Source organism: Polypterus senegalus, chromosome 6, assembly GCF_016835505.1.
Source record: "Polypterus senegalus isolate Bchr_013 chromosome 6, ASM1683550v1, whole genome shotgun sequence".
NCBI lineage: Eukaryota > Metazoa > Chordata > Cladistia > Polypteriformes > Polypteridae > Polypterus > Polypterus senegalus.
This window is the reverse complement of record NC_053159.1, coordinates 27,867,208-28,111,000: the sequence shown is the minus strand read 5'-3', so window position 1 is coordinate 28,111,000 and position 243,793 is coordinate 27,867,208. Positions and strand designations below refer to the sequence as shown.

General features: G+C 41.3%; 2 protein-coding genes and 2 long non-coding RNA genes across 9 annotated transcripts; 2 read left to right on the top strand and 2 right to left on the bottom strand.

The window, feature by feature from the left end:
* The first annotated feature begins 559 nt into the window (after positions 1–559).
* kif17 (kinesin family member 17) lies at positions 560–39,076 on the top strand. 2 transcript variants are annotated; one of them, XM_039755697.1, is made up of 14 exons: positions 560–1,370; positions 4,563–4,709; positions 10,791–10,892; positions 19,479–19,668; positions 21,600–22,052; positions 23,864–23,958; positions 28,192–28,333; positions 28,511–28,599; positions 28,729–28,808; positions 28,893–29,121; positions 29,393–29,651; positions 29,747–29,820; positions 30,816–30,942; positions 36,548–39,076. In XM_039755697.1, exons 1-14 carry the CDS (start codon positions 1,140–1,142, stop codon positions 36,724–36,726), a joined length of 2,397 nt encoding a protein of 798 aa, XP_039611631.1. In that variant the 5' UTR covers positions 560–1,139; the 3' UTR covers positions 36,727–39,076. The 2 variants fall into 2 exon arrangements, with proteins under 2 accessions (XP_039611631.1, XP_039611630.1); XM_039755696.1 differs by having other exon boundaries at positions 28,192–28,339.
* Positions 14,291–25,817, bottom strand: LOC120530908. Of its 2 annotated transcripts, XR_005634037.1 has the most exons (3): positions 25,209–25,817; positions 15,995–16,086; positions 14,291–14,535 (listed from the first exon to the last, which is right to left on the bottom strand). It is a non-coding gene; the product is annotated as an uncharacterized LOC120530908 (long non-coding RNA). The 2 variants fall into 2 exon arrangements; XR_005634036.1 differs by lacking the exon at positions 25,209–25,817 and having other exon boundaries at positions 15,995–17,072.
* A 2,793-nt stretch (positions 39,077–41,869) lies between the features above and the next one.
* LOC120530905 (polyhomeotic-like protein 2) lies at positions 41,870–155,567 on the bottom strand. Of its 4 annotated transcripts, none has more exons than XM_039755692.1 (15): positions 155,485–155,567; positions 119,975–120,223; positions 99,926–100,084; positions 97,981–98,049; positions 97,581–97,742; positions 92,227–92,379; positions 85,469–85,748; positions 76,427–76,878; positions 75,652–75,769; positions 58,562–58,767; positions 56,644–56,767; positions 56,082–56,205; positions 54,222–54,369; positions 44,602–44,893; positions 41,870–42,667 (listed from the first exon to the last, which is right to left on the bottom strand). In XM_039755692.1, exons 2-15 carry the CDS (start codon positions 120,137–120,139, stop codon positions 42,513–42,515), a joined length of 2,607 nt encoding a protein of 868 aa, XP_039611626.1. In that variant the 5' UTR covers positions 120,140–120,223; positions 155,485–155,567; the 3' UTR covers positions 41,870–42,512. The 4 variants fall into 4 exon arrangements, with proteins under 4 accessions (XP_039611626.1, XP_039611627.1, XP_039611628.1 ...); XM_039755693.1 differs by having other exon boundaries at positions 44,602–44,890; XM_039755694.1 differs by having other exon boundaries at positions 92,227–92,313.
* Positions 155,568–155,631: 64 nt separating this feature from the next.
* Positions 155,632–160,456, top strand: LOC120530906. The gene is made up of 3 exons (XR_005634035.1): positions 155,632–156,684; positions 157,503–158,330; positions 158,694–160,456. It is a non-coding gene; the product is annotated as an uncharacterized LOC120530906 (long non-coding RNA).
* Positions 160,457–243,793: the final 83,337 nt, after the last annotated feature.

Sequence of the window (243,793 nt, the reverse complement as noted above, 5' to 3'; positions counted from 1 at the left end):
CTATCTATCTATCTATCTATCTATCTATCTATCTATCTATCTATCTATCTATCTATCTATCTATCTATCATATAGAGCCTTTCATCTATCTATCTATCTATCTATCTATCTATCTATCTATCTATCTATCTATCTAAATTAAACCTTTATTAGCGGTTTTTATAAAAGAATGTACATTGTACTGCAAATAATGAAATTATCTGAAAAAGAAATCAGGAAAAAAAATCTGAACATTATTGGTGAGTTTAAATGACTGAATTTCTCCTTACCCCATTTTTTCTTTTCTTTTTTTTTGCACTGTGTACTTTATTATAAATTTGAAAAGACGTTTAAATCTTTTGTTGTATTATTGTATTTCTGTACTTTAATATTTCATGAACAAAAACAATTCATTATTTAAAAAACTACAAAGTGCTTTGACACACGGCGCCTTCTTTTTTTCGTTTATAAAAGCTGACTATATTTTGGACACGCTCCCTGCTGCTTCGAATTGATGACGTCGCCTTTCAAGTTTGCGGTTGCTTGGTAACGGAGAACGCCAAGCAGAAAGGAGCGCCGAGCGGCATCAAAAATCGCAATATTGATGGACATCAGCGGCGGCGGGCGATGAAAGGAGGAGGCCGGGCCTTTGTGATTGGGAAATGCTCTGAAAGACCGGGAGTTTGTGCGGCGGTCGTAAAGGAGAAAATGCCATCGTGTTGACACACGGAGACTTGCCGGCTGGGCGCACGCGACAAGGTGGCACGCGCTGTGTGTGATAGCTGTTAAAGCTCCTAAGGCAAAGTGGCAAGCGCGTTTATTTTGATTCCACTTTAAGGGCTCCAAACTACAAACGAGTACACGACGTCCGACGAGCCCGACACTGACAGGTCTGTGGGTCAAGTCCTGACGGAGTACCACTCATGATTCTGCTCAGCCGGCAGGGATAAGTTACACAGAGTCCTCTTCACAGCAGCGCCTCGGTCTCTCTTATAATTGCCATTAGTCTTATTAACATTCAAGTGGTCACTTTTGAAAATTCACCACAAAGCAAGACGCGATGTAAAGTAATAAACCCAGCCGTCACACTCGATAGCTGCTCCAGTGCCTGACGGTCTAGCAAGGAACTGTTGGCGGGACGCGCCTTGAAGGACCGCAGAATGGGGTCCGAGTCGGTGAAGGTTATCGTCCGGTGTCGCCCGCTCAATGAGCGGGAGAAGTCCCTGAACTGTAAGATCGTGGTCAGTATGGACAGCGCCAGATGCCAGTGCTTCATTCAGAAACCTGGCGCAAGCGAGGAGCCTCCCAAGCAGTTCACTTTTGATGGCACCTACTTCGTGGAGGACCAGACGGAGCAGATGTACAACGAGGTCGCCTACCCCCTGGTGGAGGTGAGTTAGTTTCAGTAAAGTTGCCCTGTAGTGAAGTCCCAGCCCTGACCCCATAGCCAGCCTTTTGATTCTGCTGGATGATATTAGGTTGTTGTGGGCTTCACAGGACATCCTATCTCTTAATTACATGGGGTCTTGAGGCAACATCATATTTTAGTTATGTTATCATTGCCCAGTTTGAATTTATTTTATTGGAGGGGTGGACTGATGGATAGCCATGCACTAGAGCAGGAGCCTCAGGACCCCAACAGGTGGGCCCAGGTGTACACTATTGGTTAGAAGTTTTAGATCACTTCAATTGTTATGGAAATGCATATAGTTTAATGTCTTAATGTATCATGAAATCAAAGCATATAACAAATAAACAATGGCAAATAAAACAAAATCATTCAGTGTACAGTTTTATTTTATTCAAATGTTATTCAAAGTAGCCACCTTTTGCTGATATAACAGCCAGACACACACGTGGCATGCTTACTATAAGGGTCCTCAAATGTTGGTCAGAGAGACCGTGCCCACACTGTTCCCACAAATGTGCTGCACTTGTAGTTGCTTTCCTTTCAGCCTTCTGTCCAGTTCATCCCAAACTAACTCAGGGGGCTGTAAGGTAGGAGACTGTGCTGGCCCCTCCGTGTTTTGAAGTGTATCTTCTTGTTCATTTCATTCAGCGTAGTTCTCATACAGCCTGAAGGTATGTTGCTGTTGGATGAACCCCTGACCTACTAGATACAAAACCAGAAGGTGGCGCTGCAGAATGCTGTGGTAACCCCTTTTGATTCAGAATGCCAGTCACCAACTCGCCCTCCAGTCAAAGACTATCACACTTCCTCCTCCATGTTGACGTCACACACTGAGGAACCGTCATTATGTCAACTCAACGGCATACAAACACCCTATGTGATGAACTGAGGATTTCAAATATTGATTCATCGATCCATAACACTTTCTTCCAGACTGCAATAGTCCACAGCCGGTATTTCAAGGCTCGATTTTGTCCTTTAAGGAATGGCCTTCTTACTCTCACTCACCCTGTCAAACCTGCAGCACAAAGTCTCCTCATCACAGTAGAAACGGAGACTTGCTTTACTTGACCTGCACTGTTAAAGCTGTGCTTGAAGCTCTTGTGCTGTGAGGTGTCTATCAAGCAAGCAGCTGACCCCCAGAAACGTGTCTTCTGATTGGCTTGTGACTTTAGGTTGGCCAGATCTCTTCCTATCAGAGCTTCTTCCAGTTTCCAGTTGCCTTTGGACTGTGTAGGACACCACTGGACTCCCCGGCACTTGCATGTTTTTATGCCGTTTCTCTAAATGAAAGACCAATAATGCTCTGTCTCATTCCATTTGTTAATTGCCATTTTCTTGCCGTTATCAATTTACAACTTTCTACACTGTAATATTGTCCAAGTGGTACTTTAGAGGGTATAGTCCACTCATCCATCCATCCATCCATTATCCAAGCCGTTGTATCCTAACTACAGGGTCACGGGGGGTCTGCTGGAGCCAATCCCAGTCAACACAGGGCGCAAGGCAGGAAACAAACCCCGGGCAGGGCGCCTGCCCACCACAGAGAGGGTATAGTAACACAGTATATTCCAACTCTGCTTTAGGACAGACAGAGGGGTTTTAAGTAATCATCAGAAGTGGGGACACCCGTGCAAATTGTTTGCTTCAACTTGAAAGGCTTCATTTCCTTAAATTGCAGCAGGGTGTAACTTATTAGGTGTTCCCTGCTGAGGGCCCGGGTGTAATATTCTGGAATTTCCTTTACTTTTTAGTTTTTGCTAACCTAAACTTTAAATTTAAACCTCTGGCAGTTTACTGCTCACCTTTTCACCATTTTAGGTCATTCATTGCATTTCAACTGATTACATTTGAAGACCAACTGTTACAACTGAGGTGTTCTATCACTCTTGACCGATTGTGTAAGCGTTTTCATTTGAAATTGTTTATTTTATTTTATTGATTTTATTAAAATCAAATAACATTCCATACAAACAAGTCAAGTTTTACAAGGCTTGGTTCGAAACACCCATGAGAAAGAGAGCTAGGCCAACAGAGTAAAACTTGAAGCTAGTAAAAATAAGTAAATAGATAAATTAATAAATGAATAGAAATAAATAGAGTAGGGTGGCACGGTGGCGCAGTGGGTAGCGCTGCTGCCTCACAGTAAGGAGACCTGGGATTGCTTCCCGGGTCCTCCCTGTGTGGAGTTTGCATGTTCTCCCCGTGTCTGCGTGGGTTTCCTCCCACAATCTAAAGACATGCAAGTTAGGTGGATTGGCGATTCTAAATTGTCCGTTTGGTGTATGGGTGTGTGTGCCCTGCGGTGGGCTGGCACCCTGCCTGGGGTTTGTTTCCTGCCTTGCGCCCTGTGTTGGCTGGGATTGGCTCCAGCAGACCCCCGTGACCCTGTGGTTAGGATATAGCAGGTTGGATACTGGATGGATGGATAAATAGAGTAAAAAAAAGAGGGGAGAGAATCCACTTGCTTAATTTAAAAGCTTATTCTAAAATATTATTGATCAGATCCTGCCAAGTTTTGAAAAAGTTCTGCACAGTTTCTCTAAGTGAGAATTTGATTTTTTTCCCATTTCAAACAGTATATAACATCAGTTACCCACTGACTTACGAGAGGTGGGCTAGGATTCTTCCAGTTGAGCACAATAAGCCTGCGTGCCAGTAGTGAAGTAAAGGCAATCACAGTTTGTTTGTCTTCTCCACTTTAAGCCCATCTGGAAGTCCACCAAACAGAGGGCTGTTAATGGATTAAGAGGGAGCTGAAAGTCCTGAGAGATGTGAGGGTCCTGAGTTCCTACAAGACTGGCACCAGCTACTTTTTAATGTCCTCGCCTAGTAGTGTCCCCCTTTTCTTATGGTGCTGCTCAGATGTCCAAAAGTCAGAGTACCTAAGACTGATTGACAAAGCAAAGAATCTAAACTCTAATTTAAATATTGGGACGAGAAGGGGGCCATGAGGTTCTTTGCTTTGGCTTAGGGGGCTGTGCTAGGGGTATGTGCTAGGGTCCTAAATGGAGGCTTCTCAAGGTGTGACATCCTCACCTCTCCCCTGTGGCACTCCAAGCTTCTAGTTCTGTCCTTGACTTCCTTCACGTTCTTCTTCTAGAAATCAAAAACTGTGTAGGGAGCCTTAAGCGTGAGCGTAACTTTAATTTTGTACTTTGTACCTTTGCAGGGTGTTACTCAGGGTTACAATGGGACCATCTTTGCCTACGGGCAGACCGGCAGTGGCAAATCCTTCACCATGCAGGGCATCCCGTCTCCCTCCAGCCAGCGAGGTGTCATCCCCCGAGCGTTTGAACACATCTTCGAGAGCATTCAGGTACTCCTCCTCCTCCGTCCTCCACATAAGTTTCTGCTTGGTTGGTCCAGGGGGTCTTTTCAGTTTACACTTTCCTGGAGGTTTTTGTTTTATTGTGTCTGGATACTTGGAGCCCACCCTTGTGTAACGGCTTAAAAAGCAGCTTGCAATTCTGCTCCATAGGGTGGCACGGTGGCTCAGTGGTAGCGCTGCTGCCTTGCAGTTAGGTGGCCGGGGTTCGCTGCATGGAGTTTGCATGTTCTCCCCGTGTCTGTGCGGGTTTCCTCCCACAGTCCAAAGACATGCAGGTTAGGTGCACTGGCGATCCTAAATTGTCCTTAGTGTGTGGGGGTGTGTGCCCTGTGGCAGGCTGGCACCCTGCCTGGGGTTTGTTGCTGCCTTGCGCCCTGTGTTGGCTGGGATTGGCTCCAGCAGACCCCCGTGACCCTGTGGTTAGGATATAGCAGGTTGGATACTGACTGACTGACTGACTGACTGAATTCTGCTCCGTGTTTCTCATGATGTAGTGAAGCCTCATCTGACATTGGGGGCTTTGAGGTGAAAAAGTCCTAGTTTATATTTCTAAAGTGTTTGTTTTTTTAGTCTTCATGCTCCATTTTCTTGCACTCACTTAACCTTTACATTTGATTCATGCCTGACCTTTCATTTTCCCGCTGTGTTGCACAGGACAAAAGTGTTATCCATTAATTATTAATTGTACCAGCCGGCCTCGTGATGGCATCACCTTCTGTTTATTCTGAAGTGGTATGAATGAGAATTAAACCTTTTTGACTGCAAGTTTATGCTTTTCCTAAGTCGGCTGTTTTAAAACAAACTTTACATTGGCACAGTGGGTAGGGTGGTTGCCCTGCAGCTCCAGAGTTCAAATGCATTCCTGGGTGATTTCTGTGTGCAGCTTGCATGACCTCCCCGTGCCATGTGGGTTATCATAATTAGGGAGTCTAAAGTGGTCCAGCGTGAGTGGGCCCAGTGATGGACTGGTCTTGCATCCAAGTTTGGTTCCTGTCCTGTGACCAAAGATGCCAGACTCTGGATCTCCGTGGCCCAAAACTGGATTAAGTGCATTCGTTAATTGATGAATAATTATTGTCACTATTAGACACAGTGGTGCATTAGTTGGTGCTGCCTTGGTATTATTATAGTGTCGTTGGGAGTGCCATGGTGGTCCTCATGGACCCGGCGTGTTGGTTTCCAATCCTGTCTGTAATCGTTGTCTGTGCAGAGTTTGCGTGTTCTGCCAGTGTCTGTGTCAGATACTCCAGTTTTCTAAGTGTGCCTGTGTGATTCACGGTAAGTTCTCCCTTACGTCACAATACTGAAGTGCATTAAATCAGAGAATGTGATGTTGTATTCCATACTTGGTGGACATCCATCCATCTTCTCGCCTGAAGGTTCCATGTTCATCTGGGACCACCCAGCCGTCATACTGCTCAGAAAGGAGACGCATTCTGTCTCAGAGGGAAGAACGTACTTTGGCATGAAAAGTGCACATCAATCCCAGAACAACAGCAAAGGACCCTGTGAAGATGCTGGTGGGCACAGGTAGACAAGTATTGATATCCAGAGTAAAACGACTCAGATATCGACAGGACGTGAAAGACAAGGAAGAAGCCACTGCTCCAAAGCCACCATAAAAAAGGCCAGAGTGCAGTTTGTAATGGCACATGGGGACAAAGATCTGACCTTCTGGAGAAATGAACTCTGGTCTGATGAATCCAAGATCGAACCCTTTAGCCATAATGACCATCGTCATGTTTAAAGGAAGAAGGGTGAGGCTTGCAAGCCAAAGAACACCATCCCAAACGTCAAGCATGGGGGTGGGAGCATCATGCAGGAGGGACTGGTGCACTTCACAAAGCAGATGGCATCATGAGGAAGGAAAATGATAGAGATGTACTGCAGCAACATCTCGAGAGCTTAGCAAGGAAGTTGAAGCTCAGTCACAAAGGGGTCTTCCAAATGGACAATGACCCCCCAAGCAGACCTCCAAAGTTGTGGCAAAATGGTTTAAGGACAACAGGCAGGGAGGCCTACAAACCTGTCCCAGTTACACCAGTTCTGTCTGGAGGAACTTCCTGTAAGAAGCTTGTGGCGACCCAAAATGATTGTCTCAAGTTAAACAATCTAAAGGTAAAGTTAGGCACTGGTGCACTTCATAAAACAGATGGCATCATGAGGAAGGAACATCTCGAGAGCTCAGCAAGGAAGTTGACGCTCATTCACAAAGGGGTCTTCCAAATGGACTATGGGATGGTAAACCATTTGAAAACTGTTGAATAAAAATCAAGTGACGTTAGCCTCAGACTATATCATGCACTAGTGAGATAATATCTGGAGGGCTGTGTGCAGTTTTGGTCACCACTCTACAAGAGAGACATAGCTGCACTTGAAAGCTGTGCAGAGGAGAGCAACCGGGGCATCCCAGGACTTGAGGACATGTACTGTGACAGACTCAGAAGATTAAACCTGTTTAGTCTAAAGCAGAGGACCTCTGTGATCAGTAGTCGGGAAAGTGGCACTTGAGTCTCAACGAATATTAATAGTGACGTGTCCTGTTTTGAGGCGATTACAGTACAACATGCGCTGAAGCAGTGTGACTAAGGGGAACACCACATTGAAATATCTCCTTAAGACTGCCGAGTTTAGACCATTTTCAACAAAGCTTTAGGAAGGTAATGGAAGTTGATGTGTATATCTCCAGAACACTGGACTGTCACTCTCGCTTCTTTTTAATAAAATGGCTACTTCATATGAATCAGGTACAGAACTATTCAATAATGATTTATTTATTATATCAACTGTTGGTTGTGCTGCCAGTGAGTTATTCAACAAACTACTGTACTTGGAATTGAGGGAAAAAAGGACAAGTCGTCGGTTTCATTTTGGAAACTAGAAGTAAAATCTGCTGTTTTGCCATCGGTATTGTAATAAAAATAAACCATTGGCAGGAAAAGGTTTAGGGATGTCCGCGCTGTATACTAAAAAAAGTCAGCAAATTAAGCAAACACATCTTTATACTGTACATGCAGACTTCAAGATGGAGCCAACTAACAATGGAGTTCTGTTGTATTTTAATCTATGGTTTAGAAAAAATAATCAACCTGTTAATTTAATAAATTCATCACTTATATAATATAATATAAAACAATAAAGTCTGAGTGTTTCGCAGAGCAATCTGATTGGTCAGTTTACTTTGGTTAAAGTCGTGAGTGTTTCGCAGAGCAATCTGATTGGTCAGTTTACTTTGGTTAAAGTCTGTGTGTTTCTCAGAGGAATCTGATTGGTCAGTTTTACTTTGGCTATAGTCTGTGTGTTTCTCAGAGCAATCTGATTTATCAGTTTTACTTTGGTTATAGTATGTTTCTCAGAGCAATCTGATTGGTCAGTTTTACTTTGATTATAGTCTGTTTGTTTCTCAGATGAATCTGATTGGTCAGTTTTACTTTGGCTATAGCCTGTTTGTTTCTCAGAGTGATCTGATTGGTTAGTTTGGCTCTGGTGTGATTGGTCAGTTTTACTTTGGTGACACTATGAAAGAGGAAATGCGAGTGTGAGATTGAGGACTAAAAGCGTATGAGCCACGTTGAGACAGTCGCTGTCAAAGACTGAAAGTATAACTCCTAGACAGGAGGCGAGAAAGGTGCTTTGCAAGTAATGAAAAGAGTATAAGATGAAGGCTTTACAAGAACTCACAGAAGAGAGGGAGCGCCTGTGAGAAAACGTTTGCTCACATGCGAATGCTGAGGAAAGGCACTGAAGGTACATGTCAGGCAAGAGATAGCAAATATTTTTTAATTATTCTATTACCTGTCTGCAACAGGTACCATGGCTAGTGTAACATAATACAGCACTTACTCGTGAACTACTCAGGCTAGAACCTTGACCTTGGTCTTAATCCAAAGCTTTTGACCTGGAAATTCAAAACTTTTTCAGTAGCAGCAACCTGGTGGCCATGACTTGTGGTCATGTGTTTTCTGGCAAAGTGATTGATGGTAGAAATCAAAGGAACAGGAGCAACATCAGCTTAGCATTGAGCACATCGCAGAAGGTGATTAAGTGACAAAGAATAACAACGAATAAGAAGACAAGATGCTGAAACGCACAGACAAGCAACAAGTAATCCTGAATATCACATTTTAGTTGGCTGCAACCTGCTGGCCCTAAAGGATGGCAAAGTGCCATGTGGTTGCGTGTTCATGACATTGTGATCCAGAAGCCAAGGGATAACCACTATAATGGCAGAAAGAAAAGAAGGTCAGCAACATCTGCTGAGCATTAAGCAAATTACAGAAGACCTCACCATCAATTTTTGATGCCTTAATACTGCAGATATCTTGGACTCCGGGGAACAACATGAGGTCTCCAGTCTGACAAAACAAAATACATATTTAAGTACCAAAATGCCATTAGTCAATTAGAAAGCCTGGGTTATGTAGTGTTGGTGATGTCAAATGTAGCCAGAAAGGTATCGTGAGCATTCGGATGATCTGAACTTTTGTTTGTCCCCTCTAGCTATTCAGAGCATGTCTGGCTGTGCGTCCTTTAAATGCATTGACCGCTGCCTCTGCTGCCACAGATAACGAACACTCTGGAGAGCGGTACTATTTGATTTTATGTCACTGAGACCACCTTTGAAAAGCTAGACAGCTACATTCCACTGTCGTTCCTCAAAATGTTGACGTTGCTGAAGGATATCGATTAAAACCTGATCAATTGTTCAGCTCTGCTCATTTTCCATCCTTGGCTATGCCCCTTCTCTCTGGTGACAGAAATTCAAGGCACTCTTCTGCGCCTCGGATCCTGACCACCTGATCTTTTCTGGTGTCTTCCATCTCCTTGCTTCATTCGCCTCACTCTGGTCACGTCTTGACTGCTTAGTTATTATTTTTTTGACTCAGTAGTTTCTGAGATGTCTGTCTACTTTTGGGAGCTTTCTTTCAGCGACCCCACAGGGACCTTCCATTGTTGCTGGTGTCAGGTTGTAAGCCCTGAACTATACCTAAGAAACAAAAGTTTTAAAGACAGAGGACCCAGTAACTGGCATCCAGTTGGCACTTGGGCCTCACATAAAGAGTGTAGAAGTAGAGCTAATAGAATGGATGCAAAATGTTATTGAGGTGTAGCACACTGCTGCCGTTCTTGGGTTAACTTCTGAAGTTCGGGTCTGTCCTGCTAGCAGTATGCATGAAGAAAACGGGCAATTTGCACAACTGGATTGATGGGGAAACGGGTAGGCTGATGCACAGATAGATGGACGGGCGGACAGACAGATAAAATGGTGGATCGGTGGGTCTGATATGAACTGGGATTCACCATTGCTGTGGGTGGAATTTCTAAAGTGTGTGGCACAAAGACATGCCAGTAATGGTGTACGTTTTGTCCAATTCATTCAATTCACAGTCTGCCATAAACATTAAACAACGAATACTCCATCCAAAAATTGATATTTTTTTATATGTTACTTACCACATGTAGTCTGTAGCGGTGGATGATGCTCTTTCGTGCCTGAGCCATTTCTATTTTTGCTCACGAGCGCATTTCTTTAACAATATTTTAGTAAAGATACATCTCCATGACTCCATGACTAGACACGTGGATTATTAGACACGACCAACAGGTGACTTTTTCATATTGTTTGCTGTTGTCCATCATTGGTCACCATAGGTGGCTAAAATACCAGAAACTTTGTAATCTCTCGTTCTGCATGAAAACATGAGGTTGACCGTTTTCTTGGCCATCACTACCAGCTACATTGGGTAAGTAACATCTTCTTCTTCTTCTTTTGGCTGCTCCTGTTAGGGGTTGCCACAGCAGATCATCTTCTTCCATATCATCCTGTCTTCCGCATCTTGCTCTCTTAAAGTAAGATATAAAAAGAATTTATCTTTATGCTTAATCCCCATCCCTTCATAATTTCCTGTTTGGACCCCTAAGTTAGAGTTTCCATGGTCCAAGCACTTGCAGCTTGCAGTCAACTGGGCTGGAGGTGGAGAGAAGCAGACAGGATGCCGTTGTATTTGTGTCTGAGCAGAATGGCGTCTATCGTCTCTCATCTAACTAAAGTTTCTTGTCGTCAATTAGTGTGCTGAGAACACCAAGTTTCTGGTGAGAGCATCCTACCTGGAGATCTACAATGAAGAGATCCGTGACCTGCTGGGACAGGACACCAAACAGAAGCTGGAGGTAAGGAGAGCAGAAGTCTATGTGGTCATCACAGTTGTCTCCCTACAGGTCAGTTTCATAATGCGCCTCAGGTACCTTTAGTGGGTCTATCTAGAGCATGTGCTTCAGTCTTTGCTTTCATTGCATTTCTTAATAAATATTTGCTTTTTCAAAGCTTCAAAAATTGAAGCTTGATCCTGGAAGATGAACCAACATGTTCATATAGGCGTTTCTCCCTTGCCACTGGGTGCATCTTCCCCTCAATCCCAGATGCCATTTCTACCATCTTAAGAACACGAGAGCAGGCCATTTAGCGCAACATAAACGACATGACCAGAAGTACAGCATGTGGACATCTGTACATCATCACAACCATGTGCGCTTGTCGAACTTCTCATTCCAAAAGCAGGGGCATTAATGTGTGTGCGAGTTGGTCCCCACATCACTCCTCTGGGAAAGCGTTCATCTAGATTTATGCGACATGGCTGCAGGTGTTCACATCCATTCAGCCACAAGAGTGCTAGTAAAGTCAGTGGGCTCTGATGTTGGGTGATTAGGCCTGGCTCACAGTCGGCCATGAAGGTCTTCAATGGGGTCTCTGGGTCGCAGGCCATTCAGATTGTTCCGCACCAATCACAGCAAGCTATTTCTATATTGTGTATGTTGGCATCATCATGCTGAAACAGGAAAGGTTCTTCCTCGACCTGTTGCCACAAACACATTGGCACATAATCCTCTAGAATGTCAGTGTATGCTATCGAATTATTGAAATTAGGGGGCCTAGCCCAAACCCTGACAAACACCCCCAGACTCAATTCACCAAACTTTACAGCTGGCAGTACACATTTGGGCAGCAAACCTGGACTCGTGAATCACACTCCCATATGGTGAAGTGGGGTTCACTGCTCCAGACTCCAATGGCAGTGTGTGTCACGCCACTCCAGGCGATGCTTGGCATTGTGTATGGTGATCTTAGTCTTCGTGTGGCTGCTTGGCCATGGAAACCCATTTCATGAACCTCCTGAGAAGTTAAGCAAAATGACCCCTTTTATTGGCTAACTAAAAGATTACAATATGCAAGCTTTCGAGTCAACTCAGGCCCCTTCTTGAGGCAAGATGGAATCAGAAGAAGAAGAAGGGCCCCAAGTTGCCTCAAAAGCTTGCATATTGTAGTCTTTTAGTTAGCCAATAAAAGGGGTCATTTTCCTTGATGTCTCACCACATCCATAATGGCTAACACGGCACAACCTCCTACTGCTATGATCCTCCTGACAAACAGTTCTTGTGCTGGCGTCTCAGTAATGAGCTTTTTCCACATTACGCGTTTCATTCTGCAGAGCATGAATGAGTAGATCCATAAGGGTGTACCCTCAATGAGTTCCCCCCGGGGTCTGTAAACAGGTGATGCATACACTGCTTTTTAAGGAGGTCTTCTACCCTTAATGTATCCTTAAACTTTCATGATATTCTGCTTGCATGCATCTTTGATTTGGGACTCAAAATGTAAGAAAATAACGTGTCGCCAAGCAAGATTTATCAAAGAAACCGGCCCCAGTCCCCATTAGCCTATCCTCTGAGTGGGATCGACATGAATATGGACTGCTACCCCGGGAGCCTTACTAAACCCACTGCACCTGCAAGATCAGAACGCCACTATCATGATAGCAGCAAAACTTGATATTCTTAACAGAAGTCTCTCGGGGTTCTGTGACCAACACCCATCGTCCTATTTAACCCACTCACCACAAATCCCAAATCAACACTCCATGAAAAGCAGTAAGGGAAAGGGAAAAGTATATTTACATACGGGGTGGTCCAGATCTAATTATGCAGATCCAGATCATCTGGATGACTTTGATTTACGCGGGGACGATTTAGTTCTGCGCAAAGATGATTCTTCATGTCGTCAGTTAGCACACTTCTCGATGGTCTGGGATTTTGTGGGTGATTTTCTATGTAATAAACTTAATAAGTTAAAGTGTAATGAAAATTGCATAATTAGATCTGGACCACCCTATATAGACAAAACAAATACTCTGGACATAAAACAACAACAACTACAATACTAGCGCAAAGTCAGAAGGTGATAAATTAGGGTGCGAAATGCCAACGCTATAAATAACCCGTTTCCCAAAATTCCCACAGTCTCCTTTTGCTGTCCTTTAAGTTGGAAGAGGACGATGGAAAAGCTGGAAGCCTGACGGAATACACAGCCAGCCAACAGCGATAATGATAACGTTCTGCCCTACTGGTTAACAAGCTGGTTGCTTCAGATTAGATACAAAAGAGTTCATCTTTTGAGACGTGTCTCTCTTGTATCTCGAAGACAAAAATCCAATCTTCCAACAAGTGGCGCCCATTGCAGATTTTCTGTGCCAACACCTTGTAGCTCCTCGCTTCACCGCCCAATGAGTCCCTCTGTCCGCACTCTGTCTCCTCATTAAAGGTGCAGACCCCCATTATGGTTCAACCCTCGTTATGGAGGGGTAAACCAATAAAAGGGCCAACAGTGCAGATACACATACCGAATTTCATGAACGTCAGTTGAGCCAGAACATACAAACAGCCATTCTTCACTTTATTTATAGAGCTGTTCACTATATCGACTCCCTCAGTAGGTTGCTGGCCTCAGCCCGACCACCACCAACCACCCTAAATTCACGAGATTAGAGAAATGGGAATTAAACCCACATGTGAAGCAGTCCGGTGTGCCACAATGAAATCCCATCTGACACCTGTTCGCCTTTTGTGTTGGCCTCATGCCTCCCTGATGTTAATTCTATGCTTTGGTGGACCAGAAGAAGTTTCCAGTTGTTGCTGGTTTTATGCAGTGCTCGCTACTGGCACCATTCGCGCTTTGTCCTTGTCATTTCTTTAGTTTTCATGTTGAGGCCCATGCTGCATTGTTGAGCTCTTTTGTCTGGTATCGTTTCCATAGTAACCTGTAACATGCTTGTTACGTGAGGGGCTCACCATATTATTCGTTTCCGTACCAACAAGACAGCCTGGCAACTGTAGTACACAGCGGGACGGGTGGAGGGCTGCCTGAAGTCCCTTGCCTGTGGGGTTGATGCCCTCTTTTCCACTCCCTATCAGTGTCACCTTAATGTGACAAAAGTAGGTGACTTCACCTTGTTAGGAGTTTCCCCTCCACACCAGGCTGCGTGCGTCTTTGAAATGCTATTGAAGCAAAGTTGATCAGAGTTATGAAGTGCCTGGGGTGGGCATTGCAATTGCAGTTCATTGAGTTATGGCTCTTCAATGCCAGTCTAATGTCTACATTCACATTTATTGGTTATTGTATCTTGAAAGAAGGCCGATTGGTGATACGTTCAGTCTGCTGGGTCCTGCTTAGATGGGCAGGAGTGATGGCGCCTGGCCTCGATGCAGGACCACTGTGACATGAGGTGGGGAGAAAAACACCCATTTAGAAGTGGGCTCATTAAATATGGTGTAAATAAAACAGAAGAAGACAGAGAAAAGGTTTGGGGTAGCCACCCTGTATTCTTGAAGATTCTGGCAAATTAATTCTTAACGGCAAAAAGATGGTGGTTTTATAGTCACTTGGAGGAAGTGATGTCACTGGGTCCAAAATTGGAAGTGATGTCATTGTGTCCAGAACTGGAAGTGATGTTGAGGGGCCCAGGAACGTCCCTCAGGTGGTCTGCATGAGAAAGAGAAAAGGGATTAGTGTACACTGCCACCCCCTGGTCCGACATTGAATTACCCTTTTCCGAGCCCTTTAGTTGCCTCCCTTGTGCACGTGTGTGACAATAGACTGGGAGAAGAAAAGCCATGAAATGTAAAACATATAATCGAGAATACGAACGAGGGTCCGGGCCTGCAATGGTCATGAGAGGTCAAAAAGAGAGAATAGCCAGTCCTAGCCATAACTGCATACTGTAACTCAACTAGACTGCAGGATTCTTCGTGAAAATCTTTAACTAACCAAAACATTAGAAATGAAACAAGACGTGCAGCCACTTGTGTCAAATGAGCGGTTGCTCACGGAGTCCCGAATGAGGCACATTACCTGCATTGTGAGGGAGCGTCAGTTACGGCTCTATGGCCATGTGGCGTGATTCCCCCAAGTGTGATCTGGCACACAGGGCCCTCATTGTTGAGAACCCGAGTGGCTGGACCAAGCCAAGGGGACTCCCATGTAACACATGACTGCGGCAGATAGAAGGTCATTTCCGGAGGGTGGGACTGGACCGTGTGTCTCCCTGGGGGGTTGCCAACCAGGATCCAGAGATGTTTCGTTGTGTGGTGGGTGCGACAACACGCTGTACCAGTGCATGCTCCCCAACCTGACCTGACTTGATGTCGTGACGTCAAACACGGTGCGGTGCAGAGTTCCACGATCATCAATCGGAGCTACCACTAAAAACAAAATGGCCGTCACAATGCAGTGCTGCAGAAAAATGCCACTGTGGTGAAACAGTAAATAATAATAATAATAGTAATAATACAGATGGAAACAATACATGGGTGATACGGTGTGTAAAATCATTGTCAATATTATCATTTTTGTTTTTCATGCTGAAGTTTGATGTTGACTTGATGTCCTGTAGTATTAGCTGGAATACATTTTAGTATTTTTACTATGAAGCATTTATTTATGGCAGTTTTTACCATTTCTATTTACTTTGACAAACCTAATATTTTATTTGTGTGACTCTTTGAGACGTGCCACGTGACCGCCATTGGTGCATTTGTGACGTCAATAGAACTTGCACTAAGAGTGTAATGGCGTGGTCGGCATGCCAGCGAGAGTCAAACCACGCCGGCCAGGTGCTCGGTTCTCTCACTTTTCAGAAGTAATTCATGGTTTGGCTTGGCCCAGAAATGACCCCGAGGTGGGTGCTTAAAGCCCCCTCACTCCAGAGAAGACTTAAACTAGGGAGGAGAGTTTAGGAGACAAAGGGAGGAGCAACTGGATGGGGGAGACAGGGATGGGAGATGATGGAGGGGCTCTCTAGGGGAGCCTGGAAGTTCAAGACTTGTGCTTGTAGATCCAGACTGGGAGACAATAAAGTTTAACTTGAAGTACTTTGTACTTTTCCCTTTGTTCATTCCTCCCCACATGTTCTGCTCATAATAAGGGCTTCTCTTTTATATACCTTTGGTCTCCCTGCCGTTTCTGGGGAGTTGCCACAGGGAACCCCTGAGATCGCATGGTGTGCACAAAACTGGAGTCTTACACCACCACATCCTAATGGAAAGAGGAAGAGGGGATTAGTTAGGGGGCTCATTTAAAACACTGATTTAGTTACAGTGAGTGCCATCAGACCCCTCAACACACACATGAAAGATGGCTGGAGCTGAACTGCTTTTGTATTTTCTGTTTAGCTGGTAGAGTTTCCTTTTGGGTAATAAATAAGTTGTACCCCAGTCTATTACACAGTAGCACAGATAATGGAACAGCGTCAACCCCATCACTCCAGTTCAGGGTCACTGGGGGCCAGAACTGGTCTTGACAGCATTGGGTACAAAGCAGGAACCAATCCTGGATGGCACAACAGTCCATCAAAGGGGCCCTCTCACGTACACTTACATGACACCCCCCATTAAGCTAATCTGTGAGCCTTTGAAGATGTAGGAAGAAAACTGGAGGACTTGTGGAAGAACCTGCACAGGTACGGGAAGAACATGAAGTTCCTGCTGTACATGCAGACTGTTAGGGTGAGGGACTTGAACCCAGGGTGCTGGCAGGATCCACGTGGAAGATGTGTTCACCACCATAACGCTGTAGCACCCAGTCTAGTAGATAATGACCTACAAAATTATCTGCCTATTAGAAGGAACATAAAGTGATGTGTGCACATCAGTGAAGTGAGCTAGAAACGTGCCAGTGCGGTTAATGTGTCACCAGAGACAAGGAATGTGCTGGCACTTCCCACTTACAGTATGTGTACGCATTCTTTATTATTATCATAGCGCCAGAGAGCGGTGCCAAGTCACATGTTCATAAGACATACAAGTAAGAATGTCACTGTACTCCATACAATCAACTATTTGTCTACAGCTTCTAGCATCTGTCTGTCTCTCTATCCATCTATCTATCACATAGTGCTTTTCATGTCTATCTATTTTTCTGTATTATATAGTGCCTTTCATATCTATCTATCTCTCATTCTGTATTTTGCACATTCTTGTCTATCATTTTGCATATAGGTTGGAGTCTTGCTAATCTATCTATCTATCTATCTATCTATCTATCTATCTATCTATCTATCTATCTATCTATCTATCTATCGTACTGTATAGTGCCTTATCTATCTATCTATCTATCTATCTAGTGCCTTTCACATCTATTATATAGTGCCTATCATGTCTATTTTTCTGTATTATATAGTGCCTTTCATATCTATCTATCTCTCATTCTGTATTTTGCACATTCTTGTCTATCATGTTGCAGCCGGTCGGACTCTTGCTGTCCTATCTATCTATTTATCATACTGTATAGTGCCTTTTCTATATATCTATAGTGCCTTTCACATCTATTATATAGTGCCTGTCATGTCTATCTATCTGTTATATAATGCCTTTCATAGCTATCTATCTCTCATTCTGTATTTTGCACATTCTTGTCTATCATGTTGCATGTCGGTCGGACTCTTGATGTCCTCTGTGCTGTGACAATCCGCCTGCTGCTACTCCTGTCACTTTTCCACATTGTTCATCCAAACAGTTGAGCTTTGCTGACACCTTCTGGCCACCATCAGGAATTGCCCTCTGATGAATTCTTTCCACTTCTGTTCTTTCTCAGTATTCTGACTCGCTGGAGTGATTTTCTCTCTCAAAATACATGTAATCCAATCTGACAGTTACTAGTCTGAACTAAAATGTGTCTTTAAAGCCTTGTCATGAACTCTGGGTTAACTGAATAATTTCCTGTCATTTTGATTTTAGCAGCTAATTAACTGCCTTTTCTGTGTTTTTTTTTTTTTTTATTTTATTTTTCTTATTCCTCTCCATATCTGTTTCTAGCCTTTTTGGAAATTCAATCTTGCTAGTCATGATGGTCTTTCATTTTTAGTTTGCACCAACACACTGGTTATATTTATACACCCTGACAAATATTATGCAGTATATACAATAACCTTTGGCAAATTTATTAAAAATAAAGAAAAGTGAAAAATATCTCATTGACACGAGTTTTCAGACCCTTCACTGTGACACTCAAAACTTGGCTCAGGGGCCTCATTGTTTGGAGTCCACCTGTGGTCCATCCAGTTGATTGCACCGATTATGAAGGCTCACTCCTGTCTGTAGAAGGTCCACAGTTGAGCAGAAGCCGAGTCATGAGGTTGAAGGAACTGCCTGCAGAGCTTAGAGACACAAGCAGTGTTTAATTGAGGTGCAGATCTGGAGAAGGCTACAAAACATTCCTGCAGCATTGCAGTTACCCAGGAGCACAGTGGCCTCCATAGCTCTTAAATGGTAGAAGTTTGGAACCACCCCAACTCTTCATGGAGACAGCCACTAGGCCCAACTGAGCAAATCATGGGAGAAAGGCCCTGTTAAAAGAGGTGGCCAAGAACCTGCTGGTTACTCTGGCTGAGCTCCAGAGAACTTGTGTGGAGATGGGACGAAACTTCCAGAAGGACAACCATCACTGCAACTCTCCACCCATCTGAGCTTTATGATAGAATGGCCATACAGAAGACTCTTTTCAGTAAAAGACACATGGACGCCCACTTGTAGTTACCCAAAAGGCACCTAAAGGACTCACAAGATTAGCATCATAGCTGGAGGAATCCAGCCACAGCTCATCTCCTGTACAATACCATTCCAACACTGAAGCATGGTGGTGACAGCATCATGCTGTGGGATTGGGAACTGGGAGACTAGCCAAGGGTAATGGAAAGCTGAAGAAGGCAAAATAAGGAGGTGTTCTTAATGAAAACCTGCTCCAGAGTGGCCCAGACCTTAGATTGGGCCAAAGGACGTCCAACAGGACAAGGACCTTAAGCACAAAGCAAAGACAACACAGGAGTGGTTAAGGGACAACTTTAGGAATGTTCTTGAGTGGTCCTGTCAGGGCCCGGACTTGAATCCAATCAAAGATTTCATGAGAGGCCTGAAAAAAGTGGTCTACTGATGGCCTCCATCCTTGACAGGATCTGCAGAGAACGGGAGAAAATCCTTAAATCCAAGTGTGCAGTGCTTGTCCGGTAAGATAACGTAACTACTTTCTGATGCTGCCTGGGGCTGGGAGGACAGCAGGCAGGTAGGAGTTGGATATGACAAGCTTGTTGTGTCCAGTCAGTTGGGCTCAGTAGCCCTGATCCTTGCTGGGACTGAACACCAGGTGGTCTCACAAATGAATTTGTCTCCAGGGTCACTTGAACGAAAAGGAAGCAAAGCATCAGCTAGTGGGCTGCAATAACAAGTGTACCACAGAGAGCCAGCTGTCTCAGTGGTGGGATTTCATTGGGTATTATATCTGGGCTTTCAACCAAGTGCCATTTTTTCAAATAACCCCATCCTGACCCAGTCCCCTGCCAGCTGACCCCTCGTTTGCTTTTCACCCAGAGGGTCACTGCCCGGCTCTCTGTCTGTCTGCACTCATCATTCTCGTCTCTCTTGTGTCTCCCTCAGCTGAAGGAGCACCCGGAGCAGGGCGTGTATGTGCGAGGGCTGTCGCATCACACCGTCCACAGTGTGAGGGAGTGCGAGGTCATTATGGAGCAGGGCTGGAAGAATCGCTCAGTGGGCTACACCCTGATGAACAAGGACTCGTCGCGATCCCACTCCATTTTCACAGTCCACCTGGAGATCTGCAGCACGGGTAAGCTGTTGTGTCATAAGCCATCATGTTAAGGTGTTTGCAGGATTCTGTGGGCTGCTGCTGTGGCCAGGAAGCTTTCCCTCACTGAGTCATTTGTCAGATATGCCAATCCGCTAACTGCCATGTTCAGCAAGTAGCTATAGTTGAAGTCAGAAGTGTCCAGACACTCAGGGTGAATTCTTTAAAACTCACTTTATAAACCTTCCACACATTTTATACTAACAAACTACACATTTGGCACATCATTTGAGACGTCGACTCTGTGCAGGGCAGAAGTCATTTTTGTGTTCACAGAGAGAGTATGTCACGTTTTACTGACTTGGTCACAATTCCAGTGGCTCACAAGTTGACACACACTTTGTTAATATTTGGTAGCTTTGGGTTGGACAAAAGGAATTTTTTCCAACTTTTCACACAAATCTCTGAGGATTTCACTTTTTATTGACTTTATCACATTTCCAGTGGGTCACAGGTTTACATGTACTTTGTTAACTGCACCCTTAAACATCTTGGAAAATTCCAGAAAATGATGTCAAGCCTTTAGGCAGTTGGACAATTAGCTTCTGATAGCTGATTAGCCTAATTGGAGTCAACATGAGGATGGATGTTAAGGCCGACCATCAAACTCACTGCTTCTTTGCTGAACATAATGGGAAAATTAAAAGAAATCATAAAAAAATGGTGAACCTCCGCAAATCTGGTTCACCCTTGGGAACAATTTCCAAACCAGAAGGTTCCACGTTCATCTTTACAAATAATAATAAACACAATGGGACCACCCAGCCATCATACCGCTCAGGAAGGAGACGCATTCTGTCTCAGAGAGAAGAACGTACTTTGGCATGAAAAGTGCAAATCAATCCCAGAACAACAGCAAAGGACCCTGTGAAGATGCTGGTGGGCACAGGTAGACAAGTATTGATATCCACAGTAAAACGACTCCGATATTGACATGACATGAATGGCTGCTCAACAAGGAAGAAGCCACTACTCCAAAGCTATCATAAAAAAGCCAGTCTACAGTTTGTAATGGCACATGGGGGCAAATATCTGACCTTCTGAACAAATGTCCTCTGGTCTGATAGGTCCAAAATTGAACTGCTTGGCCATAACGACCATTATCAAGTTCGGAGGAAAAAGGGTGAGGCTTGCAAGCCAAAGAACACCATCCCAAATGTCAAGCATGGGGGTGGGAGTATCATGTTGTGGGGGCTACAGTAGGGACTGGTGTACTTCTCAAAACTGATGGCATCATGAGGAAGGAAAATGATGGAGATGTGCTGCAGCAACAACATCTCCAGAGCTCAGCAAGGAAGGTGAAGCTCAGTTGCAAAGGGGTCTTCCAAATGGACAGTGACCCCCTAGCAGACCTCCAAAGTTGTGGCAAAATGGCTTAAGGACAACAAGGTCAAGGTACTGGAGTGGCCATCATAAAGACCTGATCTCAATCATGTGTGAGTAGGGAGGTCTCCTAATCTGCCCCAGTTACGCCAGTTTTGTCTGGAGGAACTTCCTGTAAGAAGGTTGTGGAAGGCGACCCAAACGTTTGTCTCAAGTTAAACAATTTAAAGGTAAAGCTACCAAATATTAACAAAGTGTGTGTCAGCTTGTGAGCCACTGGAATTGTGACCCAGTCAGTAAAATGTGAAATACTCTCTCTGTGACCACCGTTGGGAAAAATGTCTCAAATGATGTGCCAAATGTGTAGTTTGTTAGTATGAAATGAGTGAAGGGGTTAGGAAGTGAGTTTTATAGAAATCAACCTGAGTGTGTAAATGTCCGACCTCAACTGTAAAATGAATTTGTCAAGTTCACATCGTCATAACCTTCATGTAGAATGAGGGAAACCTGGCACTTGACCCGTCCTACAGGCCCCCTTGGTGTTGCCATTTGACTTCTGTTTTATTTTATTGCCATTTTTGTTTTTGCAGACCCCTCAGGAAAGGATCACTTGCGGGCAGGAAAACTCAACCTTGTGGATCTGGCGGGCAGTGAGCGCCAATCTAAGACTGGTGCCACCGGGGAGCGGCTGCGCGAGGCCACTAAGATCAACCTGTCTCTGTCAGCCTTGGGCAACGTCATCTCCGCCCTGGTGGATGGCCACTCACGCCATGTGCCCTACAGAGACTCCAAGCTCACCCGGCTCCTGCAGGATTCCCTGGGTGGCAACACTCGCACCTTAATGGTGGGCTGCCTGTCTCCAGCAGACAACAACTATGAGGAGAGCCTGAGCACACTCCGCTATGCTAACCGTGCCAAGAGCATCCAGAACAAGCCTCGCGTCAATGAGGACCCCAAAGATGCCCTGCTGCGGGAGTACCAGGAGGAGATCAAGAAACTGCGGGCACTGCTGTCAGGGCAGCTTGGAGACGGCACTCTTGCTGGTAAGTGCTGTGGACCAAATGTGGCTGATTGTTGATTTGCTCCTCAGCTCCACCGTTTAAAATTACAAATCAAACAATTCAGACATCATGATTAAAGTGTGCATTGCAGAGTTTCATTTAAGGGATTTTGCATACATTTCAGTCCCACCGTGTATAAATGACAGCACTTTTTCTACACAGTCCTCCCATTTCAGGACACCATAATGTTTGGGACAATTGGCGTCTCAAGTGTTTGTGATTCCTCAGGTGGGTTTCATTGCTTCATAAGATACTTTGGTGTGCTTGTACCCTTTGGAGTCTGTAGTTGCCATTGTTCAACATGAGGGCAAGAGCTGTGCTAATGAAAGTCAAAGAAGCCATTATGGGGATAAAAAACAAGAATACAACGATTAGAAACATCGCTATAACCTTAGGATGACTTAAATCAACTGTCTGGAATATCATTAAGAAGAAAGAACACACTGGTGGGCTCAGTAATCGCAAAGGGACTGGTAGGCCAAGGAAGACCCCCACTGCTGATGGCAGAAGAATTTTGAAAATGGTAAAGAAAAAGCCCCGATGTGTGTGTGTGTCAGAGACGACTATCAGCAGAAGACTTCAAGGACAGAAATACAGAGGCCACACTGCAAGATGGAAACCACTAGTTAGCCACAAGAACAGGGTGGTCAGATTACAGTTTGTGAAAAAGGACTTACAAGAGCCTGCAGAATTTTGGGAAAACAGATGAGACAAAGATGAACCTGATCAGAGTGACGACAAGAGCAAAGTGTGGAGACCAAAAGGAACTTCCCAAGATCCAAAGGAGACCACCTCATCTATTAAACATGCTGGGGGTATCATGACTTGGGCATGTATCCTGCATGTATGGCATGTATGGTACTGGCACACTTTTCTTCACTGATGATGGAACTGCTGATGGCAGTGGCACAATGAATTCTGAGGTGTAGACAAACATCTGATCTGCTCAAGTTCAAGGAAATCCCTCCAAACTCACTGGACAGCACTTCATCCTACAACAAGATCAAGACCAAACATACTGCTGAGGTAACACAGGAGGTCTACAAAGCTAAAAAATGGACATTTCTTGAATGGTCAATCCAGTCACCCGGTTAAAACCCACTTGAGCAGGCCTTCCATATTCTGAAGAGAAACCTTAAGGGGACAAGCCCCCAAAACAAGCAAGAGCTGAAGATGGCTTCATTAGAGGCTTGGAAGAACCCCAGAGAAGACCCTCAGCACCTGGTGACATCTGTGAATTGCAGACTTCAAGCATTCATTGCATGCCAGGGATACGCAACGAATTCCTGAATATGATAGCTTTAATAGACCTGCCATTGCTGTGTCCCAAACTTTATACTGCCCTGAAGTGGAGGGCCATGTAGAAAAAAGTGTCCTGTGACCAAAGTGTATGCAAATCCCCTTAAATTAAAGTCTGCAATGTGCACTTTAATCACAATGTCTGAATTGTTTGCTTTGTAATTTTAAAATGTGGAGCAGAGGGGCAAATCAACGAAAAACGTGTCGTTGCCCCAAGCATCGTGGAGGGCTCTGTACATCGATTTCAATGGCTCCTTCCACTCCACACAGAAAATATACAATGTGTCCCATTATTTAAAGTCTCACCTCTGCAATGATGTGACTGGGGGCCACAGATGCCACGTTACTGGCGTAAGGTGGACTCCCTGTGACACGCAGGTGTGGATATACAGTAATACTACAGTGAAGTGCGAGTGCAGCCTTCCTGCTCTCTTATCTTTGCGTGACCATGACTGACTTGTCTAACTGTCATTTTTTTTCCACTCTTTCTCCAGCTTTGCCCAGCCAGGTCATTGGAGCGGCACCAACGGGACCACCTCAAGAGGCTCTGTCTGTGGACCTGGAGGCAGAGCGTGAGTGCATACGGCAGGTAAGAGGCAAAGAAACTTGGAAATTGATAGGTGAAGACTGAGTTATAGTGCGGCACGGTGGCGCAGTGGGTAGCGCTGCTGCCTCGCAGTTAGAAGACCTGGGTTCGCTTCCCGGGTCCTCCCTGAGTGGAGTTTGCATGTTCTCCCCGTGTCTGCGTGCTTTTCCTCCCAAAGTCCAAAGACATGCAGGTTACGTGCATTGGTGATTCTAAATTGTGCTTGGTGTGTGTGTGTGTGTGTGTACCCTGCGGTGGGCTGGCGCCCTGCTTGAGGTTTGTATCCTGCCTTGTGCTCTGTGTTGTCTGGGATTAGCTCCAGCAGACCCCCGTGACCCTGTAGTTAGGATATAGCAGGTTGGATAATAGGTGGATAGGACGTCTTTCACCGCCATGAATGGTGGAGGTGGAACACAACCATGCAAGCGATGGGTGGACACAGTAGACAGCAACAGATTTTAGGGTCAGCGGGAGAAGGTTTGGGGCAAGTGTGCTTCTAGTGGTGAGTGTTTGGTAAGCGAGGACCTCTGAGACCTTGGTAAGACTGTGGAGTGAGGCATTTCGAACATTTAGGTGGTTTTTATGGGTTATGGACAAACAAGCTACCCCAAATTAAGTGGTCAATCAAATGACACCAGTGGTGGGTTAAAAGAGACCCTAAAGACACAGCAAGCTAAACATTTTAAGAAGCTGTACAAGTAATGGCTCTATTTAAGTTTTTTAACACTTGAACAAACAACAACATTTATTTATATAGCACATTTTCATACAAAAAATGTAGCTCAAAGTGCTTTACAAAATGAAGAATAGAAAAATAGAAGACACAATAAAAAATAAAAATAAGTCAACATTAATTAACATAGAATAAGTAAGGTCCGATGGCCAGGGTGGACAGAAAAAACAAAGAAAAACTCCAGACGGCTGGAGAAAAAAAGATAAAATCTGCAGGGATTCCAGACCAAGAGACCGCCCAGTCCCCTCTGGGCAAGTAGAATGTAAGGTGTGGTTTACTAATTTAAAACAACAATATTTATTTATATAGCACTGTAGCTCAGATGATGCAAAGATAGTTATATGAAATGAAAAACGTAAAACAAAATAATATTAAAGAATACGTCACAAAGGAAAAAGGTAAGGTCAGATGGACAGAAAAAAGAAAAAAAAAATAAAATCTGCAAGGGTTCTAAGGTTAAAAAGACCACCCAGCCCCCAACTTGGGCATTCTACCCAACATAAATGTTCTTAAATCAAACCTCTTAGTTTTCAGGCTTCATATAGTAGGACTTGATGAGGCTGGTCTCGTGGACAGCTGGCACACCCACCATCATTCTGTCATGTCAGGGGGCTGCATGGTGCCATGATCAGGTAGTGGTGGCATAGATCACCAACCACAGAAGAACTGGAAAAGACCAAAGAGAATAGTAGGGATTAGTACAGATTACAGAACCTTGAAGAATACGATAATTCTGATAATCATACCATAAATTCACAAAAACGGGTCAAGTTTGACCCAAACCCATTGTAGGAGTTAACAAAAGAAAAGGCAGTCCTGATCTGAATGCCAAGAATAAGGGGCTTTAGCCCTCACACCCCATCACTCGACTGTAAAGTTCAGGTTGTGCCCACTGATACGCCCCCCATATGTAGAGGGGACACTGCAGGGCCAATTGGTGCAGCACCTCAGCTGGAAACAGGCCGGCAGCACAACTCCATGCACTTCAAGAAGCAGTAAGAAATTCTGCCTAAGAAACTACATGGAGCGTATGATGGAAAATTGGGAAAACAAAATGCTTAAAAAGAAAAAGTTTGAATAATAATTTAGATTACTGAGGGAAGCCTTTTACAAATTTTGCACAACCTCTGTACTGTGGCCTCATCCCCTTGACCTCCAGTTCTGTAGATATTGACACCACAGGTAGCACAAACGCTTCTCAGCTCCACAGGCTGACCTCGGCATGGTCCTTATCCCATGGAGGGTCACTGTCATACCTCGGGAGCCACCACTCCGGTGAAGGTTCAGCTCTAATCTGGCCCAGTGTGAGTGAGTGTTGGTCACATTCTGAAAACAGACAGACAGACAGACTCCATAAAAGGCACTGTATGAATTATAAGGCCCCAAAAACAGCTGTGGCTGCTCTTGGGACATATTTTGAAGTCTTTGAGTCCGTCAGAACCCAAAATCCAAAGAGGACTGTTTCAGTTAGGTAGAATGACCAGAGGGGACTGGGCAGTCTAATGGTCTGGAATCCCTGCAGATTTTATTTTTTTCTCCAGCCGTCTGGAGTTTTTTTTTGTTTTTTCTGTCCACCCTGGCCACCCTTCTTCACTATGTAAAGCACTTTGAGCTACTTTTTGTATGAAAATGTGCTATATATACTGCTCAAAAGAATTAAAGGAACACTTTTTAATCAGAGTATAGCATAAAGTCAATGAAACTTATGGGATATTAATCTGGTCAGTTAAGTAGCAGAGGGGGTTGTTAATCAGTTTCAGCTGCTGTGGTGTTAATGAAATTAACAACAGATGCACTAGAGGGGCAACAATGAGATGACCCCCAAAACAGGAATGGTTTAACAGGTGGAGACCACTGACATTTTCCCTCCTCATCTTTTCTGACTGTTTCTTCACTAGTTTTGCATTTGGCTACAGTCAGTGTCACTACTGGTAGCATGAGGCGATACCTGGACCCTACAGAGGTTGCACAGGTAGTCCAACTTCTCCAGGATGGCACATCAATACGTGTCATTGCCAGAAGGTTTGCTGTGTCTCCCTGCACAGTCTCAAGGGCATGGAGGAGATTCTAGGAGACAAGCAGTTACTCTAGGAGAGCTGGAGAGGGCCATAGAAGGTCCATAACCCATCAGCAGGACCAGTATCTGCTCCTTTGGGCAAGGAGGAACAGGATGAGCACTGCCAGAGCCCTACAAAATGACCTCCAGCAGGCCACTGGTGTGAATGTCTCTGACCAAACAACCAGAAAGACTTCATGAGGGTGACCCAAGGGCCCCATGTCCTCTAATGGGCCCTGAGCTCACTGCCCAGCAGCATGCAGCTCGATTGGCATTCGCCATAGAATACCAGAATTGGCAGATGCACCACTGGTGCCCTGTGCTTTTACAGATGAGAGCAGGTTCACCCTGAGCACGTGACAGAAGTGAAAGGGTCTGGAGAAGCCATGGAGAACATTATGCTGCCTGTAACATCATTCAGCATGAGCAGTTTGGTGGTGGGTTAATGATTGTCTGGGGAGGCATATCCATGGAGGGTCACACAGACCGCTACAGGCTTGACAAAGGCACCTTGGCTGCCATTAGGTATCAGGATGAAATCCTTGGACCCATTGTCAGACCCTATGCTGGTACAGTGGCTCCTGGTGCACGACAATTCCTGGCCTCATGTGGTGAGAGTATGCAGGCAGTTCCTGGAGGATGAAGGAATTGATACCATTGACTGGCCACCACACTTTCCTGACCTAAATCCAATAGAACACCTCTGGGACATTATGTTTTGGTCCATCCAATGCCACCAGGTTGCACCTCAGACTGTCCAGGAGCTCAGTGATGCCCTGGTCCAGATCTGGGAGGAGATCCCCACAACACCATCTGTCATCTCATTAGAAGCATGCACCGATGTTGTCAGGCATGTATACAAGAACACAGGGGCCATACAAAGTGCTGCGTACAATTTTGAGTTGCTGCAATTAAATTTTGGCAAAATGGACTAGCCTGCCACATAATTTTTTCACTCTGATTTTTGGGGCGTCTTTGAATTCAGGGCTCTGTAGGTTGATCATTTTCATTTCCATCAAACGATGTGGCATCCTTTCGTTCCTAACACATTACCCAGTCTATATCAGTATAGATATCCAGGAGGATTTCTTTTTCCCATTGAGATCTGATGTGTTTTCAAAGTGTTCTTTTAATTTTTTTGAGCTGTTTTAAATAAATGTTGTTGTTGTTTGGACCTTCTCCAAATAGCACATCTCTGCTTTCTGCCTTTGGTATCCTTATGATTGGGGAGCAGCAGGACGTCTGCCCGCTCTCACAGAGGCTGTGGCTGCCTCCATGACAGAAGTGCTTTGTGATGACCGTGGCATCCTACATTTTAGCAAAACCCCTCCACCAACCTTGGTTTCTTATCCCATCTCGTATGCCCAGACCAATGGTGTAGTCGTCAGAGCTTCATTGATGTAGTAGGGTGGACAGTAAGCTCCCTCACGTGTGCTCTCATCCACAGGAGTATGAAAAGAAGTTGTCTCGCATGCAGGCCGAGTATGAGGCGGAGCAGGAGTCCAAGGTGAAGCTTCAGGAGGAAATGGCTTCCCTGCAGCGTTCCTATGAGAAGAAGTTGTCCCAGCTGGAAGATCGCTACATTATGGGTAAAGGCAGGTGTCCACTTTATTAGGCTGAGTCACGCTGGTCACCTGCTCTGTGATGTCCACTTCCCTGGTGGACATTTGCCTCCAACCTTGTTCTGGAGGTTATTTCCGCCTGAAGACATAAATTCACTGCAGTGCTTAGCCTTGTGGGTGATGACCATGCTTTCCTATTTCTAGATACTTCTGCCCCTGAGCCGGAGCTGCCACCCCGTCCAGGCACTGCAGCACCTACTGAAGTCACAGGCGTGGAGCAGGCTTTGGGCAGGGTAAGTAACCTGAACAGCAACACCTTCTAGAAAGAACTTTATCCCTGCTGGAGGTCACTAGAGCGAAGCAGAAATGTACAGCCAAGGAGCCTCTGGGCACTCACATAATTACTGCATTGCTTTTGGCAGCTGCTGGTGGAACAGCACATCAAGGGTGGTCACAAGGACGTGGCAGACATTGGCCCGGAACAGCAGCAGGTCCTGCAAAGGTACCAGTCTTTACAAGGCATTTTGTGGGTTGCTGGCAGGCAGATGCCACCCAAAGCCCCCTCACTGTCTGTGTCTGTCCACAGGCTGCAGATGCTGGAGCAGGAGGTGGTGGGTGGCGAGCAGGCCTCCAACACAGAGCTACAGCAGAGGCATCGGCAGCGGCAGACCCTCGCCGACAAGCGTAAGCAGAACCTGCTGGATGCGTTAGCTGAGGAGTCAGAGGCTGGCAACGATGTGCTTCTCAGTGTCTATGACTCCATCCAGGGGGAGCTGCACGCCAAGAACAGGCAGCTGGAGGCCACCCAGACGAAGGTACGAGTCTTTGTAGGAAGTCTGCAGTGAGGGTGAGCGAGCCTGCCGTGGTGTAATGTGATACCAAGTTCACTGCAGTCCAAGTCGAGAGGCACAGCTGCAAATGATGGCTTAGACCAATACCACCCTGCTGTTGACTCAAAAGACCTCACTATGGTAGAACGTGTACGGGATGGGACCCTGAGCGATTCCTCCCTGGTGACAATCTTGTCATTTTTATCTCTGATGGAGTTCATGGCCCCTACAGCACTCTTGTGTTTCTTCCCAACAGCTGAAGGCAGCACAGATCGAAATCTCTGACCTGCAGTCCGAGTTCCAGTTCGAGCGGATTGACTACTTGGCCACCATCCGCCGGTTGGAGCGGGAAGTGCAGCTCTCACAGCAGATTCTGGAGCGGGTGCAGCCCCTCATCCGGCGTGACTGCAACTACAGCAGCATTGATCGCATCCGCAGCGAGTCGGTGTGGGACGAGGAGAGTGCCACCTGGAGGCTTCCAGAGGCTATGGTGCAGAAGACTACTCTGCCAGCGGGTAAGGGTACCCGTTTAGATGTGATGGTGAGAGTTAACAAACCTAGACAACCATCCTCAGGCGTAATGGCCTTTTTTTTTTTTGTATCATCACAGCGGTCTCAACTCTGGCACAAGGAAAGCAGTCAGGACGGCGAACGTCATCTGCAGAGAGTGGGGAGCTCCTGGTGGTGAGTACAACTGATTTTAGCTACACTCATGTGGACACCAGGCAAACTTTAGCCGGACAAGTGATATTGCGGTCACTAGTGGGAGTATGCCTGGTGCCATCTCAAGGGAATGGGTCTGGACCTCAACAGGGACGTCACTTTGGTTTTCATTTTATGGACCCTTAGTGCCATTAAAGGTTCCTGCTGCCCTTGTGGTCTTGACATTTACAACTTTTACTGCTCGTGTCTTTAATGATTTGCCGGTGTAAACTTGACTTTGTGACACCAACACTCGACTCTAACTTGTAACGGATCCCCGCTAGTGTCCTTTGGGTTCTCACCGGTGGTTCTCAGGTAATTCATTAACTTTTTAACAGATGGGCTCAGTCTTGTCTAGCACTCCTACTGCTCCAAGTATACGAGGTCTGCCTATTAAATAACGAGACTGACACAGTAACTCACTTTTATTTATATAACAATTCTAACGCTTGTCCCCTTCAATATTCTCTCCATTCCCAATTACGCACCATTGCAGTCTTGGTTTCCACTAGTCGATGGTGTGGAGCAGATCAGCTGTTTCAAGACATCTGATGTTTTCTTCTTTACTTCTTTACTGCATCCATTGACTCAAAACGCGTTCCTTTAAGCACTGATTTCAATTTAGGAAAAACACACGTGCATGAGACATGCAGTCTTCCCTGTAAACCTCAGTATTATTTGAAAAGATTCTGTTGGTATTTTGTTCAATTTATTAAAAAATTCAAATTGACGGCATTGCTCAACTTTTAAACTTTGCACGATTCCAGCACACAAGGGAATTTCACACAACTGCATTAAACGGTGACTGACAATCAACTAAACGGCAGAGAGTGTTGTCGTTTGTCATGCAGGTTTGGACCGGTTTAAACCTACATGACAAGTTCTCACTGCTTTGTTTAAGAGATAGAAACACAGTCTCGTTATTTAATAGACAGACCTCGTATGTTCAGGAGTGTGATATTAATGCCTCTTGACAGGAAGAAGACCGCTACAAGCAGATGCTGAACCGCAGCGATAGCGAGAACATCGCCAGCAACTACTTCCGCCCCCGACGCGCCTCACAGATTCTGAATTCTGACCCCATGAAGAGCCTCACTCTTGCCAGTAAGTTGTCCTGCTACGCTCTCACTACTGATACTTTATGTATTATACAGGGAGTGCAGAATTATTAGGCAAGTGAGTATTTTGACCATATCATCATTTTTAATGCGTATATTCCAACTCCAAGCTGTATTAACTTGAATGCTTATTGGATTTAAGCACGTCAGGTGATGTGTATTTGTGTAATGAGGGAGGGTGTGGCCTAAGGAGATCAACACCCTATATCAAGGTGTGCAGAATTATTAGGCAGCTAGTTTTCCTCAGGCAAAATGGGCCAAAAAAGAGATTTAACTGACTCTGAAAAGTCAAAAATTGTAAAAAGTCTTTCAGAGGGATGCAGCACTTTTGGAATTGCTAAGATATTGGTGTGTGATCACAGAACCATCAAACATTTTGTTGCAAATAGTCAACAGGGTCGCAAGAAACGTGTTGAGAACAAAAGACGCAAATTAGCTGCCAAAGATTTGAGAAGAATCAAACGTGAAGCTACCAGGAACCCATTATCCTCCAGTACTTTCATATTCCAGAGCTGCAACCTACCTGGAGTGCCCAGAAGTACAAGGTGTTCAGTGCTCAAAGACATGGCCAAGGTAAGGAGGGCTGAAACCCAACCACCACTGAACAAGAAACATAAGTTGAAACGTCAAAACTGGGCCAAGAAATATCTGAAGACAGATTTTTTCAAAGGTTTTATGGACCGATGAGATGAGAGTGACTCTTGATGGACCAGATGGATGGACCTGTGGATCAGTAATGGGCACAGAGCTCCACTCCAACGTGGAGGTGGGGTACTGGTATGAGCTGGTATTTTTAAAGATGAGCTAGTTGGACCTTTTGCATTGAAGATGAACTCAAAATCAACTCCCAAACCTACTGCCAGTTTTTGAAGACACTTTCTTCAAACAGTGATACAGGAAAAAGACCATGATTTTTATGCAGGCCAATGCTCCATCACTTGCATCGAAGTTCTCCACTGTGTGGCCAGCCAGTAAAGGCCTTAAAGATGAAGGAATAATGACATGGCCCCCCTTCCTCATCTGACCTAAACCCTATCGAGAACTTGTGGGCACTTCTTAAACGCTAGATTTACGGGGGAGAAAAACAATACACCTCTCTGAAGAGTGTCTGGGAGGCTGTAGTCACTGCTCCACAAAAAGCTGATCGTCAACAGATCAAGAAACTGACAGACTCCATGAATGGAAAGGCTTATGACTGTTATTGGAAAGAAGGGTGGCTATATTGGTCATTGATTGATTGATTTATTTTTTTTTAAATGTCAGAGATGTTTATTTGTAAATTTTGAGGTGTTTGTTTATTATTCTCACTATAACAGATGAAAATAAACAAGTGAGATGGGAAAATTTTCATTTTTCCTTTAGTTGCATAATAAATCTGCACACTAATAGTTGCCTAATAATTGTGCGCACATATGTATTCCCCTGATGATGTTCACACTCACATTTCGGTTGTGAAACATTCAGGTTTCAGGTTTATTAACATTTTGGATTGACTGATAGCACTGTGTTTGTTCCATATTAAAATTAATCCTCAAAAATACAACTTGCCTAATAATTCTGCACTCCCTGTATGCTGCTTAAAAAATTAAAGGCACACTTTTTAATCTGAGTATAGCATCAAGTCAGTGACACTTCTGGGCTATTGATCTGGTCAGCTAAGTAGCAGAGGGGCTTGTTAATCAGTTTCAGCTGCTTTGGTGTAAATGAAATTATCAACAGGTGCACTAGAGGGGCAACACTGAGACGACCCCCAAAACAGGAATGAATGGTTTAACAGGTGGAGGCCACTGACATTTTTCCCTCCTTATCTGTTTTTTCACTCGCTTTTCATTTGGCTATGGTCAGTGTCACTACTGGTAGCATGAGGCGATACCTGGACCCTACAGAGGTGGCACAGGTAGTCCAACTTCTCCAGGATGGCACATCAATGCGTGCCATTGCTAGAAGGTTTACTGTGTCTCCCAGCACAGTCTCAAGGGCAAGGAGGAGATTCCATGAGACAGGCAGTTACTCTAGGAGAGCTGGACAGGGACGTAGAAGGTCCTTAACCCATCAGCAGGAATGGTATCTGCTCCTTTGGGCAAGGAGGAACAGGCTGAACACTGCCAGAGCCTACAAAATGACCTCCAGCAGGGCACTGGTGTGAATGTCTGTGGCCAAACAATCAGAATCAGACTTCATGAGGGTGGCCGGAGGGCCCGACTTCCTCTAGTGGTCTCTGTGCTCACTGCCTGGCACCGTGGAGCTCGACTGGCATATGCCATAGAATACCAGAATTGGCAGGCCCACTACTGGCACCCGGTGCTTTTCACAGATGAGAGCAGGTTCACCCTGAGCACATGTGACAGACGTGAAAGGGTCTGGAGAAGCCGTGGAGAACATTATGCTGCCTGTAACATCGTTCAGCATGACCGGTTTGGTGGTGGGTCAGTGATGGTCTGGGGAGGCATATCCATGAAGGGACGCACAGACCTCTACAGGCTAGACAACGGCACCTTGACTGCCATTAGGTATCGAGATGAAATCCTTGGATCCATTGCCAGACCCTATGGTGGTGCAGTGGGTCCTGGGTTCCTACTGGTGCACAACAATGTCCGGCCTCATGTGGCGAGAGTATGCAGGCAGTTCCTGGAAGATGAAGGAATTGATACCATTGACTGGCCTCTACGCTCACTCACCTGACCTCAATCCAATAGAACACCTCTGGGTGGGACATTATGCTTCGGTCCATCAGATGCTGCCAGGTTGCACCTCAGACTGTCCAGGAGCTCAGTGATGTCCTGGTTCAGATCTAAGAGGAGATCCCCCAGGACATCATGATTGTCTCATTAGGAGTATGAGACATTGTCATGCATGCATACAAGCACGTGGGGGACATACAAACTACGGAGTACGATTTGGAGTTCGGCAAAATGGAATTTCAACCAAATGGACTGGCCTGCCTGCTGCATCATTTTTTCCCTTTGATTTTCAGGGGGTCTTTGAATGTAGCCCTCTGTAGGTTGATAATTTTCATTTCCATCAAATGATGTGGCATCCTTTCATTCCTAACACCTTACCCAGTCCATAGCAGTAGAGATATCCAGGAGGATTTTTTTCCCATTAACATCTGATGTGTTTTCAAAGTGTTCCTTTAATATTTTTCAGCAGTTTATATACAGTGTCTTTAATAATTGTCAGTCACTACGACAGCAGCTTCTCTGTAGCCTGTAGAGCAGGAAGCTCAGCTGAATCCCACTGCACACCTAAACCTGTGTGTAAGAACCACTAGCCATCATTTACACTGATGATCCAAAACATTATGAGCACTGACCTATGGAGCGAATGACACTGACCATCTCATAACAATGGCACAGGTAAGCCGACCTTGGGTACGTGTAGTCAACGTTTTGAATGCAGAAGATATGGGCTGGTGTGAAGACTTGACTGACTCCAGTCAAGACAACTGATTCAAAGAGCAAGGCATGTGGGGTGCTCATGTTCATCTGAGCAGGGAAAACTACAAACTACCAACAGAGCGTTGGGCAGTCAAGACCCATCGATGCAGCAGGTCAACAAAGGCTGCCCCGGCTGGTAAGAACCAACAGAATGACGACTGTGACAACTCGCAGATCATTTTATTGATGATTATAGAACTAATGTGTCACAACACACAGTGCATCAAACCCTGTTCACTGTCAAAAGCACCTACAATGGTCATGCACATTGCAGAACTAGACCTTGGTTTGATGGAAGATCATCTGGTCCAACGAATCCCACTTTCTGTTGCATCTTGTGGACAGCTGGGTACGTGTATGTCATTTACCTGCAAAAGAGACGGCACCATAGGAAGACGACAAGCCAGTGGAGGGAGTGTGATATTTTGGGCAATGCTCTGCTGGAGAACCTTTGTTAATTTGACATGTGCCACCTACTTAAACATCATTGCAGACCAGGTACACTTCTTTATGGCAATGGTATTCCCCAATGGAAGTGGCATCTTTCAGCAGGATAATGCACCCTGTCACACTGCACAGATTGTTCAGGAATGGTTTGAGGAACATGATGAAGAGTTCAAAGCTATGTCCTGGACTCTGTATTCCCCAATCTCAGTCCAGTTGAGCATCTTTGGGATGGATTGGAACAATAAATGTTATGTAACTTACCTAACAGGAGTTGGAGGATCTGCTCATGCCAGATAGCACTGGGCATCTCCAGAGAGCTTGTAGCCTCCATTGCCTCATGGAGCCATTTTGGTGGCACATGGAGGAGCAACAGCATATTAGGCAGGTGGTCATAAGGTTTTGGCTCATCAGTGTATTCATGAGATTATCAATTTATCCATGAGACTATTGGGGATTTGTAGTTTTAAAGATTCTGGAGTACAAGCTGTTGAGGAAGTTTCCTTACAGTTTCTTTACAGCCTTTGTCGATTTTCGTAAAGCGTAGGATTCAGTTTATCGAATTGCCCTGTGGGACATCCCGAGACTTTGCGGGATCCCATCAAGGTTGCTGGATATCATGGCTAACCTGTACACTGGTACTGCGAGTGCTGTACAGAGTGGAGGCAGAACCTCTGCGTTGTTCCTAGTTGATTCTTTGCTCCTACTCTGTTTAGTGATTGCATGGACTGGGTGTTGGGCAAGGTCATGGAGTCCAGCGGCTGTGGGGCATCTGTTGTTGATAAAAAAAAAAAGATTCACTGATCTTGACTTTGCTGATAATGCTGTGATCTTCGTGGAGTCAATGGAGGCTCGGAGAGACTGAGTGAGGAGTCTGAGTGTATGCGCTTGATAAAACCCAAGATCCAGGCCTTTAATGACCTCTTGGGCACAGACATCAGCAGTGTGTCTGTCTGCGGACAGAATGTCAACCGCATTGAGAGGTTTACTCATACATACAGTGAGTCACATCTCTGATGACTCTTCCTATGAAGTCAGTAGACGGATTGGGAGAGCATGAGGGGTCATGAGGTCACTGGGAATGGGTGGGCGACGCTCCCGATATCTATGCAAACGGACGAAGGTCCAAGTCTTTAGAGTCCTGGCACTTCCTGTTTTGCTATATGGTTGCGAGACATGGGCGCGATCCAGTGACCTGAGACAAAGACTGGACTTCTTTGGCACTGTGTCTCTTCTGAGAATCCTTGGGTGCCGCTGGTTTGACTTTGTGTCGAGCAAGTGGTTATTAACAAAGTCCCGAATGAGACACATTGCCAGCAGTTACGACACTGTGGCCATGTAGCGCGATTCTCTCGAGGACTCGAGTGGCTGGACCAGGCCAAAGGGACACTCGCATAACACCTTGCCGCAACAGATAGACGGTCATTTCCAGAGGGTGCGTCTATCTGGGGGGTTGCCAACTGGGATCCTGAGCTGTTTTGTCATGGGGTGGGTACAGCAATGCGCCATATCAGTGCATGCTCCCCAACATGACCGGACCTGTTGTTGAGAACTTCCATGGAAAATTAAGCCTTTCAATGGAACACATGCACTCGAGTTGTCAGTGGTCAAAATACCATGGAGACTGAAAGAGAAGGTACCCTCACTTTTGGGGTGTTCTCCAAGGGTTTCTTTAAAGGTACCACTAACTGTTGTTTTGCTCCTCCACAGCATTTCACAACAATGGACTTCACCACTTGACTTCTAGCGGCAACAGCATCTCTCCAACCTCCACTGCAGATGGTGTGCCACTTCGGCCCTACCGCCTGGAGTCCCTTGAGTTGCCCCCTCCTGGATCCAAAACCAAGCGAAAGAAGAGCAGAGGCAACATCCATATGGATGGATTCTGACCAGCAAAAGGCCCAAAAGGAAAAGCCAAGTTGCTCTGAAGTAACTGGAGACTGTACCTCAATGGTGGCCTAGCGATGAGCAGCACGTTGGATTGTCCTTCTGGGTGCAAGGTCGAGCAGAAAAGAGACATTGGCACAGAAAAGCTAGAGAATAATAAAAACAAAGCCAAGCAAGAGTGTGGGATGGGGAACCAGAACAGAAAACTCTGGGAATCACAGGGACTGCTGTTCCATGAGGTCAGTCTAGAAAGATTAGGGGAGAATCCTGTGCGGCTATTGGACAAACCGGTGGGCCAGGCTACTGTGGGTGTGTTAGTGCCACATATCACATTAACACACTCCATGGTCACCCATACACTTATAGCTAATTACTACATGGATGTGCAAGCCCCCAAAACACTGCCACTATCTGGAGACATGCAGTAGAAGGAATTGCAATAGTTAAGTGACCACTCTGAGTTAGCCAGTGTGGGCAGTGTAAACTAGAAGAGTGAAGCAAGCTGACACATAAAATGGGTAGCTAAGATACAGAGTGGGCAAGAGCTGGCCAGATGAGGGGGGGCACAGCATACCACAATAAAGAATAACGTTCTGAAGATGGACATTTTGGCCTCATTCTTCATGTGTTACTGATAAGTTGCATCAGCTGTATGTGCCAGCAAAGATGGACTGCAGTGTGTTAACAATGGCACAGAGACCCTCCATGTCACTGCTCATCTGGAGGTGGAGGTCAGCAGGCTAAGGCACTGCCCTTCAGTTTCTCAACACCAGCGCAGACTTTACATTATTTTTACTACAAATGTACAAATCTGACAGCTCTGACTGTTGCCACATTTCTGTAACTGGGGCTGCAGCCAGGGTCAGTGCTGAAGTGCTAAGATGGTAACCTTTTGTTTTACAGTGTCAGTGCCCTGGGCTGGGAGCATCATGGGCTTTTTTCATGGACAGGTTTGGAACTTTTCAGGTCAAAATGGTTTATTCACAAACATTCTACACCGTAGAGGCGGTGGCTGCGCAAAATTGTGTTCTGAAGTTAATCGCTTTCTATAAATTAAAAAAAAATATATATCTTAGCCCGCACTGGTGCTTTACAATGGAGGGTATGGGGCACAGAGGAAAACCTTAAAAAAATGACCAGACACACACAGTTGTTGTGTACTGATCACAGTCTAGGATTACACAAACCTTGTAAAATAGTCTAGATGTATCATTTTTTGAATAAAAACAACCCAATATTATGAGATGCAGCCATTTTTTTGAAAGAAGACCAGTCATGTGTGATAACTCAGCACTTAGTATTCACCCCTCAAATGACGAAATCACAGTAAACGCTTCATGCCATGGGGCTGGCTTGGTTTAGTTTTACTTCTGTCCTTATGGGAGAATTCACACGAGTGAACCACGAATATGTGATACAATTAATATTTCCAGATCCTTTTTGTTGTCACAAACATGCATTGGAAACACGGAAGGCGCGAATCAATACTCAACCGGTGTCTTGGCTTGAAAAAAGGGCACATTAGGTACATTTTTCACAGTCTCCTCTGTGCCCCGTACCCTCTATTGTAAAGCGCCAGAGCGGGACACACACACACACACACACATATATTAATTTATAGAAAGCATTTAACTTTAGAACACAATTTTGTGTGACAAATACATCACCAGCATGTTTGTGAAGAAATAACTTTAGACTTAAAAACTACTTAAGAACTCGGATCGGTCATTAATAACATAACACCTTTCACACTAGCACTCAGGCCCTGGTTAAAATATCCTCGCTCAATTTTAAAAGTTCAGAGACGTCTGCTCAGGATTTAGTCAGCTAAAGCAGTCAAGACTGACGCCTACAAAGTCACACAGGATGCTTACTTAGCTGCACACAGAAGCAGAAGCTCTCACTTCACTAAATGCAACCAAAGACTGACAATGCATCGATGAAATGACACTCGGATGAAGATCTGTGGCCTGGGCTGCCACCTTCCACCTGCTTTACACGTCGTTCTTCTTTACAGTCGTCCACCGCGTTATTACATTACAAACATTTAAACACTTGAGGAATGTCCCCTCCACTTGCCAGCATTGAGTGAAAGGAGCCATAGAGGAAAAGTTTGGGATTTTTGAAGTCAAAAGTTATTCATTCACAGTCATACTAAATATTAATTTGCCACATTGAACTGTGTTCTGAAGTGAAGGTTATTTTATTTATTTTAAAAATACTTTGTTCTTGGAGCTTACATATGTACTGCAGGGTACCAGGATCTGTAGGTGAATGAAAAAGCCTTAAAACTTCATACATCCGCTTTGAAGCGGCAAACAGTTGAACTACAGAAAACATGCCTTCCACACTTACAAGGCATCCTCATGCTAATGAAAGGAAACTAGAAATAATTATTTCATCAGATAATTGGAACTATTTTTCTTGAGGTTAGAATACATTTCCTGCTCGCTTGTCTGCTTCCAGCCACCATTTTTTTATGGAGTTTAGGCATAAATTAGAAAGTTGATCAGCACAAAATCAAACGTGTTCAACGCTGTTTAGAGCAATTTGGCCTTTCATGAAAAACGTGCATATCCACTGAAACTTAAAGTGCTGACAGTTTCCGTCAAACTCCTGTTACTGCCTGTAGCTCTTAGGTTGGATGTGAACACTCAAACGAAAGAGGTTTTAGTTCTCACTTCACCACAGACGAAATGCGTTTCTGGTCGCCCATTATTAAAGTCAACTGCAGTTCCAAACATATTTAAAGTGAGTGATTTCACTGCGGATGCAAGTGAAGCGAGCAGAGATGTATAGCAGTAGGATATTAACAATGCAAATGTTGTTATATAGCAGGTTGGCTAATGGATGGAATTTACTAGCAAAGTGAATACTGTATAGACGAGTAACTCTTCTGTAGGGCAGCAAGGTAGAACAATCATTACTGGTGTGGCTTCACTGACCTAATGTCATGTGTTTGACTCGTGTTCCTGATTGGTGTCTGTGTGGAGTTTGCACGTTCTCCCATACTTAACACAAACAAAGCCATAAAGATAATTTGAACGGGGAGATTCCAGGTTAGCATGACTGGGACTGTGCATGTATGTCAGTTACTCCTGCAATGGACTGGCCAGCATTTTACATAATGAACTGCAGAGCCAGTTTTCTTTCAAAAATGGCAGAATCTCACAAACAGTTTTGACTTTTTTCCATGGATACACCGTTTTACAGTATTTGCACAACCTCACAACAAGGATTAATACCGGATAACATACTTGCCTTGAAAAATGGACGCATTTGGCTAGTTTAAACCTTTTTCTTTTCCAGGTTTGGACACTGGTACTATTCATCCCCATTGTAAACTGCAAGAACAAAACATGTCATTTTTAAAATGTATAAAAAATACTTCCACTTTAGAGCAGTTTTACGCTGCAAATGAATACACACAGTCAAGAAATAACTGAATTGAAACATCGGGACCTTGCGCAACAAAACACCTTGTGTCAAGCAGGAGGAATTCTTTGCTGCCCACAGCCCTCTTTGGAGATCAACATGCAAGTCTGAGATCACAAAACCAACAGATTTAGCAAAGTCTTGAGGCCTGCAAATGCCACTAAAAGCGTTGGTACACTTCCACTATTACAACAAAGAATTACAATTTGTTAAAACTGACAAAAGTAATTGGCATCCACCATTCTTTGTTCCATATTCCAGAGTAGACCCTTGTAATCTGATTTATGACCCAACATATTAAATGAGAATGGCATGGACAAAATTACTGTGACCTCAAATAAAACATTTTTAGTTGGCCCTTCTTTAGAAATAACTGCAATGAAGCACTTTTGGTAGTCTTGAGAAGATTCCTTAACTGGTTACTTAGTCCTCTTCTTCAGTTCTCTTTGGTTTCATGGGCTCCTTATCCCAAATGGGAGATTCCATTCTTTCCCTGGATGTTCAGATGGATTTAGATCAGGATACTTCAGAACATTCTAGTGTTTCCCTTTCAGCCATTCTTAGGTGCACCGAGATGGAGGTTTTTGGGTCATTATGAAGCTGGACGACCCATGGCTGCAGCAAGGCTGTACATTATGGTTTGCTCCAGAAAGCCTTGATAATCTTCTGCACAAGTTCAAGGCAGTCGGTGCCTGAGGCAGCACAGCAAACCCCAGAACTTTGACCCTCCTCCTGCTTTGTAAGCATTGTTTTCCCTGCTATGAACAAAGAGCTGCTGTACCTTACCAAGGAGATAATTTAGTTTCATCCATCTAGAGGACATTCTCCCAGAAGGACTTCAACATGCATTTTAACAAACGCCAGTCAGGTTTTTTTTTTTATGTCGGGGCCTTCTACCATGGAGACCACCTTCATTCAGACAGTGGCAATTGGTGTGATATTAAACCATATTACTGCGATCTTGGAGGTCAGCAAGAGCCCATCTTGAAGTTTTCTTCGATTCCCACCAATCAAACTATCCTGTATAATTTAGCATCAGTTTTCCTCTTGTGGGCACATCCAGTTTGGCTATGGTCCCATAATCCTTAAACTTCTTGATATTAGCTTACATGGCCACAAGAACATGAGGCTCTTTGGATACAGTCTTCACCATGGCTGGCCAGTGCCTCCTTCAGTTCATCTTCAGTACAATGCACACAGTGACACTGCACTCCATTCACAGATGCCAAGTGACCGATTACAGATGTCTGCATGAGATATTACAATGTACTTATGTCTTAACCTCCAAGGGTCTCAATTTTGTCTAAGACATTTACGTTTTATTATTTCCTAAATCAGAGTTCCTTCACTTTGGAATAAAATCGGTGTACACCAATTATTTTTGTTAGTTTCAACACCAGTTTTCAGTGGAAGGGCACCAACACTTTTAGGACTGTCTGTACTGGACTCCATTCAAGCCACTGACTTCTCTTTTGGCTGATCAGAAAGCAATAACTGCACTCTGCTATGGTAAAAACTGCCATCTCGGAACGTGTGACCATGACTATAAAGAAGGCACAAAGGTCAGACTAAAAATCTGACTGCACATGCAAAATACAGAAACGAAAAGCACACACCCCCTTGGAAACTTGTTTTTAATTTTACAAGTTAAAAAGTTTTATATTACAAAAGATCTTTTGATAAATACAAATTTTAAACATTTTTAAACCAAAAAAAAAAAAGCACCAAAGTCTTGCTTCTGGTCACTGCCCAGCTTGACATGGCTCTTCTCTCATCCCTCTGCCCAGGGCCTATGACAGACTTAGTGTTAGAAAGCACCAAGACAGAGAACATATGTTCCCATTTTTACAAGAGGAAGATGATATTGATATGAACATGCCCAATGCCTAGAATTTTAGACATTTAGGACCATGTTTGATGGGGACAAGATTCACACCTCCAGATATGTGAGCAGCTAATGCTCTAGTGTCAACCATGACCACGGGCAACATGTCTGGTGATTCAGGTCAAATTCTGATCTGTTGTCTACTGTGTTTCAATGAAAGGGCTACTCAAACTAACAAAGCACATAACAATAAACAGAAGGTGGGGACAAGTGTCTTACTGAATGTTCTTTTCACATTAGTTGACGTTTCCATTTTCTTCAAAAAGGGGATGGACAGAAAAAAATTAAATTGCAGAAACACATGTGAGCAAAACAGGCAGGCCTTTACTTGGTCATCTTATGGCAGTGGTTAGGATATTTCTGGAACGTGTCGAGTAAACCAACTATTGACAGCAGACAATTTGTCTGGTAGAAATGTTATTTTCCAAGTCGGTTTCTTATGGCCCTTTCCTGTGCTGCATACAAGGGTTAAGAGTCCTTCAGCATACTGATTCGAGCATATATCTTGAGAGCAGGACCCAGCTTGATGTTCATGGCACTCATAAGGTGATCCTCCTTCAGCAGCAGCAGTGCCTGACCATCTATTTCCTGAGAACGAAACTCATCAGCAATCTCCTGGCAGCCTAGAAGCAGATATATCAGATGAAAATTTTAATGGTCAGTATCCTTACTGGCAAGAATTGTTCAAAAATACTTCTGACATTTTCTTTTGTCTAACCAAGCTAACCTACCCGAAATCAGCACTCTGACAACATTAAAAGGAATACTCCAAGCAAAAAAGATTGTCACAGCGATACTCACTCCATGCAGTTTGCAGAGATTGCAGAGAAAATATTCATGCAGAATGTAAATAAAGTCTAGGGTGATCACTGTTGGACAACAGCAAACATCAAAAACACCCATTAAAAAGAACTCTGTGTCATTAGTGTTGCACTCATGATGTAAGCATACATCTGCATGACCAGACATGTGGATTACGTGACGAGCGTAACAAGATTTTGTTCAATAATGTTTAGTGTTAAGAGTTGGTCACCACAGTTTCTGAACAAGTAAAAGTATTTCTGTGCTTCCTGAAAACATTTAAGAAAAAAAAAAACATTTTCGGGATTGTACTCAAATTCATGCCCAAGCTCAATGGTGTAGTTGCATGTGATCTACAGTGTTGTAGTTTATACTGCATTTACATAAGGGAAACTTCAAGCAAGAGAATTCAAGTTGGAGATCTTAGTGATAACTTACCACTTCTAAATTAGCATAGGTGAGACACAATGCTGACCTCTCATAAAATTAAAAACAAACTCGGCAACAAATGGCCAAATTACATTTGGATGAGGCAGTATGTAACTTTTTTTTTATACATTCACCCAAAAAAAGAAAAAAAAAAAGTAATTGCTTTTTGCAGTGAGGAGCAAGCAACTTACTTTGTGATTCTTCTAAATACAAATAAACTAGAAGACATGGTGTGAAATGAAGTAGCACCAAGCATGCAAACACAACAAGGTCAGCAAGTTGTCAACTTAAATGCTACAGCAGATGTACAAAAGACAAGTCATTTTCATAAGTAAATGCAGCCCACAAAACAATAACCCATATATCAGTAGCTCTTCCTGAATATTTATTTGTGTCCATCTACAGCAGGCAGAAGATCTGTCTATTAGCACTTTCCCCAAGCACCTTTTTTATACAAAAACCACATCTGTACCTCTGGGACAGCTTGTAAATATAAGAAAATAGGAAAACTGAAAAACCACAGAAAGGGTCAAGAATTATGGCAACAGCCATATTAAGTATTTAGAAAGGAGTGTGCATACTGGACAGCAACATAGTGCAGCAGTAAATGCTGCCTAATTGATGTGGCTCTCTGCATTTAAATCCTGAGCCTAGTCACTGCCAGGGTGAAGAATATATGCTTCTCCAGGGTTCTTCCAAGAGGTGTGTGTTAGGGTAACTGCGGATTCTAAAGTGGCCCAATGTGGCAAGTGCAGAAGTGGGATGAAAAAGTGCATTGTCTAGGGCTGGATTTTGCCTTGTGCTCCAAAGCTCTGTGACATGACTGGATTATGTAGGTTTTAAAAATATGTTACATAAGCCACAAAATAACCGTTACCAATACATGAATCACATGCAACTGAAAGCTAGAACTAGTTTGCACCACTACTTGCACTGTGCATCAAGGCGCAGAATAGCACAAAGCTCACTCAGAATATGTTTTACATTCTGCCACATCAATATTTGTTTGACTCTTAACATATATACCATGGCCTTTCAGGCCTCTCTTCACTTTTTACAAATTCTGCTGATTCTTGCTGTTTACCCGATATGTGCTCATGACTTTGTGGGAATTGCACTGACAACATATAAAAGATGAGCCATAATACAAACTGCTTTACTAGATCACTGTAAAATCATCCCAAGAGATAGTGGAATGTCACCTACACAGTAACAAACACTCAGGTTATAAAATACAAGGTTGGCCTTTATCTGCTGCATAAAGACAACCTCTGGGAATTACTTCTTTCTACTGCTGACTTCCACCTTTACTAGACTTTTTACATACCTGGCAAGGAGCGGATGAACTCATAAACATCCTCCACATTCCACTTGGTTGGGTCGCTAGGCAGGAAGTGTTGTGTTAGCAGAGGCAGCTCCCTTGCACTGCTCTCCTGGGCATCAGAACCTCGCTCCCCTTGTCGCCTGAGAAGAGGTCCAGAACTGGCAGCTGACAGAGGGGATGGTGGCTCCTCATAACTAGAGATATCAGAGCCCTGACTGGACTCCCGGCTAGGGTGTGAAGGAAGAGGGGAGGGAGCAGCCAGGCTCCCTGAAGTCTGTAGTGGCAGATTTGGCTGCTGGGAAGAGAGAGGAGAGAAAAAAAAAAAAAAAAAGACACCACAAACATTCAGGAAAAAGCAAAAGATCAGGACATTAGAATTTGACAAATGTACATTAATCTGTATAGGAATTGTAGACTGTTTAGAGATTAGTCATTTAATAGCATATAATGTAAAACCAACAATTTAAATTACTTTTCTGCTCTTAAACATTTCCCATATTTTACAGTAATTGTTCCAAATCTGCTTAAAAAGAATGCTATATTATTGTCTTTACAATACTTTGCCCACTTAAGATAACTGAGAATTATCAATCGGTGAGATTAAGCAGGAAACTACTCCTCTGGCTATATTATAATGTTGTGTTCATGCATTATGGAAATTTCAGAGTTTCCACATGTGACATGTTACCTTCCCACTTTGTTGTGTTTACATGAATTTCTAGTTGGTGCTTCAGGAGAAATGCAAGGCAGCTGCCGATTGGCTAGTTAGTCTCCACAAAACAAACAATTTAATAAAAATTAAATCAACATTACCCTAAAGATAATTTGACCACAAATATGTCATTTCAGTTATCTATTAATTGCCCCACTGGGAGCTCCCACTCTGAAGCTAGTTCACATGAAATTTCTCACTGGGAAACTTGTACTTCCTGTTTTCCCAAACGCATGTAAACACTGAATTAACATAACGGAGAAAAAAAAAAATTGTTTATTCGGTTACCAGCAGGGCTAAAGTAAATTTGGTTCTCCTCCTTTTCTCTATCATTTGTCAACTTTAGACTACAGTAAAACTAGTAAGCACTAATGCTATCAGAAAAGCACAACAGGAACTTAAATCAGGAGGACTGCAAACATCAATAACACTCCAAAGAGATGATGCAACAAAAAATGGTTAATACAGAATATCATCACGCAATTTAAGAAGTCTGGACACATTCAAGGCTAAACCATAGCCATAATACCACATGTATTGTGCTTCTGTAACAAGATAGGTGTGTCTTAGCACATACTGCCCTCATTTTATGCGGTGATACACACACATCATTTAACATTAGAATCCCTAAAGCCTAAGAAAAAAAGTCATGAACCCGGGCCACCTTAAATTCATAAAGATGTCCATAATTTCCCAAGGCAAATTGTATACCACAATTGTGAAAAAAAATAAACTTCTCCTTTAAATATGACCGGTGTGCTGTTCTATATGAAGTCACTCCATGCTGTAGATGGGTCAACACTAGAATCCCTGGAGCCTACAAATAAAAGTCAAACCCAGGCAACCTTAAATTCCTTTGCACCGCCTCATCAGCGTCTTTGTTTTACAAATGTGTCATTGAGCAGTGGCAGCAGGAAGCCTGCTATCCCATACCCCCACTAACGCAGTCTGCTTATATGACCATGAAGTGCCTGGAATTGTAAAGGGTAAATAATTGTTTGGAATACATACATTTCATGTGTGTTCTGTATCTACAATGTTGAACACATAAGAAAATTATTCAATTTACATGTGTAAAAATCGAAGGCATTTGTGTATGCTCCCAAACCTGACCCGATACAATTCCAGGCACCTCACACTCAGATAAGAGACTTAAGCTGGGAGAACTTCAGCTGTGTCAGTAGGGGATGAGATAGCAGACTGCTTATGCGGATTGACACATTTGCAAAACAAAGACACTGATGAAGAGGAGCAAAAGAATTTAAGGTGGCCTGGTATTACAAGTTTTATTCGTAGGCTCCAGGGATTCTAGTGTTAACCCACCTACAGCACGCAGTGGCATCACATAGAACAGTACACCAGTCATATTTAAAGGAGAAGTTATTTTTTTTCACAATTGTGGTGTACATTAATTTGCCTTGGGAAACTAGGAGCATATTAATAAATTAAATCTCTCACTGTGCCTGTTCCTGCAGTTTAAAAATTGCACGTAAGGGACACCAGCATCCTTTTTAATACCCCAGGGTAGGTACATACATACATACATACATACAGACAGACAGACGGACAGAATATCATTTTCTTTAGAATGACTCAAGGGCTTACAGCATGGTTGGGTTGACAGTGCCACCATGTAGAAGTTATGCAGACTAGGCCCCACTAAATCTTGAAATGTCTGCCACGTTATAAATGTATATACATTTTATTATACACTGCTCACAAAAATTAAAGGAACACTTTAAAGAAACACATTAGATACATCAGATCTCAATATGAACTTGGATATCTATACAAATAACAACAGGGCAATGTCTTAGGAACAAAAGGATGCCAAGTCTTTTAATGGAAATAAAAGTTTTCTGCCTACAGAGGGCTCAATTGTGTAGACACCCTAAAATCAGAATGAAATGAAGATGTGGCAGGCTAGTCCATTTTTTCAAAAACTTAATTTCTGCTACTCAAAATGCTTTTCAGTATCTTGTGTGGCCCCACGAGCTTGTATGCATGCTTGACAATGTCGGGGCATGCTTCTAATGAGACGACGGAGGGTGTCTTGTGGCATTTCCTCCCAAATCTGTATGAGGGCATCCCTGAGCTGTTGTACATACTGAGGAGCAACCTGGCCGCGCCTAATGGACCGAAACATAATGTCCCACAGATGTTCTATTGGGTTTAAGTCAGGGGATCGTGAAGGCCATTCAATTGTTTCAATTCCTTCATCCTCCAGGTACTGCCTGCATACTCTTGCCACATGAGGCCGGGCATTGTCGTGCATTAGGAGGAAACCAGGACCTACTGCACCAGCGTAGGGTCTGACAATGGGTCCAAGGATTTCATCCTGATACCTAATGGCAGTCAAGATGCCGTTGTCTAGCCTGTAGAGGTCTGTGAGTCGCTCCATGGATATGCCTCCAAGATCATCACTGACCCACCACCAAACCAGTCATGCTAAACGATGTTACAGGCAGCATAATATTCTCCACGGCTTCTCCTGACCCTTTCACGTCTTTCACATATACTCAGGGTGAACCTGCTCTCATCTGTGAAAAGCACAGGACGCCAGTGGTGGACCTGCCAATTCTGGTATTCTATGGCAAATGCCAATTGAGCTCCCGGTGCTGTGCAGTGAGCACAGGGCAGTAGACATTTGGGCCCTCAGGCAACCCTCATGAAGTCTGTTTCTGATTGTTTGGTCAGAGACATTCACACCAGTGGCCTGCTGGAGGTCATTTTGTAGGGCTCTGGCAGTGCTCATCCTGTTCCTCCTTGCCCAAAGGAGCAGATACTGGTCCTGCTGATGGGTTATGGACCTTCTATGGCCCTCTCCAGCTCTCCTAGAGTAACTGCTTGTCTCCTAGAATCTCCTCCATGCCCTTCAGACTGTGCAGGAGACACAGCAAACCTTCTGGCAATGACACGTATTGATGTGCCATCCTGGAGAAGTTGGACTACCTGTGCAACCTCTGTAGGGTCCAGGTATCGCCTCATGCTACCAGTAGTGACACTGACTGTAGCCAAATGCAAAACTAGTGAAGAAACAGTCAGAAAAGATGAGGAGGGAAAAATGTCAGTGGCCTCCACCTGTTAAACCATTCCTGTTTTGGGGGTCATCTCATTGTTGCCCCTCTAGTGCATCTGTTGTTAATTTCATTAACACCACAGCAGCTGAAACTGATAAACAACCCCCTCTGCTACTTAACTGACCAGATTATATCCCATAAGTTTCATTGACTTTATGCTATACTCTTGATTAAAAAGTGTTCCTTTAATTCTTTTGAGCAGTATATTTTACATTATAACCAATTATAAATCAGTTTGGTGAAAAATGTAAAAAGTGACAGCCCTAGACAGCAGTTCACTACTATTTTAATTACATAACTGCTACAGAGATTCAGATTTCCAGAATCAGAAATCAACTCCAAAGATGAATTCAGTGATTCAACACCTTCCTTTGTAAGTATGTCTTCACCTAAAATATTTCACACACTAGCCTCGGGTGCAGTTTTACTTTATTAGCTTTTGACAGCTAAATACCAATCTAATCATCATTTTATAACCTTAACAACTGCATACTTTGTGAAGGTATTCTTGAATTTTTAGGTCCACATTTTTAAGTCTTTAATCTTCTTATATACAGTAGAGTCTCGCTTATCCAACATTCCACATTATCTGACATCCCACCACCAAAAAAAAAAAAAAACCCCAAACGCATCAAATCGTCAACAAGAACTGCAAGTTGCAAGCGTGAGCGTAGTTTATGTTTTGTTGTTCCCAGCTCTGCCGTAGCTAATTACAGTAGAACCTCGGTTTGCGAGCATAATTCGTTCTGGAAATGTGCTTGCAGTCCAAAGCACTCGTACAGTATATCAATGTGAAGTTCCCATAAGAAATAATGGAAACTCAGATGATTCGTTCCACAACCCAAAACTATTCATATAAAAATGATTATTACAAAATATAAAGTAAAAATAGATAAAGCAAATTAACCTGCACTTTACCTTTGAAAAGAATCATGGCTGGTGTGAGGGAGTTTCTAAACTCTTGTGGGATTCCACCCAACGGGACGTCATGCGGAAGAGCGCCCCAAAGCAATCGCAGTCTCCCAGCGCTGTAGCAGTTCGATGTAAAAACCAATCCGAAAAGATCGCGGACATGCTATAAGCGCCTGCCGTTGATGGGTGATACAAGGAACATTATAAATGCGCTGGGCTCAGTATTACTTTCCCCCTGACCCTGCCTAACTGCTGTGTCTGTGTATAGGAGAATGGCAGAACCCGCTACATTAAATAACCTTGCTGTTGCCGTTTCAAGCTTAATAAAGCTGGTGTTGCTAAAAGTACCGAGACTCAGCTTTGAGTTTTCGGGTGCAAGACGGGGACTCGCACGTCAAAGCAAAAACACACAAACGCAGTCACAATGCTGTAGTAAACAGTATACGCTCATACGGATGTTGACTATATTAGGGACGGAGTTAAAGCAAGAAACTGCAATTACATTGAGCAACAAGAAGCAGCTACAGGAATCAACATGATGCTGCAAAGATGGCGAGACTTCACAGCAAAAAAAAAAAAACAGCACTCGTCAGGAAAGCAGACTACGATCAAAAATGTCTTTAAATCATCACAGGACTGAACTTAAGTACAGTACATACTGTATTTAACGTCAGACATTTTTTTAACCAAGTTAATTTTTTTCAGTTAATTTATTCTGTTTTGTTGTAAAACATTATTATTAGGTTCGTAATGTTTAAAATTATAACAGTTTGACGTTTAATGGGTTTTTTCTTAACACTTGTCATTATCGAACATTTTCGCTTATCCGACGTTCGGCCGGCCCGTTTATATTGGATAAGTGAGACTCTACTGTAATACGTTACGGTGGCTGGCTGTCTGTCCAGGATTTTAAATCACCTGTAGCTCACAAACCGTTTGACCCATTGACCTGAAATTTAGTACACATATACTATGTGACCTCTACTGTCTGCTTCTGGGGTGATAATTTATATTGCTCTTTTTATTTTTATTGTATTTTATTATACAATCAACTCTTGGCAGCGCACAGCAGGGCAGTCGTGCGCGCATGTGTACAGGCGCCGTTCTTATCCCAACCACCTTCACTGTCATTTCCCCTACCGCTTCACATCTTAAATCATTCTTCAGGCAGATTGAAGACTTAAGTGCCAGCTTAAGTGGAAAATTAAGAAAAATGTACTAAGTAATTGCAACACAAAAACTGAATCAGTTTTAAATACGAAATGATGCCGATGGAAGAAGAGAAGAAGCGGGCTGCTACAGTGGAGAAAACAAGAGCTGCTCACGAAGCAGTAAGCACATCAACATCTAAGCAAACGAATGCTAAACGTATAGAGAGAGAGAATGAAAACTAAGTAAGTAAACGAAGTTTAGAATCACCAGTTCACCTAACCTGCATGCCTTTGGGGATAGGAGGGAAAGCCCCACAGATATTATGGGGCAACAGACAAACAACAATTAACACAAGTATCTATCTCAATGTTACTGTCCCACCCTACATAACAGCTACTCAGCTATACAGTATTCAGTTTGCTAGCGACACTTCCATTTCTAATAGAAAATGGAAGAATTGTTCATAACGCTGAACAGTTTCAGACACTTGCTTAGTTTTGTGCCGTTTTAAAGAAACGAAAGAAAATTATTGGATGCAGTCATATAAATCTGTATCTGGAAAGAAAAAACAGGAAATTACCATTTTATGAAAATTCTGATTCGATAATCAATCGCCGAGTTATATCATATAATCAAAAATGTGCCAAATTTGACTGCATTTGCACAATATTTTGGTAACTAATTAGAATTTTAAAATGAGTGCTGCAGTTGTTACATTTTATGAGAAAAAGGTCAAGCAGAAAGACTTAATTCTAAAGGGGAAATTAAGGAAAAGAGAGAGAGGAAAAAAAAAAAACCCAAAACACACACCACTCTGGAAGTACCACCACTGAAGTTAGTATTTCAATATAATCTTGTATTTCTTTTGCAAGGAGGAATTTCACTATACTCTGTACAAGTGATAATACTACATGTAAAGTCCAACATGCTACGAACAAATAAGTGAAAAGGAATGCATCCTTACATCAAAAAATGTGGGAAAATGTATTACTTCCAAATCTTTTCCTGTTATAAAGTAAACCTCTGAAATTTCAGAATGTTTTTTTTAATCAAAGTGGATGTATTAAGACACCACCTTCCCAACATTTTGTGAAAAATGCTTCACATACATACACCATTTCAGAGACAAATATATACTATAATTTTGGGAAATGGTGGACAAAAGAGAAGAAGATTTAGATGCCAAGAGGCAGGTTTTCATTTAAATACATATTAAAAGGAAGAGCAATGCCAATTAACTGATACAGGAACAAGGATGCACTTAATCATTAATATAATCATTCATTCTAGTTCAGGGCAAACATCGGTCTTCTTAAATATGGTTTTAAAATGAAAGTTGAAGTTAACATTAAAGGTCTTGCTGCATGTGTTCATGTCCAATGCTCAATTGAAAGACAATCGACAGGTAGACATCTGAACCAAAATGATGGTGTGCATTGTAACAATTACAGTGGAACCTCGGTTCACGAACGTCCCGGTTCATGTACAACTCGGTTCACGACCAAAAAGATCGCCCAACTTTTGCCTCGGTTCACAACCACACACTCGGTATACGAACAAGCCAGGTTCCCTTGCCTGCCTGCAAGCTGAGCTGAAAGAGAGAGAGAGAGAAAAAGAGCGAGCGAGCACGTGCCTGCTGGGAAGGGGGAGGAGGAGATTGCTGCACGTGCTTGCCTGCCTATCTGTAGGCTGTAGTGCAAGCTCCCCCTCCCCCCACAGGCAGCCTGAGAGAGAAAGAGAGCGGCCATGCTTTTTCATTTAAGACGTGCACTCTCTTTGTGCTCTACAGTATTTCGTGTGCTTTTGCAGTTAACTATGGCTTCTAAGCAAGTGGAGAGTGGTCAGAAGAAAGTTTTGAAGAAAATTGAAATCGAAGTAAAGAAAGAAATTACAAAAGGTGGAAAAAATGTTTACCAGTTTACTCATTTACCAATCTGAGAACCCTCGTGCTTTCAAGCAGCACAATGTAAACAAAGCCAGACTGCCAGTAATGTAGGGCGCAAACACGAAGGATTGGGTCACAAGGAGTTTGTTTTTGGAATGGCTGCATGAGGCTTTCACTCCTACCAGCTAAAAGCACCAGAAACCCAAGAAATCACAAGAGAGAAAACACCTGAAGGAAAACACTTCATGCCAGGACTCGACTCATGCAAGGTTAGTTTTCTTGGTGGTTTTGTATTACGGATTTTTCAAAAGTTAATTTTTCAGTTCATAACACGATTTGTTGCAATGTTACTTTTATCTTTTTTCAAATGTTCCTTTTTTCTGCTGTGCTTAAAACTCATTTTAAAAACAGTGTTTACAGCGATCAGGCTTTAAGTTTAATAGCATGATCTCCTGCAATCTTTCTTTTTTGGTTGCTTGCGAGTTGGCGTTTGCATGCACTGCACTTCGGATTTGTTTTAATGTTTGTTTTTTTCTGCTGTGCTTAAAACTCATTTTTAAAAAAATGCTGCGCGAGCACATGCTACAGAGAGATTAGACAGCGTGAGCGAGCAAGCGCAGAAAGAGAGGGGGCAGCTGACAGGGAAGGGATGGGGGGTTTAGGAGGATAGGGTGTGTGTGTGTGTGTGTGTGTGTGCGCGCTACAGAGAGAGAGCGTCAGCCAGCCTGCTCCTGTAGCTGAGGGAGGGAGCGCCAGCGAGCCAGCTCCTATAGCTGAGCAGGGAGCCTGGGTGTTTTGTGTCAGTGTTATTCAATGTTTTTACATTAGTTTACTATTACACTGTGCATTCTATGGTGTAATTAACTATATTTGTGCTTAATCTTTATATATATTTACATACAGTTTGTAAGTTCTGGAACGAATTATGGTCGTGAACCGAGGTTCCACTGTACATAGCTGGCACTAGGACCATTTCAACCAAAGAACCACAACATTTAGATCAAGGATTAACCAAACAGTATGCATCAAACCAAAAAAATCCTTCATGTATACCTTTAGGTTTGCACTGAAAACTATTAAACTATTTCACAGACATCAGGAGCACATTTAAATTTGTCCAGAATGTTTTTTTTTTTTAATTTACATAAACTGACCAACTTCAAATTGCTCTGCAAATTTCAGGGCATCATCACCTGCAAATGCAGACAAATCAAACTAGGATGGCAAAATCTTATTTTAAACTATGGATTAAAAACAGATTTTAAAGTGAAACTGAAAACAAATATTGTGGATTTTTTTCTACTTCAACAAAACAGCATAGGTTTGCGGTGTGCTTTTTTCTCCATGTTAATCAATTATGATACCATACAGTCAAAATTTCCCTAAAGACACTTTCATCCAGAACAATCTTCCTTTGGCTTAAATTTATTTCTGACCAGTGGTAGGAAGCTTGCTTTCTCTTAAAAACGGAAACGGATTGCAACCTTAAGTATGCAAGGAACACATTCTATACATATACTTCCAAGAATGCTCTCATCTCAAAAAATACAAACCAACCAAAAATTCTAAATTCAAAAGGTAACTTAATATTTCACAATCACAAAAATGCATCAGTAATTAAGAGAGAAATCATTTCATGCCCACTAATGAGTTGCTTGGATATCAACAATGGGTTAACTGGATAAACACATTACTGAAGCAAGGAACTTAACATACAGCATTAATGTTACTTCTTAAATAATAAGAATATCTCCACCCTTGGTAGTCTGTATATTTCTCAACTACTCCCAATAAAGGCTTGCAATCTTAAACGAATTTCAAATTGATCACCAACACAGCATAAACAGGGATTGATGCTCAGCCATAAGATTCTACTATTTACCTGTGTTTTTTTGGGCTCTTTGTTCGAACTCTGTTGATTCCCCTTGCGAGACCTTCTCCGCCTGTGTTTGGGACTGTCAGACTTTGTTGCATTTTTACTTCTATCAGGATGGAAAAGCCCAACTCGTTTTGTGCATCCCACATTATACCTAAACAAAAAATATATTTGTATATTTGAATGCTACTAGCATTTAGTAATCTTCTTATGCACTAAACCTATTTCAGTTGGCCACATCTCCTTCTGTTTTACACCACAAGATGTGAGGAAAAAAAAAAAAAGCCAGCTTTGAGGTATAAAGGTAAATACAAAAAGTGACAGTGAACCAAACAGGCAACCAGTCTGAGGTAGGAATGTAAAAGAATTATAATTTTTATGTTAACATCTGTCCATATCGGAGCAGACCAAATACATTTGAGAACTGGGTTGGCCAGAGTACAAAGTACAGGTGAGCTGGTTTTTGTTTACATTTGTCACCAATAGGTTGGATTACTGCAATTCTCTATTTCTTTGAGTCAGTCACAGTTCCTTATCTCATCTTCAGCAGGTTCAAAATGCAGTTGCAAGGATGTTAACAGATAAGAGTAAACATATTACTCCTACCTTGACCTCTCTTCAGTGGCTGCCTGTCAGGTTCAGAACAATGCTTTAAGTGCTTCTTTTTGTTTTTAAAGCACTAAATCTGGCTCCTCTGTATATTTCACATATCTTTATCAAATATTCATCCTACAAGGAACTTGGACCACCTTCCCAATTTCTCTTAATAGTGAGGACATCTTTCCTAATAAGAAAACATGCTCAACTGTTTACAGTGGCTGCTCCTAAACTCTGGAATGAGTTACCTTTATTTATCAGACCTGCTTCGACAGTCCGGACATTTAAATCCCATTTAAAAAGGCACAACCTTTTTTCTTTGGCTTTTGAGGACACCGAATACTGTTTTTGCTTTGCTAAGGCTTGGAAGTCATTATGTTCTTTTAAGCTTCAGGGTGTGGAGACCAAATTGTATTGTCATTTGTTTGTATAATTTTATTTATAGTGTTTTCATATCACAGTTTGTAATTTTGTTTTACTTTGTACATCATTATGGTGCGATTTGCCATTTAAAATGGGATTTAAAAATAACTGATTAACATTATATTATGGTTATTATAAAATTAAGCAAAGCATTAATTATTTGGGGCAAATTGCTCATAGTGTGTGAAATTAAAGATTGAACAGGGTGGGCAACAGGTTTATCCTGTAATTGCTGCAAGAGAAAGGGGATAAATCTTGTTGAAAAAATACTGACAACATACCAACAGGAGGAACAACAGATGTGGTCATAACATTAATGAATCCAAAATATGTAACTTATAAAATGTGTTACAGGAGCAATTACATTCTGGATACAACAGACTGTTATGTAATGAAGCAATATTAGGCCACACGGCACAAATAACTAATGTCACAAATGTGAGCCTGCCACATCCACCTTGGAGGACAGACTCTTCTGACTGTCACTCAAGCAAAACACGGCTACACAGACAACTTCTCCATTAGCATGCAGAGATATACAGTATAGTGCTAGAACTTTTGAGAAGGGTGAAAATATCAAATATCATGAGTGCACTCATTTAGTATATGCCTAACAAACTCCCACACAAATTCCAACACTAAGATATTACGTTTAAAACATATATTCACTGTTCTCAACAAATTACCTGGGGAACAGGCTGAATATCTAAATAGATAAGACTAGTGGACTAAATTAGAAACACAGATGTATGAAAAGTATTTAAATACAACTTAAAACTACTGGTTGCTAGATGTACTCTTCCTTATGAAGAACATTACACCAACAAGGAGATAACGTGCTGTTACCTTTTTGCACAAGCCATAGAACAAAACCTCTTGGACCTTTTGAACTTATAAGCAAAATCAACACGACCACACAGTTCGCACTTCAGCTTTGGTGCATCCTCCTCCTCTTCTGGATTTTTGACCTCTGCCGAAATAAAATAATTTTCAGAAAAATACCTGGATTTCATTCAGAATACAACATAGGCACTGCAGCTCGGACTAGAGAATCCACAAAGTATACAACATCCTTAGATTTATTCTGTAAGATTTTTTTTTTTTTTATTTTCCACTTCTCTAACCAAAGGATTTCAAATCTGCAGTTACTGATATCGTCTTTTACTTAGACATCAAAGTCAAAAAACAGTCAAAATGAGTCACAACTGTGGATTAAAAATAAAATAACTTCTGAAATATTCAAAACTTGCAAACAAAGTTAACCCTTCAATCTGTTATATGGGACTAATAAAATTGAAGTAAATGCTACTCGTTTATTATCGCTACCAATCTATTTTCAAAAATGTTACAAATTTATGTCTGTTGTGATATAATACTTTAAGGCTTTAGACTTCTTCCATTCCTTTACCTTGTTGTGATGCATTCTCCATCTCTAAGTCAGTAGTGTGTGGTGAATTGTTTGAGAATTTGTCAGAATCTTGCTGAAGCTTTTGCTTTTTCAAATTGTCAATAAGCAGTGCAGGACGACCCACCTAGGATGACAAATGTATATACATAAAACAATATTTTCTCTTTCATTCCTTGCTTCTGCTTACTGCAAGAAAAGTCATTCCTTTGTTGAAAACTGTAAGCATGGCATTTGTGTGCAATTTCCTTCATTTAAAAAGGAAAAACTCTGCATGATATGATTAAAAAATGCATTTTCTGCATCTCTTTACACCAGTAACACAAATGTGGCAATCCCCATAAAGTGAACTTTTCACAGTATAATGTGAACAAGTGTACAACTGTATAATCTTTACAAAATGTTAAAACTGTACCCGCAGACTCTGCTGCTTTAAATAATTAAAGAGTGGTACCACTTAAAAAAAACTAATAAAGACATTACTCAACATGCCAGTGAAGCAGTTAATGAAGTACAAAAAAAAAAAAAACAAACAAAAAAAACCCACTATGCTTTTAATTGCTGTGGCAGTTCCCAACTATATGAAAGTCATTTCCTCTATCTGCACTATTCTATCAAGTTTAATATGAAACACCTTAATTACAACATTGTTCAAAGCCCTCAGAAATCCTATCTTGGATCAACTGCACACATCATACCGTCACCTTAAAATGTGGAACACCTGTTTTATTGATACTATTTGCCAAGCCCCACTTCTTGCTGTGCATTTCCAAACATGAGACAAATTTCGTAAGACTGAAAATATAATTTCCTAGAAAGTGAATTCACAAAATAAACTTTATTTTAGTAAACTTCCATTGGGGCTGGCAATGGGGAAAAGTGTACATCTAGCTAAAATATAACAGTATGTTACAAATACTGTACCAGGGAGCAAAGCCTAGCAGCTAATCCCAGGACTGCTACAGTTTTTCACTGCAGTGAAACTAAAAAGCAGCAGGTTGAAGACTATACTTGTTAATTGAACTCCTTACTGTATATGTTTCTACACTTACAAGGAGATGATAATGTGAGTTGTTACTTCGACATAATTTTTTATGCCTGGTGTGAACAACCACCACCAACTAATTAATACTTTTCCATTCACATTAGCCAACACTAAACATAAATTTGATGTATTTTGGGAACTGTTGAACAAAAATTCTCTCCACTCTCACCAATAAGAAAAATACAATTAAGAATGGGGTTTGTGTTTAGGCATAACTTTGTTTCTGACCACCAGAAGGCTTGAACAAAAACGGACAACCACAAGACAAAGTCTTCAGAGGATAAAGTTGAAAGGAGTAGGTAAAAGTTTCCAAAGTTTAAGTATATTCCCATTTCCCTTAATGTTACGCTTAAGATCAAGTTTTTTTTTATATATATATATATATATATAAAAATTCTTCAAACTTATAGAAATGTTTAAACCTTCACTTAAACCAACACTTGAGGGCAGCAAGACCAAGATGTCAGCTTTACTTGGAATGACTGGCAAAATTATGGTTTTGTAGTGGCTATCTTAATTAACTTTAAACCACAATTTTGCTGATTTAGCCCATGCCACCGAATCATCTTATGCATGTCAACCACTGTGGGCTGGCAGTGTCACAAATTTAATATAAAAATTGGTCTGTGGAATTTTGATCTTTCTTGTCACCTTGAATAAATGCACAAACTTGAATAACTTTCAGATTTTAAGTTATGTGTTTAAGAAATGACAAAAAGGCATTTAGTCTGTTGCAGATGGATAAACTAGAAGGCTGCACACTGTTCACTTGCCCCAGTTCAAAACATTAAAGTCCAAAAATGTCAGGCATTGTCAGTGCTTCAAAGCCGCATGTGAACAAAACAGCTGCCTTCAAGTCTGCGTGAATTCACTCACTGGAAAAGGCTCTGCTCCTTCCTGAATGACGAAGCCCTCGATGACATGCGTGAGGATCTGAGGTTTGACGATGGCCTGGGGCGGCTTGCTCTCCCCGTTCTGTGGGGTGCTCCCGGGGACCGTGGACGTATTGTTCCCATTTCCTGAGGTCATATTTGGAGCGGGGCCAACACCCAGCTTCCCATTCGCCCTTTCTGGGCCTTTTCCTGGCGAGACAAGAATGGAAAGGATTTCAGTTAATGGAGGGAGGATGGGAGGCACTCCCTTCCGTGACCACCTGCGACCTGGCTTGCGGACAGCATGTAGCAAGCAGCTGCATGCGCGTCGCCGAGTGGGCTGGCCTTGCTGAGGCGCTGCCATTCAAATCCATGGCCTTAAACAAAACAATACAACACTAGCACACGTGAGATGAGGCCAGAGCACACCGGCGTCTAACAAAGGATCTTGGGAGCACCGCGCACAGCTAATAGCCAAGTAAACATAAGCGGCCATACTAGAGTACGTTTAAATGGACACAGCAAAGCGGTAAGCTTCCGCACCTCAGAACCACAGCACAGACTGAAGACCGCGCCGCAAAGCAATTCTGCGGTGTGCCCCCTCAGTCACGAGCGCACGTAAACAAACACGCATACACCTCGTTAGTAACCACGCGCGCCACAACTTTCACTCCACAGACCGTTACTCATCAAAAAGTCGTCGGACTTACCTGCTGTGGCGCCGGGGGCGGTAAGCAGGTAGTTGGCGGCGGCCCAGCCGTTCGCAGTGAAGGTAAATCCCAGAGCCGCATACATCCAGGGACGCTGCGGAGCTGCGCGGCAGAAGCCTTTGTTCCGTTGCGACTCGGAAAGAAATCAGCACGCAGCTGTTAGGCTGCTAAAACGGGACAGGAAAACCTGGACGAAAATCCATTACCACATCTAAAATAAACCGGTAAGCGCAGAAAAAAGAAAGCGAGCACACAATGAAACCACAAAACTTAGCGTTTGTTCACACCCGTTTGATCCTCACCGCCAGCACTAATCCTCTTTGTACGAAGGAACTGAATAGGAAACACGGCGACCTGACGATTGGCCCGCTGAGCAACCAATGGCATACAGTGACGCAATTGCCACACGAAAGAGCATGCGCATAAATCTGCTTTGAGGGCGGAGCAAAATGATTCTTTTCTGCCGTGCATGTTTACCAAACGACTTTACTTTCCAAGCTTCAAAGGTTTCATAAACACTTGGTATCGGCATGTTGTTAAGTTATTTTATTTTCAATGCGTCGGTTATGAAAAGGACGTCTTTTCGCATTTATGCGCGTGCTTTCCGACAGCCTGTTATTGTCTTGGGTCTGCTTTTGTTAATATAAAGCTGTGACACCGCTGACACAGAAAATCCACATTAAGTTGATTGACAATTCTGCTTTCATCTAACTATTGCATATTTTGAGGACCGTTTGGGTGCTGTTGAGTGTGTGCGTTTGCTTACATGTGTTCGTGTCCCGGCCGGGGTTGATTCCCGTTTTAAGTTCGATGTTTCCTGTGTAGGCCTCTGCGCCCCTGCAGTCCTAAACCTCGTTGCCACAGTTATATGTGCGGTCTATAGAACCTTTAGACACAGGAAGAACATGCAAACTGCACCCAGGAGCACATGGAATGTGAACCCAGATTTAATTTTTACGAGGTAGCAGCGCTACCACTATGCTGCCCTGCTTTAAAGCAATTCACTTTTCAAAATTTAGCATTTGTCTTCCTTTCCCTTGAAACTCAGCTTATTAACATAGTAATTTCCATCCAGCTTTGCTTCATGTTATGCAGTCATCAGTTATGTCTTAGTCCCGTAAATGATCAAATTCCTTACACAGCTTGCCTGAAGTTTATCCCCAAAGGCAAGAGACTTTAAGTGAGTTGCAAAATTACGACAGAAAAATTAATGTCTTCTGGATTGTAAAGCAGATGAGTAATGAAAAACAGGATACAGTGGGTGTGAAAATGCCGAAGGGAACAGCACTACTCATAACAATGGGATCAACAACGCATGAAAGAAGTACATAGAAAGGTTGAAGGATAAGGCCAGTAAATGAATTAAAGATGTTGGTTGTGAGAAAACTGGTGGGCTAATTAGTAGGTTCTCTAAACAGAGCTATAGACTAGGAAAGGCAAGGCAGTGAGCCTAACCACAGTGCTGTCAAAAAATGGCTCCTAATATATGACCCACTACAATGTGTTAAAAGGCAGGATTTTAGAACTTGAAAAATATGGGTGATCATTCTAGTGTAAAAGGTCTTAGACTGGAGTGTTGAGCTTAATAAGCCAAATGTGTGACAGGTAATGAAAATGAGTATATTAGAACATAAAGAAAATCTTCTCAGTTGCATGTCTGTGAAAGATCAACAGATACACATAGAGAAAGAAGGAGGCTATGCCCTACAACACACGGTTTAAGAGAATGATTGGCCTTTCAGTTGTCCATAGCCCCATGACAGACTTTGATAGATGTAGCATAAAACCAGAACATCTGATGAAAAAAAGTCAGTGTTTACATTAAGCACTTAGGAAGTGAGACAGCAACACTAACCACTGCACCACCACACAATATTTTAAAATAATAAAAAAAATGTCCTTGCTGAACAGATTATCCAGGTAAATATATTTCACTTTCTTTTTCTTGGACATCTTTAATATATTATCCTGAAATTAACACCATCTATCTGGACTTTGTTTTAAAAATGTTTGTAGTTAATTGCATGGCAGAGACATTCCAGCCAGTTCTTGTAGCAGTATAGTCTTCCTGTTAAACATTTACAGCAAACTTGTCCTTGAAATGGTTTGTAGTTTGCCCTGATTAAATAAAAATTTGCAGTTGATGGACCTCATCCTAATTCATTTTGATTAAATTTCCTTGCCTCGTGAATGCTAGTCGTACAGATGTCCAGATTAGCTGGGCACGTTTGGCTTAATTTAACATGCATATCTTTATCAAGTTAGGTGGCATGGCAGCATAGTGGTTAATACAGCTGCTTCATGGATCTACAATGCACATTCAAATTTAGTATCAAGACTTTAGGGTGTATGGTGTGTGTATTTTTCTGTGAGAATGCTGGTTTCCTCCCACCAGATAAAGATGTGCATAGCTGGTTAATTGGGGGCTCTAAATTGGTCCAGCGTGGGTATCTTTTGATAGCCAGGGCTGCTTCCTGTTTTATGTATGATTCTGCCAAGATAGGATATGAGAATTGTATAATACCCTGTTTGAGAATATTATCAATCTACAGTTTCCTTAATACTAATAAACCATCACATATATATTTGTTAGCACATAGCACTTCTGCTCACTTCAATTACAAAAGTCCACTAAAGAGGGGTTGAGAAGGAAATGTTCATTGTAAGAAATATGATACACCTCCAAACACATCTAGCAAAAGCTAGTAGAATCAGAAATCTCTCCCTTGCACAATGCAGATGTCTGAAAGATATCATTATAGCAGAAAAGCCAAAAAAACACTTGCCTGTGCTGCATATGTTGTTTGAGACATTTTTTTTAATATACCTAATAGAAAATTTGTCTCATCTTATTTAAGGTTCTCTTTGCAACATCAATAATCAATATTGTCCTCATGTGATTAGACAGCACTGCTTTTCAATATACTTTGCTCCTTTTTTTGGTTTCAGAGTAAACACAGAGTATAACAATGTTGCAATCTCACTAAACCAAGAGTGCTCAGTCCTGGCCCCACAGGACTGCAATGGCAGCAGGCTTTCATTCCAGCAAATTAATTTTTCAAATTGAACTTCCATTTCAATTAAATAATTCATCTGTTTAACTGTTTGTTCCTTTTACTGTGTCAATCCAAAAATTCCCAAAAGGGTTTTAATTTCCTTTTAACAAGAATGACAGTTTTCTTGAAATATCTTGGTTATTTAAGCCAATGCTTGGTAATGATCAAGCAATTACTATACGTTTAGTATTTCAGTAACAGTATGGGTTACTGCTTTTAATTAAACACTTCATTTGATAATGTCACACTTTTCTGAATACATTCTACATTTAGTAGGCTGATGTAATATATACTTTTTTTATTTTTATAATTCGCTTTTTTTAAGGCATGCTTCTTTTACTTTTATTTAGAAAGCAACTATTAGCAGAGTGCAGACAGAAGTGAGCAACTATTTCAAAGTACTATTTACACTTTTTTTTTTTTGATCATTAGTAAGCAAGAGGTTAAACACCAAGGCATTTCAAAATTACCCAAATCTATTTACTATTTTTCTGGGTTGCAGAGAGTCAGAGCATGTCCTCACAGCACTGGGTGCAAGGTAAGAACCGACCACTGATAGGATACCAGATCACTCAGATGGGGACAATTTAGGCATTTAGGCTACAATGGCAATGCCCAGGTTGGGATTAAATCTTGAGAATTTGAGGCTATTGGGCAGCAGAGCAAATAACTGCCATTAGGTGCGCCACCATTTCAAAATAACGAAAAAGAAAAATCTACTCATATTTGACTTGGTTATGCAAGAAGAAAAAGGAATACAGCTGTGGTTTAACTGCCAATTTTATATGACTCAAACCCAGCTTCTTAGGCAAAGAGTGTATTTCTTTTTCTCTCCTCCTTAAGCAGCAAAAAGATAAGTTCAATTTGATTCTCAAATTGAAAATGAGTTGCACATTTTTATTTGGGTGTTGCTAAAAAATAAACAAAATTCAGAAATCTGGAGCACCAGTCAGATGTCATGCTTCATTTCAATTTCACAGGATGTTTGTGTACACGTTAGAGAAATAAAACACAAGAAGCATCCACTGGCATGGCTGAAAAGGGATTCTAGGGATCACATATACAGTATTGCTGAAAAATGAAAAGGGTAAGAAAATGTACTTTTTTTTTCCTTGTGCATTTTTACATGTGAATATATATATATATATAACTATGGTGTGCAACTGGAATAATCATGTAATGTGTCTAAACCCTCATTAGTTTGTACATTTATAGCACTAACTGTATGCATGTACAAATGCAGTGATTGGATATGGAACTCATTCAAATGTAAGTTTGACTTTCAGATAAATAATTAGATGTAAAAAATAAATCAGAAATGTGTTTTTAGTCTAGAGATTAAATTCAACCTAATTTTATGGGGTTAAACGATAATTAGTAAAGATTACAGTAGAAAGTGAATTTTACCCAAGAAAATTATCTGTATGATTTTAAAAGCGTATTAATGACTTTAACTGAAGATGTTGAAGGCAATTGCTTCATGTCACTGAAAGGTGACAAAAATAAAAATCATTACAAATCAAGTTTGATGCCACTACAGTCTTGTAATGAAGATTTTTTTTTAAATCACTGTCTTGTAAGTAGATGAGCAGTATATTTATATATATCCCTTCATTTTGGAAATTGGCTTAATCCATTACAGAGGTCAAAGAAGTTCTGAACCATTCCCATCAAAATGCTGCACTAATTAGTGGAAAACGTGACATTAGCCCAAGTATGGCTAATGCTTTAGCAATCAGGTATATAAAAGGCAATAATTCCCAGATAAGAGGTGGGCTGTAATCAAAGACAGAAAACAAGAAAGTTGGCCAAAGTCAAATGGTCCCTGACTCTGATGCATGCAGATTAATTTGCAGTCATGAGCTTTATCTTGTTTTAGTAGAAGCAATTCCTAATTTCCATCACCATGTGCCAACCAATAGTGTATCTGGTAAACTGAAATGGTCATAAGTAATTTTTAAAACAATTTAAAGGGATTTTGGCTTTATTTAATATACATATCTTTATCAAGTTAGGTGGCATGGTGGCATAGTGGTTAATACAGCTGCTTCATGGATCTACAATGCACATTCAAATTTAGTATCAAGACTTTAGGGTGTATGGTGTGTGTATTTTTCTGTGAGAATGCTGGTTTTCTCCCACCAGTTAAAGATGTGCATAGCTGGTTAATTGGGGACTCTAAATTGGTCCAGCGTGGGTATCTTTTGAGTTGGCCCTGCCTACAATATACTGGCATCCTAGCCAGGGCTGTTTTATTTATGATTCTGCCAAGATAGGATATGAGAATTGTGTAATACCCTGTTTGAGAATATTTTCAAGCTACAGTTTCCTTAATACTAATAAACCATCACATATATATTTGTTAGCACATAGCACTTCTGCTCACTTCAATTACAAAAGTCCACTAAAGAGGGGTTTGAGAAGGAAATGTTCATTGTAAGAAATATGATACACCTCCAAACAGACATCTAGCAAAAGCTAGTAGAATCAGAAATCTCTCCCTTGCACAATGCAGATGTCTGAAAGAAATCATTATAACAGAAAAGGCAAAAAAAAAAACACCTGCCTGTGCTGCATATGTTGTTTGAGGAATTTTTTTTTTTTTTAAATATACCTAATAAAACATTTGTCTCATCATTTGTTAAACAGTCTAGAGATTCCTCAATCATGTTTTTCGGGGCTAATACCAATCATTGATATGTTACTGGATTGGCCGATTCCATTACTTTTTTTCTTCTTTATCTCTTTAAAAATCTTTTTACATTGTGCTCATACATAACTAGACACAGAGAGGCCTTGTGTTTTATATAAAATTGTTAACCTAAGTATTTGTATAATCAAACTATATACCACAAGCGTTGCCTATTCATTTTTTAATAAAATTAAATTCTGTAGTCTTATTGTTCAGTGACCATAAACATACTAAAATAAAATTCCCTTACAATACCTACATTATCCAATATATAGAGAAAATATTTATCCATAATACACATTGTATTCAAGAAAATAAAATGCTTCTTATAATTATAAGCTGTCATGTTGTTTAATTTCTTCTGTAATGTTACTTATCTTACCTAAAGCTTAATTAAAAAAATATATAGTTTTCACAGTTTCTCTGAAAAAATATATACACATTCTCACACGTTGATTCAATTAACTGATACTAGCAGTTGAACAGTACTTAAATGTAAACACACATGCGCTTACAGGTTGTAATAATTTTTAGATATTAATTTCACTAAGCATTTCTACTGTTAAAATACATATTTGCTATAGTTATAGTTTTTTTTGGTTTGTTTTTCCAGTATACCTGCTAGTCATTCCTAATTCTTGAGGTGTAATTTATAAATATGGATTACCATTTCAATTATATACTTTTTTCTTACCAAAACTTATATATACTGTGTATCGGGATGCCCTTCTGATGAAAGGACCGGGTGAGAGGACATATCCACAGCAATACCTCCCCCAAAACATGAGAGGGCAACCCCCCTGGATTGCATCGGGGCCACGGGCTTGGAAGCTCAACCCTGCTGGGGCCTGTGGCCACCGTCAGGGGGAGCCTTGACAGTTACACACCCCTGGACTGCAGCACTTCCATCACACCCGGAAGTGCTGCCAAATGAAAATCGGAGAGTACCTGGAGCACTTCCGGGTGCACTATAAAAGAGGCCGTGTCACATCGTTCAAGGAGCCAGAGTCTGGAGGTCGAGGACAATGCTTGCTGAGAGAGGAGTGGCGCCGGCAGAAAAGCGAGAGAAGGGACTGAGCTTATCTGTTGGTGATTTGTGCATTGTATGCTAAAAAGGTATAAAAAGTGTCCTGTTTTTTCACTTGTGTGGTCTGGGTTCGGGGAGCAGTATGGCCCCCGTTATTTTCCACAGTATATACTGTATGACACACACAAGCAAATAATAAACACAATACAAACATAAATAAAAGTCAAAAATCTACTATGTGTTCATAAGATGTTTATCAAGCAGATAAAAGGCTAACATGCTTACCAAGTTTACAAGTAAAATAGACCAATTTTGTTGTTAAACTAACAAGCTGATTGTTTACTAAGCAGCAATTTCAAATTCTTCTTTACCTTTCCTTTATCTAATTGAAAATGTCATCTGCTGTACAAGTAGTGTATGTTTTAATTAAAGGACAAAATTAAAAGGTCTCAATTCATCAAAGTAGCTTTTCTTGCCATTTGTCTAACTGCATAGGACAACTCCTACAATTTGTTTTTCTCAGTTTATTACTCCACTTTCTTTAATGTAAAAACTAACATTCTAATCTCCTTTCTCTCTGGTAAAGTCTGTTACAGGAAGTTCATAGCAAAAAGTGATGTGCGCTAGCTCAACTACCATAATACCTTGCATAAAGTAGCACAACAACTAAATTACTGTAAACTTTAGTAATCACCAGTTGAGTCTTTTTTAGTGAAAATTGTCCCATTTGGGTAAGTGGCAGATCGAATGGAGCATTACTAAGTCAAGCAAAAAAATATAGCCAAGTTGAAATGGATAAACAAAGTGTCGGATAATAATGTGAACAGAACAAGAGGTAGTGTGGGTTCTGCTGGTAACTTGTTATTGTTCTTTTTATACGTAAAAGTAAGAAATATTCACTGTTGAACATGAAACAAAAATACAACATCTTTAAAAAAAACATAACTGAAAAGAAGCGTAGAGAGTCCTGCACCTCAGGTGTATTTACTGCAGAAATTTCCAACTCTATTTTTTTTCATGAAAGAGTGTTTCAGGCTTTTAATACGGCCAGACGTATGAACAGTTTCACCTCCCATTCAAAAGTGATGCATGTTAGGAAAATTGTCCTGTTTTTGTTCAAACCTTGCTTTATTCTCAGTGATACTGGAATAGATCCTGGTTAACTCTTTATTAGAACTAATAAACTCAGAAAATAGATGAACAGTACCTCCCAACATAATGGATATATAAAGAGGGAAAACATACAACACAGGTATTCTTAACAGTTTGAGTGGAGAAGTGCAAATTTTTTGCTATAAAAGGAATATATTAGAACACTAATGTAATTACCTCACCCATACCACCACAAACATTTTTGTAATATCAAGAAAATGCCAGTATTGGCAGAGCTTAATTTTTCTCACTCTTAGGCAAGTGCCATAATAATACTCTAAACAAAGGTGCGCTAATTTATAAATTACCAAGTGTCATCCCTCAGAGTTTTTGTTCCTGAGGTTTATTTAATCTATGTATCTTTGTTTGTTCCCTTTAGTCATTGAATTACTCTTCTAAGAGTTATAATATGCTGCACCAACATCATGTGTTTAAGTCACAAAATGTTTTACATCTAAAAAACTTCTCATAGGCAGAAAGGATTTTACATGTCTTGTCTATACTAGAGAAGAAAGATCTCATTGGACAGTGCCAAAGAGCTGATTAAAAGTAAGAGAAAGGAACTGTGTGGCAGAGGGGGATTTACCATATTTTAAAGCTTTCACCTCAGGGCGCCGAGATTGTAAACTAGTAAACCTTCTAGGGACCCTGCAGCTAAATGTGGTAAAAGAGGCTTTATGTGGATTAAGGGAGGATTAAGGAGCTGGGGTCAGCCAGTGCATTGTTTATGTAATTCATTTTAATTGGCAGAAGTCTAGTGGGGTCACCATGGGGAACTGGAGCAGCCAGCTCACAACTGTCAGCAGTTATTCTCTCATTTGCTTCAGAACTCCGACTAGAGCTGAAGGCTGGCATCATCCTGAGCATGCAAAAAAAAAAAAAATGTCTTTTGAGACTGAGCAGAATCTCTGCTAGCACTGCCTTGTGCAATACATGCAGAATGCAGAAATAAAACATGTACTTTTGGCACCAGGGAAAAAGATGTAACATTTCTGCAGCTCTTTAGTGAATTGTTAAGAATTAAAATTAATTTCAAGGTAAACAAACACTTCCTGCCTTAGTTCAGCATTCCTAGAGAACAGAATAGGTTTTGGTGGGAAAATCAAAGGGTGGGGCAGGAAGAAACAATCTCACAACCCCTCCCACACTCTGCCTTAACCTGCATTTGAAAATACACAGCAAACATTTTAGGAGCACACATGCTCATTTTACAAGTTCTAAAGCAGACATGAATGAGCCTACCAGACTACCATACATCCTACAAGGCAGAAAAACACCGTCCACAAAAGCTAAGGTATTCACCTTGCTTCTTTCCCTGCTACATCAACGGTAGAAGCCCTATAATCCATTTGCCTAATTGGAGTCAATGCTGTCATGGACTTATCAGGGAACGAATAGGACAATAGGCCCTGGACGATGACAGATTTGCCCTTCCGCTTGAAGGGAGATGAGAACAGAGAAGCCTTTTTTGTCAGCTGTCTGGCAGCCGTTCAGAAGATGGGGGTGCAGGCCAAGGCTCAAAGCTCTGTGAGTAGGTCAATGAAAGGCGTAGCTTGTGCTCTTCTGTGCATAAAAGCACTGCATCATCATCATCATCACGGTCAACAATAACACTCTGCAGCAATTTTATCATGTCCATGAGTCGGAGCTGCTTTGATGATAAAAAGCATTATAGAGATTCAATTGGAGTTGAATTGGTGAGATACTTTAATGTCCCGTTATGTTATGTACCCAATAATAATTAGACATTGATTGTGTGACCCTGCTTAGGAAAACTGGTTTAGAACGGTTGCGGAATGGATGATTCACTTAAAAATATGACAACATCTTATCATGATGAGTGTATTTGTTATTTTGCAAATGAGTTACAATATTGTTTTTAGTTATCACTATGCTGGACAGTACTGTGGTAGTGTTTAGCACTGTTGTGTCAGTGTTCCCAATCCTAGATGAAAGCACTGCCTGAGGAAAGTTTATAAATCCTCTCTGTGTATGTGATCAGTTTTCTCCAGGTTGTCTAACTTTCCACAAAAATCCAAAAGACTTGCAGGTTAGGCTAATGAGCTAATGAGCCACAATGCATCAGTGTGAATGAATGTAATCTACAATGTTCAACATTTCATTCAGGGCTGTTTTCTACCTTTCCTCCATTGTTGTGAGACAGGTGCCAGTTCCTACTGAATCTAAACCAGGTAAACAGGCCAGAAAATGGATGGATATACTGTGTTGTTATAAAATTTAAATACATATACATTTTAAATTAAAATAGGTGCACCTTTTTACAAAGACTAAGCAAACCTTGTTGCCAGAGTTCTCATTCCCTCACAACAAATGTGGAAGATTAAGGATATGAAAAATCTGCAGTATAATAAGCATATGACAGAGCTATTTAGGAATACTTAAGCGTGTGAAATCTTGAACATGTTTCTTCTTAGGTAATTACAAACCTGGGAAATTCAAAGTGACCAGAGACTAAGCTTTATATACAGTATATATGGTTATATAAAAAAAAGGAGGAGACTCGGCCAGCACCCTTGAAAACTACAAGCCAGTTTTGCTTAACATTACAACTTTGTAAAATACTTCAAGCAAATGTAAAAGAAGAGGGAGAGGGAGATGTAGCTAACCATTCCCAGTGTGGAAACTGACTATGCAGGCTGCAACAGGGGTGATCCGATTTAACTAATTTTACAGGAACATTACAAGGAAGCAAGCAAAACATTTGATAGCAATCCTACAGTGATTTTACACTCCTTGATTTTTGAAAAACTTTTGCTTCTTCGCCTTGCAAAAGTTTAACTGGTAGGGATTCAGGGTATAGTGAGCAAAACTGGTTTGATACAAAAAACTGCAAAGTTTGCCATTCTCTCTTTTTCTGTGTGGCTTCATCTAAGGACTATGGTTACTGAATACACCATAAGGCATGCATGTTAGGTTAACTGGCAATTCTAAACAGGGCCTGAATGAACACGTGGATACAAGCAAGTGTGCTTTGTGATTGGGGTTGTCTTCAGCTCCTGTTTTGCCTGCTTATTGCAATACAGGACATCAATGTTCTCCAGCCTCTTCTGTACTGTACTAGATGCAAGGTGGGAACCAGCACTAGATTAGACACTAATCCATTGCAGTGCAAAGATTTGATATTCAGTTGTACTTGGCCAATTTAAAGTCACCAGGTCAGTTGGAGAAACTGAAGAAAACCTGTTTGGAATTGTAAGAATGTGCCAACTCCAAGGAGTCTATAATTGGGCCAGGATTTGAGTCTCCATCTCTAGGATGTTTGCAGGTTCACCCCGTATCTATACGAGTTTTATCCACAGTTACTGCAGTATTTCCCGGACATCCTAAATATGTGAATGCTATGTAGACTGGTGAAATTAAACTGGCCCAATGTGAGTGAGAATGGGTGTATTTGTGAGTGTACCATATAATGGACTGGTGTTTTATCCTGGCTTTATTCCAACCTTGCTTCAGGATGGGGTCATTCCCCTCCTTCTGATTAAATGGGAGCAGGTAGTGGATGGATGCATGTAATTATGTATACTGTATATTTATAAAGCACTATATATGGTGGAATGACATTGTGGCAGTGATAAGCACTGCTGCTCCATGTATTGTATTTGTATTCCAGGGCCATTTGTGTGGATTTTGTACATTTTCCTAGGTTTGGGCAAGTCTGCAGGTTTCTTTAGGTCATCCAGTTTTGCTCCCACATCCCCAAAGATGTGTATACAGGTTAAAAGGCATCTTTACAATTGGACCAGTATGAATGTAGGTGTGAGTGCGCATTTGTCTTGGGATGGACTGGTGCTGTGTCTTTGTTTGCCTCTTGCACAGCATCTAGTGCTGCCAGGTGGGCTCCTCTCCCTGGAATCCCAACTTGCATATCGGAATTCCTAGTAGATTTATAATTGTTCATTAGTTGACAGTGCAGAGAAAAGATTCACGCAAACAGGATACTGACTTATGTAATATCCACATAGCATGTGTTCAAGTCAAATATACACTACTGGTCAAAAGTAGAAACACGTCAGCTTTTTCAGTTTTTATGGAAATGTGTGCAGTTTAATGTCTTAATATGTCATGAAATAAAGGCATAGAACACATAAACAATGGCAAATAAAAAAATAAGTCAAGCAATCATTAAGTGTGTAAAGTTTGATTGAAATTTTTGATTCATCAAAGTAACTACCTTTTACTGATATAAAAGCCAAACTGCAGTGACCCTTTTGATTCAGAATGCCAGTCTCTCTGTACAAGTCACCAACTCTGTCTCCAAAAGAACCCTAGACCATCACACTTTCTCCTTCATGTCACACACTGAGGAACAATTTTTTCACCAACATGACAGCATAAAAAACACTATGTGATGAACTGAAGATTTCAAATATTGATTCATCGGTCCATAAGACTTTCTTCCAGTCTGCAATAGTCCACAGCCTGTATTTCAAGGCCCTATTTTGTCTTTTAAGGAATGGTTTTCTTACTCTCACTCACCCTGTCAAACCTGCAGCACAAAGTCTCCTCTTCACGGTAGAAACTGAGACTTGTTTTTTTCAACCTGCACTGTTAAAGCTGTGCTTGAAGCTGTTGTGCTGTGAGGTGTCTATCAAGCAAGCAGCTGACCCCCTGAAACATGTCTTCTGATTGGGTTATGACTTTAGGTTGGCCAGATCTCTTCCTATCAGAGTTTCTTCCAGTTTCCAATTGCCTTTGGATTGTGTAGGACACTGTACTCACTGACACTTGGACTTTTTAATTTTTTTTTTTTTTTTTTACAATTTCTCTAAATGAAAGGTCTATACTTCAAATGCTGTCTCATTACATTTGTTAATTGTTGTTTTCTTGCCATTATCACTTTCTACAGTGTAATATTGTCCTAGTGGTACTTTAGAGGGTATAGTCCACTCATCCATCCATTATCCAACCCACTATATCCTAACTACAGGGTCACGGGGGTCTGCTGGAGCCAATTCCAGCCAACATAGGGCACAAAGCAGGAAACAAATCCCGGGTAGAGCGCCAGCCCATCACAGAGAAGTTATAGTAACACAGTATATTCCAACTCTGCTTTAAGATAGACAGAGGGGTTTTAAGTAATCAACAAAAGTTGAGATACCTGTGCAAATTGTTTGCTTCAACTTTAACTGCTGTAGAACATCTGTACATTGTAACCTATTAGTTGTTCCCTGAAGAAGGCCCATTTGTATCTCAATATTCTGAGATTTGATTTTTTCTGTTTATGCTAACCTAAACTTTAAATCAAAACCTCTGGCAGTTTACTGCTTACCTTTTCCCTCATTTTAGGTCATCCCTTGCATTTCAATTGATAAAATTTGAAGGTGTTTTAAAACTTTTCACCAGAAGTGCACCATGGTTTACCTTTACAATGTATTTCTGAAATGTGGAATACTCCATAAATGTCTAGTCTTCTTATTGCATAGGGATAACAGCACTAGAAAAAGTCCAGAGAAGAGCTATACAACATATTGTATGAAATGAAGTTTTGGGAAATTCTGAAAACCAAAATCTTTTCATTTTAAGCAAATGATAGTTAAGACTGGAATTATTTGAATGGATTATGAGAATAGGCAAGGCAGCTTCCAGGGGATACTTTGAAATAAATGTTTTGCCATGAATGTGGTGGCACCAGTGAAGCCTGCTTAAAAGTAAATTTTGAACAAGTGTTAGAAAATTGGGTTGGCATGGATCCAGCATCAATGCCATCTTTGTCTATATGAGTTTTTCTCCAGGTAATCTAGCTTTCCTCTCACTTCCCAAAAGATGTGGATGTTACGTTAACCGTAGATTGAGCCAGTTTGTTTGTGTGTGTGTGTGTGTGTGTGTGTGTGTGTGTGTGTGTGTGTGTGTGTGTGTGTGTATGTGTAGGCTCAGCAATGGATGGGCACCCTGTCCAGGTTAGGCCATGCCTTTCACTGTGATGATTGTTTCAAACCCTTATAGTCCTAAATTAGATTAAACAGGTTTGAGAATGTCATCTAAACTTTGAAATTATTTCTTTACACAGAGAACTTTACATGTAGAAGACATGTTACTGTGCCAAGCTGTTTTGGGCTGAATGTGCAGTTTTCTTCAACCATTTTCTTTTGCTCTAATGACTATGTTTAGTTACAATAGCTGGTAAAGAAACAACACTGATAATAAGGTGAGACCATAACAGATTACTTCCTCATTAGTATCATAAAAAATATATAAAAAAAAATATATATATCTTTCAACTAACTTTACCATCAATACACAATGGTGTTTGAGGCTTTTCTCAGTTTGACTGACTCAACACAATACGTTTGCCTCTCCATTAATCTTGATTTTCTCACTTTATGCAGATGTTTCTTGTCCACACTGAAAGAACATCTCAGTCACAATGCTCTCAATTTGTAAAATACATAAATCTAAAAATGGCCTATGGGATTGGGAGACTGCTGTGGGTATATGAATTCTGTTCTTCATGTGTCTTTTACTTTGTCCACAGTGGAAAAAGCAATATTATTTTTAAAAAATATTTGTTGCTTGCTAATACAATCAGGCAAAGTAAATTGACAACTTAAGTACAGTGGACCCTTGATATACGACCAGCCTGACATGCGAACAACTTGATTTACGACCAAAATTTTTGTTTTGATTTGCGACCATTATCTTGCGTTATGACCCGAATGCGGTCACGTGTATCTGCTTGTGCGATTGTAAACAAACAGCCGAGAGTGTTTGTAAGCGTCAGTCGGAGCCCAGATACTTGTGTTTGTGGACACAATTTTGGTCAGTGCAGTGATTTATCTATATATATAATTCACTAAGACCATGGCAAGCAAGACGCATAATTGCTAAGGAAGGAAGAGTAGGTAACGAAGGTAAAGAAAGCGATTGTTAAGGGATGTTAGCTAGCGGGCTGGTGCGGCACATGATGATGTCTTCAGGCTGAGTCGGCACTGGCTGGCTTTGTAGTGTATTATTACAGCAGTTCATAACACGACCAGCTTTGAACGGAGTGCTCGACTACTGTCATTATTAACTTGAGAAACAGCAATCACAATCGAAACAAAGAAGGAAATTGTGCGGAAATATGAGAGTGGTGTTCATGTGACCGATCTCGCTAATATGTATAGCATGTCGAAATCCACCATCTCGACAATTTTACAAAGAAAAGATTTGCATAAGGAGGCTCCTTCTAAACAATAACCACCTTCCGTTTCATTCTCCTCCTCCTCCCTTCCTGCAGCCCAAAGATGTCAAATTAAATGGTGAGTACAGTATGAAATTGTTGTTTCTGGTAGCCTAGGCACTTTTTATAACTTTTTGGTTAGTACATTAGAAAAATTATTGGTGTTTTGGTAAATTATGCACATTATACAACCCTTTTTTATTATGAAAAGGTTAAGTAAGTTTTGCTGTGGGAGGTTCAGAGCGCATTATGGGTATTTCCATTATTTCTTATGGGAAAAATAGTCTTAACTTACAACCAACTTGAGTTACAACCAGCCCTCGCGAACGAATTGAGTTCATAAGTCAAGGGTGGGTCCACTGTACTATCTTTGGGGATGAGGGATACCTTTTCAGTATAGACTTCCTTTTTATACCAACTAACCAATGAATCTTGCCTTTAGCAACCCTGCCCTGGTATAATAAGACTTTTTGATACTACTGTATATAGCAATATCAAAATTAATATCCTCCCAATTAATTTCCTTGTAAGAGGTAGAAAGAATTTTAGTCATCCACTAACCCTAAGCACCTGACACCTGAAACTTGATTCAGGCAGTGAGGAAAAAAAACGTAATGCAGGTTGACAATATCCTGGAGTTCATCACCACAATAAGACACCCACTGCACTGAGAAATATTGTACCTCCAGACAAGCTAGGGGAACTACCAAGTGTAACAGATGACAACATAAGCAGACCTGACAGCAATAAAGAAGGCATCACAGACTTGTGGGAGTGGAAGAAGACAGTAAAGGAATAAATTAGACCAGAGAAACCTTTTTACACAGTTCTGTGGGCAGAGATTAATCTGCTTGATAATTTGGAAAACAGATTGGCGTTTGGATTTAAGGTTGGCCAAGTGAGGCAAACAGACATGAAACAGCATGCATTTTACTCATATTACTCTTTCAATTTCTGGCAAACTTTAAAAAAAATATACTTAAACAAGCTTATTTTGCTTTTGATTATATGCAGTCAACAATTACCTCTGTGCAATTCCGATATTCTCACCTTGCGAGCAGGGGTCAACAACATACTCCCGCTGCTCTCTGAGACCTTGCTGAACAATATGTTGTTTGGAGAAGACAAGCAAAAAATAACCCAATGTTGTGCTCTTCATAAGTAATAAAACATACTACAAGATGTCTAAAACAACAATTAATCCTTCACTAATCCAACCAATTGGCACTGGGTACCAGCGTTAGTGAAAAGATGCAACCAAATGGTCTGAAAGTTACCTGGAGAGGACTTGTGCTGCTCTGCAGGTTCAGACACTGGTTGCTGGTCAGCTCCCTCTTTCTCCTCTCTCGGCATTCCGTTCTCCTTGGATTCTCCATCCTCTGATGGCCTTTGGGGCTACATTGCAATAAATGAAACACATTTGAAGTTACTAGGTTATGTAGAACTGACAGTCAGATCTCCACCCACATGCAGAGGCTTCCAAATATGGCCCAAACTTGCTTTCAGAGGTCCCCCTGACAGCTGACAAGGGGGTAAAATTTGCCCATGCCAAAAGACCCCACCATTTCTGTTGTTCCAGCTGGTTAATCTCCCATATTTTGTTATTTTTGGTTTGCTTTACAAAATGACAGCTGCCTGTCATCACACTACCTACAGCTTCTTCTATAGCCTCGATTGGGATCAGGAATCAGAAGAATACCCCTTAGAAGAAGACGGAGAGTTCTTCATGGTTTATTTTACTTCATAAGAGTAAGGAAGCACCTGTTCAGTGGTTAATGCAAGTTGAACCCACCTACAGCAAATGAGTAATGCACTACATCTGCAACAGTGAAGTATTATATTAATTGGCAATTCCATAAGGAAACACCTTAGGCTGTTTAATAACACATAGGTAATGACCAACACTCTATTCTTTATGGAGGCAAGTATAGAGTTTACACTATGGCAAAAAAAAAAAACTCAACATTTTTTTTCAACAGCTCAACATTTACTCCATCCCTTTTCCCACCAGACACACTACCTGTGAGCAAAAATATCTGCATCATTTCTTACCGCAAGTGGAGTTGGCTGGATCTGCAGGTTGACAGCTGCCACTTGCATTGGTTGCTGGCTCGGCTGCATTAGCTGAGAAGGTTGGCTCAAAGTGGAGGTTTGTCCATTATGGACGAGAGCTTGAGGTCCTAGTGTAGAATGGAAGATGGCCACTGGTGAGCTGGGTGCAGCAGATTGTGGGGCAGGTGGCTTGGGCAGTACAGGGATAGTGCACTGCTGGCTCTGGGTTGAGGCCTGAGGAGCTTGGATAGTGAGGGCTTGTACTGGCTGGGCCTGAGTTAGAGGCTGGATGGAGGCAGAGTGCAGAAGCGTTGTTTGGGTTCGCTGTGGAATTTGCTGTGGTTGCTGCTGCTGCTGTTGTATCACAAACTGCTGCTGCTGCTGGATTTGCTTCTGCTGGTTTTGAAGCTGCTGTTGCTGGATCAGCTGGTGAGGCTGTATCTGGGTATATGCTATGAAGCACAAAGAAGAAAAAAGAAAAGGCCATTACAAACATAACACCATAGGGATCACTAAGCTCCACCTGTAGCATAACAAGAGAGCTTATGATGCACCCTTTGGGACATTGTTCAGAAAATGATCAGTAGTTACAAGTGGGTCACCAATTACCACCTTTCCCTAGACAACGCAAATCCCTGATGCTCCAGCTTCTGTAAGATGGCAACCAAAGCTGTTCCTGGTGGTGTAAGAATGGTCAGAAACTTTGCATGTGTTGACCTCTGTGTACAAGATGAAGGGTCCTTTCTGCCCCCTGATAATGTTTGCTTTTTCTGCCATCCCAGATGTGAATGTGCATAGTTGGGGGATTGAGGGCAAGTGTCAGAAGACAATTTTCTTTTTTTTTTGCCTTTTTCAGCCTTGCTTTCTACACATGCTTTAAATACCTGATGTGGGACAGATGTTAACTTATAATTTTAAATCATATTTTATGCCCTGGGGTGGAGAGGTAGAGCAGTGCATATGTTTTACCTTAGCCATGCTAATAGGTCCCACTTAAAAATTCTGGTTGGTTTATTTATTTATTCTAAATATTTGCAACAACTCCCATACATTAGGTACTGAGAGCTGACATCCAGGGATACCTTTTGAACATAGTTTTCTGTAAGTAATGTAGACAAAACCCAGCCCTCCTGTAAACAAAGCAGTGCACCCTGGTGCCCATCTCATTAAATGAGAATGTTGGCGCAATCACCCCAGTTACATACTCTTTGTTTGACCCTGAGCAAGTCACTCCAACAAAATATGGAAACAATTTAATGATTGGATTAAGTATTTTGGACTGGTGCTCACTACAAAAAAAGCTTTAACTAAAATAACAGGCTAATTTCCTTTAATAAGAATGAGAGTGTTTATTTTTTTTTAAAGTGTTTCCACATGATGGAATACCAGCAGGAGTCTAATACACACAACGCTATTTTCTAAACTGGGGTGGGGTGGCAGTACCAGGTGACATGGTGGCACATTCATTAGCAATTCTGCTCTGTTCCACAAGCACTTGTCAGTATTTGTGTGCCCTATGATTACATAACTTGCCACCTACAGTTAATTTTTGTCTTACACCCCCCCTCAAGGTAAAAGTATTAAATGGCAGGTTTAGATAATAATAATCTGCAACAATATGCAGAGACTTTATTGTTATTTCCTATACTATGTGGGACATACAACATCATGGTGATTACAACTGCTGCCTGTGTCTTGCTTTGAAATCTCAGCAAAGATACTGTCCATGGAAACTGGAGTTTTTCCAACAATTAAGTTGTGTTTCTCCAGTTATCTTTCAAATTTTTTAAATGTGTACACTACCAGTCAAAAGATTTAGAACACCTCAGTTTTTCCATTTTTTCTTCACATAGTCTGTTCCATCTCTACTTTAAGACAGACAGTTTAAGTGATCAACTGAAGTTAGGGGACCTGTGCAAATTGTTTGCTTCAACTTGTAAGGCTTAAAATTACTTTAATTGCTGCAATTGTTGTAACCTATTAGTTGTTCCCAGCAGAAGGCCCATTTGTAATATTCTGAAATCTAGCATTCTGCTAGCATAAACTTTAAATTTAAACCTCCGGCAGTTTACTGCTTACCTTTTTACCATTTCTGGTCATTCATTGCATTTCAACTGATTACATTTGAAGAAAAATTGGAAAAGCTGAGGTGTTCTAAATCTTTTGAGTGATCATTTAGGCAACCTTTAAAGGGTATTCAAAATTGGCTCTCTGAGTTTGCCATCTAACACGCTGGCAATCCATCCTTAGTTGGGTTCCTGCTTTGCATTCAGTTCTGCCAATAAAGGCTCTGACCCAAAGCAACCTTATATTCAAATGAATTGGTTCAGAAAACAAATGAACTAGCTGAAAATGTGCCAAGTTTAAAATAAAACTTAACCTAGACTTCACATAAACTGTGGGGCTTTTGGTTAGCCAAAAGTAACAGAGGCTTCAAACCTAGTGCAGAGCTGAACAGACCGGTTCATTTTTTTTTATTTTATGGTGGGAGGATATGTTCAGGTCAGCAGGAGAGCAGAAAATTCCCACTTCCTTAGCATCATTTTCAAATAATGCTTCTGCTGGCAGGCACACAGATTCACACCCTCATAGTTTAGAATAATGTTTGTGTCAAGTCAAGGCACCGACCGACACGTGCCTTATTTGTTTCTAAACCACAACTTGCACAACATACTATGTAAAAAATTCCAAAGACCTGCTAAATGGCAGTGTTCCCAAGCTCTTGGAATCTTGTGCAACAATCCCACAAGACATCATTAAACCGCGTGAGAATGGAAAAACCACAGAAATCTTAGCACTCATGCGACTCTGCTCAACTACTCTTTTTTACTTTCCTCCACAATTTAATAGAGTGAATTGAGTGGAGTGCAGGATTGTGACACTGACTATTCTAAAGCATACTAACTTGAAGAATCACAAGGTTACCGGTATGGATGGGATGATCATGCTTCATTTTAGGATAGATTTTAAGAGCTGAGGTGTGATTCTGCATTGTGGTGTTAGCATTTCATGGCTCTCTACTAATGCAGGCTGTACACATTTGTACATTAAGCATTTACACTAGGCATTGCCTGAAAGGTGTTACTGAGTAAGTCATTCCCATTTTCCTATTCCACAATGTCTAATTTCTTTACTGTAGCTTGAATTGTTTAGTGTTTAGGGGTGTAAAGGGTGTCTGCCAGTTTGCCGATCCTCTGTTTGGCATACTATATTTCCACATTTCATGTATTTTATTGGAGGTTGCGTAAACCTGTTTGAAGCTGTAGAGGCGACACTTGGGTGGTAGTACAAATGAATATGGTATGTTCCGCTTTTAATGTTACTAGCTATCAGAACAAACCCATTACACTCTGATCACCTGAAAATGCCAGGATGGCAAGCATGACAAAAATCCTTTGTGAATGGAGGACTAATCCTAACCCATGCCACACAAAGTGTACAATTCAGCTGCAGGTGGTACTAACCTACCAAACTGATTTTTCTCATCTATTCCTTAACACAAACACGTTTGAGGATAATTGACTAAAATGGAAGGAAAGAGTGAGGTATGACTTGCTTCTTCGGACCTGGCGTAGAAGCTGACTGCTAAGGTTCCTTTATATAGTATCATCAACCATTACAGCAGCAACCATTCCCCCATGCAGTGCGTGCATCCAGATTTAGCTGCTGCCACGTGGGACTTCTCTACCTCTGGGAGTGGAAACAATATGAAGCATATCTCTTATGAAACCTGCCAACCCACTCGTATTCATAACTGCATACTTTTTTTCTACATAACATTGGATCTAGTCTAAAATATACAGTACCTGTTCACTAGTGCTCTTGTTCATAAACAACTCCTCTCTTTTTACAACACAAACTCTGTCAAGGTCCTACCTTTTCAGCTTACCCTTCCCTGATAACTTTTGCCTAGATACTTAACTTCCACAAAAAAAAGACACTTTGTGGGAACATGAGCCACATTCTTCATACCATGTTACTCATACACCTCACAATGGGCGAGTGCTTGCTAAGACAGCTATCACCACAGTCACTCTATCTACTGGCAGAGAATAGCGGACTACCTCTATATGAGTGATATTCTCTGATGTAACAAAGCTCTTAGGAGAGGCCTGTGGCTTTACTCTGTGTGTACAGCACAGTGAGAAAGTGTGCAACTACACAACCAAGTCTCTAAGCACACATGACAGCACAACATACAGTGTATAGTGTGCCTTTTATTTGTCACTAGGCTGACCCTCTTTTTAAGGCGGCCGACTTTTAAGTTGGCCACTTCTTAAGGCAATTCAATATGTAGATCAATTTGGTATTTTATACAAACTCATTAATTTGGTTATATTGCATTTGAGCGGTATTACTTTAATACTCATACTTTCTGTTATTTCTGTGATGAAATGTAAACTTTTTTTCTATATTGAGGTCGCCCTTTTGAACCCCCCTGATATTTACTATGCGGTGAGGCATTTGTACTCCATCAACATTAATTATTTCCAGAGACATAATTTTGTCTATTTTTCCAGCGCATCGCGCACAAAAGCAAGGGAACGATGGGAGCACCAGAACTCTGCTCACATCATGTCGCTTTGTACCGCAGTTGCAAGTGGTAAGTCTGTGATAAGCGGAATACCGCTACGCTTTCCACTCACGGGACGGAAGGACAATCCCGACCGCTTTTATATAGTAAGAAAGAAGAAGAAGATATCGCACAGTCTGGAGTAGAAAATCATCTTTTACCTGGAAAAACGAAACTACAAATCCCATCGTGCATTGCAAAATGAAAAGGGCGTGTGTGAAACTCCGCGCCTGCGTAGCACACATGGGACAGAAGGACAATCCCGACTGCTTTTATATACAAAGATACTTATGCATACCCTTTGATGTTTGTTTCTTAATTTATTATATATTGAATGATTTTGCTTTATATTTCTTTATTTTAAACTGACTTTTGTTTCATTTGTAAAGGCCATTGTGATAGTATTCCTTGTGAAGAATGTTATAAGATTGACTACAAATGTTTAACTTCATCTTAGCTTTCTTGCTCTACCGATATTAAAATGCAATTTCTGAAATTTTCAAAAAATAAAAGTGCAACACTCTTAATCAGAAGTAAACAGTAAGTGGGCAAAAATTTTTATCACAGTAAAATTTAGAATGTTGATGGCTTTGGTAGGTCAACTATAATGTATGTGTACTTTTCAGACTGAAACATATGTATTTATAGCAATAAGAATATATTAATGATTAATTGTGCACACAGGTGCACCTCATTACCCATCAAAATGTGTGTTAGCACCTTGCCATTGAAATGGATTGGATTGCAGGGATTCACCTCTCCGGCTTAAACCAATAAAATTGCTGCTTCTTTTTCTTTCTTTCTCTCATTCACTCACGACACAGAAGTTTCCTGTCTTCTCCTCCTTTTTAAGTCAGTGGCTTTAGATGTGACATCTGTCATGTATTGAAGTTATGTGAGTATATACTGTACGAGTTAATATATTTCATGTCGAAAAATTATTTTTATTGGTTTTGTAGGTGGTTATGTATTGATGAACTGTATCTTTAAATGCAGGTATGTTCTTTTTGGTTGGCTCTCCCTGATGTCACAGCTGCTGAGTCCTCCTTCTGGCTTTACCTTGTATATTTGAGCCAGAAGCAGGATTCAGCAGTCAAGCATCTAGAGTTGTAAGTATTGTTTGTTGTTGGTTTTTCTTGCTCTGTTTTAAAGGTTCTGTTTTCTGGATTTCATTTTGGGACTTTGTTAAACTCCTTTATGCTCAGTTTCCTCTTTTGAGCATTTCCTTGTATTTATTTATTTTTTGATAAGGCCCAATGGAGTAAGCTCCCTTCTGTGTTTGTAAATAGTTTTTATAAATATAATTTGATGCCCTCTTGTTCACAAGCTGAGATTTATGGTTACCCTCTTACTTGTATGGCTTTTTGATATATTTTTGCGGGGTTTAAGCTTTGTTTCGAGACTAAAATCCCTTTTGGGCCTGAGTCAGGCCACTGGAGTTGGGTTTAAGCCCCACTGAGGTAAATCCTTTCCAGGTAGGCAAAGGAGGACTGGCCAGGCCAGTAAAGTCTTTTGTAAATAATTTTAGGACGTCTCACTCCTCTTTTGTTATGTTTGGGACTCCACTTAATCTAATGTGAAGTCATGGGGGGGACTGGACTCCATACTGACTCACCAAATCAGGCTGATTTGCACATCATTGTCTATTTTTAAAGGGGTAGGCTCACTTATTACACCCAGTTCATGTAACAAAGACATGAAGACACTAATTCACTAACATAAAAATTATATTTCTTGTTTTCTTTTGCATACACAGATTTCCACATTTTGAAACATAATGTGTTTTATGTTTAAATGAGTTTGCAAGTTTTAACTAATTTTAGCATACCTACTGGTAAAACATTTTATTTGAATTCCATACTGCAAGAATAATTTTATGTGGTATAGCAGACGTATACTGCCCACTGCCAGTCTTGATATCCATAAATCACATGAGCTCAGATGCCAAAAACTGCAACAAGACAGGCGTTAAACAGAGCCCATATCTGTCCAGTCCCAGCAGATCTACTGATCTGAAGTCTCCTGGGGAAGAATAAAGCAGGAGTTTTGTCTTGTATGACTTTGAAACAAAGTGAAAACCTAGTGCTCCCAAAAGAACTCCTGGATTACAGTATTCACAGGTACAGATAGGAAACATGTCACAAAGAAAGTTCTGATGTCTGTTAATATCTCCAGGGTGTCCGTCAGGTTCTACCATTGTTACTTAAAAACAAAAACTTTAGATGTATCTGAATAAGGATGAAAAAAGTATTCAGTTTCAATATTTTTTAGATAATCTTACATATATAGGACAGAAAGAAGAGTGGCAAGAAGGAAAGAACTGCTGTAGAAAAGTCACATGTCCTGAGGAGACCGTTAAATCAAAGCAATAACAACTCCAGAGTAAAGTGTTGGGGTCGGAGCATTATGATTTTGGATGTTTTACAGCGTTAGGGACAGGGAGACTTGTGTAAGTGAAGGGAGGGATGGATAGTGTCAAGTATGGATAGATTTTGTGGAAATGTCCGCTCCATCTGAAATGCAGAGTTAGTTTTCAACAAACCACAAGAAATAAGGAGCAGTACAGTCAACAGACCAAGTCAAAGTTCAAACATGCATTCAATGAAAAATCTGCGGGGAGAATGGAAGAGCAGAGTAAATACATACTCACTACCCAATGTGAAAAGGTTCGAGCTATTCTGCTAAGATGAATCCAAGTATTGTATATATAAAATGCTAAGGGTTGTCTGTCTGTCTGTCATGCAAAAACTTTCAAGTTCCTGGGCCTTCAGCCTTGATCTTTGTCTGAGTCGATGGCATATGACGTGATAACGCGCAACACGACAAATGAATGGGATGTGCAGATTATGAATTTCAGCTTCAGGTCCTTGTGGCAGGCTGCAATATAGGAATGCACCTCATGGCAACCATGGCCTTAAATGCGCACCATTGACAGAAAAAGCATAGTGGGGGTTTCAGGTTGTTTTCACAACAGGCAGGGAGGTGGCCGTGCACCTCACGACAAACTGTGACATTCATGACGATAGACTTAGACATGCAGGCTTCCTAGGTCACATTAGTAGGCTTTGGGACTGTGTAATGCACACCACTGAGCATTTCATGGGCCAACTATAAGTCATACCTGACCAAAGATCTGGAGGTGTGGCCTTCCTATGCCATGTTAATGGGCTTTGGGTCTGTCAAGCACCCAGTTTTGGCGATATTAGATGGAAAGGAAAAACACTGCAGTAACCACAGAAGAGTGATGTTTCATAAGAAGCGTATGCACTACCTTTCTTTGAGGTCCAGAAGTGTTGCCAGAGAATTTAAAAATTGCATAGTTGCTATGAATCCTGGCAAACACTTACCAAGAATGACTCATGGCTATTATGGTTGCAAAAGAAATTTCTTTTATAAGATTATAATGCCATTGGACAAGTTTTATGAAAATATGACAAAAAATACAAAAGGTGACATCTACAGTTTGTTATTTTCCCTTTATAATAAAAGAGTGTTTGTCATTCTCATTATGTTTTTGATAACAGCTTTGTACTAGGTATTGGGTTTACAAGAAGGTTCATAGCTGGAAACGCTCATGTTCAAATAGTGTTTATTTTCCTTTACTTGCTGGTGCACAAAGGAGGCTTGGCTGCAAATGGATACTTGTAGGCTGCAGGCTATATTGACTTAAGAATTTTTAAAAGTCTCCATTTCATAATTACTTTTGACAGATTTGTGTACTTCACCTTTCACATTTGAACTGTAGAGAATGATGCATAGAGCAGGAAAACAAATACCTTTTTATATAGTCTATATTACAATTTTAGGCAGCAGATGGTTGAAAATGCGCAAGGGTGTAAATACTTTCACACGTATGCAGATGTCCACAAGTTTACTCTGCCACTGCACACAGCAAAGACATACTACCTCAAGATTACAGTCCAGAAATTCTCTGTGCCTGGCCATAGTGCTGGAGGTTCACAGTGCAAACAAGTTCAGGGTTCAAATTACAAATAATTTACACACCACCTTAGCCCAAGGGAAGAATTCACCAAAATATACACAGGTCAAAAGGGGGCACAGATAGACTGGAGGAGACGTGGGAAAAGCGGTGGTTTACAGATTTTTCCATAAGTTACTTATTAGTAAAGACATCTTTATCACCCACACAATTACTGAAGCAAAATATTTCAACCACACACACAAGTGTTTCTAATCAAAAGGGAGAGTCTCAGAAAATGGGAGAAACAGCAGAATAGTATTGTGGAACTCTTTTGCTTAAGGTAAGTTTAGAAGAATCAGGCTGTGTAACCCGCCTCCACCCCCCACCGCCACCACCACCCACCTCCACCTTCTGTTTCAACATCACATAGTACATCCCATCTCATAGTATCTCTATGAATAATAATTAAGCCAAAAGGCAAAAATCTTTACCAAATGCTCTACAATAATGGTGACTCCAGGGGACAAAATGTTGTCTGCTCACCTACCTGGGGTGATAAGAGGGTGGCTGGTCACAGGAGTCACATTCCGGCTCACATTAACCACTCGGGCTTCAAGGGTGGGTGGACTCTCTCCTTTCTTTGTGGCATCTGCTGAGCATTCTGGTGCATTACTTTTTGCTGCAAGTGTCTGGCTGCTTTGGCCAAGGATCTTGCTGCTAGCCGTGGGGGGAGGTTGCCCACTAGACACTGGTTTGAGTCCTAAGCTTTGGAGTGGAGTCTGAGACGGAGAGGTACCTTGATGACTACGGACAGCCAGATTTTGAACCTGAAAGAAAGGGACACACAGCCGTAAAGACTCATTTATTAAACTGGACACTGTGTCTAAAAGGTCAGTAGCTACAGTAGATTGGGGTACTTGTAGTAGGCTTATTACACCATACTAATAAAAGTAGATAAAAGTAATCATAATTGCTTCATCATAATGTAGCCATTAATAATGATTGCAAAAACTGCAATTCAAATAAACATTAAACAATTAATATCATAACTATTGAAAAGTTAAAGCAAATGATATCTGACATACTACATCCTATCAAGTGTATTTTTAAAAAATGCTAATGTTAGATACCAGCAGCTTGAAAATGCCAGTTAATTCAATGTTAGTACCAGTTAGTTTAATTATATTAATGGTAACTTAGTAATATTATTAGTTATAGCATTTTAGTAGCTAGTTAAGTATCTTAACGGTTTGATTTGGGGTTTAGGCGCTGTGTGGAGTTTGCATGTTCTCAGTTTGTCTGTGGATTTTTTTACCCTCTCCACCCCAGCCCTCTTAACTTTCCTCTCACATCCAAAGATATGCATAAGTGTGTCCTATGATAAACTGGCACCCAGATCTGTCAGGGGAAGCACCACATACTCATGATTCTCGTCTTTATTGGCAGGTTAGAAAACACATGAATGAATGGAAGTTTTCTGTATTTTGTATTATTACTATTATAATTAACAGGCATCAAAGTGCCCTCCCTAAAGTTTGTAGTCTAAATCCTTAGTTACTACACCACAACAAATATTTAACTATATTGCTAATATTTAAGGAATTTGAAGTTGAAGATATGTAGATTTTATTAATAATAATACATCCAAAGCATGCAAAAAGCCAAAAAGTGATTAGTAAAAGTCAAATCCATTTACTTCAGCAAACAGAAGTTATCATATGTGCATGCATACAGCAAGTTAAGAATGCAGTGAATGATAAACGCAATTAAACTCAATTAAATTGTACTAATATAGTTACAAAGGGGGCGGCACGGTGACGCAGTGGTAGCGCTGCTGCCTCGCAGTTAGTTTGCATGTTCTCCCCGTATCTGCTCGCGTTTCCTCCGGGTGCTCCTGTTTTCTCCCACAGTCCAAAGATATGCAGGTTAGGTGGATTGGCGACCCTAAATTGTCCCTAGTGAGTGCTTGGTGTTTGTGTGTGTCTGTGTGTGTGTGCCCTGCGGTGGGCTGGCGTCTTGCCTGGGGTTTGTTCCTGCCTTGCACCCTGTGTTGGCTGGAATTGGCTCCAGAAGAGCCCTGTAACCCTGTAGTTAGGATATAGAAGGTTGGATAATGGATGAATAGTTACAGAGGATGCCTAATTGGACCTTTGCTAATACATCACTCATTGTAGTATCCATTGCTTCCATTTAAAATGATATATTTAATAAGGGTACAGCAGAGTTTAAAGGTTCTTTTGTCTCTGTATTGTTTTCCTCCCACATCACTATGATATGCCCTGAAAGTTAATTAGTGACTAGTACTGTTACTACTGTGGGTGTGTACAGGTGGGCCCAGAGGGGACTGGGCGGTCTCATGGTCTGGAATCCCTACAGATTTTATTTTTCTCCAGCCGTCTGGAGTTTTTTTTGTTTTTTCTGTCCCCCCTGGCCATTGAACCTTACTCTTATTCGATGTTAATGTTGATTTATTTTTTTATAATTATGTCTTTCATTTTTCTATTCTTTAATATGTAAAGCACTTTGAGCTACTGTTTGTATGAAAATGTGCTATATAAATAAATGTTGTTGTTGTTGTTGTGAAAATGGACTGGTACTCAGGGTTGCTTCCTGTCCTTCATTCATTACTGCCTGGAAAGTTTATGGGCTCCCATGTAACCCTCAATCGTATTACAGTAAGTGGATTTGAGAATGTTATATATTTGTTCCTACAAAATGCTCTTTTTCAGAAATGCTCCAAAAAAGGCATTACTTATCACTCAACACTCAAATTGTTAGTAAAGTTTTTTTCTTACTATGTAAGCATTTAAAGAATAAATTAAAAAATAAAATCAAACTCCTACTTCTTAGCACATTAAGCCTACCAAACTGTTTTCTTTCATACTGATAGTTGCATGAAAACCTGTTAATTTTAAATCAGAAAATACAAATCATTGGTGAGGAAATGCAAGTAAATGGTATTAACACCAAAATAATGAAATGATTTTGCTTTATGCACTGCAACAGCAGTCATAACCCTTATGTTAATGCATCAATAACAGTTTACAATTATCATGAAGGTAGGGAATGATTATAAAGGCCATATACTATATATAAGATTTATGTTCAAGTGTCATTGGATTTTTCTTTATCTGTATTATCCATGTCCTCCTTGCCAGATTGGAAGGCTCCATAAATATATACTGTACACTGCCGTCATCTGTACAACTCTTTCAATAATACTTAATTGATCGGGTGAATTCAAACTGAAAAGCAACTTCAGAAGATATACTTCTCACTTGTACCGCTGACCTGAATAGGAAATCTCTTTCCAGAAAAAACAGGCTGGGGACTTAAAATGAAAACTGAACACCCTCTGCTGGGGCAAAGCAGAAAAGCAGCAACACTGGAAGCGAACGCTTTTTAAAATGCATTTATTTGTCTTTAGAAAGAGGGGTTTGAGAGACAGTTAACACTGGCAGATTAGATACTGGTGGTCCATTGGCTCACTATCTCATTGCCACAGAGAAATCTTCACTAATACTGAATACATTTTCTTTAAAAAAATAAACTTACAGTATCTCACAAAAGTGAGTACACCCCTCACATTTTTGTAAATATTTTATCATATCTTTTCATGGGACAACACTGAAGATATGACACTTTGATACAAAGTCAAGTAGCCAGTGTACAGCTTGTATAACAGTGTAAATTTGTTGTCCCCTCAAAATAACTCAACACACAGCCATTAATGTCTAAACCGCTGGCAACAAAAGTGAGTACACCCCTAAGTGAAAAATGTCCAAATTGTGCCAAATTAGCCATTTTCCCTCACTGGTGTCATGTGACTCGTTAGTGTTACAAGGTCTCAGGTGTGAATGGGGAGCAGGCGTGTTTAATTTGATGTTATCGCTCTCACACGCTCTCATACTGGTCACTGGAAGTTCAACATGGCACTTCATGGCAAAGAACTCTCTTGAGGATCTGAAAAAAAGAATTGTTGCTCTACATAAAGATGGCCTAGGCTATAAGAAGATTGCCAACACCTGAAACTGAGCTGCAGCACGGTGGCCAAGACCATACAGCGGTTTAACAGGACAGGTTCCACTCAGAACAGGCCTCGCCATGGTCAACCAAAGAAGTTGAATGCACATGCTCAGTGTCATATCTAGAGGTTGTCTTTTGAAAATAGACGTATGAGAGGTTGAAGGGGTGGGGGGGGTCAGCCTGTCAGTGCTCAGACCATATGCCACACACTGCATCAAACTGGCCTGCATAGCTGTCGTTCCAAAAGGAAGCCTTTTCTAAAGATGATGCACAAGAAAGCCCGTAAACAGTTTGCTGAAGACAAGCAGACTAAGGACATGGATTACTGGAATCATGTCCTGTGGTCTGATGAGACCAAGATAAACTTATTTGGTTCAGATGGTGTCAAGTGTGTGTGGCGGCAACCAGATGAGGAGTACAAAGACACATGTGTCTTGCCTACAGTCAAGGATGGTGGTGGGAGTGTCATGGTTTGGGGCTGCATGAGTGCTGCTGGCACTGGGGAGCTACAGCTCGTTGAGGGAACGATGAATGCCAACATGTGCTGTGACATACTGAAACAGAGCATGATCCCCTCCCTTCGGAAAATGAGCCGAAGGACAGTATTCCAACATGATAATGACCCCAAACACACCTCTAAGACGACCACTGCCTTGCTAAAGAAACTGAAGGTAAAGGTGCTGAACTGGCCAAGCATGTCTCCAGACCTACAGTGCATCCGGAAAGTATTCGCAGCGCATCACTTTTTCCACATTTTGTTATGTTACAGCCTTATTACAAAATGGATTAAATTCATTTTTTTCCTCAGAATTCTACACATAACACCCCATAATGACAACGTGAAAAAAGTTTACTTGAGGTTTTTGCAAATTTATTAAAAATAAAAAAATTGAGAAATCACATGTACATAAGTATTCACAGCCTTTGCCATGAAGCTCCAAATTGAGCTCAGGTGCATCCTGTTTCCCCTGATCATCCTTGAGATGTTTCTGCAGCTTAATTGGAGTCCACCTGTGGTAAATTCAGTTGATTGGACATGATTTGGAAAGGCACACTCCTGTCTATAGAAGGTCCCACAGTTGACAGTTCATTTCAGAGCACAAACCTAGCATAAAGTCAAAGGAATGGTCTGTAGACCTCCGAGACAGGATTGTCTTGAGGCACAAATCTGGGGAAGGTTACAGAAAAATTTCTGCTGCTTTGAAGGTCCCAATGAGCTCAGTGGCCTCCATCATCCATAAGTGGAAGAAGTTCGAAACCACCAGGACTCTTCCTAGAGCTGGCCGCCATCTAAACTGAGCGATCGGGGGAGAAGGGCCTTAGTCAGGGAGGTGACCAAGAACCCGATGGTCACTCTGTCAGAGCTCCAGAGGTCCTCTGTGGAGAGAGGAGAACCTTCTAGAAGGACAACTATCTCTGCAGCAATCCACCAATCAGGCCAGTATGGTAGAGTGGCCAGACGGAAGCCACTCCTTAGTAAAAGGCACATGACAGCCCGCCTGGAGTTTGCCAAAAGGCACCTGAAGGACTCTTAGACCATGAGAAACAAAATTCTCTGGTCTGAAGAGACAAAGATTGAACTCTTTGGTGTGAATGCCAGGCATCACGTTTGGAGGAAACCAGGCACCGCTCATCACCAGGCCAATACCATCCCTACAGTGAAGCATGGTGGTGGCAGTATCATGCTGTGGGGATGTTTTTTTACCGGCATGAACTGGGAGACTAGTCAGGGTAAAGGAAAAGATGACTGCAGCAATGTACAGAGACATCCTGAATGAAAACCTGCTCCAGAGCGCTCTTGACCTCAGACTGGGTCGACGGTTCATCTTTCAGCAGGACAACGACCCTAAGCACACAGCCAAGATATCAAAGGAGTGGCTTCAGGACAACTCTGTGAATGTCCTTGAGTGGCCCAGCCAGAGCCCAGACTTGAATCTGATTGAACATCTCTGGAGAGATCTTAAAATGGCTGTGCAACAACACTTCCCATCCAACCTGATGGAGCTTGAGAGGTGCTGCAAAGAGGAATGGGTGAAACTGGCCTAGGATAGGTGTGCCAAGCTTGTGGCATCATATTCAAAAAGACTTGAGGCTGTAATTGCTGCCAAAGGTGCATCGACAAAGTATTGAACAAAGGCTGTGAATACTTATGTAATGTGATTTCTCAGTTTTTTTATTTTTTAATAAATTTGCAAAAACCTCAAGTAAACATTTTTCACGTTGTCATTATGGGGTGTTGTGTGTAGAATTATGAGGAAAAAAATGAATTTAATCCATTTTGGAATAAGGCTGTAACATAACAAAATGTGGAAAAAGTGATGCGCTGTGAATACTTTCTGGATGCACTGTAAACCTTATTGAGCATCTGTGAGGCATCCTCAAACGGAAGGTGGAGGAGCGCAAGGTCTCTAACATCCACCAGCTCTGTGATGTCGTCATGGAGAAGTGGAAGAGGATTCCAGAGGCAACCTGTCAAGCTCTAGTGAACTCCATGCCCAAGAGAGTTAAGGGAGTGCTGGAAAATAATGGTGGCCACACAAAATATTGACACTTTGGGCACAATTTGGACATTTTTCACTTAGGGGCGTACTCGCTTTTGTTACCAGCGGTTTAGACATTAATGGCTGTGTGCCGATTTATTTTGAAGGAACAGCAAATTTACACTGTTATACAAGCTGTACACTGACTGCTTTAGATTGTCTCAAAGTGTCATATCTTCAGTGTTGTTCCATTAAAAGATATAATAAAATATTTACAAAAATGTGAGGGGTGTACTCAATTTTGTGAGATACTGTATATGTTAAGGTTTCATAAAAATAATAGTGAAATTCTCAGTCATCAAAGGCTTCTGAAGTCGAGACCTAAAGCAAACACATTGGACAGACTATACATAGTGGACAGACTATACATAAAACACAGAGAACAAGGAGGTGCCAAGCAGGTTAAGTGACTGCTAAACCCTTTACACTATAATTCTTACACCACAGTGAAACAACATCTACAGTACTGTATGTAGCACATGCAATAAAGTGGTTTTGAACTCAAAGTAAAGGATGATTTCTTACATTTTAGGTATTCTCCAAAGTTGATATTTCTGGGTCTGGTCTAATATAAATGTGAAGTTTAGGTGTCCTATACAGCTCTGAATACACCTCCAGTGATGGCTACTACATCCTTTTGTGTCTCTGTTGATAGTCACTACATCCCCACCCCGCAAAGAATGTTATTTTCTACAGATTGGAGGTCCAAAGGAGGCAAAAGAAGAGCATCAGAACTTACTTGTGTGTTTGTTGACTGCTGGCCTGCAGACTGAGTGGAGACCTCTGGCTGGACGGCAGTGACTGTGGCAGCTGGGGTAAAGATGAGCTGCGGGGACAAAGGGACAGCGCGGCCTAGGCTCCTAGCTACTTGCACAAGGTTACTTTGCTGTGCCTGAAAATCACATCAAAACGCATTGCCTTTTTACCTGCCCTCTCAAACTGGTCCAGGCACAGATATGTCTAAATTAATTAAGTAAGCTTCCCCGGCCTCACACATAGACAGCAACTTGTGACCGACTTGCACTTTTGCCTCCTGCTGCGGATTGTGGAATCTTTGTGACAGTGCAATTTATTACAACTTTTTACTTTTTTCTGCTAGCTCTGGAATCAAGGTGACACTGAAATACAATAAGATGGAGGAAGAAAGTGCAGGTCGGTCATCAGCGGGCTGTGCTTCTGAGAACACTTGCCATCCATCACGCCTTTAGAAAAGAAACCACATGGAGCAGTTTGACAAGACTCATAGAAGAAATATTTTGCAGGAATACTAGGTGTGTGCAAACTGCACTTTACAACAACCTAGTGTCCTGTCTAGGGCTGGCTTTTGCCCTGTGCCCATTTCTCTCCACAATCATAATTGGGGTTAAATAAGTTGGACAATGATATGTTAGCTACAAGATGAAACCACAACCAACAAGAATGGAGTAATGCTCCTAGCTGGAACAATGGCTCTACTCAACATCTGCTAATCAGCAGAGTTCCTCCTTTTACCTTCAGTTTATTCCTTAGATTAACTGAAGGCCCCAAAAGTGTGATGGCAAACTGCTCACACTGTTCAAGGCTGCATTTTTGAAGGTGTGATGGCACTATGTTTGAAGGCCTGAAAGATTCCTCCCAAAGCCATTGTACTTACAGGGAGAGGGTATTCAGGCAGAGTTTGGCTCTTGTTGCAAGTTATTCTGCCTCCATTGGAGTGGAATATCATGTCTGATTCTGAGGCCACTCCCAAACCATCTCCCTCTTTCAGCTCACTTAAAAACATGCAACGCAGAACCTCACTTATCATAGAGGTCAATCCAAGGTGGCCTGCGCTTAGTACCTTGGCACATGCTGAACCAAGCCATAAAGGTTTAACAGGCCTCGGAGATGTTTCCAGACCTCCAACAAGGGATTATAAAATGCTTCCTTTACTTCTAGTATTTCAGACAAATGTGAGCCATTCAACTGGTTCTTTGTTCTGTAAAGAATCAGTTGAGCTGCTCAAACCTGTCCACCCTTTACCCCCCACAAAACACACACACACAAAACACTGCAAAACAGCCAGGTTAGGGAAAAATTATTGTATAAGAAGAATGAGAGAGAAAGAGGAAGGGAATCTGGTTTAAGATCTCATTACTCTGACCTGGTCTAGCAGTGTTGATGAACCACATGAAAAAGGACACACTTGAGCTGGCACACTAAAAAGCACAACCCACTGATGGACTGTGGCACTAAAAAGATGTTACAACAGTGCAAAACTGGTGGGGAACAACATCACACACTCCCAAACCCCAGTAAATAGCATATAGTAGGTTCACCCTTCAGTACTTTGTTTCACTGGATTAAATCACTTCACTTGACCCAAAACTTATTCAAGGTGGGCATTTTACAATAAGAATTTTTTGCATTTATATAGTGTTTTTCTCACTACTCAAAGTGCTCAGCATTGCATTTTGAGGTCCTTGTCCAAGGGCCCCAGAGCAGAGTCCCTTTTTGGCATTTATATAAGTGACTAACTTTGCAAAGCATGTTGTATCTAGTTTTATCAAAAATACTGACTTTTTTAATAATGAATCAATGTGGTGCTCATTATGAAAGGAGCCCTAAGAAGACTGATTGTACTGTATAAAATAATTTGTGACATCAGGTCACTCATAAAAGGTAGCATCTAAAACAGACTGATTAGGTTTTAAAAGTCATCTGTAAAAGCACAATATGTACTACACGTGAGAATTTGGGGCATCAAACACGGGTAGTATTTATTATACTGTTCTTGTAAAATAGCTGATGACTATTAACAGGGAGTCCTGGCAAGTCAATGGTAAGTACTGTACTGCTGATTCACAACTGCATAAACCTGGACTCAGTTTCCACTCCTTTTGCACAATGTCCCCATGGTCTGTTTTATCACTCACATCTCATTATAGGGTTATCTCCTGCCTTGCACCCCATAACATTAGAAGCAGATCTGGCTCCCCAAGGCCCAGTAGTGAAAAAAGACATCTCAGAAAAATGAACAGATGGTGGCTATAAAATATGCTATACAAAAATTTTATTTAATCAATAATGTTGATTAGTATTAATGAAACTAGTGAACCACTTTGTAAAATTCATCCAGTGTTCATTACAAACTACGCTATATAATTATAAAATAGTTTTTTCTTGCAACCATTTTTTATAGTCTGCTGTTATAGCACATAGTTGTGCAGAGTCACAAACATTTTTAGCTGCTCTGGGCACAAGGATGAGCTTGCGTTAGTAAAACATCTTGGAATACCTTTGACTAAAAAAACACTATATAACAGACTGCTTATAATTTGCTAGAAAAGGTTTTATGTAGAGGCTAATTCTATACATCAATGTATGACAGTTTTCATTATACAAAAAAATTAATTTTGTTTTATTGCTCAGACGGAAAGATGCTATGTAAAAATGGTTTTTTTTGGTAAAAGAAATGCGATAGTAACAATGTAATGCACTACAGTATACATAAACACACAAAAGCTTGTGTATTTATTTTGACAATCTATTCCCTTACAACTCATGAATAATTCTAATTAATTCCATGGCAGTTCACTTCCTTTAGCCCTCATATGACAGTTGAATTACCCTGGAAACACCCAAACCAGATTCTTCTTCTTCCTCTATCTTCTGCCACACACCATTCATAGGTGAAAGTGGGTGGACTTCATGTTTTGTTCTCTTGGCTATTAGCATAGAAGAGAGAGAGAGAGAGAGAGAGAGACCCCACATACACCCACACACAAAATGTACTGTACTACATGCAAAAGGAGGTCCAAGCTGACAAGAGGCCATTTTTATCAGTTTAATAGACCTACACTTACACCATGTCTGGCAAGCACTGCTACTTACTTTATTTATATTTTTAAAAAATGTCAGATCTCATCTCTAGTGTTTAATATTCACCATTTTTATTTTTTGTTACCTTCAACAGGCTAGCATTTTGTGGCAGAGGGCTGAAGTACCTATCAGAGGATGAGACAGGTGTTGTCAAATCAGAGTTGTGATCCACCACAGACTAACTGTGATGATGATGTGGACCAGCATCCCTGTTCTTTACTTTTCATACATTGCCAAGGCCATGTCCAATTGACTAACCACCTCACTATTATGCAAGTGGACCTAAGAACGTCCAGTGGTAATTTGTGCTAATAATGGCCAGCTTTAGTGAGGCTAAGTACCTTAACGTTGACAATGAATTCGTATATCATGGGTCTTACAGAAGAACTTCACCCAAATTTCAAAATTTCTGTGAGTGAGAGTAAAACAATGTTTTCAATTTAGACTAATCTGTTCTACTATATAGTTGAGACTAATGTCATTCCAGTGGCTCAGGTTAACACACTGAAAGAACAACAAAACCTTCACAAAGCATATTCTAATTCAAATTATCCAGCAAAATAAAACAAAAATAAACGAAGTTGTGCATTTAAAAAAAAAAAGGTCAGGAAAGGTTCTGGAGAGTATCACAGCACAAAATACGAACAAACCCTAACCAGGGCACCACTTTGTCACTGGGCCCACTCAAATTGGAGGCAATTTATAATGGCCAATTAACCTGACAAGCATGTTAGGTTTTTTTAGTTCACAGACACAGGAAAGTGAACTCCACTCAAAGGTGTTTCATACATACATCTGAATGAATTTACTGTATACAGGTGGGGAAACTTATTCAAAATCACAGATTTGAGTAGAGGGTCAGAACTGAACCAGTATCCTTGTGATTTAAAGTGTAGTGCCTTCGAAGTTAATCCATGCTGCCTATTAGAAGATACATTTGAAATCTGACTACTTTATCCTAATTGTTTCCATAGCTTCTATTAAATGAGGGGAAACGCACAACTTATTTTGGGTTAGGATTCAAACTGTAATAACTTAAAGTCTCCAACTGCTTCACAAATATGTTAATATGGTGTCTTCTATGGCTATGCATAATTTATGTGAGTATAACAATTACTACAAACCTAACTTTAAAATTATGGTCAAAAAAGAGCACCTACAGTACATTATAATTGACATGTAGAAGTATGTAGTGTTTAGCATTTGCTGAATGATTTGAAGCTGCTTTGTGGAGATTTCAGCATTCCATTTTTCATGCATACTCGGGTCAACTGACTTTCACTGTAAATAGATTAACCCTGCCCAACAGGATGCTGCTAAACACCCTAACCCAAACTAAAAACTTATTTCTCTGCGTACAAAGATGTTTTCAAGCTAAGAAAGCTACTTAATAATCTATTTCTCAAAACCTACTTATTCCAAATTAGAGACATGGGGGGCCCCTGCCAATCATGGATTTTAGTTCATCACAGGGCATGCTCATGTTCCCCCCACCAACACTAAATAATAAAGGGACAATTTACAGTTGCCATTTCACCTAACTTGCATGCCTTTGGCAAGTGGGATGAAACCAAGAAACAAAAAACACAAAACATGGGGAAAACATGTAGACCCACACAGAAAACCAGGCTGGTGTTTGAATCCAGTCCACTAGAACTGTGAGGCAGCAATGATAACAACTATGCAATCATGTCATCTTGGTAAGGAAGTGATGAAACATTTAAAATTTAAAGGAAACAAAAAGCATAAAAGTAAACCCTATTAATGTGACTATGGAGCGCACAGTTTCACTCTCTCGTGTTACAGGAGGCCATGTTGCCTCATTCAAAAAATGTGTATTAAATGAATGAAACCGCACTGATAACCCATAATACAAAACTGTGTAGAAACTGTTAAAGCTTGTTGAGCAGATAAGAACCCACCGCAAGGTGATTCTAATTAAAATATGAGGCATCTGTCTCACTTGTTAAATGCACAGTAAGTTGATTTACTTGAACAAACTGCTCAGCTATTTTTTTAGGAAATCCATTCCTCATTTTTCTGCTCCCTAAAGAATTTGAGCCTATGTGAATGTGTTTGGACCCAGTTATGCATATTCTATCTCAGGCCTTTTAGCCTTCCCTGGGAATATTGGGATACATATTCTAAATCTCAACTGTACAAGACAACAATACCATTTAAGGCCCAAAATGCAAACACTAGTGACCCCTTCTCAGCTCTGCCTCTGGGTCTGCTGGGAAGGAAGGCACTTACCATCTGCGCCCTCAAGTACATCTGGGCCTGGCTGGCTGTCAGCGTTGGGCTTGAAGCATTGCCCAGAAGCACTGCCTGCTGTGCAATCCCGGAGGCAGCGGAGTTGACACTCTGAGCCCGGCTGATGAGTTGAGCTGCCGCAGGGGAGGTAGCCAGGTTGATCTGGCCCATTGAAAAAGAAGCAGAAAGAGAATCAGAAATTAGAAAGCACATATGCAGCTCAGCCCAACAGTCAGCAGAAGGATGACAGCATGCATGTTGGTCAAAAGCTACATGGCCATCTACACAAACACATCATCTGTCCAGGATGGCTCATGCCAATATTTGGTTAGGCATACCACTAATGTTCACTGGCAACTCACTTCAGCCTATAGGAGTGCTGTCTGATAGCTCTACTTACAGTAGTTTGAGAAGATCCTGCTTGCTGAGACACTGTCCCATTCTGGGTGGAGTTCTGTCTGCTCACTGCCTATTTAAAACAAAATAAATAAATAAACTGCCACTGAGTTACATACCCATCATAAACAGTAGCAAATGCAACCAGTAAAATAAAGTCCAGAAACACAGGTTAAAAGCAGGCAGTGTTTCAAATCCAATGGCTGGTAGTACGCCAACTACACGTATGAAAATTAAGTAAAGAGCAAATAGGAAAAAAAAAAATTAAGGACACTGGATTGGTAGGAAACATTCCCATGAGTCAAATCTGTGTTTAGTAATCTACAGCCTGCAACTAAAGTGAAGTCTTTTGTAAAAATGCTGGTGGGTCAGGTCCTCCCATATGTATATTAAATAATACGACATCACTGCATTTTGCAACAAAACAGACATTTTCCTGTGGGGCAATGCATTGTCAAAAACCTCTTAACGGACATAATGTCCATTTTAAGATTCTCAGCTCTTCAGCAGTACTACATCTCCAATGTATTAAAATGCCGCCACTTATCTCTCAATTATCTACAACCCCTTTTTTCTTTATTGTCCTTCCAATATGTTTATCTTGCTTTTTACCTTTCACTCAGCTAAGCGTCTTGGATGTTTTCTGTGCAATGTGTTCAACTGAGATTGCCTGCCTGACTAGAACTAAATTTACACGTAATCTCTCTTCACCAGTTTTTTTTGTTAAATATTAAGTGATTGTCCCCTTTTAGCGGTATTCTTACATTCTCAATGCCTTCAGTTGATTTGGATCCTCTTTGCTCACTTTCAACACTCATGATCTAACAAGCTTTGTATTCCATACAGTTTTTAATTTTTCATGTAAGCATTTTTAACAAAAAAAATTCATGCATTTTTGAATCCTGCTTATTCGATTAGAGGAAAAAAGAGAGCCACTGACTATTACAGCAATAACAACATTGGGACACAGTGCCAGTCTGTTACAGAGTCCATTCACACATATACCTGCAATCTGTCATAAAGCAGTAATTAAGAGTTTCATGGCATGTCTTTGGGTTGAAACCAGCATACTCATGCAGAGCCTAGGTGAGATCATGTAATGCGCACACAGATAATGAAAAGGCCAAGAATGAATCTAGCATCCTGAAGCAGTGAGGCTATAGTGCTAACCAATGTGCCATCCTCACGTGAAACAAATATATAATTTAAAGGATTTCAACAAAGATTAAACACAACAAATTGTTAAAGCTGGCCAAGTTTAGTATAGTATGCCATTGTAGGGATATATTGTAGAATTTCATAAAAGGAGTCAAAAAGAAAGTAGTGATAAATATTGACTAAAACAGAATGATGTGCCAGTCTTGCTACAATGTGTATTGTCTCATCTTTTTCTGTATGTGCCCTACAGAACAGCACTATTGAGGAGGGGTTGCTCAATGAGGGAGAAATGCAGTAGATGACCTTGTCTCTTGCAAAACTCATTTTACCACAGCAAAGAAATCAACTGAATCTGGAACCACAATTGGCACATTCAGAACTAGACAATAAAGCCCAAGAATGGCAATTAACCACAAGATCACATTCTCGAGAGCATCTTCACCTGTTTTAACATTTTTATCACCAACTGATCAACTTACCATTTTATGAGACGATTTCTGAAGGATAAATCATAACCACCAGCTGTGAAACTAAAACATGTTTGGCGGCACATAGCATTTACGGCCTAAACCCCACACTCACTGGCTGCACACAGCCCCAGCTCAGACATCAAGCTCAGTACAATAATTTGAACTCGTCACTCATCAATTGCTTACTAAACAAGGTCTGAAACAAAACTGTTTTACAGCAGACTGTGACTTTGACTACATGTATTTCTTGCTTCATAGTCTTGTAGTCACTGTGTTAAGAGACATTTTAAAACTGGGTGCCACCCTGATGGCAAGGATTACCTGTTGTACGGCCGCTAAACTCTGCAGCTGGGCGCTGCTCAGGTGTTGCTGCTGCAGGGCTGCTGTCTGGAGCATCAAGTGCTGCTGCTGTGCAGCATACATCTGTTGCAAGTACTGTGCTGCTGTGTTGGGCTGACGGTGCAGAGCCTGCTGGATTACCTGCGAATAGACAAACAGATGACCAAGATATAACAAGCGTCAGCACAGCAAAGAATCTAACACAGAAATGACACTCAATCCTTCACAGATTTCTGCAAATTTGCATAGTCACATACCCCTAGTCAAACAGTAATATTCTGGGGAAGGCAACAAATAGTTTATTTGATATAAAGACTATTTTATAGTGAGTGTGCCACTCCCATGTTACCATATTTTGACAATGTGAGCACTGGCAGGCTAGATGTCTTACATGATGAATCAGTGCATTTAAGCAGATGATAAAAACCATCTTCCCTACTAATAACATTAAAATTTCTGAGGTGCTCCTTCACCATGCTGTATGCCAGATGCCAGTCTATCAGTGGTAATGGGGATCCAATTCCACAGAAAGGCAGCCCAGCACCCCCTTGGTAAGGCAACACAAATTACTGTAATTCCAGAGCTCTCTCACAAACCAGTGTCTTAAATTGAGAAGTCAGCAGCACATATTCCAGGTTACTGTGCAATTTAAATCAGATTAAGTCTCCACACCTGCATCATGTGTGTCAGGGAATGCATGAAAATCATGTTCCAATAGGACATTTAATATCTACACCTAAATTAAAAGGCATGCATGACCATAAAAAGCACAAGCTGTCTCAAAACTCTACGAGTGACTAATTGAAAAATAGCAGACACAACCACCACCACCCCCCGCCATTTTGTGTGACAATCCATCAGACTGTGTGACACAGCAAGGCGCCCCCACGTGCTGCGGCACCCATTGTAAAATAAGTAGCAGGCGCAGGGTCAGCCCTCTCTATTACCTGACTGCCATCAATCACTGCAATGTGACAGTTACGCACATTCCCTCGTCCACTTGTCCTCGCAGGGCCTCCGGAACCCCCATCCGTTTCCCAGACTTCATCAATCAGAGGCGGCCATGCGCACCAAAATCACTTCTTTGTTTCATTCCAGAGTGCAGCAAGACAAGAGACTGAGTAAGCAGAAAAGACTTGGGGGTTGTACGTACATTGGGCCTGCCAACTCTATAGAAGAGATACCCCGCACGCCAAGTTGTCAAGAGCCATACCAAGCAGCAATGCCACTTATCATATTGTATCCTTCTTGTCATTAATCAGATATGCCACCCTGTAGGCTCTGGGCTTCCATAAAACAAGTCAGAGAGGCTCTACCCTGTCAGTGCTATTTTTAAATCAGTCCACTATAAAGTGTCTTGTTCATGGGACCACTAGAAGGGATACGTCCTAATTCATAACAATCAAGGACACCCCTAGCAAAGTAAGAATGAAAATGTATAACAAATTGGAGGAGACACAGATTCTCATACCACAAAAGGTTTCAAATCTGGATATTGATCCCCAGTACCAAACTAATTAACCCCGCCCCCCAGCACACATCCGTACAGAAGTACCTTAATAATCACAGAAGTGCTTACGTGCCAATATACTCCTTTAATGTCCAACTACCAAAAAGTGAATGCTGCAGAAAAATCCCTGTGCTCATGGAAGAGCCCATTAACGAAACAACAATGAACAACATGTACCCCTTTATTGACAGAATTCCAAATGCTGAATAAATTGCCCCTGTATTTACAGTCTAATAAACATTGTCATGCCAGCAGCCATTTCAATGGAATGAACCATAATACCAATCATTCAGCTGATTCTGAAAGGCATCATGTGCATACCATCCAATTAAGGAGCCCTAAAGGCCACTAATGTAGCTCCAGTGCCCACAGATGGCCAGCACTGAAAGATCCCAGCATTCAACAGCACTTTTACAGTAGTGCAACTGCGCCCATAAAACCTCAACTGCATGAACACACCCTAAATGAGAAATCATATTGTCTAACCACTCCTATATGTCAGTTTTCCAAATTCCCTTGCTCTAGTAAGGCTCTAGGAGTGCTGCACCCTGAGTTTTAGACCCTTAACAATAATCCCCTATAACCCACAAATCCCTGCAACAACAAGCCCAATAAGTCAATAAGGAAAATAAGGTATACCCAAGAAAGCTTAGTGTCCATTAAATGAACGAACACATGTGGCCAGTACATGATATGCTGTTCCTCTAGTTACCCTGATAAGAACAAGAATTGAAAAGCAATGTGCACCACGCTGTCTCCCTCAAGGTGAGCTGAGAATTTAAGCCTTATTCTGATACCTAATAAAGGCAACACTCCCCAGCCCCCTTTCAAATAGCACAGTTCAAAGCCATTTATTGCCGAGTATCACAACCATAGTTGCTGACCAAGGAGACAATCTGAAATGAATTTTTTACTGCCCAATGCACTGGAAATAAAATAAGAACAAAAGAAAAGCACCTACCACAGCAGAGTGGACACCTACAAGGAGAATTCAGACAAAGCAGGGGCCAGCCAGTCAGGGAGCTTGTGCAGCTACTGTGATGTGCAGCTTGCAGGCAGGAGGCCACAGTTGTGCTCCAGACCCTATTATAGGGAGCCAATCGCTGAAATCGAACTGGAAATCGGCTCCTCCTCCTCCTCCTCCCACTAGAACTGGGGGGCTGGGGTGAATGCTATAACCTTGTGTGTGTGTATGTGTGTGTGTTTAAGAGCACGTGTGCATGTGTGTGAAACTATGTGCACTCATACCCACTCCCACTATGGTCTGCAATCCTCTGCTGGTAATATTTGTGACCTTTAACCATATGAAGACAAAATCTCACTTATTTTTCTTTTCTCTCTGTCACAAATCTTCAAGCCCATCAAAAAGAACACAGTGCAGGGAGAAGCTTCATGCTGAAGGCAGCAGTCTAGATGCCTGTAGCTCAGTGCAGCCCATTCAGGAATGCAAATACATCATGAGTGTGGGGGTACAAAAGCAACCTCAAGGGCATTTGGGGAAGCAATAATCTGACCCATGAGGTTCAAATCCACTAGGAGCACTCCTCAGCATTGCCCACTATGATGCCAAACCAAGGAGTGGCTGGGGTACCTCTGATGGGCACACTATTAAGTGACCCACTACAGGATTAAAGATGCCTCAGCTTCTGGTGTTAACTGCAAAGTCCTCAGTAGTTCTGACCATTTAAAAAATATACTCATCTCTTCCAGAGAATTGTTTTGGACAAAACCAATCATTCTCTAAATAACGAAATTCATGACATCTCAAACCTGAATATTTTGTAACAAATGTGACTTTGATCAGATTCAATATGAGAAGAACAGGCAGCTCATGGGAATGGTCTTAAAGTGAAAGATAACTATAATTTCCACAGTTTATTAGCAGAGAAGACCAGCTGGAAGTTAAGTGGTCATGAGTCAAAAGGCAGGGCAGACAGACATAACTCTATAATCTTTGTTGACCAACTGATGAGGAAACAGGTTTGCTGATAAGAAACAGGGAATGAAGAGGCCAAGCAACTCTTGAGGTAAAGCTGTCATAATTTGTAGGCTGAAGCTTCTGAGGTTAAACTGCCGACTATGGTTGCTACCAAGACTGATTTCTGCTCTGCATCAGTTTAAATAAAATAAAAATTAAAAAAAAGCAAAAACACAACATTTTGTGCATTACCACCATGAAACTGAAAGTCGCTCTGCATATGAGCAGTGGAGGTCCACCTGTACAGCATATGCCTAGCTGAAATCAGAAAGGAAATCCATCTGAAGTGGACTCCTAAACTGTGCCAGGGTAATTTAATTGATCATCTTGGCAGAGCACTACAATGTGGGCTACTCCAGAAAGAAATACCCTGACCAGCATGCAACCTAATCCAAATACTGTACCTAAGGGAGCATTGTCATAAGGGAACATGTCTGTTATTCATGGTTATATTTTGATCAAAGTGCCACAATCTCTGTTCCACAAATTCAAAATGGCATGGTGCTGAACTTAATGAAGCAATAAGCTTCCCTCATTTTCTTGTTTACAGAAATTTGTTCTACAGTATGTGGCAGACGGCCAGAGTCCATGCAAGGCTGGGACGCCCCTTCACTGTATATTCAGGGGGAGCAGCCCTGGACGGTGCAATAACTCCCCCTGTATGCTAGATGGCCGCCCCCCTGGGTTGAAGCGGTGCCTCGGTTTCCTGCAGAGCTCCATGGGAATTGGGAGTTGGGCGCAGCCCTTTTGGGTCCCGCAGGCACCGCCACTTCAGATCCACTTCAGATTTCCTGCCTTGTGCCAAATGCAACTAACTTGGGATCCACACACCATGTCCCTGAAACTGATCAAGCAAGTTTGACAATACTATCCCAGGGCCAGGGGCTGGAGCTTATCCCAGATAACACAAGGTGCAAGTCAGGAACAAATTTCTGGACAGGGCGGCGGTCCATTGAAGGGTGAACACACACACACACACAGACCAATTTAATGCTGACAATTCATCTGTCTTTGGACAGTGGGAGTAAACCTACAGAGCCTTCAGCATCAGAGCTCCATGATTTCATAACAGACATTTCTTGGATAATGTAATATACAGTAGAATGCCCACTAGGAACTGGATGACCATTTTGCCTAGGTCAACAAACCTTTGTATTCTTGGATCACCATAGTGACCCGTGAGGTTTATTTTCTCCAGTATCTGACTTAATTTTCATTTTTTACTCCTCCATTGTTATTTCGCCACAGCTATTGTAAAATAATAAGGTAATACAAACCGGATTCCAAAAAAGTTGGGACACTAAACAAATTGCGAATAAAAACTGAATGCAATGATGTGGAGATGGCAAATGTCAATATTTTATTTGTAATAGAACGTAGATGACAGATCAAACGTTTAATCCGAGTAAATGTATCATTTTAAAGGAAAAATATGTTGATTCAAAATTTCACGGTGTCAACAAATCCCAAAAAAGTTGGGACAAGTAGCAATAAGAGGCTGGAAAAAGTAAATTTGAGCATAACGAAGAGCTGGAAGACCAATAAACACTAATTAGGTCAATTGGCAACATGATTGGGTATAAAAAGAGCTTCTCAGAGTGGCAGTGTCTCTCAGAAGCCAAGATGGGTAGAGGATCACCAATTCCCACAATGTTGTGCAGAAAGATAGTGGAGCAATATCAGAAAGGTGTTACCCAGCGAAAAATTGCAAAGACTTTGCATCTATCATCATCAACTGTGCATAACATCATCCGAAGATTCAGAGAATCTGGAACAATCTCTGTGCGTAAGGGTCAAGGCCGTAAAACCATACTGGATGCCCGTGATCTCCGGGCCCTTAAACGACACTGCACCACAGACAGGAATGCTACTGTAAAGGAAATCACAGAATGGGCTCAGGAATACTTCCAGAAACCATTGTCAGTGAACACAATCCACCGTGCCATCCGCGTTGCCAGCTGAAACTCTACAGTGCAAAGAAGAAGCCATTTCTAAGCAAGATCCACAAGCTCAGGCGTTGTCACTGGGCCAGGGATCATTTAAAATGGAGTGTGGCAAAATGGAAGACTGTTCTGTGGTCAGACGAGTCACGATTCAAAGTTCTTTTGGAAATCTGGGACGCCATGTCATCCGGACCAAAGAGGACAAGGACAACCCAAGTTGTTATCAACGCTCAGTTCAGAAGCCTGCATCTCTGATGGTATGGGGTTGCATGAGTGTGTGTGGCATGGGCAGCTTGCATGTCTGGAAAGGCACCATCAATGCAGAAAAATATATTCAGGTTCTAGAACAACATATGCTCCCATCCAGACGTCATCTCTTTCAGGGAAGACCCTGCATTTTTCAACAAGATAATGCCAGACCACATTCTGCATCAATCACAACATCATGGCTGCGTAGGGGAAGGATCCGGGTACTGAAATGGCCAGTCTGCAGTCCAGATCTTTCACCTATAGAGAACATTTGGCGCATCATAAAGAGGAAGATGCGACAAAGAAGGCCCAAGACGATTGAACAGTTAGAGGCCTGTATTAGACAAGAATGGGAGAGCATTCCTATTTCTAAACTTGAGAAACTGGTCTCCTCGGTCCCCAGACGTCTGTTGAGTGTTGTAAGAAGAAGGGGAGATGCCACACAGTGGTGAAAATGGCCTTGTCCCAACTTTTTTGGGATTTGTTGACACCATGAAATTCTGAATCAACATATTTTTCCCTTAAAATGATACATTTTCTCAGTTTAAACTTTTGTTCCGTGATTTATGTTCTATTCTGAATAAAATATTAGAAGTTGGCACCTCCACATCATTGCATTCAGTTTTTATTCACGATTTGTATAGTGTCCCAACTTTTTTGGAATCCGGTTTGTAATTGTATGATATTTTGTTTTACTATACATGATAAGTAATGGCTGTAAAAACTTTACTTTATGCATTTTAACAATTAATTATTATTATTATTATACTTTCAGTATTATTTTCATTAGTACAGTACCTGTTTTTACCTTTTCAAGTATTTATTTAAATATTTATTAAGGTAAACTGTATAGTACTTTTTTAAAGTACTTTAAGCTATATTTGGTAAGGGCTCCTGGGTCACTGATCAAGTGGCTTGGGTTTGAATCCCGCCCCAGATTGCGGTTTGTTTGAAGGTTGCACATCCTCTTTGGGTTTTTCTCTTAGTATTCTAGTTTTCTGCCCCAATCACGAAGATGTAAAGTTTAACTACAGATTCTAAATTAGTCCTGTGTGAGTGTGGATGTATGTGCATGTCATGTGATACACTAAAGCACTGCCCTTGATTGCTTACTGCCTTGTGTCTAGCGATTCCAGCACAGACTCTCACCACCTAAAACCTTGAATTGGACTGAGCAGATTTGAGAATGCTATTTTAAGTTACTTTGATCTACATTCAGCATAGAAAATGTAAAAACCATGTGTGCCATTAATGCCATCAATATTATGGATTAGTTAATGCGTTTCTGTTTTATAGCTAATTATATATTCCTTTATGTAGTCACCTTATTTATGAAATTTTAGGATGATGGTGCACCACTGTCTATCTCATCACTATCAGGAGAAAAGCAGGAAGCAGCCCTGGATGGGGTGCCAGTCTATTACTTCTTAATACCTACACAGGCACATTGCAAGACAATATGAAGTCGCCAGTCAATCAAATATACATGTCTTTGGGATTGAGAAAAAATCCTAAATACCAGATGTTAAAATAAGGAGAAACTGCAAACTCAACAAAGCCAGTGAGCAGGTTGGTGTTCAAAGCAAAGTCCCTGATGCTTTGACTTAGCAGCACTAACCACCACGCTATTATGCTGTCCTACTCACACGCTTTGCTTTGACAAAATTGTCAGACTCGTGAAATGTTAAATTGATTTTATTAAAAGCAACTAACATTCCATACAATGTAGTCAAGTTTAACAGAGCTAAATAAAACCCCAACCAAGAGAAAGACAGGAAGGCCAACAGCCATAGTAAAACATTTAAGATTAGAAAAGAGAATCATTTTCCCCCCCAATAAAAATGCTTATTCTAAAATGTTACTGATTAGATCATGACAGGTTTTAAAATCATTTTGAGCAGATCCACTAAGTGAGAATTTCATTTTTTTTCCAATTTCAAATAGTATATAACATCAGTTACCAACTGACTTGAAAGAGGTGGGTTAAGATTCTTCCAGTTGAGCAAGATAAGTCTATGTGCTAGTAGTGAGGTAAAGGCAATTCCAGTTTGTTTGTCCTTCTCCACTTTAACAGCTGTGTTTGGTGGACTCCCAGATGGGCTTAATGGATTAGGAGCGACTGTGGCACCAAAAAAGATTTTTGTCTAAAATGTTAATTTCGTGCACGCCCAAAATACAGAATACGTGGCCCAGTGAGGATGGAGCTAAACTGCAACATTCACAGGTTGAATCTTGCCCTGGAAACATTTTTGACAATTTTAAACGAGATTAAATGATTGTATGATTTGCATATATGGAGCAAGAACGAATTCTGTGCATAGCTGCCTTCCACTCCTTTTGTAAAATGTTGAGTTAGGAATAATTTTCTCACTGTATTCTTGGATCTTTGAAAGGGTGGGACTTTAAAATGTTTTTATGTATTATAGAAATGCTGTCTGAGTCTTCAAGACTGGTCAATATTTCTTCTGGAATAGAAATAGACGGGAGGTGAGGAAAACTGGGCAGATTACTTTTAGCTAAGTTTCTAATTTGAAAGTAGAGGAAAAACTGTGCTGATGGGAAGTAAAATTTGAAGTGTAATTGTTAATAGGATGCAAAGACATTATCTATATTTAGTTCTCTAAGTGATTTAATCCTGTATGTTTTCCAAACATTAAAACAGTGTAGGTTTGAAAGGGTAGAAAAAGGTGGTTATCATGTACTGTAGAGGTGCAACAGATAAAAGCTTCTCTATCTTGAACTGCTTCCTACATTGGTTCCAAATTTTGAGTGAATGAAGGACAATTGGGTTGTTACTATAGTGACGATAACTTGTATTTACCGGGGTACAAAGCAAAGAACATAAAAAAAGTACTGAAAAATTGTATTTCTATTGTGGACCAAGCTTGCATGTGTTCATCAATTTGTGTCACCGTCCAGGTTTTTACAGCTAGTACATTTGCCACCCAGTAATAAAACAAAGTTAGGTAGTGCCATGCCACCTTCTGCTTTAGGTCAATGTAGGGTCGCCCTTTGGATATGTAGATGTTTCGCAATCCAAATAAATCAGGTTATGATTGAATCTGATTTCTTAAAAAAAATATATTTGTTAATGTATATGAGGATGCTTTGAAAAAGAAAAAAGCTTGGGAAGGATATTCATCTTGATATTGTTGATTCTCCCTGCTTAAGTGAGATGGATGGTAGACCATCTATGCTCATCTTGTTTAAGTTTCTCCAAGCAGACAGCAAAGTTTTGTTGAAAAAGAGCTATAAATTGAATTGTGATATTTACCCCTAGGCGTTTAAATTGATCTATGATGATAAAAGCGAAGGTGTCCAAATTAAAACTTTGTTCTTGAGAGTTCATTGGAAACAGCACAATTGTGTGTTAAAAAAGTTCAAATTTGATATGTAAAACTGATTTTTACATAGCCTTATAAGCAAAAGAAAAATAACTAAAAACTGCTAATTATGTCTGCATATGAATATTGGGGGTTTATGAACTTTAAGGATCATACATTTGATGCTGTGCCACAGACTGGTATAACTAAGGAGGGCTGGGCTACACCAATGAAGCACAAAAGTCAACTCTTTGCCATAGTGTCACTTTATCATCAAGCTATACTTTGCTTTCTTGCATTATCTGCTTGTATTCAGTCATGTACAGTTTCTTTTAGTTTTTAAAAGGTTTGCCTGTAGAGAAGCTGCTCTAAAGCCATGCCCACATCTTAGCTCCATGTCTCACTTTCTGCCTTTGTGATTTCTAGTTTACATCTTGCCACTATACTCTATAGTTTTCTAAATTACTCTTAATAATGAGGCACTTGGTCTCCTCTGGGTCTTTCATAAGAGGCTTTCCCATGAGGTTGCTCTGTTGCTAAGCAACCCATGAGACTTTCAACTCCCTATTTCCTATGGTAAAAACTGACAAATGAGGCGGAAGCAGTAGGCACTTAATCTTTGAGCCTTGAACCTACTTCTTAAGTTCCCACTGACAGAGACTATTCTGGAAAAGTGAGCTTCCACTCATACTTTTATGATCTTATATCTCAGCTCTTAGTCCTTTGGCAGTGTTGTTCTTCACAGACAGCTGAAGAGGTTATTCAATTAACTAAATTAAGTCAAAGCAATATGGCTGTTCTGACACTTGGGGCAGCACAGTAATATGTTTAGCTTCAAAGTGCTGTGTTTAAATCTTGGCCCAATTACTGTTAACGCAAAGTTAGCATATTTTCCAGGTACTTCATCTTTCCTCTCACATCTGCAATATGAGATTAACTGGCCAATCCAACCTGGTATGATATGAGAGCATGTAGATATGTGGACTGTGATAGGCTGGTGCCATGCCCAGGGTTGGTTCTAACCTTGTGCCATATGTTAATGGGATAGACTCTGGTGCTTTCTACACTGAAATGAACAGGTACAATAATGGATGGAATATATTTTATAATATAAAACATTTTCAGTTATTTTCTTGTTGCAGCGCAACCATTCTTAATGATAGAAAGCAGCTAATGCCATTTGAAATTGGTACTAGTGAAACTTGTATGTGTGAAATTCATAGAGAGAAAGAGAGAGATTAGTGGACGCCATGCTTGCACCAGAGGCTTTCTTACATGACAGTGCTGTAAGTGTATCAAGAATGGGTCAGCACTCAAAAACAAGACTGCTGAAAGATGCTGACGCAAATGGATATGGCATGTGCAGAGTGATGAGCTACAGCCTAAGCTACAGATGGGTTACAGCTGGTCACCTAACAACACAGTACAAACACTGCAATAGAAAGAGGTATGTCTGAATGCACAAGTGGTCATACTTTGATTTGATTGCTGCATAGCAGCCAGCAGCCCCAGGAGGCTACATAAGTTTGGTGAAAAAAAAAAATACATCATTTTTTGGTTTAATGAATTCCAATTCTTACTAAAGGGAGGACTACAATAAGGAGAAAATTCCTTAAGTCCATGAATCCATCCCTTTAGGTTGAGAAAATGCATTGTGGTGGTGCTGTAATGGCAGGCAGTGTCTTTTCAATGCACACATTTAAACCTCCATACAAGTAAAGCTAAATTCTAATGCCACAGGATATATGAATGCTGCTACAAGGTTAGGTGAATCCCTTTGTGGTAGCAGCATGTCCATCTGCAACTGTGACTTTTCAGCTGTATAATGCCCCATATATCAAATTTAGGAAAGTCTGAGACATCAGATTTTGCTAAATGAAGAGACCTTCCTATTCACCAGATCTCAATCCAATCAAATATGTATGAAATGAGATGGAACATGGTATTCACAGAAGAGATTTACCTTTAGATAATGTACTAGTATTTAGAATTATACTAAAACCTGCAGTTTCAATATGTTGTAATTTTGAAACTGTATGAACCAGATGCACTCTGCTGGCACCTTTAAAGTACATTCCCAAATACTTTCAGGCTGGTGGGCTGGATATTAGAGACAGGGTCCTAACACAGTGGCCTATCGGCATATATGCACACAAATCCAAATAGATTATGTTACTACAGAACATTCTCAAACCCATCTAACTTAGTTCAGGTTTGCTGGCTGACAGAAACCAGCTATGGATAGGAAACAAGTCCATGGCTGGGCCACTCAAACAAGTACCCCCACTCACAAGGGTCCTACTTAGCTTAACCAATTAACATAGCACAAATGTACTTGGGGATGTGGGAAAGAAACCCCAAAGAAAAAACAAAATAGACATGGTAAGAACACGTACTATAACTCCATACACACACAGCCAAGGCATGGCATTCCAACCCAGAACTCTGGATCATTTAGTCAACAGCATTAAAGACTTCACTTCTATGCCACCTATAAAATAGGTTATATACGAGGAATATTCAAAAAAATTTTACACCCTACGTATACCTTACGCAAAATTAAAATGTCAAAATTAATCACAGAATAAATTGCAAAGTCCTGCTTTCTACTGTAGTACTAAAGTATAATCCATTTTCTAGTGTATGCACATTTGGCCTTTAAAATGGTGTCTGTCATGTGGTATGTTTTTTAAATAATCCACCGTTACTAAATTTCTTGCAGAGTAAAAGGGAGTTATTAAACAACATTTAGGTGGACTGTTCTTCTTAGATATCAGATATTTTATCTTCAGATTTCTACTTTTTTGGAGCCCTCCAGGATACCATCCATGGAAATAAATTTGCAATAAAATGAGGTTACTGAAGAAATGAAAAGACAGTTGCAAGTGCAAGATTTGGAATAGAACAAGAAGGGGATACACACTGATGTTTCTTCCTGGTGTTTGACTATTAAAGTTGAGGGAGTTGATGCAGAACAATAAGGAGGAGTATAGCAAATACATCTAAGTTATCCTTGTTATGGTTATGCCAAGGCTGTACATATCTCATGTTTATTCTTTGTTAATTTAATGGTTTTATAATTTTTAAATTATCATTATTTGCCTTTTAATGTTTTTTTACTATGTTTACTGTTTTGATTTGTATTTTTTATTTATGTAAAATCATTGTTTTGTTTAATTATTCAATTGTATGTACTGTCCTTTGTGTTCTTTTATATTCCTTGCGTTTTGTGGATGGAACCCCAAAATGTAGAGCCACCCTGACATCACAGCTGAAGGACCATCCCTGGCCTATATACTGGAAGGCTGAGTAGCAAACGGTTCAGTGGCTCATTGACCTTTTATGTGTGCATTTAGTATTGACTCCTCTGGTTTCTGGATTTTGCTTGTGTGGTTTAGATTATGTGTTTGGATTTCTTTCCTCTACATTGCCATTTAGACAAATCCTTTTATGCTCTAATTTTACCCTATTGACATTTTCTACAATTTCAAATGAATATCATTATAACCAGCAGACCCCTGTGACATTGTAGTTAGGATATAGCGGGTTGGATAATGGATGGATGGATGGATGGATGATTCTGTATTAGCCTGATCTTTCCAAGCCAGAGGTTTATACAGTTCATCTCCCTTGAAGTGAATTCTTGATATTTCTGGGAAATTAAAGTATACTTTGAACATCTGAAGTCAGATTATATTTTGGGCCTGGACATGTCAAAAACTGCCTGTAAAGTGGAACTGCCTGGGGTAAGGTTATGGAAGGCCCTGGCCTGGTTTTGTGAGTCTTTTTGGAGGCCATTTCTTTTTGCTTTTTGAATGTACCAATCATAATAATCCAAGGAGTATGTAAAATAAATCTAATAAAATTACTGGCAATAGTTTTGTTTTTTATTGGGTACTGGTAAAATGCATTTGTATATATTGTTCAGAGTGAAATGCATTTTTTTTAAACAAATAAACTGATTATCGTAATTATTAATGTAACTAATACTGATGCGCCTCTTAAGCTTAACACTCTACTACTGAAACAGATTTGACTGCAGGTGTTCACCTCTCTTAAACCTACAAAAGAACAGCTCAGTTCTCTCACTCACTCACTCACTCACTGTCTTGCTGCCATCGCTGCCTCCAAGCACATACACCACTAGATGCAGCTTCTTTCTGTTCTCCCTTCCCATTTGCATTGACTCACCAATCAGACTGAACCACACAGTACTTCCAGTAAAGAGTCTGGCTCATTTATTACACGCAGTTCTCACACAAGTCCATACACAAATGCTTTACACAAGCATTTTCTTTCACATGCATGTTACAGTACTAATGCATTTCCAGGTGTTTCACTAATTATGAGCATACCAGTAAAACAGCTTTCTTAACATACATACCAGTACATTGATCCAGTACACCGGATCATCTAGTATATTGCTCACTATTAGTCTTCAACCCCTTGGTGTGCTGTAACAGGTAACTAAGTTAGTTTAGGATTTAGAAGAGCAATCAGTCTTGAAAAACGTCTGCACTAATACACCCGTTAATGAAAGGTACAAAAGATGGGAAGGTTACAGGCCATAGTACTCCAAGGTTGACCACACCTCACTACATAATTAAAGAAGTCTGGAAACCGAGATGAACCATAGGCAGGGCAAACTGTTTTGTTACAGTCACTTGAGACCTGTACCTGTTGTCAGTTCACTGAACACTAAGGTGGCAAACCCCAATGATGGGAAAAACAAACAATGAAATAATGTTTTTCTTAGGTCCATTTTCATAAAATGAGAAAAGGCACCAACTGTCATAGCCACTCTTGACAGCTAAACAGATCACCAGTCTACACCGCAAAAGTCGCACATGTGGCAGAAAGCACACTTGGTCAGCTGCCTGCATGAACGTCTGCCACAGTTAATTGGTTGTGCTTGAAGTTGCGCCAGATAAATGAAATGATTTTCATAACCGTACCAGTAAAAAAATGCAAGCAATTAAAGCATTAAGGTTATTTAAATAGCAAAATGCTACAGAAAGTACAATGAGCTAAGAAGCAGAAGTTTGCAAGTAAGTTGTAGAAGTATAGAAAAAGGAAAACATTTTCAGTATTGCTAAGCAACAGCAAAAGAAAGAAAGATAAGGTGGAGTAGGACTGAATTGCTTGAAAGATGCTGAAGGGAACATGGTGACTCATAATATTAGCATAAAGGATATATGGAAGGAGTACATGGAGACATTACTGAAAGAAGAGAAAGGGTGGGGTAATAATGTTCATTCTGATAAAACAGAAGGACCTAATTCTACGTTTCTAAAGGATCTGTGCAAGAGATGATGATGATGATGATGATGATAAAGATAGCTACAGCTGAAATGTTAAAGGCAGGTGAAGACCCTGTTGTTGAATGGCAGACAGATCTGCGCAATGCAGTTGTGTGTGAAGGGATAAATTTGTGAAGACTGAAAAAAAGTGTGGTCATTTCGGCATACAAAGGAAAAGGTGATCCACTGGAGTGTGGATTGCATCTAGCAACTTAAGCTTTTATAGCAGACTAGACATTAAGTCCGTTACAATAACGGGCGCTAGAACAGTATTGCATATACATTAGTAGGAACAGTCTATATTAAATGGCAAGGGACCTTGACCTCATTCTGTTTCTTGTCTTAATTTTTTTTTTGTCAAAAATATTTTTGCAAGAAGCCTAAAGTAAAATAATAATAAAAATAAAATAGAAACGTATATGACAACACAGTAAGTATAATTAATATTGTCTTAGTGTAAAACTTTGTAACCATCTGTAAGACACAATATCTGAAGAAGATATTTAGGAAAAATTTTCTATTTTTTTATCTCATGAAACGTTTCTATAAAATTTCATTACAGACAACATTTCTTGTAAATATTCTGAGTTTGGCAACAGTTTGCCTTGATCAGGACCATCTACAACCTTGACAACATCTGGAAAACTTCTAACTCTTGATAATGCAACATATAACTGACCATGGCTGAATACTGGTTCTGGCAAGTAAATGCCAACTTTTTGTAAGGTTTGCTCTTCTGAGTCGTTCTCTTTTAGCGTTTTTCTGACGCTCATTTTCTTTTTCTTCAATCAATCTATTTGCTCATATTTTTCTTTGTCTTTCAGCCTTTCTTTTGTTGATGTTTACTTGTTGAGCTGACCGTTCTTCCAGGAGATGTTACTTATATAGGATTTGATTGTCTGTGTCTTTTGTCCTAATTGACGTGTCCTTTTTTTTTGGGTGGCATATTGTTAGTTGATATGTCCGTAATATGTTTTTGTTTTATTACTTTATTTTACTCTGTAGCACTTTGAGATCATTCATATAAAGTGCAGTATAAATAAAATGTATTATTATTAATATTTTCTCTTACAGTAATACTGGCTTGTATGTGGCTGTAATATGTGTCAGTGTATTGTGTGCCTTTAAGTTTCTCTTGCAGTAATACTGGTTTATATTTCCGCAAAATGCTTGTAATTTTCTCTGACAGTAATTCTGGCTTTGATGTCTGTAATATGACTTTAATTTTTTGTCACAACAGTGGGCAATCAGCAGAGTGTCCCAAGCAACTGATGTAATGTGTGTCGTGCAGTTGATAATTGTCACTGTGTCGTCTCCCCAGCAAGTACTGTGCAGTTTCCCAGCAAGTATTTTAATCTGTGCTGGCGTGTAGCTGATTATTGTATGTATGGCATCTCCCCAGCAACGGATTTTATGTGTGCGGTGCCCAGCTTCCAGTGTGTGTGCTTTATTTGCTTATCATGCGCAGCCGCGGTTAGGCCATTCACTGTGTGCCCAGCTTCCAGTGTGTGTGTGTCCAAGGTGCCGTGCGCATGGGCGGGGCACGATGTGATGTGCGTCGTGGCCCCACGCATGCGCACTTCACCAGAAGACACACACACACGGACACCTGGACGCACACAGGGCTTTTATTAAAGAGGATGATGATAATATAGGCAAGAGTGATGAAGACAAGAATCATACAGTCATGGCCAAAAGTTTTGAGAACGACACAAATATTAATTTTCACAAAGTTGCTGCCTCAGTTTTTATGGTGGCAAATTACATATACTCCAGAATGTTATGAAGAATAATCAGATGAATTGCAATTAATTGCAAAGTCCCTCTTTGCCATGAAAATGAAATTAATCCCCCAAAAAATAAATTTCCACTGCTTTTGTGAAGAAGGCTTCAGGGCACCCAATAAAGTCCAGCAAGCACCAGGACCATCTCTTAAAGTTGATTCAGTTGCGGGATTGGGGCACCACCAGTGCAAAGCTTGCTCAGGAATGGCAGCAGGCAGGTGTGAGTTCATCTGCTTGCACAGTGAGGTGAAGGCTTTGGAGGATGGCCTGGTATCAAGGAGGGCAGTAAAGAAGCCACTTCTCACCAAGGAAAATGTCAGGGACAGACTGTTATTCTGCAAAAGGTACTTTTTTGCACTGCTGAGGACTGGGATAAAGTCATTTTCTCTGATGAATACCCTTTCCGAATGTTTGGAGCAACCAGAAAAAAGAAAAGGTAAGCACTACCATCAGTCATGTGTCATGCCAACAGTAAATCATCTGGAGACCATTCATGTGTGGGGTTGCTTCTCAGCCAAGGGAGTGGGCTCACTCACAATTTTGCCTAAGAACACAGCCATAAATAAAGAATGGGACCAAAAAATCCTCCAACAGCAACTTCTCCCAACCATCCAAGAACAGCTTGGTGACCAACAATGCCTTTTCCAGCATGATGCAGCACCAGGCCATAAGGCAAAAATGATAACTAAGTGACTCGGGAAACAAAACATGGAAATTTTGGATCCATGGGAAGGAAACTCCCCAGACCTTAATCCCATTGAGACCTTGTGATCAATCCTCAAGAGGCGGGTGGACAACCAAAAACCCACAAATTCTGACACCCCAGGCATTGATTATGGACTGCCATCAGTCAGGATTTGGCCCAGAAGTTGATTAATAGCATGCCTGGGCAAATTGCAGAGATCTTGAAAAAGAAGGGCCAGCACTGCAAATATTGACTCTGCATAAACTTAATGAAATTGTCAATAAAAGCCTTTGAAACTTATGAAATGCTTGTAATTATACTTCAGTATACCATAGAAGTATCTGACAAAAAGGTCGAAAAACACTGAAGCAGCAAACTTTGTGAAAACCAATATTTGTGTCATTCTCAAAACTTCTGGCCACGACTGCACATCAGTTGAAAGTTAGCAAAACACAGATCAGCTTCATGCCTGGCAAAGGAACAACATATGTGATCTTTGTTGTCAAGCAAGAGTAGGAAAAGCATCAGGGAAATGGAAAGAAACTTCAGTGTGCCATAAGAAATGATGCAGTGGGCACCAAGAAATTTTGGTGTGGATAAATAGTCAACATCTGCAGTAATGTCAATGTAGGAGGAAGCACAAACAGGACTGTAGATGGGGATAGTGTAAGATTTGAGGCGTAGGTGGGGCTGAACCGGAGATCTGTTTGGAGTCCATGGCTTTTCATGACAATGAAGGAAATGTTGACCAAAGAACGAATGAGCTCTTGTGTGCAGACATCATGTATTGATGGTAAAAAGCGAAGCAATATTGATTTAGAATAAAAAACGAATGAGGAAGCTAGTTTGAAACTTAGAAGCTACAGATAAATGCAGGAAAGATAAAAGTAGAAAACACAAACATGGTAGTTGGAGATGAAGAGGAAGGAGTTATGGAAGAGGAGGGTGCATGGCCCTACAGCATGTGCAGCAGAGCTGTAGGAAGTAAAGGGCGCACAAACCAATGTTGTGGTGTGAAGAGCAATCTGCAGGTGGTGAATTTGTAGAATAGGTGTGAGAGGGGCACAGAACGTTGATATAAGAAGTGTAAAATTACATATTGACAATGGAATTGTTTATGAGAAGGGAGAAAAGTTCTGCTGATGAATACAGATGAAGGTGCATGCACATAAGCTGTAATGGTAAGGGTGAGAGGTGCACAGAAGAAATTCCAGGTGAATTCATCATGATGGTTTCTGAAAGAACCCTTGATTTTGAAAGGAAAGTTTATGATAACTGCGTGACGAGTAGTATTAAATGGGCCTGAGACATGGCTGATGAAGGTGGAATATGAAACCAGGCTGGAAATAATAAAGTTGGAAATGATCAGGCACATTTATAGAGTGCCAAAGAGCGAGACAAACATGAATGATGAGTTGAGAGAAAGGCTTAGTGTGGAGATAATATATGATGAGCTAGGTGGTTCGGGCAAAGAGTGAAGTGAGAGGATGACTGGGTAAATAAAGATGGATTTTTTGAGGCTTAATAAAGCTGATAAACTGACTTCCATACCTCTGTCTTAAAGATGAATATGTATTCAGTAGCTAAAGGATCAGCAACATCCACTCCAGCTTAAATAAGATTATGCTTAAAATTGAGATTTCACAGCCCTTTGTGAACCTGTCAGGAGTATCACCACAGGCATATAGTAGAAGGGAAGTCTCTGTTAAAGTTGGGCATGAAAACATGCTTCCCTCATTCATGCAGTCTGTGGAGAAGCAGTCCCACAATCCTATTAATGACCAGCAGAGGGCAGCAAAGTTTCAGGAAAGGCAGCTCAAATGCCTGCTGCTTACTAGCTCACACTTTGCATTTTAAAAATCAGTCTCCCTCTCTTCCTATAATTCACAGATGTGGCATCACACAAGACAAAGTTAAAAATAGCAAATTACTTGTCAACCAGGCAGTGTTTCCCCCTACTGGCTAATTCATTGTGCTGTAAGTCAGAAAGAAGCTGGGTCCATCCAAGTCAATGACTCACAATGCGCTCCGGAGCGAAAAACATTTAAACTTCTAATTTAAAAAAATATGCAAACAAGAAACATATTAAGTAAAGAAGTATCAAGTATTATACAGAATAAAGTTTTTGGTGTGTTTACGTGAACCGATTTCGTTGTCTCAGAATTAGAGTTCATCACATACAGTAAGTCTGGACACAATTTTGGACACACACAAAAACATAACCACCACAAGGTCCAACAGAAAGAAACCATATATTTACCATATGTCCTGTGGTTTGCATGCATGAACCATATATTCCATATGGCTGAATGATGCAGCTGAATGTCGAACTTACGTACCAATAACTAGGCAATTCTCCAAAAGTTGTAATCCTTCTGAAGAAGTTAATGTGTGTGTACTGATTCATCTCTTATGTCCTTACAGAAACATAAGGTTACAGTTGGTATCAGAGTGCTGGGACTCCACAAAAAAAAAAAAAATAATCACAAATCTCTTTTTAATCCCATGGCTCAGCTGAGTGGGGCAGCTGCAGCTCAGTTCAATGAGCAATGACCATGACAGGGTTATAACCAGAAATTCATCAGTAACTTCTATAACAAAGCAAAACTAGTCAGTTATACCTACCAGAAAGCATACTCTCTGGCTGCCGTTACTATAACTAACCCGGAAGTGCGTGGTTCTAAGAACAGAGTTGGCATGGTGGGAGTCAAAGTCAGAGAGCATGCCAAACAGGAAGATTCTAAACTGTGTGTGTGTGCGCAAGTGATGTAAGACGAAAGGTAATATGTCAAATAAATCCAAGAATGTTAAGCTGCCTTCCCAGACAATACGCTGGTGCCTACAGTGGTGTGTGTGCCATATAGTCCTGACTGCTTGTAGAGTCCGAACCAACCATACTCCAGAAGCTCATGACTATATTTCATGCAAACGTAAGTAATCCTCCCAATGTGATGCCTCATTTAAATTACTCAAGGTGTACGGATGGGGAACTTGGGGGTTGCAGATCTATAATGCCCATGAATGTTATACAAAACCTTTTTAACAGCAAGTTAACCACAATTTCAAGGCACTTTACAAGTACTGAGATATAACTACACAGTTCCTCTTTCTGCTGTTCTCAGCGTCTCATGACAAGTTAGAGATGGGTCTAAACTACCTATTGTTTGTGGTTTCAAGTAAAATGTCCTTGACACAGGCACACTGTCACTCTATCAATACAGTGCAAACAATTTCATCAGGCTCTATAGCTTGCACTTACCTGGACTGTCTGACGATCAGGAATCCCACTGTAAACGGATATCTGTGGGACCTGCGGCCTCCCATTGCTAGTGGTGCTGTTGCTGCTAGTGGTGGTGGTGGTGCTGCTTGCGCTGGTGGTCGTGCTGCTGGCACTCGAGGCAGGTGTCGCCTGCTCATTTTCCATGACTTCAGCCCTCCTGTTGGATCTTCAACACTCCACCCACGGCCTGAGCTCCTGGCCGCAACACAGACAGGACACCCTCTTGACCTTGCAATAAGAAAGTACAGTTAGAAAGAGCACCAAGAGGGCTGAATAAACTCCTATACTAAAGTTAAACATTTTCATACACAGGATTCTTCAGTCAAGATCTTGCATGTGGGTACTGTCGGCTGCTTTTGCTACATCAGTTTGAAGATTCAACATACAAATGTGATGAGAGCAGAATTTGCATATTGCCAGAGGAAACCATGCTTTGCATATCCCCCAACCCCTTTAATATACTTGCCTGGTAGCCTTTAAAGCTACATGACCTTTCCAGACACTTCAAAGCTACCCCTCAGAATCGAATATGAACAAAAAGTAAAGCTGCTGTGAAGTCTCCTCCACCCATCGTATAATGAAAGGACGTGCTTCAAGCACTGCTCTCTGTGGCCTAACATCTCACCTCTGCACCTGTGTGCTTGACCCCTACCACCTTTCAGAACTTTCAGGAAGGCCTCAGGAAGTGGCATCGGGTTTCTGACAAATTGTTAGCAAATAAAGCAAGTCATTTCAAGGACGGAATTCAGACAGGCAGGTGATGAATGTGTAGCCGGATATTCCCGACGCGAGCCTCAGGAAAGACGCCTTGCTTTCCGTTGTTGAAGGGGACACTTGGCACTTTCTAAAAGGTCCACTGCCACTCAAGTTCATAATCAGGAAGCAATACAAAAGATAAACAGGATGCAGGGGTCTGCAATACACCCCAACAGGCAGCACAATAGATTTCAAGGGCCCCCTGATTACTTAGTGCAGGTTTTCCTCTACATGATACGGAAGAGAGATTTGTGAAGGCAAAGTTCAGTGCAGCTGGGTTCACTCCAGGCCTGAGGAGTGACACTTGCTGGGACTGGATGAAGGAGCCGTATCTTCTCAGTCTCAGCAAGCTGGAGCAAACAGCAGACTTCACAGATATGTTCATACGTAACACACAGCATAGGTCAGTCAATACAATTTTCATATATAAAACCTTGAATTGTCAATAACTCAGAAAACTTCTCTAAATGCATTGTTATTTTGCAGAGACTATCACCATCATCAATATTATATAATACAAACTAGTTCTGTAAACTCTCATGTATAGTTCCTTTCATTGTCATAGGCAAAATCAATATGGTTGTTTTTTAACAAACCAATCTAACCCAATTATATACACAGTACAGTGCTACCGGGATAAAATACCATACCCTTACCTAATATGGAGGCCAGTGCAATGAATAGATAGGGTTTGGGCTGCCTCCTAAGAGTACAGGCTCCTCTGACACACTGGATGACAGCATTCCTGGGCCATTATGCTCATTCCTCTACTTGCAAAAATTTGGGAGTTGTAGTCCCGTGTGGCAGCCCTGCTGGGTTCACCAACAGGGAGAGCTGCTGGAAAGAGCTGCCCCTACTCTAAGGGGATTCCACCTGACATGGGAGTACTTCTTCCTTGATACCAGAAGAATTTCTGGGTCCAGCATAAAAGGGGGCACCTCTTTCCACTGGGTGATCAGAGTCAGAAGGTGGAGGAGACTGCATGATAGGTGCAGAAGGCGAAACTTACTGCAGGTTGTGTGGTCTAGAAGGTGGGAAACTGAAACCCTGTGCAGGTATTATATGAAATAAACACTTTTAATGTGAAACCAGGACTGGGTTGAGAAGTTGTACGTGAGGGTTAGGGGTGCTGTACTTGGCCACATTCATCTTTCCCTCGATTGCAACCAGTCGTCCTGTCCCTGCAGCTGAAAAACACCCCCACAGCATGATGCTGCCACCGCCATGCTTCACTGTGGGGACTGTATTGGACAAGTGATGAGCAGTGCCTGGTTGTCTCCACACATACCGCTTAGAATTAAGGCCAAAAAGTTCTATCTTGGAGTTTGCTAAAAGATACCTGAAGGACTCTGAGATGGTGAGAAATAAGATTCTCTGGTCTGATGAGACCAGGATAGAACTTTTATATTATGTCGAGTGACATAGCGTGTTGGAGAATCTTGAAAGCTCACGTTCACAAAATCGCACAGTGCCGGAAATAAAAAAGAAGTCACATATCAAAGTCGCCGTGAAAAGGCGAGTTGTAGCCCACTGTCTGAGTGTCATATGAAAGCTTATTAGGGTACAGAGAAAAAAAGGCACACAGTGGGGAAAAAGCACGAAATGTCAACTTCAATCTCAACATTTCCACTTTAATCACGTAGTTTATTTTGTCATTAAAGTAGAACATCATAAACTTCATCTTAAAATCGTTTAATTAACCAGTTTCTCAAATCACATCGTAATTAAAGTAGCACGTTAAATGCTTTGTTTTGTATTTGATCTTCTATGTGCTCTGTGTGTGTGAATTACTACTTGCTTCTTAAACAGGCTCTCTTCCTCCAACTGGACACAGAATCCATTACATTCGTGATAACAGCTCTCTGAATAACTAAAATACTGAGATGTATACGTGATATCATTTTTATGATGATAGGAGTTAAAGCACTTTATTAAACATGGCTTTCACGGCGCAGTGATTGTGTGCGACCTTCGATGAAATCATTTCTTGCAGCAGTACTCAGGGGTGGCTCTAGGCTTGTGGTGGCACTGGGCACAGGAAGAAATCGGTGGCTTTTTCACCCGCCAATGTCTGTAAGGTAGCTTATGCACGGTGGATGGCCACGTACGTTGCAGACACTGCATAGCCGCCTCGTGCTCATGACACAAGCATTTAACTTTTGCCGAAATTTATCGCTGCATTTTTAGCTGTGTTGTTATTTTCTCTTTCTGTTTTATATTCAATATATATTGGCATAGCTGCCACTGCAGTCCTTGCTTTTCTTTCCCCAAATACCCAATCACCACACAATCAGCTCTGTAATAGAAGTTAAGCCATCTGTAAGCTTAGAGCGCCGATTCTTCAAAACGTTTAAGGAACATTGAAATATCATCGTAGTACATGTTTAATTATTCTATCCTTCACGACACTCCCAGTGAAGAATATAGATTATTTAAATGAAGTTAAAGTTTTATCTGTATAATATTCTAAATATATTTTGCTGCATTTCACTTTAAAAATGATATCGTCATCATATGTAAATACGCGTCCGTAGAGGAAAGGCTTTGAATTGTTTTGCAGTGGCTGAGACAGCGTGTGCTTGAAGCTGTATACCGATAATTCTCTTTCCGATCAGCTACTGCTGTGATTCACACTCAGATACAGTGATATAAATACTCCGAGTGGTGCAGTGAGAGTAATATGGAAAAAGATGTCCGCTGTGGCAATTCCTAACGGGAGGAGCTGAAAAAAGAAGAAGAAGAAGAAGAAGGTGCAGTGAGAGTAACAACGCTAAAGCAGTTATGGTATTTGGAATACTAAGGCTATTCCCTGGACCATTATATTGTTACAAGTTAATTACAATTAGATGCGTTACACCAATAAACAATATGCGGTTAGTTTCAGTGTATTTATAAAGCCGTGTCAAGAAAATAAGGTGTAACCACACAGGAACAGTAGCATTGCATTGACGCTAGGTGCCGCCAGTCTGCAAAACTGAGCGGAGAACTACGGACAAGGTATGAGGTACTGTGGAAAAGTGAGTGGCTTTACGCCAAGTGTAGGTTTTATACATCATGATTTGAACGTGGAAAAGTTCTTGCGCAACATTTCTGTGCATACGCACCGTTTATACATGAGGCCCCAGGTGAGTTTGTGAACTGTCCTTATTTTCTAGGAGCTGCCAGAAGATTGCAATCAGGCAGGGATGCGCAAGCACATTCAGAGAAAGAGGAAATGTTTTCAAAACACCAAACAACAATGAACTCATTAAAAGATACCAATCTGATGGAACAATATTCGTAACAAAACTTGTATGTCACATGGTCACCAATGCAAAGAAGTAATGTGCTGTCAGGCAAAATTAAAGTGTTAGTAACATTATTTTTTTGGTCATATTGAAAAGGCAGCTTTGCAAAAGCAATGACTTGGGTATGTCACAACCAACCATGTCTTAAATTTTGCACCAACCTTTGAATACCCTTACAACACGCGACGTAATACACAGATTTATAGATTTTCCCACCACTACACATGAGGTAACAAGTTGCAGTCTTGAAAAAAGGCACACATATTATGATCATTGCCCCAGGTATGGATGAACACAAAAATGTGAATTGCAAACAATACCATATTATCAACACTCAGGTGGTCATAGATGTATACTGTATTATTGAAATCAGTCCAGTACCCTGAAGACAGATGGGTCTGGATGGGTGATTCACAGTATACTTGTGTGATATATAGCTAAGCCCTGTATTCCATGAACCACTGAAATGGTTGCATTACAGTTTACAATTCTGGGAAGGTTCAAGAAGGCAGTGAATAAATAGAGCCTCACACAGGATAAGACAGGATCATTGAGAGATACAATGCATGCAACTCTGGAAGACAATCAGGAACACAGAAGAGTGATTGTGACCTCAGAAACAGTACTGGTATAGCCATAGCTAGTTTCAGTACTACTGTTACTTTACAACATGGTTCCTGCGGCCATAGCAGTGGGATAGTGATTCTTCTGAAAGTATGGCTGTTTATAATTCATTTTTAAGCAAACGTGCCCGTTATTAAGCTTAACACTCATTTGGTTGCATTTTTCTCTGTCTTTATATCTCAGTGCATGTTTTAGCATTATCCTTGATGTTATTGAGAAGTGCCAACAATTACGGACAGCTTTAGATCAATATCCTACCTACCTTTATTGCATTCTCCTTTTCCTTCTTTGAATACTATTATTACTATAATCCTCCTCATCTTTGTGGTGAAACCTTAGCATTTGAGTCAAAAAACTACAAACCATCATTAGACGTTTCAACTACAAAACACCTTCATGAGTGCCATTTTGTGGCCCATGGTGCCATAAATCGAACTGTCATTCATACTCAAACATGAACTCAAACTCCTACTCCTTGCTGGGAGTGCGTGTAGGACACTTCATGGATACTTCTCGTGTCCTACTCTGGGATAACACTAATTCTTATCCTAGTCAGACTTTCAGTACAACGAGTAATTCAGATACACCTGATAAATACAGGCTCTGGTCTCTGCTTCTGTGGAGTCTGTAAATTTTCCCTATTTCACATCGCAAACACAAATAAGTTACATAAACTGGAGATCTATACTCAATCCATACAAATATGGCCTTGTTCTCTGCAATGGACTGCCATCATATCAAGGGTTGGATCCAGCCTTGAACTCAGTGCACCCCTTGACCCTAAACTGATAAATGGTTTAAAGATGGATGTATATTTCTGTCTTTCATTATATCATGCTCTAAGGACATGTTACAAAAAATGTATTGTACATAGTACCTTTAATAATGAACACCATCACAGAAAAATGTATACACCAATGTCTCATTAGGCAGCACCTGCTAAAAGGTGTGCAAGTGTTTATAAAAAATGCATTCTTCATTTTATTTCACAAATATCACATATAGCTTTATGGTGTCAATATTTTTGCCTCTCATAAAAATGTCTTACAAAAGGAGCATTTTCATAGTGACAATTATGATGAAATGTCCCTTAAAAACAAATCATTTATTTTATATAACCCCATTTAGTGTATGTTCTTCATCCATCCATCTTCCAAACTCCTTTCTCCAGAGCAGGGAGAAGATGCATCCTATCCCAAAAAGCATCTGGTGCAAAGGCAGGAACACCACAAGGACAGGTCACCAGTCCATCACATGATGAACACACACACAGGCACACATAACTACATACTGGGGCCAATTTAGCATCGCCAATCCACCTAACCTGCATAAGAAATCAAGGATTACTTTATATGGCACCTTGCATAACCGCTATCACATAGTATTTTCAGTGTTAGAAATTTAGCCTAATATAAAGGAATAATGAACATACTCCATGCACACTTTACAATGCAAGTAATCAATTTTATATAACAACTTTAACAAAGAATATTATAACAAATATCACTCCTTTAACTGCAATCATATGTATGTTATATTGAACCTTTCAAAGTAATCGATTTTCCAAAGTGGCTTTCACAAAGGAATTTACAAATAAAATGTTATATATTGAGTTACTTAAAGTGACCACTGTCACAAAGCACTTACTGAAATCATCCAATGCAATCATATCTACCAAAAAGCCTGCACAACTAGGACTGTTTCATAATTTCAATCTTTATTTTCACAGCGTATTTTAAAAGGCATCTCTGTCTTTCTAAAGAAAACACAAGCAAAATGACACCTTTTATTGGCTAACTAAAAAGATTACAATATGCAAGCTTTCAAGGCAACTCAGGCCCCTTCTTCAGGCAAGTCTCTACATTCATAATGGCTAACACGTTACAACACCCTAGTACTAAAGAAAACACATTAACACATCTAAGTCAGTAGTACAAACCGGATTCCAAAAAAGTTGGGACACTATACAAATCGTGAATAAAAACTGAATGCAATGATGTGGAGGTGCCAACTTCTAATATTTTATTCAGAATAGAACATAAATCACGGAACAAAAGTTTAAACTGAGAAAATGTATCATTTTAAGGGAAAAATATGTTGATTCAGAATTTCAACAAATCCCAAAAAAGTTGGGACAAGGCCATTTTCACCACTGTGTGGCATCTCCCCTTCTTCTTACAACACTCAACAGACGTCTGGGGACCGAGGAGACCAGTTTCTCAAGTTTAGAAATAGGAATGCTCTCCCATTCTTGTCTAATACAGGCCTCTAACTGTTCAATCGTCTTGGGCCTTCTTTGTCGCACCTTCCTCTTTATGATGCCAAATGTTCTCTATAGGTGAAAGATCTGGACTGCAGACTGGCCATTTCAGTACCCGGATCCTTCTCCTACGCAGCCATGATGTTGTGATTGATGCAGAATGTGGTCTGGCATTATCTTGTTGAAAAATGCAGGGTCTTCCCTGAAAGAGATGACGTCTGGATGGGAGCATATGTTGTTCTAGAACCTGAATATATTTTTCTGCATTGATGGTGCCTTTCCAGACATGCAAGCTGCCCATGCCACACACACTCATGCAACCCCATACCATCAGAGATGCAGGCTTCTGAACTGAGCGTTGATAACAACTTGGGTTGTCCTTGTCCTCTTTGGTCCGGATGACATGGCGTCCCAGATTTCCAAAAGAACTTGAATCGTGACTCGTCTGACCACAGAACAGTCTTCCATTTTGCCACACTCCATTTTAAATGATCCCTGGCCCAGTGACAACGCCTGAGCTTGTGGATCTTGCTTAGAAATGGCTTCTTCTTTGCACTGTAGAGTTTCAGCTGGCAACGGCGGATGGCACGGTGGATTGTGTTCACTGACAATGGTTTCTGGAAGTATTCCTGAGCCCATTCTGTGATTTCCTTTACAGTAGCATTCCTGTTTGTGGTGCAGTGTCGTTTAAGGGCCCGGAGATCACGGGCATCCAGTATGGTTTTACGGCCTTGACCCTTACGCACAGAGATTGTTCCAGATTCTCTGAATCTTGGATGATGTTATGCACAGTTGATGATGATAGATGCAAAGTCTTTGCAATTTTTCGCTGGGTAACACCTTTCTGATATTGCTCCACTATCTTTCTGCGCAACATTGTGGGAATTGGTGATCCTCTACCCATCTTGGCTTCTGAGAGACACTGCCACTCTGAGAAGCTCTTTTTATACCCAATCATGTTGCCAATTGACCTAATTAGTGTTTATTGGTCTTCCAGCTCTTCGTTATGCTCAAATTTACTTTTTCCAGCCTCTTATTGCTACTTGTCCCAACTTTTTTGGGATTTGTTGACACCGTGAAATTTTGAATCAACATATTTTTCCTTTAAAATGATACATTTACTCTGATTAAACGTTTGATCTGTCATCTACGTTCTATTACAAATAAAATATTGACATTTGCCATCTCCACATTATTGCATTCACTTTTTATTCACAATTTGTTTAGTGTCCCAACTTTTTTGGAATCCGGTTTGTAGAATCAGAAAAAAGGCAGACACGGTGCCATTCCATTGCAGGCCCAATGCACGCACAGACTCTCTGGGACCTAATTAGAAACAGCAATTAAACTTACACACACATATTTGAGGTTGTGGGAGAAAAACTCGAGTACCTGCAGAAAAACCTAACAGACAGAAGGAGAACATGCAAACCCCCCCGGTGATAGGACCCAGATTGTAGGATGTTAATCAATCCTTACTTTATGCAGGCAATTTTTCATAATGAGCATGCTCTACCTTTCAGCATGTACACAACCACCTGTCGGAGCACAACGTATGAAGGAAGGGGAGAAAAAAAAAAAAGGACAGCTCTGAAGGTTAAGGTAGGTAAAACAAAACAAAGAAAAAGCATTGAAAGAGTATAAAGGACAGGGTGTGTTTTAGGGTATGATCACACTACTATGTTTTTGTTTTAAAATACAAAACATGTGTCTCACACGTGTGCTTGGGAGTCAACCAGAAAACACCAATTCCAGGCCGAGGGGTGGCAGGTTGCACTAAACCCCTCTCTTTTCTCTCTGCAGACCATATACGAGAAATCCTGCCTGTCCCTGCCCCGAGGACGTCACATCCTGGGAACTAACTATAAAAATCCCTCATCCCTCATACTTAATCAGTTCTACTTTGGAATCAAATCTGTACACATTGTACTGAACTGAAAGCCTTTTGCTGCCAGGGAAACTATACAGGCGGCTACCCCAAACCTTCATTGTGTGTCTAGTCATTTATTTCACACATTATTCTCCATTTTCAATTTTCATCCACACTACCCTAGTGTTAAGCCCAAAAAATGAGAATTTTATAAACACAACCTAGAGCCATATACTTCAGAAAAAGTAATCGATTGAATAGTAAAGACTCTAATCATCATACTCCCGATTGGTCTTTACATGGCTCTTTCCAGATTAGACCCTACTTACTACAACATGTTATTCCCTGATTGATCACCCTTCATGGAAGAAAGCCATATTCTAACATAAGGGGCATAGAGGAGTTGCTTTGTATGGCGCCTGGTGCGTTGTTTACCTGTATGCATCTAAATTGTTTTTGGTGTAGTATTAAATTATTTGCCTTTGCTCATGTATCCAGACTTACTATAGTTCTGTGATTAATCTTGTGGCTAACAGCGTTAACATTACTGCACACATTCCCAGTATAGGCGACCGTCTATATCTTGCAAGATTTCAGTTCTTTTAGTGTGGACAGGGATACTTTTTTAAGCAATATGAAAATGTTAGTGTGGGCAGAGATTTTCATTTAAAAATGCAGTTTTATTGTGGATATAACCTTAGACTTGGGCGTAACATAATTGTTTACTCCTCCAGAATACATCTCTGATAATTCCTAACACTACTGTCAATACAGAGACAGATCCCTTAGATAAGTGAGAATACATCTTATGAAGTGATTCAGTTCAGTCTGCTTGGGCCAGGCAAGTGTGCACAGGCTTCACTGCCTTTAGCTTGGCTTGCATTTTAGCTTTACAGAAGGACTACTCAGGGGAAAGTGTTGCAGAAGGCCATGTTGAAGATTTAGGCAAGCTGCTTCTTTGTACTGATATGACTGGCTGAACATCTTGACTTTTCCTATAGGCTCCTAATGTACAAAGTAAATGGCTGCCAGAAAGTGACAATGTGCTGTCACTAAGCAGGCATAAAAGGAAATGGGATACAATTCAGCACCTGTTAATGAACACACATGTTAAGAGTCACAAAGCCTTATACTCAGTGGGACAACCAAAGCATTTCTGATGCACTTCCACATGTCAAACCTATAAGCCAGAACTGCCCCACCACCAGCTCCACCCAGCAAACAATCCCTTCTGCCCAATCACATGAATGTAACATATGAATTTTAATCCGATAATCACCTCCCCAGAGATCTCATTCCTGGAGATTCTCAGAAATGTCATTTGGTTGAATAATTGAGCAACTCTGCCTCAATCCAGTCAAAACAAGCTCCTTTGCTGGAGGATCCCAGGTTTCAAACCTTGCAAATCATGTAAGCAAGCCTTATGCTACCCTAGGTTGTCAATATCCAATCCAAATACATATTCTGTCTTGCAGTGTAACCCTTCTGAAAAGAGACCGAGGATAATTCTCAGTCCAGGAGAGCACCCATCTGCAGATACTGTACCAGGCAAACCTTTTTCATGTTCCCAATATATGAAGCCCATGAACTACCACATGCCAATGGATGGTTACTATGAAATAAGACAAAAATTACCTCCTGGGAAAGGTTCCTGTTAAGGTGGCTATCACTTCCTTGTCCGATGCCCACTTATTGTTTCTGAGAGTAGCACTGACAGGATAAACATCATGCAGTGGCATAGCACTTTCTTTCCATTTCCTTCTGGACACAGAGTAGCTGTATATACATGGTTTATGCTTTAATGGTCCAACATGGCAAAAGGTTATGGTGCTAAAACAGTCACAAAGCTAAATGCTAAGTTTTAATAATGGCATAACTAACTAAACTTATCCCCCTGTAAGCAGTATGCAATAAAAAGTATCATACTTTGAGTCTCACTGCTGATTCAAGACAGTCATGGTGGCGCCAGTACTAATGGAAAGCCTTTCCATTAAATCCCAACCCACATAATTAACCCAAAGACGCTTTCTGAACCTAAATAATGGATGAGTTGGTTTAATGAGCAGAGCCTCTAAGTCTGTTTTAAGGAAGGGATACGGGCTATAATCAGGAGTTATTATATTAAAACAAAACAACATAACATCGACTTGTACGACTATATCTAGCCTGATTAACCTCTTATACTTTGGACTTTAAACTCCAAAGATGAAAGGTTCACTCCTCAGATCTACTTACAGTGTGACTAGGAGCAAGTCAATGAATTTATATGTGCTCCAATTGGTAAAAGCTACATGGAAACAACTGAAATATTTTGTTTTGTTGGGTTAGTTTTCAGTAAAGTATAAGCACCCTGTAAAATAAAAGGAAAAATAAAAATCTAACAAATTCAAATTTTCCACAAGGCTAATTTTTTTATATCATATTTATAACAAACACACAAAATTTTAATAAAAATGAACAACAATTAGAGGTCAGTCCATTTGGCAGGTTTTATAACATCCAAACTGAACAGCAGACATCTGTTTCACACTTATAGGTGTACAACATTAGCACTGTCTTTGATGTTTGCAACCTCTTGAAGAATAAACTGTTTCTGTTCCTCATCCATTGTCAGTGTGTCTCTGTACTTTTCATTGAGACTTGTACCTCATTCAGCTGTGTTGTTCACTACCACCATGTGTGCAGACAGTTCTCAAAATTCATTGAAGACTGGATCATCTGTTTACTGTCCTGGTTTCTTGAGAAATGACTGCGACCTTTCTTTGCCTTTTCCATCAAGACATCAAAGAAGGAGGTTGTTCTTTCTGTTATCATATCCTCCAACTTCAGCTGTTCAGATTCATTTGTCAGCTTAAGATGTCAAGGAATGTCTGGTAGTGGTGGCCATTTGAGGCTTTGCACCATCTTTTCCTTTGTTTCTGCTGAGACTCTGTCAAGAAAACGTTGCTAAGACAAAAAGTCCTAGTTACAAGTAGAATGTTCTTGAAATGCAGCCTTGGTAATAGAATGTCCTTGGTTTCTTTTTATCTTTTTTATTGTTTACTAATCACTTAGTTAGTTAATAACACAGTACAGTACAGATACAATGTTCAGAATGGAGTGACCTATAAATGTTACACAATCAGTAAAAATTTCACAGGTAAACAAGCCATCCCTAATGGACAAAAATAAGCCTTGTAGAGTAATGATTCCACAAACATCAACTGTTTGCACTGAATAAAGGACGACCCTAATGACCATGCATCATGGGTCATATTTCAGACAGAAGTGCTTTAAGCAGGCAAAGAAACACATGGATTTTAACATATTCACCTTTGATCATTTAAATGATGGGCTATCCTCATTAATAAAACCCCTGTGTGCATCCAGGTGTCTGTGTGTGTGTCTTCTGGTGAAGTGCGCATGCGCAGGGCTCGGTGCGATGCGCACGGCACCATGGACGCACACACACTGGAAGCTGGGCACACAGTGAATGGCCTAGCCGCTGCCACGCATGATAAGAAATAAAGGACAACATTGCTGGGGAAGAGTGCTGATTGGGTAGTCGCTGCCGCGTTCATAAAATCCGTTGCTGGAGAGACACCACACATACAATAATCAGCTGCACGCCAGCACAGATTAAAATACTTGCTGGGGAACTAAACAGTACTTGCTGGGGAGACGCCACGGGCACGATTATCAGCTACACGCCACACATTAAATCAGTTGCTGGGGACACTCTGCTGATTGCCCAATGTTGTGACAGAAAATTAAAGTCATATTACGGACAACAAAGCCAGTATTACTGTCAGAGAAAATTACAGGCATTTTATGGAAATACAAACCAGTATTACTGCGAGAGAAAATTAAAGACACACAATACAGTGACGCATATTACAGCCACATACAAGCCAGTATTACTGTAAGAGAAAATATTACGGACGTATCTACCAACAACATGCCACCCAAAAAAAAAAGGACACGTCAAGTAGGACAAAAGACACGGACAATCAAATCCTATATAAGCAACATCTCCTGGAAGAAACGGTCAGCTCAACAAGTAAACATCAACAAAAGAAAGGCTGAAAGACAAAGAAAAACACGAGCAAATAGATCGATTGAAGAAAAAGACGGTCAGAAAAATGCTAAAAGAGAAAGACTCAGAAGAGCAAACCATAGAAAAAGTTGGCATTTACTTGCCAGAACCAGTATTCATCCACAGTCAGTTATATATTGCATTATCAAGAGTTAGAAGTTTTCCAGATGTTGTTGTCAAGGTTGTAGATGGTCCTGATCAAGGCAAACTGTTGCCAAACTCAGACAGAATATTTACAAGAAATGTTGTCTGTAATGAAATTTTATAGAAACATTTCATGCGGTAAAAAAATAGAACATTTTTCCTAAATATCTTCTTCAGATATTGTGTCTTACAGACTGTTACAAAGTTTTACACTAAGACAATATTAATTATACTTACTGTGTTGTCATATACGTTTCTATTTTATTTTTATTATTATTTTACTTTAGGCTTCCTGCAAAAATATTTTTGACAAAAAAAAAATTAAGACAAGGAACAGAATGAGGTCAAGGTCCCTTGCCATTTAATATAGACTGTTCCTACTAATGTTTATGCACTACTGTTCTAGCGCCCGTTATTGTAACGGGCTTAATGTCTAGTAAACTATAAAACTGCAAAATTAATCATATCCTTACCACAAGATGAAGCTCCTTTTTCCTTTCAGTCCTACATCCCTCTCATTTTAATTAAACGTGGCCAAGGACCTGAGCCTATCCAGGCAGAACTGAGCACAACATGCGGTCAGTAGTCAACCTAATCAGGGTAGCTTTAGTGACAGGACAGGAAAACGGAGCACCTGGAGAAAACCCACATAGGTTGTGAAAGGGCCAGGGTGGACACATGTATTCTGAATATTTTACAAGGTCCCATTCGCAGCAACTACCATCAGAAATTGATTTACTGTTTAGTTCAGTTCTTATTTAATTGAAAGACTGCAGGATGGCGGGGCAACCGAAGAACAGGGGATGGACTATACAACGCTCTAATAATAAGCGTAAAGATCCTTGCACAAAGATCCAGCAGTTGACCGTCTCTGAAGTGGCAACTCCAGGAAAACAAACATAGAAAACTGTCAGTGGAAGACAACAGGCAATTTACTAATAACTTTCAAGTTCAAAAGATGGCAGCAAGTAGGTTCTCTGTTATATGCAGATCCCTGTTTTGTCTTCTTCTTTAAATGATAGTGAGAGAGAGTTAGGAGCACGCACTGATACAGCGCATTGCTGCACCCACCACACGACAGTCCAACTCAGGATCCATATTAGGACATGAGTGCAGCCATGCAATAGGTGACACCTCAGCACCACACTAGTTCAGATGGAATGGAACAGTGTGAGGATTTTTTATGGTGGCTGGAGTGCCAATTCTGCCACCAATCCCCAAGTTTTTCTCTGCAGGTAGAGGGCCGACATGCAGGGCTAGATGCAGATTAACGTCATACCCAGGGCGGAGCAATTGCAGGTTAATAGTGAGGGCCGGAGTAATAGGAGTGTCTACAGCAGGGGTGTTAATTAAATTTTCCTTCCTCTAGGATTTGAGTTTAAGTGTTCTGAATCTTAAAAAAGAAGCAATTTAAAATTAAGGTCAAAGAGGTATGCTCAATCAGAAGCAATCACTGGATACTAATTAAGAAAATGGGAGGAACTATTACCATTGCAGCCCTCCAGGATCCGAGTTGCTGCACAGGGAGCTTTTGAAGGATGGTCCCCAGGGCTCCAACAGCATGTCTGATCCCGGAAGTAGTCTTGGAAGTGACCCAAATCTAGGATATAAAGCCGCCTTTTCACAGTTTATTGAGCTTGGAATTGGGAGGCAAGTCAAAGCAACAGCTCGACATGCTGTGTTAGGTCAGTTGGTGGCCACCTTAGTGGCTTGGCAGGGCTGGTTCAGTTTAGCTAGGCTGAGCGACAACAGGTATTCATGGTTTCCTCTTACTTACTCAGTACTGTCTCTACTTTGCATTTCCTGTCTTTTGTAACCATATTTTGGAATTTCGGTCTCACTGGCATTATTTGGGTTTAGAGACATTTCAAGTGCACACTAATATGGTGCTTCATATAGTGCAGCTGATCAGTATCACCTAATAACATAAATTGCCCATCATAATTACACCCAATAAACCCAGTCAAGTTCTTCACCCACCATGTCTGCTTTCACTTTCTGCCCCATTACATTCATTGTTATCCAGTTCCAGCCTCTGACATGTAAAGCATAGTGTGGCCTCATGGTTTCTGAGATTGACCAGTTCCCACAAGACCTCTGATTGTGAGACACGGGTAAAGATCTGCTTTTCACTTTGTGCTGGGTCACCACACTGAAATGTTCATTCTTTATTAAATGATGCAATTTTAACACTTGAATCCCCACTGGGAATCCCTTCCTTGCACATTATTTTTAGAGAGGAAGTGACACTCATGCTTTGCACACACACACACATACTGTAAACCCCCATCCTACCAAAAAGAGAACCCCAGCAGACTGTGGTGAAGTGATAAGCCACATCCATCTCAGCTGCAACGATAATTAATTAAGGAATAAATGGAATAGGATTGTCTTCCTGATATCTCCAAGTCTGTCCCTGAAGTACCTCTGAGAATAAGACACTATAAAAGGCAACGCTGTAGGATGGCATGGGACATGCAATATGATAAGATCTCGGACTGAAATTTATTTTGGAAGCTTCAGAGGTTTTCCCCTCGCACCCATGCCTGAGGCAGTTACTTCCATTTCAACAATCACAGATGGAATTGATAGAAAACAGGCAGCTTTAGTTTTTCCAAGCTGTAAAAAGAAAAAAAAAAAAAGCGAACATGCTTTAGTTAAAAAAAAAAAAGTATGAGGCCGGGTATAGGCTAATGCCAGGCAAGCCGGTCACCCTGTCAAAGCGGCTTTGTTCTCCGAACCGTAAGCCGACAGGTCTGGGGGCGTGGCCCAGTCGCTCAATTACCCAGCCGAGCGGCATCGCTGAAAATCGCACAGAATGAGCTCCCAGGGGATGCCATTATCCGGATAAAATACGCGCATTACAGCCAACTAAATGGGAAAAGTGCTTGGGAGCTTTCAGGCCATCACATTGCTCTTGCGTGTTCGCCTTCAGCATCCTATCTGCTCCAGTGTCCACATAAAATTAGGACTCCTTCTCACTCCTCTATCAACATAACCACCTGGACAGCTCTACCCATTAAGACCTTGGACTCAGTTTTCTTTATCAATTACTTTCAAGATCTTGATCATCTGGGCTTCATTTTTGTCCACTGAGATTTGCATTCAACTCATGTGACACTTTGCTATCCAAGGTGCTACCTTTTGGTATTTTTGTGTGTTAAAGTATTCACTTGTGCGACTTAAGGTGGAGTGCAGCGTTTTGGAGTTCGAAGTAGTCCAGCCCATTTGATTTTCAATGGCACGTGTTCATGTGGCTGTTACTTAGTTACCTAGTATCGGTCAGTTATTCCAGGCAGCCCAATACATGCGAACCACCAGTTCACAGTGCCTCCTGCTTGAGGTTTCTTTAACAATCAACCATTTCATCCACTTGGTTAAAGCCAACATACCCTCTACCTCTTATCTACCTGACAATTTATTTGATGTCAATTTATTTATGACTAAGGAGTCCATTTTAAGAGTGAAGAATTATGGACTAGCCATGGATCAAGCTGCAGCTCATCACTGTGCCAACAACACTTTGGTGTCTTTAAGTTGCCACTGTGTGTCTATATTGCCCCACCACAATCTAAAACACTCTCATCCCTTAGCAGTTACATCTCTACAAAATGTATTTTTAGTGGTACAGATGCATAATATACCCCCACCCCACACCTCCTGCTGCTTTTAGGCAGAAGGCAAAATAGATTAATATGCTTTCTTCATTCCATTCACACTTCCCTCTGTAGCCATAGTACAAGAACTGCAGGGATTCTCTTTACCTGATTAGCCCCTACAGCTACTTGAAAGGTGCCTGCAGAACACTAGAGGTTACATAGTTCAGAAAACTAGCACAGCTTACACGCACCTTTCACCGTTCAAAATCTTGACATTGATCTTTAATCTCTAAGACAGTTAAGACCTGCTCTCTTCACTCCAGAATGCAAACTATTTTTCTAAGCAGGATGTAAGAGTCTTGGCATTATGCAGTCTACTTGACATCCATACAGGTCCTGAGACAGCACTGAAGTACTCACTCCACATCGGTTATAGAAACCAACTTAGCTACAAAATGATGAAACCCTCCTCCACTAAAGATTTACCATTATCAACAATTACAACAAAAAGCATATTTTCTCATTATTCTAAAATTTCTTGATTATGATCTTTGGAATGCCTGTTCACCTCTGTCGTTGTAATGTTCTCTAATCTATTCATCTTTAATCTACACATTGGGTATTTCAAATAAAGTATGGTCATATGTACATAAAAATTTTTTTCATAAAGTGCCTTTCAGAACTAGTCACAAACATTTTCTCTTTATATAGTGCCTTCGACTCATTATACACACATTAAAAAAAAAAATCAATGTCCATTTTATACAGTGCCTTTCAAACTTATCACCTCCTGAATGATTTTATTGTCCATTTTATTATGACTCAACAAAGTCAAAGATCATTTATTAAAGTGTCTTTCAAAACTATTAACTCCTCAATGAGATCAATCTTACTTTAATGTAGCGACTTTCAGAATCCTTTCTGTAACACGGATAGAATTAAGCCTCCTTTCATTTAATATAGTGCCTTTTGATAGAAGCACTACCTCAAAGTATCAGTGCTATCATTTGGAGTGCCTCACAATCATTACCATCTAGATGAAATTAAAGTAGTTAAGGCTTTGAACTTCAAACCCTGAGGATGTGGGTTCAAATCCTGCTAGTGACACACTGCGACGATGAGCAAGTCACTTCACATGCATGTGCTCCAGTTGCAAAAGCAAAAGAAATACAACCAACTGTATCTCAAATGTTCTAAGTCGCCTTAGATAAAGGCGTCAGCCAAGCAAGTATATTTATTAAAGGGCCTTTTATGGATAATACCCTCTCAATAAAATGACTATCCCTTTTATATAGCACTTTTCAATGTTATTACACTTCCAATGATGTACTATCAATTTTACTATAGTTGCTTTCATAATCATTACAATTTCAATGAAGCCAATATTCATTTCATATAGCGCCTTTCAGTAAGACACATTGTACAGTTAATAAAGCATCATTCAGAACTACTGCCCAATGAGAGGAATGTCCATTTGATAATAGTGCTTTTAATGACCATTACTATCTAAAGAGATCAATGTTCATTTAGCATAGTGCCTTTCAAAACTGTTATCTTTTTAAGGAGGTCAATTTTAAATTTAATGTAATGCCTTCACAATCATAATCACATCAATAGATAACTTTCTGTTTAATATACATCCATTCACGGTTTTTACCAAGTTAATGAAATCAACATCCTTTCTATATAGTGCCTCTCAAAGACCCCACTGTCCCACTGTTCAGTGAAACTGAATTGTCTTTTCAATGACATCAAAGTTTATTTTTTTACACCTACTATATGCTTTGGCAATTGTCTCAATGAGGTCAGCACTGTATTCATTTTACATTAGGACCAGTCATTAATTTAGCATGTTTGATGTCCATTTTAAATAAGGCCTTTCATAACCATAACCTGTTCATTTTATATAGTGTCTTCCACAGCCGGCTCAATTTCAGAGTCCTTTGCGAAACAATCAATGTTCACCCTACAAGACAATCACAAGTAGCTTTTAACGGGCTGTTCCCATTACAGTTTGCCACAGCGGATCATCTTCTTCCATATCTTCCTGTCCTCTGCATCTTGTTCTGTTACACCCATCACCTGCAGGTCCTCTCTCAACACATCCATAAACCTTCCTCTTTGCCTCATTCCTGACAGCTCTATCCTTAGCATCCTTCTCCCAATATACCCAGCATCTCTCCTCTGTACATGTCCAAACCAACGCAAACTCGCCTCTCTGACTTTGTCTCCCTTTAAATAACAATTGTAAAAAAAACTTGCTGAGCTGCTGTTGGGCAGAAGAACCCCACTGATCACTTAACCAAGAGCTGGTGATTGGAAATCAGCATAGTCGGCAGCAGGTTAGCATTCAAATGGTCAGCTGACCCCCCACTGTCATACAGACCACTCACACAACACTTCTTAACCTTAGAGCCAGCCCTTGTATCAGTAAATGTAACTAAATGGCCAGAGTGTGCCAAATTCCTCTCTCAACTACAAACGGAGGTGTAACACACATCAGTAAAAGGACAAATGCTAAGACACAGCTGTGCCTACAATACCATACAATACAGTTAATTTTTATATAGCCCAAAATCATACATGATATGCCGCAATGGGCTTTAACAAGCTCTGCCTTTTGATAGCCCCCCAGCCTTGACTCTCTGAGAAGACAAGGAAAAAAAAAACCCTAGTATGGAAAAAAAAAATGAAAGAAACCTTGGGAAAGGCAGTTCAAAGAGAGACCCCTTTCCAGGTAGGTTGGGTGTGCAGTGGGTGTCAAAGAGAAGGGGTCAATACAATACAATAAACAGAACAGAACACAAGTATAGTCCTCAATATAGTATAATAGTAAAATAAAAATATTACACGTACAGAGCAGAACTTAACAGTAGATGATATCACATAATATCAAAGTGCCAGGTATCCAAAGAAGAAGGTCACACAGATAACGAAGAGTTGTGATACGATTGTCTGTCAGAAAGTTCATCACAACAGTCCAAGTGCCTCAACAGTATCACACTTTCATGCCAGAAAACTGCAGACAAGAGATAAGATGAAAATTTTAAATCTGAGCTCCAGATTCACCAAAACAGCTAGAGGAAGAATATATTTGTACCTGCAGATGAAACACAGATAAGCTCTTAGATACCAAAAATCACTCAGTAGGCAGCAGACAGACTGGTAGGAGTGAATACACACAGACATGCCTAAAGTCACAGCTAAACAATAGCAGAATCGCTTAATGTGCATTAAGGCATCCTGCAAAAATGCAATGTGCTCCAGAATCGAGTATGGATTCTTTAGACACTCGCACACTAGACTGACCTAAATCATAGAGCCATTTGGATCCAAGTGAATTTTCTAAGCACAGTTGAATAATAGAGGAGGTCACTGTTAGGAGAAAGGTGGCACTCTTCACACAATATAAACACAGAACTTAAATGCTGTCCGCAGGCTGCAAGTACAAATGCCATGCTCCAAAGCAGATGAGAAGGGCTATAGTGTGCCTGTTTAATAAAAATTTTCAAGATGGAGGTGGGATGCTCCCCGATTTCAAATTAATGTCATCAGTGGTTGAGTACTGCAAGAATAGGCTCTCGCTATCAGCAGACCAGAGTGTAGCCGCCTTTTTCATTATAACACTCATGTGTGACATTTTCTAATTGAATTTTGATTATGCACAACAGCAAACCTTATGAAAAAAAAAACCAGAGTGGCAGCTGAATAAATTGGTCACCCTGGCATGGCATGCACCACACAACATGGCACTCTGGAATGTGCATAAATCGGCAACTTAGCTATAATGTCCGTCCTGATCAGCACCAGACAGCTCCACCACTTTAGTACCTAACATCTCATTTTAAAAAAAAACAAAAAAAAAAAAAAAACAATGAGCAGAAATAAAACAGTGGGCGAGGGCTGGCATGCAAATGAAATTGAAGCAATTTTCCCACAAAATATATATTCTCAGGCGGGCACAGGAAAGGCCTACCTTTCTCTTCCCCAGCCCCAGTTTTCAGAACCGTTCCTCCACGACACCGAGCTCCATGTAAATGCTTCCCTTTGTTATCCACAGCGCATCGCTCCAGTCAGCCCATTGCACTGAGATACTGTCCCGACACGGGAGCCGTACGCAGGCTGCTTTCCTGCGGATTCTCTGGTTTCCAGGCGACAGCCAATACAGTGCGAAGGCACCCCAACCCCTGCACCCCCACCCCTGGCAGATACTTCATGCAGATTGGGCAGGCAGCAGCATGCTTCATGCAAGGAGGTCAGGAAATTAAGGAAATGAGAAAGGGGCAGCATCAGCAGCCTCTAGGGAATTCAACCTGAAGAGTGCAGTCTGTGTCGTTGGTGAATAATTGGGGGGTGGGGGGTGTCACTTGCCCCCTCCCCAAAATAAATAAATTTACCTTGCCAGATTCAACCTGGCACATTACGGCAGAAACAAGATACAATGCTACAGCTGCAAATAAGAGAAAATTGGCCACTGCCACATACAGTCACCCACTGTGAACTTATGATTAGCTTTACAATAAACTCTACCCTGTGAACCACACTGTTTCTCCCCCCGAGGCCGAAGACAACAAGTAAAGACATACCTGTTTGTCACTTCCAAATCAAAGGGCACATGTGTCCTCAAGAGGACAAGGAATAACATGGAGCCGCTGTTCACCCTGTCACAAATTAACCACCCACCCCAAAAAAAAAAAAACACACCTTCCCCCACTTTCTGCCTCCTGTCCTAACATTTCTATCAAAATAAACTTCTGTTTCACCCCCACCACCTCAGCTACCCCCATACCTCCTGGCAGCTTTAGGGCACCTATAAAGGAAATGATGGCTATAAACCTCCCCGACACCCCTGCCCTAGAGCAGCGCTGATTGTCACATGTTAGTGGGTGAGGGGCAGACTGTGGGCAAGCAGCTTCTCAATAAGAAATGCCACTTAATGATTTGTATTCTTGATGAGGGGGGCAATGGAATAGCATCAAAAGGGAGTCCTACAGAAAGCCTCAGCTATAATTTCTCCCTGCAGATAGACAACCACAGCAACTGAAACAAGCTGATGTGGCCTGCTGATAAGAGGCACAGACAGGCCCAGGTGGTCACCTGGAGGGGATTAGAGAGAAGATAGACAGGGGATGGTGCTTTGGTGAAGACAGAGGAAACATGCTCTGATAGTGAGGGTGAGCACTAAATTGTGGTATGTCATTAATTTGAAGTGAGGCAGTCAACTGGCAGAAGTAGAGAAGGTGTCTAGTGAACTGCTCCTGACAGTTGAAAGAGTCTGGATTTGAATTGGACTTGAAGCAGAATGGAAAGATATTTGAGTGGACATGACTTGCACTTTCAGGTGAAGGTGAAAACAACAGCAGACCTCAAGGTATTTGTGAGGAAAAAAATGCATATGCCAAAAAAAAAAAAAAAAATGAAAAATTAAGTTTTATAAAACCTGGTGTACACACATTTCTATGCAATTCACCATTTATAAATCACAATCATCTTGTAAACATGCATATGTACTGTAGATGTGCCTCAAACTCCACAAGGAAACTTACTACTAATCCACCTCATACATATGCCAAATTGATGTTGCAGAACTTCATTGGCTGGTACAGCTGCCTTCCCCCTGACGCATCGAGACCCCATCATCACTCAATAGTTTCTGGCTGTGCTCCACAACTGAGAGTGCAAGATCATAAACAGCATTATAGTGTCTCTCTTCTGCACTCTGGGGGTCTGGAAAAGGCATAAGATGGCAGTATTTCAGCGGGTAGCCACAATCACCTGGCACATGTAATGACATGATTGTTGTTACAATGAATAATACAGACCATTATGAGAAAACTGAGGATTCAGCAAGTTACCTTACCAACAAGCTATTCAACATGTGCAGTACCGTCATGTCGGCCAAAACTACTTTGCCTCAAAATAAATGAATCATAGGCCGACTTGGGCAACTGAGACGCAACATTTGTCAGCCGTATCATGGCATCACAGATGACTTGAGCATTTATTGATTATAATTGCTTACGGTTAACAAAAGCAGCTTCATTCTCACTAGGTGCCCTTATTGCAACATTAATGCAGTCAATTGCCCCAATTATGTTAGGAGAACTGGACACTGCGGCAAATTGCCTTTTTATGTTGGAAAAAACATGTTATGCTTTATGTACTGTGTGTGCCACACCAGTCGACTAATGGTTTCAAACACAGCAGGTATGATGGAGTGAAGCTTGGCTGAGATATTCTTGACCTGTCGGACAGTTCCCACGAGAAGTGAGAAAAAGTAGCCAATATAAATTGACTAAACACCAAAAATGTTTTTTCAGTGCAAATATGTAGTATTGGCCCTCTTAAAAAGGAACTAAAATACAGCCTGTACATCATATTCAATTTCCAACGTATAATATACATCACATTTTAATAACGGCTTGGTGATATGAATTAACATGTGCGCGAGTCATCATTGCTCTGGTTTGGCTGAATTTCCGTACTTGATCAAAGGTGTTGTCATTTCCCAGTATCTCCAAAATGATGTGTACGCACAGGTCAGTGTTGCTTAAGATATACGCTTGTTCCCCTATCAAGATTCCTTTTATAAATCCTGACATTTGTGTTAGAAGTTGTGTATGCACATTTCAAGCTGCTTTTGTGTACTGTATAGGTAAGGTTTTTAAATGAGGCCATGGCAACACATCGCCACTCTCCAGTGCCATGATCAGCAAGTGTAGCTCAAAACTTGTCTTCCTAACCTCAAGACAGGTGAGTGCAGGTCTAAAGGTATTTGAGCACAATGAGTTAAAACAGTCAATAGTGTCCTAAGAAGTGATTACAATGGAGTCTGCTGGTGTTCGCTGTGCCAAAGTCTGTTAATGAGGATCGCCTGTGGTGTGGTGAGTCTTAGGGGTTAAGAGGGGAGCAAGCTGTCAATTGAAGCTAAAGTTTTGGCAGTGTTCTAATGGATTATCAACAATGTAGTCAGTTATGGTGTCAGCTGTAATGACTCCAGGGAACCTGACAGGGAGGAAGACACTTAGATTGACGGCGAGACATCATGTTAGTCAAGGAAAGTGCAGAGGCAGAAAATGTGGAATAATCTTTAGTAGTTACTGTTAAGGCATTTCTGGAGCGACAGTGCAGGGCCTGGCAATGATAAGGGTAGTGGTGTCTCTCAGTAACAAATGAGGAAGCCTTACATGCACATATTCTCCAAGTTAAAAGGCTGCAAGATATAAGAGACTATACAGACAGCATCTGGCTCAAAGGGAGGAAGTAGTTCGTGATAAGAAGTCAATCCACTGCAGAGCACGCTCAAAAAGACAGTCACACCCAATAATGAAGAGCCACTAGGATTTGGGAAAGCCTGAGCATTTAGAAAAACACATACTGACTGACACAAGGTGAGCGTGCAAACTCCAGGATAACGCCAGGATATCACCCCACTCTAATGTAGCCACAAGATGGCAGAATTATCCAGTGTGCTACCATGATTTTATTGTTTATTGTCACTTGTACACAGCACTGTGATACTACAGTATACGTGACCAGTATGCAACATGTTGCCATTCTCCAACATCATCAGGGCTTGAATTTTGGCATTAGTGTGTGGGCATCAATCCATTATTCTAAGCTCACACATGGTTCAACTTAATAAAACGGAATAAATCATGCTGCTCTTTCAAGGCAAAACAAACAAAAGCCTTTTGTTATTGACAATTTTATCCCATTATGGAGTTCAGAAATAAAAAAATAAAAAAAACACACAATTCATGCTTGCATTGAGAGGGTGATGATGTGTCCAGTCAGCTGTGAGTTTCAATCATTTTAACTTTGTAGTGTCATGCATTTGAATAAGAGTTGGATAAGATAGTGAATTAAATTGTTTTTTTTTTTTTTTAAATACAGCACCATGCACAGCCCTAATAAAGGAATGAAGGCTTTGAATGTAATGAACACGACTCCAGTTGTCCATCCAACCATGGTCTAACCAGCTTCTCTGTACCTGTGCCTTGACTAGATCAGTGACTAAAAGGGCAGTTCAATATGTTAATTTCAAAACAAACATATTTAGTCACAGTTTAACAATATCCGTGTTGGCAAGACCTTTGTGTGGCTCAGTTCATGCTGCGTTCAAGAATGAGGCAAATGTCTAGAATGATATCGACTATATAATAAAACATGTGTGTTCAATCCCTCTGATTGTTCAGTTTGGCTTTGGTGCGATTGGTCTGTTTGGCCTTGGTGACATGACGAATGAGGAAGTGCAAGTGTGCGTCACACAAGGATTTGTCTCATTCATTGGATTTTTGAAGTGTTAGTAGATTTAGAGCACGGTAGAACACATCTAAATGGTACTGGAGTGAACAGCATGTACTGTAGTCTCCAGTTAGAGCAGTGCTACTCAAATAGTGGGGCGCACCCCGACCTCGGGGAACATGCTTTTTTATTTTTCTTTTAAATTTTTTTTTAATTTAGAATGCACTTTAAATCTTTTCTGTTACATTTAATAAAGCTATTCTTTGTTGTAAATTGGTCCATATTTCTTTCTTTTTTTATTCTCTTATACGTTAATAAGGATACAGTGTTATGCAGAGGTGTACTTATAACAATTTTATAGACAAATGATACAATTTATAGTCGCGCGGGGGGCGCGAGACGTTTTCTTCTTCCTAGGGGGGGCATGACAGAAAATAATTGAGAAGCACTGAGTTAGAGTAATGACTAAAGGTATGGTCAAGCTAAGTCTGGCTTAGTACACAGGCATAAGTAACAGCAAAATATGATCACTTATGTGTGGCACACTAAAAGCAGAACAAAGGAATTTAGACAGTAATTCTGAAATAATGAATTAAAATACAGTTGACAAGTTTAAATTCATAACAGTAGCCTTAAAGATGGGAGATTCAAAAAAGAAAAAGAGGGTGTTGACATTTGAAATTTGAATTAACTTCACTTGTTTATTACATATTACACCTCAGTAAGCGTTATTAACCAGCTAATGCCCCCCATATACTGATGCAAACATAACTTTCAGAATAGCAAATTTGAAAAAAATGATAAAGTGATTTTCTGATAAAATTGATTTGAAAAAAAATGCATTATTACAGAAGCAGCTTTAAAGAGAATAACCTGAGTATTCACTGATTCATGTCTGGCATATGTATAATGCTTCAATTTTGTTTTTGTCTTTTTTTTTTTTTTAGTACTGGACAGGATTTATTTTTCATTTACTAAGCAGAAAATGTTGCTGAATAAATTTAATATTTGCACATGGTAAGATAAACAAGGAAGTCTGGTGATCATATCATGCTTTATAAACATTTACACTGAAATCACCACCAAGCCTATAAACCACACCAAATATTTTTCACTGGGAGGAAATCCCCCCGCCCATCTGCAACAAAGATTTCAGACCCTCACCATGATCAATAAGCATTACTGTTCAAATGTAGTTAAGTGGATACAAAGTTTATTACTGGGATTTGAGATCGCAAAGGACAGTGGGTTCTTTGGATTAACAGCAAAACCCCGGGTGAGAAATGATAGGTACAATGTTTAGGTCTAAGGGACAAGGTAAGGATGCCTGCAAGCGAGGGTGCTGTCAAGGATTTGGGGACACTGCCAAACTGCCAGGTGAGGATGGCCATCTAAAACGCTATAGTTCTACACAGCTATAAGGCTTCAGTTAAGTAACCTATACCCTTAATGAGGGTGGAACGTTGGATTTTTCTGGGTGCAGACACAAATAAGGTGACATGGGTCATATTTTATAGGTAAACACAAAGTGGCAATGGCCTTACTATAATGTGCAACCAGTCTACACAATGCATACACGTTTTAGACATCATTTACCATTTCACTTTCATTTCTCACATTTAATAAAAATGAAAATTCAGCTGCCCAACTACAGGAGCAGCAAACTGCAGCTGGGTGCAGCTTGACTACGTCCGAAGGGAGTCGCCCTGATTGCTCGTGGCACGGAGAGAGGCTATAGCCAATCAAAAGAGGTTTTGCTGTTCGCAAAGCAATTTGCTGCTGCGCACGGTAAGCGTGCTTCATTAGTGTGGCGGGCCGATTCCGTATTGATTGGGGGCAGCGGAGCCTGAAATTCATTGATTGTTATCCTCTCATTAGCATATAAATTAGCTGCTAGTGAAACGGGAGATTCACATCATTACACTTGCATGAAAGAAAAAGCTAGCTGCACATTTAGAAATGAGATTGCTAATTTAGAGAGTGCAGACAAGATGGGGGGTGGTCGCACAGAATAGAGGGGGGAGTGGGTAGCAAGAAGGGAGCCACCACGCACTTACACACAAATGTCTTACAGGCTTGTTATGTTAGAAATGAATCCTTCAGTGATGAAGTGATAAATACAAGAAAAGGTAGAAAGAAACAAACAACCTTTGCTTCAAATAGTATCCTTTTAGTACGGTACAGTTTAAGATGTTCTACATCTGCAGCATGGACAAAAGTAGAAATCTTAGGCTTTACAGTCAAACACTGTAGCCATTAGATCACACCTCCTCCCACCGCAGCAGTGAGAGACATATGAACCTCCGAATAGGGGAGGCTGAAAGTCAGGCTTGAAGACAGACAAACGCACAAGTGTGTAAAGTTAGAATAGAAATTGCCAGGGTTTCCACAATGCAATATGACTCACAATACAACAATATTATGATTATTATGCAAGATATAAAATACAGTGATTCGTATCTGCGATATATTGCAATAACTCAATTTTTAATTTCACCAAAATTGAAATCTTACGCCTATAGGCATCTATTACATATAATAAGAAAAAAATCATTGACTCAAGTCTATTCAATTTAAAATTGTTGACACGAATTTCAAGTATTTTTGCGGTCTCCACATTAAGACTTGTAAAAGTTACAGTACATAACCATATTATCCACATCAACTTTATGTTTTTACAGTATTTTCCTTGGCCTCTTACAAAAAAAATTTAGATATCATTTTTGAATTTTTAGTGATCAAGGAATTTAACAATCAGGTCATTTTTCTGATTTAAGAGATCTTTTGGAACATTATTTATGAAATACAGCAAACAATGGCAGCACCCATAATAAAAGAAAAAAAATGGCTCCAAAGGGAAAATGTATGTGACACAGGGTTGCCAGTCTGTTGCTACACCTGATGACTAGGAGTATGTGATGTGTGACGCTATTAACAGGGTGGTTTAAAAGGTCAGCATTGTACACTTTGCGATTATCCAAATTTATGGATCAATCAAAACAAGAAAAAAAAAAAAGTACAGTGTTAAAGATATTGAGTTACCAATTCTTTTCTGTTCTTTGACTTTATGATTTACATCTTGTGTTTTCATTATTGCTTATTTAGTTTTTCTCTTTTCCTGGTTACGACCTTGGCTAGTTATTATAACTATGATCCATCTTCTGATTCCATCTTACTTTAAACTGCTGCTATGCTGTGCAGTCAGTATAAAGCTTTGAGTGGGTCCTTGGGATATGGGCCCTTATGTTTGTGGTTTGTTGGGCTGTCAAGCAATAATTGAGATTGGAATATTTCCTATTTCAAATTTATCATTTGAAAAAGTATTGTCATGTGGCGACTTGTGCCTCCATTTGGGACTGGCTGTTTGGCCGTATGTCGATCACAAAGTGTACAAGTCATTGCAACTGAGGCTCTGTAGGCCTGGTATGGATCACTGCTAAACATGCTTTTACAGTCTTTCTCAACCACTGGATCGCAATGCAGGTGGGCTGCCGGTTGCCATTATTTGTTTGAAAGTGGGTCACCTAAACAACTGCCAGCACCACAAGACATTTTGAAATTCCTGAGACTGTTTCGCCAAGGGCAACTCCCAATCATGCTTATTTCACCAAGGCAGTAGTTTGCAATTGCTGCTAGCGAGTTGTTAATGAACTTAATAACGTAAAACTGGGTCACGGGACCATAAAGGTTGAGAAATACTGGGAAGGCACTGGGGGCACAGTAGTGTGGCACCAATGAAAGTAAACCTTAAAAGGACCCTCCATGAATCAGAAAATATAGGAGACCCTGTCAAATACTAATGATTATAACATGTATTACTGTTCTGGTTTGGCAATTTCTAGATCCTTATTATTACCCTATTGTTTTCCTATGGTCCACAGCCACAAGTACAAATCTCCTTAACTCGTTCAGCTGTAAATTGGAGCATGACTGCATTTAAAATTGTGGGGGGCTACATACTTGTACAATGAAAATACAGTACTGTAATTCACTCTTTTCAAAGCACATTGTTTTCCATGTGCATACACAAGAAAAATGTGTTGAGTACTGTTCAGTTTCCCAAAGCTGGTAGAAGATCCATGTTAGTTAACCATGAAGAAAAAGCATCAGTCTATGTATTCCTTTCAAGGACTCAATGTTTTTTCTTCAGCTCAAGCAGCTTCCTGTCTCCAAGTCAAACGTGTGCGAAGAGGTTGTTATGAGGCTCGGCAGCAGGTATGAACAAAATACAACACATAAGCAAAGAGTCTAAGAAGAGATGGGGCAAATTGAAAAGGAAAAAAAAGGAGCCTCTCAGGTGGGTTCAAATGCAAACTTAAATGAACAGACAATAAAAGGCAGGAGGGTCTCTACTTGTATGTATATCTGCTTTTCATATACCAATTATACATTAAATGCTTCCTTGCAAACACAATAGGGGTGGGAATAAAAATCCATTGTGGACACTTAGCTGCTTTTAAGTGCTTCAGTGTTTGCGGTCCTCAGGACACATGGTAGACAGTAGTTCACCAGCGAACCACCCAATTGTGGACAATGAGAATTTGTGTGCATTACGACTGAAATTCCCTTTGGCCTTCATCTGGCAGTAAGGCGAGAACGTAACTTACAGATATGGTGTTTACCAAGGTTGGCCTGAGTTTATTATAAGGCTGTCTTCAACTACACAAGAGGTAAAACTTTATCAAATAATAGAGCTCCACTATGATATGCGGGCATTACAAACAGGAAAAAATAAATAAATAAATAAAACACATTACATGTTGCACCAACTAATAGCGGAACACTTCCTGATCCAAGTGGTGAAAAAAAGATACCATCTGTTCAGCGTTTGTCCATAAATGTGCCACCTTCTAACATACCATTCCAGCTAAGGGCATCTACGCTCTCATAGACAACCCCGAACATAAGAAGCACCTGGGAATATGAATTGGCTGGCTACACCTACTGTCAGGGAGAGGAAGAGGGAGACTTCCTTGGGATTCAATTGTAGGGGATAAGCAATGCAGACCTCCTTTTCCTGCTAAAAATAAAAATGTGCTGAAAACAATTTCTCACTGAAATGCTGTTTGCCCGCAGATCCTCTCTTTAGAAACAGTAATGAGGTGCCACTCCTAGTATGAAGCAAACAGCTTCCACATGCCAAGTTTCAATGTATTATACTAGTCTAGAAAGCTGGCAACATGTCTGGGAACGAACAAGCACTGACCAATCACTGTATTTGAACCATGGTGAAGTCAGAACAACTGAGGGCACAGGAATTTGTCAGCAAATAATAATAAAAACAAGAATAGCAGGTCAGTGAGTTAGAAGCAGTTGGAAAGCTGGGATTCAGTTATAAATCGCATGATGTGATGCCAACATTTTATACCTATTTATGTTACTTTACAAAATGATTGTAATACAAGATAAAAAGCTAAATTTCACAAAGAGCACATTCAGTAATAAGTTTTAAATGGGACTCCAGAATAGAGCTTCTCTAAAGGCTACTAAAGAAAGCCAAATACTGGCCACTCATCCAAAGCCATTCACATAATATTCTCCAAACAGTTTAATTCAAACCAGAGTGATGGACGGCTGAAGTTTATCCCAGGATCTTCAGGCACCATCTCTGGCCAGAACATCAGCCCATTGCAGTGCCCACCCAAACGCACACCCACAATGGGTCACTTCAAAAGTGCCAGTTAACATAACACACAACTCTTTGATATGATATATGATATGATATGAAGGAATAATCAAACTACCAGAACAGCCCACACAGGCACAGGCAGAATAAGTAAGCTCAACACAAATGACAATCAGACATGGGGTCTAAACCCGACATGCATGGGTTTCTGTGACACACTCATGCTAACCAATATGCTACCATGCCAACCATCCTGGATTATTACTATTATATGTCGCCTTGAGTTGTGGCACCAAATAAATTTAATAATGAAACATAGACTATGGTGCTCCTCTGTATAAATGTGCAAAAATTTAGTAAATGTAGGTTAAACAGTGTGGAGCTGCATAACACACACACACACACACACACACACATCCAGCTTTATATATTATATCTGGCTGACAGGGTTCTGCCTTATGCCTACTGCTGCCAGGATAGACTCCACTGCTGTGATGGTGAGGTGGACTAAGCAGATTTGACAATGTTATGCTATTTGCATTATAACTTTACCAAAGGTTACTCACAAAATCAGGATACATTACAACTGCCAAAAGATATATTTTTACAGTTGAAGCACACCTGAATGTAGCGGTGCTACTGGGCATAGAAACTTCAACTCCCAGCAGTCCCTGCAGTGGCTATTATTGGTCATCTTCTGAGGGTGCAGGGGCTGTTGGGTACAAAGAGGCCAGAGTGACATTTAAAAGGGGGACAGTGATATCAAAAGAGGAGAAGTACTTTGTGTTTCATTTCTGAAGTTTCCTGTCTGTCTACCTTCCGTTCTGATACCTGTGGATTCTTGTTTTGTCCTGGATCGTCTCTTGTTTTGGGTTATGGTTTCTCTGGTGTCTTCCTGCACATGAGGACTTTCCGAGAATTTGCTGTCATCCTGTGAAGAAAGGAGTGCTCCTGATCCCATTCACCCTTCTTCATTTCATCAGGAGATACCAGTAGGACTATCTGCCTCTATCTTTGCTTTTAATCAGTTGCCATTTTCCATGGACTTTATAGTGAATGTTTGTTGTGGTTTGTTTGTGTTTATTGGACATCGCCGTAAAGGGACTGGGGTGGGATTATTTACCACGTAGTTATATTCCATTTATTAGTGTTTAATTGTTTTAATACTGGTTGCTTTTTTGTCACTGCTTGTGGGACTGGGGTGGGATTATTTACCACGTAGTTATATTCCATTTATTAGTGTTTAATTGTTTTAATACTGGTTGCTTTTTTTGTCACTGCTTGCGAGTGTGTGCAGGTCGGGCCAAGGCTGGGAGCGTCCCTGGGATCTCCACCAAAAAAATAAATAAATCACTGTCTCTTCAACGGTGTGAATCTTAGCAGCACCAGACTGTTACATGGGTAAGTAGCTTTTCTCTGGATCACAAGATGTGGAAGAGGTGAACATCATATATGCCGTTTTAGAATCCAATATCTGAGCTATATAAAGGATGAATAAACATATAAATCCCAATTTGACATAGCTCACAGTGAGAGGTACCACTCAAAATAAAGCCCAATCTACAATAAAGGTTGCGGGGAAAAGCAAATCTAAAATTCAAACTTCTGCTACAAAACTCATTAAATCTGACTAGATGCAATTCAACTGCTGAATGTGTCAGGCACTATATAGAAATACTACTGATTATGTCACTTTCAAATCAATCCCTACTGTAAAAACAAATGTCATGCGCTCACACTGTCACTACATTAAGCAAATGAGTGATTATTAGGCCTAATGTGAAGAGTTCAATGAAATATCTTGATGTATAAACAGAAGCATCACGGTGGCACAGTAGCTAGCACTGCTGCCACAAAGCAAATGAGTCCTAAACTCGTATTCCAGTCAAATAACTGCCTTTGGGTATTTTACACATTCTCTCTGTGTTTGCATAGTTTTTCTCTGGGTACTCCATTTTTTCCTCCCTCATCCCAAACATTTGTGTGTTGGCCTGATTAGTAACCCTAAATTGCCCCTGTATGAGCGAATGTTAGTGTACCATGATGCTCTGTCCAGAGTTGGTTCCTCCCTTGCACTGTCAGGGCAGACCACAGCTCCCCATAGTCCTGCACTGGATAAGTGGGGTTAGAAGGTGCAGAAAAAAAAAAAAAAAAAGGATTTCAGTTTTTATTTTCTTAATGAAATTGACAAAAGGCAGCAGCACTTGGCAGGTTAGAATGTCTTCTTTGACAATCTCTTGTGCTGCCAGCTTTATACACAAGTAGCCAAGCTGATTGGCAACTAAAAAAGAGTTGCCTTCACACTTCTGTACAAAATAGGCATGCACACGACAAAGCTTAAAAATGAGAACTGTGAAAGTCTGTTAGCTTATAGACAGACAGAAAAAAGCTTTGTGAGCCTAGCTGTGTTTTATGGGTGGTGGGGGGGCCTGGTAGCAGTGGGTGGTAGTGGGGGCTTTAGAGACCCCCGCAGGGAGAGCCTTATGCAAATCACACTCTAATGTTGGATTAAAGCGCCGTGTATTATTCCTAAACGAAGCCATCACAAGAGGCTGTCAAGCTCTACATCACACCCCTTTGCACAATGGCACTTTAACCCAGCTTGCCATTTAGCTGGCCTTTTACTCTTTCATTTCTTTTTATCTGTGCGCCTTCTTTTCTCTCCTCCCATTCTCTAAAAATAGCCTTTTACTTTCCAAAAGTCGCGTTACACAACAGGAAAATAGCTTTTCATTCTTCATCTCCTCTCTCCAAACATGGCAGCACAGGAATGTTGTGGGATGCATAGTTCAATCTTTATGATGAATAATAAATTGTGATTTGGGAGTGGGGAACAGAATACCATGCAGTTACACTGCCCAACTGATCACAAGCTTAAGTCCGCATGTCTGAGTGACCACAGAGCACAGCATCAAGTTTTGTCTGCACCATTCCCTCCCAAAAATCAAGTAATAGCCTATTCACATTTGGCAGAAAGTGTCTCCAAGACCAACATGTCATTTGTCAAAAACCCACTAATGAAGTAAATAATAGGCATTGCCAATTTGACAATCTCTGCGAGAAACACCCGCCTTTACTCAACATCACTGGTGTAAATTAAAGAACAGTGGATTCAAGATGGAATAACATGGGAAGCAGGCCTCCCTACAAAAAGGGTTATATAAATCTGGAACAAAACTACCGAGTCCTATTGTTTATATGTAAACCATGACAGTTTTTAAAAGAATCTGAAAGACACTGTTACACCCATATGTTATCTGTTCTGAGACAAATGACCTCATGAGCACTTCCTAGCTGAAGCACCGACAACCAGCTGAGGGTGGCGATATGTGGAGCCAGTACATAGACCTTCTTTCAAACACACACTGCATAGAGATGTTCCCCATTGAGACCTTCAAGCTTCTTAGAGACTTCTGTCCAACATCCTCTCAAGAGATAATGGGCTTCGAACCCACCATCTTCAACCAAAGAGTCCCTCTAAGAGTCATGGTTACTTGGCCTGGGTAAATCATTACAGTGATCATGGACAAAAGGTGAGCAGGGTCAGAACACATCCCCAGAAGGTTCAGACTACTGGGCAGTAGCCCACCAATGACCAAGGTAAACAGGCTATCCATAACTTATTATATACCATGAAAACAAATAAGGTAAAAAGTGAATTTAGTTTTTCAAGTAACTGAAAAGCAGGTAGGTTTGCAAGGAAGTGGGCAGACATTTTTTACTACAAAAAACATGCAAATGTACTGGATTATACTCTGCAATTTTAGTTCCATCCAAATCGTGCAAATAACAGAATTTTGCCGACATGTTGTTTCACGCAGTACTAGTTTTACCCGAGTTATTTTATTAACTTTTTATAGAAAGTGAAAGGCTACATAATCTACATTAAAATGTGAACATGTGCACAAATTGACCCATAGACAAATAAATATCCAGTATTAAATATCGGCATAGTAACATACAGATGTAATCTAGCTGACTCTACATATCCACACACTCCAATTAACACAAATGCATGTAAATAAATAAAATAGACACAAAGACAAAATAAATACACACCCATCAAACAAACTTGTCTGAGCAGATTCATTCCACTTGACCCTGCCTTACAAAAATACTGACAAATACAATCACACTTAAACAGGCACATGCTCATGCATGCAGGTACACTACAGTAGACACAAAAATCCACAGCAAGGTACACTTAACATAACACAAAACCAGGTGTACTCACACCTTAATGAACATATACACTTTTGTCAATACTGGCACACAAACCAAGAACTTTAAATCATTTACAATGCATAAAAGTACACATACTGCCATACAGTCTAAGCACATACACCGATGTGCACATGGAAACATTCAGAATCATTGTCATGTCATGTCATTTAGGATGTGACCTGTGCTGCCTTTGACAACTCCTTTCTACTGCACTCTTTTGTGAAAAGGGCAATATAAAATTGGGACTTAGAAACAGACAAGCAGTAGCCTTGACCACATTTTAGGACATACATTCCCCCTCGGTGGCACACACGTATATAAACACATTCCAGATAGCACGAAGACACACAAAGGCTCGCACATGTACACGTTTGAAATGACATACGTACACACACCTACCAAAGCATTTAGTAACTGACACATGTCAAGCGGCAAACACTAACACACAAAGGCTCCAGATGGCACACCTTGAGTGACACCGAGTACACACATGCACAACACTACGCCGACGTATACTCTGCAAGTGCATTCGAGCATGTACACGTGCACAGATGAATTCTACTTGAGATATACGAATAGACTCACAATCCAGTTTGACACCCAGATACACAAAGACACACACACATACACACAGACACACACACAAATCCGATCAGCGACACACAAAGAATTCGTCAGTCTCTCGCCTAAACACCCTTTACGCCTCAAGCTGGTGTCGCATCAGAAGATGCATGACCCACAGTCGCCTACTACCAGCTCTCCGGACGCGATGCCTACCTTCTGCTAGGCCTCGACTCCCTCCTAGGCTTCGCTTGTTCACCTCTTTCCGGATGCGCTACACCATTTCTGCGGCTCGGAAGGCAGAACGGCGCTGTCATGAATTAGCATTCCTGCAGCAGTCACGGGACACAGGAGCCACCAATGATAAGGCGGCACCCCAACCGAGCTACGCCCCCTCCCCGTGGCTCCGCTCTCTTAGGTCAGTTGTACAGCAGGCTCGCGCCGGTCTCCATGGCAACGCGAAGGGGTTTTAACCCTTGCCGGAGATTTGACGTACGAGCCTTGGTAAAGCGGCTCAGGCCTCGGGTGGCTAATATGTAGGAGACAGACGGGCAGCTTCCACCCCAGTGCGTGCCCTTGCAACAAGAAAGAGGACGAAGAGGAAGCCAGACGTTGTCCGCCTCTGTGCTCGGACAAAACGGACACACCTTCTTCAAAGAGAGCAACACTAGCACCTTAGCATTTTCAACCTGTTTCCAATTAAGCTGCGGCTTGGCACAAATTCAGCGTGACCACTTTTGAATGGCATCGCATTGATTCAGCTCCTAGCCGCATGCAGGGGGTGACTGTAACGTCCTTACTGGGGACTATGGAGGAAACGTCGACTGTTGGCATAGCTGTTTGCAGTGCTGGATGCTTTTAAGAAGAGGCCCCCGGAGTGAAGGGAACAAGTTTGATCTAACTCCTCCTCCCTCTTGTGGGATTCCAACTTGGCTGCTTGGCAAAATTCTCTCAAAAGCAGAGCTAATGAGGAACCCAGTAATAAACTGGGAAGGAGAGGGTTAAAAGCCGCCCAAGTCAGTGCATTCCTCTGACAAAATACTGTAATTGAGTTACCCTGCAGCTTTTATGCAAACAGCTGACTGGAAGAGATGCTAGCACACAATGCTCATATGGGCAAAGAGGGTCAATAGCCCCCTGATTGATATCACTTCCCTTAATTCAAAGCGACATTTCCTAAAAACTCCACGTTAGTGTGCAGGCTTTGCAAGAATGCAGCTGTGCATGAGAAAGAGGCTGGAAATGGCCAACAGACCATATAGTACATAAAGGCCCATCAATGTTATTAACTTTATGGTGCGGCTATTTGCCCTGAGAGTCAGGATAGCTCTTGTCAGCACCTTCTCCAGACCCTTCATCATGACCAGGATGCATTAGCTCTCTGACTCTTCTGGGCTACTAGAATATCTTTATCAGGTAAGAACAAAGAAACCACAGGACTAACCCTTATTACTGTTTGTGCCATTTGACATGGTGCCATGCATCAGACTGTGGGTTTCTTAATGTGCTACATGTGTCTTTCTCATTCTTAGAACACAATCAAGCACTAGAGAATAGAAAATGAGGCAAAGGGGTACGTAATTGGCTTCCATTAGGCCTAATGTAATGCAGAGAACCCATTTTAGCGTGGTATGACCTGAGTCTGTAAAAGTCATTGCCAGACCTAATTAGTGCAACTATTCAAATGCTAAACAGTTTTACTGGCTTGATTTGGGGAAAAGGAGCATGGATACACATATATGTTCTGACATTTTAAAGTGCTGTGAGAAGATAACTTAGATGAAAAAAGATAAAGGAAAAGATAATACTGTGGCATATGTGGGGAAACTCACACTAATATTTGGAGGGCCCCTCTTAAGGCTTTTTCGCACTCATATAGTCCATTCGCTTTGTTCCAAATCAGGGGATGATTTGTTACTTTGTTTTAATTTCCAGTTAGTTTGGTTGCATTTCACACAGCAAAATTTCAAGCAAACTAAAACACATTACATGACTTCTTGTCGTGGGGTATGTCAACTGCAGTTGCTTCCATGTCAATTTATATGACTGAAAATTGCTTCCCCTGTCATATTTAGCGACTGCTGGCCAACCTTCCAGCACAGGCTTGCTTGTCCCTTTTTCTGACTGCCAATAACATGCTGTCTGATGGTGCTAGTCCTGTACAAAGTTTTAACAGTTATGGTGAGTTCAACTGCAATATTGGCCCTTTTGTTCTTTTTTCCATTCTGTTGTAGTATGTAAAACATGAGACATCAGACAGACTAGCTTCTCTTCTGTTCGAGAGGTCCAAAACCCCAGCGTCTTGTATCCTTTATAGCTGTATTACATGCATTATACTTCCCAACCAACTTCATTGGTTGCCAGCTCTCATGCACACAGAGCCCACCCCATTACTAAAGACAAAATCAAACTTATTTGATTTCATCCGTGCAAGTCTCAGACTACCTGGACTGAGTCACTGGGCATGCCACATTAGACGACTGTTTCGTGGAGAGTGTCTCGCCAATTACCTCTGACTTGCTAAGAATATGTAAATGAAAACTGTGACTGAAAATCTCTGGAAACGTCTCCAGATGTGATGTGGCCTTACACATATCCTTAAACATCCCATGGATGCAGGGCCGTCTTAATGCATGGGCATGCTGGGCAGTTGCCACGAGCATAGGGGCCACATATGTATGTTGTGACTTGCTGAGTGGTTGTGTAGATAGGAGCCCTAGTGCACTGCTTTCCCCGGGGGCCAATAATGCTGTTAAGACGGCCCTGCATGGGTATGTCATGGACATTTCCTTCATTGGGCAGAGACATTTTTTTCCCGAGAAAAATTATCACGGAGAATCAAATACAGTTGTGTTTGCACACTGCCATATTGTCCGCAATTATTTGCTTAATTTACCAACCACAGCTCTATGAGCAAAACAGCTATCAAACAACTGGAAAACTACTTGAAAATGATGTACTGTTATGTGTGGTATGAAAAACCCACGTTTCAAATAGCCAAGTGTACAAAAGAAGGCAGGCTACACTTATGAGCTTCAGCTTTATGACAGTAGAATTATCAGGTGAGTTTCATTTATCTGTATGATGTTGTGTGCTTACTCTGCAGCAGCCACCATATTAACGTAACCTCAACTTAATTTACATCTCTACTCTCTTAACTCCTGTAAATAATTGTTAATAATGTTCATTATGGAATCTTTGAGTAACAGTAACTACATATGTCAAAACTGATGTGAATCTTTATCAATATCGCGCCTGAAAAGCGATCGCATTAGAAACATGCCCCACCTGTGCACATCAGATTACGGGGTTTGATCGTTGGGTTCAAAGGGCACTGCTATTCGTTTCTCACCACCTCTGTATGTATTTCGCTAAACCCAATCATATGTGAATTTACAGCTTTTCTATTATTTCCTTTTGTTTAGTTTCTGACTGCTCACACGCATGTAAGCCAGAATCAGGTACTGTACTAGGCTTTTTCTGAATGATTGGTTAATTGTGTGATTTGTTTTTTGCAAATTATGTTAAAATTGTATCATTGTATATACTGTATTTATTGTTGCCTTTTTATTGTTTTTAATGCTCCATGTTAACCCTCAACTCATTATGCTGTGAGTGAGATTCCCTACTGACAGTAGACAGCTTGAATACCACAGCATGCACAGTTTTACCCATAATGCACAGTAGTTCATCTAGTGTCAGATCACATTCATACCTCATTCAAGCCGGTCTAGAGTTTGCCTAGTACAGCACTAAGACCTCCCTTTCCAAAGGATGTTAGTACAGTTGTTTTGGTCCGCACCAAAATGTGATTGGTATGTTCACATCTAGCAAAATTAACCAGGCTTTCAGGAAAATCACACCAGAGTTTGAAAAAACTGGTCCAAATGAAATAGGTGTGAAAAGAACTTTAAAGCCACGGTAGGTACACAGAAGACCCCATGGGTATTATAGTCATGTCCAACTGTCCCAGTTCTTAAAAACAGAAAACATAGCAATGTTAAATTATACTCCATCTTTAGATTTTATGAAAAAATGCCAGTTGTGCTTCACATTCTTAAATAAATCATCTGCAGATTACTGACGTAGGTAGAAATTCCTTTAGACTGCCATACAATTAGTTACAAGTTCTCTCGCATTAAAAATTAATCTGGTCCACTAATTTTGGTGATTGCTTTGTTTAATTAACCCAGATTTAACTGAGATTTTACTTTTAACTCTTAATGGTCACTTTTAGGTGGCACCATGTCCTGTTTGAATGTCAGCCTGGGCAGGGACTGTGCATGTTCTCCCTGTGTCTGTGTGGATTTCCCAACAGATATTCTGGTTTGCCTCCCACATTCTAAAGATACTGTATGTACTGTACTTGTATGTATGATAGATTTATTGGCAACTCTCAACTGGCCCTGTGTGAGTGAGGCTATTCCATTTAAAAACACAGACACCTTTCATCCACACTGCCCCAGCATTTTGAATCCCCAAATAAGAAGTCTTTTGAAAATGCTCTCCAGAGTCGTATACTTCTGAAAATGCAGGCTTGACGTTACAATTTGACAGGTGAAAACATAGACTTTTGAAAACAGAGAATTTAATCACACCCTGATTTGTTTGTGCTTATTGTGTGGCCCTTCCTTGACTGGATCCTCCTTGTTACCATGTCTCATTCCCTGATTGGTACACTTTATGGAAGAAAGCCATATTCCAACATAATGGGCATGGATGAGTTGCTTCTTCATGGCACTTGTTGTTCTGCTTACCCGTGTGTACTGTATATCTAAATTGCATTTTGTACAGTTTGACAGCTGCATTCATGCACAGAAGGCAAATAATTTACCAGTCACTACAGTTTTGAGATACTGCATATCCCATGTTCAGCAGCATTACCAAGGATTCTTCAAGGACACTACCAAGGATGCACAGTGTAGGTGAACATTTAATTTCATATGCATTTCGGATCATTATAGCGTGGACAGAGATACTTTTGTAAATTATGTGAAAACACTATTGTGGACAGAGATAATTTACATTTAAGACCCCAGTTTTTGGAAAAAAACAGAAATGTGAATGTAACATGAGTGTGGGTGTAGGTGTTTGCACAAGTTTGTCCCACTATGGACTGCAATTCTATCCTGGGCTTGAACACAATGTCTGACTTGTATCTCAGAATGGATGAATAGTAACTTTCTCAAGTTAAATAAAGAGAAAACTGAAATCTTAGTGATTGGCAATAATGGATGCAATGAGGCTATTAGAAATAAACTGGATACATTAGGATTAAAAGTCAAGACGGAGGTAAAAAGCTTAGGGGTAATTGTTGACTGTAATCTGAATTTTAAATCGCATATTAATCAGATCACTAGGACAGCATTTTTTCACTTAAGAAACATAAGTAAAGTTAGACATCTTCTATCATTGAAAGATGCTGAGAAATTAGTTCACGCGTTTGTTTTCAGTCGACTAAATTACTGTAACGCACTCCTCTCAGGACTACCCAAAGAAGACATAAATCGTTTGCAACGAGTGCAGAATGCAGCTGCTAGAATCCTAACTAGAAAAAGAAAATCTGAGCACATCTCTCCAGTTTTGATGTCACTACACTGGCTACCTGCGTCATTCAGGATTAACTTTAAAATTCTGCTTATGGTTTATAAAGCCTTAAATAATCTCGCCCCATCTTATATATCGGAATGTCTGACACCTTATATTCCAAATCATAACCTCAGATCCTCAAATGAGTGTCTCCTTAGAATTCCAAGAACAAAACTTAAAAGAAGTGGTGAGGCGGCCTTCTGCTGCTATGCACCTAAAATCTGGAATAGCCTGCCAATAGGAATTCGCCAGGCTGATACAGTAGAGCACTTTAAAACACTGCTGAAAACACATTACTTTAACATGGCCTTCTCAGAGCTTCACTGTAATTAAAATCCTAATGCCTAATATATCCAACTCATTATAATAACTATTCATGGTGGCTTTAAAATCTGTACTAACCCCTACTCTCTCTTCTGTTTCCTTTTCCGGTGTCCTTTTGGTGGTGACCATCTACTCAAAGCACCGTGATGTTCCAACAATGATGGATGTATTAAAAACCAGAAGTCTGTTTGACCATCAGCATCAAGTGACTCTGTGAGAACCTTAACTACAAAGAGGACTATTTCATTTATGTTAGGTGGAATTCCTAGAGGGGACTGGGCGGTCCCGTGGCCTGGAACCCCTGCAGATTTTATTTTTTTTCTCCAGCCGTCTGGAGTTTTTTTTTGTTTTTTTTGTCCACCCTGGCCATCGGACCTTACTCCTTTTCTACGTTAACTAATGTTGTCTTATTTTAATTTCTTATTTTGTCTTTTATTTTTCTTTTCTTCATTATGTAAAGCACTTTGAGCTACTTTTTGTATGAAAATGTGCTATATAAATAAATGTTGTTGTTGTTGTTGTTGGGCTTGTTCCTGCCTTGTTTTAACCATGAGTGACCGGGTCAAAAATTATTGGATGTTCATCTTTTGTCCTTGCTGGAACATCCTACAATATTTACAACAAATGACATACCACATTTTGGACACTTCAGATCAACCCATCTGCTTGGCTTTTCAGCATGTGCCAGGTGAACACGTGTTGTAACACTATGGTATTGCTTCCATTTTTCCCTTTGTTTTCCAACAAAGTTGGAGACATTCTTATTAAGGAATAAGAGACTCTCAAGAAGCATATGACTTTTTACATGTCCAGTCTTCTTCTCAACATTGCAGGAGGCAGCTAAGCAGGAGTTCTTTGAATCGTAGTTATTCACAATTTCCACTTCTCTGGGCTTCAGGCAGAGGCACCACAGTTTAACTCTTCCTCTGTTTCTGACCCTTTACTTTGATCAGGTTTAATGATGGCTTGTAGATCACCAGGAGGCTAATACTGTGTCTTGTTATATGCTCTCTGCATACCCGTTGCCCAAGCCATATCTTAAGCCAGGCATTTGTAGTTCTACTCACGCTGAATATAAAATTGAACGAATTTCATGCTTGGTTCCCAAGATTCTGTTAAAAAGAATTTAAAATAAATGAAAGGGAGTGATGCTGACATGCTATTCAGTCTGGTGCTATTGAAGAGGAGGCTCAATCATTCCTTCCATGTGGCTCTACACTGTTATGATATAGCTGGGGTTGTTTCCTTGGCTTACGTTTATTTGTTATTTTGTTAATATTAATGTTATTTTTCAGAATAATTTATTAATTCCATTTTTGGTTCTATTTTGTCTTTGTATTTAAGTGACATGATTTTGATTGATATAGTGTTTATTCAGTTCAGTTATGTATGTAGTGCTTTATGCTATCTGCTCTGCTGCCAGTATGTGGCGCCTACAGAGGTGGGGCCAGCTAATTAAGCAGCTGGGGTGCAGTCCCCAGGACTATTTAAACCCAAGCTGTTTGGCTTTGTCATTGTGATGATGATTCCTGGTTTTTGATTTTTATGCTTCTGTTTTTGGAATTTCTGGCTTTTGACATCTGCTTTCACCATAAGGTACTGTTTCTGATTGGTGCCTAGGCAAAACCTATTTTTTGCTCCTTTTTTGTTGCTGCCTTGCCTTTACTTGTTATATTTTTAATTCTTTTAAAAAAAAATTAAATATAAGCTTTGTTTTATTTGGATCAGTGCTTTTTACAGTTTTCCTTTTCTCCATTTTTGTAGACATTTTGAAACTTTAATTATTCAGGGGACTTTGGCCAATGTTGGGTATGATAGTCTGCCATTTGGGTAAGGGCTAGACTGGGGCCAGACCTGTTTCAGGGTTGGTCTGGTCTTTTCTCTGATTTGTTGGAGACCTGCTCTATTCTGGTGCTTCGTTTGTGTCAGGATTTCACAACACATGCAAACCCAGCTGCCTCGTCCACTGCCTGCACATTCACCATGTTGGCTCCACTTCACAACACTTACCTGAAGTAAGTAACAATACCATCTGCTCCAATTTCTTCAACTCTGTGAGCATATGCAATGCCAGGATCCTTCCCAAGACTCACCCAGGCCCACAGATTTTACCAGCCAAGAAGTGCTTATAGAAAAGTCCTCTCTAACCATGCTGTCCTTCCCACACTTCTTCTTCAGGTCTCTCAACACCTTCTTATAATCCATGGATAACTGAGCAACATGTCTCTGTCATGTCCGGACTGTGGACATTACAGGAATAATCAAATGCTACACACTTAATGGAGCATTGTCAAGGCAGACAATACAGTACATTATGAGCAATATAAAACACCATGCCTTATGTGTGGCATTCTTTAACTACATTGTCAGATTAAGAGGAAGAGTCCTTTTCAGTCATTGTATCTAATTAAAGGGTTTTTGATTTCAACCATTTTCTAATATTCATACTGCTTTGTAATTCTCAATGATCTATCTTAATGACTTTAGATATATGCAAAAGCGCCTGCCTAAGGTAATGCTGGCACTAACTAACTAATTTGAGTATGAAATGTAATCATACTTACTAGAAGGGTGCCTGTCAATCAAAAAAAATTTAATTCTTTGTGAATTACCAGCTATATTCATGGTTTTTATGGAAATCAGTATTTTTTCCTCATTTAAAAATCGTTAATGGATGGCCCTACCAGACTGGTTGGATAGACATGATTTCCCCGAGGTCCACCAAGAACTATGGGTATGGCTCTCTTAGGGTCATTTATGTGTTAAGAATGACAATGGCATCTGTCCTTGTGTTAGAAGTGTGTTGTGTAAGCTCAATAAGTTCAGCTACTAATGCCAGATTATTCAGTGACTTGTAGCTCTTAAGTATGGTGTGCATAGAACTTGTATAATCTGTGTAACATAAATACTTTTTTTAGGGGCTAGGGGCTTTCCATGTTGGGGCTGCAACCTCTCCCTGGGTTAATGGTTTTCCTGGGAACCTTAGTTTTCAATTACAGCTTAACTATGTGTAGTTTAGTGTAATTGGTGGCCCTGAACTGTTGAGAGTGTTGATGCATGTGTCTGCCTGCCTTGTGATGAATTGTCATGATGTTGGGGGTTAATTCCTGCCTTATATATGATTGTTACTCCTGTTTGGAAATAAGTGGGTTTGGCAAATGAATGAATTAATAATCCCATAGTCTTTCTGGCTCATTCACCTCAGGAGGAAATGTAGAATATCGCTTATCTACCGTTTTCAAATCTGCAGTCTCAATTACATATTCAGTCTCAACAGCAGCATGAAACAGCTGGTAACTGACACTGGGTGAAGCCCACAATTACCTAAAATTAAAATAGTCAAAATTATGCAGTGTAACTGAGCAAACAGACCATGAGAATCCATGAATCGTGAGTTGGGACACCAAATGGCTGAATGTCTTTTAATGAACAAAAAAAAAGTAAGAGGTGCACTAAGGTACAACAAAAATTCCAGCTTCCGTAACCCAAGGTTGTGTCCTCAACAAGCAGTTAAGTGAATTGCACAGGGACTCCTTCACTGTCAAAGGCCTGGTCCAAGTGAGATGCCACCTCTGGCGGTTGTCCTTATTTATAGCACCACCACTGGTCTACGATGGGCAGGTGGACAGGCTGAGAGCTTATGAGCCTGGGAGAGCTGCCACACATGGCTGCAACCTTGGAACACTGGGATTTGACTCACTGTCTACCCACCACATATGTCAAATATTGGGCCTTGGTCAATCCAAAGTAGCATTTCTTGAGGTTTATTCCTCAGACTGGCTTTGCAGGTGGCCCTCTCAGGTGCTCCTCTCGGGGGCTGGAATAAATTACCATGTCATCAATGTTGGCGGCACTTTAGGCATTGTCGGGCCTCAGCAGAAGACTGTCTAGCAGATGCTGGAAAGTCGCTTGTGCCCCGTGCAGCCCAAAGGGCAGGACACAGTTCTGCCAATCTCCACTGTAGGTGCTAAACATGGTCTTTTCCTTTGCAGAGTCGGTCAGGGGATTTGCCAGTAGCCTTTTGTTATGATGAGGGTGGACAAGTACCAGGTGCTTCCCACTCACTCTACGAAGTCATCCACCCACAGCATGAGGTGGGCATTGAATCAGGAGACCTGGTTAAGCTGACATAAGTCATTGCAAAAGTGCCAGCTTCCGTTGGACTTGTGGATCATAGCGCTTTACCAGGGATTGTGGTTTCCTTTGATGACCCCCAGCTCTACAATATGGTTTAATTCCAACTCCACCTCTTCCTTCTTTGCCTCCAGAAGGCGATATAACTGCAACCCCCAATGACGATGTCATGCACGATTAGTGCTATCCATCCTGGTTTGGAATCCACCACTCCCAGGACGGAGGCCAATGGCTTCACCCAGCTTGCTTTTCCATCATGGGCTAAGGGTCTCCCCCTAGTTAAAGTTTCTGACGTCTGTAAAAAGCACCTTCTCTGAAGACCACAGAGAGATATCACCCTCTGGCATGTGGCATGACTTAAGGAGGGTTAGGAGACCAGGTAACCTGCCAATCCTTTGTGTTCCTGGACTTCATGTGGATCCTGCCAGCGTGTAAGTAGCTTGGAGTAGGAAATGAGTATCAGGACCATGACCCTGTTCCCCAAATGGAACTCATTTGGCTTGTGCTGCAGTTGTATAGCCAGACTTGTATCCATTTGTTCTTTTAGTAGGGTTCACAGTTTAGAGATGTTACAGGGATGTCTCCTCCTCCCAGCCATCTTTTATAAGTCCAAAAAGGTCATGTGGTTACCTGCTGTAGAGAAGTTCAAACAGAGAGAAGCCCATTAGCAATTCCATTTGTGCTGGAGTCCCATCCAGGGTTGGTTCTTTCTTTGCAATTGATGGTACTGAGATAGACTCTGGCCCCCACAACCCAAATTTGATCATAACTGGATAGTGGCTCTACTCAAGAAGGGCCAGAGTTGACTGTATTTCCTAAGGAGACTCCAGTCTTTTGATGTATGCAACCGACTGGAAATGTTCCACCAGTCCATAATGGCCAGTGTACTGTTCTACAGTTCAGTCTCCTAGGGAGAAACCTTCTGTTCAAAACACACATAATGCCAGAACAAACTTCCCTCACAGCTATATCACAGGGCTCACTCTGGACGGACTAGAAGCTGATGTGGAAAAGAGAATAGTGGCAAAGTTGGATGCCATCATGAAAAATCCCCTCCATCCCCTCCTGGAGCACTTTTAACCACAGGCTCATTCCATCATGGGGTGCTAAGAAGTGCCTCAGGAGTCTTTTCTGGCCATTGCTATCAGGTAATCCAATGCTTCCTCCTAGTTAACTCATTAAATTCATTTGAAAATATATGCACAATATGCATTTAATTTGTCTACTGTATGTATTGATTGATTCTATTCTTTTTCCTTTAAGTCAATATCTTTGTTTTTATACTTCTGCTGCTGTATTTATCTAAATTTACCCTTTGAATTAGAAAGGTTTATCTAATCTAATCTAGTCTAATTCTAATTGGTTGACTTTACTGACTGTTTTGAGGAACCTGAAGACATGGATTAGGACAACATATTTCCTTCTCTGTACAAAACTACCAAGGTTTAACCCCCTGAGTCTGTCACAGTAAGACATGTCCTTCAATTTGTGGATTCACTTAGTTGCTCCTCGCTGCAAAGCCTCTCCTGCTCTTAAATCTTTTTTTGTAATATGGCAAATAGATTGCAAACAGCACTCCAGATGTGGTCTTACTGGCGTATTATAGAGTCTGAGCCAGACGTCCATTGACTTGTATTCAAAAGGTTTTACGATGTAGCCTCACATTTTATTGAGCCTTTTTAACTACTTCTTCTGAATTGCCTGGAGGATGACAATGTGGTGTCATAAACCCTTTACAGGTCAGCATGGCTCATCTTGTAGGTATAATTAATGTCCCTTTGCTAACGTGTTAAATTTTCAAGCACTATTTCCCAAGAATTTGTCCAGTCTGAAGCTTGCTCGGGGCTTTCCACCTTGTTATTGCTATCTCTCCTAATTTGGTATTACCTGTTGATTTCACGTCTTTACTCATCCTGACTTAGCCCCTAATTCCATAATTTGCAGGGTCCTATTCAAAAAGTCATAGTAGTAGTAGGAGTAGTAGTAGGGTATATTGAAGAGAGTACTGTACTGTGAAAGTTTTACTTGCATGTACGACCTATGCAATACATTGTCACTCTGTGGCACCATGATAAACAAGATTGTATTAAAATACATAACTTCATTTTAGTTATTAGAAAACACAAATCATTAATTAATAGAGATTGGGAGCATGCATTGATACAGCATGTTGCCACACCCAGCACACTAGAACCCGAGCACAGCCATGCAATGGTTGACACTACAAGACCATACTGTTCAAATGGAGTGGAACAGTGTGAGGTTTTACACAGTGGCTGGAGTGCCTATCCTGATACCAACCCTTGAGTTTTTCTCTATCAGATGGAGGACCTCCTCTCAGGGCTGGATATAGATTAACATCATACCCAGGACGAAACAATTGCAGGTTAAGGGCCTTGCTCAAGGGCCCAACGGAGTGGAATCACTTCTGGCATTTATGGGTTTCGAACTGGCAACCTTCGATTGCTGGTGAAGCTCCCTAGCCTCAGAGCCAAGAGTGTCTTCTGACTTGGAGCTCCTCTCGTCAGGTCATCCCCATGATGTTTCCTTCGTCATCCCTTTGAAGCTCCAGAACCAGAAGGGTCAGGGTCAGTTGCCCTCACTGGGAGGTTTATCAAGACTGCGGAGGAAGAAAATGACAAGACAGTTAGTGGCAGTGCACCCTCTCAGCCCTGTGAAGAGCCTGGATGATGACCCTCAGATGGGCATGTTTGACAGTAAGGATTTTCTTTTGCAGCCCAGCATGCATTGTTTTAGCTTTGGTGAACACACTCCAAGCATAGACACACGGGAATTGGAATCTTCTTGAAGCTCTTCACTTATGGGAAACAATTTTGTAAACTTTGCCCTGTAACACATTTTTTTCCAAACAGTCACAAAGACTGATGTTTACTTGAAAATGCTGACCTTGGCTTAAAGCATCTGGTAATGTAAATGTAAAAAAATCTTTTACGTATGTGTTTCAGTTTTGTCATTATTAGTTTAAATAATTATGTAATAATAGGCATTGTGTCTAGAGCTGGGTGTTCCTTTGCATTCGGTAGGATAGGCTCCAGTCCCATGCAAATATAAAAACTCGATTTAGCTGATTAAAAATGTAAATAAATGTACACGTGATATTCAGGTGCATTCAGAGACTTTGTTAGTTGGTTTGGAGCATTTTTTACTTTTCTTGTCATTACATTGAAGGATTTTATATTTTATTTATTATGTTTTCTTGTAACAAGAAGTCAAATTCAAAAATAACATAACAGAATGTAATTACATGTGCTGTACACACAGAATGTCTTAATGCCAGTAGGATGTGACTGAAATTGCTTTCACAGACAGCAGATTCCAACTCAAGTGATGTAAAGATTCATGTGCTTTTGTTCGTTGTTGGTGGTGGAAGGTCTGTGGCTAATTGTAGTTCAATCTTCTTTAATATAAATCTTTTTCAAAGAAGCACCTGATAAGGATTTAAAATCTGTACTGAAGTTTCACAGTAAAGTTGCTGGCTGAAAGAGGCAGAGGATCATTGTGGCTCTTTGCTGATAAATTAGTGTCAGGGAAAAATTGAATCATTAAAATTTTTAGATAATGCAGTCATGTGGTTAATTTAAGTGTAATGGAAATACTGATTATACATTCTGTTACTGTAGCATAAGTGCCATGAGACATCTGTCATACATTTTTACATAAGTTAAGTTTCTTTTATTTTTTTTACTTTTATGGATGTGAACATCATGTCATCTACCTGCTTTGAACAGAAGGAGCAGGAGGAGAGAGCGGCTGTCCCTGATGTTCCCATAAGATGCTGTGTAGCTTCAGATATGAGCATGGAATGACAGACAGGTCAGGTCAGGTCAGGTTGGGGAGCATGCAGTGGAAAAGCTTGTTGCTGCACCCACTACATGACGAAACCTGCTTAGTATCCCGGTTGGCAACCCCCCAGGCAAACACTTTGTCCAATCCCACCCTCCAGAAATGAACCCCTATCTGCAACAGTCATGTGTCATGTGGGTGTCCCCTTGGCCTGGTTCAGCCACTTGGGTCCTCAACAATGAAGATCCTGTGAACCGGATCACCCTATGGGAATCACACCACATGTCCGTATTGCCGTAACTGATGCTTCCGCACAATGCAGGTGCCTCATTTGGGACTCAGTGAGCAACCACTCATTCGACACAAAGTCAAACCTGCGGTACCCAAGGATTCTCTGAAGAGACACAGCACTGAAAGAGTCCAGTCTTGGTCTCAGGTCACTGGGTAGTGTCCATGTCTCACAACCATACAGCAAGACAGGAAGAACCAGGAAAAAGTTGGGCCTTCGTCCTTTTGATGTCAGGAGTTCCAGACATCCCTTTCCAGTGACCTCATGATCCTTCCCCAATGCTTTCCCAATCCATCTACTGACTTCATAGGAAGAGTCACAAGAGACGTGAATGTCACTGCCGAAGTAAGTAAACCACTTGACAATGTTGACATTCTCTATGCAGTCAGGCACACTGCTGATGGCTGTGCCCAAGAGGTCATTAAAGGCATGGATGTTGGATTTTATCAGGATACTCGCAAGCCCAGACACTCAGACTCCTCACTCAGTCTCTTGAGAGCCCTGTTTAGAGCCTCCATTGACTCCACATAGATCACACCATCGTTGGCAAGGTCAAGATTAGTGAATCTTTCTTCACAAACAGATGCCCCACAGCCGCTGGACCCCACGACCTTGCCCAACACCCAGTCTATGCAAGCACTGAACTGAGTAGGAGCAAAGAACACACCGCTGACGAACCCCAGAATCAACTGGGAAAAATGCAGAGTAGCTTCCACTCTGCAAAGCACTCACTGTACCAGTGTATAGGCCAGCCATGATATCCAGCAACCTTTAGGGGATCCCGCGAAGTCTCAGGATGTCGATCAACTGAATCATACGCTTTAGGAAAATTGACAAAGGCTGCAAAGAAACTCTGCTGAGTGCCAGGATGCTGTTGATAGTAGACTTCTTAGGCGTAAAACCAGACTGCTTCATTCACTGGTTTTGTGAGCAATTGATCACGGAGCCTATTGAGGACGATGATCATCATGGGATGGCATGAATACAAAAACAAACTGTTAGCCTATAATGAGACCTACCACTGAATTCTGGTTCGGTAACTGACAGTGATGAATAAATAAATAATATCATTACTTAGGTATTGAATTAATAAAGAATATCGTTACTAGCAAATTGAATGAATAAATACACATCTAACGTCACACCTTTCTTATATGGTAATCCACGGTCATTCAACTCTGCCCCCGTCTGACCCCACCCTATCACGTGTCCTGCCCCGAGGTGTATCTCCTTCAGAGCGTATGGCTGCAGGTGTTTTACTGCATTGCCGTCAGGGGTGAATGTCAAATGAATAAAAGAAAAAATATTTATAAACATACAAGTTGAAGTAACTTTTCAGAAGGTAATTTGAAAAAAGTAAACAAATTCATAGCTGAAGTCGCATAGAATGTTTCTCTGTTTTAAGACAGACAAGTTTGCAGATTCTCTAGCATGGTGCACTCAAGATTTCTCAATGGAAATTGAATTGTTGCAGTAAATTCCTTTGAAGAATATGTGAGCCAAACTGGGAGCCATGTTGTTTTGTGTGGACAGACAGTTGGACATGGCTATCACAGTAAGTGGTTTCCACATTATATGTGAACACACTAAATAAATTTGGTAGATAGCTGATAAAAATTGATTAAAATTTAGTTGCACCCATCACCATGACATAGAGTATAGCCATCTTGGAAGCTACAGTAAGACTCATTCCACCACAGAGTGTCCCATTTCATTGTAGGTTAGTGCTTCCCAGATTCGAGAATAAATTGGGATAAAGCATATATGTGAGGTTAAGAATTCCCCACCTTCTAGACTCTCCGCTTTCAATCTGTTAACTTGTCCTTCAGACTAGAGGGGTTCTCAGCTTGTGCAGCCCTTTACCAGCTTCCTGTCAGTTGGCCTTTGAAGTTCCTTTGAAGCTCCTTGGTGGTCAGCCCATAAAGTCACTTTCCTGCTGGTAAGTCTGTGAAGCTTCCTCTGCAGCTACAGAAAATGATCACATGAAATGTCTACTTCAGGGATACCACAGAGAGCCAAGAACATCCTGCTTAAACTGTCTCTTGGCTTATTCATCACTGGTGGTAGTAGGAGCTAAAGAGGGAGGCTGTTGGTTTATTTGCAATAAACAGTTGTTCTATAGTTTCTCAGACAGTTAAGTTTCTTGCCATCCCTGGCACTAGATATGGACACACCCATGCGTGTAAACACAAGAGAAATAAAGACAGCACCATTTAATGTAGCTCTCTGCCTTTATATAGTGCCTTTCATGGTAAACACCAACCTAAAGCACTCCACCAGGGCAGTGCAATTATTGATAGATAGATAGATAGATAGATAGATAGATAGATAGATAGATAGATAGATAGATAGATAGATAGATAGATACTTTATTAATCCCAAGGGGAAATTCACATAATCCAGCAGCAGTATACTGATACAAAGAAACAATATTAAATTAAAGAGTAATAAAAATGAAAAAAATTAAAATATCCAAAAATCAAAAATTGCACCCTATAAAATGAATTGTTAGCAAGATTGTCCATTCAATGACAAGTTCAGTCAATCCAGTTTTTGAATTTGCTCCTTTTGGTTTGAACATCATCTCCAAACCACATTGACATATATCAAAATTCCTGCATTCTTCAAACCCTGAAGCCCACTTCATTTCTATTTGAAAATTCAATTGGTGAATCTGTGCAAAGCACATTTAATGAGCATCATTATTTAAATGTTTAAATGAATATAAACAGTAGACGCAAATACTCTGATATACGTAAAACTGGCAGATTTTGGGCCTTTAGAGTCACCAGGAAAATCCCACTTTTGAACACTTGCAATTAACACTGCAATGCATATAAGTGTTGTGAAAGATCAGCCTCACCACAGAGAGACACACAGACTCAGAAGTCCCAAAAACACACATGTTTATTTTCTTCACTGCCTTTTCCAGCGCACAACGCACAAACCCACACTATAGATCAGTCCTTTCTTTCCTTCCCTCTTTCTTTTCTTCCACCTCCACTCCTCTCCCGCAAGCTTTGTCCTCTGCCTTCCAATTCTGGCTCACCTGCTGGGTCTTCAGCAGTCCTTTATACAGTTATTGACCCGGATGTGCTTCTGCTCTTCCATCCATGTAACTTGCCAGCACTTCCGGGTCAGATGGAGAATCCCAGTTCTTTAATCAGCCCGGAAGTACTTCAGTGCTTCCATCCTCGTGAATTTGTATTTCCAGGCTATGGGGAAAACCTGACTCCCCAGGTTCTCTTCCAGTATCCTCTGGTGGCACAAACAGTTCTCAGCAAGGCTGTGGCATAAAACTACATGTCCCATGATGCCCTGCAGGAATCCAGGGCACTGCTACACTGCAGGGAAGCTGCCATCTAATGTCTTGGGGGATGTATTGTCCCAAAGCGGTTGTCTTCCCCCATCCTTCCATTCTATGAGCATACTAGCCAGGCTGAGCTGCCGGCCATCTATTACAGTGTATTGACCCCCATTGCTGAGGTGGGTGGGGAGGGTCTCCTAATCCCAGTCCTTTAGTCTGTATGTCTCACTCACTCATTTAGTTAAAACAGATCATTATATGGCTCCTTCCACAGTGAACATCAACAACAAAACACATTGCTATACATGAATGTACAGACAGCCTACAAACTGGAATATTCCCTCAGTATCACCTTGTCCAGCTTTTTCTGCTTTCTTATACATTAAGTTAATATTTTATAATACTAGAGGGCTTCTGCTCGCTTCGCTTGCCAACCCCTGTGTGGGTGCTACGCTCTAGCCACTTCGCATCTCTGCCACTCGCGTATGGGTAAGCGGATGTACAATTTAAACAGATTGTTAATTTCTTCGGAACTGTTACATATGCATAATAGAACTATTTTACATTACAGCGATTAATCATAGTTAAAAATAGCAAAATGTAATAAATTGAAATAAAATTATGTTTCATGTTGCATTAGAGGTATTTGTTGAGTTATACGTTTTCGCTCTGTTTGGCATTGAAATGAACACGTAAATACTTTTTAAACTTCCGTCCTTGATATCTCTGTCTTTCGTAACTATTATCACTGACAATTTGTCACATGTTGGTTTATTATAAATGCGACCGTGGTCTTTCGGACTCCTATAGAAATCCAAGAAAACTTCTTTGTCCGTGTTTTGCAGATAAATTTTGTGTAAAGTGTGACACTTTTGGAGGCTGTAGAATTTCTGATACGTCTGATCGTTTTATTCTTTTGATTCTCTGTTACATCGCTTCTCTGTGATCATAAATATAAACCTGACCGAACTGTGGTTTCTTTGAAATTAAACTTATAGTAGTTTTAATTGTTGCAGGACGACAGATTCTCATAGCGTATGGTCCTGAATTGTGTAAGCCTACGTTTTGAGTGATGCGAACGTGAACAGATTATTGTAGATTTGGATGTTTTGCCTGTAGTGTTTTTTGGATTTCACTTTCACCAAACAACAAATGTTTTATTTCTCGAGGTACGCCTCTTCATTGGAAAGAAACACTACTTTTCCCTGATGGCAACACAAATTTGATGATCTACAAGTCTCTGACTTAAACTTTAAAGCCAAACAATATCTACATACTTCTGTCATATTACCTATGTCCATATATTTGATCTCTTTTTGCTGTTTCGTTATTTCACCGAGTAATAATTTCTATTTGTTAGCGCTAATGTGATCTTTACTATCAGTTTTTTGAGACTTTCAAATTTTAGTACTTTCATAATATCTAACCTGCTCTGCATGTGCATCACGCCAACGTTGACTTTAAATGAGGAAAACGTAAAAATTTATAAGAGCTGAGAGCGCGGGAACTGTGTCTGACAAAAGCATTCACACAAATGAGAGGTGAGAGGACCGTGGGCGTGGGCCGTTAACCTGAAATGGTTGAGAGGAGGGTGGAACTTCACAAAATCTCTTGGCAAAAAGTCTTGTCTCAAGATTTCCTTTTATAATAGAGAAATAATATTCTATATTGTAAATAAAATTACCAGAATGTACCTATGTATCCATCTAATGACATAGCCAATTAATGCTACCAAGGACTGCAGTCTATTCAGGCAGCATTAGCTGCAAGGACATGATGGCACTCCATCACAGGTCATGCTCACTCATGCACCCGCACTGACTAAAGATGCCAATTGCTAAAGCCCCTCTCCTTAAAATGTGGGAACAAAACTGGAATAACCAGAGAAAATCCCACAAAAACTGGGGAGAACGTGTTAACATCACACAGACTTATACCTAGCACCCTGGAGCTGTAGAGCAACGGAGCCACCAAAACTGTAGAAATCCAATGAGAATGAGGGAAGTCCCCATCACCTCAGTCCTACAGCCTTTGTAAGGCACATTTCATGATGAACACCACCCCAGAAATCTTTACACTATCACTGGATTGCATGTTACAGGGCCTGTTGTAGTGTCTGGAGGGCACCTGGTCCTAATGCTTCTGTTTTGACGCCCAGCTTGGTCTTTGGGTTGTCCCTTTCAGGGTGAACACCATCAGATTAAGAGTACAATACAATTGCAAATCATATTTATATCCTACAGGTTGTGGGCCCCCTTTAATTATCACATGGTCCCACTTCTTTAGTTTTTTTAATGACATTAAGCAAAACACTTAACATATTCATTATAAAAGAGTTACTGGGATGCTTATGATCTCTGAAGAGCAATTGTAAAGGGGCCTCTGATCTCAATCCTTTCATTTGCGCACACTTAATACATTAACTAATCTTAGTCCAGTATATCACATTAAAAGATGAGCAGCATCACCTAAGCGCATTGTTTGAAAGTTAGGATACAAATCTATAGGAATGTTTACACTCTGCAAACAGAATGACAGAATCTCTCATTATCAACCATTTGCACATGCTTCGGGCCTTCTATGTAATCAGTCAAACATTTTAAAGCAGCTTTCATCACTAGAATGCTTGACATAAACATTGCATTTATTCTGTTATATGAATTATGGGACACACTATTTGTGGAGGACTAGCACCTGTGACCACAACCAAACCCAAGACACACTAATTCAACACAGGTTTTTACAATTAAATAAGACATTTATTCTTACAAAGCACCACTTCACAATCCTCTCCAGCAATCAGCCATAATAACAAGACAAATTAAAGCAATTCTTCCTCCTTTTCTGCCTTTATTGAGTGTTGTCTGACTCTCTGATGTGAGGCAGCAGACTCCTATTAAGTCGGACCAGGAATGCTTCTGGTGTCACTCCGTCTTTTCGAGAAAGCACTTTCGGGCCTGTGGGTGTCCTGACTGAGCTACCATACAAGTTCCACAGCCCACTAGCTTACAGGGAATGGAGCAGCATCCAATCCTCGGCTTTTATCAGTCTTTCCTTTAAAGAGTTAGAGAGGGTTTAGGAGCTTGCACTGATACAGTGCATTACCACACCCAACACATGACAAACCACCTCAGGATCCCAAATTAGGACCCGAGCACAGCCGTGCAATGGATGACACCTCAGTAGTCGGGTACAAATTTATTTCCTCGCCCCGCCAGCTGATTTGCTTGCGGCATCGCATTGACCTCCTTCTACACACCTCATCCAGTTCATATTTGTTTAGTCCCTTTCAAAGTAACCACTTCTTAAGTTAAACAATAAATCATAAATTGCTGAGTTTCCTGCCGCCAGCTGTACCCTCCAAGTATCTGCCAGGTGTCTGACCTCTTGTAAATCTTCCAAGAAAGTGTGTCTTTCTTCTGCCTCCACACCTTGACCACAAACCTCTTACCTAATGACGGAGTCCTTTAAATTCTCAGTTTAAACTTACTGTATGTGGCCTGCGCTTGTGAACAATCCCAAAGCCACCTAATACTACCCCAGTTTAGGATTGGTGTCACATGACTGAAGTTTCAAATGCTGGTCTCCAAAGTCAAGGCTGCACAAGATGTCTACATTATTTCCTAAAGACTGGAATGGCTGCTTTGGCTGGCACAGCTACACAAACTTTAAATTAACTATAAGATCCTTTTTTTAGGTGCATTCACATTTGCTGCGATTGCCATGTGTGCCTGTCCGCATACCACAACTTAGCTCACAGTGGACTGATATTATTGAAACTAGCGGGTCCTCTAGGCCCCCTGCATGCTTCGCCTCACTTACCCCCGGGTTTGGTTTACCGGATAAACAATTTAAAGAGATTCCTATTTTCATTGGAATTGTGACATATGCATTATTTTCACTTTTATTTAAAAACTTTTGTAAAAACAATATTTGTCCTTTATTTCCTGCTCTGGGCGTGGTTAAATCTATTTCTCACGGGAGGTATAACACTGCTCGCATTGTGAAGAGGGGGTCTGAATGCATGCTAAAGAGATGCGGTCGGTTCAGCTGCTGTCATGCTGCTGCTGCTGGTGAGCTGTGTGTTCTGCTTGTCGTGGTTTAGGTCGATCATTTAAAAGGCTGTACAGCAGCTGTCCTCTTGCCACTTCACGTCTCTGCCTCTAGCGTTGTGAAGGAAGGTCTGAACGCACGCTAAGGAGATGCGCTTGGATCATCTACTGGCTTGCTGCAGCTGCTGCTTGCGAGCTGCATGTTCTGCTTGTCGTTGTTTTAAGAGCTGGGAGCGCCTGAAGTGTGTCTGCCAAAAGCATTCCAACAACTGCCAGGTTAGATGTCCGTGAACTTGTTTTAAATAGTTTGTAAGTAGGGTGTGACGTGCAGAAGTCACAGTCTCACGGGTTTTGCTTCCTAAGGTTGTAATGTCTAGTCTTGCGTGTCGTCAAAGTGTCTCTCCGAGATGATCAGGTCTCGTTCACTTCGCTCAACCTGCCCGTCTCTCTCGCTCGCTTTGTGAAGTGGGGGAGCTGAATGCACGCTAAGGAAAAGCGGACAGATCAGCTACTGGCTTTGTGCTGTTTCTGCCAAGGTGCATGTTCTGCTTGTCGTGCTGCGTGTCGATCCTTTAAAAGCCTGTACAGCAGCTGTCCTTCTGTCTCACTGCCTTGTCTTGCAGGAAGTCAAATTGTCTTCTTAGAAGATCTCCCTGCCAAGATTTTTTTTATAATAGAGAGTGTGATGGATGGCCGGGGCCCATGCCCGGTTGGGATGCCCCTGCAGCATATGTACCAGGGGAGCAAGCATGGGAAACACAACATCTCCCCCTGGACGCTAGATAGCAGCCTCCCTGGTTTGCAGTGGTGCCTCGGACTCCCCCAGGGCTTCATGGGGGTTGGAGTTTTGCAACAGGAGCTGCTGGACCCTTCTTGGAAGTGCAGCCGGATGTCGGCAATCAAACACCTGGAACACTTCCAGGTGCCCAATAAAAGGAGCCAGCAACAACCACTCAGTGGCCAGAGTCAGGTGGAGGAGGACGAGGCTGCCTGGGAGGAGTGGTGGTGCAGGAGAAGAAAGTGTGTGGTTTGTTGGTGCTTTGGGGACTGTGTTGTGGCTGGGGGACACGGGGAAGATGTGCCCTCCAGCTGAAGAAAAATAAAAGTTTATTTATTTTATACGTGACTCCAGTGTCAATCTGTGTCGGCTCAGGCACATATAAAGCACCTTTTTACAAGAGATATGGCGCACTTATTCTTCAAGACGATTTGTCAGGACAATTCAATTTTCATTTAGCTGTCTCGAATGCAACATGCAGTGCAAATATTTGAAATTTCAAAATCTTCTTTTGAAAACCATTTGCAAATTTGCAAACTTGTCCATCATAAAGCAGAGAAACATTTGTTGTGACTTCAATTACGGATTAGTTTACTGTTTCAAGTTTACCTTGAGAGCGGTCACATCAACTGGTATATTTTGCTTATTTTCCTCTTTTATTGGTGGAGTGGTGGCTCTGAGGCTAGGGATCTGCACTGGCAATCAGAAGGTTGTCGGTTCAAATCCCGTAAATGCCAAAAGTGACTACTTCGCTGGGTCCTTGAGCAAGGCCCTTAACCTGCAATTGCTCCATCCTAGGTATGACGTTAACCTGCACCCAGCCCTGCATTGTAGGCCCTCCAACCTGCAGGGAAAAAACACCTGGGAGTTGGTGGCAGAATTGGCACTCCAGCCACCATATCAAACCTCATACAGTTCCACTCCATCTGAACTAGTGTGGAGCCGAGGTGTCACTCATTGCCTGGCTGCACTCAGGTTCTAATCTGGAATCCTGAGTTGGTTTGCCATGTGGTTGGTGTGTCAATGTGCTATATCAGTGCCTGCTCCTAGCCTCCACTCCTGTATTGATCTGACAGGTGCTCCTGATGGGCTGTCACACATCTGTCCCAAATCTGCTTTTTTCAATGTCATATGGCAGCATTAAAGTCCAAGGTGTGAATAGCAGCAGCAACTTTTAAAGCACTATATAAATAAAATGTATTATTATTATTATTATTAAAAAAGAGAAAATCACTAGTTACTTGTTTCACAATTCACAGAAATTTGGAATTATTGGACAGAAATTGTAGTCTCAAAGTGAATGTCTGGTGCAAATCAGAACTCATAGTCTTGATGGCTTAAAGGCCATGTCACATTACATGACTTTCCAGAGATTTTCAGTTGTAGTCTTCATTTACTTAATCTGAGCGAGTCTGAGTGACATGTCCAGAGACTCACACCAACTCATCCACCACTCACACTGACAAAGCACATTTGATTTTGTCTTTAGTCATAGGGACAGGTTGTGTGTGCATGACAGCTGACAGCCAATGAATGCTCATCGGGAAGTATAAGGCACAGAATACCACAATGTAAAATAAGGAACGTGGCTGCTTTGGACCTTGCAAAGAGAAGAGAAGCTCATCTGTCTGATGTGTCTTGTTTTACATACCACAATAGAATGGAAAAAGAACAAAAAAGAAGAGCTGAACTCGCCGCAGATGTTAATCCTTCATACAACATCAACTCAGTCAAACAGCACGCTTTTGGCTGTCAGAAACAGGTAAGCACAACTTTGAGTGACTATGACTGCATATTTGATTGAAGGAAACACGTGGAATGGGAACTTCAGAGATTTCTCCATGTATTGGAGATTCAATAGCCTGGCGCTGCCATAGGATGCTTTAGGTTGGGTGAAGAACTAAGAATCTGATAGCCTGGCCTACTATGTCTGCTTCTTTAGGTGGTGGCACACTATATGGTGCTAGTCAGAGAACATGTCACACTTAGTGACTGCAGTGCCTGGATCTCATCACCTTGAGGATGTCAAAACTAGAAATTCTAGGGGATCATAGACTGTGGCTTCTCCACACAGTTTTATCCTAAACGTAAGGTGAGAGTAATGCATTTTTGTAGCCAATCAATGCAGAGCATCTTTTTACATTTCTCTACTCTTATTGTATAAAGTTTGGCGGAGGGGAGATTATGGTGATGGGTTGTTTTTCAGGGTTGGGCTTGACCCCTTAGTTTCAGTGAAAGGAACTCTTAATGCTTCAGCATTCAGCTATTTTGGACAATTTCATGGTCCCAACTTTGTGAGAACAATTTGTGGATGGCCCCTTCCTGTTCCAACATGACTGCGCACCAGCAGAGTTTGGTGTGGAGGAACTTGACTGGCCTGACCTCAACCTGATAGAACACCCTTGGGATGAATTAGAGCGGAGACTGCGAGCGAGCTAGGCCTTCTCGTCCAACATCAGTGCCTGACCTCACAAATGCTCTCCTGGAAGAATGGTCAAAAATTCCCATAAACACACTCCTAGACCTTGTGGAAAGGCTTCCCAGAAGAGGCGAAGCAGTTATAGCTGTAAAGGGTGGTGGGCCAACTCCATATTAAAGCCTATGTATTAAGAATGGGATATCATTAAAGTTCATGTCTGTGTAACGGCAGGTGTCCCAATACTTTTGGCAATATAGCCAGAAATGCAAAATTGCCTAACTTCTAATAGTGACTGGCACCAAGTCTTAATAGTTTATTTGTTTGCCATGCTTGCCCTGAATGGTATCTGAAGATGTCCATATGCTGACCCTTCAATTCAATTCAAGTCAATTCAAATTGTATCTATATGTTTGCTTCTGCTTTGAGCCTTTATTTATTATATAAAGTTAGTGAGTAATGGACAAGCATGGTGAGTATAGTGTAGCATAGTATGAGGTGTTACATACCCACCGACTCAGTCATGGCATTCTGCGACTAAACATGTAGTTTTAAGGAAGGATTAAGCAAGTCAGGCAAGTACCATTCTCCTGGCAACCGCCAAACCCAGACTCGTCCATCGGATTGCATGATTGGTCACTCCAGAGGACACATCTGCACTGCTCTAGAGTCCAGTGGCGGTGTGCTTTACACAACTGTATCTGATGCTTTGCATTGCACTTGGTGATGTACAGTGAGTCTTGGATGCAGCTGTTCGGCCATGGAAACCCATTCCATGAAGCTCTCTACGCTCTGTTCTTGAGCTTTTGAAGGTCTGTAGCTATTGACTCTGCAGAAAGTTGGTGACTTCTGCACACTGTGCACCTCAGCATTTGCTCTTCCCTGCTCTGTGATTTTACGTGGCCTGCCACTTTGCGGCTGAGTTGCTGTTGTTCCCAATTGCTTCCATTTTGTTGTAATATGACTAACAGTCTGCGGTGGGTTTGTTTCCTGCCTTACACCCTGTGTTGGCTGGGACTGGCTCCAGCAGACCCCAGTGACACTGTAGTTAGGATATAGTGGCTTGGATAATGGATGGATGGATGGACGATTAACAGTTGACCGAGAAATATATAGTAGCGTGGAAATTCCACGAATGCACAGGTGGCATCCAATCACGGTACCATGTTTGAATTCACCGAGCGCCTGAGAGCTCACAAATGTTAGTAGAAGCAGTCTCCATGCCTAGGTGCTTGGTTTATATACCTATGGCCATGGACGTGATTGGAACACCTCAATTCAATGATCTGGAGGGGTGTCCCAATACTTTTGGGAATATACTGTAGATACAATTTGAATTGAATTGAAGGGTAACTTCATGGGCACCTTGACATACCATTCAGGACAGGTATAGCACTTGCAGTGGCAAACAAATAAACCATTAAGACTTGGTGCCAGTCACTATTAGAAGTTAGGCAATTCTTCATTTCTGGCTCACATGGCATTGTTACTTGTGAGCGCCATTCATGAACACCATTACTTATCAGTTTTTAACATAATGTCCTCATGGTATGTATAGGTTGCCAAAGTCACATATTTTTGGAACTCTGAGGAAGTCTGGTGGCTTTGACTTTTAAGCAGTACCAGTTAAGGGATCACTGTAGGTACCCCATATTTATGACATCATGGCAGTATGGCTGTTAATGGTCATTGCTCCTTGTCTGCATTCCCAGGGCTGATCATCACACCTATCTCACAGCAGCCTGCCCTGCTCTGCTGGCTGATTTATGTGGCCACTGAGGGTATGGATGCGAGGTGTCTGTTTTTAACAGAATGTCCCTTTTCACTTGGCTTTTAATGATATCCCATTACAATGGGGTGGGGGGGGGGGTATACAAAGTGCTTCAAGGGGCCCCGAGGCTAAAGATCCATCACACTTTATGAGCACATTGACATCCAAAAATGTCTTTCTGCCGCCACTACCCCTTTATCAGTTAGAAACGCCTTGACATGACTGTAATTGCTGCCATAAATTTGATACCCAGCCCCCACTTGCTCAATCTACTGTATGATCCACTTGCAGTGCAGTGGTCTCTCCTATAGCGAGGACTAGTGTGGTCTACCCATCAAACTGGTTGTCTTTCCATCCTCTGCTTCTTTTAAACAGAATTAGTAAAGCATCATGCTAACCTAAAGGAACAGTTTCAACAGCTAATGAAAGGCTACTATTTTTTACATTTTGTTTATGGTGGTCGTGTATCTAACCCTGGGGGTGTTAGGTTTAATGAGCTGCCCTCCACACTGCAACGCAAATGCTTTATAGTGTCAGTATGGGCAAGAGAGGGGTAAGGTGTGAGATGGTCTTCTTTCCTTTCTACCTGTCTAAATCTTGCCTGCTCTTACATCTTTGTGGTGGTTGCCGGTGGGTTCGAATCCCGGCATTGACAGAAGGAATGGCACTCTGTTGGGCCCATCAGGAAGGCCCTTAGCCTGCCATTGCTTCAGGGGCGGTGAACAAATAACTGACGCTGCGCTCTGACCCGAAAAAACTCTGTGTGTGCCTCTGGCGAATAAGTTGGGGTATGTCAAAAATGACAAATTCCTAATACAAGAAATTGTATATAGTGATTAAAGGATTAAAAATCACTACAAACTCCGTAAAGTGTTCTTGACCGAGATGCTGCTCAACTACAGCTCTTACTTTGGAAAGTTGCAGCTGCCCCGGCTGTGCTGAAGGCTCTTCTTAGCAGCGCTTCATAGTTAGATAGGAGTGAATGAGTGGCTGGTGTGAGTTAGCATGTGACAGATATTCTGACCTGGCAGTCAGAGCAGGTGACAGGGACACGTCACAGTTCATTATGTGGTCTTTTGCTTTTTATCTGTAGGGTATAAAACACGCACAAATCATTTAGCTCATTATCTTCAATTGTGAGCAGGAGTGCTGAGAATTGTGGTGTTTTGCAGCATTCTGCAGAATTTCTGGGTAGTTTGTTAGATTAATAAAGACAACACCCTTTATTAATGTGTCATTCTCTCACATTCTGTGTAGTTTGTACGGGAGAACTATTAGATACCTAAGAAAACAGAAATTAAAATGTGATATTAAAAATCAGAGCCTAAAAGGCAACATGAGACTGTAATTAAAAAGGTCCTTTCCTAAATGACAGAGGTGACTTGGCTTTTGTTTTTCATTTTTACTTTCTCGTATACAAAGTATAGAGAAATTATTGTAATCATCCAAAAATTCAATGTCAAGATTTTGATGAATCTTGACATTTTAGTCCTCCCTGACTTTCTCATATACGAAGTATAGGGAAACTATTGGAATCCTCCAAAAATTCCATTTCGACATTTTGATGAATCTCGACGTTTTACACCTCCCTGAATCCATAAATACAATTTTTGGAATTATGTCTGTGTGTGTCTGTGTCTGTATGTGTATGTAAACACAATAACTGGAGTACGCTTTCACTTAGGTCAATCAAATTTGGCATGCAAGTATTAGGTACAAAACAAATGGCGCTTTTCCACTGCATAGTACGGCATGACACGGTTCAGTTCAGCTCACTTTTGGAGGGTTTTCCACTGGTACCTGGTCCTTTTTTTAGTACCACCTCAGCTGAGGTTCCAAGTGCGCCGAACCGTTACCAAAACGTGACGTGTAAACTGCTGGTCACTGATTGGCCGGAGAAAATCGTCATTACTGCGTCACTGGCTATTCTTTTCTTTAAAGGTACACACACGCGGAAGTTTGTGTCCCATCTCTCCATCGCTGGACGCAGTTTGTTACATGTGGATGAATGTTTCTTCAGACATTCGAAAGTTCTCCAGCCACTGAGTGTTTGTAAAACCGGGAACAATCACATCCCACCACTCTGAAGCACGGTTAAATGTCCAAACAGATGGTCTGTTGCGGCGACTTTTTTGCAAAATGTGGAAGATCTGTAATATACAGAATCAGCATTTTAATGTTACACTGGCAGTTAAGTTCATTTTATGCTTTGCAACAGTGATAAAAGTTAGCTAGTGATGTGCTTTTTTTAGATGCTTACCCTTGCGCGTCGTCGAGCTAAAGTGTTGTCGCTGTCTGCGTGTTGTTGTAAAAGTTCCACGGTGTCACGGCAGTAGAGGCGGCGCAACTATGATGACACGTGAATAATCCCGCCCACTCTAAAGCGGTACTAAACTGCAGTCGAAACGCAAACCGAGCCGAACTGAGCCGAACCAAGGTGAGCTGTACTGAACCGTGCTGTGCCATACTATGCAGTGGAAAAGCGCCTATACATTCCTGTCAACTTTTGGGCTATTTCCATTAACCGGAAGTGGAACTTTACCTTTTATTCATGCAGCAAGCAGAGTCTGATTTATTCAACTTTACTTTTATAGTAATTGCTCAATATATTATTAATTTAATTGACTTTTGTTGATGGTTCTTTAATGTACATAATATAAAAATATAATCATTGTCTTGCAGTTTACTACTCAAATATCCATCCCCATATCTGAGTATACGAGAAAGTCGAGGGTCACCCAATTTTTATAGTTCTTTTCTTGACCTTCAATAATTATGAACACATCAATTTGTTGGTTTTTGAGGTCAAATAATTTAGTTGGTACATTTATTTTTGTCTTGAATGTGCTTTTAATAACATTTAAAACAGAATATGTTCTCCTGAGATGCCATTTTGTTTTGCATATGGGCACTACAATTTTGTGTCTTTGTTTTATGTGGTTGCCAGGCTGCAGTGCAGGACGTTATTATCATGATGGTGCACTCAATCAAATTTATATTGAACAATTATTATAAAAGGAAAGTTGAATAAATCGGACTCTACAGCTACAAAAATAAAAGGTAAAAGTACCACTTCCGGTTAGTGGGAATAACCCAAAAGTTCATAGAAATCTGCATTTTGTACCTAATGCTTGAATGCAAAATTTGGTTGACCTAAGTGAAAGCGTACTGAAGTTATTGTGTTTACATACACACATACACAGCCAGACACATAAGACATAATTTCAAAAATGGTATTTTCGGACTCAGGGAGGTCTAAAACGTTGAGATTCATCAAAATCTCAAAATCAAATTTTTGGAGGATTCCAATACTTTTCCTATATTGTACTTCATAAATGAGAAAGTCAGGGAGGTATAAAACGTCAAGATTCATCAAATTCTCGAAATTGAATTTTTGGACGATTACAATACTTTCCTGCCTTGCAGTTAGGAGACTCGGGTTCGCTTCCTGGGTCCTCCCTGCGTGGAGTTTGTATGTTCTCCCTGTGTCTGCGTGGGTTTCCTCCCACAGTCCAAAGAAATGCAGGTTAGGTGCATTGGCGGTCATAAATAGTCCTTAGTGTGTGCTTGGTGTGTGTGTGTGTGTGTGTGTGTGTGTCCTGTGGTAGGCTGGGGCCCTGCCCGGGGTTTGTTTCCTGCCTTGTGCCTTGGGATTGGCTCCAGCAGACCCCCGTGACCCTGTAGTTAGGATATAGCGGGTTGGATAATGGATGGATGGACAATACTTTCCGTATGAGAAATTAAATCGGACTCGGGAAGGTATAATACAGTGGTGTGAAAAACTATTTGCCCCCTTCCTGATTTCTTCTTCTTTTGCATGTTTGTCACACAAAATGTTTCTGATCATCAAACACATTTAACCATTAGTCAAATATAACACAAGTAAACACAAAATGCAGTTTTTAAATGATGGTTTTTATTATTTAGGGAGAAAAAAAAATCCAAACCTACATGGCCCTGTGTGAAAAAGTAATTGCCCCTGAACCTAATAACTGGTTGGGCCACCCTTAGCAGCAATAACTGCAATCAAGCGTTTGCGATAACTTGCAATGAGTCTTTTACAGCGCTCTGGAGGAATTTTGGCCCACTCATCTTTGCAGAATTGTTGTAATTCAGCTTTATTTGAGGGTTTTCTAGCATGAACCGCCTTTTTAAGGTCATGCCATAGCATCTCAATTGGATTCAGGTCAGGACTTTGACTAGGCCACTCCAAAGTCTTCATTTTGGTTTTCTTCAGCCATTCAGAGGTGGATTTGCTGGTGTGTTTTGGGTCATTGTCCTGTTGCAGCACCCAAGATCGCTTCAGCTTGAGTTGACGAACAGATGGCCTTCAGGATTTATTGGTAGACAGTAGAATTCATGGTTCCATCTATCACAGCAAGCCTTCCAGGTCCTGAAGCAGCAAAACAACCCCAGACCATCACACTACCACCACCATATTTTACTGTTGGTATGATGTTCTTTTTCTGAAATGCTGTGTTCCTTTTACGCCAGATGTAACGGGACATTTGCCTTCCAAAAGTTCAACTTTTGTCTCATCAGTCCACAAGGTATTTTCCCAAAAGTCTTGGCAATCATTGAGATGTTTCTTAGCAAAATTGAGACGAGCCCTAATGTTCTTTTTGCTTAACAGTGGTTTGCGTCTTGGAAATCTGCCATGCAGGCCGTTTTGCCCAGTCTCTTTCTTATGGTGGAGTCGTGAACACTGACCTTAATTGAGGCAAGTGAGGCCTGCAGTTCTTTAGACGTTGTCCTGGGGTCTTTGTGACCTCTCGGATGAGTCGTCTCTGCGCTCTTGGGGTAATTTTGGTCAGCCGGCCACTCCTGGGAAGGTTCACCACTGTTCCATGTTTTTGCCATTTGTGGATAATGGCTCTCACTGTGGTTGCTGGAGTCCCAAAGCTTTAGAAATGGCTTTATAACCTTTACCAGACTGATAGATCTCAATTACTTCTGTTCTCATTTGTTCCTGAATTTCTTTGGATCTTGGCATGATGTCTAGCTTTTGAGGTGCTTTTGGTCTACTTCTCTGTGTCAGGCAGCTCCTATTTAAGTGATTTCTTGATTGAAACAGGTGTGGCAGTAATCAGGCCTGGGGTGGCTACGGAAATTGAACTCAGGTGTGATACACCACAGTTAGGTTATTTTTTAACACAGGGGCAATTACTTTTTCACACAGGGCCATGTAGGTTTGGAGTTTTTTCTCTCCCTAAATAATAAAAACCATCATTTAAAAACTGCATTTTGTGTTTACTTGTGTTATATTTGACTAATGGTTAAATGTGTTTGATGATCAGAAACATTTTGTGTGACAAACATGCAAAAGAATAAGAAATCAGGAAGGGGGCAAAAGAGTTTTTCACACCACTGTATGTCGAGATTCATTAAAATCCTGAAGTCGAATTTGTGGACAATTACAATACTTTCCCTACGAGAAAGTAAATCAGACTCGGCGAGGTCTAAAACGTCAGGATTCATCAAAATCTCGAAATTATATTTTTGAACGATTACAATACTTTCCTGCCTTGCAGTTAGGAGACTCGGGTTCGCTTTCTGGGTCCTCCCTGCGTGGAGTTTGCATGTTCTCCCCGTGTCTGTGTGGGTTTCCGCCAACAGTCCAAAGATATACAGGTTAGGTGCATTGGCGATCCTAAATTGTCCCTAGTGTGTGCTTGGTGTGTGTGTGCCATGTGGTGGGCTGGCGCCCTGCCCGGGGTTTGTTTCCTGCCTTGAGCCCTGTGTTGGCTGGGATTGGCTCCAGCAGACCCCTGTGACCCTGTAGTTAGGATATAGCGGGTTGGATAATTAATGGATGAACAATACTTTCCTTATGAGAAAGTAAATCGGACTCAGAGAGTTATAATATGTCGAGATTCATCAAAATCTCGAAATTTAATTTTTAAACTATTACAATAGTTTCCCTACAAGTAAGTAAATCGGACTCAGGGAGGTCTAAAATGTCAAGATTCATCAAAATCTTGAAATTATATTTTTGAACGATTACAATAGTTTCCCTACAAGTAAGTAAATTGGACTTGGGGAGGTGTAAAACGTCGAGATTCATCAAAATCTTGAAATCGAAGTTTTGGATGATTACAATACTTTCCCTATAGTTTGTATACGAGAAAGTAATAACAGACAAGCCATTGCATCTGATACATCATCCACTGGTACTCTGAGGCTAGGAAGCATACTTGAATATTAATATCACGTGATGATCAGTTTGACAGGATCAAGGTGGTTACACACACAAAAAAAAACCAGAAGTAATTAATTCAATTAATTTTTACGATAATAAAATGTGGAAACATACCCAGAACAACATCAGAGTACAGTTATCCTGCTGAGGATTTGGACACATGAATTAACTTTACACCAAAATCACTCCCAATGAGCCATTTCAGAGTTGCCAAATAACCTGGCCAGCACATGTGAATTTGTGGGATGAACAACAGTACCCAGATAAAAACACGCAGCCATGAGGAGAACATGAAAACTCAACTCAGGTTATGAAAGGACTAAAACACTCAAACCTGGACCCTAGACACTGTAAAGCAAAAGCACAAATGTCTGGGCCACCTCTGCTGTCAAAGATCCCTCCATCCACTACCCAGGGGAATGTAAACTCTACCATACAACATGAAAACCGACTAATTGATCATCATCATCCTGCCACACTTCATGCATTGTGCTCAGCTCTTCTCCCTCTGTGCAACGCAATGGCATCTTTGCTTCCCAGATGAGCCATTTAGACAGATTACCGTAACCCCATGTCTCTCCGGATTTATTATTCATTTTATTATTCAACTTCTCATTAGTAATTCTGATAAGTAGCCCCCTGCTGCCCAGCCCCCAGTGAGCGGCTCAATCTTGCACCAGCTCCAAGGCCTGGACTGGCAAATGACACTCTGCTATGTGATCTGGGAGGCCAGGAGCTGCTCATCTGTTCTCTGCATCCCTTCGTCTTGAATAACTCTCGGCTGGATGGATGTTTACACTGTGTTTTGTCCTGATACAATACAGGATGAATTATTAATGTCACGCTTTATCAAAGATTCATGGCCAAATCAGTCTCCTGGCTTGCTTGACATCCAGCGACGCAGGAGAGCAAAACAGCACATTTGCTCCCCAGTGCATGCACACCCGCTGCACACATCAGGGAGTCAACGGAGAATCATACTGGCACCAAAGCCTCGATCCAGGAACCAAACTGGTATAATTTAACTAAACAAAGCAACACAATTCTCATCCTGACATTCTCCACCAGCTTGGTAAGATCAAAAGCAATTGGCAAATAAATCCAGACAGATGATATACCGCATTTAATAATGTGCCAGAGAAAACAGGGGTAACCTCCCTTAGTGTTCACTTACTATAATAAATGTGTTGTGCCCAGCAATGACTTTTTATTGGGCGCTTTATTTAGTAGACACTTTGTTCAAAGTGACTTGCAAATCAGATGTGCAATGTTCAGTCAAAGCACCTGGCAGACCACGCAACTTGCTAAAGGAAACAAAGCGAGTCTGGGGTGGGGACTGAACTGGCAGTCTTGTACCTTCACCATGAGGCTACACTCTACTTCTTAAGCTTAATCTTTCTTCTTTTTATTTTTGTATTATGCGTACAAATTGCTTAGCACATTGCATGTGGTCCATCCATGCCCATTTGGAGAGAGAGAGGAAACAAGTCAAGATCTCACTCTGGCACAAGACATAGAGGTGGATTTAAAACTGCCAGACTGGAACTGCTATACAGTAATGGACAAAAGCTTTGTCAGGGTCACAAATGTTGTGTTTGCAAACTTTGCTGCTTCACCAATATCAGATTTATTTTTCCACATGTTTCTATGGTATACTGAAGAACAATTATAAACAAAGTGTGTGTATCAAAGGCTTTTATCGGAAAATACTGTACATCACATTTATGTGAAGAGTCAATATTTACAGTGTTGACCCTTCTTCTTCTTCTTCATAACTTCTGCAATTCGCTCTGACATGCTGGATATCAGCTTCTGGGCCAAATCCTGACTGATGGTGATCCATTCTTGCCTTTTTAGTGCTTGGAGTTGGTCACAATTTGTGGGCTGCTTGTCCAACCACTATTTGAGAACCCACCACAGGTTCTCAATGAGATTAAGATCTGAGGAGTTTCCTGGCCACGTGTCCAAACCTTCTATGTTATGATCTCTGAGTCACTTCATTATCACTTTTGCCTTGTGACATGGTGCTCTATCATCCTGGAAAATACACAGATCATCGCCAAGCTGCACTTGGATTGTTGGGAGAAGTTGCTCTTGGAGGACGTTTTGGTGCCATTCTTTATTTATGGCTGTGTTCTTGGGCAGAGTTATGAGTGGGCCCGCTCCTTTGGATGAGAAGCAACCCCACACATGGATTGTCTCAGGATGATGCTTCACTGTTGGCACAGTGACACAGGACATTCACCCTTTCCTTCTTTGGATAATTGATTTTCCAGATGTCCCAAACAGTTGGAAGGAGGATACAACCCGAAAAAAATAACTTTGCACCCATCTTCTGCTGTCCAATCTTTGTACGTCCTGCAGAATTTCAGTCTGTCCTTGATGTTTGTCTTGGAAAGAAGTGGCTTCTTTGCTACCCTTCTTGACACAAGGCTGTTGTCTGAGAGTCTTCGCCTCACACACAGCCACCTGCTGCCAGTACTGAGTGAGCTCTGCCTGGATGGCAACACCATTCTGGAGCTGACCCCTCTGGAGGAGGCGGCCCTAGCGCTTGCTGGTCACTTTTAGCTGATCATTTTGTGCCAGGGCCAAAATAAGTGACAATGGATTTTTGTGATAAAGTTAACTTTTTATATTAATAAAGCTCTTTGCAATTATTTAATATTTATTTGATCACTCTGCACCATAATATAAAAAAAGGTGAACTGCCACTCTAAAAACTGAAGCCACAAATTTTGCAAAATACCACATGTATGTCACTGCCAAAGACCTTTGGCTACTACTGTACAGTCCTGGTCAACATTATTGGCACTCTTTCATTTTTTGCATAATTTTGTAGAATATCTTCAGAAATAAATGAAAATGTACCAGATTTATACTACTTATACTAATCATTCATTACATTAGTATAGTGCTTTTCTCTCTACTCAATGCACTACCACAGAGGGAGGACCCAGGAGATGAACCCAGGATCTCCTTACTGTAAGGCAGTAAATCTACCACTGCACCACCTGTGGGGTATTTATATTAATATATAATATTCGATTTGGATATTCAAAGTACTTTAACTAAAAAACATTATTGTTCAACTTTCATGTAGTAATGTCAAAGAAGAAACAAGAATTATGACATGGACAATAATACAGGCACCGCTCCTTAATACTTAATTACACGGCCTATGGCAGTGCTTACTGCCTCCAAATGTTTTTTGTTGCCATCTATAAGCTTCTTGCACCAGTCGGTTGGAATTTTCTCCCCTCTTCCTTTGCAGTTTGTTCCGGCTCTTGATAGTTTTCAGGATTCCTTTCCCCAGTGGCAGATTTTTCAGCTCTTTGCACAGATTTTCGATGGGATTGAAATCAGGACTCATCGTTGGATGGTTTAAAATGGTCCATTTTTTAACTTTTCAACCATTCTTGTGTGCTTTTGGATGTGAGTTTTGGGTCTTTATCTTGCTGGAGAACCCCTAATATTCAACTAAAACCTAGTTTTCTTACACATTGTAGCACATTTTGCTCTAAAATACCTTGGTAATCCTCTGATTTCATGATTCCTGTGATACGGTCAAGGCCTCCAGTACCAGAAATAGCAAAGCAGCCCCACAACATTATGGATCCTCCACCATGCTTAACTGTAGGTAGGGTGGTTTTTACTTTCTCATAAACGAAGTATAGGGAAAATATTATAATCGTCCAAAGATTCAATGTCGAGATTTTGATGAATCTCAACGTTTTAGACCTCCCTGACTCTCTGATATACAAGGTATAGGGAAAGTATTGGAATCCTCCAAAAAAGCCAATTTCGAGATTTTGATGATATTTATAATGATAAAAAGCAAACAAATACAAAATGAAATTTGAGGAAAATTACTCAACCTGGAAGTGGCATTTTATTTAAACAACCATCTGAATTTTTTATATCATGGAAATATAAATATTTACAAAATATTAAAAACTGTATTCAATATAACGCATATTCTTTCAATAGCTATTATTAATTTTATTTTAATCTATACATCATCAGTTTAACAATAACATGTAAACATTGAACATGCTATGTAAATATAAAGATGTAATGGGAACAATAAGCTGCTACGTCCCTGTCGTGTTCCTGGTAATACATTTAATTTTATGATTTTTTTTTATTTTCGCCATCATTATCATAATTAAATGCAGTTTTATCTATAGCAATTTATTGCAACAAATATTATATAATACTAACACTTTCTCTATGTTTTTAGGTGACTATAATTCTTTTTACTTTGCAAATAATCTAGGTAAGCATAAGTAATCATGAAAATATTCCATCACCGTTTTTGACCTCCCTAAGTGCAAAAATATAATTTCAATATTAAGCTTGATTTTAAATAGAGATAAATGATTGTGTATCAATATTATCAATTAGTTATGATAAAAAAACAAAGAGTTATAATATTTGAGAAATATTGCGCAACTGGAAGTGGTTCTGATGACCATTTCCTCGATTTCAGCATATGAGAAAGTTGAGGAGAGCCCCCTCTCGATTTTATCCCCAGGAGATATTCTATGTGTTGTACTTAAATGTCATGGGTTCCAATAATGGTGACCAGGACTAGAGATGGCATGAAAAAGCAGTGGCAACCTTGATTGATCGCAAGTTCCTGTGATGTGCCTGGTTCACCACTTTACCACATGCTGTGCCATGCCAATCCAACCCAATATCACAAAAAATACCATAAAATAAATTAAAATATAATACATTTGACCACAAAAAAGACTAAGATGGATATACTTAAAACAAAACCAGGGGGTAACCAGAAAGCAAAAGGCAATGAGGTGGCACAAGTAGCTTCATACAGACACAGCAAAGAACATCTCAAAGACAGCATCACACAGTTCAGCAAAAGGGGCACCATTTAGGGCACAGATCATTAGTACAGGTTTTCAGGTTACTAGGCTCATTATAATGTATGCAGAGTACAGTGAAATTCTTACATGTATGTGCTAATCAGTGTCTTAAATATGGGAGAATATTCATGCCAAAATGAAATGTAATCCAACGTGTTCACTACATTGAAATGTAATACTTGTGCAAAGGCGACATTTCATTTTGACATGGTTTTATCGGATCATAATTAGAAACATATCAATCAAATGATCGATTACTTTTCACTATGACATGCAAGTTTCATGTCAGATTGAAATGCAATTGTAAGAGCCAATCTTAGAAAGTTAAAGCTTTGAGTTAAACCCATATTAGTGTTTGCTTAATTTGAACAGAATATAAATTTCCTTCATAGTCATAGACAGTGGGATAGTCTTGTACCACTCTTAGAACCAGCATGATTATAATATGCGCTGCCCTCCTAGAGCAGCAGCAAAGGAAAAAAAAACAAAACAATCCAGGGTGCGAGAGACCAACACTACTGTCCTACTACACCACCCCAAGTATAGAGACACACCAGTGAAAGCAGGATTAAGTAAAAAATGATTATTTAACGACAATACACACACTTACTGTAACAAAAAAAAATCCATATACATAATATGACGCTGCAGCGCTTCCCAGCCAACGCAAATCACGGCACAAAACACTTAAACACATAAGCTACTAATACAGAAATCTGAGGAAGAAAAAAATAATAATGTATTCGTAGTCCTTTAAATATTATTTGTATGGAATGCCGAGCTCAGTTTGAAGTGGGGAATGAGGCGCCAACCATACCTCTTCCGGGAAATGTACAGATTAACAGTTCCTTGTGCTGGCCCATCAGGTCCTCTCTTGAATACCTTTCACCAGAAAGTAAAATTAATTTGTCATGAAATGAACCCGGGTTCACCTGACATTTTCCATGTGGTGTCAATTCTTTCTCTCTTACCTTTTCCTGTGATGGTGTCCGATTCTCTCTTGGCTCTGCGCTTCTCCTCTCCTTATTCCCGCCACCCATTTATGTGCGGTTGGCTCCTCCCCATACAGTCTTTTGGCTCCTCCCCACACAGTCTGCTGGCTCCTCCCCGTACAGTCTGTTGGTCCTCCAAGCCAGGTGCTCCCCTCCCCCTGTGCAATTGGCCGGCCTTACAAATTAAGCCATTCCACTAATAACAGGAATGGGAAAAGGTACAAACTCACAGTGACGCACGCATATTCCAGACAACCGTTACAAGCTTTACCCCCCTGTAAGTTAGTATGAAATTGAAGTTTCGTGTTATAACTAAGATACAGTGTGATAATTGAGTCAGTTATTGTTTAGAATAGGTGCCAGTGCACAGGGACTTAAAAGACCCATTTTTAACATAGAAGTGGGATAGGCATACAGTTTTCTGACCGTTCTTAAATGAGAGAGATTTGTAATAATTAGAAATATAAAATGATTTATAAGCTTTGAACTGAACTTCTCTTAAACAAGAACTTTTATTATTATTGTTTTAACTGTTTTGTGTGAACTGTTTTACTTTGAATTTTAACTTAAGCTTTTAAAAAACGAAGATATTTTGTCTGTGGAATCATTTCGATGCATCAGGCTTTTGCCGAATCCCATTTACAAGCTGGTGCTGCAGTGTTGGGTAAACACAGCTACAGCAATACAAAAGCGCATTGCATTTTAATTTGGTGTCCATAGATTGTGTGTCATAACCAAAAGCAAAGCAGACGTATTGCATTTCTGTTCGCGGCAGCTCCGTGTGTATTACATTTCAATTCGAGCTGAAGTCTCAATCGTGTCAAAACTCAATGTAATCCAGTGACCAATCAACGACAAAATGTGGAGCAGACAGCATTAAGTTTTCCTGTATGATTTCCATGTATTTTCCTGCATTCATGTTCACTTCATAAGCCTTCCAGGACTGCATCCCCCCCAGCATGATGCTGCCACCATCATGCTGCACAGTGGGGACGGTGCGTTAAAACGTGGCATTTAGCCTGATGGACAAGAACGTTCATCCAGCTGACTTCTGAGTCCCCCATGTGCCTTCTGGTCGACTCATTTTTTTAAACCAGTGCCTTTCTCTTGGCTACTCTCTTATAAAACTACAACTGGTGACGCAACCTGGGCAACTGTTTTTGTTAGCAGAGTCTCAGCAATTTTATTTACTGTAGTTTGTAACTCTTTCCGGGTTCTCACAGGTCTCTCAATGGCCTCCTTCACTTGTCTTCTTCTTTCCTGATCACTCCATTTTTGCAGACAGTCTGCGCTATGCCATACTCTCCATTTCTTAAAGCTTGATTTCACTTACCAAGGGGCGTTGAGTATCGTGGATATTCTTTATGTCCATCCCTTGACTTGTGCTTTTCAGTTACCTTTTCACAGAGTGGCTTTGTTGTGTTCTTTTGTCTTCCTTGTGTAGGTTAGGCCACCATAGTGACTCACCTCAAGTTGGACCTTCCATTTATATGAAACCCCAGACAGATGAGGACCTCCATGGTGACTTCGAAAACCAATTGGCTGCACCAGTTATGATTTAGGGGTGTCGTATTAAAGAGGATGAATACTTCCAGGGTCAATTACTTTGTGTTTGTAATTAATCTAGACCACTTTGCAGAGATCTGTTTTCACTTTAACATTAAAGAATCTGCTTTTATTGATGCGTGTCAGAAAAAGCCAAATGAAACCCACTGTGCTTTAATGGTTCATTGAAGAAAATGTGGAAACGCCCAAGGGGTTGAATACTTTTTACAGGCACTGTATGTAACAAATACTCCGTCGTGTTTGTTAATCGTTTAAGACTATTTCAGGAAATGGAGGCCTAACTGAACAAGTGGTAAGGAGTAAGTCTGGTGATATGCTTACCTTCACATAAAATGAATCCAGGTATTTTAATACCAGATGGTGCCAGAAGAATGGTGACATGTTGCGTGATTTTCACTGCGCTCTGCACTCCTTCTCTCCTACTGCTGCTACATTACTAGGTGGATTATGAATTCATGTAGCTTTGAAATGCAAACCTGAACAATTTGAATTCAAATCCCATCCCTGAATCGCTGTGTGACCATATCAGATCTGCTTAGCCTGCCGACATCCCAGATGTGGACGTAATTGTAATGTAAATGTAAGGCACTACACAAAATAAATAAGGTTTTGTTTAACTCTATGAAATATCATATGGTTTGATTAAGCACTTTTCACTGTTACTTATCTGCGGTGGGCTGGCGTCCTGCCTGGGGTTTGCTTCCTGCCTTGCGCCCTGTGTTGGCTGGGATTGGCTCCAGCAGACCCCCGTGACCATGTAGTTAGGATATAGCGGGTTGGATAATGAATGGATGGATGGCTTTTTCTTATTTCGTGTTGCTACCAGTCACAAGGTGATAATAATAATAATAATAATAATAATAATAATAATAATAATAATAATGATAATAATAATAATAATAAGAAGAAGAAGAAGAAGAAGAAGAAGAAGAAGAAGAATTTTACATGTATAAAGTGCTTTTCTCTCTACTTAAAGCGCTTTACATAGACAGACACCTCAACCACCAATGTGTAGCACCCACCTGGGCCTTGGAACCCCTGCAGATTTTGTTTTTTTTATTTCCAGCCCTCTGGAGTTTGTTCTTTGCTTGTTTTTTCTGTCTTCTTGACCATAACATAAGCTCGTAAGATCCTCATTGTTGGGGACCCGAGTGGCTGGACCAGGCCAAGGGGTCGCCCACATAACTCCTGGCTGCAGCAGATAGGATCATTTCCAGAGGGTGGGACTGGACCACATGTCTGTCTGAGGGTTTGCCAACCGGGATCTCAAGTTGTTTTGCCATGTAGTCGGTGCGGCAACACACTGTACCAGTGCATGCTCCCCGACTTGACTTGACCATCAGACCTTATTTTATTCTTTATTATTTAATATTGCCTAATTTTATTTTTTATAAACTGTTCTTTCTTCATCTTGTAATGCACTTTTGTATAAAAATGTGCTATAGAAATAAATGTTGTTGAATGATGTGATGGCAGCCATTTTTGTGTCACTACGGGCACCAAGCATTAGCTATTAGGTGTTTGCTATTTTTAGACTACATGAGTGAGAAGGAAGACGAGAGGACAACCGACCCCGAGCGTTCAGGCAGATGCCGACGGAGGCTCGGGATTGAGAGGACCACGGCAGCTGAAGTCTGTGCCAGTTGAGCAAGCCATGGGTGAGCTGGGGAGACGTGGAAGGAGTCTGACCTAACAATTGTTGATGGTTTTTACTGTAGTTTCGTTTTTAGCCTGGTTTTAAACATTTGCATTTTTCACTGTTTTTATGGATTATTTATTTCTGAGAACTGCACTTTCATTTTCGATTTTCTTTTGTTTAATAAAGGCACTTTTGCACTTTGTACCATCCCGTTGCTTAGCGTGATTTCTTCCCATCTGTCAGCTCATTCAGTTATGTTATCAACCGTGTCGAGTTCAAGAGGCTCCCAAAACTGGAAGAGGGAGCATGGAGCCGGTCCCACACCATCACAAGGACTTGGCTAACTATGGTGCCACCTGCTTGTTTTAATGATAGATTTTATTCTCAAGTAACTTCTAATGCTGATCTTCATGAATGGCTCTTATACCTGATAGGGTTTAAAAATTGCTCATTCAGAAATGAGCTATGTAAATTAAATATGTCTGACCTTTGTGAATCGTTTTGATAATTTGTCCACGTTAAAAAGCTGTTTGCACCTCTTATGTTTGGTTGGTTAGGCAGGTCAGCTCTGTTCATGTAGAATGAAATGTCTCCTTGTGTATCCTCTGTTGGCTTCCACTTGGCGTATTTCACCTGAAATGAAGCCGGTGTGCGACACTCTGGGTCTTCATGGAATAAGCAAAAATCTAGGAGGCCTCATGCGTGCTACATTCACTCTCCTCTTTCTCTTTATTTGAAAAGTCAGATTGAATGGTGCATATGTGATACATAAGTCAATAAGTAACATCCTCCATCTCCCTTCATCCCAGTGCTCCTCGGAATTCCTGATGCCCGCTCCTCAGCTCTTTCTACCCTCCATGATGTCAGTTGTTATATTTTTTTGTCTCCTCTTTTCTTGTTTGTCTGTTGGTGCACCAGGGGGCGCTCCAGCTCTCCAAACACCCAACACAAACAGGACACAAATTAAAAGGCACAAAGAGTCTTTTATTGTGGGAAACTCTCTGAGTCAAGCGTTTCCCACCACCACAGCCACAAGTACTGTATATGTAATAATCTCTGTATAACACAATACAGAAATTCTTCTTCCTCTCTGTCTCTTACTCTTCTACTACTCCTTGCTATGTAACAACAACAACAACAACATTTATTTATATAGCACATTTTCATACAAAAAATGTAGCTCAAAGTGCTTTACAAAATGAAGAATTGAAAAATAGAAGAAACAATAAAAAATAAACATAAGTCAACATTAATTAACATAGAATAAGGTAAGGTCCGATGGCCAGAAAAAACAAAAACAAAAAAAAAACTCCAGAGGCTGGAGAAAAAAAATAAAATCTGTAGGGATTCCAGACCAATGTAGTCCACCTTCCTCCCGACTCTGTCTTGTCCCTGTGAGGCAAGCAGCTCCTTTTATCTTTCACCTGGGAGTACATTCAGTCCTCCATACATGTGGTCTGAAAACACTTCCGGGTGAAGTTGGGCTCCCCAGTCCCTGCAGCAATCCCTAACAGCACAGACGGAACCCAATAGGTCTGAGCTGAAGAACTCCATGTCCCATGATGCCTGGTGGGAATCCGAGGCACCGCTGCAATCCATGGGGGCTGGCATCTAACAATTCGGGAGGGAATATGCCCTATGCACGTTCTCTTCCCTGGTCCGTCAGTCCTGAGGGTTTCCCAGCTGGGTAAGGACATGGGCCATCCTTCATAGAGCAAAAGTTCAATTTCCATTTTTAGTTACTAATGCTATGAATCAAATGTTTGTCCATTTTCAGAATTTGCTTAAACCAATTTTCAGAGGTACTCCTGGGTAACTTGGGGTGCAAGGCAGGAATCAGCCCTGGAGAGAGCACTAGTCTGTCGTGGGGCATTTTCACACACACACACCCATACACACCCTCTCCAGTTCACAGCATGGACATCTTCACTGTGATTGTAAACAATAGAACTCTGGGATGGAATGTGCCCTCCATGTCGTCAAGGTGTTGGTACATATCGACCCAACAGGCCATTAGCTAAAGGTTAAATCCTAGATGAGTCTGAGCTGCATGCTGATGGGCTGGTCTACTGCATGACTGCCACTTCCTCTTAGCTTTTCTACTCAGGACGGACTACAAAGCAGCACCTCACTGCCCCCTGCTGGGGGTTAAGTTTATCTGTTCCTGCAGAATGTGTTCACATCCATTACATGCACCACAGGATCTTTCATACAGCACTCTGTCCATCACTGCAGTCTTTTTTTTCCTATCTTTGTTCACTGTTTTTGTCACTCACACTCTCAGCCTTCTTCTTAGTCAGTACCCTTGTCTGCTTCTCTATCCTCATTTTGACCCCACTGGACGCTACGCAATGTGATGTCCAGTTTGGCTGCAGCTGGCATCACACCATTGAACCTGGAATATCGATAAGTCACCACCAAGGAAGGACTGGGCATTGAGGACACATAACACAATAAGAGGTGGTGCGAAGTGACTTTTATTACATATAGTGTTAATCTCAGTAAATATAAAATTCAACATCTGTCTGTCTGTCTCTCTGTTTGTCTGTCTGTTCGCTTTTCATGAGAGAACTACTTCATGGATTTAGATTGGGTTTTTTTTTAAATTTGCTTGAACATTCCAGTTGATTTTGCAACTTCTCTTCTCTTCACCACCCCAAGATTGCGTAATGGCCTGGCAGGTATTAGCGACAGTGAGGCAAACTGTACAGAGATGGGGAGATGAGCAGACTGGCTGGCTGTGATCACAAGAAGCTTGTTTTTTTACCAGAGTCAGCTGTAGATGGTGGTCCTTCATCCAGGTGGAGATATCAGTAGAATAATCAGAGAAGCTAGCTGATATCATGTTGTCCTCAGGAGGGAATGACAGTTGTGGCTGTGTATCATCCACATAGCACTGATAAGATAGCCCATCGGATTGAATGATTGTCTTTCTCCTTCATCTGCCCTGCTCACCCCTTCGGATTTTCTCAGTTGGTGGAAATGCAAGCAGCTATGGTTGCTCTCTCTCCAGATCTCCTTCACTGTCTGTCAGTGCACTTAGAGCTGGACCTCCATCTTCATTACACTCTTATGGCATATCCCAGATCCCTGTTGTCCCCTGCTCCTTCATGATGCTCAGTGGGGGATGATCTACCCCTTGAGCGCTGTTCTCCTCACTCCCTCATGGGGATATTGCCTTCTCATCACCGTGCTGGCTCACACTCCTGATTCTTTCCTTTGTACTTTGTTTTCTTTTCTTGTTCTCCCCGTTCTATCTATTCAGGCATCTTTTTATCTTCCCTGGGGCACAGGTGGTTTAATTGAAGACCCCAGAGCACTAATGGAAAAAATGGCTGATCTGCACCATTAACACCCCAGGCCTGCTCATTCACGGTACCACGTGCACCTACACACACCTGCAGCCTGGGCACACTCTGTTTAACTAAAACTTGCACACTGCCATGGACCCCTAACGTGTGTCATCGCACACAATCTTAATGTTTACCTTCCTGTGCCACCCCAACCTATGTGACCTCTTATGATGGGTGATCACCACCATGCCTGAAAGTTCAGGCTGCTCACCATCATCATCATTCTCATCAACTCGACTCCTCACTGAGTTGTTACTTAATGACATCTGTCATCTTCCTCCTCAGGTCAGCAGAGTTTGAAGAGCTGGGTGCTAGAAGACCATTCTCTCATGCCCACAGTCTAGTTCTAGATTGGGGCTGAAGCCTATAAGAGAAGCATAGTCAACCAAACTTGAACAGAGTGCCAGTCCATTGTATGACCCACTGTTAAACACACTTACATAGCAGCCCCTTAGGGGTCTTCACAATTTATTGTTATACAACATTGGATCGCAGGAGATTTAATTTGGCTTTTTTGAGAATGATGAACACAAAAAGACTCTTTAATATTAAAGTGGAATCAGATCTCCACAAAGTGGTCTAAATTAATTATAAATATAAAACATAAAATATTTGATCACATATGCATTTACCCCCTTTATTATGACTTTGGTGCAGCCAATTGGTTTAGAAATAAAATAATTAATTAAATGGTAATTAGTTGTCTGGAGTTTCAGTTGCTAGTTTTCTTACACACTGCTGCCCCCTACTGGATCGATTTACTTTGCGTTTCCCCTTATTCTTCAGCCCCGCCCAATTTTCGTCTCTCTTCTCAACCGTGCTGCGCACTTCTCTCCTCTTTGCTTCAGTTAGGCAGTTAGGTAGGGTGATGGGGGTCACTAGGATCACATATTGGACATAAGGGTACCATGAGACCACTTGTGGCATTTCTCTCTCTTTCTTTCTCTCTGTCACCTGACAGCATGACCAGCAGAGACAATAGCCCACCAGGAATTGCTCCAATGGCTAGTTCATTTCTGCAGAAAAGTTGCAAAGAGAGAAAAAAAAAACCATGATATTTTGGCTAGAGATTGTCATATAGGACACGGAGAACTCTGAAGTCAGCAGATGAAAGAAAAATTGAGCACTCTGACAATTGGATTAAATACCATGTCTGAGTAAAGCACATTATCAAAATCATATTAATCACCTCCCTCTGAGAAGAATGGTGGTGGCAGCATTTTGCTGTTGGGGATGCTTATCTTTAACCAGCCCTGGAATCCTTGCAAATTCAAGATGGAAGCCTGATGCATTCTGCATGAGGAGTAGGTTTGTGTGCCAGCAAGACAACATATCTTCACCATAAAGCCAAAGTTACACAGGAGTGGCTTCAAAACAACAATTTTAATATCCTGGAATATCTGAGCCAGCGTCCAGATGTCACAGCTTGCTAGCTAATGTTATCTCCGCTCTATACGTGTTGGAAATTTCTCATACTTTCTGTACATAAAGGCCAAATACCACTGACTCACTCATTAGAACATTAGAACATTGGAACACTCTAGACAAGAACAGGCCATTCAGCCCAACAAAGCTTGCCAGTCCTATCCACTTATTTCTTTCAAGAAAACATCAAGTCGAGTTTTGAAAGTTCCTAACGTCTTACTGTCTACCACACTACTTGGTAGCTTATTCCAAGTGTCTATAGTTCTTTGTGTAAAGAAAAACTTCACAATGTTTGTGTGAAATTTACTCTTAACACGTTTCCAACTGTGTCCCCGTGTTCTTTATGAACTCATGTTAAAATACAAGTCTCGATCCACTGTACTAATAATTCCCTTCGTAATTTTAAACACTTCAATCATGTCACCTCTTAATCTTCTTTTGCTTAAACTGTAAAGGCTCAGCTCTTTTAATCTTTTCTCATAATTCAACCTCTGTAGCCCTGAATCAGCCTAGTCGCTCTTCTTTGGACCTTTTTTAGTGCTGCTATGTCATTTTTGTAGCCTGGAGACCAAACCTTCACCCAGTACTCCAGCTGAGGCCTCACCAGTGCATTATAAAGGTTGAGCAGAACCGCCTGTGACTTGTACTCCACACATCAAGGCACTATATAACCTCACATTCTGTTAGCCTTCTTAATGGCTTCTGAACACTGTTGGGAAGTTGATAGCTTGGAGTCCACTATGACTCCTAAATTCTTCTCATAAGGTGTACTCTTGATTGTCTGACCGCCCATTGTGTGTTCAAACCTAACATTTTTACTTCCTATGTGTAATACTTTACATTTACTGACATTAAATTTCATCTGCCACAAATCTGCCCAAGCCTGTATGCTGTCCAAGTCCTTCTGTAATGATATAACGGACTCCAAATTATCTGCTAATCCACCTATCTTGGTATCATCTGCAGATTTAACCAGCTTGTTACTTGTATTCCTATCTAAACCATTTATATATAGATTAAAAATAGCAGCAGCCCTAGCACTAACCCCTGTGGAGCACCACTCTTAACATCGGCCAATTCTGATGAGGTTCCTCGCACCATCACTCTCTGCTTCCTGTGTCTGAGCCAATTCTGCACCCATCTAAAAACATCACCCTGAACTCCCACTTCTTTTAATTTGATGCCCAACCTCATCACGAAACCATGAGGACTTGGGACTTGAAATTTGGAATTTAGGTTACCCTTGGCCCATAGGTGCTCGCTAAGAAGCGGTTTTAAAAATTTTGTGGTCCAAGTGTGTTCTATCTGTATGTTTGTCCGCTTTTCACGAGATAATTACTTAACGGATTTAGATTTCGTTGTTTTCTGTAATTTGCTTGAACTTGAGTGGCAGTCAACCGAGAACAGGGGGACGGGGCCTTCCTCATTCACTGGCCAACCTCTGTTTGAGTTAGTCTGCATCCCGCCACGTGTTGGAGCGCACCTTGCCTCCACTTAGCTAGCGATACCTGTTTGTTCAGCAGATATTATCATCTACAGATTGTTAAGGAGTAATGTTGGACGTTTTTGAGAGAGAGATCAGAGCTCCATGTGCTTTAGAGAGTAGCTGCTGATTGCCAGAGATATCACGGTCACGTGCTTTTCTCGGTGAACGCTCTCCGATCAGAGCTGAACATGATCAAATACAGTGCCAGCGTCTATTGATTTTTTAAAGTTTGTCCTGTTTCATTACTATGTAGGCGAAGTCATGGGGTATAGCTAGTAAAACATAAAACAGTTTCAGTTGCAGGGTACATTAAAGCTGAAATAAAATCAAATGAGTTTGTTACTTGTAATATAACACTGGGTGTTAAAACTCTAGTTCTAAAGCTTCACCTCTGTGTCTGCCTCTAACTAAACCGTTTAAAACATCTAATAATCTGAGAGTTTTGCTGAACTGCCTTGGATTACGTGTCATTGATGACAAAGTGTCATAATGTTTCATTGTTAAGTGCTCACAGTAAAGTGCTGACCACTTCTACACTCTGACCCCGCTGCAGTCCCTCACTCATAAATTGCTAGTTTTCTTACACACTGCTGCCCCCTACTGGACTGATTTACTTTGTTCTTCCGCTTATTTTTCAGCCCCGCCCACTTTCCATCTCTCTTCTCAACTGTGTCTCGCACTTCTGTCTTCTTTGCTTCGGTTAGGCAGTTAGGTAGGGTGATGGGGGTCACTAGGATTACATAGTGGACATGAGAATGCCATGAGGGCCAATCATGACACGTCTCTCTCATTCTGTCTCTCTGTCACCTGACCCACAGAGAATTGTCCTTGTAGCTTCAATGGTCAGTTCATTTCTGTAGAGAAGTGACAAAGAAAAAAAAAAAATCCCCAAAATTTCAGCTGAAGTTTGGCAGAAGAGACATGGGAGACTCTGATGTCTCCCAGTTCATTTCTTTGACTAGCTGATTTCTGTAGATAAGTGAACCAGCATCATTAACCAGCATCTGCTGTTTCTTTTCACATTTTATGTTTTCATTAACTGACTACAGTAGCTTGTCCCAATAGTTAGCCACTATGGTGTACATTACTGAAATATCAAGATGGCGTGAGTGCCACGAGAGACAGATGGGCATCCCGGCTGGATGACGGCATGAACTCTTGTCAGGATGGATGGTGCCTGGGGATGGAAGAGCACAAGCCGGGAGCCTGGAACAGTTGCATTAACTATACTTTAGGTGGCAGTGGTCCACTGGAGGGTATCTTTCAATAGGAGTGCGTAAATAAAGGCGAAATTCAAAAAAGGCGACCTAAATTGGGCACAGTGAATAAAGGCGCGCGTAAATAAAGGCAAATGCAACAAAATTATTGCAGAAAATGTATTATTATTGTTGCTCTTCACATATTCCAGAGCCATTTGAAGTAAATTATCTACGAACCCCTTTATTCGCCGCGCACAATTGAGGTCGCCCTTTTGAAGCTCGCCTTTTTGTGCGCGCCCTTATTGAATAGAGCCCCACTGGAGGCATCCAAGCTTGGACACCCGCAGGGCTTCAGGGGGAACTGGAGTCCAGAAGTTCATTCCTTTGGGGTCCCAGGGTGCCACAAGAGGGCGCTGTCAGGTGAGGACTACCCTGGTTCTCAACTGCTACCACACAACTCATGACCGGTCCCCAGAAGCCAGTATAAAAGGAGCCTCCTGCCTTACCTTGAGGAGTTAAAGTCAGGCAACACTCAACTGGAGGCTGGAGGAGAGGAAAGAATTTCATTGTTGGTTGTAAAAAGTGCTTGGTGGATTAAAAATCCATTATTTGAACCTGTAACTGTGTTGGGGATTGTTGGGTCTGTGGTTTGGGGCTCGGGGAGCCCCCTACTGTTGACAATAGGAACAACATCCCTTCACTGCAGTTCTTTATCTTCCTCAGACCTAATAAAAGCAGCATGGCAATCACATCAGTCAAGATGTATCTGATATGGAGCCTCCTAAGGATATATCCTATATGATCTTGATATATAATCAGACCCAGACGTGTGTCCATCTGAGGAGCCTCACAAAGTGCCATCAGAGCCGGACACTGCGGGAAGAAGCGGTTATCTTAACCCATACACCCTCCCCTTCAACCTGATACATTTACATCCAGCTAAGACTGCGGCTGAGAGGGCAGTGAAGCACAGAGCAAGCAGAAACAGACGACTGGCTGGCCACAAGTCCCAAGATGAGCTTGCAGATGGATGAACCCCAGGGCAGCACTGCCCCTACCGAGAGGAGCAGCCTGATACGAGGGCCTCGCCAGGACAAGGTAAGGGTTACATTCAGCAGGGGTGGCTAATGCGCCCATGCAGTCGGGGTCAAAACCCAAAGGTCAGAGGGAGGGGTCATTGGGTACCCAGATTAGCATTGGGTGCCCTAGACAAGAAGGTAGGTGAATGTGTAGATGGTGCTCAAAGATGGGCATACGTGTCATTTTTCTTACTGAACTTTTTCAGTTGGGAAAAGATTTTTTCAAGTAGTAACAAAAGAGATGTCACATAAGAGACAGGCTTCTGTAATACAAATTGTCCATATTAGGGGTTCATGGTCAGCAGCTGTCGTATGAGTAGCTGGCAAGGAAAGCATATAGAGGTATCCCCAGACTAGCCAAGACTATTTTTGTCAGTTAGGTTAATAAAGCTACTGACTATTACTTTTAAGGGGGGCCCTCATCAGTAAAACTGAAAAACTCTCAGTTTGAAACACTTGCGGGGTGGGAGATTTAGTTGGGGGTGGACATGATCATGTCAAGATGGAAGGAGGATCGCATTTCTCCTTAGCATTGAGGAAGCAGAACAAAAAGAGACAGTGATAGCGAAACCCGAAGCTGGCCAAGCCCTCGGTCTCTACAACACGTACTTTTCAAATAAGTCGATCAAGCATGAGCCACGATAAGAAAAGAAAAGCGAAAGCTGCAGGTCAGCAAGGTGACCCCCCCATCCACCCCGGTGTCCAATGCATTGCTTTTTATAATGGGTGAAGCGTGTCAGCCGGGAGATCGGCTCAAGTAAGTTAACTGATAGCATGTCAGCGACATTGCAGAAGATATTGGTTGTTCTAGTTTAAAATATGAAATGATAGAAGATACACTGCAAAAAAATAATGGAAGTAGGACATCTTTTGGGACAGAGAACAGAGGGATGTGCAGAACAAAAGAGAGGCCAAGGGTAACAAACACATGCCTCGTTGGCTTCATTATTGCCACCGTTAACGTCATTTGGCTTTGAATCCAGTGCTGTAGAGACTGACTGTCCATCATCATGTCTTCAAACAGCACCGGGGGAAGGCTAATTGGGGGCCAGGGAGCAGCTTATGAAAAGAAATGTGAAAATAATTTGAGCAAGGAGGGATAATGAGAGTGCGAAAATCGACTGCCTTGTGCTGAATTAAGTGAGTGAGGTGAGGTGGGTGAAATCTGTGGACTCTCTGAAGGAGAACAGCGAGACGGGAAAAAAGGAAATGAGCTGAATGAGAGACCCGCTAAGAAGGTGGCCCAAAATAATGTGGGGGGGGGCGCTTATAGGGGTAGGGTAAGCACTGCTGAGACAGGATCTGCTGGAAATGACAAGCAGTGATGCAAACGTTGAGGCCTTCTAGAAAGGATAAGAGAAATTAGGAGACGGAATGAGAAGCAGCACCGATGTGACAAATTAATGAGAAGAAAGCAACCGGCAGTAACCTCACTATATGGAGGTGATCAGTGGTGGTGTTAACAATTAGGGAGAGGAAATGTACTGGGAATGGCACAGAAATTTAGGAGGAGAGCTACCGGGAATTTTATGAGATGAGATCTGTTAGCAAGAGGAGATATGGAGGGGATCCTCCAGAACTGAAAATAGTACTGTCCTGATTAATTCATGAGAGGAAGTCAACTGGCGATAACATAAATACATGGAGGAGAACAACTGGGAATTGGAAACAGTGGAGATGTTCATAATATGTGAGGGGAGATCTGCTAGGAATAACCAGGAAAGAGGATTGAGTGGGAACGGGAAACAGGGTGGACGTGGATATTTAGTAATAAAAATGATATTTGGAGGGAACTGAGAGTGAATTATAAGTGTTCATGTTTAATGAAGTGACATCTACTAGCAATAAGGAAGAAAAATGAAGTGGATCTAGTTGTGACCGGGATATCTGGTGATATTCATAATTAGTGAGAGGGGGTCTACTGTCAGTTACATAAATATACACTCAATGAGCAAATTCTTAGGACCCCCATACTTCTGCTCCTTCTGCTCTCAAAGCAGCCTTGGAAACATTCCTTTGAGATTCTGGTCCATGTTGATATGACGGCATCTCACAGTTTCTGCAGGCTTGTCAGCTGGACATTCATGCTGTGAATCTCCTGTTCTACCACATCAAAAGGTGTTCTATCAGATTCAGATCTGGTGACTGAGAAGGCCATTAAAGAACACTGAACTCACTGTCATGTTCTTGAAACCAGTTTGAGATAACGTTTGCTTTGTGGCACGGAGTATTATCATGTTTGGAAGTTGCCATTAGAAGTGGATAAATCGTGGAGGGATGCATGTGATCAGCAGCAGTACTCAAATACAGCCCTTCAAGGGATGATTGATTGGCATTAACAGGCCCAAAGTGTGCCAAGAAAACACTGCCCACACTATTGCATCTCTATCACCAGCCCAGATGGTTGACACAAGGAAGGTTGGGTGCTTGGATTTATGCTGTTGGTGTCAAATTCTGTCCCTGCCATTTGTGTGCCATCAGCAGAATCAAGATCCACCATACCAGGCTGTATTTTTTTCCAGCCTTCAGATGTCCAGTTTTGATGAACCTGTGCCCAGTGCTGCCTGAGTTATCTGATCTTGGCAGACAGACGTGGGACCTGACATGGCTTCCTGCTGTTGTATCCTCAAAGTCTGGCGTGTGGTGCATTCTGAGATGCTTTTCTGCTCACCACGGTTGTACAGAGTGCTTATCTGATTTACTGTAGCCTTTATGTCAACTCAGACCAAACTGGCCATTCTCCTCTGACCTCTCTATTCAACATGGCGTTTCCAACCACACAACACAAATCATTAAGATCCAGTGAACACGAACTGAAGCTGCTACCCTGTATCTGCAGGATTTCATGCATTGTGCTGCCACACGATTGGCTGATTAGAGAACTGCATGGATAAGCAGGTGCACAGGTATTGCAAACAATTTGCTCAGTGAGTGCATATACAGTACACTCAGGTAGCAGAGCTAAAGATGCTAAGATTTGCATTGGGGGTGACGAGGATGGACAGGATTAGAAATGAGGACATTAGAGGGTCAGCTCAGGTTGGATGGTCTGGAGACAAAGCCAGAGAGGCGAGATTGAGTTGATTTGGACATGTGAATAGGAGAGATGCTGGGTATATTGGGAGAAGGATGCTAAGGATAGAGCTGTCAGAGAAGAGAAAAGAGGAAGGTCTAAGAGAAGATTTATGGATGTGGTGAGAGAGGACATGCAGGTGATGGGAGTAACAGAACAAGATGACAAGGACAGGAAGATTTGGAAGAAGATGATCTGCTGTGGTGACCCCTAATGGGAGCAGCCAAAATTATAATAATAAGAAAAAGTGTATATTCACGACCTACTGAAAATTGAAAATAGTGGAAATGATAATATTTAGTGAGAGGAAATCTACTGGCATCTCTATATGGAATGGGAAATGGTTGTGGTGTGAATACTTAATAAAAACAAATCTACTAATAATAACAATTATGGAAGGGATTTACTGGAATTGCTGGGATTGGCTCCAGCAGACCCCCGTGACCCTGTAATTAAGATGTAGCAGGTTGAATAATGGATGGATAGATTTACTGGAAATGGGGAACAGTGCCAATGTGAATATTTAGTGAGATGAAATCTAATAGCATCAAATGAGAAATCTGAAGGGTCTACAGGGAACTGGAAACAGTGGGTGTTATGATTTGGTCATTTTTGTCATTTCTTAACATGTTCTTATAAACGTTTGGATTCTCTTATTACGTTTTTGAATGTAAGAATTTCAGATTGCTCATTTTTAAAACAAATATGATTTATTTAAGCTAATTGAATATTTTTTTCATTATTTGCATTGCTATTTTGTTTGTGGTGGGCGTCACCATTTTGTGGAGTGGTTGTTGCTGTGTTGCTAGGTGCTCGACCCGGAAGTGTTCAGTCAGTGACATCATCAGCCTGTAGGTGTAAAGGTCACAACATGCACTTCCAATTCATCCAAGTTTTTGGCGTTTGTGTCTGTAGGTAGTGTTCGTAGCAATATGACCTTAGCACAATGCTCATCCGACTTTGATTTTGGGGTTTGATTTTTGCCTCAATGACTTGCTAGTTGTAAATCTTTGCCTGTCTCTTCTTCTGGTGCCTTATTTAAAAGAATTCTGTCAACCCTGTCTGTAGCAGAATGGTGAGGATGTAAAGAACTAATGAAAGGAAATCTACTACCAATATCACAGAAATATGGAGAGGATCAGTGAATAAAATATACGAGTAATCAATGAGAAGAAGTCAGCTAGCAATAATACACCTGGGGAATGGAAATATTTGTTAAGGTGCAGCCAGGGTCTCATCCCTGGCCATAGTGTCCTTTTCTTTTGTTTCTTGATTGTATTGTTTGTGCATTTATTTGATATTTGTGATTCCAAATATGTTTTTTGCCTTCCTAATTTTTATATTTTATTATTTTTAAATACGTAGTTTTTGTATTTTTTAATGTAGGTCTGTTTAGTTCAATTGTTATATTTGTTGTCCTTTATGTGTTGAGCCTAGGGGGTGAGGCCTCCTGACACTGCAGCTGCTCTCTCTAAGCTGGTGGAGCTCTCTGTACTGGTGCTGTGGCATTGGAGTTGATGTACACCACCAGTCAAAAGTCTGGACGCTCCAAGAAATGTTCATGTTTTGATAGAAGTTGACACCTTTTATAATCAAAATACTGTTAGATTAATTTAAAAATACAGCCAAGACATGGCTAATGCTGCTAAAGGCTATTGCTGCTTTAAATAGCTGATTTTTTATTTATTATTCACATATGGCTAAAAGCCCTAATTTTCAACAGGCCCTAATTTTCTGTTCCCTAATGAGCAACTCCCCGCTCACTTAATCCTACAGTATTTATATGCTAGTTGGTTATTAGAGAAACCTTCATTAATTGCATTAGCACCACTGAAACCTGTTATTCTGTTTGATTGGGTTTTAAAGTACCTGACTTTAGGGTGGCACGGTGATAGCACTGCTGCCTCGCAGTTAGAAGACCCCAGTTCACTTCCCGGGTCCTCCCTGTGTGGAGTTTGCATGTTCTCCCCGTGTCTGCGTGGGTTTCCTCCGGGTGCTCTGGTTTCCTCCCACAGTCCAAAGACATGCAGGTTAGGTGCATTGGCGATTCTAAATTGTCCCTATTGTGTACTTGGCGTGTGTGTGTGTGTGGGCACCCCGCCCGTGGTTTGTTTCCTGCCTTGCGCCCTGTGTTGGCTGGGATTGGCTCCAGCAGACCCCCGTGACCCTGTAGTTAGGATATAGCGGGTTGGATAATGGAGGCTCCCTCATGGAGTTTGCATGTTCTCCCCGTGTCTGCGTGGGTTTCCTCCCACAGTCCAAAGACATGAAGGTTAGGTGGATTGGCGATTCTAAATGGTCCCTAGTGTGTGTTTTTGTGTGTGTGCATGCCCTGCCCAGGGTTTGTTTCCTGCCTTGCGCCCTGTGTTGGCTGGGATTGGCTCCAGCAGACTCCCGTGACCTTGTAGTTAGGATAGAGCGAGTTGGATAATGGATGGATGGGTGGATGGATAATGGAGGGATGGATGGATGGTACCTGATTTTCAGGTTTCTTGAAATAATGCCCTGGCTTAGGACATTTTAAAGTGTATTTGACGTATCTTAAAACAATATGAAAATGTTGAAATGCATATTAACATATCTCAAACTCAGGAAAAGAATGAGAAATCTAAATACGTCTTTTAGATCTTTCAAATGGTTTTTAAAAAGGTATCTAACATTAATTTTAGGATATCTCAACATGACAGCATTATGAATGTAAAAGCCACATGCCAGTTTTTTAGGTCATGTTAAGCTGACTGAAATATTTTCTTAGTTATTTTAAATGTTTGCCTATAAATTAGTGCATAGCATATGAGAGGTCCTTATAACCCCCACAATCTGAATTGAATTGATATATTCGTATATTCTAATTATTTCTTGGCCCTCTGACCACAGATTAACCTCAGTTAGTGACCTGCCTGGCCGTGTGTAAGGTATGGAGGGCACACATTTTCAAACTTAACGTGCTCAGTTGTATGTACAGAGCCGTATGTTTAGAACGTACTGAATGTGAAGTGAAGTAAGTATAGAAACAACTGAAGTTTAACAAGAAGAAACATTATTACTTTTTTTTTGCCTTTTATTCTTCATGTGTAACAACTCGTCTCTATTCTTGTGTGGATTGTTTGCTTTGAATTTTCACTAAACATTTTAAAATAAACCTTTTGTAGACTGAACGATTTCCTTTGGTACACATTTGGCCCATGCTTGATTCTGCCTTACTTACCAGCAGCTGCAATGAATGTATAAGTTTTAATGTGTTGTTCAAATCTGCATTTATTTTTCAATTTTCTGGAATTTTTGAAGTCATTCCTATTCCTATTATGTGCTTCATGTTTCATTTTGGTGTAAATGACATTTGTTCACATTATATGTTTTGGTTTACTCAGTGCAATTTTGAGAGTTTGGTTTTCACCAGGGGTCTCCATTGCTACCATATGATCTCCTCAAGTTGTATCATAGTGACAGCACCTTCTGACTGTTATGATGTGGAGTCTGAAACATGGTGACAATGGTGTGACGCCTCCTAAAAGGACCATAAAGAAAGGTCAGATACTTCATTAGTCTGTCTGAGGAGACTCACTCCAAATCCAGCAGCTCCAGACTGCTAACTGCTGGCTTCCAGTCTTGTAGGCCCCAAAGGAGAAGGGTGACCAAAAACCCCTGGCTTGTGCACAAAATAGCAAAGAATCTTTTTAAATAAAAACATCTATTAACCAAAATAGAAAAAGTAAAATACAAAATAACCTCAAAAGAGCAAAACTAAGAAAAAAGGAGTTCCAAGTGCAAACAAGTCTAAATCCACAATCCACAAACAAAATCCAGTGACTAAAGCAAACCAAGTCCAGTAAATTGGAACAAAAAATACACATAAATAGCAGCACTTCCAAGAATCCTCCACAAATGCAATGCTCTCCTAACTCCTGGGGCTTCTCTGCTTGGCCTTAAATAGGCGTGGTGATGCCAGGGTGGCCCCGCCTCCTGGGGTTCCACCCACCAAGCACAAGGAACATTAACAGACAGCACCTAATTACAAAACATTACAGAATTCCCACAAACACATCAAAAATATTAATTCAAAAATAACAATCAAACACATAACAGGCAATGGCAGCGCACTGCATTCACAGTTCAGTTCAATTGTGGATTTAAAAAAACAAAAACCAACAAATTTTGTGGTGCTCTTCAGCTAAGCTGTGAATTTCCCCTTGGGATTAATAAAGTATCTATCTATCTATCTATCTATCTATCTAAACAGGAAAATGATTTGTAGGCCTTCAGGAGTTGGGCTTTGGATTATTTTTCCTTCAAACTTTTCTTGACTTTTTGCGTTTTGACATTCAGGTTTTCTGGCTGTCTTGTTTTGATCTTGGTCCATGTAAGTCTTACCTTTTCCATTGAACCCTTTGCTCTCATCTTGCTAACGTTTGTACTTCAGGAATTAATATAGTGCTTTCCATCAAATCAAAATAGACAGGAAGTCCCATCTAAAACACATGACTTTACAGGGAGATATTTTTAGATATCTTGAATGGCATTTCTGCGGTGGGCTGGCGCCCACCCCGAAGTTTGTTTCCTGCCTTGTGCCCTGTGTTGGCTGGGATTGGCTCCAGCAGAGCCCTGTGACCCTGTAATTAGGATATAGCGGGTTGGATATTGGATGGATGGATGGATGAATGGCACTTCAAATATCTCTAAATGTCAGTCAGTCAGTCAGTCAGTTTCTAACCCAGTTAGGCATGAACTGGGTTGCAGGGGGATGCTGGAGCCTATCCAAGCCACTATAGGACCAAGGCAGGAACAATCCCTGGATGGGGCGCCAGTCCATTACAGGCTGAACATACACACACAAACACACACATATACAAACACACGCACATTGACCACACATTTGGCCCAATCCGCCTAAACTTCATGGCGTTGGACTGTGGGAGGAAACTGGAGCACCAGGAGAAAACCAATGCAGACATGGGGAGAACATTCAAGCACCATGCAAGGAGAACCCAAGATGCAAACCTAGGTCTCCTTATTGTGAGGCAGCAGCGCTACTGCTATGCCACTGTGCTTCCCCCTCTCAAAATGTTCAATGTAATATATTACAAAATGTACTTAAGATATCTCAGAAGGCATGGCAACTAATTTTAAGGTACCTTGGAGAGCAGTTAGGATATCTGAAAACACATTTAAAGACACCTTGACATACCTATACCATCCATCCATCCATCCATCCATTATCCAACCTGCTATATCCTAACTACAGGGTCACAGGGTTCTGCTGGAGCCAATCCCAGCCAACACAGGGCACGAGGCAGGAAACAAACCCCGGGTAGGGCGCCAGCCCACCACAGTATACCATACAGATATATGAAATTCACTTTAAATCATCTTAGAATTTGAATTGAGATATCTGCAAATGTTAGTTTGTCTTACCCCTATAATGGAGCAGCTTTCACAGTCATAACTTGCATTTGTTGTTTTTGTTGTCAATAGATTATAGACTTTCACCATGACTGTCAAACTGACTGTATTTTATATTTTTAAGAGGAGACATTTGAGTATTTCTGTTGAAAGAAGACTAGGTGCTGAAAGTGGAGCAGGACATTTGCTTATCAATATATATAAAAAAACTTGTGCTGACCGGCTAAGACAGGATAAAACCTGAGTAATCGACGTAGACCCGGCATTAATGTTTGCAGTGCACCATCTGATAGAATGTATTTTGAAATGCATGTAGTAATAAAATGCACTGCGTTTGTCATTCCAACAGATGGTGCATCACAAACATCTGTAGTAATAAAATGCATTTGTGCAATAACATTGGTTGACAAATGTTGTGTCTTTGTTTATCTATTGGATCTGTGTTAACAATGTATTCTTTTTTTTTTTTTGTACTTTCCTGCTGCAAATAAATTTCCCTGTGGGATAATGAAGTCTAACCTAACGTAATTATTTCAAATGTTTATGATATGCCATCCATTGGAATGACAGATGTAATGCATATGTCTCTGTTATATTCCATTTTCGGATGGGATTTGTTAAAGCAGTGTTAATGTTTGTGATGCACCATCTGTTGGAATGAAAAATGTAATGCACTTATTACTACAAATATTTGTGATGCCCCATATGTCAGAATGACAAATGTTTTGCATTTTATTACTACACATATGTTTAATGCACCATCTGTCAGAATGACAGAGATATAATAACTGGTCAGACAAACAGGCACTTGTCGTTTTATTAATATGGATGCTATTGTCTGTCTATCTTTAATGCGATTACTCTCAATCTACTGGGGCTAGAATCTTGATCCGGGTTTTAATTCAATGCTTATGACCTGGTATGTTCTGGAGGTCCAAAACATTTAAGGTGTCAGCAACAAAGTGATCATCAGTCATTACAGAAAAAGCAAAGCAGAAAGAAAAATGAGCCTTTTGACATCTGCTGAGCTTGAAGCAAATTGCACAAGGCAATTAAGTGACAACTTTTCTGGTTCATTGCAATAAAAACACAGTTACTGCAAGCCCATCTTTTGAAAATAATTCAGGACATGCTGCATATGTGTTCAGAATTCATTGTCAAGTGTAAGCATTGTGTTTATTGATCACTGATCATGACAAAAACTCTGTAATAGGTAGAAGTAAAAAGAAGAGCAGCAACATCTGCTGAGCGTCAAGCACATCACAGAAGGCACTTAACACAGAGCAGAGCAAATGAGCAGCAGGTAGACATGAAGATTCATAGACATGCAGGACAAAATCCAGGATAAAGAATGCTTGAATGAGAATAAGAGAGTAATGCATGCCGACAGACAGATTCTGCTTAGGAATGTTACATCACCAGTGAGATCGCGATGTAGCTCTATTTGTTCATGGTGAAATGGAAAACTTCAGCTTGCTCTAAATGAACAACCTTTATTTTCAGACTGAATGTCCTCATGTTTCACTAGTTGTTCATATCTGGCGTGGCCGGGAACAGGTAAGACAGAAGACCTCAGAATGATTTGAAGTGCCAACTGGGTTGACCTGTTTAATATAAAACCACATTTGAAAATAATGTGCATCCTGGTAATGCTTTGTCCTAACTTGGGCCTAAAGAAAATGATTCAGTCAGTCATTGAGAGGTCCGAATAGCAGCAGTTCCTTCTCGTAAAATGACGCCTCCTTCCAGGAATCCAGTGACTTTGTTACAAGGGGTGGAGCACCGCCAAAGTGGTCCAGTGGGTCATTAAATACCTTGACAGAGCCCGTGAGGAGATCCGAAGATACACAAGTGTGACACTGGATATAAAACAAGAAGAAGAAGAAGAAGAAGGAGACTAGCAAACACCAATGTGACCTCCATACTGATCCTTTTGATCATGCCGTGAACATGAAGGGCAGAGTCAGTGGTCTTCTGACAGCTGACGGACAACCTGAAGAGCTGAAGAAGCAAGTTTACAGAAGAGAGATGAAAGCTGAATGGTTTCCTAATGAGGGAGACTGATGCCGGTAGCAAAAAGCTTCCATAAGTTGTAAACTGAAAGTGTTTTGGTTAATTCAGGGCCTGATATTGGACACAGGTGTGTTAAAGACTGACTCAGTAAGTCTGAATATTCCTATTCTCAAATGCAAATAAATTTTCCATTCTGCTAAAACTAGGTTTACCAGACAGGCTGGCACGTCATCAACCTGGAAACCCAAAAAAAAAATGATGCTAACCTACAGAGCTATTTTCTGCACTCACAGTCTCATGGGCAAAGAAATGAGAACTGGAGCTTCAGCTTCAGTTATATACAGTTAGGAAACTGTGCTGGTCGCTTGGAGGAGATGAATTACTCGGCTGACAGATTAATATTAAGAGAAGCTGCCAATACTCGGGTGTGAAGACAGACAAAAAGAGCTAAACGTACACAAGAGTAAAACAACAATGCCATCACTCACTTGGTTGGGAAGGTGCCCTCTAGTGGCCAAAGTGTTGCAGTTGCTCAAGAAAAGCACTGAGGTCACAGGTCTGCCTGCAGTCTGAGAGAAGGTGCGTGACCTGTAATTGGTGCTGCCAAGTTGATTCGACCCTAAACTGGTTTAAGCCGGTTATGTTATTTTAAGTCATTAATTATTAATGGGGATGTGTGGGAGAGAAAAAAATCTGAAAATTCCGTCAGAGAAAAACATCACCCCCTGGCGATGTACAGCTAATAAAAAAAAAAAAAGATCTGAAATTGAGTTCAATCGGTTCATTTGCTTGGGTGCTACGTACCTCTATTATCCGTCCTCGTCTATTTGCAGGATTGTTCTCAGGTCAAAAAACGAATCTTACGCAAAGTAGAAAATTTGCTCTAAAGAGGAATGTCTGACCGTTAAAGAGCACCCAATCAACCTAACAGGATGCAGGAGGAAGTCATCGAAAATTAAATATGATTTTATGACTAGCACTTGGAGAAAAAAGCCTTCTACACTATATGACAACCTTCCATATTATTCAGTTCAGGCGTCTGCTTGTTCATAAATTCAAGCACAAAGCCATGCAATCTCCATTGACAGACATTGGGTCATACTGAGGAGCTCAGTGACTTTAAATGTGGTGCTGACCTTCAGGTCAGTATGTGGCATTTCTGCTCTGCTAGATCTGAACCTGCCAACTGTAAGTGCTGGGACTGTGAAGCTGAGGAGCAACAACAGCTCAGCTACGAAGTGGTAGACCACATAAACTCACAATGTGGGGGGCCGCTCAGTGCATAGAGTGTATAAAAATAGCCCACCCTCTATGGTCTCACTCACAACAGAGTTCCAGACTGCATCACTCCAAGAACTGTGCATCAAGTGTTTCACGAAATGGCCGTCCATGGCTGCACTCAATTAGGCATTAGCTGGACTGGCATAAAGTGTGCCACCATTTCACTCTGAAGCAGAGGAAACGTGTTCTCTGGTGTGATGAATCGAACTTCACTATCTGGATGTTTGATCGGCAAATGTGAATTTGATTAACTCTTCATTCAGGACCACGTAGTGACTACTGTAACGTTTGGTGGAGGAGGGACAACCGTCTGGGGCTGTTTATCAGGGTTTGGGTGAGGCCCCTTGGGTACTGTTAATGCTGCAGCATACAAAGACATCTTGGACAATTGTTCATTTCCAACTTTGTGGCAACAGTTTGTAGAAGACCCATTTCTGTGCCAGCATGACTGTGCCCCTGTTGATAAAGTGAGGTCCATAAAGACATGGAGGAACCTGAGTGGCCCACACAGAGCCCTGACCTCAACTTTACTGATAAACTAGAACGCTAATTGTTCAGCATCAGTACCTGACCTCACAAATGCTCTTTGGGCTAAATGGGCACAAATTCCCACAGAAAAACTCCAAAATCTTAAAAGTAAGCCTACACAGAAGAGTGAAGGCTGTTACAGACGCAAATACGGGCCGTCCAAGAAGCTCACGTAAGTGTGAAGGTCAAGTGTCCATCGTGTACTGTATCTTGGCTTGCTGGAGCAATACCTCAAACAAACACAAGGTGTCAGTGTTGTGTTGTGCCATGAAGCCCTTATGCTGGGCAATTCAGTTTGCACTCCAGATTCAATATCAAAGTGAATGCTCAATACTAAAAATGTGCGCCTCAAAATTAGGTTTATAATATAATAAAATATATATATTACAGCTGGGAATTGTATGTAATTAATCGCACCTAACAATAAAACCTATAATTATAAAATAAGTACTTCAATCATGAAGTAAATACACACTGAATCACAAAACTAATGTAGAATCAACACAAAGGAATTAAAAAAAAATAATACCATAGCTTAAACTTACACAATGAACCAAAACCTGAACTTTTAACAAACTTGAGAAATTAGAGCCTGAATTTGAATGCCTTTTAAAAAGGCAGATTGAAAAGAAGGCAATAAGAAAACGAAGCCAATGTATTGGGATTAATAATCTATCTATCTATTAGCACCTACAAAAATAACAGCAAAATCAAATTGGCATAAAATATAAAACCAGTGGCAGTCTGTAATGTGGGTCACTGGGGTGCCAGTCACCCCCAATTTTTTTAATGTGAAATAATAAAATTAATTTGTTTATTTGCTCTCTCTCCTCTCTCTATATATATATATACTAGCCATGTGCGCCCAACTGCGTGTGTTAAAGTTGTCTGTGAACGGCTCCCTGTTTAAACGTGGCTGCCAGTCGTGAACTGGGCCCTTCGTCGCACAGCATTATGATTTTTTATAAGGAAAACAAAATTACAAAAGAAAACCCTTGGACATTGATTCGATAGGAATGGCCTACTCGGAATCACTGTCCGAATAGTAATTATGTGGTGGTGTAGGAGCATTTCTGTTTCTGTCCGTTCACAGTCCGTCTCGTTTTCACGACGCTATCGTTTCCTCTCACGATGTCTTCTCAACCTTTCTCCAATCTCGCAGGTTGCTTTTTGGCAATCCAAAGAGTAAGGCAATATACACGGAGCAATGGTTATAAAAGGGGACACATAGGTATCCAGGCTCTTTAAAGCATAAATAGGGATCACTTCACTGACAAGTGAGCAAGCCACGGTACAACTGTGAGACGCGCAGCACTCGCCGGCTACAACGTAACAATAATAATTTCTGGAACGTGCTGTTACGTTGTCATTCATTTTACCCACTGTCTTTCTTTCAGTCATATGTTACGTAGGCACGTACCTTTTATCTTCAGCAATCTCATTCTCTAACCAGGCCTCAGGAGCTAACCAGCGTAACACTGTCCATCACCCCTTTCGTTATTCTGGCACATTGTTGACATCCGTGAGTAACAACAACGTACTAAACTAGAAGGTGGTCTACGCATGCGTGGAATTCGCGGACAAACAAAGATCAAGATCTAAATGAAGATCTCTTTAGTTAATTTAAAACACAACAATTTGTTTAGTTTGAATGTCTGTGTTTTGAGGTGTGACTGGAGTACTACAGTCTTCAGTAGTATAAGCCTGGTGGAGATTCTTAATGCAATGTCTATGTTTTAGCTGTCTCTCTACTGTAATCTAGTGCTTCTTCTAATTCATTCGCGGACAAAGATCAAGAGCCAAATGAAGATTATATATAGAGATATATATATATATATATATATATATATATATATATATATAGTGGTGTATGGCCAGCCGTTCATCCTGGCCAATACCCCCAAGCCGCCAGGTGGAGCCCTCCCTGCAGCATGGAGGTGCCCCAAAGACCAGCAGGGAATTATGGACATTGGAGTCCTTATGCACAGTCCTGCTGGATAACATGGGGGCCACTAGGAGACGCTAGGACTTTTTATCTAACCTGGAAGTGATAGGAGATCACATAAACTGGGGATTGGAACACTTCCGGGTCAGGGATTATAAAAGGACTGTGGCAGCTCCCAGACGGCAAGCTGAGTTGGGTGGAAGGGTGGATTGTGATTATTGATTTATTATTGTGGTTATTAATGAGTATTGTGGAGAGGAGGGTGCTTTTTGCACTGTTGTTAATAAATACAGTCTACTTTTGGACTTTTATCTGGTGTCTGGAGTCTTGGACAAGTGTTCAAGGGAGCGATAGCACCCCCTATCTGTTGCAATATATATATATATATATATATACACATATATATATATATATATATATATATATATATTGCGGTACACGACTGGGGATGGTACCCAGCCTGGATGCCCAGGAGGACCGGAGGAAAGCTTGTGCCTCCTCCAGACCACAACCTGGTTGCTTTGGGGACCATGGTTAAATAGCTTTGAACATCATGTCTACCTGTCTGTGTCTGGGCTGTTCCCCGCAATATATACATACATATATATGTGTGTATATATATATTGTGGCAGTAGGGGGCGCTAGTGCTCCCTTGAACCCTCAGGTATGACTCCAGACACCAGGTAAAAGTCCAAGACCTTTTATTGTTTTCTTCAGTGCACCAAGCACCTCCCACACTACTCATATTTTTAAACTATTAAATGCAATACCACAACAATACTATAAACTACTCCTCCTCGCCCAGACACTTTGCTCCTCTCCCACCCAGCACAGCTCAGTGTCTGGACTGAGCCACAGTCCTTTTATAGCCCCTGACCCGGAGGTGTTCCTGTCCCAGCAGTCCACAGTTCCTTATTCCTTCCGGGTCAGGGCAATCAGTCTTTTACTTTAACCCAGGAGCACGTTGTTCCTTCCCGTCACATGACCATGACGTACCCCCGGGTCATAAGGCACAAAAGAGCCCATAAGCCCCCCCCACAGCGACTCCTGGTGGCCCCCAAGGTATCCAGCAGGGCTGTGTATAAATACTACAAAGTCCATGAGGCCTTGCTGGACCTCGGGGCACTATCCTGCTGTCAGGAGGGCTCCTCTTGGCGGCCTGGGGGTGAGGACCAGCATGAGAAGCCGGCAGTCCTCCACAATATATATATATACATGTATGTATATATGTATGTATGAGTATGTATATGTATATATATACAGTATATATATATATAAAATTACACACACATTATGTTTGTCATGTTACTGCTTCAGTGCAAAAAAATAAATAAAAAAATAAAAAGGCAGTGCAGTCAACATCTTAATTAAATATCCTCCTCGCTTGACTATTTGCTATTAATCTGCGTGCTTAAGTCACCATGGCAACAGAAACATCTGTAACGCACCTTCACCAAGCACAGCGAGCGATGCCATGATGCCTAGACACCACTTAGTGCAGGCAGTCCCAGCGGCGCTCGGCTTTCCCACTGCCCACGGCAGGGATTAACAAGCATCCCTCAATACTCATTTCTTCCTTAAATGTTTTGTGCTAACAGATGGTCTGTCATATGTTTAATTCCACATTATAATTTAATAATCAGCTTACAGGGTTGGTAGTTCCAGTTATTTTGTGTAGACAATACCTGTACTAGAACTTACAAAATATCAAATATTCAGTTTCTGTGGGGGCAGAGCAGATCTTCCACCCTCCTTGTTGACAGTTTCGAAAGAGAGGGTGAGATTTCAATTATTCAACCTTCATTTTACTAAGCGCTTTTAACAGCCAGCAGCACAGGCACTTTACAAATGAACCAAGTATACAATTCTCATGCGGCACCATTGATCAATTACAATTACACATAACCTGCATTTACTTTTTTGTAGTGAAGACAATGGCACAAAGCCATGCAGTCTCTACTGACTGGAGGTTAAATGACCTGAGAGTCACAGGTAAGGGATGAACTGACAGCTTTGTGCAGTGTCAAATATCAAAGAGCTCACATGAGTTTACATGTCTTACCATAGCCCAGTCACATGAAGACCCTCAAAAGGCCCAACGTGAGCGAGTGTTGTGTCCTGACCTGGACTCATTACTGCTGGGATAGATTGAGGCTGCTCATTAGTGGAGTGATGAATTGAGGAAGAATTGAGAGAACCCACAAATGCCTTGTTATCAAGTCAGATAATAATTGGGAAACCAAATATTCTCAAATATACACTTACTGGCCGCTTTATTAGGTATATCTTGCTAATATCGGGTTGGACCCCCTTTTGCTTTCAGAACTGCCATAATTCTTTGTGGCATCAATTCAATAATGTGCTGGAAACAGGGATTTTGGTCCATATTAACATAATATCACATGGCTGCTGCAGATTTGCCATGCTGCACATCCCTGATGCGAATTTCACATTCCACCACATCCCAAAGGTGCTGTATTGGATTGAGGTCTGGTGACAGTGGAGGCCATTTGAGTACACTGAACTCATTGTTATGTTCAAGAAACCACGTTGAGATGATTTGAGCTTTGTGACATGTTGTGTTACGTAATAACTTTGTAATATGGCACGTTATCTGCAGGAAGTAGCCATCAGAAGATGGGTACACTGCGATCATAAAGGGATGAACATGGTCAACATCAACACTCAGGTAGGCTGTGGCATTTAAACGATGCTCAGCTGGTACTAAGGAGCCCAAAGTGTGCCAAGAAAATATCTCCCACACCATTACACCACCACCACCAGCCAAAACCATTCATACAAGGTGGGATGGATCCATGCTTTCATGTGGTTGATGTCAAATTCTGACCCTACCTTCTGAATGCTGCAGCAGAAATCGAGACTCATCATACCAGGCAATGTTTTTCCAATCTTCTGTTGTCTAATTATGGTAATCCCGTGCAAATCGTAACCTCAGTTGCCTGTCCCTTGTTGACAGGAGTGTCACATGATGTGATCTTCTGCTGCTGTAACCCATTTGCTTCAAGGTTTAACATGTTGTGCATTCAGAAATGCTCTTCTGCATATCTCAGTCATAATGAGTGGTTATTTCAGTTAATGTCCTATAGCCTTTGATGAGTGTCTGGATTCTAGATGGAGGTATTTTTGACTATTCTTCCATACAAAATCTCTCCAGTTCAGTTCAATTTGATGGCTGCCGAGCATGGCCAGCCTTCTTCAAATCATCCCATAGATTTTCGATGATATTCAAGCCAGGGGACTGTGACGCCATTCCAGAACATTGTGCTTCTGCATAAAAGCCTTTGTAGATTTCGAACTGTGTTTTGGGTCATTGTCTTGTTGGAATATCCAACCCCTGCGTAACTTCACCTTTTTGACTTATGCTTGAACATTATTCTGAAGAATTTGTTAAAATTGGGTTGAATTCATCTGACCCTCGACTTTAACAAGGGCCCCAGTCCCTGAACTAGCCACACAGCCCCACAGCATGATGGCACCTCTACCAAATTTGACAGTAGGTAGCAGGTGTTTTTCTTGGAATGCGGTGTTCTTCTTCCACCATGCAAAGCGCTTTTTGTTATGACCAGATAAATCAAATTTTGTCTCATCAGTCCAAAGCACTTTGTTCCAAAATGAATCTAGCTCGTCTAAATGAGCATTTGCATACAACAAGTGACTCTGTTAGTGGCGTGAGTGCAGAAAGGGCTTCTTTCTCATCACCCTGCCATACAGATGTTCTTTGTGCAAATTGTGCTGAATTGTAGAATGATGTACAGATACACCATCTGCAGCAAGATGTTCTTACAGGTCTTTGGAGGTGATCTGTGGGTTGTCTGTATCCATTCTCACAATCCTGTGCATATGCCGCTCCTGTATTTTTCTTGACCGGCCAGACATGCTGGGTTTAATAGCAACTGTGCCTGTGGCCTTCCATTTCCTGATTCCATTCCTTACAGTTGAAACTGACAGTTTAAACCTCTGAGATAGTTCTTTGTAGCCTTCCTCTAAACCGTGATACTGAACAATCTTTGTTTTCAGCTCTTTTGAGAGTTGCTTTGATGATCCCATGCTGTCTGTCACTCTTCAGAGGAGAGTCAAAGGGAAGCACAACTTGCAATTGACCACCTTAAATACCTTTTCTCATGATTGGACACTCCTGTCTATGAAGTTCAAGGCTTAATGAGCTCATCCAACCAATTTGGTGTTGCAAGTAATCAGCATTGAGCAGTGACAGGCATTTGTGACAGGTGTCTGGTCACACTTACAGGTAATCTAACTTAGACACCATTTAAACATCCGACTACGCCACCCAGTTTATTAAGAGACTGGGAACTCCTGAAATTTACCAATAATAGCACACAGTGTTCTTTAAATTGGGCGGTGAGTAAACACACAATGAAAGACACAACAGTAATATCAGGAAAAGCAACAGTAACTTCTATTCCACTAGACAATAATAAGTACATGAAAATGAACATAAACAAAATCTAACAATGTCAAGAATGAATTTCCTTTTACTAAAAGGAAAACACACAGTCCACACTCTAAAAGTCCATCAAAAACAGAATTGGAGGATACAACCTTTAGTGGTGCAGAGTCCAGTTGGTTCTCAGTGTTACCCCAACACTTAATCGTTCAACTGTCAATGGATGCACTCTGTTCACTGGACACTCGTTTCACAACAGAAGTTTTGTCAAAATCGTGGAATCCCTGTCAGCGTGTCTTCGTGGTTCCTTTTTATCCACTCTGGGCTCCTTGGGCTGCTGTGACCTAGGCACGCCTCATTTCTCGTCTGCCAGCTTTGCTCTGCCCTTTTATGCAGCTTCCCTCTCTCGCTGGACTCACAACTGGCGTCTCCTTGTGGAGCTGTCTCTTCCTCCCTTGAAGTAAGTCTTGCTGTCCTTGTGCCTCCCGTCGTGCCAGCCAGGTACCCCAGTCTGCCAGTGAGCCTCTGTGCTCTCTGCGAGTCTTGGCAGCGTTCTCAGTGGACTGTCCCTCTCCCTTTGCCTTCTCCTGGCCAGGGATTAAATCTCCTTCAGTCCCTGCAATTATCAGTTCTGGACAATCAGATTAAACAATGGCACATCTAAATTTCCTGGGTTTAACAAATAATGCCAAACACAAGTTAACAAAATGTATTGTTACCAACCATTAATGAGTACAGATCTGCTGTTTAGAAACCAATATTGTCAAACATGTTAATTGCCAAGTCAGGTAAATACAGACATCCTCCAAGGAAGGAGACAGTTCTGTTATCACAATTTGGTATTGTTTGTAATCTGAACCAGCCAAAAACTTCAAAGTGGTGACTCCTTTGCAATCCAGCAAATACCTACAATCTGCAGGCAGCCTTTTACCTTCTCACTCCCACTGCCAACAATGGGTGCCTATTGCCTGTTCATCTGCTGGGCTTTAAATGTAATATTTGCATGTTTCTTTTCCTAAGAGAGAAATGGAATGACTCAGTGTACAAAAAATGTCCCCCTCTGACACATTCAAATCAGCAAAATGACAAGGGGACCCACATTTTTGCACAGCCAGTTTTTCACATTTGATTTAATTTCATACAACTAAATACTGCTTCACTAAAAATCTTTGTTCGGAAAACACCCCAGTAGTCAGATGATCCTAGGAAATGAAAGACATGCCACTGGTATCTTTTTTGTTGAAAGGAGAGTCAATTATTATGCAGGCTGAGAGGGGTTCCCAAACTTTTTCATATGACTGTATAACCTAACGTTGCATTTTCCTTTTTAATTGCTTCTGCATATTGCTTAGATGTTGAAAGCCCTAATTCCTTTTCAGAGGTTGCTTCCTTTAGGACAGTGTCTCCCATCTTGCATGTCATTCTTTTTGCCCACTACATTTCTACATTAAACTAATTTTCCAAATGTTTGCTTAGTCTGGCAGCTCGTCCAAGTCTTTTCTTTTGCCACCTCCTCGGTGTCTGCCATTTCTCCAATTATATTATCATTTAATGTGCTTTGCTTGCTCACAACCCATAAAAAAATCTTAAGTGTCAAATGTTGTAAGAGTTAAGACCATCAGAACTACAGGCTAAGATTGTCAATCAATTTAAAATCAGGTTTTGGGTGAAGAATCTGACATCCAGGGCACCTAAAAGGGGGTGTTAGAATCGGGTCAAAAAAGACCTTTAAAGCACAATATTGGGTCTCCATGTGAAGACATAGTAAGGTTTAAGTAATTCAATTATTACTTTACATTCACTGGTCACTTTATAAGGTACACCTGTTTGACACACATATCTAATCAGCCAATCACATGGCGACACCTCAATGCATTTAGGCTTGTAGACATTGTCAAGATAACCTGCTGAAGTTCAAAACAAGCATCAGAATGGGGACGAAGGGTGACTTACTGTAAGTGACGTTGAACATTTCATGGTTGTTGGTGCCAGACAGGCTGGTCTGAGTATTTCATAAACTGCTGATCTACTGGGATTTTTATGCTCAACCATCTCTAGGGGTTACAGAAAATGGTCCAAAAAAAAAAGAAAAAGGGGAAATATTCAGTAAGCGGCAGTTCTCTGGGTGAAGGTACCTTGATGCCAAAGGCTAATGGCCAGACTGGTTCAAACTGATAGAACGGTCTTCATTAGCAGCAAGTGATTGGGTGTGAGTGGCTCCACATCATTTGGGTCATCTGATGTCGTTGTCTGTTATTGATAATTGATTCCACTTAGAATAATAATAATCACTTAGAAGTAGCATAAAAGCTACTACAGTTCACACAAAAAAGAAAAAATTAAAATAGCAAGAAAAAGGAAAAGTTCTGTTCACAGCTTAAATCTTGTCACATTTCAAATTGTAACAAATCACTTCAAAACATTTCTGGACCATTTCAAAACGGTTAGAAAACTGTACGCCCATCCCATTTCTAAGTTGAAAATGGGTCTTGGGTACTGGGGTCTATTCTAAACAACAACTGACACAATTAACACGGAGGATCTGTTATAGCAAGAAAGTTATATCTCTTGCTAACTTATAGGGGGAAAAGACTATCCCATTGTCTATGGCTACAGGGTGGTCCAGATCTAATTATGCAGAACCAGATCGTCTGGATGACTTTGATTTATGTGTGGACGATTCCAGTTCGGCGTGAAGACGATTCTTCATGTCGTCAGTTCGCACACTTCTCGATGTTCCAGGATTTTTCGGGTGATTTTCTATGTAATAAACTTAATAAGTTATAGCGTAATAAAAATTGCATAATTAGATCTGGACCACCCTATATAAAAAATTATATTCTATTCAAATTAAGCAAACACTAAGATGAGTTTAACTCAAAGCTTTAAATTTCTATGATTGACTCTTACAGCAACATTAACTCAAATAACCACTCATTATGACTGAGATATGCAGAAGAGCATCTCTGAACGCACAGCACATCAAACCTTGAAGCAAACGGGTTACAGCAGCAGGAGATCACACTGTGTGACACTCCTGTCAGAGGCTGTTATATTGGCAAAAGGAGGCTCAACTAAGTATTGATGTCATATCTCTGTTGGGGCGCCCAAATTTACGCACCTGTCTAATTTTGTTATGATGCATATTGTATATTTTCTGCGAATCCAATAAACTGCTGAAATACTACTGTTTCCATAAAGCATGTCATATATTAAAAGGAAGTTGCTACTTTGAAAGCTCAGCCAGCAATCCAAAGAATTAAGAGGTGTTCCCAAACTTTTTCATATGACTGTATCATAAAAACTGTTAAATATAAATCAAAAGACGTTCTACTCAGACTTTATAATGCACTAGTGAGTCCTCATCTGGAGTACTGTGTGCAGTTTTGGTCACCACGCTATGAGAAAGACAAAGCAGCACTTGAAGCTGTGCAGAGGAGAGCAACCAAGTGCATCCCAGGACTTGAGGACATGTTGTACTCTGACAGACTCAGAATTAAACCTGTTTAGTCTCAGGCAGAGTAGACTACGTGTGGACCTAATTCAGGTCTTCAAAATCCTCCAAGGCATTGATAAAAAAGAGCCTGCAGAACTCTGCTGAATGACGTACTCAGCTACATCAATGGAAATAAGGGAAAGTCCATTTAAGACTGAAGGCAGGATTCCCTTCTTAACACAGAGATTTGTGAGTATCTGGAACAAACTACCAGGACGTGGAGATGAAGCAGAAACCCCGACAACCTTTGAGAAGAACTGGATGAGATATTGGGATGACTTAACGAATTTGAATTTCCCCTTGCAATGAATAAAGTATCTATCTATCTATCTATCTATCTATCTATCTATCTATCTATCTATCTATCTATCTATCTATCTATCTATCTATCTATCTATCTATCTATCTATCTATCTATCTATCTATCTATCTATCTATCTATCTATCTATCTATCTATTGTAACAAACAAGCTTGAGAGACTGAATGGTCTTCTCTCATTTGTTAAATTTCTTATGTGCTTAAATTCTTAAATACAGTGGACTATCCGTTAAAGTCAATGGTGGGACAAAACTGATCCAATAGATGTGGCGGTTTCTAAAATGTAGCAGTTATATTAAAATGTGACACCTGGAAACCTTTTTGTATTTTCTAAAGTTAGCTCACTTTACTAAAAGACATGACATTTAGGGTGGTTTAACAGGCTCTGAACTTCCCATAATCCATCATTGTTGTCAAGGCATTCTGCATCCTGCACTTGATGCTCACCAGATGTCGCTGCTCTTCTATTTTTTGTCATTTGTCTCTGTGATTTGTTTGACGTCCATCAGATGTCGCTGCTTTTCTTTTTCTTTTGTCATGTCCCTAATTTCTGTGATTACTTTGTTGTAATAAACACCCAACCACAATCAGATGCCGAGGTTGCTGCTACCTTAACTGTTTTGAGTTTCCAGCACATATCGGGTCATAAGCTGCCAATTATTAACCAATATCAAGGTTCTAGCCCCATTAGTTCAAAAGTAATTGCATGGCCGACTAACGGACCTTAGCGTTATACTGTATATACAGATAGTTAGGCAGTGACATTCATGTCTCTGGTGACTCTTCCTATTAAGTCAGTAGACAGATTGGGAGTGCATGGGCGGTCATGAGGTCGCTGGAAAGGGGTGTGTGTTGCCCCCGAGATCAATGCAAAAGGACGAAGATCCAAGTCTTTAGAGTTCTGGTACTTCCTGTCTTGCTATATGGTTGTGAGATATGGACGCTATCCAGTGACCTGATACAAAGACTGGACTCCTTTAGTACTGCGTATCTTTGGAGAATCCTTGGGTACCGCTGGTTTGACTTTGTTTAGAATGAATGGTTGCTCATAGAGTCCCGAATGAAGCACATTACCTGAATTGTGAAGGAGCGTCAGTTACGGCACCACAGCCATGTGATGTGATTTCCCGAGGGTGATCCGGCTCACAAGATCCTCATTGTTGGGGACCCGACCAGGCTAAGGGGTAGCCCATGTAACACCTGGCTGTGGCAGATAGAGGGTAATTTCCGCCACGTGTCTGCCTGGGGGGATGCCAACCAGGATCCTGAGCTGTTTCGTCGTGTAGTGGGTACGACAACGCACTGTACCAGTGCATGCTCCACAACCTGACTTGATAGTTAGACAGATGGCGTGACCCCTTAGAAGTTAATGAAGTTGAATTTTAAACCATATTTTTTTATTTTCTTACCTATTTTGCTTTGTGGGCCTGAGCAAGTTGCTTAGCCTACTTTTGGTCCACTCGTAACCAATGAGCCTCAGAAGAAACTGTTTGGATTGGGGTCTGACTGTAGAGAGGCGATCTTGAAATTAATAATAGTTAATTATTCAGAATAAGTGAGGAACTTAGAAAAATGGAGACGTGAGAGGGGCTTGAATGCTCTGTAAGAGAGTCACACTGCTTAGAAATGACCCAAGTCCCAGGAGCACTAATTGTTCTGTCACCTATTTGTAGCTGAATCCATCTATTCTAATTTTTAAAATTAAATTTTTTCAGCTTTTCTTTCCCCCAAAACTCTGTCTTCCTGGTCTAAAATGTCAGTCATTTTCTAACCTGCTTGTGCCTGAATAGGGTTGTGCTGGAGCCTATCCTGGGCGGCACAGTGGCGCAGTGGGTAGTGCTGCTGCCTCACAGTAAGGAGACCCGGGTTTGCATGTCCTCCCCGTGTCTGAGTGGGTTTCCTCCCACAGTCCAAAGACATGCAGGTTAGGTGGATTGGCGATTCTAAATTGGCCCTGGTGTGTGGATGTGTGTGTCTCCTGCGGTGGGCTGGCGCCCTGCCCGGGGTTTGTTTACTACCTTGTGCCCTGTGTTGGCTGCGATTGGCTCCAGCAGACCCCTGTGACCCTGTGTTCGGATTCAGCGGGTTGGTAAATGGATGGATGGATGGAGCCTATCCCAACTAGCATAGGGCACAAGGCAGGAACAAACCCTGGAAAGGGTGCCAGCTCATCTCTGGGCTCGTCTAAAATGGTTTTATGTGAAATACTTGAGATGATTTGTCCCCTATAGAAAGGCCCAAAATGCTCCACAGATACTTCTGGAGGCATTTTTGTCTCAAAGAACAGATCATCTTACAAGGAAATGAATTTTATAAATTCCTCATCTGCCAGCAATCATAGATTTAGCCTACACATGCAAGTTTTACCCGTAAGGCATAATAATTTGAGCTTTCGAATAACAGGAGCATAATTGAAGATAACAATAGTATTGTATTTATAGAACCCCAGCAAGGATAGTAAGCTACTGTGAATTTAAAAAATAGAAATAGTCAAGCCGCAGAAGAGAGGGACTTGAGTTTCTGAATTGTATTATCAGAGCCCAGAAATGAAGGAAGGTGTCGAGACTTTCACGTGAGGCTAGACCAGCAGCAGGTGGCAGCAGATAGCCTCAGGGAAGACCTAGTGGGGTCCTGACTTTAAACTAGCAAATAGTAGCAGATTTATGTATACTGTACAGTGGATTTAGAAAGCATTTGGACATCTTCACTTTCATCACACTTAATTGTGTTGTAGATTTCATTTTAAACAGATATATTTGCCAACAATCCACATTCAATAACCCATAATGACCCACAACAACCCCCAGAAAGGTTTGCAAATTATCATTCATACAAGTATTCAGATCGTTAATTTGGTATTTTTTTTAGAATGAAGCCCCTCAATTCCAGCTTTGACTCTTCTTGTGTAAGTCTCTACAAGCTTTTGACACCTGGATACCAGGAAGATCCCCTCAAGGCCTATTTGATTGGGTAGGAAGCATCTGTAAACTGCCATGTACTGGTCTCTCCACAGATGTTCTTTGGGGTTTCAGTCTGGGCCACTTAAGCAATGTCTTGATTGTATGCTTTGGGTCATTGTCATGCCAGTTTGAGGCCACATGCATCCTGGAGCAAGGACTTCTTCAAGGGCTCCTCTGTATTTGGCCACATTCATCCTTCACTCAATTCTGACCAGTCTCCCTGTCCCAATACCATAATGCCGGAAGGTTTGGTATCAAAAAGGTGTTGAGCAGATTCTGGTCTTCACTAGACATAATGGTTGCAGCTCAGTGCAAACAGTTCAGTTTTTTGTCTCAACATGCTGGATAATCTTTTTCCTCATCCACTCAGAGTCCTTTAAATGTTGTTTGGAAACTTCCAAGAAGGTGGGCTTGTATAACTTCTAGTTAAGAGTGGCTAACCACTCTACAATAAAAGCCTGACTGACAGAGAGCTGAGATGGTCTTCCTTCTGACCGGTTCTCTCATCTCGGCAGAGGACATCTGAAGTTCTGTGAGAATCACCTTTGGGTTCGTAGTCACCTCCTTGACACCTCCTTGCTTGGCTATTTGATTTGACAGGATGACCAACTCTACGAATAGTCCTCATGGTTCCAAACGTCTTCCATTTCATAATTACTGAGGTCAGTGTACTCAAAGGTTTAGAATTGGTTTAATACCCTTGTCGTGATCGGTGCCTCACCGCAATTTTATCACAGAACTCTACAGAGAGTTCTTTTGGACTTCACGGCTTGGTTTTCACTCTGACATGCAGTGTGAATTGTGGGACCACCTCTGCTCAGATGTATGTCTTTCTAAATGATGTCAAGTCAATTCCACCTGCCACAGGTGGACCCCAATCATGCTAAACACATCTCAAAGATGTGTGTCCAAAACAATGTGTGCGTAATCTCATCTCTCACTCTCCTGCTATATCACAGTTCTGGCAACTTTTTGACTGCCCGTCATATACTGATGTGCCACTGTGGCATGGGTATCAGTGGCAATCTGGCACAGATGTTCAGTACGCATCCTTTAGTTGGCCAGCTTGAAAATGTGAACAAAGCAAATGACCTCTCAATTAATATATCAGAAAAGGAGTGGAAAGTAGCAATGCAGAGAATTCACTCAAGCTCCATATGCGCAAAGCATACAATTATACAACTCAAAATTATATATCGAGCACATCTGTCTCGACTAAAACTCTCCAAAATGTTTCCAGCAAGAACTCTAGCTGCTGTGCTGCCATGACACCACTTTAGTTGTTATTAAATGTCAGTCTATTCTCATGTGCTCTGCTACACTGACCTATTTGTGCTCGTGATAATCCGCACTTCTTATTTCTTCTTCCTTGACCTTTTGATGCCTTTATATATATAGTGGCAGTAGGGGGCGCTAGAGCTCCCTTGAACCCTCAGAGATGACTCCAGACACCGGGTAAAAGTCCAAGACTTTTTATTCTTTTTCACCGTGCACAAAGCACCTTCCACACTACTCATAAACTATTTTAAACAAACTCCAATACAATAAACACTCCTCCTCGCCCAGACACTTTGCTCCTCTACCTCCCAGCTCAGCTCGTTGTCTGGAGTGAGGCACCGCCCTTTTATAGCCCCTGACACGGAGGTGTTTCTGTCCCAACAGTCCACAGTTCCTTATTCCTTCCGGGTCAGGGCAATTAGACCTTTACTTCAACCCGGGAGCACGACACTTCTTCCTGTCACGTGACCGTGACGTACTCCCGGGTCATACGGCATCACAGAGCCTATAAGCCCCCCCACAGCGACTCCTGGTGGTCCCCAAGGTATCCAGCAGGGCTGTGTATAAACACTACAAAGTCCATAAGGCCCTGCTGGACCTCGGGGCACGATCCTGCTGTCGGGAGAGCTCCTCCTGGCGGCCTGGGGTGAGGACCGGCATGGGAAGCCAGCAGTCCTCCACATATATATATATATATATATATATATATATATATATATATATATATATATATATATATATATATATATATATATATACAGTATATATACATACACACACACACTATTATCTGAACACACACCAAAAATGACTAAAATGAAAGAAATCTATCTGACTTGGCAGTCATTCTCACTCGCCCCTCCCCTTTTTCTGACTTTGACCACACCCTAAACATGTGGTAGCTTTTAGCCACGCCCCTCACATGCATTCTGCCCCAGCCTCTCTGGAAAATCATTTCTCAGGCAGTCATGGAAAGGCTGTCTAAGACGAGCCTGAGCAGTTTTTTTTATAATGGCCTGTCATAACACCCTAAGCGTCTCAGTTATTTTTCCACAACATCGCACACACTCACTTCCATTATTTTAGAGTCACCAACTAGCAGGCATATAGAGGAGGAAAAACCTCGAGCACCTGGGAAAAACCCATGAGGGCATTGAGGAAAATGTGTCTCACCACGTGCAACAATACTTTGTAGGGTGGGAATTGAATCCAGATCCCTAGAGTTAGGAGGCAAGAACTCTAGCTGCTGTGCTGCCATGACACCACTTTAGTTGTTATTAAATGTCAGTCTATTCTCATGTGCTCTGCTACACTGACCTATTTGTGCTCGTGATAATCCGCACTTCTTATTTCTTCTTCCTTGACCTTTTGATGCCTTTTGGCTTTTCCTTGGTAAACAAAGTACTTGTGTGGACTCCTCTGCTTTTGAAAGCCTTCTGAATGCATGAGGCTAAATATTGTGAATTTCCCCTTGGGATTAATAAAGTATCTATCTATCTATCTATCTATCTATCTATCTATCTATCTATCTATCTATCTATCTATCTATCTATCTATCTATCTATCTATCTATCTATCTATCTATCTATCTATCTATCTATTCAATGTTATTATGTTCCAGTTCACCAATTGGGCCGAAAGTAAAATCACTAGGAATACTATGTGGGCACTTTGCAATCCGAGCTCTGACATCGTTGATGCTGTAATGAACTAGCTGGACTAGCTGGCATTGTCTGGTATGTTTGTATAATGGGTTACAGTAAGAAAGCAAATATTTGTGTTTTTGAAATGTTGACCCTTTTGTCATTGCTGGCTGTCCCATCTGTTATTTCCACTACCTCTCTATCAGTGTCTCTGCTCTCATAAATGAAGAAGTTGCTGTTTTTGTGTTTGAGTAGAAACACCTTGCTGAGCTGAACCCATAAATGACATGTTATTTCCTGTACTTCTCTCTATTGAATGCCTATTCTTGAGTAAACGTTTAAAAGTCCACACACCCTATGTCTGATAAGTTGGGTTAACTGTACAATCTTTTTCTTTGTTTCCTCAAAGATGGCCAAATTGCTGGATCACAGTAGCTCCTAACCCTAACCTCCACCCTGGCCTTCATGAAAATCCTGATTCAATTTTGTACAATTTGATGGACAGAGCATTATCTACTAAATGAGAGGGCTGTTTAAACTTTCAAATGACACCACTTTCCACATTCTGTGTTTTCTACATTTCAGATTTTTTAGTAAGTTTTTGAATCTTGCAGCTCTTGGTGTTGTAATTTGGACACACAGTATAGGGTGTTGTACCGTGTTAGCCATTATGAATGTAGTGAGGAGTCAAGTAAAATGAAGAAGGGGCCTCGAAAGCTGGCATATTGTAATCTTTTTTTAGTTAGCCCATCAAAGGTGTCATTTTACTTGACTTCTCACTGCTTTACCACATATATACGGTATAAAGTTCTGACAGAGTAAGATCTGCCCTTCAAAATGATACATAGGACAGGGGGCTTCAATAATGGATATGAATACTCATTAGAAAACAGTAAAAGTGTAGAGAAAGAATTCTGTTTTTTGTACTTCTTCAAAGCAGTAAAACTACACATATTACTTGTAGATATTTCCTGATATTTTTCCTGTCACATTCACGGACACTTTTCTAGTGTTTGGAAGCTTATTCCAACACTTATTGAAATAAAAATAACATTCAAAGTGCATTTGTTTTGAGGAATATTGAATGAAGGATGGCAAAATTCTTGCTAATGTGGGACTTGCCTGGACTTTATAAAAGTCACACATTTATTAATCCACAAAACACAGTCCCAAACACAGTCCACAATGCTCCCAGCACCAATCACCTCTATTTTGGGCCTCCCTCTCAATGTCCGTGGCTGCCTTTCCCTGTCCTTATGGGAGCTTGTCCTGCTCTTGCTCCTGACTCTGGCTCTCTGATTGTAGGAAGACGGCCCCTTTTACTCCCACCCGGATGTGCTCCAGGTGCCTTGTGACGTACTTCCGGCAGCACTTCCTGGTGTGGTGGAAGTGCTGCCCTTTGCACCGGAAGCACTCCGGGTGTCCCTGGAAGGCTCTTCCTCCATCTTCTTGTGGTGGAAGTAAATGTTTCCCAGGTTCCATGAGGCTTGAGGCGCCCCTTGGTGGTGGCCATGGGTCCCACCGGGTTGGAACTTCTTTCCTCCTCTCCCGGGGTCCTCTCCAGGGCGGTTTCCCCACTTGTGGCCCGGAAGACATAAGTGCCACATCCCTGTCTTTCCAGGTGTCCTGGCTGGATAAGGACCCCAGCCATCAGTGACACTAGTTAAATCAAAGCAGTAGAAAATGGAAAGAAAATGATGCTGACTTAAAAGGGTTAAAAGACCACTGTATCATTATAATTCACTCAAAACTAGCTAATTTTTTCATTTTGTATGAATTTCAATACATTCCACTGAGTTACGGTTCCCACAATTCCTGTGATTTTGCCCAACTCTGTGGTTTTTTGCTTATCACTGCTCATTACACAGTTGCAAATGCCAGACTTCAAATGCCACGTCGTGCCGTTTATGTGTGGAGGAAATCAGTAGATGGACTAATGACTGAAAGAACGTTGCCAAAGCCATGTGATTTTCTTAATAAGTTGCACCAGAGACACAGCATACAGTCCTTGGTTACCTTGTATCTTGCCGATTCACCCCCTATTTACCATTTTGCCCTATTTGTTGTCTTCCGTACTTGATCTTGAGGTTCAGACTTCACAGCTCTATTTCTAGTGCACTGATATGAAGTTTTTTAGCCGCCCACACTCCTTTTTCACTCATCTCCTTCTTCAGAAGATTTGTGGCCCAGTGGCTAAGGGCAGTTTAAATCCAGTAGGGTTTCTGTGCAGCCACTGACAATCCCTCCTCTGAGCCTAATCTTCTTGACATCTGTTTCCCCAGAGGCCCTGCGTTTCTGTACTTTCAATCATTCAAAGCAGCGAGTCCTGGTGAGGTATCCTGTTCAGCAGGTTTCTCAGGGTCTCAAGTAAATTCCGCTTTGCCAAGGCTTGTCCTCAAGGCTGAACAGACCTCGGGAAATTTTTTTTTTTTTCAGAGTGGAAAAGATTTGATCTCATAGAATGTGGCTTTGTGGTGATTTGATTGAGAGCTTAATTGCTGGAGTAGGAATGAAACACATCTGGCTTCACATCTGCTGCTCTGCATCTCCGGGGCTTTCGTTTTTGAGAAGGGACCTGCCAAGGTCTCCCCCTACTGGTCACCCTCTCTACTTGTAAGTGCTGCACTCCTCTGATTTGCTTGCTTTGTCACTATGGGGCTCTGTGGCTAAGAAAAGAGGTGGATTGCCACTAGGGGGCACTGTGGCCATAAATAAAAAAAATCAAAATGAGGAATGAATGGAAAGGAAACCTACACAGCACCCCTTATAACTGAACACACATCACATCCACTCCCGCTCCATGGAGGTGCTTTATCTTCTTTTTAATGAAGGTCTGACTGGATATATGAGGTGTAATAGGTTAACCTCCACCCCCCAGCACCCTGTAATCACATCAAGTCAAAGTCAAAGCAAACTTTGTTGTCATCTCAACCATATACAAGTACGTATACAGATAGACCAAATTGTGAAGCTCAGGGTCCACAGTGTAACAACTTAAAGTGCAAATAAAAAATTTAAATTAAATTAAAAATAGAATTAAAGTTAAAATTAAAAATAAAAATGTAAAATTAAAACACAAACAAGACAAGACATTGTGCAAAGACAAGACAAAGAAGTAGCAGCAATATGACGTGCAGTAAGCAATATGAACATTGATGCAATGTATGGTATTATGCAATCTAGATACTGTGACAGATAGGGGGTGCTATCGCTCCCTTGAACCCCAGTCCAAGAATCCAGACACCCGATAAAAGTCCAAAAGTTGACTTTATTTTCACAGCACAGGGCACAAAGCACACTCTCCTCCACAATACTCATTCAAATAACCAAATACAATAACAATAAACTCTCCACCACTCCCAGATCCGTTGCCCTCCTACCACCCAGCTCAGCTCGCTGTCTGGGAGCTGTCACAGTCCTTTTATAGTCCCTGACCCGGAAGTGTTCCAATCCCCAGTTCATGTGATCCTTTTCTTCACCCCGGAAGTGCGTCACTTCTGCTGTCGCTTTGCCTATGGCGCTCTTCCGGGTTATAGGGCACATATGACTCTTTGCTCCTCCCTGCAGCTCCCTCTAGCGGCCCCTGTGGTATCCAGCAGGGCTGTGGATGAAAACTCCATTGTCCATGATTCCCTGCTGGTCTTCGGGGCACCTGCATGCTGCTGGGAGGGCTCCATCTGGTGGCCTGGGGGTATTGGCTGGGATGACAAGCCGACCATAGACCACAATACATAAATATAGTCAATTGATATACTGTTTAATATAATAAATAAATAATAGATATAGATAATACAGAAATGATCAGTGTATGATAATAGTTGTTTAAGACGTGTGTAAACAATGACAGGTCAGAATGTTTCACAGCAGAAGGATATCAAGAGTGTCAAAATCCTTAAAGGTCAGTATGAGATTTTCAGTTCTTTTACTATCTGCTCACTCGTCTTTACAGGACAGTGGCCTGCATGTATAAAAGTTCTGTTTTTAGAGGTGATTGAGGCCGTGTGGAAGATCCCAGGGGGCAGTATGGTGTTAAGGAGTCTGACAGCTTGCGGGTAAAAGCTCTCCTGCAGCCTGGCAGATCTGGCTTTGGTGCTGCAGTATCTTCTCTTGGATGGTAGAAGTGTGAAAAGTCCATGTGAGGGGTGTAAGGGGTCCTGCTCAACGCTGCAGGCCTTGCGGACACTGTGTTTGTAAAGTGTCTGTAGTGAAGGCAGAGGCACCCCAATAATGTTCTCTGCTGTCTTCACTGTCCTTTGCAGGCACTTGCGGTCGGATATGTTGCAGTTGCCATACCAGACAGTGATGCAGCTGGTCAGGACACTCTCAATGGTGCCTCTGTAGAACATGGTGAGGATGGAAGGGGGAAGACCTGCTCACTTCAGCTGCCTCAGGAAGTGAAGTCTCTGCTGGGCTTTCTTGATTAGTGATGAGGTGTTTTGTGTCCACGTAAATTCCTCAGTTATGTGCACACCGAGGAACTTGATACTCCTAACAGTCTCCACATCTAAACCGTTGAAGCTGAGTGGGATGTGGGCAGGATGTGATTTTCTGAAGTCCACGATTATCTCTTTTGTCTTGTCGACATTGAGAGATAGACTGTTGTCTTCACACCATGCGGACAGCCGTTCCACCTCATCTCTATATGCTGTTTCATCATCCCTGCCCAAGCACCGTCGTATCATCCGCAAACTTGATGATGTGGTTGGTGTGGTGCGTGGCTGTGTAGTCGTGAGTCAGCAGGGTGAAGAGCAGTGGACTAAGCACACAGCCCTGTGGCGCTCCAGTGCTCAGTGTGATGATGCTGGAGGTCAAATGTCACCACAACAAACATGAAGCAATGTTGAGTCCATGTGTCCCCAGACATCTCCAGTGAGCAATCTGAATGTTTTAATGGTCTCATTCCCAGACATCTCCAGTGAGCAATCTGAATGTTTTAATGGTCTCATTTTTGAAGAACTGGCCGTGATGACATTAGGTATGCTGGGAGTTGGCATGCTGGAATCAAGTGACATCAGCATCTCCTAGTGGTGAGGCTCATACTGTGACCCTTGAGGTCATTTCATACATATCCAGAGATGGGAGACTGCCCCCAAGTGGCTCTTTGATGTTTGCACTGGGCTGCCAGAGCTCCCATTAAACAAAAAACAGAAAGCAAAACCTGTAATTGGGAAAGTCTGAGCCCACTGCCACCCAACACACCACTTAATCTGAAATGCTAGCCAGATGGTGAGAGTGGGCGTGCAACAGATGTGCTATTCTGGGTGCCTGACATATCCGACATCTCACTTTGCTCCTCTGTTGCAAAAAGTGGACCCTGAGAGCTTATATTTTTAGAAAAGTGACCTTGAAATTAACAAAGAGTAATGGACAAATGGACCCCGACCGCTACCCCACAAACACACATCCCAGAGAGCTTGGCATCTCCTTCAGTTAAAGCAGCTTACAGCTTTTCCTGCCAACAGCTCTAAGCTCCTTTTTTGTTTGCCAGGTAGCACCCCTGATTGGCGATGGCACTCTCTTTAATAATATGTCGTCGTTTTTTATTTTACGTCTTTATGAACAGAATTTTTTCTTTTAACTTCAGATGTCATCTGAGGTGAAGCAGAGAGGAACCGAAAGAAAAGAGAGTACCAGAGGAAAACCACGTAGCTCAGGGCGCCATGCCTGCTGACTCACAAGTTGTTGTGGCTGGAAGCCGCAGAACTTTAATAGGTTTGCCATTTCTGGGCTTCAGATTCCACTCCTGCATTAAGAATCTTAAGGCGGGCATCTAATAGGAAGCCAAATGGAAAAACAGGAGACCTAACTTCACTGTCAAGGGCCTACAGCCTCCAAATGTGGGTAACTGCGAACCAATCTACCCTTGACATATGGCCACAGGGCAGTATGAGGTAAAAACATTTTACAAGAAGAAATGAAAGAATGAAAATGGCAAAGCAAAATACATCCTCAAGAAAGCCAAGCTGGCATGATGCCCATGTGCCCCCCCTCCCCCTTTACTCTTCCCTGAACACAGTTAACAAGGTTTAGTCCTTGAGCAATGACTAAGGCCTTTGTGTGAGCTCAGTGATAGACATTAAACGAAGCCGGCCAGGTGGCCGTGATGATATAATGTGATGTGGCAGGTCGGTAGGGTGGATGCCTAGTGTTTACTTGGCCCAGGTTTTCACTTCATTCACAACAGAACTCACGTCAGGCCCCACGATTGTAAGCAGTGAAGCCTCGCTGCCTGTCTGCCAGGTAACTTTGTAACTGCAAGGCACATTCCAGGTAATTCAGTGATTCCAAATGAGACTTGGATTTGAGGTACGCAAGTGTTAGAAGATGGTCATTTGGGGCTGCCCAGGGGCAAATTAAAACTATTTACAGTGTCTCCTTGTTCTTGTTAGACCATTGGACAAGCTAGATGTCCTATGAGGGGCTCTAACATCACTCCGTGACCTGCTCATTTCCCTCTCACTGTCTATTAGTGACACATCGGTCACGTGAAGAGTTCTTTTCAAGCCATTGACTCTATGGAATCAGGAGAACGTGCCTCAAAGCATGCAGGCCTAGTGTCACAGATCCCTCTCATCTGGAGGAAAACTAACTAGTGAGTGCCTGTCTTTCTACGCCTGCCACTGAGATCGATTACAGTATCTGAGCAATGGCTAAATTATTTATAGCAGGGCCACAGGCTGGATCGCAGTCAAATGACAATGCAAGTGGTCACAGGATAAAGCTGGCCAAGCCTTTTGAAACTTTGGATGGTTCTGTTACACACAGCACCGCACAACACAGGACAACATCAAACCTCTCTGTCCCCTCGTATTCTGACCCAGGATACTCAAGGTACATGGACAAGAGTGGGCTTGAGAGAGAGATATGAAAGGCATATACTGTATATTATAAACAAGCCGTCTCCCATGACTCTGTCCACATAATAATGAAACAGTACAGTGAGGAGTGCCCCGCTCGGCCCTCCAGTCCTGACGTCATGCTTCCCCCTCCCCACAGCCCGTAGCCTCTGTCTAGCATGGATATATCGATCCTAAAGGCAAACTATGATTCTTTGCGTGATAAGAGAAGTCACAAAATCAACCGGAATGTTCAAATTCTAGAAAAACCACGATCTAAATCCGTTAAGTAGTTTTCACATTCGCTGGCTAAGCGGAGTTAAGGTACGCCCGGAGGCTGATGTGTGAGTGAGGAGGGTCTCGCACCCCCCTCCCCTCGGCCCGCTGTGTCTCTCTTGGATTCGCACAAATAAATTGGTACTGCAAGTGGACTATGATATTTAGTGCAATGTGAGAGGTCACAACTGGAATTTTCAAGTACATTCTAGAAAAAAAACAATCTAAATCTGTTAAGCAGTTCTCTCATTCGCTAGCTAAGCGGAGGTAAGATACGCCCCGAGGCTGACGTGTGAGTGAGGAGGGCTCCCTCCCCTTCCCCTTGGCCCACAGAGTGTCTCTCGGATTAGCGAGAATATGTCGCTCCTACAAGTAAACTATGATATTTAGCTCAATGTGAGAGGTCACAAAATCAACTGGAATGTTCAAGTAAATCCATTCATCCATCCATTATCCAACCCGCTATATTCTAACTACAGGGTCACGGGGGTCTGCTGGAGCCAATCCCAGGGCACCAGCCCACAGCAGGGCGCGCACACACACTAGGGACAATTTACAATGGTCAATGCACCTGACCTGCATGTCTTTGGACTGTGGGAGAAACCCACACAGACACGGGGAGAACATGCAAACTCTACACAGGGAGGACCCGGGAAGCAAACCCGTGTCTCCTAACTGCGAGGCAGCAGCGCTACCCACTGCGCCACCGTGCTGCCCTGTTCAAGTAAATTCTAGAAACAAAACCCGATCTAAATCTGTTAAGTAGTTCTCTCGTGAAAAGCAGACAGACATACAGACGTTGGATTTTATATCTTTAGAGAGAGATACAGTAGAGGATAGATTGAAAAGAAAAGGCACGATTTGATAGATACGAAAACACTATATAACAAAGAGTGTTTAGGGAGCCAAACGCTTCGGCTGCCAACTGAGCAAAAACCCTGTATAATTCCAACCAAAAAATCAGGAAAACATGTGCTTATACACATTTTCTGTGAGTGACAACTTCCTTCAGCTGTTGCTCGACTGCATGTGGTTGTCTTGATCTAGACGTTATTGTGGTCAGTTCCGAAATAAGATGCCCCTTCCAGGAGTATCGTCTTTTTATACCAGGTAGACTGGAAGGGGTGGCGTTTCCTTGGCTTTGATGTCCTCATTGTTGGTTTGTTGAAGCTGTGAGAGAAAAACGAGACAAGACTGTTAGGGACAGGACCCCCTCTCACCCCTGGGGTGGTACTACTTACTTTAGGTGAGCCTGGAAGGTGACCTTCTGATAGATAGATAGATAGATAGATAGATAGATAGATAGATAGATAGATAGATAGATAGATGTGTAAGGCCCTATATAATAGATAGATAGATAGATAGATAGATAGATAGATAGATAGATAGATAGATATGAAAAGCACTATATAATAGATAGATAGATAGATAGATAGATAGATAGATAGATAGATAGATAGATGTGTAAGGCCCTATATAATAGATAGATAGATAGATAGATAGATAGATAGATAGATAGATAGATAGATAGATAGATAGATAATTTTTTAAATTTTAAACAGACCCTGATCTACAATTAAAACTTAAGTATAGACATATTAACAGACACAGATCTATAACATGTATAAAACAAAGTATTTTTCCTACTGATACTTTAGCACTAGACATTCATTTTCTATGGAATGGAGCCCATCATGTCCACCTGAGACTTCTTGAAATATATCTGATTAATTAGTTTATAGTGTGTGAATTCAACCTTCAATCTTCTTTGAAAGGAGTATGTTAGTCTTTAATAAAGCATTTATGGTTAGCACATCTTTTCCCTATTTCTTCTTCTTTTTAAAATGGCCATCTTGGGTTGATCTGACAAAAACATTGCTAAGTAAACATTCTTTTTTATATACTTTTGATAAGGAATTTCCTAAAATATAAATGAGTTCATTTAACACAATTCCTAATTCCACAAACAATGGCATCAATCTGGTACAGTACAGAAAAATTGTTTCTTTTTAAATTCAAGAATGAATTGGTAGCTATCGCCAGATGTAGAATCCCCCACCGTACATCCCCCCTTTCTGTGAGAGGTTCATATAACATCCTCCATGCTGGAGGAGTTGTGTCATGTAGACACAGAGTGTTCATCCAGAAGGTATTAGGCGTCTCCTTCAAAAGCCTAAAATGTGACACTTTCAGACACCAGTCATTAAGGACTTTCTTTGGTAAATCTTGGAATAAAATACCATGTAGAAGACGGGCCCCTTGCACAGACAGACAGACACAGTATGACCAAAACACACTTTATTATCAAGTCCTGCACACAACACAGTGCTCCAACAGTGCTCATTCCTTCTACTCAGACCTTCTCTTCCTTTCCGACTCTCCTCAACAGCTTTCTTCCCAAGCTTTGTCCTCCTCCTCCTCCCGACTCTGGCTTCTGAGTGGAGTGAGACGGCCTCCTTTATAGTGCACCCGGAAGTACTCTAGGTGCCCCTTGATTAACATCCGGTAGCACTTCCAGGTGTGGCGGAAGTGCTGCATGTCCAGACTCTGGAGCTGTCCAGGTGCCCCCTGGCGGTGGCCACGGACCCGCACCGGTTTGAGTTTCTAAGCTCCCATTCCGTGGCCCCGATGTAAACCAAGGGAGCTGCCCTCTTGTGTCCCGGGGGAGGTATTCCTGGCAGTATGCCCATTCCCCCGGTCTTCTCCTAAAAAGGGCGTCCCATCCGGGCAAGATCCCCACCTTAAGGTGATTCATTTTAAAAT

Bases quoted from the DNA above. Each gene is read 5' to 3' on its own strand.
- LOC120530905 (XM_039755692.1), bottom strand. From the start codon at position 120,139: ATGGAAAATGAGCAGGCGACACCTGCCTCGAGTGCCAGCAGCACGACC. The intron at 97,743-97,980 runs GTAAGTAGAGCT...TCAATGGGCCAG, and splicing joins CAGGATCTTCTCAAACTACT to ATCAACCTGGCTACCTCCCC. The intron at 58,768-75,651 runs GTAACTTTCAGA...TTGTCTCGCCAG, and splicing joins GCAGCACAAGTCCTCTCCAG to GAAAAGGCCCAGAAAGGGCG.
- kif17 (XM_039755696.1), top strand. From the start codon at position 1,140: ATGGGGTCCGAGTCGGTGAAGGTTATCGTCCGGTGTCGCCCGCTCAAT. The intron at 1,371-4,562 runs GTGAGTTAGTTT...GTACCTTTGCAG, and splicing joins TCGCCTACCCCCTGGTGGAG to GGTGTTACTCAGGGTTACAA. The intron at 29,821-30,815 runs GTGAGTACAACT...GCCTCTTGACAG, and splicing joins AGAGTGGGGAGCTCCTGGTG to GAAGAAGACCGCTACAAGCA.